Here is a 282,728-nt window from a genome sequence, read left to right on the forward strand (position 1 = left end):
CCCTGACTGCCAAATGCAATTCCCACACCTGGTGCTTGCAGTATCTGTGTTCATCTGAACAGGCAACACACGTCACGCCGATGATTAAACCCGGTCTTCAAACTTACGAGGGAGTGTGTCTTTGTGTTTGATTCAGATTCGTTCATTTTACTTTACCCGTAGATTCTCTGCACCTGTAACTTTACATCCTTCAGCTACGGAAGGAACTGCAGATGCTGGAATCTTCAGCAAAAAACAAAACAAAAACAAAGTGCTGGAGGAACCCAGGCAGGTTCCCTCCTTTGATGTGTGGAAAGGAACTGCAGATGCTGGTTTACACCAAGGATAAGACACAAAATGCTGGAGTAACTCAGCGGGTCAGGCAGCACATAGTTAAGTGTGTGATGTGCAGGGGTCAGGATGCAATGATAAAGCTGTGTAGGACTTTGGTTAGTATTACATAGGAAGGAACCGCAGATGCTCGTTTAAACCCAAGATAGACACAAAAAGCTGGAGTAACTCGGTGGCTCAGTCAGTATCTCTGGAGAAAATAGACAATAGGTGCAGGAGGAGGCTAATGCTATTGAGGGCGTGCAGCGTAGATTTACTAGGTTAATTCCCGGAATGGCGGGACTGTCGTATGTTGAAAGACTGGAGCGGCTAGGCTTGTATACACTGGAATTGAGAAGGATGAGAGGAGATCTTATCGAAACGTATAAGATTATTAAGGGGTTGGACACGTTAGAGGCAGGAAACATGTTCCCAATGTTGGGGGAGTCCAGAACAAGGGGCCACAGTTTAAGAATAAGGGGTAGGCCATTTAGAACTGAGATGAGGAAAAACTTTTTCAGTCAGAGAGTTGTAAATCTGTGGAATTCTCTGCCTCAGAAGGCAGTGGAGGCCAATTCTCTGAATGCATTCAAGAGAGAGCTAGATAGAGCTCTTAAGGATAGCGGAGTCAGGGGGTATGGGGAGATAATGGATGCATTAGTGATAATTTTTCAAAACTCTTTAGATTCTGGAGTAGTTCCTGAGGATTGGAGGGTAGCTAATGTAACCCCACTTTTCAAAAAGGGAGGGAGGGAGAGAGAAAACGGGGAATTACAGACCAGTTAGTCTAACATCGGTAGTGGGGAAAATGCTAGAGTCAGTTATTAAAGATGGGATAGCAGCACATTTGGAAAGTGGTGAAATCATTGGACAAAGTCAGCATGGATTTATGAAAGGTAAATCATGTCTGATGAATCTTATAGAATTTTTCGGGGATGTAACTAGTAGAGTGGATAAGGGAGAACCAGTGGATGTGTTATATCTGGACTTCCAGAAGGCTTTCGACAAGGTCCCACATAAGAGATTAGTATGCAAACCTAAAGCACACGGTATTGTGGGTTCAGTATTGATGTGGATAGAGAACTGGCTGGCAGACAGGAAGCAAAGAGTAGGAATAAACAGGTCCTTTTCAGAATGGCAGGCAGTGACTAGTGGGGTACCGCAAGGCTCAGTGCTGGGACCCCAGTTATTTACAATATATATTAATGATTTGGATGAGGGAATTGAATGCAACATCTCCAAGTTTGCGGATGACACAAAGCTGGGTGGCAGTGTTAGCTGTGAGGAGGATGCTAGGAGGCTGCAACGTGACTTGGATAGGTTAGGTGAGTGGGCAAATGCATGGCAGATGCAGTATAATGTGGATAAATGTGAGGTTATCCACTTTGGTGGCAAGAACAGGAAAGCAGACTATTACCTGAATGGTGGCCGATTAGGAGAAGGGGAGATGCAACGAGACCTGGGTGTCGTGGTACACCAGTCATTGAAAGTAGGCATGCAGGTGCAGCAGGCAGTGAAAGAAGCGAATGGTATGTTGGCATTCATAGCGAGGGGATTTGAGTATAGGAGCAGGGAGGTTCTGCTGCAGTTGTACAGGGCATTGGTGAGACCAATACCTGGAGTATTGCCTACAGTTTTGGTCTCCTAATCTGAGGAAAGACATTCTTGCCATAGAGGGAGTACAGAGAAGGTTCACCGGATTGATTCCTGGGATGGCAGGACTTTCATATGAAGAAAGACTGGATAGACTCGGCTTGTACTCGCTGGAATTTAGAAGATTGAGGGGGGATCTTATAGAAACTTACAAAATTCTTAAGGGGTTGGACAGGCTAGATGCAGGAAGATTGTTCCCAATGTTGGGGAAGTCCAGAACAAGGGGTCACAGTTTAAGGATAAGGGGGAAGTCTTTTAGGACCGAGATGAGAACGTTTTTTTTCACACAGAGAGTGGTGAATCTGTGGAATTCTCTGCCACAGAAGGCAGTGGAGGCCAATTCTCTGAATGCATTCAAGAGAGAGCTAGATAGAGCTCTTAAGGATAGCGGAGTCAGGGGGTATGGGGAGAAGGCAGGAACGGGGCACTGATTGAGAATAATCAGCCATGATCACATTGAATGGCGGTGCTGGCTCGAAGGGCCGAATGGCCTCCTCCTGCACCTATTGTCTATTGCCTATTGTCTAAAAGGAAAACATGACGTTTCAGGACGAGACCCTTCTTCTGACACGGAGTTCAGGTTGTCCTAATACAGGAAGAATGTGGAGGCTTTGGAAAGGGTGGAGGACATTTACCAGAACGACGTCTGGACTAGAGGTTATTAGCTACAAAGAGAGGTTAGGCAGACTTGCCAGAGGCTGAGGGGAGACCTGAAAGAAGTATTTACAATTATGAGAGGCAGAGATAGGGTAGACCGTCAGAACCTTTTTCTCAGGATGGAATTATCAAGTACCATATGGTGTAGCTTTAAGGTGAGAGGGTGAGAGACAAAGTTTAAAGGACAATAAACAATAGGTGCAGGAGTAGGCCATTCGGCCCTTCGAGCCAGCACCGCCATTCAATGTGATCATGGCTGATCATTCTCAATCAGTACCCCGTTCCTGCCTTCTCCCCATACCCCCTGACTCCGCTATCCTTAAGAGCTCTATCTAGCTCTCTCTTGAATGCAAGAGAGATGTACCGGGAAAGTTATTTTTTAAACACACTGGAGGCAGATGCCAGCGTGACATTTTAAGAGACTTTGTCTAGGCTTATGTATACGCAGGGAATGGACTGATATGGTTAATGTGCAGGCTGATAAGAATTGGTCTTGGCATCATGTTTAGCACAGACATGACACGCTGATGGGCCTGTTCCTGTGCTGTACGGTTCCCTGCTCTAGTTTGTCTGTTGATAGAGATGAATGAAACTAACGTTTGGCAGGGTTTGATTGGACCAAAGACTGCCGCTGTAGAGCAAGTTCAAGATTCAAGATGGGGTACTGATTGTGAATGATCAGCCATGATCACATTGAATGGTGGTGCTGGCTCGAAGGGCCGAATGGCCTCCTCCTGCACATATTGTCTATTGTCTATTAAGGAATTTGCTATACATTAATGACTTAGACGAAGGGATTAAAAGTACCATTAGCAAATTTGCAGATGATACTAAGCTGGGGGGTAGTGTGAATTGTGAGGAAGATGCAATAAGGCTGCAGGGTGACTTGGACAGGTTGTGTGAGTGGGCGGATACATGGCAGATGCAGTTTAATGTAGATAAGTGTGAGGTTATTCACTTTGGAAGTAAGAATAGAAAGGCAGATTATTATCTGAATGGTGTCAAGTTAGGAGGAGGGGGAGTTCAACGAGATCTGGGTGTCCTAGTGCATCAGTCAATGAAAGGAAGCATGCAGGTACAGCAGGCAGTGAAGAAAGCCAATGGAATGTTGGCCTTCGTAACAAGAGGAGTTGAGTATAGGAGCAAAGAGGTCCTTCTACAGTTGTACCGGGCCCTGGTGAGACCGCACCTGGAGTATTGTGTGCAGTTTTTTGTCTCCAAATTTGAGGAAGGATATTCTTGCTATGGAGGGCGTGCAGCGTAGGTTCACTAGGTTAATTCCCGGAATGGCGGGACTGTCGTATGTTGAAAGGCTGGAGCGATTGGGCTTGTATACACTGGAATTTAGAAGGATGAGGGGGGATCTTATTGAAACATATAAGATAATTAGGGGATTGGACACATTAGAGGCAGGAAACATGTTCCCAATGTTGGGGGAGTCCAGAACAAGGGGCCACAGTTTAAGAATAAGGGGTAGGCCATTTAGAACGGAGATGAGGAAGAACTTTTTCAGTCAGAGTGGTGAAGGTGTGGAATTCTCTGCCTCAGAAGGCAGTGGAGGCCAGTTCGTTGGATGCTTTCAAGAGAGAGCTGGATAGAGCTCTTAAGGATAGCGGAGTGAGGGGGTATGGGGAGAAGGCAGGAACGGGGTACTGATTGAGAGTGATCAGCCATGATCGCATTGAATGGCGGTGCTGGCTCGAAGGGCTGAATGGCCTACTCCTGCACCTATTGTCTATTGTCTATTGTCTATTGAATGAGACTGTGGTGATTCTCAACAGAGAATTCTTCCACCTGCATCTTCAAGTCTTCTTTCAGAACTAACCTTCTTCCTTCAGAAACACTGCGACACGGTGGCGCAGCGGGAGAGCTTCTGCCTCACAGCGCCAGAGACCCGGGTTCGATCCTGATGACGGACACTGTATGAACGGAGTTTGCACGTTCTCCTCGTGACCCGCGTGGGTTTTCTCCGGCTGCTCCGGTTTCCTACATAAGATGCATGGCTTTGCAGATTAATTGGCTTCGGTAAAATTGTAAATTGACCCTCGTGTGCAGCATTTATTCACAAAATGCTGGAGTAACTCAGCAGGTCAAGCAGCATCTCGGGAGAGAAGGAATGGGTGACGTTTCGGGTCGAGACCCTTCTTCAGACTGACCTCTCGACCCGAAACGTCGCCCATTCCTTCTCTCCCGAGATGCTGCCTGACCTGCTGAGTTACTCCAGCACTTTGTGAATCAATACCTTTGATTTGTAGCAGCATCTGCAGTTATTTTCTTACACTTGTGTGCGGCATAGTGCACAGGTGGCCCTGTTTCCACGCTGTATCTCTAAAGTCTAAACGCCTGCTCAAAATCACAGCCTGAGGAAAGTTTGGAAAGAAGCCCTAATGTTGCACCTTCTGACAGAACCTCTGCTCCGGCCTTTGGAGTACGCCATCGGTCGGCCATTCTCTCCACCCACTTTTTGTTTTTAATGCGAGTCTCTTGACTATTTACTAATTACTGCGCCGTGATCAGCAACTCCATCGCCTACAGCTTGAAGATAAACTAATAAAAACTAAAATTACTGAAACACAGCCTGGCTGAAGTCCTTGGAGGAACACCTGCACTGATTGCAAGCCAAAGTCCAGTTATTGTCCGATGCATCTTGTTCTTTTGGTCCTGCCAACCAGGCAGTGCTGTGGCTTTTAATCAAGTCCTGTGCACAAAGCTCCACAAAGCTGCCTGCAACAGCTCCAGGTTTATACAGCGTTTCCTCCTCGGTTCTGGGACAGTAAAAGTGCTTCAATTAATCACGGACTCAGCTCCTCCTCGCCTTCATCTGTCTTCATTCAGTGCGGAAAGTGGGTCAACCGCAGCCGGAGGGAGGGCTTCGTCTGCTCCTGTACCCTTGAAAAGTGTCGCAGTGGACCGAGAGAAAGATCTTCTCACAATGCCCAGTGAAACGCTCCGCTCTATAAATGGGAGGCGGCAAAAAGAGTAGGCAATAGGTGCAGGAGGAGGCCATTCAGCCCTTCGAGCCAGCACCGCCATTCAATGTGATCATGGCTGATCATTCTCAATCAGTACCCCGTTCCTGCCTTCTCCCCATACCCCCTGACTCCGCTATCCTTAAGAGCTCTATCTAGCTCTCTCTTGAAAGCATTCAGAGAATTGGCCTCCACTGCCCTCTGAGGCAGAGAATTCCACAGATTCACAACTCTCTGACTGTGACAAGGACAAGGAAAATTACATTCCTTGAGGAAATCTGAATGTCATCGAGAACGAGGGAGCTCTGGGCTTTGGAACACGAGGGGACTAATGAGGGAAGACAACAGACAGCGGAGATATTATCTCCATCACCACTCACCTTGCCCCGCACAGATGTTAGTTTAGAGACACAGCGCGGAAACAGGCCCTTCGGCCCACCGGGTCCGCGCCGACCAGTGATTCCCGTACATTAACACTATCCTACACCCACTAGGGACAATTTAACATTTACCAAGCCAATTAACCTACAAAACCTGCACGTATTTGGAGTGTGGGAGGAAACCGAAGATCTCGGAGAAAACCCACGCGGGTCACGGGGAGAACGTACAAACTCCGTACAGACGGCGTCCGTAGTCGGGATCGAACCCGGGTCTCCGGCGATGCAAGCGCTGTGAGGCAGCAAATCGACCGGGGGGGGTGGGGGAGGGAGAGGAGGAGGGGGGAGAGAGAGAGGGGGGAGAGAGAAAGGGGGGGGGGGGAGAGAGAGAGGGGGGGGGGAGAGAGAGAGGGGGGAGAGAGAGAGGGGGGTGGAGGGGAGGAAGAAGATGGGGGAAAGAGGGGGGAGAGGGGGGCAGAGGGGGGGGGAGAGGGGGGGGGTGGTGGGAGTGGGGGAGGTGGGGGAGAGGGGGAGAGGGGAAACTGTCCTACCCTGCCATGGGCCAATTGTAACTGGTCTCTACTGACACCTGCAATGCCCTTTATGTTTAGTTTCGAGATGCTACGTGGAAACAGGCCCTTCAGCTTGCCCAAGTCCGCGCCGACCAGCGATCCCCGCACACTAACACTATCCTACACACACGAGGGACCAGTTATAATTGTTTAACCCAAGCCAATAAACCTACTAACGTGAATGTAACGGAATCCGAAGCACCCGGGGAAAACCCACATGGTCACGGGGAGAACGTACAAACTCCGTACAGACAGCACCCGCAGTCAGGATGGAACCTGGGTCTCTGGCGCTGCCAGGCCTTGCCGGCTTAGAATGGGCAATAAATCCCGGCTTCGCCACCAATTTCCAAATCCCATGAATAAACCCATTACAAACATTAGGAAACTAGGACGTTCCTGCAGACAAAGGCAAATTGATGACAGGGAATAAGAACATATCATGAATCATTGAAACACCTGAAATCACGGATCACCCCTATAAAACCTTGGCAGTCCAAGAGTCAACTGAGGAACGTATTGGCTGCAAACTGATGCTGGAGAATTTTTGTGCAATTAAAAACCCAGAGACCGGGTGATCTATAACCTAATTTTAAAAGTGACAACTATTGACATACTGTATATATTGGTCTTGATCTGGCAGAGTCTGAGAATTGTATCAGCCTATGCCCAATGGCAGAAAGCAAATGTCACCCCCGTATTCGAGCAGTATATAATGAGTTATGACAATTGAGGGTAAATGCAATGGGATATTTTGCTTGGGACACATTTATAGCTGACTAGGAAACAATAATACAGTTACAAATATCTTCATGAAGGAGAAGTGGACTTGAGTTTCATGAGGTGAGAACAAGCAGTGTAGATACATTTTGAGAGGGACGGACAGAGTTGACGTGGGTAGGCTTTTCCCTTTGAGAGTGGGGAAGATTCCAACAAGGGGACATAGCTTCAGAATTGAGGGACAAAAGTTTAGGGGTAACATGAGGCGTAACTTCTTTACTCAGAGGGTGGTGGCTGTATGGAATGGGCTTCCGTGGAAGTGGTGGAGGCAGGCTCGATTTTATTATTTAAGAGTAAATTGGATAGGTATATGGATAAGAGGGGATTAGAGGGTTATGGTCTGAGTGCAGGTCGATGAGACCAGGTCAGGGAGAGTGGTCGGCGTGGACTGGTAGGGCCGAACGGGCCTGTTTCCGTGCTGTAGTTGTTATATGGTTATATATGGGTACATAAAAGTGGATATCCAACCGATATTCCACTTGGGCAGCTCACGACCCAGTTGTACTAATATTAATTTCTCTAATTTCAAGTGACACCTTGCATTTCTTCTTTCTCCACCCCCACCCACCCACCCCCACATCGTCTTGCTAGTCACATCCACATATCCCTTTCACAAAATGCTGGAGTAACTCAGCAGGTCAGGCAGCATCTCAGGAGAGAAGGAATGGGTGACGTTTCGGGTTGAAACGTCACCCATTCCTTCTCTCCTGAGATGCTGCCTGACCCGCTGAGTTACTCCAGCATTTTGTGAAATAAATACCTTCGATTTGTACCAGCATCTGCAGTTATTTTCTTACACTCCATATATCCCTTCGTTATCACCTCTTCCACAGCCAACAATGGACTGTTGTGGGCTCCAACAGTCCCTGGTGCCAGCTCTGATTTGTTCTGTCCCTATTCATATCTCTAGTTTCCCCTCTCCCCCCACTCAGTCTGGAGAAGGGTCTCGACCCAAAACATCACTTTTTCCTTTTCTCCAGAGATGCTGCCTGACTTGCTGAGTTACTCCAGCATTTTAGGTTCGTTCTCTAACCCAGAGGATCGTGGAGCCTCATCATTGGAGGTACTTCAGAGGAACTGCACAAACACCTCGTAAGCGGTTATCTCACATTCATTAGGAGAACGTACAAACTCCGTACAGACAGCACCCGTAGTCAGGATTGAACCCGGGGTCTCTGCCGCTGTAAGGCAGCAGCTCCACCGATACGCCACCATGCCTCTCTCCAACATTCTCCAAAGTCTGTCCGCCATCTCGGAGTCACAAGTCAGGAGCGTGATGGAAAACTCTCCGTGTGCCTGGATAGCCCCAACTGTATCAACACAAGAAACTCTGTACCAAGCAGAACATTAAACCCACCTGTTCAGTGCACCATCCAGAATATCCCCTACCTCCAGCACCAATACCAAGCTCATTCCAGCAGCTCACCAAATCAAATCCAAGAGAAAGACCAGAAGCAGGTGGAACATCATCTAGTGTTCCTCATGAGGAATTTTCAGAACTTTGTTGCAATGGAGTCCAAATGTTGCAAGTCATTCACAAAGGAGATTCATCACAGTGGCAGCAGCAATCAATGTCGAAGATAAACGCAGAGCGCTGGAGAAACACTGATGGAAACATAAACAAACCGACCACATAAATGTCAGAGTTCCAAGTCATGTCAGAGTCTGTGTATTCTGTGAAAAGATTCCCCTGCTCAGTTTAGTTTAGTTTAGAGATACAGCGCTCACAGTAAGTCAGAGAGTAACTCAGAGGGTCAGACTGCATCTCAGGAGAAAAGGAATAGGTGATGTTTTGGGTCAGAACCCTTCTTCAGACTGAGAATCTTGCTGGGCCAAATGGCCTCATTCTGTTCCTAGAACTCATGAACCCTCAGGCCGGGTGATCGGACTGACCACTTGGACCTGGTGGCTATTAACCTGGCTCAGCAGGGACGTAGGCAGAGAACCAGTTTGTAGTTCAATGTTGCCTTCAAGACCTTCTCCCATCAAAACGTCCCCAGCAAGGCCCTTCTTTAGTCGGAGGGTGGGTAATCTGTGGAACTCATTGCCACAGAGGGCTGTGGAGGCCAAGTCAGTAGATACTAAGGCAGGGATAGACAAATTCTTGATTAGAACGGGCGTCACGGGAGAAGGCATGAAAATGGGGTTAGGAGGCAGAGATCGGCCATGATTGAACGGCAGAGTAGACTGGATGGGCCGAATGGCCTAATTCCGCCCCTATAATGTGTGGATTTGTGAAGACGCATTAACATTTCCATTTGTTGTCAAGGAACTGGTGACCAGCCTTGAACCTCCTTGTTATATCTGCTGCTAGTCGTACAACCAGTTGTCAAGTATTCCCACAGGAAATGTGTTCAATGACTCATAGAATGACTTTCACTGCAGAAAGCAAACTGTTCCACAATCAATTTTTAATTAAGAAACTAAAGACATTGTAATAGCTAATCCCTGACGGCACAGCAAGCTGTCGCAGTAGGTTTTGTGCTACTGCCAGGTGTCAAAGGCAACTTCAGATCTTAAAGCTGGGACTTGGTTGCTAAAACATTCAGTCTGGTACATTGGACATCTGCTGGTGAAACTGTGAAATGCAGCCCAAGTGAAAAACATCTACAATACAATATATCTTTATTGTCATTGTACAGGGGTATAACGAGATTGGGAATGCGCCTCCCATACGATGCAATAATTTAATTAACTTAAACAACAACAACCCAACGAAACAAATTGTAACAGTTTTAAGACAGAATAAAGTGCAAGTAGATCTGTGCCGGTTCACTGTGCGATGTGACCATCCGGCTGAGCAGGACCGGTTCATAGCAGCTATGGCCCTGGGGATGAAGCTGTTCCTGAGTCTGGAGGTGCGGGCGTAGACGGCCTTGTATCGTCTGCCCGATGGAAGGAGTTCGAACAGACTGTTGCAGGGGTGTGAAGAGTCTTTGTGGACGATGGTAGCTTTTCGGAGGCATCGTGTGTTGTAGATGCCCTCCAAGGCTCCCAACCCAAAACGTCACCTACTCATGTGCTCCAGAGGTGCTGCGTGACCCTCTGAGTTATTCCAGCAATTTATTATGTAAATCAGCACCTGCAATTCCTTGCGAATCCATTTCACAGCTTACAACGTCTGAAGAAGGGCCTCGACCCGAAACGTCACCCATTCCTGCTCTCCAGAGATGCTGCCTGTCCCGCTGAGTTATTCCAGCATTTTGTGTCTTTCTTCGCAACTTACATTGATGCCTTTCCACAGGTACCTTGATTAATCAAGGTTTAGAGTTATATGGGCACGACACAGGAAAATAGGACCAGCCTAGATTTAGATGGGGCATCTGGGTCAACATGGATGAATTGGGCCAAAGGGTCTGTTTCCTTGTTGACTCCATGACCTCCGCTTTACTAGGTTCCATTACGCAACACTCTTTCAAATGCCAGGTTGTCAAAGTCCCAGTAGATCATAATTTCCAGGGTGGGATGTATTTCAGTTCAGTTTATTGTCATGCGTACCGAGGTACAGTGAAAAGCCTCTGTTTATTTGTTTTATTGGTATATTTATTTCCTGCTCACTTTAAACCCCACATTGGCCAAGCTAGCGGACAGAATGGCTCATCTTCAGACAGGATCCAGGGACCTTTCATGCCCACTTACACACATACAGTGCCCCGTGGTTTAATTCCTCACCCAAATTGACAACACTAGTTCACAAGTTATAGGAGTAGAATTAGGCCATTCGGCCCATCGAGTCCACTCCGCCATTCAATCATGGCTGAACTCGGCCTCCTAATCCCATTTTCCTGCCTTCTCCCCATTACCATTGACACACGTTCTAATCAAGAATTTGTCTATCTCTGCCAAAAAGGTAACCACTGACTTGGCCTCCACAGCCCTCTGTGGCAATGAGTTCCGCAGATTGACCACCCTCAGACTAAAGAACCTTCTCCTTAGTACGTTTGTGTCTATCTTCGGTTTAAACCAGCATCTGCAGTTCCTCCCTACACATTCTCTGTGCTCCTCTGGGGGTGGCAGCGTAAGATGTTAGTCCTTGTATCCTGCCTAGTACTTATTCTTCAATGAACAGGAATACAACATGCAATCTGATCAATGTCATTCGAACATAAAAGCAAGCCTATGAATTGGCCGTCTGATGTTTCCCATACTACTGCGGAGACAATTCCCAAAAATATTTTGTGCACCAATTCTACTAAGAAATCTCAAAAGCCATGATATTTAGGCAATTTTTCCACAATCTATTCAAGTTCTGCATTGGGATTCGAACCAACCTTTTCAAGCATGTCAGGGCTCTACCAAGATGGATCCAGTTTCCCCAACTGTTTCGTTTATTATTGTCACATGTGCCGAGGTACTGTGAAAAGTTTTTCAATTTGCTTGCTATCCAGTCAGCGGAAGGACTACGTATGACAATCAAGCTGTCCACAGTGTACAGATACAGAATGAAGGGCTCGTTAGTGCAAATGGGATGCCCTCCAAAGACGCCGTATAATATCCAGGCTTACTGCAGTCCACAAAGAAACCCACTCATTGGCTCCATCCAACATTGCCCATCTTTCATACAGTACAACACACCAGGAACTCGACAAAACCAATCCTTGAATTATGTAACCATCAAGACCAACAAAGACTGTTTCCGCTTCTTGCTGTACGCCAGAACCATCCCTGTTTGGAATCCTTTGCCACCGGATACAAAATCTGCTGCTGATGGTAAATCTTTTAAACTGTTGCTTGCAAACACTTCATTTTAAATCTGCAACTGCATGCACGAGGGACTGCATGTTTATAGCCCAACAGCAGCGGTTGGGGCAGTATCAACAAGACAAGACAAGATAAAGTCCAGCAAAGTCCGATCAAAGGCAGTTCGAAGGTCTCCAACAATGGGAGGTCAGGGCCACTTTCCATTTGGGTGATAGGATGGTTCAGTTGCCTGATAACAGCCGGGAAGAAACTGTCCCTGAATCTGGAGGTGTGCATGTTTTCACACTTATGTACCCCTCGACTGAAGTGGGAGTGACCGGGGCGACACATGTCCTTGATTTGGTAGCTGCAGGAAACTGTAGCTCTCTATACATCGACGCATCAGAGCTCCCTCTCTCAAATACCCCAACATCCGTCATAAACTTGGAATCTAGCTGGAAGCTATGTCCCATTAGTCCGATCACTTAACACTGAACGAAACCTCAAAAACATTTGAGATGCCATGCAGTCATGTACGTTCCAATGGCGAAAATCCTTCAGGGAATTGCCTGAGGACAATGCAAGACAATTCTCTTCCACTAATGTTAATTATTCTTAAATACCAGGCTCATAACTTGATATAAAGATGAAAGACAAATGAATAAAGGAAACCAAGCAAGAAATACTCTTGCATTGTCAAGCGAACAGAGAGTTTGGGTTTGCTACTTACTGCTGTCGTTTATACTAAACAAGAACAGATTCAGTTGCAGCTACACCCTCAGCCAATGAAGGACTTAAATAGGGACTAAATTGAGTTTCATATAATATTTATCTTACGAAAAGAAATCTCCGCTCAAAAAAATAAATCACAGGAGTATTTCAATCACTTCCATCAGCCAAAACATGTCTGTAAATTACGTGCCAAACAGCTTAACACACTGGGGAAAGAAACTCGATTTTAAAGGTTTGTGACCCAGTTATTGCACAGAGATTTAAAGACCGCATGGATGAACTCCAAAAATTGTTCTGGTGAAAAATTAAAAATGGGGAATGTGGCTCAACTGTGGCTAACGAGGGAAATCAAGGATAGTGTTAAATCCAAGGAATATAAATTTTCCAGAGGAAGCAGCAAACCAAAGGACTGGAAGAAATTTAGAATTCAAAAGAGGAGGACAAAGGGGTTAATTAATAGGGGGAAAATTTAGAAGGATGAGAGGGGATCTTATAGAAACATTAACAATTCTTAAAGGATTGGACAGGCTGGATGCAGGAAAAATGTTGGGGGAGTTCAGACCAGGGGTCACAGTTTAAGAATAAGGCTTAGGCCATTTAGGACTGAGGTGAGGAAAATCTTCTTCACCCAAAGAGTTGTGAATCTGTGGAATTCTCTGCCACAGAAGGCAGTCGAGGCCAATTCACTGGATGTTTTCAAAAGAGAGTTAGATTTAGTTCTTGGGGCTAAAGGAATCAAGGGATATGGGGAAAAAGCAGGAACTGGGTGCTGATTTTAGATGATCGACCATCTGTACCAGTCATTCACTTCCACCAACTGTTTGATAAGTGCTAATTGAACCTCTCTCCTTAATTAAATATTTACCTTGGATTATTCTTGAAGTTGAATTGCAAGACCAAGTGTTCACCGTTCCATGTACTCGATAAGCTGCAAAATAAATGCTAAGAAAATAGCTTTTGTCATTGGATGTTTACCTTGGAATATTCCTGAAGATGAATCGCAAGATCAAGTGTTGTCACAAGTCTGAGGCTTTCAGGGTGTATGCTACCACTAAAAAGGAAAATAGCCTTTTCGATTTAAGTTGCTCCCAATAGGAGAACCATCGGCCGCCCCCAGCTACGTTACGAGGATGTCTGCAAGAGATTTGAAGGCGCTCGACATCGATGTGGAGTCCTGGGAGAGCCTTGCAGCTGACCGCACAAGGTGGAGAGGTACCCTGAACCAACATCTCAAAACGGGGGAAGAGAAACTGATGAACGCAGTGGCAGACAAGCGGGCACGCAGAAAGGAGCGCAGCAACTTCAACAGACCAGTGACCTTTGCGACAGAGACTGTCACTCCCACATTGGTCTCTTCAGCCACAAGCGACGCTGCTCTAGCTGAGGTGTGGAGCAAGCAGCCAACGAGGATGCATCACCCATGGTCAGCCATGACCAAGGGGGGGCCTAAGAAGAAGCTACCAATGGGAACTAATCAGGGTTAAAGGGACACACAATAAGGAAGTAGGGTACTGAGGAATAGGACCACTGACCATCAGCCAATCATTTACACTAACCCCATCTTTTATTCTCCCCACATTCCCATTAACTCCCCCAGTTCCACCCATTCACCTCTCAACCAACTAACCGAAAAAGATACGCACAAAAAAACTGGAGTAACTCAGCGGGTCAGATCTCTGGAGAAAAGGAATAGGTGACTTTTCGGGACGAGATCCTTCTGCAGACCCAAAACATCACCCATTCCTTCTCCCCAGAGATGCATTCTGACCCACTGAGTTACTCCAGCTTTTTGTGTCTATCTTTGGCTTACAGCATCTACAGTTCCTTCCGACCCAACCTACTAAGCTACACATCTTTATGAGACGGGGTTATGACAATTTGCTTGAAACTTATCTGTGCCAAGATTACATCCGTTGTGGAGTCAGACTCCAACTGAATGTCAGTCACAGGCACTCCTCAGCTTCCGATGGGGTTCTGTTCTGAGAAACCCATCGGAAACCGAAAGTATTGCAAGTCGAAATGCGTGAATACGTGCGATCACGTGGCCGGAAGCGAGCGGCGGCTCACTACGGGTCCCTGCCGTTTGCACCATCGCAAAGTTGGACTATCACAAAGTCGGACCATCGTAAGCCGGGGAGCCCCTGAAGTTAGTTTAATTTATTGTCACGTGTCCCGAGGTACAGTGAAAAGCTTTTGTTGCGTGCAAACCCGTCAGCAGAGAGACCACACATGATTCCAATCGAGCCTTCAACAGTGTTCAGATGCATGTTAAAGGGAATAATGTGAATAATGTTTAGTGCAAGATAAAGTCTGATTAAAGATAGTCCAAGGGTCTCCAATGAGGTAGCTGGTATCTCAGGACTGCTCCCTAGTTGTTGGTCGGGCGGTTCAGTTGCCTGATAACAGCTGGGAAGAAACGGTCCCTCAATCTGGAGGTGTGTGTTTACAAACTGCTATACCTCTTGCCTGATGGGAGAGGAGAGGAGTGACCGGGGTGTGACTCATCCTTAATTATGCTGGTGGCCAGCATACTTGTGCTACCGTAGAAGTGCAGCGGGTCAAGGCACAGCTAAATACCCTTGGTAGCCACAATGGTAGAGACATCATGGCAGTAAACAAGTAACACAATTTCAGGCCATCTTTTGGTCACGATTTTCACTCAAATATAAATGCAGGTGATAAAACAGTCAAAAAGTATGTGATCCATTTTAACTTTTAATAAAAACATTGTCAAACAAAACCATTTCCAAAAAGTGCAGTTCTAAATTGCACCCCGATCACAACATCTTGTCATAACCAAGATGAAAGTAATAGATAAATTACATTCTAATGTTCTCAGTGCTCTACCTCAATCTGCAGCACCACTTTAAGTGTACAAATGCATTTCCAAGCAGAAATATAATCTCTCAACCCTTTGCCTGACATCCTAACTTTTAAGGAGCAGAGTTAAATAACGTTGCTGTGCACCTCAAAAATATACATAATTTTACATTTATAGAGCTTTTATATAACCGTTTAAAGCAGAGTATCTTTGGATTTTGATAACTGAAGAAAACAAAAATTACAACTTTGAACCCAGTTTACAATGTCACTGAACAACCATAAACGATTTGGACAACACATTTCATACATTACTTTAATACAAGATTAATTTATACACCTGTCAGCAGTGTTCGACTCATTAGCAGCTTTGATAAACACATGGGTGTGACTCCCATCTGCACCCTGCCTTTCACAGGAGGGTCACAGGATTTGGTGGAACATCGATCCACAGACCAATATCCAAATCAAGCCTTGTGGAGAACCAATGTTGGGCCTTTCACGTGGATTTCCCCATTGGCACGTCAGGATGGAAGTGCGTCTACAAGCGTCCCGCCAGGCACATGAAAACGAGCACGTGGAGTGTCAGAAAGTACGCCAAGACCAGGTAGCGTGACCTGGCCCGTGAAGTCATCAGCTTGGAGCAGTACAAAGTGCGGCCACGCAGCCAGCGCTTGAAGGACAGCGCTCCTCTCTTCACCTGCAAAACACAAACGCAGGTCAACAGTTAACACACACCAACCTCATACAGGTGTCAGGGGTTATGGGGGAGAAGGCAGGAGAATGGGGTTGCGAATGAGAGATAGATCAGCCATGAATGAATGGTGGAGTAGACTTGATGGGCCGAATGACCTAATTCTACTCCTATCACTCATGAAACTCAACTAATTAGAGTTCTTTCAGAATTAAACTAATTGGTAAAAATACCACGGTACAGATGTGAAGATTTGTATTTACTTATCATGTTACATAGATCTGCATTATGGTGATAGTGTAATGGGTGGTGGTGTAATGGGTGGTAGTGTCATGGGTGGTGGTGTAATGGGTGGTGGTGTCATGGGTGGTAGTGTAATGGGTGGTAGTGTAATGGGTGGTAGTGTCATGGGTGGTAGTGTAATGGGTGGTAGTGTAATGGGTGGTAGTGTCATGGGTGGTAGTGTAATGGGTGGTAGTGGCTTCAATACCATGGTCCAAATGAATGCACTATTCTATGAGCAGACAAGCAATGTAGATTCCTTGGTGAGCTATTGGACAGGTCCAGATTCTAAACAACCCTCTGTCGCAGTCAATCAGAAAGTGACAGTGCTCCCATGGTTAGTGTTGGAGGACACCCTGTGCGTAGGGGAGAGGGCAGGGCAGAAGATGTCCTTGTTGGGTTGCTCCTGGGCCAGGCCAAGCTGGCCATCCGCGACTCACGGCGCCAGGCGGAAGAGGGCTCTGCCCGAGCCAGCTGCCTGCCCCTTTTCCGGGGTTACGTCCGTGCCAGGGTGGTGTTGGAGAGGGACTACGCGCTGTCCACGGGCACCCTGGAGGATTTCCGGGACCACTGGGGACCGCGGGGGATTGGATGTATCCTGGATGGGGATTGTAATATAATTGTATAATAGTTTCAATAGGTATATTTGTTTGTATAATATTCTGGTGGTGGGTTCTGTTTTGGTTTTATTGTATTGTATATATTATTTTAATATTTGAATAAATATTTTTGAATTAAAAAAAATAAAAAATAAAAAAATGGTTAGTGTTGGACTCCTTAGTGATCGATGACGTATCCATTCTTACACCAAACAGCACGGTGAAGGTGGTGAAAGATGAACCTTTATCAGCTGCTTTCTCTTGCTCTCTGCATTCCCAGAAAGGTGTCTTCTGCATTTAGGATCTTCTTCTGGTTAAGGCGAGATTACTAAATGCATTACATTTATTTCAAGATTTGGCTTACACCTTGGCTTGTAATTCGTTGCGCTCTTTCATCACGGAAACGGAGAGATTAGAGACGTGCATTTGAAAACACGGTTTGCGTGAGTGAGGCGTGAGCCGTGAGATTAATACTGCCCCCCCTGAGAGGAGGAGTTGCTGGGCGAGAGGAGGGGGACCACGTGCTGTGCAGACCTCGACGATCGGCAAAGAACCAAGGCCAGGGTTTCTGCGTTGTCTGCCTGTATCACCACTCCAGAACGATGTACTATGTATCCTATGTATTAGTTAGCATGTACATGGAAGCAGGCTTTCCCGAGAGGTGCTCACTGGGGGAGGGGGGTGGTTAGGGGCAAGATACGGTGTAAAAGTTCAGAAAATTAGATCAAAATGAAGAATTGAACGGCAATGCACACCTTGCGTACCACCACCTGTTCACTGGGGTCTATAATCAAGGCCTCACGCTCCTCGTCTGATTCCAGTTGAATGGTGTACTCTCTGGGCGGCAGTCTGACAGGAAGAGGTTCCAGCCTAGCACGAAAACAGCAGCATAAATGATAAGACAGTAACCCCACCTCCTCAATGAAATGTCACAGATACCAAGGACTGGGAAGGACACACGGCTTTCAAGGAATCCTCTCCAAGGACTTTGAAGCAGCTGCTCTCTGCAGTCAGTGGATTCCTCTACAAGGGGTTTGATAGAGCACAACAGGAGAGACCACTTCTTGAATTGGAGGCAACTAGGGTATAGAAACGGGCAAAAAATGCCAGGGGAAGAGGAGGAGAAATTATTTTTCTCTCAGCAATTTATGACCTCCCACCCTCAGTCTGAAGAAGGGTCTCGACCCGAAGTGAGTTACTCCAGCATTTTGTGTCTACCTTCGATTTAAACCAGCATCTGCAGTTTTTTTTCCTACTGTATGGTTCTAGTTTGGTGAGCTATCAGAAGGGTGAAGATGTTTGGATGCATTTGCTTTAATTCATGACACTGCTATGGAACTGAATATACATAATGATTTGTATCCTCCACTCACTCGAGATATTCCCAGAGAAGAATTGCAATTGTTTCCACCAAGGTTAAACACCATACGGATCTTGGATTATTTAAATATCCTGCTCATTCTCCAATTCCCCGATTGCCCAGGATTTTCAAAGGTACAATGAACAGCCGTTTAAAGGGAACAAGTGGGGGCGATACCCTGATGGACACGACAACAATCTCTGTGCATGATGCCGCAGTGCAATGCAGTTTAAACACTCACCCTTTGAGCCGCTCTTCGGCTGCAAGCAATGCTTCCTCTGCCATACTTCTCCTTTGCTCTTCATCTGAGAGCATGTCTGCCAACTGGGTCAGCTCCTGATGGGCAGACACGTTACGTTGCTCTGATTCCGCAAGCCTTCATCAGCAACAATACGGAAAATGTCACTTTACTAACAAGTGAAGTCTTGGAGCCCTGAAGATCCCCGGCTCACCCTTCAAATCCTCAACTCACCATAGCATTCCCAACACCTGTAACATCCCAACTCACCCTCAACATTCCCAACACCCGTAACATTCCCAACACCCATAACATTCCCAACTCATGCTCAACATTCCCAACACCCGTAAAATTCCCAACACCCGTAACATTCCCAACACCTGTAACATTCCCAACACACCCTCAACATTCCCAACACCTGTAATATTCCCAACTCACTCTCAACATTCCCAACACCCGTAACATTCCCAACACCTGTAACATTCTCACACCCGTAACATTCCCACACCCGTAACATTCCCAACACCTGTAACATTCCCAACACCTGTAACATTCCCAACACCCGTAACACTCCCAACACCCGTAACATTCCCAACACCCGTAACATTCCCAACTTACCCTCAACATTCCCAACTTACCCTCAACATTCCCAACACCCGTAACATTCCCAACACCCGTAACACTCCCAACACCCGTAACACTCCCAACTCACCCTCAACACTCCCAACTCACCCTTAACACTCCCAACTCATCCTTAAGTTTCCCAACTCACCCTTTCATGCTCGACAGGCAAATCAGAGCTTTACAAAATACAGACACACAGCACTGGAGTAACTCAGCGGGTCAGGCAACATCTCTGGAGAACATGGGGGGAGCTTTTGGGTCGTGACCCTTCTTCAGACTGAATCGGAATTCAGACTTTACAAAATGTAGGTACAGGTCGTCCCCAAGTTACAGCAGAGAGCTCCCTTCCTGTCAGTTGAGTCCAGATGCAGGGTCCCGAACCCAAAATGCCAACTCCCTCCGCAGACCCGAAACGTCACCCATTCCTTCTCTCCAGAGATGCTGCCTGTCCCGCTGAGTTACTCCAGCATTTTGTGTCCACCTTCGATGTAAACCAGCATCTGCAGTTTTTTTTCCTATCCAACAAACCCACCCCACCGGTTTGCCAAACACTCGTTCATATGTACGGGCGGTACATAAATCAGGCCTTCGTAAACTGGAGAGGACCAGCATTTTGTCGGCAAACAGCAGAAGACCAATTAATATCTACTTTTTAAGGCATTGTTTAATAAATCTTGAGTACTGTGAGAATCCACCTACACCCGACCCCCCCCCCCCCCCCCCCCCACCTCCACCATCACCTTCCAGGTACATTGAAAGTACTCCTGAGCAGACAGATGGAATTTTAGTTTAACGCTTCTTTTAAAGGTCAGCACTTCAACAGTGAAGTACTCCCTCAGTACACTATCGTCAGTGCACATCATGTGCCCAGACCCTGAAATGTGTTGGGATCCAAAAGTTGTTGACTGAAACAAAAGACTGCTACCAATTGAGTCATGAGAATTTAATGAAACTATTCACAATTGATACCCATGACTTGAACTTAGGATGAACCATAAGGGAACATTGGCACAAAGCAATTTGCTGTTAAAGTACTGAAAATTCTGTCACACTCAGAATTGCATCTTTGCAACTTAGGTGGCAGCTTGTCCGAGGATCACTGATATCCTTGGAATTCCTGCCGATTAGCCGGCTGGACGAGTTTTAAAATCACTGAACATATTCTGTTAAAAACTGGAAAGCCAAACCTTTCAAACAAGCACGGCATGGCACGGCACAAAATTACAAAAAAAACACCCCAAGAACAGCACTCACCTTCTCCGTAAGTCATTCAGCTTTAGGTTGTCAATTTCCACGATGATGTTGGCACGCTCCTGCGGAGCCCCAGGGGGAACATCTTCACTTGTCTCATGCTGCAACTCAGACAGAGACCAGGTTGAAACTTTAATTCATCCTTGGGTTAAGCCTGCATTCATTTGTTCTATTTGTTCCGATGAAGGCTCTGTGCACACGGCAGCCAGCTAACTGACTGTCTTTTTCTTTTTTTTTCACTTTTAATTTAATTTTAATTTCTAGTTTTTCGTGTACCTTGTGGCATGTTATGACTGTTGGCAGACCAATTTTCCACCGGGGACAAATAAAGTTCTATCGTATCGTGTCATATTTGTCAAGTCACAATCACCTTTCAAATTTGGGCACATTCTGATATACAGTCATGTACAGCGTGGAAACAGGCCCTTCGGCCCAACTTCCCAATGCCGACCAATATGCCCAATCGACACCTGTCCTACCTGCCTGTGTTTGGCCCATATCCCTCTAAACCTATCCTACCCATCTACCTGTCTAAATGTTGCTTAAACATTGCATAGTCCCTGCCTCAACTACCTCCTCTGGCAGCTCATTCCATACATCCACCACCCTTTGTGTAAAAAGGTTACACCTCTGGTTCCTATTAAATCTTTTCCTCCTCACCTTAAACCTATGTGCTCTAGTTCTCGGTGCCCCTACACTGGGCAAAAGGCTCTGTACATTTACCCGATCACTTCCTCTCATGATTGTGTACACCTCTATAAGATCACCTCTCGTCCTCCTAAATGTTTTATTTCAACCGTCACAGGAATATCAAACAGACAAGGAGTTGAGGGTGAACATTTGGTGCGGAGAAATTACAGGGGAGCAAAACACATCAATTAAGTGGAAATGTGCAGGTGCATGCAGAGCTGAGGAGGAATTAAAAGGTCACTTTGGAAGATGAAACAAGGGACTCTCATGACAGCTGTTTCATGCACAGCTTGAAAATGGCACACATTTAAACAGCATACACAGGGCATTGTGTTGAAAAGAGTTTACTCTATTGCAAAAAATATTCCGTATCAGACCAGTTCTCTCCTGAATTCTCTATCAGGTGCAGTCTAGTCGCCACATTATAGGAAGGATGTGATCAGGAAAAGATTTACAAGGATATTGCTACAGGATTTGTGGGGGGGGGCTTCATTTATGAGACACTCGATGGGTTTTCTCTGGAATGGCGGCCATGGGGTGTCGTTAGAGGTTTATAAAACCACGAGGGGCACACATTAGGCCACAGTGTTTTTGCTTGGGTAGGGAGTGAAACTCGAGGCACAGGTTTAAGGCGAGAGGAAAGATTTAAAGGGGAATTGAGGGATTTTCACATGGCGAGTAGTTGGTGCATGGAACAGAGAAAGCAATGGAGCGGGTAACATTATAACATTTAAAATACAGTTTCTCCGAGATCTTCGGTTTCCTCCCACACTCCAAAGACGTACAGGTTAATTGGCTTGGTACAAATGTAAAATTGTCCCTGGTGTGTGTAGGATAGTGTTAGTGTGCAGGGATCGCTGGTCTGTGTGGCCTCGGTAGGCCTAAGGGCCTGCTTCTGCACTGTATCTCCTGAAGGCTGACCATACATACCTGCTCCTCTTGCTGAGAGGATGCGCGCAGTGCTTCGTATTGTCTTTCCAGGCTGTAGTAGCGATGCTGTAGGTCCCCATATCGCGACTGGGTATCACGCAGACCCTGAGACATCGTTTTCAGCTGACTTGTTAAAGCTGATCTATCGTCAATGGACTGCATGACCTGTGGCAGCCAATGAATAGAGTAAAAAAGAATTATAAGGCCTGATTACATTGGTGAAACTCAGCACTTTGGGCAGAAATGTGAGCAATTAGCGTCGTATTGATAGTTGCATGAGCTCTCTCGTCCACATTACCTTGCTATTCAGCTGTTGGAATCGCAGCTCTTTCAGGTGAATCTCTTGCAGGTAACCCTGGGCTTCACTCTGCAGTTGTTTCTTTTCTGCGACCAGGGACTTGACTTGTTCAGCAACATTCTCCATGCCCAGTAAAGATACAGTTTCTAGCGGCTATATTGAAACATACAAGATTATTAAGGGATTGGACACGCTAGAGGCAGGAAACATGTTCCCAATGTTGGGGGAGTCCAGAACCAGGGGCCACAGCTTAAGAATAAGGGGGAGGCCATTTAGAACGGAGATGAGGGAAAACCTTCTCACTCAGAGAGTTGTAAATCTGTGGAATTCTCTGCCTCAGCAGGCAGTGGAGGCCAATTTTCTGGATGCTTTCAAGAGAGAGTTAGATAGAGCTGTTAATGATAGCGGAGTCAGGGGGTATCGGGAGAGGGCAGGAACGGATTGTGGATGATCAACCATGATCACATTGCATGACGGTGCTGGCTCGAAGGGCCGAATGGCCTCCTCCTGCACCTATTGTCTATTGTCTAAAACAAAAAAATATTATTAAATCGTTACTGCGTACAGACACACCAGCACATTTCAAAAATATTAGCTCGCTCCATATTTTCCCTCTTGACGAATACTTCCAAAAGTTATGGACTAGAGATGATTTCCTTCAAAGGCTTAGGAAGTTCGGCATGTCCCAAACTACTTTCACCAACGTCTACAGATGCAATTTAAATCAATGGTTTGGCAGCAGCTCCATCCAAGACCGCAAGAACTTTCAGAGAATTGTGGACGTAGCCCAGACCATCACTCAAACCCACCTCCCTTCCATTGACGCCATCTATACCTCACGCTGCCTAGAGGATGATAATAGTTAGATCTTTAGAGATAACTAGATGGGCGTGGACCCGTAGGGTGCAAACCTCTCCTGCGGGCCTGGCAACCCTCCCCCAACGGACGACCCGTGGACCCGTTGCTGGCCGGGGAGATTTCCCCGGGGCCGGGGGCGGGCGAGGGGGGAGAGGGAGCCACACATCCCAGCCTCGGGCGGCCAGAGCGAGGCGTGGACCCGTTGGGTGGAAACCTCTCCTGCAGCGGCAGCTCGACGGCCGTTGCTTTGCAGTGGCGGCGATGCTCCCCCCACGTGGGACCCGGAACAGCGACCAATCGGGCGTCAAGTGGGAGGTCGGAGCCAAACAATCGACCCCACATGGGGGGGGGGGGGGGGGGGGAGAGTGGCAGGAGCCAATCAGGACGCGCCGGACCCCATGCGGGGGGGGGAGCGGCAAGAGCCAATCAGGACCGCCGGACCCCACGCGGGGGGGAGTGGCAAGAGCCAATCAAATTTATTAAAGTTTAAAAAGTGAATAACTTTAAAAATATATAGATAGATGTGCAGAAACAGGCCCTTTGGCCCACGCCAACCTTCGATCACCCATACACTAGTTCTGTGTTATCCCACTTTTGCATCCAACACACAAGGGGCAATTTACAGAAGCAAATTAACCTACAGACCTGCACACCTTTGGAATGTGGGAGGAAATTGGAGCAAACCCAGGCAGACACAGGGGGAACATACAAACTCCGCACAGCCAGCACCCGTAGTCAAGATCGAACTCGGGTCTCTGGCGCTGTGAGGCAGCAGCTCTACCAGATGTTCAATCTAAGGAATTCCTTTCCTCAATAATAAGACCCACAAAAAAGAGGTAAGGACTGATTACATACTCAGCTCAGTGACAAAGTGACAGATTTATAGATCTGGGTTTGGATGGGAGATCCAGCAGATATTGCCAATGTCCTCAGGATGAAATTATTCCAACTCCTACACCCAGCAATAAATAGTGCTAATCTACATATCAACATAAAATATAATTTTAAAAGCGAGGCTGAATTAATACTGAAAATTGAGAAAATTGGGTATTTTGCTGGTGACTCATTTTCTGACCAACTTTGATTCCGGCATTGCACATAATAATAGCTCTGAAACCAGAATACCATGGGGAGGAAGAAAAGGTCACACCTATCAAGGTGATGCCATCACTGCAGTGTATTTCATATGTCAAATTAATTTTAATATATTTACCTTCATCTGTTGCACACCACTGGCATTTCCCAGTTCACCGCGCCATGCTTCATGGTTCATTTTTCTCAGCTCTGCAATCTGTCTGTCCCTGTCGCGCACTGATGCAAGATACTCCCCCCTCATGGCTCCGCACTTTGAAAGCAGCAAATTCTTCTCCGACCTAAAACAACAGAGCCATCTTTAATCTTTCAAATCACGTGCAATGGTTAACTAATTTCACATTTTAGTTAAGAAGAACATGAATCGAAGGGAAATGAAAACTACACCATGTTAACTGTAAAAACACACAGCTCATTTGAGACTCAACGCAATTGATTCTTAATGTTTTCTGAAATGGTGTAGCAATCACTAGTTGTCATTACGGCATTCTCAAGGGCACCAAGTGCAAATCGAGAAGGGACAGGAGGTTTCTTAAGGGACAGGAGGTATGGTGGTGCAGTGGTAGAGTTGCTGCCTAACAGCACCAGAGGCCTGGGTTCGATTCTGACTACGGGTGTTGTCTATACGGAATTTCCACATTCTCGCCATGACCTGCGTAAATTTTCTCCGGGATCTCAGATTTCCTCCCACACTCCAAAGACATACAGGTTTGTGGGCGAATTGGCTTCGATAAAATTGTAAATCGTCCCTAGTGTGTGCGGGGATCGCTGGTCGGCGCGGACTCGGTTGGCCGAAGGGCCTGTTTCCGCACTGTCTCTCTAAACTAAACTAAAATAAACTAAAGGAGGCTATTCAGCCAATCGAAACTGAATGTCCTCCTCCTTTAACCTGACGCATTCTCCTTCGTCGAGGAGTTGAATCATTTGTGGCTCTACGACACCACCCTACGAAAATTGACTGCCGTGTTTGCTGCCAACACTTCAAACATAGTTTGCTAGCCAAAGCATAAAGGGATATCCCCATTTGATCATACGGCACAATAGAAATGCCACATATATCCCAGTCCAAGTAGAACCAAACCTTAGCTCAGTCAATTCATTCTTGCAGGAAGACAGATCTTGCTCTGTGCACTCTTGCTGTCTTGCTTGCTGAAGAAGTTTTTCCAGTTCTTCTACCTTATTTTTGAACCATGTTAAATCGGAGGAATCATTACTGCTCCTTAATTTCTGGTCTTGAAGAACAGCCCCCTTTTCCTGCAAAATGAAAATTGTGCTCAATCTTTATACACGCATGAATGCAAAACAAGATCACAACACATCTTTGCTGTGCCCATCTTGGAATCTTTTAAATAAAAAATAAATAAAAACACAAATATTTAGTCATCGTACGTATCCTGAGGAACAAGTCCCATCAACGAGCAATGGCATGGCTTCATATTTACTACCTTGAGATTTAGTATCCTACTCGATTTATTAATTGATACAAGCAAGGGCTTGTTTCCATGCATGTCAGCAGCAAATGAAAATGCTCTTTTAAAAAGTCCCTTCTAAGATGTGTGCTTGAAGTAGAAAAATAAACATTGATTTCTACCTTGACATCATCTGTTAGCCTGACTTGAAGTTTCCGAATGTCCTCCAGAAGCCTGTCTCTCTCCGTCTGTACTGCCAGCAACGTTTTCTCAAAAGATTCTGCCCGAGAAGCAAGTTCCTTGTTCTCGTTAACAACATCCAAAAGTCTTTGCTTTGTCACGGACAATCCCTCCAAATATTCTTCAGGTTTCTCCTGCGCGATTCCATCAGCACCTTCAGTCATTTTAACTCCCGCCTTCACCTTCGCCACATTTTCAAATTCAGTCAATTTACTTTCAAGTTCTTTTAAGTCAGCTCCTCTAATACTTGTTTCCTTTTTGAACTCTTCACATTCCAGAGTTTTAGTTTTAAGTTGTTGGTGAAGCTCTTGAATTAATTGCCTCTCATTTGTTTCATGGTTATCCTCTTCTTTTAGCAAACGAGCAGCCTTGAGTTCTGTAAGCTGTTCCAAAATTCGCTCATTTTCCTCTTGCAAGGACTTTAAGCTTTCATTACTTTGTTCAAGGGAGCCTTGTGCAACTTTCCATTGTTCTTTGAAGATGGATTTCTCATTCTCAAGATTCTTAATTTGCTGTCTTTGTTTTTGCAGCAACTCCTTCAACTGGTTATCCTTCAAAGACAGGACCTGGTTTAGCTCCTCTCTGTACTTAACCAACTGTGCTCTTAGCAGCGCGTTTTCGGAATTAACGTCATCCATCCGGTTCAGCAAATTTCTGATCTCTTGCTTCAGTTCATTGTTTTCAGCTGCGCTCTCCTGAATGATGCTATCCTTCTGGCCATGTATGTCGAGATGCCGTTGTTCCAGCTCCATGTATTCTGATAAGATGCGGTCTCGGTCATCTTGCAAGGAGGCCATCGATTTTGTGAAGGCATCCGTCTGGCTAACAGCTTTGTCTTTCTCTTCCCTAACCTTAACCAGTTGGACCTCCAGCTCTTTCATGCCACTGGCTCCCTTCTGGTTATCTTGTTGGAGAATCCTCAAATTCTTTTCGTAGTCATCTATTTGCTTTCTATGTTGCTGCTGGATTTCCACTAGATAGTCAGAAATTTCACTGTCTTTTGATGAGACAAGCTTTGAGATCTCTGCGTCTTTACTGCTCAGCATGAGCTTCAGCTGCTGGGAAATGGCTCTCAGCTTCTGAAGATCAGCCTGCAACTTGTCGTTATCAGTCTGATGTTGGCGATTCTCTGACTGTTTTTCCGCAAGATCTTTCATCAGGGTTTGCTCTGCCGTTTTCAACTCATTCACAGATTGGCTCACGTGGGATAGCTGTGTGCTTAAATAACTATTTTCCTGTGACAAACTAGATAAGCCTGCCGCCTTGTCTTTTAATAACCCCTCCATCTCTTCAATTTCTTCTGACTGTTTGCAAATGACTTCTTTCATGTTCACCGTTTCACTTTGATGCTTGGCTTCAGCATTCTTACTAACCACACTAAGTTCATTAATTGCCTGCTCCATCTTCGAAGTTCTGAATTGGAGTTCTTGAAGGTTGACTGACTTGACCTTTATCTCCTCTTGAAGCTTCTGCAACATTTCTTCTTTTACTTGCACTTGATTTTCCTTACTTTGGATCGTATCTTGGAATCCAGCTTCCCATTTTTTGGACTCTTCAATAATCCTGTCTCTGTCATCCTGAAGAGAGGACATAGATTTTGTGAATGCTGCCAGTTTAGCCAAATTAGTGTTCAACTCGTCACGTAGTTTTTTTATCATAAAATCTCGGCCATTTATTTCAGCTTGCATTTCCAAGATTGCTGCAACCACTCTATCTTTGTCCCGTTCCAGGAAACCCAGTTTATCCTGATAACTCAATATTTCTTTCTGATGGATTGTTTTCTGCTGATCCAAAATCTCAAGTAGTTCCTTCTCCTTCTGAGTGATTTGAGCTCTCGTCTTCTCTTCGTTCTTCCGAAGATCTTCCGTTAACCCTAAGCATTGCATTCGAGTGCGTTCAGCTTCAGTTCTAGTGTCGTGGAGCGAGACCTTAGAGGATGCAAGTTCTTCTTGAACAAGTTTGACTTGTCTTTCAGACTCGGAAGCTTTTGCAGTCATAGACTCTAGTCTCTTGCTCATTTCTTCACAGGTAGATTCCGATGTTTTAACACATCGCTCCAAGTCCAAAATCAACTCTTGGTACCTGATGCAGTCATTCTGCAACTGAATTATTTCCTGGTGCTTCTCCTTTAACAGTTCTCGAAGCTCCTTGGTCTCACCTTTGGACGAGGTTTTACCCTTCCAAGCAGATCGAAGCCGCCCTTCAAATTCTTTCACCAGTTTTACTTCCTGGACCTCTTTTTCTTTGATCAGATGACGTTTCTCTTCTCTGAAGCAGTCCAATTCATTGACAAGTGAATTATTTTGTGTATGAAGTGTCTTCCATGCTTCAGTTAACTGATCTATCTTGTCGACATTTCTAAGTAATTCTGCCTCCAAATACTCTCTCTCATTTTTGACCTTTTCTGACATTTCCTGGAAATTTTCAAGTTCTTCCTGGAGAAGAGATTTGTCATCCTCTAAAATTTTGACTTTTTCATTTAAGTTCATAGTCTCCTGCCGGCAAGCTTTTATTTCTTGTTCAAGCTGTGAAATATTATTTTTCTCATGCGTCTCGGCGGTGAGGCGAAACTCTAATTGTCGAAGCTTCTGAGACAACAATGGTCTTACTTGCCCTGTCGTGTCAAACTTTCCTTCCTTCAGCACAGGCTTGTCCTCCAGGGATTGGGATTCTGATGACAGTGGTTCATTAAAATCAGCCTGATAAGAATCATCCTCACCCTGTAACTCCTCTATGATAGATATGGATGAATTAAATTCATTCAACAGAAGCTCCCTCTCTTTTTGGGCTTTGTCAAACTCTGCTTTAAGATCGTGATAAGTTTGCCTCAGTGATTTGTTTTCCTCCTGGAGCTGATTGTACTGGGTAGACAATTCGCTTGCGTGACTCTGCTTTGTGGTGGAAGTAGTTTGCAACTCGCTGCTAATCCTTTCAATCTCTTCCTCAAGCTCCTGAACTCTCTGCTGCTTGGATTTTGCAAACTTTCTCATTTTGTCCTTTATTTTTTCATTTTCGTCACCAGCTTCCTCAAGCTGCCTCTCCGTGCTTTGTCGCTTGGCTTCTACATCGCGGAGCTTGAATATCACCTCCTGTTTCTCTTTTCTTGCCGTCTCAACTATCTGCCTCATCTTGTCCATCTCATTGCCGATATTCTCATAGGATTGCAAAAGGGATTCATATTCATGCTTTAATTCGTCGTGCTTTGTCTTCCACTCTGATAACTCTACCATCTGGGAGTTTTTCAGTGAATCCAACCGTTGAGAATATTGTTGCTTCTCGTGAGTTAGGATGTCCAATGTATGCTTCAGACTTTCACAGGCAACGTTTAGGTTCCCTTTCTCTGCGGATATACGATCAGCTTCGGCGAGAAGCCTCTGCCTCTCCTCCTGGTGTGCTAAAGCTGCTTCTTGCAAGGGCTCAAGTTGTTTTCTCACTTCAGCCAAGCTTCTTTCCAGGGTAGGAATCTTGGAAAGAAGCTCTTCCTTTTCGGATGTCAAGACGTTAATCTCATGCTTCAGAGATTTGTTTTCTTTCAGAGCCTCTTTCCGAGATATTAGCGCTGCTTGTAGTTTTCTCTGCATCAGCTCTTTAGTCCTGCCTTCCTCAGAACTACCTGCTGACTTCTGCTGAACTTCACCGGTGCAAGCCTTTGATGTTTCATTTTGTGCTTCGTAAAAGGTAGATTGTTTCTGTATTTGCAGTTCCAGCTCCTCAACACATTTTTCCTTCTCGGACAACGTACATTCCAGTAACTTTATGGTGCTCTCTCGCTCTTGTAAGTTCTCATGAACTTCTGCGAGCTCTGACTGCACACTCGATAACTGTGATGCACACGCCCTCTGCTCCTCTGCCTCATCAGCCTGCTTCAATATTGCTTTAAGCTCTGCATTCTCCACTCGAGAGGCAGCTAGCTGTGCCTGGATACCATCTTTCTCTCTGTTTAAATCTAACAGTTGTGTTTTGAGACATTCCACATCTCCAGCTTGATTTGCCAAAGTACGGGAATAATTCTCTATGTCTTTCATTGCTTCATCCAGAGCAGTTTTGAGGGTTTTGGCTTCAGCTTGGGTTGACTGCCACTGATTCTGAAGCCGATGAATCTCTGCTGCTTGGCTCTCCTTTTCTTCTTGGTGTTGCTCCAGACTACTTATGGACTGCTTCAGCCTTTCTGCCTCTTCTGACTTTTCAACAATCCTTACTTGCAAGCACCCCAACTCTGCCATTAAGTCCATTTTTTCCTGCTCCAGGTGTTTGTTGGCATCCTCAAGGCTTTTCATACCAGCCTCCTTTACAGATAATGCGGAAACCATACTGACTAATTTCTCCTCGAGGCCATGTACCTTTTCATGCTGACCAACAAATGCAAGCATTTTGCTCTCCTTTTCCTCGAGTTGAACTTTATGCTGTTCCACCATCCTCTCTTTATCATCAAGCAAAGCATTGAGTGAATGTAGCTGTTTTTCCAAAGTCCCTACTAATTCTGTTTTGTGTTGAAACTCTGCTAGCTTTGAGTGATGTGCATCCCGGAGTGTCGCCAGCTCCTCTTTAACATCCTCTACCTCTCTGCTTTGCACGGAGTACTTTTCTGAAACGTGGTTATACTCCTCCTTTTGTTGAGCTAGCTGCTCTTTGTGATGCCGATCCTTCTCTTGAGCCTTTTTGATAGCTTCCTTTCGAGCCAAAAGTGCTGCCTGCAGCTTCTTATGTAGATGTTCCTTTTCCCGTTTGAGCGCATTTAGCTTGTCCACGACCTCGGTAACACCATCAGCTTCACTTCTGTCCGGTGATCCTACATTTGAGCGTTCTGGTACTCTGGATAGTGCAGTTTTGAGTGTTTGGAGGTTTGAATTTAATTGGCATCGTTCATCTTCAAGTGCCTTCTCCTTTTCAGTTAGAACAGATTGGAGTTGTGCAATTGAGGAATCTTTGTCTTGAACAATTTTAAACAATTCCACAGACAGGGCTTCTTTCTCTGCTTCACATTGACTGACGTTTTGCTGCAGTTGTTCTATGGTGGTTTCTTTCGTGGAAACAGTCTCACTGAGATGATTTATATCATCATCCTTCTCCAACAATTGCTGTTTGAAAACGTCGATGTGCATTTCAAGCTCTTTAAACTCCTTCTGACCACTCATCACTTGGCTTTCGAGATTGCTGCAGCGATCTCGCCATTCATCCATTTGCTTGCTTCTGCCTGCATCTGCGGTAGCACTTTGTTGCAACTCTTCGACTTTCTTCATCAGCTCCCTCCTGGTTAGTAGTGCAGCTTGAAATTTCTTCTTGAGGAGATCCCTCTCCTTTGTGAGTGCTTGGGTCTGTGAATGCAACCGTTCATTTTCAGCGGCAATGCCCTGGTACTGGTCCTCCTTTGCGGTCAGAAGACCATCTTGCTTCTCCAGCTGCTGCCTCAGCTCTTCGAGTTCACGTGTAAAGCGGGAAATCTTTTCATCGGAAACGCAGCTCCGCGACTTGAGCTCTTGCATTTCATCAGTCAGGTGCCTTTCTACATCCGCTGCCTTTACCATTTCCTTTGAAATGGATTCTGAAAGTTGCATTGTGGAAAGAGCCTTCTCCTTCAGCTGCCGACTGAGGGAAGCCACCAGTTCTTGCTGCTGGGTTACTTGCATGGTCAGAGCCTGTGCCTCATGTTCTTTCTTCCGCAGGGCATCAAAATGCTTGGCCCCTTCATTCACCGCATGGTCCAGCTGCTGGCATTTCTTTCTAAGTTCCCCCTCCAAAGCACCGAACCGCTCTTGCGTTGAACTGCTTTGTTGGAAACTTTCATCTAAAATATTTTCTCTTTCCCTGAGCTCACCTCGTGATTGCTTCAGTTTCTCCTGAAGATCAGCTATTTGTCTCTGGAACTCTTCCAGCTCGGAATGATGACTTAACTTAGTTTGGCTGAGCTCGTTACAGAGTGAGAGCTTCCCTTCTTCATAAGACTTTAACCCATCAGCCGTGCTTTTTGCACTTTCCTGAATTTCATTCTCACTTGCAGCAATACTATTTTGCAAATTTTCAATTTCCTTTTCTTTTTCAGATAGAATAAGTTTTAATTCGCTCATGGCATTTTCATGACTTAAAACCAAAGCTGACAATCCATCCACTCTAGATTGTTTTTCGACAAGTTTCTGACTCAGGTTAGACACCATCGATTCTTGTTCTTTCAGGTGATTTGCACTAGTCTGTAATTGCGAACACTGTTCAGAAAACTTTCCTTGCAAATTATCTAAAGCGTTTTGTAAGCTGTCAATTTGGGCAACCTTTGACTCCATTTGGTTTCCTAAAAAGTTTAATTTTTCAGTCAGCAGACTGCTTTGCTCAGTTTCTTTGTCCAATTCTGTCAACCACTTCTTTTTTGATTCCATCAGACCTTGTTCTAATTCCTGAACTTCTAATTTCAGTTTCAATATTTCCTCTGATTTAAGACTGACCTGTTTCTGAAGACATTTGTTTTCATCCTGGAGAGCTTGCGTTATATCATGCTTCTCTCTAACTTCGCCCATTCTTACAAGCTTCTCTTCGAGCACCTGCAGTTCTTCTGATTTCTGTCGTAACTGCTTCTGATAGGTGACATTCAATTCTTCCTTCTCGGCTTTCACTGTGTTCAAATGGTGACCAAGTGCAGAATTTTCTTTCCTCAGCTGATCACATTGTTGATGAAGATTTTCAATCTGCATCATTCTTTCTGGATGCTCCTGTGTTGACTTTTCATTCAAAGTCTTTAGTTGAGACACAAGGCTCTCAATGTGCTGTGCCTGGTCCAAATACTTATTCTGAAGAATCATATCCCTTTCCTTCAAGTTCTGATTAACAGTCTCAAGCTGTTGTATGACTTCCTTAAATTGGAGGTTTTGTGAAGTTAGAGCTGTAATCTGGCTATCCGCGTTCTGTTGATTAATAGTAAACATTTCCTCTTTGTGCTTTAAGATATTCCCACGGTCGTTCAATGATGCACGACTCTTGTCCAGTTCCTCTTTTAGTGACTCAATCTCAGCCATCAAAGTATTGGTATTGCATTCTGTGGTTTGAATAGTGATTTCCTTTTCACAAAGTGCCGTCTGAAATTCAGCCATTTCTGTGTCCTTCCTGCTCAGCTCTCTGTGCAGTTCCTTGAACTGCTCAGATTGCGCGGCATACCTATCCTGCAGGTGGCTAAAGGCAGCTTCTTTCTCCTGCAGTAAATGCTCGTGTCGCCTTGAGTCAGCAAGTAAACACTGCACTTGCCTCTGGAGTTCAGAAGCCAGCTCTGTGCTCTCATTGAATTGTGATTTTAACAAATCACTCTCACTTGCCTTGTCTTCCAATCGCTTGACAAGTTTACTCTGCTCCACAATTGAAGCCTCCTTCTGTGTAAGAGTTTCTCTCAACTGATTCATTTCAAAATTCTGCTGATTTACTTGATTATTTAGTTGTGAGAATGAATGCTCAAGATGAATAAACTTACTACGGAATGCCTCATTCTGTGTTTCTTTTGTCTCCATCTTTAACGTCAATTCTTCTTTGCAAGCTGCCGCGTGCTCCTTTATTTGAGAGAGGGACAATTCCTTTTCCTTATTAACACACTTCAACCTCTCAGCTTCAGAACTGGCGGCTGCCAGTTGCTCTCTCAGGTGTGAAACGGTGTCGTCCATTTCAGAATGGACCGTCTTGAGTTTGACACAATCTTCCACTTTACAGGCCAGCAGCAAGTCTCTCTCCTCCGCGGTGCGCCTCAGCTCGTGAGTTTTCAAGCTCAAGTCCTGGATTTGACTTTGAAGTTTGGAAATGGTTTCCATGTTTTGCGCGGATTGTATTTCCAGGGCATGCTGTTCTGCAGCTTTCTTCTGGAGATGTCCAAGCTCAGCTCCCTGCTGTTGCAGTGATTGATCTTTCTCTTGCAGAGTCTGCCTGAGCTGACCTGCCTCACTCACCAGAACTTGCTCCTGACGTTGCAACCCTGAAATCATCTGCGTATATTGGCCCAACTGCTCTTCACATTGTAAAGTTTTAGCTTGGAGCTGTTGCAGTAGAGTTGCTTGGTGGCTCAATGACATCTGCTTCTCTTCTCGTTCCAAAGTAAGCTTTACTGTGGCAGCATTTAAATCACTTACTTCTTTGTTTAATGAGGTTATCATCCCCTCTTTTAGTGACAATCGATTCTGAAGGCTGGTAAACTCACCAACTTTACTTTGAAATGCAGACTTCATCTCTGCAAGCTCTGCTTTAAGCCTACAATTTTCAGTGTCGAATACCTGTGCTTGATCCCGCACGAGATGTGTTGCGAGTTCATACTCATTCACCTTCCCCTGCAGTTGACTGTGCTCCGCAGTCCACCTACTTAAAGATGTTTGAAGTTCTTTATTCTCATTCTGAAGACGTTCTTTATCAATATTCAATGCATCCATTTGTTTCTGCAGCAACACATCGTTATCAGTTTTCTGGTCAAGTTGGCCCTGCAAGTCATGACCTTCAGCAGACCTGATAGTCAGGAGGGATTCTTTATCACTGAGCCATTGCCTGAGGTTTTCACCTTCTTCTGTCAATTCTTGAATTTGACCTTCTAAGGTTTTGGTCGAAATCTGGTGCTGACTCAATGTCTTATGCAAGCCTTCCAATTCCGATAACTTCTCTTTTAAAGTCACGTCCTTGCCCCCAAGCTCAGCATTGAGTGCTTGAACTTGATTTTGTAACCCCATCATTGCCTCCTGCCCTTTGTGCAACAGGTTTTGAAGTGAGGTGCATTCATCTATTTTGTTGGTCAATGCAATCTCCTTTTCGTTGTTTGAAAGCTGAAGTTCTTCAACCCGCACCGTTGCAAACTGCACTCGTCCCTGGAGTTGCTCGGTCGTTAGTCGATGTTCCAATATTTCATCTTTCAGCTGGTTACATTCATTTATCTTTTCATGCAACTGCTGTTCCACTGCTAATTTATTTTCCTTCACAAATTCTAATTTTACAGTTAATGCTTCGTTTTCTTTTTGCAACTGGGACACTGCGCTCGTGTGTTGTGAAATCCGCTCGAGCTCAGAGACTAATTTACTCTCTAACTGCTGCACAACATTGTTTTTCTGTATTAGTTCATTTTCCTTATCATTGAGAAGCGCCTTGAGATTTTCATTTTCAATGGACACATCTTTCATACTGCACTCCAAGCCGGTTTTGAACTGTAAGCTATGAGTGGCATCATCTTGTAACTCTATTACAAGGTTAGCTTGCTCTGAAATGATCCGAACTTGATTGTCCGCAGTTGTCTGCAAGTGTGCATTTGTTGCTTTAAGTGCTTTTGTTTGGTTTTGTAGGTCAATGGCCAATTTGCTCATCTCGTCCATCTGCCTCTTTAACTCTTTTCTTTCAGTTTCTTTAGTCTGTACTTCGAGCGTTAATTGAGAATTGTTTTTGTCAACCACTTGAAGCTTCTGCTCTAAAGAGGCAACACTACCCAGCCTCTCCTGCAATCTCCCCTCTGCTTCTTCTTTGTATTCATCGAGTCGTTTGGATAGTCTCCCGAGCTCCTCGTCTTTTCCAATATTTTCAGCCAAAAGGTTATTACAGTGGTTTTTCAAAGCTTTCAATTCCTTCTCCAAAATGTGCCCTTTTTCCTCTTTCTCTTTGAGTGAACTGTCGAGTTTTTCTTTTGCTGAACTGCTATTAGCCAACAGTGCCTTCAGGTTTTCCAGTTCTTTCTGATTTGCATCGTTTATTTCCTTAAGCTTTTCAGTGGTTACGGCGACCTTGTTTTCAAGTGACAATATCTGAGGTCCACATTCAGCAAGGTGAGCTTGATTTAACGTGTTCAGTTTCTCCAACTCCAAACGCAAGTTACCAATGGTATCATTATTTTCTCCAATCTGCTTCTTTAACACCACAATATTTTTCTCATTGGCCTCAATTTCACTCTTGGTATTATGTAACTCAGACTCCATGGTGGAGAGCTGCTCCACTAACGAAGAAAGGTTGTTATTCATGGTCTGCTCATCAGCAGACTGAATCTCCTTCAGCAGAATAACTTCCCTTTCCACCTTCACCAAGGCTGCTTGCAGTTCACCAGTCTCCTGCTCTTTGCATCTGTTTTGCTCCTTTAATGATTTAGCCTCCTCTGAATACTCCATCGTCCTCTGAGCAAGAGCAGTTTTCTCATGTTCCTTCTCCATAATGACCTCGTTCAGAGCGTCAATCTCTCTTTCACAGCTCTGCAGGTCAGCAATGAGGTGCGCTCTCTCCTCCAAGTGGCTTGAGTTCAGTCGCTCCAGATCATCGTTAGTCTGTTCCTGCTCCTGGTGCAGACCCTTCATCTCGGCCTCCTGCTTCTGTACCTGAACGTCGCAGAGAAAGATGTTTATATTCAGCTATGGCTTATTATAGAAACATAGAAAAAAGGTGCAGGAGTAGGCCATTCGGCCCTTCGAGCCTGCACCGCCATTCAATATGATCATAGCTGATCATCCAACTCAGTAACCTGTACCTGCCTTCTCTCCATACCCCCTGATCCCTTTAGCCACAAGGGCCACATCTAACTCCCTCTTAAATATAGCCAATGAACTGGCCTCAACTATCTGTATAAGAAAATAACTGCAGATGCTGGTACAAATCGATTTATTCACAAAATGCTGGAGTAACTCAGCAGGTCAGGCAGCATCTCGGGAGAGAAGGAATGGGTGACGTTTCGGGTCGAGACCTTTCTTCAGACTGATGTCGGGGGTGGGACAAAGGAAGGATATAGGTGGAGACAGGAAGATAGAGGGAGATCTGGGAAGGAGGAGGGGAAGGGAGGGACAGAGGAGCTATCTGAAGTTGGAGAACTATCTTCTGTGGCAGAGAATTCCACAGACTCACCACTCTCTGTGTGAAGAAATGTTTTCTCATCTCGGTCCTAAAAGACTTCCCCCTTATCCTTAAGCTGTGACCCCTGGTTCTGGACTTCCCCAACATCGGGAACAATCTTCCCGCATCTAGCCTCTCCAACCCCTTAAGAATTTTATATGTTTCAATAAGATCCCCCCTCAGTCTTCTAAATTCCAGCGAGTATAAGCCTAGTCTATCCAGTCTTTCTTCATATGAAAGTCCTGCCATCCCAGGGATCAATCTGGTGAACCTTCTCTGTACTCCCTCTAAGGGAGTATTATAACGCAAATACTTGCAGGTTTGCTGGCCTGCTCTTTTGTTTTTTACAACAATCTCAATTGAGCAATTAATTAGATTTCTGTTCACCGAACAATGTGACCATACATTCTACAAACAATAAAATCAAACATGGAAACAAATCTTCAGCAAATGGTTATCAAAACTTAAAATATAAATATCAAAGATGAGAGGGTACAGGCTTAAGGTGAGAGGGGAAAGATTTAATAGGAATTTGAGGGGCAATTTTTTCCACAGAGAGGGTGGTGGGTATATGGAATGAGCTGCCAGAGATAGTTCAGGCAGTACTGTAACAACATTTAAATCACATTTGCACAGGTATATGGATAGGAAAGATTTAGAGGGATAAGGGCCAAATGCGGGCAGGTGGGACTAATGAAGATGGGGTATCTTGGTCGCCTGTTTCTGTGCTGTGTGATTAAAAAGTATGGAAAGGTCATTTGTCCTTTTTGAATTTGCTTGTAATTTTTTTAATGATGTCTACATTTAATGCACAAGAGTTTTTGTTTCCGAACCACTTGCAAAGATCGCTTCATGTTACAAAAACCTTGTCATCAACTGGTAATAGAACATGGTGAAAAGACCATGAAAAGACTGTGTCATGACCTTTGAGGCAATGGAAATTAGCACTTAGAGAATACACAAAACATTGTGCAAAAATGTGATAAGGAATAAAATTCGATCTATGGAATTTATACGTAAAAGGTTAATAAAGAAAAGTCACATTTTTTCAGCTTTCGTTTCTTGACACGTGCAGATGATGTGGCTTCCTGTTACAGAAAATTACGATATGTACCATTTCCTGGGAATGCAATCCCACCCCTGCAACATGGTGATCGCAGGTATGGTCATGTTTCGAGAAAAACTCGGGTCAACCACTTTCCTACCATTTGGAAACCTCGATAGTTCATCTGGCTGAACAGGTGACATTATTCGAGTTCCTTTCCAAACAGGCATGAGCCCCGGTTCCCACGCTCCGTCTCTAATCCCTGGGATCCCATTCCCACACTCTCTTCCTACTCACCAGTGTCTTGTTTCCACGCCTCGATTCCGACTTGCCAGGGCCCCGGTCCCGAGCTCTCTCCCTACTCCCCTGGGCCCCATTCCCACGTTCACTTATTGCTCGCTAGGGTCCCCATCCCTTCCTACTCATCAGGACTCCCTTCCCACGATCCCATCTTGCTCCTTATTGCCCGCACTCTCTATAAAGCTAACAGGTCCCTGTTTCCTGTAATCCTTTGCTCACTGGAACAATAATTTTTCTACTGTGAAACATTTGAAGAAAAACCAAGTTAAAAATGCGTTGGACTGATAACAGAACGACGTGCAATAGTCCAGAAAAACAGCTAGTCTGGCACTAATGTTCAGAGAGTGTAAAAGTAATTGGATTTTTTTTAAAGGTTTCTTTTGAAAATGTCATACTTTTTCTTTGGTTGAAGATAATTTCTCTGAAAGGTCCAGGACAGTATTTTTCAGCTCAGCACATTCTACTTCAAAACCACTGCATTTCTTCGTAACGCATCCCAACTATTAAAAAGAAAACAATGCATTCGTAAATATTATTACTCATTTTTACATGCAATATGCAGAGAATAACAAACACATTTTTTAAAAGTAACGCGGAAAATGATTTGGGATTTCTGTGACTGTAGGCATGTTGGTGAAAACCCTAACATGGAGGAAAATTAGAATCTTAAACAAATAAATTCTGGTGCATTGGACTAAGACAAAGGAGTCTTCTGTATTTGAATTGATTTGAGTCTCAAAGTCACCAATTCTAGGTATCGAGTTGCATTACTTATCTGAAGCTTACAAATCAATTCCTTAATATCTGGAACATTATGTTCTGCACTCTGTTTATTTTCTCTTTTACTCTACCTGTTGTTCTTGTGTATGGTACGATCTGTTCAGATAACGCGTAAAACAATGTTTTTTACGTATCTCGGACGCGTGCTGATAATAAACCAATATTAATTTTCTGCAGCTGAATCTTAAATAAGAATATTATCATATCATATCATATATATACAGCCGGAAACAGGCCTTTTCGGCCCACCAAGTCCGTGCCGCCCAGCGACCCCCGTACATTAACACTATCCTACACCCACTAGGGACAATTTTTACATTTACCCAGCCAATTAACCTACATACCTGTACGTCTTTGGAGTGTGGGAGGAAACCGAAGATCTCGGAGAAAACCCACGCAGGTCACGGGGAGAACGTACAAACTCCTTACAGTGCAGCACCCGTAGTCAGGATCGAACCTGAGTCTCCGGCGCTGCATTCGCTGTAAAGCAGCAACTCTACCGCTGCGCTACCGTATTATGAATTGTAAAATTACAGAAAGGCTGGTTTTGTGGGGAATAAAGGGAACGGCAGTGCATAAATACTTTTACAATCCAGCGCCCTCACGTAAAAAGATGCTGCAGAGTTTGTGAGCTGGATGCTGACTCGGGGATTGTAAGAGTAGATGGTGCAGATAAATTTAAAGATGCAAGTCATCTTCTTGTCTATTTGCACTATGAATAGCTTGCCCAAATGAAAAGAAGAAAAAATTCTGCACATCAAATGAAACGGTCACCTCCTGGAACTTGAGATCAGTGTCATGGACAGCGGTATGAAGGTGGACACAAAATGCTGGATTAACTCAGTCGGTCTGGCGGCATCCCTGGAGAAAAGGAATAGTGACGTTTCAGGTCAAGACCCCTATTCCTTTTGTCCGGAGATGCTGCTTGACCCGCTGAGTTACTCCAGCATTTTGTGTAAGAAAATAACTGCAGATGCTGGTACAAATCGAAGGTATTTATTCACAAAATGCTGGAGTAACTCAGCAGGTCAGGCAGCATCGCAGGAGAGAAGGAATGGGTTCCTCTGTCCCTCTCTTCCCCTCCCCCTTCCCAGATCTCCCACTGTCTTCCTGTCTCCACTTATATCCTTCCTTTGTCCCCCCCCCCCGACATCAGTCTGAAGATGGGGCTCGACCCGAAACGTCACCCATTCCTTCTCTCCTGAGATGCTGCCTGACCCGCTGCGTTACTCCAGCATTTTGTGTCTATCTTTGGGGTAAACCGGCATCTGCAGTCCCTTCTTGCACAGCAGTATGAAGGTGTTTGGAATGCTTACTTTTTCTTCAGCGTGCAGTAGTTTTTCACTCAGATCTTGGCTGATTATTTCTTGGGCTTTCAAGGATTCCTTGCATTTGTCCAACTGCATCAACTTTGCTGCGCTTTCTACCAACACGTGTTCCTTTTCTGCAAGTGAACTTTCCAGGTAATCTTTCCTGTCGCTGACTCTGGAGATGAACATCAGTTTCATTGAGTCGAGTCAAACTTTCATTACAGAGGACAATGAAAAATGAGAAGCTAAAGGCGAGACAAGATTAAGTGACAGATTTAGTGGAAGCTGCAAAACTATACAGCATTTTCAAAGAAAAAGAAATGAGAAGAAATGGTTTCTTTATTTGATGGAAGTGAATCAGCTAGCACAGATATTCATCAATATGTCCATTATGCCTACGATGTCCATCAATTCTTTGATAGATTTATCAACTTAATCATATTCCCTGAGCTCATTTTCCACTTTATGTATCTAATCCCTTTCAAAAATTAACACTATTTCTACTACAGTTTGAGGCTGCACATTCCATACCATAGTAAATTTACTTTAGACTTTAGGGATACAGTATGGATCTTCGGCCCACCGAGTCCTCGCCGACTAGCGATCACCCCGTACACTGACACTATCCTACATGAAATAGGGACAATTTACAATTTTACCAAAGCCAATTAACCTACAAACCTGTACATCTTAGCAGCGTGGGAGGAAACCAGAAAAACCCCACACAGTTACAGGGAGAACGTGTACACTCCATACAGGCAGCACCCATAGTCAGGATCGAGCCTGGGTCTCTGGCACTGTAAGGCAGCAATACCACTTCACCACTGTGCTGCCCTTGCTAAATGAGCAAACATTTTCCACATGGCAGTTCCATAAAATGTCTGCCTGCTACTTAAATCCCTGTTCAGAGCATTCATGGGAAATTACTGCCACTTGGCAAACAAGTAACTTTGGAAACGCGTAATTTTACATTTACTTCCTGAAGAAAACAGTACCTGTCACTGTGATTTTTTCAACATCTGAAACATGGAAGGCAATATTAATTTAATCTAACCACCCCTGACTAGTGATCATGTAATCAAACCAAGGTGTAAAATACATGGATTAGTGAACAGCGGTGGAGATAATTGACAACAAAAGCAATAATTTAAACTCACCACATTGGAAAATATAACACTCTTAATTCTATCAAACGCTATACTTTAAAATGACTGACAACTTGTCCCAAAATTGGCCAAGGGGAGGTTTGAAGTGGTGAACAAAGACTCAGCACTGTGAAAAATAAAATAACCTGTCCTATGATCTTGAATGGATCAGCATATCCACATGCAGACAGCAATGCTGTACACAGATCCCTGGTAGGTTTTCTGCTCTTCTAAGGGAGTCAGATGGGTTGAAAGGTGACTTGCTTCCACTCCAGTTCTGTGCGTTGGAGATGGCTGAAAAGTCTTATGAGAGTTTGACAGACTGCAAAAGGTGATGGAGTTGGTGGTTCACCGGCTAAATGGTTTGGTATGTGTGCTCTTTCTGCTGCTTGCATTTGGCCTCCGTAAGTTCCCATTGGACAGATTAGAGGTGCTTCGAGCCTACCTGAATGCTTCTCCCCCATTTTCAGCAGGCACAGTCGGAATCATAGTTATACGGCACAGTATAATTGTGCCCTTCAGCACAACTCATCCACAGCGACCAAGTTACCCAAACCAGCTCATCCAATTTGCCTGCACCTGGCCCATGTGCCTCCAAACCTTTCCTATCCATGTACCTATCCAAATGTCTTTTCAATGTTGCCATGATACCTGCTTCTACTGCTTCATCTGGGAACTCATTCCATATGGAAGTGTTCAATATAAAAACAGGTTGGTGGATCATGTGACCTACTGTAGGTGGGTGTTAGAAGCATCAGGTGGGAGCTAATAGATGTGAGAGGGAACAAGTAATAGGGAAATAAGTACGGGAATAGGATTGATGGAATCACTCCAAGAGCTAGCAAAGGCTTGGTGGGCTAACTAGCTTCCAATGCCATAGAAAATAAAAAATATGCTGTTGTACTCATCACCAAAGAGGATGAAACCCACACACTTTTCTACAAATGTTTGGCATATGGTTTCCTTAGATTTGACTGAGATGACTCATAACCCCGACAAAATGCCAATGCTGTCGTTGGCTGTCTCCCAAAGCCGAGAAAAAAATAAGTTGATATTCAAATTATGCAAATCAAAACTGAGCACTGCTCCACTGTTGTCTACATGAAACAGAGATAATGTTCCTACCCTTTCAACCGCTCGTTCAGACCGGAAACAAGTTGCTGGTGCTGGTCAAAATCACGGCTTTGCTGGCTTCGCAAAAGGGACAGCTGATTTTGTAGCAGTTCAGCTTCATTCTGCGTCAGGGAAGGTAAAGTATTTAGCCGACTCGCAGCAAAGAGTCTTGGTTTTCATGTCACATTAGAGGCACAGCAACGTGTTCAAAACTTAATCTTTCACCTCCATTTTATTTTGAAAATGGCAAAGGATATCAAAGCTACAGTACAGGTTCTGTCAAACCGGTTGAATGTTCATTAATTAATTTGTAGAGCATTAGTTCACATGAAATTACTTAGCAGAGTTACTCAAGATGAACTCCCATTCTTTTCTGAACAATGCGAAAATTAATTTTTAAGAAGCATCACCTCAAAAGCCGAAACACAAGGATAATGACAAAGGAACACAGTCAGTTCAGTTTTCATAAACCCCCTCCTGCATCTAGTGGCCACACGTCCAGTTGATGATGGACAGTGACATTTATTCTTTTTCCAGTCTATCCCTGTGCATCAACTGGGTGTTCAAAACAGATCGATGCAGGACAAAGGTTAAATCTATTAGCACCCAACTCCACAAACAACTGCTTTTATCAATACTCTGCGTTTTGAAAATGGCCAGAGATTCTAACACTCAAATCTAGCAGAACTTTAAAAGTTCAATAGGCAATGCATTTGATTTTTCATGCATTCATGTCTATTCAGAGTGGTTCTGCAGGCAGCTTTGTTACCTCACAGTTCCAATGACTGAGGCTCAATCCTGAGCTCAATAGACAATAGACAATAGGTGCAGGAGGAGGCCATTCGGCCCTTCGAGCCAGCACCGCCATTCAATGTGATCATGGCTGATCATTCACAATCAGTACCCCGTTCCTGCCTTCTCCCCATACCCCCTGACTCCGCTATCTTTAAGAGCTCTATCTAGCTCTCTCTTGAAAGCTCGGGTGGTGCGTGGAATTTAAACATTTTCCCAGCTGCTCTGGTTTTCTCCATATCCCAAAGGCGGGCAGGTGCTTGGGTTAATAGCCTACTACAAATTATCACACAGATAGATGGTAAGAAAATCAGGGTGGAGTTGACAGGCATGTGTTCAAGAATAGGTTACAGGGAAATTGAGACGTAAGGAACTGCAGATGCTAGAATCTTGCAATGAACACAATCGCTGGAGTAACTCAGCATGTCAGGCAGCATCTCTCAAGGACATGGATATACGCCGTTTCGGTTCAGGACCCTTCTGCAAATGGAATTTTGCTCAGGAATTGAGTTAATCACTCCAGAGCCAGCTCATAGTCAATGGGCTGAATAGCCACCTTCTAAGTTGCAACGAAACATGAATAAAAGGGGTGCATCCCTACAAGCACTACTGACTCTGCATTCTGGTCTGTCATTGACAGGTGTCTTCTCAAACATTTTATGTGCAGGAAAAGTGAACACAGAACATTTTATCCTTGGAAAGCACTGGGTTTGCAACGCAATTCAAATTTTAAGGAACCTCATCATATTCATTCCCAATAGACAGAATGGTTTGGCTTCCACGGGCAGAACCTGCCATAGTAAAGAGGTAAACTTTCTGCAAAGGGTCAACATCTGCTTAATGATGAACAAATCCAGCTTCAACACATGGCTATTATAGAAAGACGAATATCTAAATAGTTCTCTTCAGCAGCATAATTTACACCAAGGTGGTAATTTAGCTGCAGCTACAAATTTACTATGAGAAATAGGTTTGGTCATGTCCACTTTCTTTTGCCCTTACACAGCTGAAAACAAGCAAATAGAAGTGGTAGAAATGTAATTATCAGGATAGCAGGACCAGACATAAGCTTAAGTACTTGTGGCTTCATAACAGCTCCTCTCCTTGATTCCACTGGCAAGGAAGGAATGCTATAATATCTGGATGGTTTAATTAGCTAGAATTCTCAGGGAAAAAAATGTATGGTGTGGCCATAATCACATCAATGATTTACTTCATCTAACAGTAAGGAAATAATGAACCATGCATTGAGCTTAGTCCATGGCATGCTCACCAAGAGTGTGTAGGTTTTGCCAAACTCGTTGCTCAGAAGTAAATGCGTATTGGAAGCACAAAATAAACACAAAAAATATTCATCTCCAAACCTTGCCGATCTTGCCGACCAGACCAATACCTCCACACCTTCACCTCTCTCCATTTTTGTGAACTACCAAGCCATTTCCAACCACTTTTTTCTTGTACAAATCCCACCAAATAGATTTCTACCCCATCCACATCAATAAATAGATCTGAATAATATTAAAAAACTTTGCACCCTTTGCAGTTATAACAATGATTCTATCCCTCCTTTTCCAGCAGTAATTTTTGAAACCTGATATAAAATACCATCCTTCCACGGTGTCCTCATCACCATCCATAATATCAGTCACCAGGCTTCATCATTCTTTTCTGTCACGTTGTGGCCAGACTGCCAACAATGATATTTTCTATGCTCATTCTGTTACCTCTGGCGTTTACTAAAATTCCAACACGGTCTCCCTTCTCTCTACCCATCTCCCAACCTTATAATTATTAAGCAAACGTGCCTCATTGAAAAAATAAAGAGCAGAGTTTTACTGAGGACTGAGATGAGGAAAAACCTTTTCACCCAGAGGTGTGAATCTGTGGAATTCCCTGCCAAGGAAGGCAGTGGAGGCCAATTCAAGAGCGAGTTAGATTTATCTCTTAGGATATGGGGGAAAAGCCGGAACGGGGTACTCATTTTGGATGATCAGCCATGATCCTATTGAATGGTGGTGCTGGCTCGAAGAGCTGAATGGCCCACTCCTGCACCTATTTTCTATGTTTCTATGTTACCATACCAGCTCTTCTCCTCAGCCTAGAGTCAGTCATCTCATGCCCAGACCAAGTACTTGTGGATCTCCTGGTTAAACAATGCTCCAAGTTTTCAAATCCTTCCATGTCACAGCTCTCCTTAACTTTGCAAACTACTCCTGCTCTCAAATTCTCACATCTGCTCAGTCCGCCTTAACCTACCTGACCGCTTAAGTCCGCCTTAACCTAGGAGCATATTCAACATTGTGAGACGTTTACCAGGATCCTTTTGACAAAAATGTATTTGTCGTCTCAGGTGCGCATTGCATAATCTTATTCTTACCGTACGTTTTTTGCCATCACTGAAAACTAATTTCCAAGTGCTATTTTTCCTGATCATCCTTCACTAATCCCCAACACAACCTAGCTACGCAAAAGTGAATCTTAGTTTAAAAAGTGTAAACACGCGCACACACACACACACACACGCGCACGGAAATCAAACCCAACATGACACAACTAACAACACATTGCAGCGGTTGCTTTTCACATCAAAAGTGAATCATGGGCGCACACACCTGGGGAACCCTCAGAAGCGGCCCCTCTTCACAGACACCAAAGGCCACCTGTATTAAAAGGCTTTGTTACAAAATCCTGAATTGAAGTTTTATCTTTGCATTTAAAAGTTTTAACACGATTCAAAAGTTCAAACTCCAGAGGATTGCCTGAAAAGTTCTGATCTTATATTGGAAAGATAAACTTTCAGAAGACCACATATGAATGGAAGTGGCAGACATAGAAGTTTCAATTAGTCGTTACGATGAGGAGAATTCCTTCACACAAAGGGAGGTGATTTTTTTTTCAGAACTCTCTTTCTCGAGGTGCTGCAAAGGGTCATTCACCGATTTGATTAAAAAAAAGAGAATGGATTTCAAGAGATTAAGAGAATCAAAAGATATGAGGATAGTGCAGGAAAATGGTATTCAGATAAAAGACCAGCCATTACCTCGATGAGTAGTGCAACTGGTTTGAGGGACCAAAATGGCTGTCTCCTGCTCTCCCCCCCCCCCCCTCCATTTCATTATCTTCACCTTGGACAGATGACCAAGACTTATTGTAATAAAATAACTGCAGATGCTGGTACAAATCGAAGGTATTTATTTCACAAAATGCTGGAGTAACTCAGCAGGTCAGGCAGCATCTCAGGAGAGATTGAATGGGTGACGTTTCGGGTCGAGACCATTCTTCAGACCCCCCCTCACATCAGTCTGAAGAAGGGTCTCAACCCGAAACGTCACCCATTCCTTCTCTCCTGAGATGCTGCCTGACCTGCTGAGTTACTCCAGCACTTTGTGAAACAGACTTATTTGTCATCTGTCCACACAAAACCTATTCTGTAAATCAGGGGAACCAAATTTCTCAATAACAGGTGGAATTGGACAAAAATTGAGCTAATATCTGTCTTAACAAATTTTAGTCATTTGCCGCTTATTTAAGATGTAGGCAGCATCTTACATAAGCGGCAGCTTGTAATTTAACAAAAAATGAGATCACCATATCAAAGAATAATTTAAAATTGCTACCCATTTGCCCGTCAAACACGATAAACCATTATTCCACACATATTAGTAGATTAGTTGCTACTAAACTATATATTTTTTATACTTTAAACACAAAGGTTAATATTAGATGTGTAGGAAGGAACTGCAGATGCTGGTTTAACCCGAAGACAGACACAAAAAGCTGGAGTAACTCAATGGGACAGGCAGCATCTCTGGAGAGAAGAGAAGGGTTTCGACCTGAAATGTCACCTATTCCTTCTCTCTAGAGATGCTGCCTGACCCAGTTAATATTAGATAATTGTTATATTAAACTACTTTGAACAGTCCACCTTACCTGGTGGAATTCTACTCTGGCACGGAGCTGTGCTCTGTCCTCCAGGTCCTGACAGCGTTGTTCCAAGTCCAGGATTTGCTCTTGCAGCCTGTTCCTCTCCACTTCTAACTCTACGACAACTGTCCTCAGTCCTGCACGATAATAAATATGTTATTGCAATGCTATTCAAGTAAAAATTAAACTGAATGTGATCACGGTGCACTTTAAGTTAGTAAAACACTTGAAAGATATCAACTTTGAAAGATATGCGAACTTTATTGTTTTTAATTTAAAGTTCTTGCTATGGATTTTGCTGCAGAATTAATGCAGAATTTTGAACATACACTGGACCCCAACTTCCACAGAGTTAAACATAGAAATCAGGAAGCAGTTATCTGAGCTGCTCTGCTGTTCCAAAGGTTCACTAGGTTAATTCCCGGAATGGCGGGACTGTCGTATGTTGAAAGGCAGGAGCAATTAGGCTTGTATACACTGGAATTTAGAAGGATGAGGGGGGATCTTATTGAAACATATAAGATAATTAGGGGATTGGACACATTAGAGGCAGGAAACATGTTCCCAATGTTGGGGGAGTCCAGAACAAGAGGCCACAGTTTAAGAATAAGGGGTAGACCATTTAGAACGGAGATGAGGAACTTTTTCAGTCAGAGAGTGGTGAAGGTGTGGAATTCTCTGCCTCAGAAGGCAGTGGAGGCCAGTTCGTTGGATGCTTTCAAGAGAGAGCTGGATAGAGCTCTTATGGATAGTGGCGTGAGGGGGTATGGGGAGAAGGCAGGAACGGGGTACTGATTGAGAGTGATCAGCCATGATCGCATTGAATGGCGGTGCTGGCTCAAAGGGCTGAATGGCCTACTCCTGCACCTATTGTCTATTGTCTATTGTCTATTATCATTATCTCCCCAGAAAGCTGCATTTAAATGCATAACTGCACGTCTTTGGAGTGTGGGAAGAAACTGAGGATCTCAGAGGAAACCCGCAAAGTAACGGGGAGAACGTGCAAACTCCGTACAGACTGCACCCGTAGTCAGGATTGTCTCAGTCACTGCAAGCGCTGTAAGGCAGCAATTCTACCGCTGTGCCACCATGTCACCCTATTGCACGAAAGATTTTGGGAAGTTTTTTGCACTGGTATTGAGGTTATTAATTTCTTGGGATTTTTGTTTACTATATATTATCGGTATATTGTGTTTACAAGCCTACTAGGCGGTTGCAATGGAGAATATCATTTATTTCATTGCCAGTACATATGACAATTAAACAGTCTTGTCTCTTGACTCCGTTAGATTTTAGGGGAAAATTGGAAGTCAGATTTTAGTTAAAGTGTGTCTAGGCCTGTTGAATCTCCTGGTTGCTAACCATTTTAATTTCCCTTCCCAATCTCTCTGTCCTGGGCCTCCTCCATTGCCACAGTGACGCCATATTGCAAAGTGGAGGAACAGTTCCACTTGGGTAGCTTACAGCCCAACAGAATGCAAATCTATTTTAGGTTACAACCCCCCCCCCACACAACTTTCCCTCCTTACTTCCCCGTGACCCACCCAGGTACACAAGCACCCATATTTGCATGTGTGTACCTGGGTATTGCACACTCCTTTCCCTTTCATCCTTTCCTCTGGCTCCACATTTCACTCCTTCTCGCTCCCTATCTTATACCCTTTAGTCTCCTTTCCATCTCTGGCCTTTGTTCAACCATCTGCCAATTACAAAAACATCCTAACCTGCATCTACCTATCACTTGCCAGGCTTTCCCCCTCCACACCACTGTTCCAGTTTCTCCCCCTTACTTCAATCAGTCTGAAGAACATCACCTTTCGACATCCTCCAGAGATGCTGCCTGACCTTCTGAGTTACTCCAGCACTTTGTCCTTTTTCCCCTCTCCTCTTCTTTTTTTTCAAATATGCTCTTCTTACTTTTTCTTCTTATTCGCTTTCATTTCTTCCCGAATCACTTTTTTTCCTTTTCCTTTATTTTGATTTTCGTTCCAAATTCAACAATTTGCAGACTCAGTATTAAATAAATGTTCAATCTGATTGGATGCACTCCACAGCTACTTGGCCAAACCATGCAGATGCCAAAAGGCAACTGCAGAGGGCACCGCAGAGCTTTGGTGTGTAACTTCAATAAATTACAAGTCAAAGTTTAATTTAGTTTTGGGATACAGCATAGAATCGGGACCTTTGGCCCATTGAGTCTACACCGACTACCTACCTGTTCTACACACTCCCTACACATTAGGGGCAATTTAGAGACCAATTGGCCTACAAACCCAAAGCCTAAAGAATTTAAGTGTAATGAATGACTGGCACCATGCTGAGAGCAAAATCCGCTCTATGTATATTAAGTTCATGAGTTAAATGATTTGAAATTAGATTTTTAAAACCCTGAATCTGGCTTCATAGATGGCTTGAACGCAGACATGCAAGCCTAAAATAGTCAATTTTAATGTAATGTTTTAATAACCCTCGTGCCAATGCAACATGGCTTTAAGTGATGCATCATACGGAACATCATGAGCAGATTCCTCTCAAAACTCGAGATTTCAGACAGAACCCTGTCTTCCTGCTTAAAGTTGAGTGAGGGGCAAGGGTTGAAGGATAGCGAAGAGAGACACAAAAAGCTGGGGTAACTCAGCGGGTCAGGCACCATCTCTGGAGAAAAGGAAGAGGTGACGTTTCGGGTGAGAAGAAGGGTCTCGACCGGAAACATCACCTAATCCTTCTCTCCAGAGATGTTGCCTTTTGACCCGCTTAGTTACCCCAGCTTTTTGTGTCTATCTCCGGTTTAAACCAGCATCTGCACTTCCTTCCCACACATTGAAGGAAACCGTGAAAGACCCGACCGTGAAACAAACAAACCAGAAAAACATATATAGTGCAGGAAAGTAGTCTGCACGTGGAATGAAAAATCATGGCAAAAATTAAACAGCTGAAGGAAGAAGAATTGGTGGTGGAGACCAGAGTGAAAGGGAAGAGGGTTCATGAAATAAAATTACTTCACATGCAAGAATTTTGAAATAAAAACAGAAATCGTATAAAACTCACATGTAGCACATGTGAAGAAAGAATTGAAGATCTAGTATTTCACTTCAATAACCTTTCATTGTGAAATTTCCAGCTGTGATAAAAGATTACCAATCCTCATAAACATGCTCTTAATCCCTCTGGGACAGCATGGACTTGGATAGCAAAAAAACCATTAAAGGACAAGAAACTAGAAGGTGATACTGAGATGGTACGTGGAAGGACGAGACGACTTTTTTTTAACACGGGTAATGATGGCATGTTTAATGGCAAAGCAAGAGGAGGGATGGGAAGACACAAGGGGCCTTTGAAAACATTTGGCAAAGCAGGGGTAGTTGCCGAGAAGAGATCCAGAAGCTGCAAAATATTTTTTTTAAATGTGGAGTGGTAAATACCCGAGGCAAAAATTACTCAGGACGTTCAGCAGGTGACGAAGATGCCCGAGGCAGACAAGCAGATAGTTACCCAAGCAAAACACAAAGTGTTGGAGGAACTCAGTGGGTCAGGTGGGATCTGTGGAGGGAATGGGCAGGCGATGTTTTGGACGAGAACGTCTTCAGAATCGGATAGTTTAGATCTTTTTGAGATCAAATGTAAATGAGCAGGCCTCCTAATCAATTCTTTGTACCTACCCAGTTATTAATTTAGATCATGGGTGATCTAATATTGACTTCAACCTTGCATTCCTCCCTGTAAACATTAATCTTTTACTCTCTTGTATATCAAGAATCTACCTCTCCATCATAAAAACATCAATAAAAACATTCAAAGAATGCATCTACTTCGCTTTAAGGATAAAGTTCCAATGGTTCACACCCTCAGGGAAAAAATCACCTCCTCTCATTTTTAATCAATGGCTCAGAGTTCTAGTCTTTCTCTCAAGTTTCAATCAAACTGTCTCTCAATCTTTCTAACTCCACCGGCTACATGCATGCCCTGGCCAACCATCTATATATTAAAGCTCTTGTTTGGAGGAGGGGGAGTTCAACGAGATCTGGGTGTCCTAGTGCATCAGTCAATGAAAGGAAGCATGCAGGTTCAGCAGGCAGTGAAGAAAGCCAATGGAATGTTGGCCTTCGTAACAAGAGGAGTTGAGTATAGGAGCAAAGAGGTCCTTCTACAGTTGTACCGGGCCCTGGTGAGACCGCACCTGGAGTACTGTGTGCAGTTTTGGTCTCCAAATTTGAGGAAGGATATTCTTGCTATGGAGGGCGTGCAGCGTAGGTTCACTAGATTAATTCCCGGAATGGCGGGACTGTCGTATGTTGAAAGGCTGGAGCGATTGGGCTTGTATACACTGGAATTTAGAAGGATGAGGGGGGATCTTATTGAAACATATAAGATAATTAGGGGATTGGACACATTAGAGGCAGATAACATGTTCCCAATGTTGGGGGAGTCCAGAACAAGGGGCCACAGTTTGAGAATAAGGGGTAGGCCATTTAGAACGGAGATGAGGAAGAACTTTTTCAGTCAGAGGGTGGTGAAGGTGTGGAATTCTCTGCCTCAGAAGGCAGTGGAGGCCAGTTCGTTGGATGCTTTCAAGAGAGAGCTGGATAGAGCTCTTAAGGATAGCGGAGTGAGGGGGTATGGGGAGAAGGCAGGAACGGGGTACTGATTGATAGTGATCAGCCATGATCGCATTGAATGGCGGTGCTGGCTCGAAGGGCTGAATGGCCTACTCCTGCACCTATTGTCTATTGTCTATTGTCTATTGTCTATTTGTTTGTTCCTGAACTACAGCCAAAACGGTAGACGATAGCGCGATAATTCTAGGCCCACCTTACTCACCATCGTCCCTTTGGTGCTGATGGAAGAGGTTTCATTGAAATCGATGTTATATTTTTAGTTATTCACATTTTAAAGTTTAAATCTATCTCCGAGGGAGGGAGGGGGGAGGGAGGGAGGGAAAGAGGGGGGTGGAGGGAGGGAGGGGGTGAGGATAAGGGGGGATCAGGGGGATGGAGGGGAAGGAGGAAGGGGGAGGGGGAGGGAGGGGGAGGAGTGGGTGCTGCACCAATGCAGGAGAGGTTTGGGCCCAACGGGTCCACTTAGTCTAGTTCCAGTTATTTGTCTAACAATCTTCTCTGAACTGCTTCCAATATTTATCGTGTGTGAAAATAGGGAGGATTGGAATCAGGAGGCAGAAATGGTTTCGCACTGAGAAGTGGAGCCTTGGATTATGCTTTACCACCACATTAGAGGAATATGTGGTATTACTTCACATGGTCTTGGTATCCCATAGTCGGGGTATAAAAAACAAGAGGGCAAAAGTTTAAGCAAAAAGGGCAGAGTTTTAGAAGGGATAAACAGGCCAAGTGTTTAAATTGCAAAAAGTAGTTGATATCTGGAATGCACTGCTGGAGGTGGTGGTGGAATCAGACACAATTACAACGTTTAATAGCTATTTAGACAGTTAGGTAAAATGCAGAAAGAATTAGTGTCAAATGAATTAGTGTAGTTGGGCAGAATGTTTGGTGTGGACCAAGGACGCATTTCTGTCTTGTACGGGTCTATGACTATAATTATATGAGTAAGGCACCCATCGAGAATAGTAACAAATGCACTGCAATCTGCAGCTCCCTAAGAAACATGAATTATAATTAAGGACAACGTGATAGCACCTTTAAGCAAAGGAGATAGCAAGGTGCTTAAAGGGAGCAAGGATGCAAAAGCGAAAAGCAAAGAAGCAGGTGAATCCTTGCAGTTAAGTGCAGATTCCCATAAGACGTCATTAATGTACAGAAAAAAAGATAAACTGGGAAATAATGAAGGACATGATATTAAGCCGAAAAAATAGATAATCAGCCAGAGGATCATGCGTATTCAATGAGCAATCCCTACTTAAAAACTACTTTTACATCTGAAAATGTATCATGCATTCCTGTCACTTCTCCATATCTTAACATTAATGGAAAGAAATTAGGCAAGACAACATGTTACTAGTACCCTCAAAGTTGTCAATACCAGTAATGTGTGCAGATTTAAATAAATGCCTGGGACTGTATTTGCACATTTAGTTGCATTTTGATGGCGTGAAGACAAATTTCCAAATAGTTACTTTATAATGAAATGATAGTATCTTAAGAGCAGGTTACTTCTAATATCAAAGGTAGACACAAAATGCTGGAGTAACTCAGAGGGTCAGGCAGCATCTCTGGAGAGAAGGAATGGGTGACGTTTCGGGTCGACACCCTTCTTCAGACTGAAGTCTGAAGAATGATCTCGACCCCAAACGTCACCCATTCCTTCTCTCCAGAGACGCTGCCTGACCCTCTGAGTTACGCCAGCATTTTGTGTCTATCTTCGACTTAAACCAGCATCTGCAGTTTTCTTTCTAATATCCCATACTTCTAATATCCTTTGGGCTACAACTTAACCATCTGGCTATACATCCATAAATTTTCTCTAACATATATTTTTACAATAGCAGCACAGACTGTTTATTCACTAATCTATTTTTAACTTCTAACTTTGTACCAACTGAGTGTAAAAAGGATAGTCAGTTTTGGATTAATTCTCAACTCCCCTGCCTTGCAGCTTCAAAGCCAGTTTGGGCGCTAATATGGAAAACAAACAGCGATGCAGATGATACCTTGAAGTGACAACCAGCCAGTTCTTCCAGCACGCACATGTTTATTTAGAATTGCAAATTATTCAACAGGACAATTTGGAGAGGGGGGAGAAAACAAAAATCCAAATAGTGCTGACTTGGATTAGAATGTGCCAATAAACAAAATGGGTTATTTAAATAAATGCAAAGATTAAATAAAAAGCACCACAAAATTCACGTGTAGTGCATGCTTTCAAAGTCTGTCTAGTGGGTATCACACCTGTATGATGGGAACTGTACTCTGGCCACAAACCTCCCAAATTTTCTCCTTCGGTCGAGTCACTGTGATCCACGTTTATGCTGGACTCTTCAAAGTGCTCTTTCTCTTCATATTCGTAATCATCCTAAATAATAATAGAAACGTTTTACTTCCTTGCACATGAATTCACAATACAGTTGTACCACAGAACAAAGTTGCTGTATTATCAGCCCTTTAAATCTCCCAAATGCAGTCACTTGGTATCAAGCTAAACTGAATTCACGAACGTTCTGCTAATTTGCTTTGATGTATTTTAAATACTTCCCTCGAAAAATACAGATCCGTAAATTATTGCGAGTTACTGAGACAGAGATACTGTGCAGACTGGATGGAACCCAGTGACTATTAACACCAAACAGGAAAAATGGGAGTCAAAATTGATCAGGTTGTCACAACCCCAGAAGCTGTCATTTGGCCCATTAAGTCCAAAACTGATCTTTTGGTTGATCTTATGTTTATAATGTAAAGAGGTAAATTTGGCAAAATGACTCCCAAAAAATATTGATGTACTTTCCAGATTTCACAGTGATTTCCAAAAGTATACTTCTGTCTCTATTGTTTGTCATTTTACTTGTAATATTAGAAATTGAACATATGCTTGATATAATGTTTTCTCATAGTATAGGGCCATCCATCTCAGTCCAACTTATAAAGGCACTGAAAATTGAGTTGAAGGCTTTTTCAGTTTAGCAAATCTCAGTATATATTTACCTTCTCAAAACTACTTTAGACTTGAGAGATGCAGCAGGGAAACAGGCCCTTCGGCCCGATGAGTCCAGGCCGACCTGCTGTCACCCCGGACACTATCCTGCACACTAGGGACAATTTACAATTTTTACCGAAGCCAATTAACCTACAAACCTGCACGCCTTTGGAGTGTGGGAGGAAACAGGAGCACCCGGAGAAAACCCACGTGGTCAGGGGAAGAATGTACAAACTCGGTACAGACAGCGCCCGTGGTCAGGATCGAACCCGGGTGTCTGGTGCTGTAAGGCAGCAACTCTACAGCTGTGCCACTGGGCCCCTCCCCAAAACCTCCTAACAAAAAACTATTTTATACAATCTTGGCAAAGCTTAAAATTAATAACAGCGTAAAATGTCGAGCTAACTCAAGCATTAAATTTCCCACAGATGTATAAAATCAGTGTTTAAACTGAAAGTGTCAGACTGATCACATACCCCGAGCTTTTGGCCCGCTGTGGTCTGCTTCCTCCTTCCTTGATGCCGTCCTACTCTCTGAAGTTCCCCCAGTTCCTCCTCCAGCTCCTGCTGTCCTGAGACCAAAGCTGGATCAGAGCAGCCAGGAAAGAACCAGTCATCCTCAATCAGTTTTGTGCCACAGGAAGACATGTCATTCAGAAAGACAGCATGAACACAGACACAAACACAATATAGACTGATTGGACGCCAGTGACCATCGCGGCCTTGTGGCTTCCTCAAGGTCAGGTACTAGTTTCTGACTGGGCTGAAACACTCTGCAGCTGGCTGGCTGGCTGGCTGGCTTTTAATTTTAAAAGCTTGCAGTAACAAAGCTAAATTTACATCACTGGTATTCCAGGAACAACTAATACCAATACTGATTTATGTATTGATATTATTTCAGTATTTTTGCAGATCTGTCATTTAACCTGCAAATCCATTAATAAACTGAGTGAAGCCTGGACAAAAGGATAAGTGTTCTTCTACCTTTGCAATTGCCAATGTAAATATAGGGGAAAATTAATCCTTTCACATTGAAAAGTCTTCAGGAAGTTTGGTTCATTTTACTTAGATCACGTAATGGATGGAGTAAACTATGGGTTAAAGCAGTGTTCCATTTCACTACTAAATAGAGTCCAAAGAGTTGTACAACACAGAAACATGCCCTTCTCCATCCAATGTGTCTGTGCTGACTATCATGCCATCCATATTAACCCCACTCGCCTACTTAACCTCCAAGTCTTACAGTGAAACTTGCGCATTTATAAAAACTCACTCGAAAGTATGTCATTGGAATTTTAACTGCATGTTTAATGCAGAGCTAAATGTTATTAAATGACTAGAGTCCTGAATTAAATAAAGAATTCAATGAAAGTATATTTCAGTTGGGGTTTATATCTATTTTGGAAAATGAGTGGCAGCTTCCACAGGATTTACTAATCATTTCAGTACATGACTAGGGCGTTAATTTCATCAGGTCCCACATGGTGGGCGAGTGAGTGCAGAGGGTTTGGGCACATGCAATCCAAGGTGGGCGAGACAGTTGGATCTAAATAGGAGGCAGAGGACAATGATGGAAGGATGTTTCTTTCTGATGGGAAATCTGTGATTATTGTGGTACCGCAGGGATCAGAGCTGGGATTTTCGCAGCTTGGGTCACAATGTAGGAAGTAAGCTTGCAGATGACATGAAAATTGGTGGTTTGTGGAGAGTGAGGAGGTTTGTCTAAGGTTGCAGCAGGATATAGATGAGGTGGAGAGATGCACAGGCAGATAGAATTTGGGAAGTAAAGATGCTTGTAGGACTTAGATCTGGGCACTGATGAATGATGATGAATAGAGACTAAGAGGTCCAAGTCCATAGTTCTCAAAAATTAGCAGGGCAACAGGCTGGTGAAGAAAGCATACGGTATGTTTGCCTTCATAGGGTGTTGAATATAAGAGTTGGGATGTCTTATTGCAACTTTACAAAACACGAGTGAGACCACACTTGGGAGTGTTGTGTGCAGTTCCTGTCAGCACACTATGTAAGACTTGCAGAGGCTAGGTTTACAAAACAAAGACACAAAGTGCTGGAGAAATGCAGAGGGTCAGGCAGCATCCCTTGTAACATGGAAGGTTGGGGCCCTTCTACAGTCTAATCAGAAAATGGAGAGAAAATTCACAGGGATGTTGCCTGGATTGGAGAACTTTAGTTGTGGGGAGAAACATAGAAAATAGGTGCAGGAGGAGGCCATTCGGCCTTTTGAGCCAGCACCGCCATTCATTGTGATCATGGCTGATCATCCACAATCAGAAACCTGCGCCTGCCTTCTCCCCATACCCCTTGATTCCACTAGCCCCTAGAGCTCTATCTAACTTTAAATTCATCCAGTGAATTGGCCTCCACTGCCTTCTGTGGCAGAGAATTCCACAAATTCACAACTCCCTGGGTGAGAAGGTTTCTTCTCACCTCACCTCAGAGAAACTGGATAGATGGGGCTCTTCTTCCCTGGAGTGAGAAAGTTAAGGAGAGACCTGATAGAAGTATGTAAGATTATGTGAGGCACAGACAGGGTAGATGACCAAAATCTTTTCTCCATGGTCGAGTTACAAAACAAGAGAACATAGGTTTAAGGTGAGAAGAGGGAGTTGTAAAGGCGATCAGAGGGAAAGTTTATTTCTCTCCCCCCGAGAGAGCTTTATATCTGGAACTTGCTGCCAGAGGAGGTGGCGGAATCAAATGCAATTACAACATTTTAAAAGTAATTTTAGACACGTAAATAAGCAAAGCATAGAAGGATACATTCATCATGCAGGCAAATGTGATAAATGTAGATGGGAAACAAAAATCAGCATGGGCATGGTGAGATGAAAGGCCCATTCCTGTGCTGTACAACTCAAGATTCTAATTACATCATCATACTATACAAAATATTTTGAACCATCTGTTGTCATCATAAACTAATTACGGAAACAATTCAGCATTGCCGTAATGATAAGCAGTCATGAGAGGCTTGAGGGTGTAAAAGAACAGGGACTAAAGCGATTCACAGATAAAAGAAAGCTTGTAGCAACTAACAAGCAACATTTGTTCTGAACAAATGGATGGAACAAGGGGTGAAAAATCAGCCCAAACAAATTTTTCAGGGTACAGAATTCCAGAGGCTCACCACTCTTTGTAATGGGAAATTCCTACATATCCCAGTGTTCCTTTATCTTGTATCTAGGGTTCCGACCAGAAACATCACCTATTCCTTTTCTCCAGAGATGCTGCCTGGCCCGCTGAGTTACTCCAGTATTTTGTGTCTAACCTCATGTTCAAGACTCAGCCACAAGCATAGTTTGTATCAGTTTTCAATATCATGGGACAACTTCATGATTTCCAAAGTAAACTACAAGATCCGAAGTTCTCATTTTCATAATATAATGACCAAAAACATTTAAACATCACAACAACACCAAAATCTGAGGTATTAATATCAGCACAACTGTCTTCATAAATGTTCTGTCTCTACAATTAATCTACCTTGGGGAAACCACTCGGAAGAAATGTCACTGGGTTATAGACACAAACAGGCAAGACACACAGTAATCATTAGCTTGTCAATAATAAGATTTTTTTTTACTTCAACAAGGGACAGGAATACTTGGGGGTAAAAATAAACTGAATATGAGTTCCGGGGAGGGTGGGATGTAAAGTATATGCTTATGCATTTGCCAACTAACTCATTAGCAAATATTAAAAGTGAAATGATTCTGGCAAAAATAATTTTCCCATCTGCTTTGTGATTTGGAGTGAGCACTGCAAAGGATGTTCTATTCAAATGAAACTTGACTCAACATGCAAAGCAACAAAGAACGTTTAAAGACAATCATTTATGGCCTCATGCAAAGTAGGCCAAACATTCACTATTGAGCAATGGTAAAGGTTGCATAGGAAGGTAGGAATGATCAATGGCAAATCATCGTCCACAGGAATTGCACATCGACACTTCTAAGCAGGGCAATGGTCGGTGAATAACAATTAAGTCACAGCACAATTTAGCTAGTGAAGTGCACTGCTGATTATTTCCTGGCACAAATTCAAAAGCCTAGAAATAACCCACAGTGCACCGCACAGTACACGGTGACAGAAACCTGCATGCACAAAACTGATGGGAAACTGTGCTCGTAATGGCTGGCCAAATCACAGTTGCAAAAGCAGTGGAGGGGGAAGTGGATGGAATCGCTGAGGGCTCATCATGGACATGGTAGAGGAAAAGAAATATTAATAAAGTCATGCTTAATTTAAAAGGGAACTACACATCAGATCTTCACATTACAGAACAAAAATGCTTTCAACTCTTTTTCAGAAATGCTGCTAGTCACAATATTTTAAATAACATATCAAAAGGTAGGAAGTATCTCAACTACTAAGCATAGCTAATGTCACCAATATAAATAAATAACTTTAGCTAAATGCCCTCAATAATGGACAGCCTTTGGGTGGAGTTTATTGATTGCAATTTTCTTACTTGACACAATGACACCTTCCCAACTAAAAGTTATCATTTCAAGAACCAGACGACACAGCTTTAAGGTGAGGGGGGAAAGATTTAATAGCCAACTGAGGGGCAACCTTTTTTTACACTTATAGGGCAATAGGTATATGGAGTGACCTGCCATAGGAGGTAGATGAGGCAGGTACCATCACGATGCTTAAGAAACATATAGTCAGGTACATGGACAGGGTAGGTTTAGTTGGATATGGGCTAAACACAGGCAGGTGGGACTAGTGGGATGTGGCACGGTGGTCGTCTTGGGCAACTTATCTGAAGGGCTTGTTTCCACACTGCAAGACTCTCTGAGGAACTAGCTGCTAGTTGGCATTAACCCAATTGAAGATACCACAAACGTATCTTCTTTACAGTTGTCCCAACTTTAAACTGTAACATGTCTTTCTATATATTGTGTAACTAAAATTTCATCACGTGCAGTTGCTATTTAAAATTTACAGCTAGATGCACCTCACCACCGCCTTCGCAAGGGCAATATGGGACAAGCAATTAAATGCTGGCTCATTCTCGAAAGCCCACATCCCTTGACCGCACAAAGAAAGGCCATTGCACACATCAATAGGATGCTAATTTTAAAATGGATTGTGATTAAAAATAGATTTATGATTAAAAATACAACACTAAAGTACCTTCATCATAATTATTTTGCAGCTGACACTGGCTTGTCACTACGTCGAGCACCTTATCTTCTATGATGTCAGCATCTGCAGTTATGCTGGCCAGAGTTTTCAAGGAGATTTTAGTTTAGTTTAGTTTAGAGATACAGTGCGGAAACAGGCCCTTCGGCCCAGCGAGTCCGCACCGACCAGTGATCCCCGCACATTAACACAAGCCTACACACACTAGGGACAATTTACATTTATACCAAGTACACAAATCCAAGCCAATTAACCTACAAACCTGTACGTCTTTGGAGTGTGGGAGGAAACCGAAGATCTAGGAGAAAACCCATGTAGTCACGGGAAGAACATACAAACTCCATACAGACAGCGCCCGTGGTCGGGATCGAACCCAGGTCTCCGGCGCTGCAAGCGCTGCAAGGCAGCATCTCTACCACTGCGCCATTGTGCCGCCCATGAATTGCAAATGATGGCTATGTGTATTCAGATAAACACATCCTTTGACTTCAAATGGATGGGTATGATTCATAGAACCCAACTGATCAGTTGTAAGGCAATCCTAGACAATGCTAACTCACCAAAAATTCAAGTTCAAATGCAGTTCAGTTAAATAAAGGAATTAGGGGCCTAGTCTCTGAAGAAAGTGAAGCCCCCCTCCCAGCTGTCGAGTTCATCCATGATAGAGAATCTGCATTGATGCCTCAATGTAAATGCAGCCACAATTGTGAGATTAGCAGAATGGTGTTTTAGTTTAATTTAAAGATACAGCATGAAAACAGGCCCTTCGGCCTACCGCTCCCACGCCGACCTTCAATAACCCATCAACGCTGATTCTATCTTATCCCACTGCCTACATTTATTTATTTATACAACTTTACAGAGGCCAATTAACGTACAAACCCACACGTCTTTGGGATGTGGGAAGAAACCCATGCAGTCATAGGGAGAACATGCAAACTCCACGCAGACAGCACCCGAGGCTAGGATCAAACCTGTTTCTCTGCAAACAGCTAATGATAAAACATAAATCTTACAGAATGCCAGGGCCTTTGTCAGCCACAGGGTTGCATTCTGTCACTTATAATTTATGGATATCCCCACATGCATATTTTCAATTGGTTTAAAGTTATTAAATTTGGTTTAGGCAGCTCATCTCTCTTCCTAAAGATAGAGAATAATATGATGGGGCACACCTCAACACAGTCTTTGGAACATGGTAAACAATCCTGAAAATAGAGACACATTGATAGTGGATGATGTATGATCCAAATTACTTTGAAACTTGATCAGCACCTTTAACAGTCCTCCAGCCGTTGACTGAAGAGATGTTCTTGGAACCAGTCAACACCAAGTTTATTTTTTCAATTTTAAAAGCGATTTTAATGGCAATGTATCAACAAGTTCTGCGAATGTACTGCTGAAATAGAGAAGCCAATAGTCCAAGACTGCTTCTGGTGATTCCAGAAAATAATGATGGATTTAACAACATCTGAAAAGATGCGCAGTTTATTCTGAAAAGCTGCCTATCATTCAAAAAGGGAGGGGAAAGAATAGTCTGACCGATCAATAATCAACTGATTGGGGATGAAGACCTTGTCTCCTTTCCAGTTAGTGGGAAACTCATCGCTCCAAGAGGACTGGCATGCTCGGAAACCAATAATAGAGGAAGGGTAAATGCGGGTGCGAATCCACATTAAACCAAACTGAGATTGAAGGATTCTCAACATTGTGCTTTGGAACAGTTGACAAACCAAGCAGCTGGACTTGCTATTGTCAGCATGGATTTTGATACTGAAAGTAAAAACGTCAGAATTCCAGCTTTTAAAAAAAATCGACAGTGTAGCCTTTGTCTCGACTGAAATATGAACAACAAACAGATCCCCAAATAGAGGCACACTAGACTTTCAAAGTCATCGAGATCACTAATCAAATCATTCACTAATTAAATATTTTAAATTAAAACAGAGTAAATGACATGATTTGTTCCAAGTGAGAACCAGAGAGCACCACAATTTACCTTCTCTTTCTTCCTCAATTTGCGTCATCCTTAATTCCATGACAGTCCTCTCATCTTTGGCATGGCTCCGCGCTGACTCAGAAACCATTTCTTGCCACTCAATCAGGCGGCTCTGCAGTTCCTCTGTACTTCCAGATTCACTTGTCTACAGACACATTACACACAAAGCACCATCATCCACTCATCTAACTGGGCAATTAGATGCTCAATGCCATTAGAAACAGAAGCGCTTATGCATGATACAAGAGTAATGATTCTGTATGTTTGCCTCCCGAACATATTTGATTAACAACATAGCAAGCTGATTTGAAGTTTAGAGTTATTCAGCAAGATGACCAGAGGTGTGATGAGCATTAAAAACTGAACTTCACGGTGAAAAATATAGTTTTTAAAAGTTTACCCTTTTTTATTCTCTGTTGGAAATAATTTGCTGACTTCAGTGATTTTCAGATATAAGTAAAATTATTGTAATTGTTTTTTTAAATAAATGGATCTATGGGCAATGAAGCACTGACCTGTTCCTTTTGAGATGCAACTTCATGACATATTGTTACATGTCATTAGAATTGCAAGTTGTAGAATTGGATAATTGGAAACTTTTATTACTTCTATAAAATCAGCACTTGAGCCTTATCCGTTCTTTCACGTGATCATGGCTGATTTGATCTTTGATCTAAACATTTACCTAATCCCCATAAACCTCAATGTTCCTGCAGTGTAAAACTCTAGCTGGCCAACCCTTAGATTTACTGAATGGTTCTCCACCGACAGCTCTGGAGGGGAAATAACTCAAAAGATTCTCAACCCTCAGAAGAGAAATGGCTCCTCATTGCAGCCTTGAAGACAATCCTTATCCTGAAGCTATGCTCTTTAGGTCTAGACTCTCCCATTATGGAAAATATCCTATGAGCCTCTTGTCAAACACACCTTTCTCCACACCTGCTCCTTCCTTTCACTTCTCACTCTTCTAAAATCTGGAGAATATATATGCTCAAGCATAGGACACACTCTAACCTCAGAAATCAGTCTTGCCAATAAATGTTTAGAGTTCTGGATAATCAGAATTAAAGGATGTTCTTTTAGGGAGGAGATGGGGTGAGATTTTTTTAGCCAGAGGGTGGCGTATCTGTGGAATCCATTGCCACAGATGGCTGTAGAGGCCAAGTCAATGGATATTTTTAAGGCATAGATAGATTCTTGATTAGTACAGGTGTCAGAGGTTATGGGGAGAAGGCAGGAGAATGGGGTGAGGAGGGAGAGATTGATCAGCCATGATTGAATGTTGGGGTAGACTTGATGGGCCAAATGGCCTAATTCTACTCCTATTCCTTATGACTGTATAATATTAATAGGTCAAATTATCCAAACTGGATTAAAAAAGTCTGGAAATACTCTGTTGCTTCCCCAACCACACGTTAATTCAGTAGACATTTTCCATGTCCAAGGTGTGTGGTAATGCATACAGAAACCATCTTGTGTGGAAGCAAATATCACCCCTCAGATGCAAGCATCAAGCCAAAAAGGATGATAATAGAAAAGAGCAAAATAAAAACTTACTCAAATGACCCATTTTTCAAACAAATCTGAATAAGCAACACAAAATACAATTTAAGATTAATTAACAGCATAGCTTGAGACTGTTGAATCTGTGCAGAATGCACACACTTGGAATTAAGATTGTATGTGGATGAATTAAATGCAGCACAAAGTCTGCCAACCTGGGAAGTTGCTCTCTTGGTAACTTGTTCTAAGTCTGCTTGCATTTTCTGTTGTTGCTCTTCATATAGTTCCAATTTCGCTAGAAGCTCCTCTGTAAGAAAACACGTATCATCATTTAAATAAAGAGAACGAAGAAGGGTCACGACCCGAAAGGTCATCCATTCTTTCTCTTCAGAGATGCTGCCTGACCCGCTGAGTTACTCCAGCTTTTTTAGTCTATCTTCAGTTTAAATCAGCAACTGCAGTTCCTTCTTACACAAGAGAATGAAGGATCTCTAACCAAGTAACTCTTCCATTCTCTCTCTCTCCGTCTCTCCCCCACCCTCGTCCTCTTGCTAATTTCACCATTTGTATTCCTTCATTATCACCTCGTCCCCAGCCATCAATGGACCATTGTGGGCTCCACCCTCCCCGAGTCATCAATGCATGCTCTGCTTTGTTCTGTACCTCCCCATACCTCTAATTTCCCCCTCCCCGACTCTCAGTCGGATGAAGGGTCTTGACCTGAAACATCACCTATTCCTTTTCTCCAGAGATGCTGCCTGACCCACTGAGTTACTCCAGCATTTTGTGTCTATCTTCGGTGTAAACCAGCATTCCAGTTCCTTCTTACCCAATTAAAGTTATACTAATCAACACACCATTTTGTGCCTTGAAGTGTTGCAGACAATTCACTTTCTGGTGTAATTCTTCATTCTCATCTTCCAATTCAGCCACTGTGTTCTTGAGGGCCAGCTGCTCCTGATGAGAAGGTCCAATCTGGGTAGAAATAAGTTTAGTGTCAATTAAAGCTAAGGGATTGCTATTGGTCAGTAAAGCTAGCCACCATTCAAATTCTAGATTAAATATTTTGCTTTATGACTCTATAGGCAGGTAGGACTAGTGTAGATGGGCACGTTGGGCTGAAGGGCCTCTCTCTGAGCAGTATGACTCTCTAAATAATTTTAACATGCATTATACTTTCAATGTGCCATTGCCGACAGCTCCATTCTACCACAACTATTTTGTGATTGGATTTTCCTGCAGGCTCACATCAATCCCATGTCACTTACTCTTCAGAAAGGGGCTCTACACGAATGGAGTGAGCAGTGAAATGTAGGTACGCACTCCTTCATACAGTTGAGCCCAGATTAAAAATCTACAATGTACATAATTTATTGTAAAAAAAAAAAGTTGTATGAAAATAACTGCAGATGCTGGTACAAATCGAAGGTATTTATTCACAATATGCTGGAGTAACTCAGCAGGTCAGGCAGCATCTCAGGAGAGAATGGGCGACGTTTCAGGTCGAGACCCTTCTTCAGTCTGAAGCATTGTCGGAACCAACATTATTTTTGTTTTCTCACAAAATGCTGGCGTAACTCGCCCATTCCTTCTCTCCTGAGATGCTGCCTGACCTGCTGAGTTACTCCAGCATTTTGTGAGTAAAAAAAAAAAATGTTGGTTCTGACAATGCTTCAACAATTCAAGGAATAACATACCATCAATTTTCCTTTCTTTATAAGATGAAGTCTTTTAATTTCATTCTAGGTAAATGGCAAACAGATTAATATTCAGTTAATTGCCACCAAACGCAAGGGGCTTTTAGTTGGGGTACCTGTGCATTTTTCAGGTCCACTTCAACCTGCCTGATTTTCGATTTGGACCAAGCTTTCATTTTTAGGAATTTGGCCTCTGATTTTGCAGCCTCTTCTGTCGTAAGCCTCACTTGTTCTTTAAGAAAGAGAAAGGAAAAAAAACACCCATAATGACCTGATATTTGTTGCAAACAAAAGCGACACCTCCACAATTTGCTATTTTTTCCACCGCAGTTAATGGCAATCAGTGAAAATCATATGTTCCACTAATTACCAGCATTTGAAATCATAAAATATCCTTGAAATGCTACAATTCATTAAGCTTGAATATTTGTAAAGCAATAGCCAGTATACGTTTGTTCTTAAAATGGTAAATTAATTTACATATTTATCCAATGATAAATTCCTTAACTACCACTTGTGAGAAAAGATTACAAGCTTCAATAAAGCTCCACAGAAAATGTGTCTCCTCAGCAACATTTTGGAAATTAAGGTATAAAGTTACTTAATCCCAAAACAAAGGCTCCATTAAAACTCTTATTTATTTTAAATTACTCCAATTAAATATCCTCTTCTGCTGCTGAATGCAGTCTCTCTGCACCATTATTGTATCTTGTCGCTGGTTTCACCCTCTCTTCCATAAACTGACATGCAAGCACAGCTCAAGTCTCACAGAGAGGAGACATTCATGGAGTTAATGAAGTGTCCTGGTCGCTCTGCGGTCTTCTCATTAAAAGCTATTTGAAATTAAAATACTTTGATGTACCATTCCCGGCAAGGGCATTGTGAATGGTAAAATGTCCTCAAATTCTTTCATTTAGAGATACAGCGCGGCAACAGGCCCTTCGACCCACCGTGTCTGCGCCGACCAACGATCCTCGCACACTATCATATCATCATATCATATATATACAGACGGAAACAGGCCTTTTCGGCCCACCAAGTCTGTGCCGCCCAGCGATCCCTGTACATTAACACTATCCTACACCCACCAGGGACAATTTTTTTTTTTTTTACATTTACCCAGCCAATTAACCTACATACCTGTACGTCTTTGGAGTGTGGGAGGAAACCGAAGATCTCGGAGAAAACCCACGCAGGTCACGGGGAGAACGTACAAACTCCTTACAGTGCAGCACCCGTAGTCAGGATCGAACCTGAGTCTCCGGCGCTGCATTCGCTGTAAAGCAGCAACTCTACCGCTGCGCTACCGTGCCGTCCTACACACATTAGGGATAATTTACCATTAACCCAAGCCAATTAACCTGCAAACCTGAATGTCTTTGGAGTGTGTGAGGAAACCGGTGCACCTAGACAAAACCCATGGGGTCACAGGGAGAACGTACAAACTCCGTACAGACAAGCACCATAGGCACGATCGAACCCAGGTCTCTGGCGCTGTAAGGCAGCAACTCCACCGCTGCGCCATGATGTCAATGTTTTAACTATCAGCACCCTCTCAAAATGAAAATTCAGTGATGCCGATGTTTAAAGGATTCATGAAAAGAATGTTTTGAAAAGCATCTGTACGAATCTGTCCAAATAACATAACATAACATAACAACACTTTATTGTCACTCGGCACAACACCGAGCGAAATTTCAGCAGTCACACAAAACACAGCAAAAAAGAAAAGAACACAGGACACCCGACCCCAACACAAACATCCATCACAGTGACTCCAAACACCCCCTCACTGTGATGGAGGCAACAAAATTTCCCCTCTCCTCCCCTCGCACCCATGGACAGGCAGCTCGACCCCTACCGAGGCAAACGACACGCACAGCCCCCGCAAGGGGATGGAAGGCCCCCCGGCCGAGCCGCCCCGGGCACCGAAACGTCCCGCAGCCACACCGGGCGATGTTAAGTCCAGCGGCCAAGCCGCACCGGGCACTGAAACGTCCCGCGGCCACACCGGGCGATGTTAAGTCCAGCGGCCAAGCCGCACCGGGCACTGAAACGTCCCGCGGCCACACCGGGCGATGTTAAGTCCAGCGGCCAAGCCGCACCGGGCACTGAAACGTCCCGCGGCCGAGCCGCACCGGGCACTGAAACGTCCCGCGGCCACACCGGGCGATGTTAAGTCCAGCGGCCAAGCCGCACCGGGCACTGAAACGTCCCGCGGCCGAGCCGCACCGGGCACTGAACGTCCCGCGGCCGAGCCGCACCGGGCACTGAAACGTCCCGCAGCCGAGCCGCACCGGGCACTGAAACGTCCCGCGGCCGCACCGGGGGATGTTAAGTCCAGCGGCCGAGCCGCACCGGGCACTGAAACGTCCCGCAGCCGAGCCGCACCGGGCACTGAAACGTCCCGCGGCCGCACCGGGGGATGTTAAGTCCAGCGGCCGAGCCGCACCGGGCACTGAAACGTCCCGCGGCCGAGCCGCGCCTGCGATGTTAAGGCCCACAGCCGAGCCGCGCCGGGCGATGTTAAGGCCCGCAGCCGAGCCTGTGTGCTTCCTGTCAGCCATTTGGCAGACTCTCACGAATGCTTCTCAAAGTATTCTTTTCTTGAATCCTTTAAACATCACTATCTTCTGATCAAGGAATCTGACCAGGACACCCGAGTGAAAAAAACTTAGATTACATGCAACTTTTCCTGACCACTGAATGCACCAACCCGTTTACCAACCAATTAAGTATATTTTTAAGCATGATCAGTGATAAAATATGGGAATTACAGCAACCAATTTGCATAGACAAGATCTCATGAAGTTAGAGATGAGATAATTACACGGCAAAACAAAAATGAAGTGATAATTTGTCATTAAAATGCACTCCATTCCTCCAATGCTAGAATATTTTAATGCAAACCTACTCCCTGCCACATGACGACAGATGTACAAAGTGGAACATTTATGGTCTACCAAAAATATGAACAGGTCAACTTTGAGTAATTACCTTCCAGTTCTCCAATCTTCCATTTAGCGTAATAATCTAAAGGAGCAGTTGCCTGTTCTGCAGGATCTGCAGGGAGCTTGTGAGGTTGTAAAAGTTCCAGTTCTTTCTGAACTTTTAAGCAGCATTGATCCTTCTGCGATATCTGTTCTTCATGTTTCTCCTTGATTTCATGCAACTTAGTGCTGTGTTTTCTTTTGGCATTTTTCAAATCTGCCTCGTTTCTTTCCATCAGATCTCGGACCTGGGCTCTCATGATGTGCTTCTCGGCGTCAAGCCTGGCCTCGAGATTGTCTTTTTCTAACTGAAGCAGCCTCATATTTTCAACCACCTCCTAAAAAATTAAAAATAGCCAAATTAAACGAAAGGGACTTTCGTGAGCCTTAAGCTTAAAATGATGCAGCTTTCCAAAGTAACATTAAATGAATGAAATGAATAAGCCAAGCAGATAAGCAAGAAAAGTTGAACCTGTCAAAATGGAATTGTCAAGTAGTCATCAAAATTAAAACAGTTATAATAATAATAATATTCATTTATTGTCATTGCAACGAGTACAACGAAATTAAAAAATAGCCAATCCTGACGGTGCGTACAAACATATATGCAATAAATGCAAAAACAAATAAATACAATTATATTAAGTACAAGATTTTTTAACGGTGTTGCCTAGTGCAAAGGTAGTGTTCAGTTCTCGTATGGCCCTGGGGTAAAAACTGTTCTTAAGTCTGTTTGTTCGGGATTTGATCGACCTGAAACGTCGACCAGAGGGCAGATGAACAAACAGACGGTGGCCGGGGTGGGATGGATCTTTTATTATTTTGCCTGCTCTACTGAGGCAGCGTAGACTGAACAGGTGCTCCAGGGAGGGCAGTGAGCAGCCGATGATCTTCTGGGCCGTCGTGATGACCCTCTGAAGGGCCTTCCTGTCCTTTTCTGAGCAGCTGGCATACCATGTGGTTATACAGTATGCCAGCACACTCTCGATGGAGCAGCGATAGAAGGACAACCTGAGCTTCTCCTGCAGGTTGGTTTTCCTGAGGATCCTCAGGAAGTGGAGTCTCTGCTGTGCCTTCTTTACTGTGGTGATGGTGTTGGTAGACCAGGTAAGATCCTCTGCGATGTGCGTACCCAGGAACCTGAAAGCGGGTACCCTTTCCACACAGACCCCATTGATGTAGAGTGGGTCGTATTCTACACTGGTTTTTCTGAAGTCAATTATAAGTTCCTTTGTTTTGGAGGAGTTCAGGACAAGATTGTTCACTGAACACCATGCTGCCAGCCTTTGGATTTCATCCCTATAGGCTGTCTCATCTCCTCCTGAGATGAGTCCAACCACAGTCGTGTCATCCGCGAACTTGATGATGGTGTTGGTGGGATGGGTGGGGGCGCAGTCGTGAGTGTAGAGGGAGTAAAGGATGGGGCTCAACACACAGCCCTGTGGTGAGCCGGTGCTCAGTGTAATGGTGGAGGAGAGGTGAGGGCCTATTTTGACGGTCTGGGGGCGGTTGGTCAGGAAGTCCTTGATCCATTGGCAGATGGTTTGGGAAAATCCAAGGTCAGAAAGTTTGGTGACCAGTCTGCTCGGGATGACCGTGTTAAAGGCAGAGCTGAAGTCGAGGAAGAGCATCCTCACATAGCTCCCCTGGTGTTCAAGGTGGGTCAGTGCAGTGTGAAGAGCAGTGTCGATGGCATCCCCTGTAGACCTATTTGCTCTGTAGGCAAACTGGTGTGGGTCGAAGGTGGGTGGGAGGCTGGCTTTGATGTGCTGCAGGACCAGTCTCTCGAAGCACTTTGTGATGACCGGTGTGAGTGCTACCGGACGGTAGTCGTTAAGGTCGCTGATGACAGACTTTTTCGGCAGTGGGATGATTGTGGCGGACTTCAGGCAGGGAGGGATGGTGGATTTTAAAAGGGACAGGTTGAAGATTTTTGTGAAGACCTCAGATAATTGGTCTGCACATTCCCTCAGCACTCTGCCCGTCACACCATCGGGGCCTGCAGCTTTCCTGGGATTCACTGCTCTGAGCACGCGCTTAACATCATACTCCTGCACAGTGAAGGTGTTGCTGTCAGGTGCTGGAGAGGGTGTTATGTCTGCCACTGTAGCTTTCACCTCGAAACGAGCAAAGAAACAGTTAAGTTCCTCTGCCAGCGAGGCGTCGCCGTCGGCAGTCGTGCGGTTGCTGGTCTTGTAGTTGGTGATGTGCTGGATGCCTTGGGTCATTGTTGGTAAAGTGGTCCTCAATCTTCCTCTTGTAGGACGCATAAGGTCATAAGGTCATAAGTGATAGGAGCAGAATTAGGCCATTCAGCCATGCCATTCAATCATGGTTGATCTATCTCTCCTTCCTATTCACCCTCCCTGATACCGTACTAATCAAGAATCCTCCTTCCCAGATCTCCCTCTATCTTCCTGTCTCCACCTATATTTTTCCTTTGTCCCGCCCCCCTGACATCAGTCTGAAGAAGGGTCTCGACCCGAAACGTCACCCATTCCTTCTCTCCCGAGATGCTGCCTGACCTGCTGAGTTACTCCAGCATTTTGTGAATAAAAAGAATCTATATATCTCTGCCTTAAAAATATCCATTGACTTGCCCTCCACAGCCTTCTGTGGCCATGAATTCCACATATTCACCACCCTCTGACTGAAGAAATTTCTCCTCATCTTCTACCCAAAGGAACGTCCTCCAATTCTGAGGCTATGACCTCTAGTCCTAGACTCTCCCACTAGTGGAAGGGAAAATGAAGAACAATATAATCAGTAGTGACGCTGTCGCATTATAATCAAGGGTTCATGTGTTGTTGGCATCTTAAATAGCAGATCTCTCCTGATCTTGGTCACGGCTGAAAAACATTGGTGGCACAGATCGGCAATGCCAACTTGCGTATGGCGTGCACAGCCTAGTTGTAGGTCAAGGGTGGACATCCAGGCCAGGGCTGCATCAGTTGCTGGTTGGATGGCATTGATGCCACCAGGGAAAAGCCTCAGTGAGCAGTCATTCATTCACAATGTGTGGGATGGTCTGGTCTGGATATCCGCAGTCTGTAATCCCCCACTTGTGCAGGTGATGGATGGGCTATTCTTGCATGGAGGGTGCGGATCCTGTTCAGGGTTAGCCATTGCTTGCGATGGAGGTCAAATCCCGATGTTTTCACTGTGGGGTCTGTGATGATCTCTCCGTTGTTGGTGTTGGCATCTTTCCAAGCTTTGCAACCTTCACGTGGTCCACCCTGCTTCGACTAATGCAATCAACTCGGCGTGCACAATCTAATAGATGTAGCAATGCCAACTGCCTGTCATAACCAGAATGACAATGCCGCAAGGCTCCACATACACTGTGATTCGGCATTATAATCGATCATAAAAGGGTTGATGGGCTTATTTAGAAAAAAAGAATGGGGTGATTTATACAAATAAAAGATTCTAATCTTTTCATATTTACAGATTTGTTCCAAGAGGCTCCCTACGGTTTTTGTTTCACTGCGGGTTGCAACAGAATCCCTTAGCTGGTTGCAGTGATCTTTCCCTGTAATATAGATTCACACAGCAGCAAACAATGATTTCCGTACCTTTATCTGCTGATCCCTCCCATCGAGCTCTTTCTGCAGCACATCCACAACTTGTGTCCTTCCAAACAGCACCTCTTCCTTTTCATGGAGTTTTTGCTTGAGGGCTTTCAACAACTGAGGAAGTTAACAAGTGATCAATACTTCCCAACAGTGATAAAAACTGGGCAACATAGAATGGAAATCACACACGCACAACACTTGTTGTGATTCAAGTGCACCAATAGTTAGGTCTTCTATTCCACCCTGGTATTAAGACATTAAAATTATCATTCATGAAATTAGGGGATGAAATCATTCATTCGCATTGGTCAATGGTCCTTTATTGTCACGTGTACCGAGGAACAGTGAAATTTGGTTTATCATAGTCATACCAAAAAAGCAACAAGATACAAAACTACATAAACATTTCAACATAAAGAGCCAGCACAGCGGCGTGTGAGAATCCCCAGGGCACACAGCATCAGCAGAGACCCACAGCCATCAGTTCAATGTCCGGGCCACACACACGCTCCTTTACCGTGATGTGACCAGAGTTGTACCGACCGCTGTCACTCTCTCTGCAGTCCCTGTCAGCCTGAACAGTCAGAAAGCCGTCCACACTCGCACCAGACTCCGGGATGTTCTCAGAGCGCGATGTCCCCGCAAACACCGAGATCACTGCACTCACGGCACTCTCCCCGAGTCCCCACCAGCGCAGGCAGCACGGCCATCTTGTTTTTCGGCGACCTCACACTCCCCACTGAGAATCATTTTTACCTTCTTCCTCCTTTTCTCCCGCAGTCGGGGCGGTCGAAACATCCGCAGTCGGGGGGATCGAAGCTCCTGCAGTCGGCGATCAAAGCCCCCACAACGGGGAGATCGAGGTGACCGCAATCTGGGCGGTCGAAGCTCCAGCAGTTGGAGCTCCCTAAGTCGACCCCAAACAAACGTACTACCAGCTCTACAATGTCAGGCCACAGTGCGGGTGGAGATACAATATGGAAAAAGTCGCACATCCGTCGAGGGAAGAGATAAAAATGTTTTCCCCAACAACCCCCCCCCCCCCCCTCCACCATAATACAAAACTAAAGAAACGCTAAAACATACAGACTAAAAACAAACAAAAGAAGGGACGAGACAGGCTGTTAGTGGGGCGCCACCTGGTGGTCTTTAGTCACCCGTTCACTTGAAACTGCTGACTGTCTTCACAAAATTGCATACAGTGAAATGTCAAAAAGGACAAAGAACTTGTCTGCTTGTTTCATCGACGGTAATATCCAGCGTAAAGACATTTTTAATGGTTACCTGATCAAAAAAGCATGAAGTGCAGGCATTAAAATCCACGTACAAGATGTTGTGGACGAGGGATATTCACAGAACTACTCTAGCTCACAGGAGCAGTGCCGAAGATAGACACAAAGTGCTGGAGTCACTCAACAGGTCAGGCAGCATCTTCAGAAAAAAAAGGACGGATGATGTTTCAGGTCGGGGTCCTTGTTCAACTGAGTTGCTCCAGGACTTCTATCTTTGGTATAAACCAGCATCTGCAGTTGTTTTGCTTCTACATTCTGCAGGAATACCTATTCAGTCCATCAGGTCATAGAAAACAGAAACATAGAAAATAGGTGCAGGAGTAGGCCATTCGGCCCTTCGAGCCTGTACGCACCGCCATTCAATATGATCATGGCTGATCATCCAGCTCAGTAACCTGTACCTGCCTTCTCTCCATACCCCCTGATACCTTTAGCAAAAAGGGCCACGTCTAACTCCCTCTTAAATATAGCCAATGAACTGGCCTCAACTACCTTCTGTGGCAGAGAATTCCACAGACTCACCACTCTCTGTGTGAAGAAATGTTTTCTCATCTCGGTCCTAAAAGACTTCCCCCTTATCCTTAAGCTGTGACCCCTGGTTCTGGACTCCCCCAACATCGGGAACAATCTTCCCGCATCTAGCCTCTCCAACCCTTTAAGAATTTAAGGTCCATTCTGCTTTTCATTGCGATCATCACTGGTCCAATGTAAACATTCACCCAGTTTATCATGGAGTCGATCCCCTCTGTCTTGAAAACATTCTAAGATTCTGCATTGTCTACACTTTGACAAACATAGTTCCAAACACTTAAGCCGTTGTCAGAGAAACAAAAATGCTGATGCCTTACATGGGCAACTGCTTATTTAAAGCACAGGGCGGTTTACTAGGTTAATTCCCGGAATGGCGGAACTGTCGTATGTTGAAAGACTGGAGCGGCTAGGCTTGTATACACTGGAATTTAGAAGGATGAGAGGGGATCTTATCGAAACATATAAGATTATTAAGGGGTTGGACACATTAGAGGCAGGAAACATGTTCCCAATGTTGGGGCAGTCCAGAACCAGGGGCCACAGTTTAAAAATAAGGGGTAGGCCATTTAGAACGGAGATGAGGAAAAACTTTTTCAGTCAGTGAGTTGTGAATCTGTGGAATTCTCTGCCTCAGAAGGCAGTGGAGGCCAATCCTCTGAATGCATTCAAAAGAGAGCTAGATAGAGCTCTTAAGGATAGCGGAGTCAGGGGGTATGGGGAGAAGGCAGGAACGGGGTACTGATTGAGAATGATCAGCCATGATCACATTGAATGGTGGTGCTGGCTCGAAGGGCCGAATGGCCTTCTCCTGCACCTATTGTCTAATTGTATATTTTTCAACAATGACCCGGATCTACATTTTTCCCTCAAGAAGCAACATGTTTATAGACAATAGACAATAGGTGCAGGAGTAGGCCATTCAGCCCTTCGAGCCAGCACCGCCATTCAATGCGATCATGGCTGATCACTCTCAATCAGTACCCCGTTCCTGCCTTCTCCCCATACCCCCTCACTCCGCTATCCTTAAGAGCTCTATCCAGCTCTCTCTTGAAAGCATCCAACGAGCTGGCCTCCACTGCCTTCTGAGGCAGAGAATTCCACACCTTCACCACTCTCTGACTGAAAAAGTTCTTCCTCATCTCCGTTCTAAATGGCCTACCCCTTATTCTTAAACTGTGGCCCCTTGTTCTGGACTCCCCCAACATTGGGAACATGTTTCCTGCCTCTAATGTGTCCAATCCCCTAATTATCTTATATGTTTCAATAAGATCCCCCCTCATCCTTCTAAATTCCAGTGTATACAAGCCCAATCGCTCCAGCCTTTCAACATACGACAGTCCCGCCATTCCGGGAATTAACCTAGTGAACCTACGCTGCACGCCCTCCATAGCAAGAATATCCTTCCTCAAATTTGGAGACCAAAACTGCACACAGTACTCCAGGTGCGGTCTCACCAGGGCCCGGTACAACTGTAGAAGGACCTCTTTGCTCCTATACTCAACTCCTCTTGTTACGAAGGCCAACATTCCATTGGCTTTCTTCACTGCCTGCTGTACCTGCATGCTTCCTTTCATTGACTGATGCACTAGGACACCCAGATCTCGTTGAACTCCCCCTCCTCCTAACTTGACACCATTCAGATAATAATCTGCCTTTCTATTCTTACTTAGTTTAGTTCAGATACAGCGCAGAAACAGGTCCTTCGGCCCACTGAGTCCACACCGACCAGCGATCCCCGCACATTAACACAAGCCTATGGTCATTAGGGACAACTTACACTGATACCAAGTATACAAACCCAAGTCAATTAACCTATAAACCTGTACGTCTTTGATGGGTGGGTGGAAACCGAAGATCTCGGAGAAACCCCACGTGGGTCACGGGGAGAACGTACAAACTCCGGACAGACAGAACCCATAGCGGGATCGAACCCGGGTCTCTGGCTCTGCAAGTGCTGCAAGGCAGCAACTCTACAGCTGCGCCAGCGTGCCATCCGACACAGTGCCTCCTCACCCAACCTCTCAATATTTGTCAGAAACTTGTATACTTTAATAGTTTCCATTTTAATTCTGAAAGCATATTTACTTGGTCAAAATCAGCACTGGCATCTGATTTGGCAGCCAAAAGGAAAAGCTCCTGTTCATGCTTCTGTATCTGCTCAGTAAGCTTATTCTCCTTTGCTTGAATCATTTCTTGAAACACACGAATCTGAAACAAAAATTCCATTATAAGGCAATGCAACACACGATGAATTCTGCTGTTAAAAGCAACGGTAAAGAAAACAGAGCCGTATTTATAAACGGTACAGCAACTTCAATCAGAATACACTGGAATTTAGAAGTGTAAGAAAATAACTGCAGATGCTGGTACAAATCGAAGGTATTTATTTCACAAACTGCTGGAGTAACTCAGCAGGTCAGGCAGCATCTCAGGAGAGAAGGAATGGGTGACGTTTCGGGTCAAGACCCTTCTTCAGACTGATGTCAGGTGGGCGGGACAAAGGAAGGATATAGGTGGAGACAGGAAGATAGAGGGAGAACTGGGAAAGGGGAGGGGAAGAGAGGGACAGAGGAGCTATCTAAAGTTGGAGAAATCAATGTTCATACCACTGGGCTGCAAGCTGCCCAAGCAAAATATGAGGTGCTGCTCCTCCAATTTCCGGTGGGCCTCACTATGGCACTGGAGGAGGCCCATGACAGAAAGGTCAGACTGGGAGTGGGAGGGGGGCTTGAAGTGCTCAGCCACCGGGAGATCAGGTTGGTTGAGGCGGACGGAGCGAAGGTGTTGAGTGAAACGATCGCCAAGCCTGCGTTTGGTTTCGCCGATGTAAATAAGTTGACATTTAGAGCAGCGGATACAATAGATGAGGTTGGAGGAGGTGCAGGTGAACCTCTGTCTCACCTGGAAAGATTGTTTGGGTCCTTGGATGGAGTTGAGGGAGGAGGTAAAGGGACAGGTGTTGCATCTCCTGCGGTTGCAGGGGAAAGTGCCCGGGGATGGGGTGGTTTGGGTAAGAAGGGACAAGTGGACCAGGGAGCTACGGAGGGAACGGTCTCTGCGGAACGCAGAAAGGGGAGGGGAAGATGTGGCCAGTAGTGGGGTCCCGTTGGAGGTGACGGAAATGTTGGAGGATGATTTGTTGGATGAGAGGGGATCTTATTGAAACATATAAGATTATTAAGGGATTAGACACGCCAGAGGCAAGAAACATGTTCCCAATGTTGGGGAGTCCAGAACCAGGGGCCACTGTTTAAGAATAAGGGGTAGGCCATTTAGAACGGAGATGAGGAAAACCTTTTTCATTCAAGAGAGTTGTGAATCTGTGGAATTCTCTGCCTCAGACGGCAGTGAATTCTCTGGATGCTTTCAAGAAAGAGTGAGATAGAGCTCTTAAAGAAAGCAGAGTCAAGGGATATGAGGAGAAGGCAGGAACGGGGTACTGATTGTGGATGATCAGCCATGATCACAGTGAATGGCAGTGCTGGCTCAAAGGCCTCCTCCTGCACCTAATTTTTATCAGCGGTTACGCACTCACATTTTTCATGTACATTGCTTCCTTCTCTTCATATTGAATTTTCTCTTTGTTTAGCTGGTCCTTGAGACTGGTTGTTTGTTCCTGGAAAAGACTGGATCGTTCTTCACTCTCCTCAACCTTTCTGGTCAGACTGCGAACCGTTGACTGCAATTCACTGATTGAAGTTTCCTGCGTTTCAACCTTATCCTGCTCCATCCAAAAGAAATACAGCAATGTTGATAATACTTCAAATCTGGTCATATCCACAGTAGTTATTACATGTGCACTAAACTGCTTCAGTGTTAATGCCTGTCCATTCAATGGCAGTAAATTGCTCAAACTTGAAGAGATGGGAAGCTGGATAGGAAGGCCTTGTAAAAATATACTGTTGCAAATAATTGTGGAAAGGGGTTTAATAATTATACAACAAATAATTATAGTAGCACACATGCATAAAATGTTAATCCTCTCAACATTACAGTTAAATTTTAAACAGAGAACTAACTAGACACTAATCTGACATTGCCAGTTGATCGTATACATTTCACAAAGTAACCTCGATAGAAAATGTTCAAAATTCAAGTATCACATTCTTTTAATATGCTAAAGATCAAAGAAAAGTAAGTAACCTCCTTGACTTAATACTATAAATTGACAATCTGTTATCACAGGATAAATGAAGTAGGACCATGCCTCTTTTATTTTTCTACACTGCTTTTCACTGTACTGTTTTCTTTTCCACCTACCTTTCTTTTTTCACAGCAAAGAATTCAATGATTTTCCTTCGTCCCGTGTTATTTTTGCCATTTGACCTGAACATACTTAAAATCCTTTAAAATGTGGAACATTCATACAACATACTTTTCTTTGAACTTTAACATGTTAAAAGTCTTGAACATTTTCTATCAATGTTACTCTTTACGTGATACGATTCTACCTAGGAAGAGGGGATGTTCAACGAGATCTGGGTGTCCTAGTGCATCAGTCACTGAAAGGAAGCATGCAGGTACAGCAGGCAGTGAAGAAAGCAAATGGAATGTTGGCCTTCATAACAAGAGGAGTTGAGTATAGGAGCAAAGAGGTCCTTCTACAGTTGTACCGGGCCCTGGTGAGACCGCACCTGGAGTACTGTGTGCAGTTTTGGTCTCCAAATTTGAGGAAGGATATTCTTGCTATTGAGGGCGTGCAGCGTAGGTTTACTAGGTTAATTCCCGGAATGGCGGGACTGTCGTATGTTGAAAAGCTGGAGCAATTAGGCTTGTATACACTGGAATTTAGAAGGATGAGGGGGGATCTTATTGAAACATATAAGATAATTAGGGGATTGGACACATTAGAGGCAGGAAACATGTTCCCAATGTTGGGGGAGTCCAGAACAAGAGGCCACAGTTTAAGAATAAGGGGTAGGCCATTTAGAACGGAGACGAGGAAGAACTTTTTCAGTCAGAGAGTGGTGAAGGTGTGGAATTCTCTGCCTCAGAAGGCAGTGGAGGCCAGTTCGTTGGATGCTTTCAAGAGAGAGCAGGATAGAGCTCTTAAGGATAGCGGAGTGAGGTGGTATGGGGAGAAGGCAGGAACGGGGTACTGATTGAGAGTGATCAGCCATGATCGCATTGAATGGCGGTGCTGGCTCGAAGGGCTGAATGGCCTACTCCTGCACCTATTGTCTATTGTCTTTCAATATAGAACGGAATTTAATTCAAAATTGCACGACAAAAAAAAGACCATGAACTTAAGTACCCCACAGGCTTTGTTAATAGTAAATACTCAGCTATCAAACTCATTACAAACAGAAAACATTTACTGGAATGAAACCAAATTAAGTCATGTTTGAATATAAATGCCATAACAATTTTTTGTTAATGCTCACCTTAGTTTCTTCACCAGGCTGAATTTCTTGCGGAGTTGCATAATCTGAAACAGAAGCTAACTGCAGCTCAACAATGTAAGCATCTCGATCGGCCAGTTTCTTATCCTTCTCAGCAAGCATCAGGTCCATCTCAGCACCACATGCCAGTTGGGCTTCTAGCTGTGTATGCTGCACATCAAAAATAATAGACAGAGAAAAATAGGAATATGCCTGCTCTCTTTGAGCCTGCTCTGCCATTTAATGTGATCTTATTCCCAATCTCTCCAAATAACCCCCAAAGTCTTTTTATGCATGATCTATGTATCTCAACAATTTGGCTTTCATTGCCATCCGTGATGGAGAATTTCTCAAGATCCCCACTCTCTCAATGAGGAATTTTTTGGCATCTTGATTTTAAATGTCTTTCCCCAGATCATAAGTGATAGGAGGGGAATTAGGCCATTCGGCCATTCAGTCATGGCTGATCTATCTCTCCCTCCTAACCCCATTCTCCCCATAACAGTGAGACGAGGACTCGTGATTTCAGTTTTCCCACGCTGGGGAAACATCCTCCCTACACCAAGCCTAGTGCACCTGTCAGAATTTTACATGCTTCAAGCCATTTCCTCGCATTCTTCTAAATTGTAGTGAATAAAGGTGCAGTTAATCTAATCTCTCCTGACACAACAGCATCTGCCATCACAGGACTCAGTCCGGTGAACTTCCATTGCACTCTCTCTTAGGCAAGTATATTTTTTCATAGGCAAACGGAGCCTCCAAACAATACTCCAGGTGTGGCCTTGTGAAACCCCAGTGTAATTCTCCATATTGAGTATATAAACCTCACTCAAAACCCTTTAGAGTGAAGGATAACCAATATTTCTCAGCAGCTTGGTGCATCTTCAAATCTTCTTTCAGTGTCTGATGTACAAGGACAACCAGATCCTTCTGTGCACCATGCCCAATCTATCACCATTTAAATAATACTCTGCCTTTCTGTTATGTCTACCAAAATGGATAACCTCACATTTATCCATATTATACTACATTTGTCATGTATTTTCCCATTCACTACAGCTCTTTAAAATAGTTTGAAGCTTCTTTGCACCCTCCAGAACAAGGCATGTACAAGGCTTGATTAGTAAGTTTGCAGATGGCACTGAAGTAAGTGGCATTGGTGACAGTGAAGATAGTTATCAAACTTTACATGGTCCATTGAAAGTGGTGTCACAGGTAGGTAGGGTGGTCGTACATAGGGCTTCATCAATCAGCGCATTGAGTACAGAACCTGGGACGTCATTTTACAGTTTGAGTTGCCCAAGACGTTTGGAGTACTATGTTCAGTTTTGGTCACCCTGTTTTGGGAAAGATGTAATAAAGCTGGAACGAATGTAGAGAAGATTTACGAGGATGTTGCCAGGATCAAGAGCCTGCACAGGAGACTGAGGGATGATCTTATTGAGGTGTGCAAAATCATGAGGGGAATAGGTAGGGAGGGGATAGTGTTGGGAAATCAAAAACCAGAGGACATCAGTCTAGGGTGAGAGGGGCAGGATTTAATAGGTACCCACAAGCAAATTTTTCACTCAGAAGGTGGTGAGCATTTGGAACGAGCTGTCAAGGAAGACAGTTGAAGCAGACACAATAACAGCATTTCAAAAACACTTGGACAGTGATATGGATAGGAAAGGTTTGCAGGGATATGGACCAAACACGGACAAATGTGGCTAGCTTAAATGGATCATTCTGGTTGCAATGGATGAGTTGGGCCGAACAGCCTGTTTCTGCGCTGTATGACTCTCTGACTCGTCATATCTCACGATCCCACTCAGTCTCATGACTGTCGGAAAACTTAAAAATATTACATTTGGTTCCCTCAACCAAATCATTAATATCTATTTTGAATTGCTGGGGCCCCAAGCAGTGACCCCGCCACATCCCACAACTAACTCTCACTGCCTGCTGTGCCAAAGATGATCCATACATTTCTACTCTGTTTCCTGTTTGTTAAATCAATTTTCAATCCATACCAGTGTATTAGCCCAAATCGTATGTACGCTAATCTCTTATGTAAATCTTGAGCAGTAGCTTTCTGAAAAATCAGGCTCAGTCATCTGAAAATACCAACACAACAACAAACTGAGATAACGTAAATGAAAATCTCACCTTATTTTTTAACTCTGAATCTTTTTTGGTAACCTGCGACTCCAACTCCTCGATCTTTTTCCTCAACATCAGGATTTTTCCGCGATTCGCAGCTGCATGTTCCTGGTCACCATTAGGGGATTGCTGCATGGAAGTCATACAAATGGTCCAACTACCCCTTCTCATTGTAATCATACATATTCATTCTTGACTACTTACTGTGGACTTCTATTAAACACAGTATAAAGCACAATATCTATTTTAAATTTTTTCCCCTCACACATCACAATTAAACCTAGAATGAGGTCAAATGTAAACACGCACACAACTCATTGTTTAAGCCATTGGTCACGCTCCACAGCTCTTTTATAAAGAACTATTCCACCGGTCTCACACATGGCAGCACAGTGTAGAGCTGCTGTCTCACAGTGCCGAAGACCCGATTTGGATCCTGACCTTGGGTGCTGCCTGAGTGGAATTTACACGTTCTCCCTGAGACCGCAGTGATTACCTCGGGGTATTCCCGTTTCCTCTACATCCCAAAGACGTGTAGGTTAGTAAGTTAATTCCCTCTGTAAACTGCCCCTAGTTTGGAGGAAGTGGATGCGAAAGTGGGATAACATAGAACTAGTGTGAACGGATAGTATAAGAAAATAACTGCAGATGCTGGTACAAATCGATTTATTCACAAAATGTTGGAGTAACTCAGCAGGTCGGGCAGCATCTCGGGAGAGAAGGAATGGGTGACGTTTCGGGTCGAGACCCTTCTTCAGACTGATGTCAGGGGGGCGGGACAAAGGAAGGATATAGGTGGAGACAGGAAGATAGAGGGAGATCTGGGAAGGAGGAGGGGAAGGGAGGGACAGAGGAGCTATCTAAAGTTGGAGAAGTCGACGTTCATACCACCGGGCTGCAAACTGCCCAGGCGAAATATGAGGTGCTGTTCCTCCAATTTCTGGTGGGCCTCACTATGGCACTGGAGGAGGCCCATGACAGAAAGGTCAGACTGGGAATGGCAGGGGGAGTTAAAGTGCTCGGCCACCGGGAGATCAGTTTTGTTAATGCGGATCGAGCGCAGGTGTTCAGCGAAGCGATCGCCGAGCCTGCGCTTGGTTTCGCCGATGTAAATGAGTTGACATCTAGAGCAGCGGATGCAATAGATGAGGTTGGAGGAGGTGCAGGTGAACCTTTGTCTCACCTGGAAAGACTGTTTGGGTCCTTGGATGGAGTTGAGGGGGGAGGTAAAGGGACAGGTGTTGCATCTCGTGCGGTTGCAGGGGAAAGTGCCCGGGGTTGGGGTAGTTTGGGTAGGAAGGGACGAGTGGACCAGGGAGTTACGGAGGGAACGGTCTCTGCGGAACGCAGAGAGGGGAGGGGATGGGAAGATATGGCCAGTGGTAGTGTGAACGGATGTTGGCGTGGTCTCAATGGGCCCACCGGCCTGTTTCAATGCTGTGCATCTGAACTAATCAAAAATTGTTCTTCCCCCATTGCTCCATAATGTGCTTTCATTAAGTTTCTGCTGGATCTACTTCCAGTACCTTTTCTTTTGGAACATTCCCAAATCCAGCATGCAATGTATTAAAAAAAATCATTCTTTACATTGCTTCCATTTTCTTCATCAATTATCTTTAAATCTGTGCCCCCTCTGCCACAGAGAGAGTTTCTCCATCGAAACAATTTTTTCCAAATATAAATTCAATTGTGGGGGCATGTCCTCCAAAATGCAAGGATCACAATACAAGCACTCCATGGAATCCTACATTCTTACAGCACACCAAGTCACCGTTCAGCACTTTGTGGCAAGTCTTTTAGAGATATCCTATTCTCTTCTTTCCTCATAGCCATACACTGTTTTCTTTTCAATTACATATCTTTTTCCCCAAAGTTACCAGTCAATCTGATTCTCCCACCCTTTCTGGCAGTGCACAAGAAAATAAATTCTCATACCTACTTTTGTTATATCTTTGAACATATGCTGGGTGTACCCCAAAAATGTTACAATACAATTTATATAAACTCTAACCTGGATTAAACTTTGGAGCGAACACTTTCCAAGCAATGATATTCAACACAGAATTTTGCAATGGTTTTTCCTCGATGAACTACTGGAATTAGTTAGTAGATAGCAATAGCATGAATAAAATGACAAACCTTGTGTTTCCCAGGTGTCTGCTCCTTCGAACCAGAAGCACCGCGCTGTTTCTTCATGTCTTCCAGCTGAGCTGAAAGTGATGTGATCTTTGCCTTATTCTGCAGCTTCATTTTGGAAAACTTTGCTTCAAAGGCATCCTTGTCCTCCTGCAGCAAAATAATTGTGTTGCAATTTGAACACTTGAATTTTCTACTTTGTTTCAAACACCAATGTTACTGAGAAACAATTTGGATTAATATTTTCTCAAGACTCGCTGATGTCTGACAAGCAAGATTGAGATAAGATGCCAATTGACAAGATGAAATTGAATGGCAGAACAGACCTAGGGGTTGAATGATTGTGCCTACATCAACCTTCAGGTCAGAAGGTCACCTGTGTGAAAAGATTTAGCCTCAGCTTCCCCCTTATGTTTCTATCAATTATTTTAAATCTATGCCCTCTGGTTTTTCAAGGCTCTGATCAGGGAAATAGTTTAGTTGATTGTGGTCACGTGTACCAACCGAGGTGCAGTGAAAAGCTTTTGTCTGAGTGCTATCCAGTCAAAGACTATGCATGATTACAATCAAGCCGTCCACAGTGCACAGATAAAGGGATGAAGGGTACAATGTATAATGCAAGATAAAGTTCGATTATTCATAGATGCTCCATATGCGGTCGATGAGCGTGATGGGGGAGGGGAAGACAATGGGGACCTGGTGTGGGACGGTGGGAGAACAGGGGGAACCTGGTGTGGGGGAGGTGGGGCACTCTAGTTTAGAATCCTCTGCCCAGGGGATAAGCCTGTGTTTGTTTGTTTGTTTGTTCATTTGTTCCGGTGAAGGCACTGTGCATACGGCAGCCAGCCAACAGTTGCTTGTCTTTTTCTTTTTGTTTTCTCTTTTAATGTCAAGTTTTTGTGTACCCTGTGTGTTGTGACTGTCAGCAGACCAATTTCCCCCCGGGGATGAATAAAGTCTTATCGTATTGAATGTTTATTTTCCCATGGGACCTCAATTTTATATGCCTCTGTTGTTTCCTCTCATCCTTCTATGCTCCAAAGGAAACAATCCTAATGCAGCTGCTCCTCAACTTACCGAGAGACTCATCGGAAAAACCAAAAATATCGTAGGTCGAAATGCATTGAATACACCTGATCACGTGGCTGGAGGCGAGCTGCGGCTCGCCACGGGTCGCTGCCGTTTGCACCAGCGCAAAGTCAAACTATCGTAAGTCGAAACATGGCATGGCGGGGAGCATCTGTATACACAGTATTTCCTCAAATCTACAATTTAAAGCTACAAGTTAAAGGTCTTCACTGCACCAAAGCTTTTCATTGTACCTCGATACACGTGACAATTAACTAAACTAAAATCTCTTCTGCATCTTCTCCCGTACAATTTCATCTTTGCTACTGTATAATAACGAGAACGGGAACCACTCCTTGACAATTTGAACCATTTTCTGGCACCATTCCTTTGGCAAGGGAAGGCTGAAAACATTTAGTCAGAACCTCAGCTGTTCCAACCCTTGCTTCTTTCAACTGGCTGGGAAACATTTCTGCCCGACCTGATGATTTGTCCACCAACAGAGATGCCAATTTAGCTAAATTAATGCAGTAATCCAGACATGGCTGCAATTGCATTGCAAATTTAGCAAACCTCAGTCTGCACTTGGAATCAAGCCCCAAAATGATTCAGTGGCAAAACAGACTCTCTCGTGGTCACGGTCCAACGATCATTACTGGATTTAAACAGAAAACAATGACTTCCTCAGGGTGCCAATGTTGCTTATATGGGACCTTTGTTGTTCAATTAACATTGGAATGTAGTAAACCATGTAACTAATTTGAAATCAGCCAAAATGCAATAATGTATACTAATGTGGTGGATTAACTACTTCAATTATGTTGTAAATTTCCCCGGTATGGGACGAATAAACGAATATATTATTATTATTATTAATTTTGGGATAAATACTGGAAAAGTCACCATGGAAAACACATTTCTTTCTCTAAAATATATGCCAAAATAAAATATTTTGCATCCTCCTGAGACACCAAACACAATTTAATTTAACATTTAATTTGAAAGTTGGCACTTCAAGTGCAGCATTCACTCAGTATTGTACTGTACTGGAAGCACCAGGCGTGACTTTCTGCTTAATCATTTGAGTGGGACTTTTAAACAACACTCTGCAGTCTATTTTGAAGTACAACCTTCCAAACCAGGTATGAAGCCATCCCTTCAATTTCCTTCAAAATATCTGACAAACAACGTTAAACAGTTTAACAATAGTCTTTGCTTTAGAAAATAAGAAGCATTGTTAATTACTATTGTTAAAAAGAAAACTTGCAATATTTTGGACTGGATTTTCAGTCTTTAAAGTGAAATCCAACTGCAGAAATGCAAACACAAAGTACACAGATGACAGTAATTGCTCACTCAGTGAGGGTAAAAAATATTCAACTGGAATTGATGATACCTTAAGCTGTTGATCTTTCACGTGAAGCTGGGTATCTTTCTCCCGAATTAGGTCTTTGAGCTGCAACACCAGTTGTTCATTCTGAGCCAGCTGCTCAGTTAAATCAGTCACTGAATAGTCACCCGCATTCTTAGGGGAGCTTAGTTCCTGCAGAATAATTGGTCACTATTAATAACTGCATCATAGTGAATCGGACTTTAGAGAAAACAGCATTGAAATATTCAGTGACTTGAGAAGTGCATTAAAGTGGAATGCATGGGAGCCAATGCATTTTTTTAATTGCAAGGCCTCTGCTGCAAAATTCAGTCACTCTGGAGACCCAACATGATCGGCCTTGCTTATTTTAACATGCTCAAAGGCTCTCCCACAATGATTCATATAGAGGGGGAAAAAATAGGCTAGACAGACACAACGTGCTGGATTAACTCAGCATGTCGGATGGTATCACTGGAAAAAAAGGATGGGTGATGTTTCGAGTCAGGACCCTTTTTCAGATTTGTCGTGGTCTTTTCTTGCTTCCAGATCCACCCCCTACAATCATAGAAACATAGAAAATAGGTGCAGGAGGAGGCCATTTGGCCCTTCGAGCCAGCACTGCCATTCATTGTGAGCATGGCTGATAATCCACAATCAGTAACCCGTGCCTGGTTTCTCCCCATATCCCTAGATTCCACTAGCCCCCAGAGCTCTATCGAATTCTCTTTCAAATTCATCCAATGAATTGGCTGCCACTGCCTTCTGTGGCATAGAATTCCACAAATTCACAACTCTCTGGGTGAAAAAGTTCTTTCTCACCTTAGTTTGAAATGGCCTCCCCTTTATTCTTAGACTGTGCCCCCTGGTTCTGGACTCGCCCAACATTGGGAACATTTTTCCTGCATCTAGCTTGTCCAGTCCTTTCATAATTTTATATGTCTCTATAAGATCCCCTCTCATCTTTCTAAACTCCAGTGAATACAAGCCCAGTCTTTTCAATCTTTCCTCATATGACAGTCACGCCATCCCGGGGATTAACCTTGTGAACCTACGCTGTACTGCCTCAATAGCAAGGACGTCTTTCCTCAAATTAAGTGACCAAAACTCCACACAATACTCCAGATGTGGTCTCATCTGGCCCTATACAACCGCAGAAGGACCTCTTTACTCCTATACTCAAATCCTCTCGTTATGAAGGCCAACATGCCATTAGCTTTCTTCACTGCCTGCTGTACCTGCACGCTTACTTTCAGTGACTGGTGTACAAGGATACCCAGGTATCATTGCACTTCCTCTTTACCTAATCTGACGCCATTGAGATAATAATCTGCCTCCTTTTTTTGCCGCCAAAGTGGATAACCTCACATTTATCTACATTATACTGCATATGCCATGCATCTGCCCACTCACTCAACCTGTCCAAGTCACCCTGCAACCTCCTAATCAGTCTGAAGAAGGGTCCTAACGTGAAACATCACCCATCCTTTTTCACCAGACCCACGGAGTTAGTTTAGTTTAGTTTAGTTTAGAGATATACCATTTTGGCCCACCGAGTCTGCACTGACCAGCGATCCCTGCACATAAACAATATCCTACACACTAGGGACAATTTACAATTATACCTAACCAATTAACCTTTCTAACCAGTGCGTATTTAGAGTGTGGGACGAAACGTGAGATCCTGGAGAAAATCCACGCAGGTCACGGGGAGAATGTACAAACTCTGTACAGACAAGCATCCTTAGTCAGGATCAAGCCCGGGTCCCTGGCGCTGTAAGGCAGCAACTCTACCTCTGCACAACCATTACTCCCGCAGTGTGTCTATTTTTGATATATACAAGCATTTGCATTTCTTTGTTTCTGGGAAGCAAGTCTGATTTGCTAGTAATACTGGGAAAAGGGAGAGCGTCCTGGGGAGCTGCTCAGACCAATTCCCTTTATCTTGGAACAAACTAGATGCCCATCTTTTCCAGGGTTGCTTTTACATTAGTGGCCCACCATTGCTCATCACTGCACAGGACAGAAAGTCATGAATGTCATAAACGTCCCAGGTTTACTTTGGGAAGAACATATTTTTTAAAGTAGTGAAACAATCACATTGCACAAATAAACATTTCTCGACCCCAATATGCACAACCCTTCTAATAAAAATTAGTAATGCCAATTACAAATAATAAAACATGAGAAATTCAATTTGAAATGGCTAAATTTTACTAGAGACAAAATATAACAGACAAATTAAGTTAAGCACAGGAAAAGCACGAAAAAAAATTCTAATTGAAATCACCAGCAAGTGATTGGAGTCTACACATTATTTTGTAGAAGGAAAAACAAAATTCCAAAATATATCATGAATGATCCTTTTGTAAATACAGATGCAACAACAGGAAATTGCAAAAATACTTACCCCCATCGACGCAGGGGGCTGTTCATCTGCAGAATACCATTTCCACATGGTTCTATTTTAATGTGGCTGCAAATTAACCAAAATAATAATTAAATGGAATTGGAACAGGGCAGACAAGCAGACATGATTAGTTTAACCTGGCATCATCCTTGGCACGTACATTGTGGGTCAAAGGGCCTGTTCCTGTGCTGTACTGTTCTATGGTCCATGTTCAGGAGTTTCAGTTTAGTTTGTTGTCGCGTCTACCGAGGTACAGTGAAAAGCTTTTGTTGCGGGCTGACCAGTCAGCTGAAGAAGGGTCTTGACTCAAAACGTCACCCATTCCTTCTATCCTGAGATGCTGCCTGATCTGCTGAGTTACTCCAGCATTTTGTAAATAAATACCTTCGATTTGTACCAGCATCTGCAGTTATTTTCTTATAGTCAGCAGAAGGACAATACATGACTACAATCGATCCATTTACAGCGCAATGTAAACCCACCAAAGTCTGATCAAGGATAGTCCGAGGGTCATCAAAGAGATAGATGTCATCAAAGAGGTCATCAAAGAACTTGACTTGACTTGATTTGAGATAGTAGTTCAGCACTAATGATGCAAATGATGAGATTAGCAAATGCCAGAGGGGTCCAATTGAAAGTGACACCCAATGCAAACTAGATCAGTGGCAGATAATAAAGAGACATTAAAGTGAATGGAGAGGAGGAATTTCTTTAGTCAGAGAATGTTGAATCTGTGGAATTCATTGCCACATAAGGTTGTGGAGGCCAACCAAATCAATGGATATTTTACGGTGGAGATTGATAGATTCTTGATCAGTGCGGGTGTCAAGGGTTGTGGGGAAAAGGCAAGAGAATGGGATTGAGAGGGAAAGGTAGATCAGCCATGATTGAATGGCGGAGTAGACTTCATAAAATTCATATTTATTCACAAAATGCTGGAGTAACTCAGCGGGTCAGGCAGCATCTCAGGAGAGAAGGAATGGGTGACGTTTCGGGTCGAGACCCTTCTTCAGACTTCATAAGTTATAGGAGCAGAATTAGGCCATTCGGCCCATCAAGTCGGAGTAGGCAGAGTAGGCTTGATGGGCCGAATGGCCTAATTCTGCTCTTGTAACTAAGAGAGTTGCTTGCAAGGAGGCTCACATGGCTAAGAAATAGGTTCCTTTATGTGGTTTATATATATGAATGATTTAGATTTAGTGTACAGGTTAGGATTAAGAAGTTTGCAGATGACACAAAGAGTGAGAAAACGTGGACAATAAGGTAAAGTTGTGCACTGCAAAAGGATATCAAATTAATCATCGATTATGCATGAAAGTCATCCCCATTAAGAGATATGATCTCACAGAAAGAGGCGGAGAAGGGAATTATGAGGATGTTACGAGGTTTGGAGAATATTATTGACTCATTAGGGTTTTTTCAGGTTTGGTTTTAGCTGAATGAAGATTTAATAAAAATAACTAGGTCAGGCAGATTTTAAGTAAATGGTTAAAGGATTAAAAGGGGATTAATCAGAATTTATTTTCACCCTGCTTGTGATGAGATGTGGAACTTGCTACCCAAAAGAATAGTCGCAGTGGAAACCCTCTAAGCATTGAAAAACAATGGACAAGGCTACAGTTGCAGAATCATAGGGCACAGAAAGAGACTCGTCAGCCCACAAAAGCCCATGTTAACCATCAAGCACCCACAGAGTGTTAACAGATACAACAGCTCTTTTGTGGGAACCATAAACATGATGGGTCAACTGAATCCTTGCCATTCAGTAAATCTGTTCCAAAAATTGCGACTACTACATCTTTATTTAAGGGTGGCAGCTGAGCTCTAAAATTCAGGTAATTCCAATGTGTTAGATGATAGAAACATAGAAACATAGAAAATAGGTGCAGGAGTAGGCCATTCGGCCCTTCGAGCCTGCACCGCCATTCAATATGATCATGGCTGATCATCCAGCTCAGTAACCTGTACCTGCCTTCTCTCCATACCCCCTGATCCCTTTAGCAAAAAGGGCCACATCTAACTCCCTCTTAAATATAGCCAATGAACTGGCCTCAACTACCTTCTGTGGCAGAGAATTCCACAGACTCACCACTCTCTGTGTGAAGAAATGTTTTCTCATCTCGGTCTTAAAAGACTTCCCCCTTATCCTTAAGCTGTGACCCCTGGTTCTGGACTCCCCCAACATCGGGAACAATCTTCCCGCATCTAGCCTCTCCAACCCCTTAAGAATTTTATACGTTTCTATAAGATCCCCCCTCAGTCTTCTAAATTCCAGCGAGTACAAGCCTAGTCTATCCAGTCTTTCTTCATATGAAAGTCCCACCATCCCAGGGATCAATCTGGTGAACCTTCTCTGTACTCCCTCTAAGGCAAGAACGTCTTTCCTCAGATTAGGAGACCAAAACTGCACACAATACTCCAGGTGCGGTCTCACCAAAGCCCTGTACAACTGCAGTAGAACCTCCCTGCTCCTAAACTCAAATCCTCTTGCTATGAATGCCAACATACCATTCGCTTTCTTCACTGCCTGCTGCACCTGCACGCTTGCTTTCAATGACTGGTGCACCATGACACCCAGGTCACGTTGCATCTCCCCTTCTCCTAATCGTTCACCATTCAGGTAATACTCTGCTTTCCTGTTCTTGCCGCCAAAGTGGATAACCTCACATTTATCCACATTATATTGCATCTGCCATGCATTTGCCCACTCGCCTAATCTATCTAAGTCACTCTGCAGCCTCCTAGCATCCTCCTCGCAGCTAATACTGCCACCCAGCTTCGTGTCATCCGCAAACTTAGAGATGTTGCATTCAATTCCCTCGTCCAAATCATTAATATACACTGTAAATAACTGGGTTCCCAGCGCTGAGCCTTGCGGTATCCCACTAGTCACTGCCTGCAATTCCGAAAAGGACCAGTTTATTCCTACTCTTTGCTTCCTGTCCGCCAACCAATTTTCTATCCACCTCAACACTGAACCCTCAATACCGTGTGCTTTAAGTTTGTACACCAATCTCCTATGTGGGACCTTGTCGAAGGCCTTCTGAAAGTCCAGATATAACACATCGACTGGTTCTCCCTTATCCACTCTACTAGTTACATCCTCGAAAAATTCTATAAGATTCGTCAGACATGATTTGCCTTTTGTAAATCCATGCTGACTTTGTCCGATGATTTCACCACTTTCCAAATGTGATGCTATCACATCTTTAATAACTGACTCTAGCATTTTCCCCACTACCGATGTTAGGCTAACTGGTCTATAATTCCCCGTTTTCTCTCTCCCTCCCTTTTTAAAAAGTGGGGTTACATTAGCTACCCTCCAGTCCTCAGGAACTACTCCAGAATCTAAGGAGTTTTGAAAAATTATCACTAATGCATCCACTATTTCTGAGGCTACTTCCTTAAGCACTCTGGGATGCAGCCTATCTGGCCCTGGGGATTTATCTGCCTTTAATCCATTTAATTTACCTCACACCACTTCCCGACTAACCTGGATTTCCCTCAGATCCTCCATCTCATTAGACCCCCGGTCCCCCGCTATTTCCGGCAGACGGTTTATGTCTTCCTTAGTGAAGACAGAACCAAAGTATTTGTTCAATTGGTCTGCCATCTCCTTGTTCCCTATGATCAATTCACCTGTTTCCGACTGCAAGGGACCTACATTTGTCTTAACTAATCTTTTTCTCTTCACATATCTATAAAAGCTTTTGCAGTCAGTTTTTATGTTCCTTGCCAGTTTTCCCTCATAATCTATTTTCCCTTTCCTAATTAAGCCCTTTGTCCTCCTCTGCTGGACTCTGAATTTCTCCCAGTCCTCTGGTATGCTACTTTTTCTGGCTAATCTGTATGCTTCATCTTTTGTTTTAATACTATCCTTGATTTCCCTTGTTAGCCACGGATGCACTACCTTTCCTGGTTTGTTCTTTTGCCAAACTGGGATGAACACTTGTTGTAGTTCATCCATGCGACCTTTAAATGCCTTCCATTGCATGTCCACCGTCAACCCTTTCAGCATCAATTGCCAGTCTATCTTGGACAATTCACGCCTCATACCCTCAAAGTTACCTTTCTTTAAGTTCAGAACACTTGTTTCTGTATTGACTTTGTCACTCTCCATCCTAATGAAGAACTCCACCATATTATGATCACTCTTGCCCAAGGGGCCTCGCACAACAAGACTGCTAACTAACCCTTCCTCATTACTCAATACCCAGTCTAGAATGGCCTGCTCTCTCGTTGGTTCCTCGACATGTTGGTTTAGAAAACCATCTCGCAAACATTCCAAGAAATCCTCTTCCTCAGCACCCCTGCCAGTTTGGTTCACCCAATCTATATGTAGATTGAAGTCACCCATTATAACTGCTGCATCTTTGGTGCATGCATTTCTAATTTCCTGCTTGATGCCATCCCCAACCTCACTACTGCTGTTAGGTGGCCTGTACACAACTCCCACTAGCGTTTTCTGCCCCTTGGTGTTTTGCAGCTCTACCCATATCGATTCCACATCCTCCGAGCTAATGTCCTTCCTTTCCATTGCGTTAATCTCCTGTCTAACCAGCAACGCTACCCCACCTCCTTTTCCTTTCTGTCTATCCCGCCTGAATATAAAATATCCCTGGATGTTGAGCTCCCAGCCTTGGTCACCCTGGAGCCACGTCTCCGTAATCCCAACTACATCATAATCATTAACAACAATCTCCACATTTAATTCATCCACCTTATTCCGAATACTCCTTGCATTGAGACACAAAGCCTTCAGGCTTGTTTTTATAACACTCTTGCCCCTTATATAATTATGTTGCAAAGTGGTCCTTTTTGATTTTTGCCCTGGATTTGTCTGCCTGCCACTTTTACTTTTCACCTTGCTACCTATTGTCACCTTGCTACCTATGATCATACATCTAAATTCTTGATGACCAATAAGCAGAGCAGGATTATGGGCCCAAAGATGCCCCAATAATGCTCAATAATGGAGAGTTGCAATAATGGGCAAATTATGATGCAATGCAATGCACAAAATATTTCTGCGAAAGTGGATCCGTGGAACTCGAGATCTCAATTGTTTTGGAAGCAGGGTCAAATTTCAGTTGACTTTTGGTCATTGAACATGTACATGGTTTCGCTTTGATGAACTTAGCTTTCAGTGAACACATAATATGAGCACATGGTTTTATTGGTAATATTTTTGGACCCAATTGCAAAACAAAATGTTTAAAATAGGAAATATCCTGAGCAAGCTGGATACAGAAATGGAAATAAAACTGAGGCGACTGAAAGGTATAACATGTATTGGTCACTAGACAAAGGAGCTGCCATTTAAAACTGAGGCGTGCAAGAATTTTCTCTCGCAATGGATGATGAATCTGGATTTTTCTATCCTGGAAGATTGTGCAGGTTAGATCACTTGAGGTATTCAAACAAAAGGTAGATCAATCGAAATTGTGTTATCAATTGGGTCCACTTAATATAATGTTCACAAAATCACATTGCATCCAATTCACACGATGGAAACGACCGTTACAGCAGACCTATCTGTATCAAATCATACACAAACGTCTCAAATCACCTGCATTTCACAGATTACATCACCTCACACAATGGTGCAAAAACAGCAAATTATAAGTTAAGACTCAGACTAAAGTTGCATCTCAACGTAATCAGTTCAACATCATATTCCATACTGTGCCACAGTTGATCATCTTATTTACAACGACTGCTGCTAAAACTGTCTCTATTTCTGAACAAAGTTTGCCATCCTGCTGTGCACAAAAGTAGAACACAGCTCCAAAGACGTACAGGTATGTAGGTTAATTGGCTGGGTAAATGTAAAAATTGTCCCTAGTGGGTGTAGGATAGTGTTAATGTACGGGGATCGCTGGGCGGCACGGACTTGGAGGGCCGAAAAGGCCTGTTTCCGGCTGTATATATATGATATGATATGATATGATATCCAATTGCAAACTTGAGCCTTATAGCACATACTATCAGCTGTTATTTAATTCCACAAGTATGTCCAAAGTTATATATAGATTTCCTTTGCCTGTCTTGGACTTATCTGTATTTTCTTCCGTTTCCATCTCCACATGCCAGGGACACAAACAAATTGCTTTTTTCCATGAGCACTTTCCATGTTTTCAGCATTCCAATAATTTTGAATATTGTCACTGCTATGATACAGGAAAACACACCAGCTAATTTGGACACGGCAAAGTTCCCCCAATAATCAGATTAAATATTCTGGTGAAGTTGGTTCCTGCTTAAGTATTAGGCATCAAAATAGTACTCATCAAATAGCACCACTGAACATAAGAGGCCAGATGAGGCCTCTAGTTAATCCAGAATTGGCCCCTCTGACAGTGTAGCATTTCCTTGTCACTGGATTGACAATGCTCGCGGGATATGTGCCTATAAACTGACTCAAAAGCAAATCCTGCTCTATTCTCAAAGTGACAAACTCAAAGCAAAGAAATGAATGGATTTTGCACATAAAATAAGCAGCACAATGGCGCAGCCTGTAGAGCTACTACCTCACTGTACCAGAGACCTTGGTTTGATATGGACATCGGGTGCTGTCTGTGTGAAATTTGAGTGAGTGAGTGTGTGGGTTTCCTCCCAAATCCCAAAGATATGCAGGTTTTTAGGTTAATTGGCCTCCATAAAATTGCCACTAATGTGTCGGGAGTGTTCGAAAAAGGGGGATAACATAGCCTGTTTTGGGACATAAACAATAAAATACGCTTGACAATAAAACACGCTTGAACCAGTATGAATGTCGAGACCAAAGATGGCGCCAAAGCCAGGCGATTCAGCCAGGCTGGTCTGTGTCTGCGTGCAGACCGTAAGAGGTCTGCTGTCATCCAATACAATGACTCCACTCGTAAATCTTTATTTACTCTTTACCTGTACACTGTGGATGGTTTCATTGCAATCATGTATATATAGGCTTTCCTTTGGCTGGATAGCATGCAAACTCAAGCTTTTCATTGCACATCATGTATAGGCTTTCCTTTGGCTGGATAGCATGCAAACTCAAGCTTTTCATTACACATCATGTATAGGCTTTCCTTTGGCTGGATAGCATGCAAACTCAAGCTTTACATTGCACATGACAATGATCAACTCAACTACAACGTGTGATCGATGGTCACCATAGAATCACTGGTCCAAAAGGCTTGATTCATGCAGTATCTCTAAACTAAATTAAAATCACTACTAATCAAGAGCTTGTGAATTTCCTTAGTTTCTTTGCTCATGTGATGAAAGTCACTTGGAAAACATATTTAATTTTGTGCGCACAAGTCTCCACTATAAAATGTCCTGTAAGAAAATAACTGCAGATGCTGGTACAAATCAAAGGTATTTATTCACAAAATGCTGGAGTAACTCAGCAGGTCAGGCAGCATCTCAGGAGAGAAGGAATGGGTGATGTTTCGGGTCGAGACCCTTCTTCAGATTGATGTCAGGGAGGCGGGATAAAGGGCTCACACAGATATACAGGAGTGAACATCTTATCTAAATTATCAGCATTATACAAAGTAAGTGGAAAAGAAAATTACAATATCTGCACACTTTTCCAAACTATAACTGGAAATACTCCAAATATCACAATATATGAAAAATATTTGAAATCTTTCCCTAAGCTTACAAATTTCAGTTTGAATTTATCCTCCTGATAGTCACATGCTTGCACAAGGCAGGCACGTAGGTAGAGTAAGTAATTAGAAAAACACAAAGAAGGCTATTGTCTACTGCGAGAGGAATTGATTACAAAGACACACTTCACCTGAAATATTTTTTACAGGAATGGTCTCATAATTTAGGAATGTTAAGAATGGCAAGTTGTTTAGGTTAAGTTTGCTGAACTAACAGCTGGAATGGGATGGGCCGTGCCCTCTTCTCACTGTTACCATCGGACAGGAGACACAGAAGCAAAACACCCCACACCACCAGGTTCTTGAACTGACCTTAACAACCCTAATCCAACCTCAGCAACAGAACAAACCATCTCTTGGCAACCATGGACTTGTTTATTTTTCTGTTCATTTTGGAACATAGAACATAGAATTTTGACTATTGGTTGTGTTTCAGTTTGTTCCTGCATCCAAATAATTTATCACATCAAATTCCTCTGGAAGTAAATCACCAAACTTTGGAGATTTCCTGCTTTTAACTCCATAATCTCCTAGCACTATGTCATTAATCCTAACACCGATTTCTTTCAATTCCTACCTCTCACACATTTTGAAAGCTAATTGTGCCCTCCATTGTGAAGATAGAACTGAAGTGCACTTAATTATTCTGTTATTTATTTTTTCCCAACCAAGTTAACAATTTTCCATTTCCAACCAAGAGACATATTTGTTTTCAATTACATTTCGTCAGAACTGGAAGAAGCTGTAAAACAAGTTTATTTTTCTCACATTTTCCATTCTCATGAAAAGTTGTTGACCTGAGATGTGAACTCTGTTCCTCTCTCCACAAATGAAAGTGAGTAGCTCCAACATTTTCTGCTTCTCTACAACCATTAAATATGGATATTAAATACAACCTCCAAATAAGAACTGAACTACATAGACTTCAGAGCAGTGGTTTTGTCCTTTTGCACTATTATTGTTTGTTGGCTAATTTTATGTTTGTGTACATATACATACATATACATATAGAAGGTAGACACAAAATGCTGGAGTAACTCAGCAAGATAGGCAGCATCTCTGGAGAGAAGGAATGGGTGACGTTTCAGGTCGAGACCCATCTTGACAGATAGAGAGAGAGAGAGAGAGAGAGAGAGAGAGAGAGAGAGAGAGAGAGAGAGATGGAGAGAGATGGAGAGAGATGGAGAGAGATGGAGAGAGATGGAGAGAGATAGAGGGAGAGGGAGAGGGAGAGGGAGAGGGAGAGGGAGAGGGAGAGGGAGAGGGAGAGGGAGAGGGAGAGGGAGAGGGAGAGGGAGGGAGAGGGAGGGAGAGGGAGAGGGAGAGGGGGAGGGAGAGAGAGAGAGAGAGAGAGAGAGAGAGAGAGAGAGAGAGAGAGAGAGAGAGAGAGAGAGAGAGAGAGAGAGAGAGAGAGAGAGAGAGAGAGAGAGAGAGAGAGAGAGAGAGAGAGAAAAAACTTTCATTCTCATCTATTTATTATACTATTATATTATTTATTATATTATTTTCAGAGTACTATATTTACATATTCTGTTTACATATTCTGCAAATAAGAATTCCATTATTCTGTCTGGGACATATGACAATAAAACACTCTTGAAGGTAAGATGAACGGTGAACTGTGATTTTCTCTTTCATGCCAAGCAGTAGTCTAGTCAGTTGGAATAATTCCACCATTTTCCAGTTTTGTTTTACACTTAGACAATAGGTGCAAGAGGAGGCCATTCGGCCCTTCCAGCCAGCACCGCCATTCAATGTGATCATGGCTGATCATTCTCAATCAGTACCCCGTTCCTGCCTTCTCCCCATACCCCCTGACTCCGCTATCCTTAGGAGCTCTATCTAGCTCTCTCTTGAATGCATTCAGAGAATTGGCCTCCACTGCCTTCTGAGGCAGAGAATTCCACAGATTCACAACTCACTGACTGAAAAAGTTTTTCCTCATCTCAGTTCTAAATGGCCTACCCCTTATTCTTAAACTGTGGCCCCTGGTTCCTAATAATTAGGAAGAAAAACATTCCAGAGAACATTAAGACAATGGTTTGCACTTGGCATCACGGTGAAATAAGTGCAAGGAATCTGCTGAGAGACACAAAAAGCTGTAGTAGCTCAGCGGGACAGGCAGCATCTCTGGAGAGAAGGAATGGGTGACGTTTCGGGTCGAGACCCTTCTTCAGACTGCTACTGGCTGCACTGATGGAATCTCAGCAATGTTGCTTTGCAGGTACTCCTGGGCTGCGCCTGCGCCTGCGCAGCCACCCCCCCCCCGGCGCAGGCTGACCTGTATTGCGCCTGCGCAGGATTCCCCCCCCCCCCCCCCCCGGAGCAGACAGGTGGACCGGTACTGCGCCTGCGCCCGGCCGCTCCTCACTAGGCCGCGCCACACCTCCACGGTCCGACCTACCTGGACGCTGCCCGACCGTCGCCAGCGGTACCGAGAGCCGAGCCCGGCCTGACGGAGGGTGACTCTGCGTGCGGAGGTTAGAGTCAGGGCGTCACATGTTGCAGGCGAGGCTTGTTTCGAGGCGGGCGGCACTAGACCTATGCTGTGGTGCGGTACGGTCGGTCGTCCGTCAGCTGCGGCGGACTGTCCTGCTCCGACCCGTCGCCGCCGCCGTCACCACGTGACCCAGCACGCTCGGCCCCGCCTCGCCTCACGCAAGGCGACGTGGCGTGCGTCAAGTGCAATGTGAAACGGCGGCCAGAGGGAGGCGCTGTAGCAGCATCTCAGGAGTTTCATTGCCATATGTCCCTGATCGAGCAATGAAATTCTCACTGAGAAGTCACACTTCATGGAAACAGGCTCAACATGCCCATGCCGACCAACATGCCCCAGCTACACAAGTCCCACCTGACTGCATTTGGTCCATATCCCTCCCAAACCTGTCCTATCCATGTACCTGTCTAATCTATATACTAAAACTCTCAATACAATATAATACAATACAATATATCTTTATTGTCATTGTACAGGGAGGGGTACAACGAGATTGGGAATGCGCCTCCCATACGATGCAATAATTTAATTAGCTAGTCAGTATTAATTTAAACAACAACAACCCAACGAAACAAATTGTAACAGGTTTAAGACAGAATAAAGTGCAAGTAGATCTGTGCCGGATCACTGTGCGTTGTGACCATCCGGCTCAGCAGGACCGGTTCTGCTATGGCCCTGGGGTTGAAGCTGTTCCTGAGTCTGGAGGTGCGGGCGTAGAAGGCCTTGTGTCGTCTGCCCGATGGAAGGAGTTCGAACAGACTGTTGCATGGGTGTGAAGAGTCTTTGTGGATGCTGGTGGCTCTCGTTTGTTATCTTCTTTGTGACTGAACTTCAGCCAACACGGTACACGATAGCGCAACAATTTTAGGCCCACCTTACTCACCATTGTCACTTTAGTGATTAATGCAAGTAGTTTTATTGAAATCGGTGTTGTATTTTTTAAGTTATTCACATTTTTAAGTTTAAAAGGAGGGGAGGGAAAGGGGAGGAGGGAGAAGGGAAGGGGGGAGTGGAGGAGAAGGCAGAGGGGAGGGGGGGTTGAGGAGAGAGGGGAGGTGGGGGAGGGCAGGGTGCTGCACCAATGCAGGAGAGGTTTGGGCCCAATGGGTCCACTTTGTCTAGTTGTTTCTTAAATGTTGCGAAAGTCTCCCAAGGCTCAGTCCTTGGCCCCCTCCTCTTCATCCTCTACCTGTTCCCCCTTGGTCAATTAATCCACCGTCATGGTCTCAACTTCCACTGCTTCGCCGATGATATCCAGCTCCTCATCTCCACCAAGTCAATCTCCACCACCACACACTCTACACTGACAAACTGCATCACTGAAATAAAATCTTGGCTTCAATCAAATTTCCTCAAACTCAACTGCAACAAATCTGAAATCATCATCATTGGTCCAAAAACGCTCACCAAATCCACCCAAAACTTCATCCTCAATATTGATGGTCTCCCAGTATCCACCTCCCCTCACATCCGGAATCTTGGAATCATCTTTGATCAAACCCTCTCCTTCGACAAACACATCAAACACATCACAAAGACAGCCTTCTTCCACCTCAAAAACATTGCCCGTCTCCGTCCATCCCTCTCCTCCACAGCTGCAGAAACCCTCATCCACGCCTTCATCACCTCCCGTCTGGACTACTGCAACAGCCTCCTCTATGGCTCACCCTCAAAAATCATCAGTAAACTTCAATACATTCAAAACTCCGCTGCCCGTCTACTCACCCACTCCCCGATCCGTGACCATATCACCCCCGTCCTTTACAAACTCCACTGGCTCCCCATCCCCCAGAGAATCCAGTACAAAATCCTCATGACCTACAAAGCCCTCCATAACCTGGCCCCATCCTACCTGACTGACCTCCTCCACAGGCACACTCCCACCTGCACCCTCCGCTCTGCTGCTGCCAATCTCCTGTCCCCCCCCATCCGGACCAAACTCAGATCCTGGGGGGACAGGGCTTTCTCCATCGCTGCTCCCACCCTCTGGAACTCACTACCCCAAACCGTCAGAGACTCCTCCTCACTCACCACATTCAAAACATCACTGAAGTCTCACCTGTTCAGCACTGCCTTCAACCACTGAAGGTCACCTCACCTTCTGTCTTCTTTTTCTGTACGTTTACTTATTTATCTATTTATTCAATTTTCTATGTTCTAGAAATCCCTGTAAAGCGTCTTTGAGTGTTTTAAAAGCGCTATATAAATGTAATGCATTATTATTATTATTATTATTATAACTCCAGGGACTCTTTTTTTTCTGTATTAATTTTAATTTATATGCTGTAATTGTAATTTTTTTTGCACAATCCGCAGGCATTGCCACTTTCATTTCACTGCACATCGTGTATGTGACAAATAAACTTGACTTGACTTGTATGTGTGTGTGTATGTTGTGTATATATATATTTTTTTTTTTCAGAAAACGGGGCTTCCCCTCCTCCATTATAGATGAGGCTCTCACTAGGGTCTCTTCTACATCCCGCAGCTCCGCTCTTGCTCCCCATCCCCACACTCGCAACAAGGACAGGATCCCCCTCGTTCTCACCTTCCACCCCACCAGCCAGCGGATCCATCATATTATCCACCAACATTTCCGTCACCTACAACAGGACCCCACCACTGGCCATATCTTCCCATCCCCTCCCCTCTCTGCGTTCCGCAGAGACCGTTCCCTCCGCAACTCCCTGGTCCACTCGTCCCTTCCTACCCAAACCACCCTAACCCCGGGCACTTTCCCTTGCAACCGCACGAGATGCAACACCTGTCCCTTTACCTCCCCCCTCAACTCCATCAAAGGACCCAAACATTCTTTCCAGGTGAGACAGAGGTTCACCTGCACCTCCTCCAACCTCATCTATTGCATCCGCTGCTCTAGATGTCAACTTATCTATATCGGCGAAACCAAGCGCAGGCTCGGCGATCGCTTCGCTGAACACCTGCGCTCGGTCCGCATTAACGCAACTGATCTCCCGGTGGCCCAGCACTTTAACTCCCCCTCCCATTCCCAGTCTGACCTCTCTGTCATGGGCCTCCTCCAGTGCCATAGTGAGGCCCGCCGGAAATTGGAGGAGCAGCACCTCATATTTCGCCTGGGCAGTTTGCGGCCCGGTGGTATGAACGTCGACTTCTCCAACTTCAGATAGCTCCTCTGTCCCTCCCTTCCCCTCCTCCTTCCCAGATCTCCCTCTATCTTCCTGTCTCCACCTATATCCTTCCTTTGTCCCGCCCCCCTGACATCAGTCTGAAGAAGGGTCTCGACCCGAAACGTCACCCATTCCTTCTCTCCCGAGATGCTGCCTGACCTGCTGAGTTACTCCAGCATTTTGTGAATAAATCGATTTGTACCAGCATCTGCAGTTATTCTCTTATTATATATATATATATATATATTTGCTCTCCATTTCACTCCCCATCTTCTTTTGAATGAGATGCAGCCAGGGATAAACTACAAAGTTTTCAAGCAAAGCTTTGTGATAAGAAAGAGAAGAACGGCTAAACTGCTTCATGTTGCAGCTGTTAAGTGAATATCAGAGTAAGTTGTTGAGCACCTCGTGTTCATTCACCTTCATTTCAATCATTCCCCAAACTGAACGGAACAATAATCAGTCCACATCTCTAGTCACCACATTCAGGAAAGATGCACATGCACTGGAGTGGGTGCCAAAGTATATTCACCAGGATGTTGCCTCAGATGGAGTATACAGCTGGAAATGAAGACTGGAGAGACTGGGTCTGTTTTCTGTGGGGCAGAGAAGGCTGGTAAAGGTATATAAAATAATGAGAGACATAAATGGGGTATATAGTGAGAATCTTTTACCATTAGCAGAAATAGCTAAAACCAAAGACTGTAGATTTAAGGCAGGAGGTGGGAGATTATGAGGCATTTAAGAAGTTTTTTCATGGACAATGCAGTAGAGTTGCTGCCTTACAGCGCCAGAGACCCGGGTTCGATCCTGACTTTGTGTGCCATCTATACGGAGTTTGCACGGTCTCCCTGTGACTGTGTGGGTTTTCTCCAGGCGCTTCAGTTTCCTCCCACACTACAAAGATCTACAGGTTTGTAGGTTAATTGGCTTCGATAAAATTGTCCCGAGAGTGTAGGATAGAATTGGTGTACTCGTGATTGTTGGTAGGCATGGACTCTTTGGGCTGAAGGGCCTGTTCCCATGCTGTGTCTCTAAAACTAAAAACTAAAACTAAAACTAAATTAGCGGAAATGATTATAACCAAAGAGCATAGATTTAAGGTAAGAGGTGGGAGATTATGAAGCATTGAAGGAAGATTTTTTTTACATGGACAATGTCGTTGAAACCTGGAACTTTCATAAAGAAAGTACCTGAAAGTAAAAACATGCTAAACAAATGAAGACAAATAAAGAGGTGATTTTCCAATAGAAATGAAATAACTCAGTAATACACTTAACTAGTTAAATAATTGAACACTAAATTAATAGCATGAATATATGGGAAGTGTACAACCAGATGGACTGATTGCAAAATGCTGAAGTAACTCAGTGGGACAAGCAGCACCTCTGGAGAGAAGGAATGGGTGATGTTTCGAGTCGAGACCCTACTTCGGTATCTTCGGTTTAAACCAGCATCTGCAGTTCCTTCCTACACATAGATAAATGGATAATCAGAAAGGTTGGTACAAAGTTAACTAAACAGCTGGTAGATAAAACAGTCAGATGGGCAGATGGATATACCATATTTATTTTCATCTGTGAGTTGTCTATTTAAATTAGTTTAGAGATACAGCGCGGAAACAGACCATTCAGGGCCTTCAGTCCACTGAGTCCACGCCAACGAGCGATCCCCGCATGCTAACACTATCCTACACACACTCGGGACAATTTTACATTTATACCAAGCCAATTAACCTTCAAACCTGTCGGTCTTTGGAGTGTGGGAGGAAACCGGTTCTCGACGGAGGTCACGGGGAGAATGTACAAACTCCATACAGACAGCACCCATACTTGGGCTCGAACCCGGGACTCTGGTGCTGTAAGTGCTGTGAGGCAGCAACTCTTCCGCTGCGCCCTCAACACTGCAACCGTCTGTGGGCTTCGCTCTGACCAACCTGAATGATTCAGCAACCAGTAGTATAAGAAAATAACTGCAGATGCTGGTACAAATCGATTTATTCATAAAATGCTGGAGTAACTCAGCAGGTCAGGCAGCATCTCGGGAGAGAAGGAATGGGTGACGTTTCGGGTCGAGACCCTTCAGCAACCAGTTCATTGTAAAACAAATAAAGTTACATTTTCTCAGATGGCAGAGACTATTTAAATAGTAGTGGAAACAAAACTTTTTTTGAAAAAACAACAGTAACATCTCGCAAAGAAAGCAGGATACTTTCACCAGATACAAGTGCTGTGAATAGAGAATGGTTATAAGCAAATTATTTTTTAGTTTTGTTCGAGGTGCAGTGTGGAAACAGGCCCTTCAGCCCACCAAGTTGAGTCTATCTAAGATATAGAACACTAACACATATATTAAAAACATTCTATAAATACCAAAGAAGGAATGGACGAGACAGACTGTTGGCGTGGCAGCCTTTGCTGGATATTATATGTATAATAGTATATTATAGATGAATGCAATGAAACCGTACACAAGTACAACAGGCTGTTCGAAGAGAAATAACCAGTGTGCAGAATATAGTTTTTTTCTGCAAGGTGGCGTAACAGTTCCAGAGGACTGTCTGATGTCTAATGAGGTGTGTTGAGAGGATCGGTACGAGACCTTAGATAGACACAAAATGCTGGAGTAACTCAGCAGGACAGGCAGCATCTCGAGAGAGAAGGAATGGGTGACGTTTCGGGTGGCGACCCTTCTTCAGTACTAAACCCTAGTTTGGGGAAGAACTATTTTAGCAACTGGTGTACAGTTCTAAGAGAGAACCATAGTACCTATCCGGAATTTCAATCCACTGATAAAAGTCAGAAGCAGTTATCTTTGCGACCCTGTGAAATTTCCTCGATTATTTTCTAAAGCTCCTTTCATTCAATGCCCTTGCCATTTTGTTCATGTTTCCGGAAGACACCTCGAGTTATGTTCAAAGATTCCTCGTAAAACCAGGTTCAAAGCCATGACATAATGTAAATAAGCGACTGTGGTCTCCTATCTTTGACCTACTTTTAAAAAAAGACGCGCCCTTCACAAATTAATCTCCTCCCAACTTGTTCGTTTTGTTGAGGAGAACGAGCGATTCCGAATTCTCTCGGCAAGCGCTTTGTGCGGATGGCATTATCCGTGCTATCTGATAATTCTTAGTTCGACACAAAATGCTGGAGTAACTCAGCAGGTCAGGCAGCATCTCTGGAGAGATGGAATGGGTGACGTTTCGGGTCGAGACCCTTCTTCAGTCCGATGGGCAGATGGATATACCATATTTATTTTCATCTGTGAGTTGTCTATTTAAATTAGTTTAGAGATACAGCGCGGAAAGGCCTTTCAAGGCCTTCAGCCCACTGAGTCCACGCCAACGAGCGATCCCCGCACGCTAACACTATCCTACACACACTAGGGACAATTTTACATTTATACCAAGCCAATTAACCTACAAACCTGTCGGTCTTTGGAGAGTGGGAGGAAACCAAAGTTCTCAAAGGAACCCCCGCAGGCCACGGGGAGAATGTACAAAGAACATCAGTCCGAAGAAGGGGCTTGACCCGAAACCTCACCCATTCCTTCTCTCCAGAGATGCTGCCCGTCCCGCTGAGTTACTCCAGCATTTTGTGTCTACCTTCGATTTTAATCAGCATCTGCAGTTTTCTTTCCTGACACTTCACAGTTGTTTGCCACTGAAAAGAACCGATTCAATCCGTGCAGGGACAGCGGTAACGAGGGCTCACTCAGTAACAGACCGGCTTGTACCAAGTCCATTTCATGCTTGATGCTTTCCCTTCCCCGTATCTCCGCTAGGGCGCTGTCCCTGTCCCTGGTGCTGAAACCAAGCCCTTGTGCCTTCGACTCGCCAAGGTTTACAAACGGAATCCCACTATTCGCCACCTCCTGCTCCTCGAAGTCAGTCCCACGCGTTTCAAATCAGTCATTTGTTTCAAAGTTTAATCACAGCTGGTCATTATTTAGTCCACGGCGCCTCCGGATACAATTGAATCGTTATCTCCGGAAACCATAGTTGTATTCCTGTCTTTCAATACAAGAAGTGGTTGAAATGTTTGTTTCACGCACCTCCAGCAGCCGCAACGTTGCAGCGACTGTGCTTTCCACTTATAAAGCGTTTAGCCGGATAATGTGCTGTTGGATTCCCAGCGGATGCGAGAAGTGTCATGTGGAGGACTGTGTTCCTACAAAAGCTATCCGAGTATTTCCTAACTAGAAGCCTTGGATGAACCAGGAGATCCGCATTCTTCTGAGGACCAGATCCTGGGCATTCAGGTCTTGTGACACAGAGGTCTATAAGAAGTCCAGATATGACCTTGACAAGTCCATCAACAAGGCCAAAATGGACTTTCGCTCTAAATGAAGGTGATTACACACATAAAGTGGTGGGCACTGCCCGGTCCATCACGGGTACTGTCCTCCCCACCATCGAAGGGATCTATAGGAGGCACTGCCTCAAAAAGGGCAGCCAGTGTCACCAAGGACCCACGCCACCTGGCCACACTCTCATTTCACTGTTGAAAGTACAGGATTCTGAAAACTGTAACATCTAGGTTCGGGAACAGCTTCTTCCCAATGACTACAAACGCCAACTAAACTACCAATTATTTTAATTACATTAGGAACTTAAGGCTTTTGTTTTTACACTAATATTGTTTTTTTTGGTAATTTATTGAACGTTTGCTTACTGTGTTACCAATGGGCGCTGTGTTTACAGATGTGTAATGCTGCTATAAATAAGAATGTAATTGTTCTGTTTTTAATACATACTGTATAACAATTAAACACTCTTGACTCTTGAATGTTAATTATTTTCTGATCTGATCTCCCCAGGCAATTTTGCCACTGGCCACTCTAGAAAGTTATTCACCAATTATTTCTTTATATTACAAATGTGTTATCTATATAGATATATCTCACTGCTTTACCATTAATAGCACATTACACAAAAAAGCGTAGTATGATTTTAACCGCCCCTTAATTCCCACACTATGGTTCACCCTTTGGTGACATTTCCTTTGGTCAATCCATCCTTCCCCGACCTCCTTTGTTATCTAAAAACAAACGTGTTGCTCTCTTTCCCTGTTCTGATAAAGGGTTCCAAACCTGAAACATTATGTTTAGTTTGGTTTAAAGATACAGCACAGAAACAGGCCTTTCACACAGACCAGCGATCCCTGCACATTAACACTGCCCGATACACACTAGGGACAATTTTACATTTACAGCAAGCCAATTAACTTACAAACCTGTATGTCTTTGGAGTGTGGGAGGAAACTGAAGATCTCTGGGAAAACCCCACGCAGTTCAGGGGAGAACATACAAACTCTGTACAGACAGGCACCCATTGTCAGGATCGAACCTGGGTCACTGGCGCTGTAAGGCAGTAGCTCTACCGCTGCACCGACCATTATGCTGGACAGTGCAACAACACCAAATCGATTTTAAGTCAATATTTTATCAATTCAAATTGCACTGCTGTCTAGATCAGATTGCATGAACATTGAACATATTCTGCTATTTGCAATTCAAATAAAACTAAAATACAGAATTATTAATATACCTCTTTTAATTTAGGTATATGTTCCAATCTACCACCCTGTTTATTCCATACATCACAAACAACATTCTAGTAATTGTTGAATCACCCAATCATGGAATGGTTGCAGTGCACAGAAAGAGCCCATTCAGCCCATCATGGTGTCTATTCACCAAAGCAACAGTTCATTAATAAATGCAACATTCAAGTATTGGAAATGTGAAATAAAAACAAAAAGCGCTGGAAAATATTCAGCTCATGGAAAGACCCTTCTTCAGAATTTAAATAGTCATTGAAACTCACTCCTTTTCCAAAGTAGAATATTCAAAAGAAAGGAGGCTGCTCATTCACTTAATTTCTCAACAAATCCATTGTGGTAGATGTAATGCCATCAGGCAAACCTTCGTTGTAAGCCAAAGGTATCACAAGCAATGTACTTCGAGGCATTTACTAAAGGTAACACATTTGTGTTCTTCAATGCCGCACACACTAAACCTTTATGGCGTTTATTTATTGCGCAGTTGCTTCTTTTCTTGGGTTTACTGTTGGGGTCTCCTGTTCTGAGGCTCCCAAGTGACTCCAAGCCATAGATCCAGGCAAGGTCCTCGGAGATATGCTGATTGTGTTTTGATAGAATTGCGCCCTTGTCCAGAATGGAAAGCTGTCTCAGGCTCCCGTGCTTTCGTGGGAAAACACCAACTGATCTAGAATTGGGAGGTTTCTGTCCGCAGAAGAAACAACTATAAGCACAACATGTTTTTTGTACAATGCATTTTTTGATCATTGCTAATTGCTCATTCTCTTTGCGTCAAGACACATATCACATGTACAATTCTGTTACATCATATACACCATTTGAAGAGCCAGACACATTTTGCAAAGCTGCGCATATGAATGTACTCCATGTAACTTATTAATGCCTCCATCTCTTGTGGCTTAAGGCTTTTAGTTCATGGGAACTGTCATATATACGTATGCGTCACATGCCAAATGAGTCACATGCCAAAACATCAATGTTTCTGAATGGGTGGATAATGGATTATCAGAGTTTTACTGTGGTCTGATTCTAACCTCCAATGGAAAGCTAATGATCTTCTATGATAATTGAGGCCATAGTGACTGAACAAGTTATACTACCCATGTTAAATCATAATTTGCACAATCATTGTGATAGCAAAAAAAAGGAATAGTGATTCTATATATAGACCACAGTAAAACTCTGATAATCCATTATCCACCCATTCAGAAACACTGATGTTTTGGCATGTGACTCATTAGGCAATGCTCTATTCTGACCCACTGTAGTCCCAGTTCCAGCACTCCCTTTCACTTACTTCCTTCCACTCACACTGGCCATGGTTTCTGTGCTCTCTTCTATTTATCGAGTCCCCATTTCTCCTTGAAGCTGAAACTCTCTAATTTCGTGAATCTCCTCTGCACCCTCTCTGAAGCATCCATATCCCTCCTGTAAGTGGGCGACCAAAACTGCACATAGTACTCAAAATGCATCCTAACCAAAGTCAAATGGAGCAATGAAGGCAAGACCACCGTAAGCCTTCTTTACCGCCCTATCTATTTATGCTGCTACCTTCAGTGAGCTATGAACTTGGTCTCCAAGATCCTTCTGTACATCAGTGCTGTTACGGGTCTTGTCATTAACTGTACAGTTTCCCCTCATGTTCAACCTCTCAAAGTGCAACACCTCAGAATTCTTCAGATTGGTCAAATTAAACTCCATTTCTATTCAAGAATCAGGAAGCAGAGGGGAAGAAGAAATACACAAATAACAACAAGCATTTCAATAGATTGGGAGCATTTTAAACTCCACATCCGGTCCTAATGTGGCTCTTTACTTGAACTCAGAAAACTTCACCATTCCTTCAAAGTCGATAGCATCAGTGATCTGTATCATTATTAGCCAGCACATTGTAAGGCAAATTATACACATACATGTTTCTGAGAGGATTGGTTCTCGGCATACCAATGCCGTGTCCACCTTGTCAGGAGACTTTCATCAGCTGGGCAACTCCTTGTGGAAGAAACCTTATTCAGCCTTTCAACTGGGGTTTCTGTTGATAATTTAACAATTCGTAAAGGCTCGAAGTGAACATTTCCTCGAAATCCCTCCAAAGCCACATGAAAAAAAGTAGAGTAATATCGACAATTATTTCCAAGTACTGGTTTATTCGTCTTTAATCTTATGTTAACTCATTTTATCTTAACATAAATCTTATGTTAACTTATTTTATCCCCCATGGCAACTTAGAGAATGGATTAAAATTCTCATTTCTAAAAACCCTGAAGGGTGTACTTATGTTACTTGTTTAAACGTTTGCAAAAAGTTTGTTGGAGCAACAATCTGCCTAAAAAAAATAAACCCAGCCTTATGTCATCTGCTGCCAGCCCTGATTTGTCCTGGTCTTTTTTTTGCTTCACTTTGCACTCAAAAAAACGGGTCCTGATCTGAAACGTCACCTATCCATTTGATCCAGAGATGCTGCTTGAGTTACCCACTGAATTACTCTAGCATTTTGTGCCTATCTTTGGTATAAACCGGCATCTGCACTTCATTTTTATTAAATGCAGTACCATCTTCAGGGACTTTTAGCTGTACTTGCAATGCTATTCATTTGCCAATGATAAGTGGATCAAGGTGAACCATTTTTAATGTTCAGGTAGACAATAGACAATAGACAATAAGGTGCAGGAGTAGGCCATTCGGCCCTTTGAGCCAGCACCGCCATTCAATGTGATCGTGGCTGATCATTCTCAATCAGTATCCCGTTCCTGCCTTCTCCCCATACCCCCTGACTCCGCTATCCTTAAGAGCTCTATCTAGCTCTCTCTTGAATGCATTCAGAGAATTGGCCTCCACTGCCTTCTGAGGCAGAGAATTCCACAGATTCACAACTCTCTGACTGAAAAAGTTTTTCCTCATCTCAGTTCTAAATGTCCTACCCCTTATTCTTAAACTGTGGCCCCTTGTTCTGGACTCCCCCAAACATTGGGAACATGTATTCCTGCCGCTAACGTGTCTAACCCCTTAATAATCTTATACGTTTCGATAAGATCCCCTCTCATCCTTCTAAATTCCAACGTATACAAGCCCAGTCGCTCCAATCTTTCAACATACGACAGTCCCACCATTCCGGGAATTAACCTAGTAAACCTACGCTGCACGCCCTCAATAGCAAGAATATCCTTCCTCAAATTTGGAGACCAAAACTGCATACAGTACTCCAGGTGCGGTCTTACTAGGGCCCTGTACAACTGCAGAAGGACCTCTTTGCTCCTATCAGCCTCAGGGGTAGAGGTAGACTATCAGAGGTAGACTGTCAGCCTCCCTCCTGGTGAAAGATCAGGATGGCTGGAATTCCTGAAGCCACCATTTGTTTGGCTGACAAAGTTATTTCTTATTTATGCAATCTATACAGAGGCACCAAACCCCCTGGATGGCAGCAAAGTAAATTGTCTGGTAATACACTTTGCATTTCCCATCTATCAGCAGCTACTTGTTCCAAGTGAGACACTGCCATTACAAACATGCTTTCAAATAAACTACTATTTAATATAATTTGACATTTTGCAATTAATGAATTTTAAAGATCTTAAGTATGTTTACTTATTTTGCAGTGTGGTTCAATATATCATTGTCACAATTAGCCAGGTTAAAACGACCCACACAAAATTGGGATGAATCACTCTGACTGAAGTGGTGAAGTGAAGTGTTTCACTTTCCCCGTTCCACCACAGTCTTCTTTAAATTCACCGTCGAGAAGGTTATCATTAAAAGGCTTCAAAGAGAACTGGGTGATTAATTAAGTGAAGAACATAAAGAACTCATATTGCTTGAAGCATTGCTTCACCCCAGAAACAAGATTAGATAGCATAAATGATTAAATCCACCTTGCTCTTTAAACTTTCAGGAAGTGATTGTGAAAAATTAGATTTTGTAATGAGAAAAGCTACAGTACGTACTGTAGTTCTCAGAGACTCCGACTCACATTGACTGGATTCTGTGTAGTTGCCGGAGGAAACTCGATCGCTCTTTGACAATGTAGCTCCAGTTTTCTGCACATTAAATGAACTGTGTTAGTTCATCTTGAACTCAGTATTAAGCAAAAGTTGAAACGCTTAACCACACATATCTGAAGATCGAATATTGCACACTGTAATATTATTTTCAAAAATGTTGTTTCTCAGGCCAGTTTACTGTCCAGTAATTGGTTTTCTTAGCTCAATGAAGAATGATACAAAACATAAATTATACATGAATTACAAGTCTTAAGACACAAATTACATAACAGTATAAGTAAATGAGCATGAAAAGGCCTGTTTCCGGCTGTATATATATGATATGATATGATATGATAAACTACTCTATTTTGGTGACACAAAAGATTGCAGTTGCTGGAGTCTGGAGTAAAAGATAACCTGTTAGAGGAACTTAGTGAGACTTGCAATTTACATTTAAGAAACATTTAGACAAGTAGTCAAAGTCAAAGTCAAAGTCAATTTTATTGTCAATCCTCAGCCAGTTCACACAGACAGAAAATCGAAATACCGTTTCCCACAATCCCGAGGAACAAAGTGCATAAAACAAAAGGCACAGCAAACAACAATCAACATAAAACATAAAATATAAAATATAGTCACTTCAAATTTTTTTTTAAAAAAGTGTCTGGTGCTGGATGTGCGTGTGTGTGGGGTGTTAAAGTCCAGGTCCCATAGGGGCAGGGGAGAGAGGAGGAAGGGAGGGGAGAGAGTTCAGCATCCTAACAGCCTGGTGGAAAAAACTGTTCTTTAGTCGGGTGGTGCTTGACCTCAGGCTGCGAAACCTTCTCCCTGAAGGCAGGAGGGTGAAGAGGCTGTTGGAGGGGTGGGAGGGGTCACCCACAATGCTCAATGCTTTGCGGGTGAGGCGGGTGGTGTAAAGGACCAGGAGTGTTGGGAGTGAGGCGCCAGTGATCCTCTCAGCAGTGTTCACTATGCGCTGCAGGGTCTTACGGCTGGAGGCTGTGCAGCTTCCGAACCACACAGTGATGCAGCTGCTGAGGATGCTCTCGATGGCACCTCGGTAAAAAGTGTACATGATGGGTGTGGGGGCTCCCGCTCTCTTCAGTTTGCGGAGGAAGTAGAGGCGCTGCTGGGCTTTCTTGGCGATGGACGTGATGTTGTTGCTCCAGGAGAGATCCTCGGTGATGTTCACCCCCAGAAATTTGGTGCTGCTCACCTGCTCCACAGCAGCACCATTGATGGTCAGTGGGTGGGGGTGTTGGGTGTGCGTTCTCCTGAAGTCGACAACAATCTCCTTTGTTTTCTCCACATTCAGGAAGAGATTGTTGTCTGTGCACCACGCGGCCAGCTGGTCCACCTCCTTCCTGTAGTGGGTCTCGTCGTTGTTGCTGATGAGACCCACCACTGTTGTGTCATCCGCAAACTTGACGAAGTGGTTGGAGCTGTAGGTGGGTGTGCAGTCGTGGGTCAGCAAGGTGAAGAGCAGGGGGCTTAGCACACATCCTTGTGCGGCACCCGTACTCAGCGTGATGGTGTCCAATGTGTTGCTGCCTGGATAGGACAGATTTTGAGGGATACGGGCCAAAAGCAGGCAGGTGGGATTAGTGTAGATGGGACATGTTGGCCGGTGTGGGCAAGTTGTGCTGAAGGGTCTGTATCCACACTGTCAGACTATGACTCTTTGATTCTAAGCACCATTGGTGGAGGCAAAGGCATGGTTGGCATTTTACAACAAGAGCCTGCTTTAGAACTGAGAATGAAAAGGGAAGATGGCTGGTGTATAGAAGTGAGAGGGAGGGTGAGGCAGAGGCTGGAAGGTGATAAAATAGATGGGGGAGAGGGAGGGGGAGTATTATGACAGAGGCTTGTAACTGATAGGTGGAAACATAATAAACTTAATGTACGGGGATCGCTGGGCGGCACGGACTTGGAGGGCCGAAAAGGCCTGTTTCCGGCTGTATATATATGATATGATATGATATGATAAGAAAAAAAATAACTCGTCAGATGGAGGTGGAGGAGGAAAGGTAGATATTTATTCCTTTATTTTGTTTGTTTATTGTTTTATTATTGTAAAGTGTGCCGAGATACAGTTAAAAAACTGTTTGCTATCCAGGCAAATTATATCAATTATAAATACATCAACGTGGTGCAAGCAAGAATAAGATATAAAATTCAGAATATAGTGTTACTGCTACTGAGAAAGTACAGATACAAAAGTTCAAAGGCTACAGTGAGGTAGATTGGGAGATCGGGAATACACCCTTCGCATGTTGATGGCATATGTTAAATTTCTACTCACGCTAGTTGGTGAGTGGGTATTTTGTTGATCGTTAGCATCACAGTAAACATGCAGTCAAACAATCTGCAAGACATTTTTAAAGCCCTTAGAAAGTTGCACAACTGGATTTCCCACATGAAGATGTTGTTCAGTTGCAATGAAAAGCTAAGCCTTGTTTCCTTCATTTAATTAATTTACTCCTCCTTCCTGTGAAAGTTCAGCATCAGGGCTAAATAATTGCTGCTTTACATTCAGGCAAAAATCGGTGCATCAGGTTGAAGACAGAGCACACACAAATGGCCACGACTGCACACAATCACATTTCATGGAAGGTCGAAGAGCAAAGCGAGACCGATGGGACGGGGAGTAACATATACACTGAAGGAGCCTTATTTTTATATTAAGGCTACACAGAACAAAGATATCACTTTGTAAAACTCGCACGGCCAAGGCCTGTGTCTCATCTCAACTTGTACCCCGGCTTCAGGAAGCACATTTCGTCGCAATTCCCCCCAAACCGCCTGCTTTGACCAAGGTTGAACCAAAGCGGTACCGAAGGATCGGCAAGGAGCATAATTGGAAGCTGTTACCCGCTTGATTCACTGCTTACGGTCTCCCTTGGACGACCCGAGAACTCGCATTCGCTTGAACAGGTTCCTTAGCAACAGTTCCGTGTTTCGGAGGCGAACCTAACACGGCAACTTCCCGGTGTCACCTTGCGATAATTAAAATCACCTTCACGGGTATCACACTGAAAACCCCTGTCTAAACAATCGGTGGTCGAGTTGTCAAGACCATTCAACGTTATATCAGTTACCGTCATCTCTCCTAGTTTCTCAGTACAGTATTAACTTTGACAGACCTACAACTAAATTGTATAAACAGCCGAACGTGGATCGTTGTGTGATGCAGACACGGGGAACTGCAGATGCTGAAATCTAGATCAAAACACGAAGTGCTGGAGCAACTCAGCAACTGTGGAGGGAATGGACAGACTACGTTTAGGGTCGGGACCCTTCTTGCCTCTGCTATTGCTCCGGACTAAGTGAGTGTTGTCCATGTTTTTGATCTTAACTATAATAAACCAATATAATACACCAAAGCTTTTCACTGTACCTCGGTACAAGAGACAATAAACTAAACTAAAACTGAACTAATATCACAGACAGGTTAAAACAAAAAGCTGGCATTGGGCAAATTGCAAAATTTAAAAAGAACAATGCAAAAAACATTTCAACTGGACTAGAGTTTATGTCCCCTAGTTTGCAATATTCTTAAAATGAAATATTTAACAATCAGATATGTCAAAATGACAAAAGTTTCTATTTCCATCCAACTAACCATCATATCATTTTCAGGAGCTTTTTACAAGAAGCAAAAAGTGAATTAAATATAGATATAACTGTCTATCTCCTTTAAATATGCAGACTATGAATAAATTCTTGCTATCTTTCTATGTGCTGAATATCTACGTCATTAATATATTCAGCAGTCTATTCCATCTGGAGACATCCGAATGGATGTGCTCAAAGCCCCCATTGAAAGGATGTAGTATCCTCACTAATTCATGGGCTCAAAGTAGACAAGGAGCATCCAGGAAGGCATTGTAAAACCCGTCTCCCCAAACAGAATATGCAGAAGGCAATTCCACAGACAACCCACCTACCTGGTCTGTTAACCATCTGCCTGCCTGTAGATCTTTAGTCAGAGGGTGGGGAACCTGTGGAATTCTTTGCCACGGAAGGCTGAGGAGGCCAAGTCAGTGGATATTTTTACGGCAGAGATAGATAGATTCTTGATTAGTTCAGGTGTCAGAGGTTGTGGGGTGAAGGCAGGAGAATGGGGTTCGGAGGGATAGATCCGCCATGATTGAATGGCGGAGTAGACTTGATGGGCCGAATGGCCTAATTCTACTCCTATTCCTTATGACCTTAGGACTCTTGAGCCGCCTCAGAGCCTACAGGCCTGTGGAAGCAAATTGTCCTCAACTCCGAGGGACTGCATAAAGTCTCTGAATGTTTACAACTAAAAAATATCAAGGGACACCAGATCCACAGTAATATGACTTTGGTGGCTTTGTCCAAGAGAATTGGGCCACTTCTGTTAGTTAAGAAACAAGGAGAGTTTATGATTTCAGTCTCAGAAAACGAACACCAAGGAAAACCAGGTCACATGAGGGACTTGTACAGATAGTAGATTAAGTGTGACGATAGCCGAGGAAACACAGTGCTTGTGTGGCAAATGGGAGGATAAAACAAGTAATTAACTATCATATGCTTTGCTTGGTATGCTAACTGGATAATACACATCTTGTTCATTTAAGCTGGACTCTGTTGATCTCTGTGTCAATTTGGTGTCATGGTGACATCAAATAATACTCCAATAAACTGGGGTAAATGAATAAAGAACAAGGTTGTTTTTTTTTAACAGTGCCATTCACAAACCCCCGGTGCATCCGAAAACAGTTCGTCACTGATGTGCTGCAATGTAGGGGAGCAATAGGCAGCCAATTAACTCACATGTTAGGAACAGTAATGACCAGAAGAACTCAGGCAGCATTGTTAGAGAGCGGGATGGCAAAGTTTCAGTAAATAGCCTTTTATTAGAATCTTGAGGTGAATTGGTTTTAAGAAAATTTGGAAGCAGAGAAAGGGGAGAGGAGCAGAAAAGAACGTAGAACAGTACGGCATAGAAACAGTCACTTTGATCCCTAATGTCTGTGCTGAACATGTTGCCAAGTTAAACTAATCTCCTCTGCCTGCACGTGATCCATATCCCTCCATATCCATCTAAAAGCCTCTTAAATGCCAGTATCGTATCTGCCTCAATCACACTCTTGGTAGCGCATTCAAAGCATCCACCAGTCTCTGTGTAAGACACTTGGCCCACACATTTCCTTTAGATTTTGCCTCTCCCACCTCGAACCTAAGTCTTCTTGCCATCGATATTTCCAGTCTGAAAAAAGGTTCTGTCTGTTTACCCCATCTAAACCTCTTAAGATTTTATATACTTCTATCAGGTCTCTCCTCAACCACTGATGCACCAGAGACAACAAAGTTTGTCTAACCTCTGCTTGGAGCTTATACCCTCCAACACGGGCACAAGTAAGAATTTCATTGTTCTATCTGGGACATATGACAATAAAACACTCTTGACACAGGTAGCATTCTGGTAAATATCTGATGCACCCTCTCCAAAGAGCAGAAGTGGAAGGTTAACCAGTGAAAAAGGTAAAAGAGATTAATTGACAAAAATGATGGTTGGGCAAGTCAAAATGGAGAGAGCAGTGAGGTATGTAAAAAAGCATGAAGGTTACACTTAGGTTATAAGTAAACTTATTCTCAATATTGCAATTCATTTCTTGCTCCTTTAGAACTTCACTTGGGCTGAAGTATAAACTTCCTCTTGTTAACTTAATTCTCACTGTGTGGTTCATTTGTGAGCAGATTACATCTGGCAGTCTCTTTTGCTGTAACAGCAATACTGCTTTTAATCTCAGGTTGGTGGTCGGTAATGGCTCGTTTACAAGAAGCATTGAGCAATTGATTGAAACCAAAAGTGAGGGAGGTCGATCCTTATAAATTCATACGTCATGGGAGCAGAATTAGGCTATTAGGTCCATAGTCTACTCTGCCATTCAATCATGGCTGATCTATCTTTCCCTCTCAACCCCATTCTCATGCCTTCTCCCCATAACCTTGCACACACTTACTAGTTAAAAATCTGTCAATCTGCTTTAAAAAAAACCCAATGACTTGGCCTCCACAACCTTCTGTGATCCTGTTGCTTATTACATTAAAGATAAAGAATGTGCTGGTGGGGAAGGGGTTGGGGGGGGAAGACAAGAGTGCAGGGTTAGGGCCACATCAGTTGGCGTGATCAGAGGACACTAGCAGCAGATTGACTGTGATTTAGAGGGCAGCTTGGGATTTAGTGTTCAGATGCTGGAGGGGCTTTAAGTGTTCTGGTATTTAGAGAAAGGGATGCTGTAGAAAATTAGGGATAGAATGTCAAGCTTAACAGTGACAGTGATGATAGATTTTTTTGGTGATGGAAATTGATTGGGAATTGCAATAACCGGGCACAGAAAGGGGGAGAAGGAAGACTGAATCACGCCCACCAAAGTGGAGAGCAGATTGGAGATGGTTAGAGTGTGCACAGGAGGTTGCAGGAGCGTGGAGTTGGAAAGTGTAGATGATGGATGGATGGATGGACCGGTGGTTCACATGGGATGCTAGAAAGAGCTTCTGAACTTCATAAGTTCCAGGACCAGAATTAGGCCATTCGGCCCATCATCGAGTCTGGTGTTGGGGTCGGGGAAGAGAAGCGCGCGCGCGACCCCCTCCCCCCGTATTGTTGGTAGTCCGGGCCCGGGGCGCGCGCGCGAGCGCGGACGGAGCGGTGACGCGCTTGGTGGCGAGCGGGTGACGCGCTTGGTAGCGGGCGGGCGGGCGGGCGGATGGAGCGGTGACGCGCTTGGTGGAGGGCGGGCGGGCGGGCGGGCGAGCGCGCGGACCGAGCGGTGACGCGCTTGGTGGCGAGCGGGCGCGCGCGTGGAGCGGTGACGCGCTTGGTGGCGAGCGTGCGGGCGCGCGCGCGCTGGCGGCGACGGTTCGTGCCGAGGCCGCTCGTGTCGCCTGTCGCTGGCGGGTCAGTCAGTCAGTCGGTCGGTCGGTCAGTGAGGCGGCGGGACGGCGGGGGCCCGGCGCCACCACCACCACTACCACCACCACCATGAAGGTATGAGGGTGAGAGACTGAGGGGAGAGCAGGACAGTCCACCCCCCCCCCCCCTCCCCTCCCCTCCCTCCTCCTCCCCATCACCGCTCCCCCCTGCCAGGGCTGGGGGTCGGGGCCCGGCCACTGCGGGTAGGCCCCAGGCCCAGCATCGCCCGCTACCCCGGGCCGGGGCTAAAACCCGCCGAAGTTGCTGGAACCTTCTGGGCTCCGGGCTGCCGGCTCCCAGTCAGGGCGAACACAATACATGGCGCAGAGCAGCGCAGCGCAGCGCAGCGCAGACCCCACCTCCCTCACGGTCGGACAGCCCGGCCGCTCTACACGTCCAGTGTGTTGTGGACAGACAGACAGACAGGCAGGCCGGCAGACACACAATCAATGCTGGAGTGACACAGCGGGACGGGCAGCATCTCCGCCCGGAGTCAGAGAGGGAACGGCTGACGTTTGGGGTCGAGACCCCTCTTCACACCCGAAACGTCACCCATTCCTTCTCTCCAGCCAATGCTGCTGCCTGTCCCGCTGAGTTGCTCCATCATTGTGTCTCTGCGACTTAAACCAGCATCTGCAGCTCTCTCCTACGCTAGAGTGTTGTAGAGGTGAACTCTCTCCCCCTCGCCCCGCACTGCGGTACTGGGGCAGTGCCGCCTTGCCGGAGATGCCCTCTTCTCCCTGCTCGGCCCTGCCCAGTTCCAGTCCACTCTAGCCTCAGCCCTGCCCAGCTCTGTCTTAGCTCACCTCAGTCCGCCTCTGCCCTGTCCAGCCCCAGCCTTGCCCTGTCCTGCCCTTGTCAACCTCGCCATTCTCAGCCATGCCCTTCTCAGCCCTGCCCTTGTCAACCTCACCCTTCTCAGCCCTGCCCTTGTCAACCTTGCCCAGCTTAGCCCTGCCCTTCTCAGCCCTGCCCTTGTCAATCCTGCCCATCTTAGCCCTGCCCTTTTCAGCCCTGCCCTTGTCAACCTTGCCCAGCTTAGCCCTGCCCTTGTCAACCTTGCCCAGCTTAGCCCTGCCCTTCTCAGCCCTGCCCTTGTCAACCTTGCCCATCTTAGCCCTGCCCTTGTCAACCCTGCCCAGCTTAGCCCTGCCCACCTCATCCTTGCCTAGACTTGCCCCATCTTGCTCTTCTCAGTCCTGCCCTGCCCAGTCCAGCCCCACCTGCCCTGCTCCTCAGTTGGACATGACAGATTCCAAACATAACACGAAACTCTGGAGATACTCAGCGGGTCAGACTGTCCATCCCCCTCCACAGATGCTGCCGGAATTCCCCCACCACTTTGACTTTTGGCTTCACATTCCATCCTCTACACTTTTAATGTATCTCCATGAAAGCAACAAGGCTGCTCATGTTAAAATGTATTGGTTTATTGTTGATGGCAAATCTATGAAGGTAAAACATCTTGGTTCTGTAAGAAGGTAAGTTAGAACAGGGACAGGTTGAGATCAATCAGTCCAAGTCCCTTTTGTCATTCAGTGAGATAATTGTTGATGCAGTCTTAGCAATTTCCTGATTTGTCCCCAAAAGTCACACCTCCCATGTAGTTTAATTCTCTTGTCAATCTCTGCGTTGAATATATTCAAAGTCTGCCCTTACAGCTCTCAGGTGCAGAGAATTCCAAAAAGCAACAAGGTTGCTGATGTTAAAATGTAAAACCAATGATCCTGTCCAAATCTCTTTTAAATATCATTTTTGTACCTGCCTCAATTTCCTCCTCTGGCACGAGGAAAAGTTCGACAACCCTCCAAGAGAAGAAACACTTCCTCATCTCTGCTCCCCCTTCCTCATCTCTGTCTTAAATCAATGTTAGTTGAAGCTATGCTTCCTACTTCCAGTTACATTCAATAGGAAAAACATCTCAGCATCTATCATGCCAGAGGAGGAAATTGAAGCAGGTACAAAAATGACATTTAAAAGAGATTTGGACAGGATAATTGATAAGAGTTTAGAGGGATATGGACCAAATACAGGCAAAAGGGACTAGCTTAGATTGGGTATCATGATAACATGGATGAGTTGGGCATGATCCTTCATCCCTTAAATATTAAGAGAATCTTTGCAGTGCTTTGAATGGAAGTGTGTCCTTCTGTGATTATGGAGACCACAAATATGTGCAATATTCCTGGTTTAGTCTCACCAACGCTCTAAAATTACATCAAAGCCTCCGATGTTTATACTCTGGAAACCTTGCAATAGAAGCAACATTTCATTACCTTTCCTAGCTACTAGTTCTACCTGTTTGCTAACCTTTCATGTATTTGATCTTCAGATTCTGTTGTTCTGTAATATTTTGTGGTTCCAGTTAGTTAAATAATATTTTTCTATTTTCTTATTTTGAAATGGATAACCTTGCATCTTCTACATTATGCATTATCTTCTACCCACTCACTTAACTTATCTGTGTTTAGTCGCAGGCTCTGCATCTGTCTCCTAACCTACCTATCTTTGTACCATCATCAAATTTGGCTACAGTATATTTGGCTCTTTTATCTAAATGGAATAGTTCAGTGTAGAAATAGTTGTGGTCCCAGCACTGATTACTGCGACACCCCATGAATTACTGATTATCAACCTGAAAATGACCAATTTTTCCTGACTACGATTTCTCTTAGTTAGACAGTTCCTATCCATGCCAATATGTAACCTCCAATCCCTAAATGCTATTATCTTGCACCGCATATTTGTACTGACAAAAAGGCAGGTAAATTGGGCCTGTGCAGATGCCCATGGCTTCACTCCCTCATATTTTGCTGAGGTAGCTGACTACCACCTACCCAATGGTATGAATTAAATTCTCCAATTTTAGATAACTACCCCTCATCCTTCTTCCCTCCACCCCCTTCCCCTCTCCCCTTTGCCCCACCTATTCCTCAATCCTTTTGTCTTACACCTTCTGTCTTTCCTACCCTGGCCTTTGTCTAACATTCTGCCAATCAAACCCTCTCCTCCCCACGATCACTTACCAGGCTTTATCCTGCTCCTTCACTCATCCTGATTTCTTCCCCCCCTCCCCTCGAGCAGACTGAAGAAGGCCCGAAATATCACCTATCCATGTTCTTCAGAGATGCTGTCCGACTGGCTGAGTTACTCCAGCACTTTGTGTTTTATTTTGTTAACTTACATCATCATCAAATTTGGCTACAGTACATTTGGCCCTTTTATACAAATCAACAGTTCAGTGTAGAAATAGTTGAGGCACCAGCACTGATCACTGTGGAGCCCCATTGAATGACTGATTATCAATCTGAAAATGACCTATTTTTCCAGGCTACGATTTCTCTTAGTCTCTCTTATCCACGCTGTTTTTTATAACCTCCAAGCCCCATAGGCTATTATCTAGTACAGTAACCTTTTATGTACCGCTTCATTGGGGTTGAGAGGGAAAGATAGATCAGCTATGATTAAATGGTGGAGTAGAGTTGATGGGCCGAATTCTGCTCCTATAACATGAGATTCAAATGAACTATCTCTGCAGGATCCAAATAGTGAAATGTTACAGACACCCAATATTTCTTGACATAAAGTAAAATCCTGCAAAGATAAAACAAAACTGAGCAATGATGGATGCGCAGTAGGTCAGCATGCATCTGGAGGGAGGAACTGAGTTCGAGTAATATGTTTACACTGTGCAACATTTATGATTTTTGTCAAATATCCTGATATCACTGAAATGCAAGATGAGATTTATGAAAGGACTTTGCTTTTATCGCAGTTTGTATCTCAAAAGTAGTTAGCATTCAAATAAAAATAATTGTAACATGCTTCAACTGTAATATGAAGATTTTAAGAAGCATAATTGAATTCTGCAGAATTATATACCAAGCCAAAATCGAATTAATTTATGCTTTGTTAGAATCATGGTTTAAAAACGCTTACAATTACTGAGACGCAATGTCCTAACTTTCAAAAGGCCATTGTTGCAGAAAACATTTCATTAGTATGTTATGATCGGTCAGGTCAATTCACCTTATAAGAAAGGAGTATACCCATGAATTGTCCAATCGCACAGGAGAAAGCTTTGTCGCTCCATTAGGCCTTGGATTGAGGTTCAAAATTGGAAGCTTTCTTGGATAATGAGATAAGTATAAAAAGTGACATAACTTTCCAACTACAGAGTGAGATACCAGCTAGCTGTTTATAAATGTTATTGAAAGAATAGTGAAGAATATTTGACTTGCAGGTGCATTACGAAGAAGATTTTGCTCCATAGGATGTTTGTCATAATGCCAAGTTCAAAAATACCAAGCATCTCAGTCCTGGAATAATCAATGCCAGTGGTATATGCAAACTTCAGTCAATGATGGTGAAATATTTATATATTCATATTTGATTGTTAACATCAATAAATGTAATCCTCCGGTATCAACTTATTACCAAAATGCTTTGTAAGAATATAAGAAATAGGAGGAAAATTGGCCAAATAGTCCATCAATCCAATTTCACCATTCAGTAAGGTTGAAGTTGATGTTATTTTTGACCTTGACTCAATTTTCTTAACTCTTCCATTTTGTAACGAGGAACCATTTTTCCAAGCAGTACAACTCCTATATCTAATCCATTCTCTTTGTTGATATTGCTATTGCCATGGACCGACCGATAGGACCGATACGGTCGGTCTATCAATAAAATAGTTTTTGTGCTAGTTATGCAAAGTGTACACTACCTGATGGGGAAGCAGAAAACTAGAATTATGGAGACACAAGGAAATGTAGATGCTGGAATCTGGAACAAAACACAAAGTGCTGTAGTAGGTTAGGCAGTATCTGTGGAGGGAATGGACAGGCGGTATTTTGGTTGGGACCCTCAGTCTTGAAGTGGTGCCCTGACTCGGAATGTTATCTGTCCATTCCCTCCACAGATGCTGCATGACCCTCTGAATTACTCCAGCAATTTGTGTTTAGCCGTAGGATTATTGTGGTCCAGAAGAAGGTAACACAATACTTTGTGGCTGTTACTTCTGTGAAAGAGCTTGAATTTCAAGCTGTGACTTCAACTCATCTGCCCGAAGGATGGAGAGTGGTAAAAGATAACCTTGAGCTACATTACAACTACTGTCCAATGATTTAAACATCAATAACTATTCCTAAAAGTAGTACGGACACCAGCTGTGTTGGAATGAAGGTTTTTGGTTGCTGCCCAGGGTGATACTCGCAACCCAACCGTATGTAATTTAACGGGAAAAGTTACTTGCATCATGGGTTTTGATATATTTTTCTGCAACATTGATATTTGGAAAAACAGGATGAGCATACTCCCAACAGGCATGATACTCAAGAGTCCAGACTTGAATTGTCATGTGAACCGACAACAGAATAATGACTTTCTTACTTTCAGCAGCTTTACAGTTCCTTAAACACAACAGGCACAGATAATTTGTAATAATTTTTCAAAGATTCAATACATCAACAAATGTAATACTTGTGTAAAAAGTCTAGTAGCTGCCTTGCTCACGCGGTCAATTGATCACCTGAAGCTCTGTTCCTAAGGTCACTAAATTTTAGGAAATATATTATAGTTGCATAACCTCAACCATTTTTATTCATGAGTACTTTCCGCAATTTAAGCTGCACAGGTAGTTCTGATATAACGCGTGCTGATATAACACAACTGATTAATTAAGGAACATTATGTTATGAATTGGTTGTAACACGATTTTGATTGGGAACTAGAGAACCACGCCAAAGTTACCTGGAACTTGATATGCAGAAATAAAAGCTGTCTGGATCTTAAAGAAAAGTCTAAGTAAAAGAACACTGGTTCCAGGTAACTGCCCTGCATTAATCGGACAGCATTGTCTCTTAAGAATGCAGGCTTCTCGTTCAAGGTGGGTAGTAATTGAAGTTGACAAGCAATTGCTTCTATTAACACGTGTGCAATGATACTCTAGCAAACAACAGTCTTTAGATACTTACCTTGCTGTAACAAAAATACATTTATCACTACTAAAAAGATCTTAATATCCTGTGGGAGAAATAATTTGGCTATTGCAAGTCTGAAACTCTCTAACCCGCTAAAGCCCTCTCCCCTTTGACACAATTTGTTGTATAATGCGATTTTCTATAAAGCAGGGTTTGTGAGGAACACAATCATCACATTATGGCAGAACTACTTGTACGTTTCAAAAATGGATAAACAACATTATATTAAACCTCAAATTAATTTTGTTTGAAACCAATGATGATTTTCTGAGTCATGACCATGTCCCAATTCCATTCATTATTTAAAGGCAGGTTACAATATTTTAGCAAGTTGTGCAGTTGACATGTTGGGGTTTAATTAGACCTTTTTTTGCTGACTGAAGAAGTGCAATGTTCTCCAGTTTATGGAGGCATCCTACTAGCTGAACAGCATCAGAAATACCTTGCACATCTCGTCAGGGTGCTGCAGAGGAATCATTGGCTGCTACTACAAAAGCTGCTGCAGGTCACACACCATCCTGATTTAGAAATGTATTATTTTTCCTTCATCGCTGGTTCAAGCTTCTGCAACAACCTGGCTTAATATTATGGCTGTTGAGCTGTATGAGCTGCTGCTGTTCAAGAAAGCCATTCACTAGCTTCTCAAGAGCAGGAAGGAATGGACGTTTGGTGCATAAGCTGCAGCAGGACGCCAGGTGCATAACACCCATGGATTATTATGAACCACAGGGGACATGAGCATACAGCTAAATGGATTCACAAGAGACGACGGATGTGGTTGCAAGGGAAACTACCTAGAGGGTGGGTTTGGTGGGGAGGAGTGAGTGAACCATGGAGATGCGGAGGGAGTGGTCTGGGGTGGGGATGGGAAGATGTGACTGGTGGTGGGATCACGTTGAAATTTCCACCACCCTAGCAGCCCTTCAGGTGATGGCTGCAAAAAGTGTGCAAGGAACATGCACCGTATCTAAAATGACAGATATTTTCAAATGACTTCATATTTGTGTTTATATTAAAGCCAGCCAGTTATTTGTGACTGTTTTAGTTTTAAACTTCCCTTGGTTTCTGCAGTGTATAGAATTATAGAGAATTTATGATGCAAAAGAAGGCCATTTGGCTTATGCCCATTGAAAGAGCCGTCCAGCCTCATGCCGTAATTTGGCCCTGGTTTGTAAATTCTTCAGGTAAACTTGCAAATTTTATTAGGTTAATAAATGTTTCTGAGGAATTGGAGAATTTGGCTAGTTTGCTCAGTATTCACGATTCTGTGATGGCTACTTCTTAATGGGATGTAGGTTAACTTGGTGTTTTGAGTGCCATATATCTTGCTTAGCTTTTTTGAGCTGAAGGATAGTTCCTATAATGATGCTTGGATGCAATCTTTGTCTGCCCAGTAGCTGATCTGACCTTCATTTCAAAGGGGAAATAAAATGGTAACAGATGAATAAAGGAAAGTCAGTGACAATCCTTGCAGCATCTTGGAGCGATGCTGCAAACTGCAGTGCTTATGCTGGAAGTCTTCAGAGACACAAATTGTAATCAAAAGTATACCTAAGAATTTGGACTTAAAAAGTAGGGTAAAAAGCTATGTCATACTGCATTTATAAAAAGCAATTAACATTTTGCATTTTTAAAAAAATGGTAGTTCTCACTATAAAATACTTGAGAAGAACATGCAACTTCATGCTAACCTTCAATACAGTGAGAAATCCTGGAAGTTTTTTCTGCTCATGGTGATGAAAATAACTTTTTGTATTTCGGGCAGTGCAGTTTACTCAAGCATACACGTGTCATGTGTGAGGCCCAAATCTTTTGTAGTCATTCAAGAATTCTTCCAATACTAATTTGGAGAAGCTTTGGCTTTTCCTCAAAATAAACTAATCTGAATGTAGAATATAAGGAAAGAAGAGCCTTTTTATTTTTTGTTCATGCTGATAATCATCTATGTATTAATAATTATACAACATATGTTATTTTATACAGGGACCAGAGAAACAAGCTCAAATAACTGAAAGCATGGGAGATGTGACAGACGTGTCAGACAGTACTCAGGAAGATATTCCACCTTATCTTAGAGAAGAGCCTCCAGAAGGTACTTTTTAATTGCTGACCGAGAAATGTTGCATAATGTATTGTTTCACATGGAGAAAATAATGGCCAATGTTGGTACATATTTTAATTTAAAACCTTTTTGTGTGGCTGTGCAAATTAATTTTTGTAGCAAGACAATCTTGTTACCATGTTGTTACGAGTAATAGCAATAATTAAGATGACCTCAATTGTCTCTGTATATAATATAGAAATAGTCTATCCTGCAGTAAAACTGTTTTTGTAATATTTGTAGGAATGCAGTTTTGTATAAGTAAGCAATAATTTTTGGCAGGGAAAATTAACATTGAAAGAGAATTATTTTTTAGATTTATTTTATTCATGACTATTAGTTTTTGGGATCCAACTGTTGTCATACTTGCCTTTGAGGTGGTGATGAGCAATTGCCTTGAAGAGGTACAGTCCATGTGGTGAAGGTGCTCCCACAATGTTGTTGGCAGCAAGTTCAGTTTTAGACTCAGTGACAATGAGGGATTGGCAATATATTTCCAAGGCAGGAAGGCGTACAATATGGCCCGTTACAATATTCTGCTTTCTAATAGCTGAGAGATCATGAGGGTTTAGGTTTATTATTGTCACATACTTCGAGGTACAGTGAAAAGCTTTGATATACATGTGGTGCAGTCGAATCTGAATAAATTATACACATCTACAAACGAGCCAAACTCATGTACAACGGGCAGAGCAAAGGGAAAGATACAAAATGCAGAATATCATTCTTAACATTGTAGCACAGCAGTCCCTGAGACAAAGTCCAATGTCCATAGTGGGGTAGAGGTGATTCGACAGTACTCTTGCTTATGGAAGGACCATTCAGAAGCCTGATAACAGAGAAGAAGCAGCTGTTCCTAAATCTGACGGTGTGCGCTTTCAGGTTTCTGAATCTGTCTGCCCGATGGGAACGGGGAGAAGGAGGAATGACCAGGGTGGAACAGGTCAAGGATTCAGAGAAAATTGAATGTGAATGTTTAACAAGGAAACTTGCTCAGAGTTGATTGGTCCCAAGTTCAGATCCGATTTCCAAAGACAATTCAGAAAAGAGTTGGCAATTTTTAGCAGCGATATGATAAATCCAGATAAATCCACGTCTTTCATAATTTAATACTTTGCACTCTTGCCTTCAGCTTCTTTATCGAGCCTCACAGCAAATTCATTCTTACCCCACATATTGAAATCAGCAGCTGGTGATTTCAGAAATTGTCAGCTCGTAGTGTTGGTGTATCGTACAGGAGAAGTCAGCTTCTCGACCACAGCTAAATAATTTGCTCTACAAGCTGGTCTTATTAATATAAATTGCATTCTTGCAATTGTAATATTACACTATTAGATTTTGTAAGGCTTTACACATTTTACCTAGTTTTAGCTTATATCACAAGAGAATGATGCAAGGTGAAAAAATAATTTTCTCGAAGAATAGTCAATTACTCTGTAATGCTGGTTGTGGTTAGAAATACTCGTGCATCCACTTTGCTACCATTTCCACCTACTTCTCCATAGAATCTCCATAAATAATATTTTGCAGTTAACTAGTAAAAGCTTACCAAAAGTTGAAGTTTTCAATTTTGCTGCTATACACTAAATGTACAGCAGAGGACCCTGCATGCTTTAAAACATAGTTGCCTGAGAAAACATTGTATAGCTCATTTGTAATATTTTGATGTGCAAGTCATGCAAAAGTTTTGTACTTGATAAATTGCATTAATGATTATCTTCAGTTTGCTTTTGATCTTTGGTAAAATGGCATGGACAGTTCGAATCATGCTGTGCCCCACCTGGATTTGCACCCATTTCTCCCCTTCCCCCAATTATATCTCTGGCTTTAATTTGCATCTGTTCTATCCTTATCTCACACTTTTTGTCTTTTTATCTCTGGCCTTTGACCAACCATCTGCCAATCGAAAACCCTCCTCACCTGTATCGACCTTTCACTTGCCAGGCTTTGTCCCACCCCTGCTTCTCTTCCAGCTTTCTTCCCCACCCCACCATAATTAGTCAGAGGAAGGGTCCTGACCCAAAATATCTCCTGTTCATGTTCTCCAGAGATGCTGCCTGATCCGCTGAGTAACTCCAGTAACGTTGTGTCTTTTTTTGTAAACCAGTATCTGCATTTCCTTGTGTCACCACTTTCAAATGTGTCTTTGTTTGGTTCTATCTAGTGCAGTACCATTTGTGGCATTTGAATGCAAATAGTTCAAAGAACATTTGTAGCTTGGATTTATCCACTGTGACGAAGCTCTAAACTTATAGGCTAGTGGCAAGTACTGAAAACATTTACTAGCAATTCTGCTTGAAGGAGATCAGTTCAGTTTAGTTTATTGTCACGTGTACTGAGGTACAGTGAAAAGATTTTGTTGCGTGCTATCCAGTTAGCAGAAAGACAATACATGATTATAATCGAGCCATTTACAGTGTATAGATACATGATAAGGGAATAACGCTTAGTGCAAGGTAAAGCCAGCAAAGTCCGATTAAGAATAGTATAAGGGTCACCGATGAGGTAGATATCAGTTAAGCAATGCTCTCTGGTTGTGGTAGGATGATTCAGTTGCCCGATAACAGCTGGGAAGGAACTGTCCCTGAATCTGGAGGTGTGCATTTTCACACTTCTATACCTTTTGCCTGAGGGGAGAAAAGGGAGTGGCCAGGGTGCAGCGTGATATCTGTGATGGAAGACTATTTTCTTCCAAGGGACCATTTCAAAAACATGTGCCTCATGATTGTGGCAGAGATTCTACTTCGCCAAAGTATGTGATTGGTGTCTTGCATTCCTTATACATAGGAAACACCATGGTGATTCTGCCGACCCCACCAGTTAAATGTGTTAGCCCATCTCAAAGGAACATCTTCACTTTGGGAAGAGGTCTTTTTGTATCATTGTCCTTTCAGTTTCAGGATTAACTATTTTGGCTGCATCATCTGACCTGGTACCTGCTTATCAATTAGATTTTGCAGTAATAATGATGCATTTAGGATTTCTTTCTGCTGTTATTGATGCAACATAAGCTTGTTCATCCTTCGATAATAACTTGCATGTGGTTTGGACATGACCAGGTTTCAAATAGTAAGCTTTAATATATATGACTAATAACTGTGCTGAATTATACAGCTGTTCTACAGCATTACATTAAATGACAAGCAAGTAATATAACCCAGTTTCCCTGAGGTCTTCATGCTGCCTAAGTACGTCTTTCATCACAAAGCTTTCGAGTTTCAACTGTGGTGTGAGCTCAGCCATTTAAAGGGTAGATATCCTCTCTTCATACTGTTTGGCTGCCTTGAGCTATAGTTAATCAAAATGCTTATCTTTTTGTTATTAACTATCCAAAAAAGCTGACACCACCCCTTCAATTTATGTAACATCCTCATGTCCTTAATCTTCAACTCTGATAGGCTTGTGTTGCAAGGGAACAGGTTCAAGATTCTGACTAGTAGAACAGAAAAAGGCTCACTCGTCTGTTTAGTTGCAAATCAGTTTTATTGGCCAGATAGGATAAAAATAATACATGTCTTGGTATGCACGGGGTCCAATTTTACAGCAGCACACGTCTCTCTCTTTCTGCTCTCGTCCGCGGCGCTGATCACGACTCAGTCCGTTGGTGAACCCCTCGTACATAAACTTGAACTAACTACTGGCTTACTGGCGCCTGCCTTTATACAGGTAAGAAATCAGGTGTTGAAATAACTGCTGGTTAGTCCTGGCCAATAGCGCTGCTCCCAAATTTAAACTGCACCCAATTGCAGGGGACTGCATCCGATCAAGGCCCCCCCCCCCCCCCCCCCTTGGAAACAAAGTGCTATCAGTTGCAGACTGGAGCATAAAGCAATACACACAGCAATACAGACTTGGGGTAAAGGTAATACACACAGTGCTACAGACTTGGCTCATAAAGCAATGCAGACTTAGCGTAAAGGTAATACACAGAGCGTTGCCAGTTTGGCGCACAAAGGTTTAAACAGCTTTGTCGGCTTCGCGTGTGGGAATTTAAACAAAGCGCTACCGGCCCCAGCGCTATGGGTCACAGACTGTTCGGGCAAAATTCTCGTATAACAGCTTGGTATTGTCTTTTCCATTGTGCAGGCTTTCCTCTTGCCTGCATTGTCTAATTCTTCCACTTTCCTCCCAAACATTTCTGTGAGTATATTAAATAACCTTTTACTTAATGGACAGGTCCAATGGAGAAATGGTCAACTAGTAATCCTCAATATTCTCACATGAGTCACCTGGAATTGGGGCAAATAGCCATTATGACATGCTTACACGAAAGTAATGTGTATGTACGAGGGAGTGAGGATGAGTGTGAGCCTGAGAGGGAGAGAGATTTCTAACTAAGGGAATTGCATTGTACCTCCTGCAGATGGCTCCAGAGTCGAAAGAGTTTGGTGTCTTGCATAAAAAAAAAAATTCTTGCAAAAAATTAACTAGTCGTCGTTGCAATCTTGCACTACTCGAATAATGGGAATAACTAACAACATTTGGAAACATGGATTTATTTAATAGTAATCTAAAAACTGGTCTGTAAAAACTGGTGAATTGCACAAAGAAACCAAGCAGAATAACCTGAAATGTTTGGGCAGAGAGCACTATTTATGCTCAATGTTAATGTTAGGAATACATACTTTGGAAACCTGCTGCTGCAGATGTCTGGGAAGAAGGTTAATGAATTGTTTTGGAGGTGAAACAGTATGGTGTTAGTTCATTTGTTTTCTGTTCAAATATTAATATAAAAAAAGATTTACATGATAATGTTTCAGTTGAGGTTATAAAATTTTTATGTTACGGTTGATGTGTTAAATACTTTATGCACTAAGGGGGCTCAGGGACGTAAGAAATAACAGGAATTGGCTATTTGACTCCTTGTGCTGCCTATCCATTCAGTGAGGTCTTGATCTTTTACCTCAGTACTGATTTCCTGCACTGACCCCTTGTACCTTGATTCCCTTAATATCCAACCTTTGTCTTGTATATACTCAGTAACAGAGCCTCCACATCTCTCTCGGGTAGATATATTTGAAAACATTTTCACGCTAACTGATGGTAGTTCTTGATCTCTGTCTCTTGGGGGAACTAAGATGAATCTCTTGATCCTTTTATAGCATCTATAATTAAAATGTGTGAACATTATTCAGTCACATATTTAAATTTTAAATTCTTGTTCATCTATGTGCATATATTGCACATTCCCTGTTGAAGCATTTGAAAACTGCACTTGTCCACCACTGGATGGAGTGTTAAGAGGCTGTAGACGACTTAATTCACATCTGAAGTTGTCATTCTGTAGGGTCAGAATAGCAGGTAAACTGCTATTGGATATTTTTAAGCAAATTATAACTGAAGGTAATTAATTATTTGGATGTCAAAGAGCTGAAACTGGATGCAAAGAATCAGAAACATTACATTGACATTAAAGTGCTTCACAGGAATGTTGTTCAACGACATAGGGTTACGTTTGTATGCCCTGAAATTTTAAACTGTGGGCCAGCCCATCTAAGACTAAATTTGTGAAGCAAGCCTTAATAAAAGGACCATGGATATTTGGATTTCTCTTCCTCCAAAAGGCCAGGATCATGATTTTCTCCATACTGCAATGTACAACTTTGAAGATCAATAAACATTGAGAGGGAGGGATAAAAGACAGATAGGTGGGGATGGGTAGACATCAGCTGTGATCCAGTTGAATGTGGCACAGGTTTGTGACACAGAACAGATTAAGTGTTGCAAAAACATCTCCAGTGACTAGAGAATGCCAAAGTCCCACTGTTCTTTAATTTCCAACATGATTAAAATTCGACGTTTCTTCCAGTGCTTGTTGTATGAGGTTTCAATGGCATTAATTGACCTGGATTCCGATTTGAGTACAGACTGCAGCTTCTGTGTTCTTCAATTATGACTTTGCAGGAAGATTAGCAGCCTTGAACAGCTGATTTCCCAATGATGTGTTGGCTCCCAGATGTCCTCCACATCTGCCTGTCCCGCAGCAGACCATTTAATCTTTGTAAACTATTTTCCAGGATTTTGCGCCTCAGCAACAGTTATGAGCACTAAAGGCAGTGTTTGTCCAGCGATTCAGCCAGTCATTCTGCAGGGATGATCAGGAATTAAATCATATTATGATACTTATACAGTTGAATTGTAGGCATGATGAATGTGACGAAATAGTCTGCTAAAAGATAAGCCTCTGTCAGGTCAAGTTGCCCCTCTAGAGTGGGTGGGGGGGGGGGTTGTAGTGGGCTGGGTCAATGCTGATGCATACACAGTGCTGTGCACAACGACAAATCAGTTCTGGAAAGGCAAAAGTTATGTGAACATGTTCTCTTAATGTGAGAGTTGAAAATCAAGGTTTATCGGGATATTTTTGAAATTGGGGAGGAACTGGTTATAAACAGTTGGAGGGGCATCAGATTTGACATATGGCAGATAAGGTTCATTAGGTTTCAATGGAAGGTTTTCTGGAAAATGTGGGGTGAAACTAACTTTTAAAAGCAAGTTATGAACAAGTTTTGTTCCATTGAATTTTGAAAGTGCAGCTCACGTCATTTGATTGCCATGTTTAAAACATATTTTCATTAAATATGTCTTAACTTGACAAGTTAAGCACGTTTTTTGAGAAAAAGAAAAACTAAATGAACATCAGAGCAATGGACTGCCTTAAAGGAAGAGATGGTTCAGGTACAATTGAAGTATATTCCCTTGAAGAGCAAAGGAAAAACAAAACAAGCCAGAACTGCTTGGATGATGAAAGTGATGCGGAGGAAGATAAAGCAAAAACGGCTGCTTGCGGCAAGTGTTTTGTTGTAAATACCGGCGGGAACCAGCTTGATTACTGAAGAAACGGAGAGTGTGAAAACTAAAGCGAGAGGTAAAGAAAGCATAGAAGAAAAGATTAGCAGCCAACATAAATGGGAATCTAAGAGTGCTCTGGTAAAAGAATAAGAGATAAGTGGGACCTATTGACATCAAAAATGAGTACTTGCATGTGGATGCGAAGGGCAGTCATAATGCAATAAAATTAGTAATTTTTTTCTACCTTCAAGGAAGAGGGTGCTTCCAAAGTAGTAATAAAGGTGAAGAAAATTGAGACAATGGATCAGTGAACAATTGATGTTGTGGTGGTATTAGAAAATCACTTGAACTTAAAGTAGGTAGGCTGCCAGGAAAATATGGGATACATCCTGTTTTCTGAGGGAAGGAAGGAAGAAAAAGCCTGAAGGCACTGGCTGCAATCTTATAATGTGGGTTGGCTGCAAGGGTGGTGGCAGAGAAGTGGAGGATGGTGAATATTACTCTCGTAACAATAAAGGCAGTAACAATAACGCTAATAACCACTTGCCAGTTAGTTTAACCTCCGTAGTGAGAAAGCTTATTCAGGAACATTGGATGCAGGAGAAGATAACAGTCACCTGGAGGAAAATAGATTTACTGAGGCAAGGCAGTACAGATTTATTAAAGGCAACCCAGCTAGGTCGAATTTATTAATGAACTTTCAAATGGCAGTGATGAAAGTAATGCAGTTGAAGTAGTGTTTTGTTAAGATGCCTCATAACAGGCTCATCAGCAAACTCGTTCCTTAAGAAGGGCATAGATACTGTGGATATGAAGTTTGCTTAGTAAGGGACATTAGAGGGCCATGGTGAATTGTTATTTATCGGACTGGAGGAAGGTGAATAGTGGCTTTCAGCAGGTGCTGGTTTTGGGGCTATTTATGTTGGATCTGTATTATGAATGAAGACTTTTGAATGGAAGCCATAATTTCTAAATTTACAGATGACACAAAGCTTGGCAGAATTGACTGTTGTGAGGAGAATAATTATAAATTGCAGCAAAGTATAAACAGGTTGGTAAAATGGAAAGATGCAGTGAAATGTGGGATGATGCATTTGTAAAGAATACTGAGAAAGGGTAACATTGATTAAAGGACGATTCCTTGAAGGGGCTGCAGGAGCAGAGAGACCTGGGGGGGTTAGGAGCACGTTATTGTCAATGGCAAGAACAGATGGAGGAAGTGGTTAATAAGGCTTATTCAATTTGAAAAACATAGCAGGGGAGTCATGCTAAAGCTTTATAAAATACTGGCCCGCCATCAGTTGGTGTACTGTTTTCAGTTCTGTTTCCTTCATTATGGAAGGATGTGGAGGTATTGGAGGGAACCCAGAGCCGATTTATGAGAATCTCCTACTGTGAGAGTCTACAATTTCAAAAATAAGTGGAGACGCTGCGACTGTTTTCTTTGGAGAGGCTGGGGGGGGGGGGGGGGGGGGGGGGGGGAGATTGATAGAAGTACATTAAATAATGCAGGATCTGGACAGTGTGAGGCTGTTCCCTTTGGCGGAGGGGGTTGGGATTAACAATCGTAGGTATAATCTAAAGGGGAAGAAAATTAAGAGTAATGAGGAAAAACATTTTTGTGTAGCACTTGGTTGGAATCTGAAAAGCATTCTCTACTGATGAGATTTCATTGCAGCCTTCCACACGGAACTAATTAGCAATATGGTGAAGGAAAAAGAGAGGATATGGAGAAGGGACCAGGTGACCTAGTGAGTTAATCTGGTAGAGAGCAGGCATAATATTGATAGGTAGAATATCCTCCTGAACTGTAACCATTCTGTCAAGATGTCAAGTTAAACTCATCTCATCTGGCTGCACATGATCCATATCCCTCCATTACCTTTACATCCATGTGCCTATCTAAAAGCTCTTAAACACCAATATCGTGTCTACCTCCACCACTACCACCACTCCTGGGAGCACGTTCCAGGCACCAGCCACACTGCAAAAAAAGCTTGCCCTGCACATTCACTTTAAATTTTGCCCCTCTCACCTCAAATCCCCTGAACGGAGGCTCAATCAGTTCCTAACCACCAGTGTGGCTGAACTTGTTTTCATGTTGAAAAACTTCTTCAACACTCATTTTCTCCAGATCAAATATATAGCGGTGGGAGTTAGCATGGGTCCAAACTACACCTCTGTAATTTTGGGAAATGTGGAACAATTTTTGTTTCAATGCTGCTCAACTCTCTTCCCTCAGCACTTTATGTGGTACTGCTTTGGTGTAGCTCCTGTGCTCATAAAATCTCAAATATTATTATTTTTGCTGCTGTTTTTTTACCCTGGTCTCACTTTCACATGATCCACCTTGCATTCTTCTTTTCCTTTCTGGATTTCTGCCTCCACGTCAGGGAATATGTTGTTGAGCAATATATTTATTCAAAGTTCATAAACTTCCATTGCTATGCAATACTGACAATATTTTCTCTCTTCTTTCTTCCTGCAAGGATAGTGTTGCCTTCTAGTTTTCCCCGTTCTGTTGTATCTTCTCTGATTACGAGGCTTTCCACCCAAAATCCTCTGAGATGTCTTCCTTTTTCCCCAATCACTGCTCTCTCTCTACCATTCTTGATAGAACCTGTGTCTGCGACCCTCTTTTTCTTGTGCATGTATTCTCACACACTCTTCCCTTGGCCAAACTATGGATAGTGTTGCCTTCGTCCTCACCTTCCACAGTGGAAATATACCCTTCAGCACACCGAGTCCACGCCGAACAACGATCCCCGCACCCTCATGCTATCCTGCCCACACTGCGGACAATTTACAATTATACCAAGCTTATTAACCTACAAACCTGTACATCTTTGGAATGTGGGAGGAAACCAGAGATCCGGGGGAAATCCCTTGCAGGCCACAGGTGAAACGTACAAACTCCGTACAGATAAGCAGCCGTAGTCAGGATCAATCCCGGGTCTCTGGCACTGTAAGGCAACAACTCTACTCTGTGCTACCGTGCTGCCCTTGTGCCACTGTGCCGCCCACTTTATAACCTTCTGCATTCAACAGATCATTCCTCACACATTCTGCCACCTTCAAAGAGGTTCCGACATAAGACACATCTACCCTTTCCATTTCCTTCCACCATTCCAATCAAATTATTCCCTATGAATTCCTGGTCCATTTTACCATTACCACTAGCCATCATTTATATATTAAGCAGGGGGACTGTAAATGTTGGAATCAAATTGGCTGTCCAGACCTCATCCTGACAGAGGTGTTGTTTCATCCATCCATTTCTCTCCTATTCCCGCCATCTTTCTCACTTCCCTGGCTCTGATGAAGGGTTCTCAACATGCATCCTTACCTCTGTGTGGCTCTTTCCATTGATAGTGTCTGATGAAGGGTTCTCAACATGCATCCTTAACTCTGTGTGGCTCTTTCCATTGATACTGTCTGATCAGTGTTTCCAGAATTTTTTAAATTTCAGATTCCCAACTTTTTTTATTTTCAATCCTTCACAGCCATTTGGCCCCACCAAGAGAGTGTGTGCAGATTGTTTTTAACACGTGCCGAGATAGGTGCCCGATATTGCTAGATTCCATGAGGACTGCAATGACTAACAGGAAGTTTACAATCTCGTAGTCGAATATGCTTGTGCGAAAATCCAGAATCTGGGTTGGAGTTGGCAGCAGAAACTTACAAATTACATTAATTTAAGATTATCCTTCAGAAATTTCAAAATATTTGTTTGCTTTTGGATACCGGCGGCCTCTAGAGTACCGAGGAGAGCAGCTATAAATACATTTAATAAGAAACTACCACAGTGGCAATTGTTATAACAAACTCCACTTCATCAAATACTAATTACATTGTCATGTCCCTTTTCAAGAAATATCATCAGTGTGTGCAAAATTACCATCCACCTACACTGTTGTTAAGTTTGAGTGTTCAGTCCAGACAATATAATGGATCTTTAACTGTTAGTATGTTGATTGATTGACATTTCTTTTCTTTGGTTATCTGAAGGCGGACAAAATTCATTGGGTTTTTGAGGTTTAATTCAGTGCCTTATCTTTGGAACTGCTTGTGGCATGCATAAAGTTCATTTTGGGAATTGTTAAAATCATTACTGCATTCAGTAAGTGAAGGTCATAAAATTAAAGGTTTTTCATTATCGTGCACGTGCTCTGATTGGATAAAATGAATTAGCCTACTATCCTGCAATTTGAAATGATTGAGAAATGATCGTTACACAAATTCGCAGAGCAGAAGGCTTTGAATTATATTATTGACCGTGCCTGTGAATGTCAATGAGTGGCAGAATCTTGATTCATAGATATGATAACTTTGGCCTCTCCATTTTCTAGTCACCCTCTTTTACACAATGTAATAATTTTTTGTATTGTAAATTTACTTCTATGTTCTGACACAGCGGCCTCCGAGTTGTGCATTTTAAGGCAACCAAATAAACTCATCCTTCTAATCCCTGCTGGCATATTTTATTTGTTCAGTCTTGATTCTTGGCCACAATACACATAGCCGGCTTGAATTGTGTGGTGGTGTCAGGATAGACCAGCGTCTTGCTTAGCACATGCAACTTCATGTGGAAAAGGATAGATCCATAGTGTTTTCACATGATGCAAGTATTTTTCACATGTACATGTACAAATGCAGTTCTTGTAGTGAAGATACTCCCACAATGCTATTGAGGAGCAAATCTCAGCATTTCCTGTTGGACTACATTTTTCTCAGACTTCAGGAAAGCAGTGAAGGGAGCTGCATAATTAGAAGAATGCTTGAGGCAGGAAGTTTGGTGTTTTGCCCTCGTATGTTTTTAGTAGGACTTTCAAAAGTGTGGAATTATTCTGTGTGACAACGAAGTATAACCTTGCAGTTTGCATGGTAAGAGAAAGCGTGTGACATTGTCCTCCCACTTAGAAAGACTGATTAGATTTATTGCTCAGTAGGAGACACTTGTCGCGTGTGCATCTTCCTATTCCCTTCCCCGAACCCCTATAATAGACAATAGACGCAGGAGTAGGCCATTCAGCCCTTCGAGCCAGCACCGCCATTCAATGCGATCATGGCTGATCACTCTCAATCAGTACTCCGTTCCGGCCTTCTCCCCATACCCCCTCACTCCGCTATCCTTAAGAGCTCTATCCAGCTCTCTCTTGAAAGCATCCAACGAACTGGCCTCCACTGCCTTCTGAGGCAGAGAATTCCACACCTTCACCACTCTCTGACTGAAAAAGTTCTTCCTCATCTCCGTTCTAAATGGCCTACCCCTTATTCTTAAACTGTGGCCCCCTGTTCTGGACTCCCCCAACATTGGGAACATGTTTCCTGCCTCTAATGTGTGCAATCCCCTAATTATCTTATATGTTTCAATAAGATCCCCCCTCATCCTTCTAAATTCCAGTGTATACAAGCCTAATTGCTCCAGCCTTTCAACATACGACAGCCCCGCCATTCCGGGAATTAACCTAGTGAACCTACGCTGCACGCTATAAATTGTATCTTCTGCTGAATTGACCCAAAACTCTGGCATGTCCCCTGTAAACCTTTCCACCTAACTCTGTTCCTTTAAGAACATCTTTATGATCCTATTTGATGAGTCATTTTGAGTACTCCAGCTAATTGCCTTGGCTTTGTTTTCCTTAAAATGAATTTATGTGGGATTTTTTTCCGTATTCTGTAGGTTCATTATAAATGTCAGTCATTTTTATTGTTGATCCAGAATACTTCCCAATTGGCTATTTTGCCAAAATGTATGATTGCTGGAAGTAAATTATTAATGTCAATTTTTTTGCTTTAGAAAATGTAGAGGACCAAGTTGGTAGGAAAGAACTGCAGATGTTGCCTGAGTTACTCCAGCATTTTGTGTCTACCTTCGGACCAAGTTGGTGTCTCCCTTCAATAGGAAGAGTCGATAGCCCACTCTTTAGTTCTCAGCTAGATATTGGTTACAGTCTGTGACGGAGGGTGGCCATTATTTTTACTTGGTGAAGGAGCGTAGCATTCATTTCCTTCAATTATGGCTACCCAATCCAGTGTTAGTTTGTGTACATTGTGTACCACAATGCTTGTGGTGAATCATGCTAACAATGTGCAGTATTTATCACTTCATAGGGATCATCAGAAGTGACCCTGTTTGTTAATATATGCTGTAGATTGGTAAAGGGTTGAATGTTTATCGTTGTGAGTCTGTTTCTTTTATTTTTACTTCCTCTGCTGCCTCCCCAGGAATTTATTCTGTGCTGTAAATCTCTTGTGCTGAGCACTTGATCTTTAAAAACAATCACATTTAATTTCCACCAAGTCTCGATTTCGTTCTGAAAGCCTCTGATCGATGAACAGTTTGTTATTTCCTGGGTGGTTCTTCTTCCTCTTCAACAGTTACTCAGGATTGCTGATGACGTTTTTCTTCCTTGGCTATGTGGATTCTGAGACAAATGAGGCGAATGTAGGAACCACTGACTCTTTTGCAAATGATGCAGCAAGTGCCTGGCATGCGGGTCGATAGTTTGTGAGATAGTGTGCCCCATCTACTATTTGTGTCCGGTTTATGCCTGTTGTAATGCATGGACAAAGTTCTCATTATAAATCCACTTTTTCCCCATGTTAAGTGGTCAGGAATTCCCAGGAGTCTGTGATGTTTTGCCAAGGTGAGGTCTGCTGTATGATTTTACCGGGTTGTATGCAAAACAAATCATTTCACTGTACCTAGGTACATGTGACAATAAAGTATCATTGAATCGGTGATGGTTGTGACATTGCTTTTTTGCAAGGAAGCTCATTATCCTTAAAACTCTTTCAGCTGAAAATCATGCACTTTGGTCAAATGAGTGATTCCTCTATTCTGATCAATTAATTCGTGAATGCATATTTGTGGTATAACATACAAGGACTGTACCTTTTATGATTATCATTGCTCAGCTACAATTGCAGCAACTGGTGATTAAAAGAATGGGCTGGCATATTTTGCTCTGCTGCTGCAACTTTCATCTATGTTGTTTATTTGTCCTTGAAGTTAGAAATGATCCTGATGTCATTGGTGGCTGTAGTTTTTATGACCATGTAATTGGCTAATCAGGCCAACTTATTTTTGTGAACATTCTGTAATAGCAGCTGCTTTGGGATTGGGTAATTTACAGTTGGCATGTTGCTGTTACAAGATCAATGCTACTTAGACTTTTGTTCTCCCATCAGTTTTTGCACGCTGAGATATATGAATCATCATTAGACACGAGTGAGGTGCCAGAACACTGGAAGGTGGCTAATGTTGTGCTTCTATTTAAGAAGGGCTGCAATGACTGGGAGTCTAAAATCTGTGGTAGGCAGGTTACTGGAGAGTATTCTGACAGATAAGATATATATGCATTTGGATAGACAGGCAGAATAGCAATAGTCAGCATGGTTTTGGAAATGGAAGAATGTGTCTTACGAAGCTGATTTGATTTTTTTGAAGTAACCAAAAGGTTTGATGTAGGTAAAGTCATAAACGTAGTCAATATGGACTTCATCAAGGCATTTGATAAGGTTCCGCATGGTAGCCTGCGGAAGGTTCGATCATATGGAATCTAGAGAGACTTAGACGACTAGATTGAGAGTTTGCTTCATAGAATGAAGCAGAGGGTAATGGTGGAAGGTTGTTTATCAGAGTGTTTATCAGCCTGTGATTAGTGGTGTGCCTCAAGGATCAGTGCATGTTCCATAGAAACATAGAAAAATAGGTGCAGGAGTAGGCCATTCGGCCCTTCGTGCCAACACCGCCATTCAATATGATCATGGCTGATCATCTAAAATCAGTACACCTTTTCCTGCTTTTTCCCCATATCCTTTGATTCCTTTCGCCCTATGAGCAAAATTCATTGCTGTTTGTGGGTTAAATCGGTATTTATGTGGTTTATATATGATTTGGATGAGAATGTATAAAACATGATTAATAAGTTTGCAGATAACTCTAAAGTGGGTGATATGGTGAAGATGATTATCAAAACTTACATAAGGATCTTGCTCAGTTGGGCAAGTGGGCTGAGGAATGGTTAATGAAGTTTAATGCAGATAAGTACAAGGTGTTGCATTTTGGGATGTCAAACCAGGGCAGGAATGGTAAGGCCCAGGGGAGTGTTATGGAGCAGAGATCTAGTAGTGCAGGTACATGGTTCCTTGAAAGTGGCGTCACAGGTAGACAGGGTGGTCAAGAAGGCTTTCGGCACATTGGCTATCAGTGAGGGTATTGAGTACAGGCACCTCGTGTTTTATTAGATTTCCAAATATGGGAGGGCATAGCTTTAAGATAAGAGGGGCAAAGTTTAAAGGTGATGTGTGGAGCAACGTTTTTACACAGTTTGAGTGCCTGGAATGCGCTGCTGGGATTGATGGTTGAAACAGATATGATTGTGGCATTTTGTTTAATTTAGAGATACAGCGCGGACACAGGCCATTCGGCCCACCGGGTCCGCACCGACCAGCGATCCCCACACACATTAACACTATCCTACACACACCAGGGACAATTTACACTTATACCAAGCAAATTAACCTACATACATGTACGTCTTTGGAGCATGGGAGGAAACCAAAGATCTCGGAGAAAATCCATGCAGTCACGGTGAGAACGTACAAACTCCGCACAGACAGCACCCGTAGTCGGGATCGAACCCGGGTCTCTGGCACTGCAAGAGCTGTAAGGCGGCAACTCTACCACTGCGCACCCGTTATTTAAGAGATTTTTGGATAGGCACATGGATATGGAGGGATATTGGTTATGTCTTGGCATCGTGTTTGGCACAGACATTGTGGGCCGAAGGGCCTGTTCTTGTGCCATACTGTTCTATGTCCCATGTTGAACTCTATTCACAATCCCCAGCTCCCACCATTTTCTTGGTTCCCAGACAGAGCCAGAAAATGTTCCCGTTCCTTTCCTCTGATCTAAACACATGGCATCAGTCTAAACAAAGTGCTTGCATTGGCACATGCACAATGGGCACAATGTTATTTTTCCTCTCTGTGCTGTAGTTTCCATGATTCAGAAATGGTTCAGTTTTGACTTGAAATCCACTGTTAGTTGCACTTGAGTGTTATAAAAACTGTTACTTGTTTTGTCCCTTTCCATTTTCTTGGACTCAAAAACAAACTAAATGCATATTATTAGCACAATTTTCAAATTCTTCGCCCCAATCTGCTGCTGAATTGATGGACATTGTACAGTGTCTGCTCTGGTTAAGGGACATAAATTGGATTGGCATGTAACGAGCATTTTTATGAAATTTTGTTAGCAGGTTTGATACATGCCGAAAACCTGAGCCTCAACATTTTCTGCAATTTAGGTTTATGTAGGCTTGCATATGCAGCTGGAACCAGGAGTTAGGAATATGCTTAGGTCTGTGGCTTGAGCCAAGGACTGTGAAGAGTGGTGTGTGGTTGGACTTGGGAGCTGAAGGCTGGGTGCGTGAATGGGGTGAGTGGGCTAGTGAGTGGATTGAGAAGAGAGGAGAGGGCATTTGTCACGGACCTAGGTTTATATGTGTGTGTATACAATGAAACAGTGCAAGTAAGCACCTGCCAGGTGGCACCAATGCGTGTACCCAGTTATTTTTGGGCACAAAACCCAATGCTGAAAAGCCTGGACTCCATTCATCTTGGTCCCCACATTAAAACAAAAATGTACTGGCAATGTTCAATGCATAACATGAAGTTTAAAGAGTGTCAGGAGCTTCACAGACAATCTCAACAATGATAGACATTAGCGCTGAACAAGGTGGTAGCTTCACCACCTTTTGGAAGGGCAACCCACAGGGAGGGGGAAATGGGGAAGAACAATGGAGGACCCGTCGTGGGGGGACCACCGGGAGGGGGTGGGGGGAAGGAGAACATGGGTGGAGCCGGCGGGGGTACTTTGTAACTTTGTTAGCACCGTATGTGTCGACTATTTGCATATCTTGGGTATGCAAGGGAAGAATTTCACTGTGCCTTGTTACGTGTGACAATAAAGTATTCCATCCATTCCATTCCAAACCGGAAGAGAAATGCCATTTTCATGACGAGATTGTTTGCATTCTCCTTCTTCTTGCGTTTGAGGCAGCAGAAATTATGTAACGCCCTCCAGGCGCAGTAGCCAGTGCAATGTGCTGTTATCTAGGGCCGTGAGGTCTACCCCTCCACCAACGGGACGGAGGACAGTGCAGTCGAAAATGCCGTGCTGCGCTGTTTGCTGGTCTGTTCCACACACGCAAGCTGCTGATGGACGCAACCCCCAATGATGCATGTTGGCATTGAACTGGCTGACCCCTGTGCGGAGCCGGTTCAGAGCGACCCTCTCTTTGCGGGGCATGTCCGAGCCGGGTGGGGCTGTGGTGTTCGGCACGACAGTGAATTGAGGAGGTCGCAATGTCTGTTCCCAGCCACAGAGAGCCACAGAGAGTCACTGCATGACGGGAGAAAGGGTGACGAGACGACAGGTGTTCAGGTCCCAGTTGCTGTGAATCCTGGGCGAGGTGGTGCAAAGGATAGATTAAGAATGTGACGTTTACAGACTCCCTGAAGTGGTGGAGGCACACCACCTCAAACTACCCAGTGAGACACTCCTGCCTTATCTGTGCAAGAACCTACATTTCGCATCTTGGTATAGTGTCAAGTGTGCTGAGATACAATAAAAGCTTTTGTTGACATGCTGTCCAATCAAATCAGATAATAACATGCATGAATACAATCAAGCCATACACAAGGATAAGAGGTAAAGCAAAGAGAAAAATATGAGAATGCAGAATATAGTTTTTCAGCATTGTGCTATAACAGTTTTAGAGAAAATATCTGCCATGAGATTGGTTGGAAAGTCATAACTGAACCCCAGCTTACGGAAAGACTGTTCAGAAGTCTGATAATGGAGGGGAAGATGACATTGGTCTTATTAGTGAGACAATGGACAATAGATGCAGGAGTAGGCCATTCGGCCCTTCGAGCCAGCACCACCATTCAATGTGATCAAGGCTGATCATTCTCGATCATTACCCCGTCCCTGCCTTCTCCCCATACCCCCTGAATCCACAATCTGAATCCACAAAACCAGAGTAGAATTAAGGCCTCCTTGGTTTTGAGAGATTGCTGAAGAAGAAGAAGAAGAAATTAAATTCCAAGATGAACAGGAAGTAAGAATTGAGGAACACCATGTACCAGGCAGGAGAAAGAAGAAAGGAAGAAAATCAATAAAACTGCAGATATTGGAAATCAACATCAGCATTGTTCATTATTTCTCGCATTTACCTGTTCTCGGAACCAGGCAAAAAATAAAACAAAAATTAATTTTAAGTTGCAGTTAGTGATGAGTTGGAGGGATAGGACAAATATATTAATTATCATACGGTGAGGTCAAATTAATTAATGGGCCAATCAGAGGGTAATTATGCTGCTTTGTCCATTAAGTTGGTTGCAGCAGGGATGCAGGACATGCCCAGCAGGTCAGGCTGTACTAATGAAGAGAAAAACTGTGGCAATATCATAAATGGATGGAGTACAGCAGACCTAGCCAGTTTTGATGCAGGCAGAGAATGCAAGGAGAACATAGAAATGGGGAGTGGTGAGACCACAGAGGATTTGAAGGATTTAACAGTCAAAGCAGTGCTTAACAGTTCTGGCAGATCTTCATCATTAAGTATGAAGATTAAGCCAATAGTGATAAAAAAAAAATGCCTTTATTTACTCTTCATCTTTTAATCCTCTGGCAGAGTGTTGGTTGAAGTCTTCTGTGATAAAATTATCACCACTTTAGCTGATTTGGAAAAATCAAGTTTAAGAACATTATTAAACGTGTTCTCATTCTAAGGAAATGAACACTGCAGCGGTTGATTTAAAAGCAATGCCAAGCTTTTTTTAAAGCCTGAAAATAATTATCATCTACTGCTCAAATTGTAAATTTGTTTTCATTCATCCACTTCTTTGTTCAAAGAAAGAGGCCTTTATTTTGAATGTTCCATCATCTTGACATTTTAAGTGCAAATCATTTTGACAAACTGTTGGCGAAGAATGATAGATGTAAACTCTGAATAAAAATCCTTGGAGGAAAAGGTGAAAATATTTTCTAAACATATTTTCTACAAAGCATTGTATGTCTCCAGTGTTTCACATGTTTTCAGACAAGCGGACTTTCCGATTGTAAAATCTTCTCTTGATAATGCTTTTCTTTGTCATCAATGTCCTTTCTTGATTCCATTCTACAAGCAGTTTTTTTATATCCAGGCATAGTACAACTGTTTGTAAAATTCTGGGCTATAACCCATTGAAAACGTTGCTTTCAAAAATAAATAGATGAGAAAGCTGTAATCACATGAATGGCTGAAAAGAAAGCTGCATGTTTCTAAAATATAGTCACTCTGAATGAAACCTGAGTATTGCATTGAACACATTATATTTTATGTAGGAAAATAACTGCAGATGCTGGTACAAATCGAAGGTATCCCAAAATGCTGGAGTAACTCAGCAGGTCAGGCAGCATCAAGGAGAGAGGGAATGTGTGTCGTTTCGGGTCGAGACCTCAGTCTGAAGTAAGGTCTCGACCCAAAACGTTACCCATTCCCTCCTAGATGCTGCCTGACCTGCTGAGTTACTCCAGCATTTTGTGATACATTTTATTTTGTGCTCATGTGATGTGCCTTGGACGATGTTCTTGAGGCCGAAAGGCAAGCGCAGGAACTCAAAGAACCCCAACGGGGTGATGAGGACTGTCTTGGGGATGTCGTCTGGGTGGACCGGAATCTGATGGTAGCCGCTTACCAGGTCGATCTTGGAAAAAATCTTGATCCCGTTCAGGTTTGCCGTGAAGTCCTGGATGTGAGGGACAGGGGACCGATCGACTGTCATGACCTCATTGAGACGGCAGTAGTCCCCACAGGGTCTCTAGACCCCAGACGATTTGGGGACCATGTGAAGTGGGGATGCCCATGGGCTGTCTGAGCCTATTTCAATGGGCATTATGCCCATTTTCTCCATCTTGCGGAACACGTCTTTGGCCAGTTGGAGCTTGTCGGGGGGCAGCCTGCCTAAGCGTGCGCATGCATGGAGTGGTGGTCCGGTGGTGGGGAATATGATGCTTCACCCCATGCTTGCGGCTGGTCGTTGTGAACTGGGGAGTTATGATTTCAGGGAAATCGGCCAAGATCCTGGCGTACTTGTTGTCGGAGAAGGTCACCGAGCCGAGGTGGGGGCGCAGTCAATTCAGCGTGGCGCAAGGTGGTTGACTCGAATGTCTCAGAACGAGACATTGTCCTTTCACGTTGACCAGCAGGGAGTAAGCTTGGAGGAAGTCGGCGCCCAGCAGCGGTTGTGAGACGTCGCCGATTGTAGAGGTCCACTTGAAGCAACAGGAGTTGAAGTTAAGCGGGATCGTGCGGACCCCATATGTTCTGATGTTGCTGCTGTTGGCGGCGGTCAGGGGAGGCCCCTTCTTTCCGGAACGAGTGTCGGTGCCTGAGGGGGGCAAAACACTGACCTCCGCTCCCATGTCAATGATAAAAGTTGCCCCGACTGACGATCCCAGGTGTAGAGGAGGCGATGTTTTTGGCCGGCCACAGTTGCCACTACCGACGGCTGGCCGAGGCGTTTCCCGGATGCGTGTAGGGGGATCAGCGTCGGCAGGCCTCGAAGCGCCACCTTTAGTGGTAATAGCACCACTTGTCCTTGCTGGCGCCGTTCGTGGTCCTTCCGTGGAGGCTGGGACTGTCCGTATGGCCTGCCGAGGTACAGCCGCCACCTGACTGATGGTGGCTCCACCCTGCTGTTTGGCCTGCCACAGCTCGTCCACATGGGCTGCCAGCCATTGGGCATCAGTGAAATCGACATCCACGAGGAGCAGGCGGATGTCTTCAGGCATCTGTGCGAGGAGGACCTGTTCGAAAAGGAGGCAGGTCTTGTGTCCATCCATCAGGGCGAGCATTTTGCTCATGAGTACAGGTGGTTTGCGGCCGCCTAGGCCATCCATGTGCAGGAGTTTTGTCGCCTTGTCATGGTGGCTGAGACCGAAAGTGTCCTTGAGTGCCTTCCTACTTGCCTTCCTACTTGCTGTCGGCTGGCGGCTGGCGGCTGGCGAAGGTAATCGATCAGGCACCCGGCGGTGTCCTGGTCCAGCGCACTAACCACGTAGTAGTACTTGGTGACATCGGCAGTTATCTGACGGATGTGGAACTGGGCTTCAGCTTGTTCAAACCACACCTGGGGCTGTGATAGGCAGTTTGAGCGACGCTGCGTTCTGCTGATCTGGGTTGTCTTCTCCAGGCAAGATGAAATCTAAAATAGGCCGTTTTGGATCGTCGGGGTCACCACTGTAGAGGTTCACGCATTGTCTGAACTCTCAGTTTAATATTTAACCGATACAGCTCTGTCGATCGCGCGCACACCCAAGTTAATATTTTAACCGCTAAGCTCCGTCGTTCGTGCGTGCACGCACAACGGACCGCCCAGGTTGGCGTTGATTGGTCGGTCCAGATCATGTCCGGTCCAGCCGAATGTTCGAGCTCGACGAAAACAACGGTTCGAGACCAAAGTGGCTCGGCCCGCCACATAACGCTCTTTACGTTTTGGAATGAGAGAGAATTGGATTAGACTTGAGATATTGTGTATTTTTTATAGAATGTCAATTAAATGCATATGGAAAAACTTAGACTTAATGTTGATTAGGAAGTATTCAGCTGAATATTTTACACTAACGAACGTAGAATATAGAACCTTTTCAGCACTGGATCATGCCCTGCTGAACATGATGCCAGATTAATCGAATCTCTTCTGCCTGCATAAGATCAATATCATTCCATTCCGTGCCAATCCTTGTGCCTCCTCTTAAATGCCACTGCCATATTTGCTTCCACCATGCCTGGCAGCATGTTCCCGGTACTCACAACTCTGTGTGTAAAAAAAACATTTGCCCACACACCTGCTTTAAACCTTGCCTCACTCACCTGAAAGTTATGCCCCCTAGTCTTTGACACTTCCACCCTGAGAAAAAGGTTCTGACTGTCTACCCTATCTATGCCTCTCATAATTTTCTGTACTTCTATCAGGTCTCACTTTGGCCTCTACTGCTCCAGTGAAAACAATCCAAGTTCGTCCGACCTCTGATCACACAGATTAATACAGGCAACATTATGTTAAGCCACGTCTGTACCCCCTCCAAAGCCTCCACATCCTGTAATGGTGCAACCGGAACTGCATGAAATACTCCAAATGCAGCCTAAGCAATGTCCTACAAAACTGGAACATGACTTGCTGCGGGATTGTGATGGAGTTTATTTCTAGAGGTATTGAATTGAAAATTAGGGAAGTATAATTCTGAACCTGTATAGAACCTTGGTTAAATCACACAGATTAATATGACCAGTTTTTTAATCGCATGTCATTTAAAAAAAGGATAGAGCCATGGAATGGGTGCAGGGTAGGATTTACGAGGATGGTAACTGGAAAAATTAGGGCAGACATTTCAAGAAAGAATGAACAGATTGGTCTCCTTATTCATGAGAAAGAAAAGCTGAAGGGTGCCCTAGCAGGAAAATATTTCTACTTGTTGACAAGACTGAAGGCCATGAATAAAAGATGGTCATGAAGAAATCCATTAGGGAACTCAGAAGAAACTGTATCTAACTAGTGGTATGAACGTGGCATGCTACCACAGGGTCAGTTGTTGAAAATAGTACAGCATTTTAGCTGAGGTTAAACAAGCACATGAAGTAAAAAGAAATAACGGGGCTATATTGTTAGATTTATGAGCAAAAACTACATATTCTCAAGTGTATATTCAACAAAAACCCATACATGTAAGAAGCACAACTTTGAAGGACAATTTCATCAATTTGCAATTCACCAGAAGATATAAAATGAGCACTTTTTATTATAATTGTACAGTGTTATCATTGCTGCTGGATTCTATGTGAACACAACAGAAATAGGAAACGAGTAATACTGCCATGATACTTGTTCTATCTCTAAATGGCTCAAGCTTAAAGATATACTGCTGACCTCTACTGTGCTGAGAAGCTCAGAAACATTTCTCAACTGTTCCCTGTAGCAAACTTCCAGATTGCAGTTAGTGATGACTCACCTCGACAACAGTATATTTTCCACTAGCAATAAAGCGTACAGTTGCATTAAATTCCGTAGAGAATTTGCTGTTCCCAAATGTTTGAGTAACCTATTCTAATGTGTGACTTTTTGATTCTTTGTGGCTCCAAACTTTCAATCGGGGCAAAGCAAAGGAAGAGTTGTGAGGAAGAGTGTCCCAAAGCCCAATCAGAGGTGTGTGTTTTAAGTATGACCATGAAGAATATGATTGATGGAATGTTGAGAATGGCTGACTCTCGTTCTCAAGTAGCTGAAGGTACGGCCATTACCCATGGGGTTGAATGAATTGAGATGTGCAGAAGGCACAGTTGGAGATCCTCAGTTGGTGGGCAGGAATAGGTTGAAGAATAGCAAAGGCATTGCCATTAAAGGATTTAAACAAGAGGACAAGAATTTTACATTTGATGTGATTTGAAGTCTAGTTTAGTTGATGTGGATGATATGTGAGCAGAATTGATGTGGGATAGGAAGACAATGGTTTTGGATGAGTGCAAATTAAGGCAGCAAGTCTGAGTGGAAAGTGTTGACAGCTAGTTGGATCCCATGCGGTCCAGCCCATTGCTTGAATGCACTTAAGATATTTTGATTGGTCACAGAGACAATCTCAGCAAACTGCAGAACGAAGCTGAAAAATGTGTTATACCGTGAACTCCATTAGGCACCATCACCAATGTGAAAGGATATCTGTACATGTGAGCTGCAGTGCAAACTTGAACACATCATTCTTGAAGCTGGAAGCATCTTTGTTTTATAGAAACATACAAAAGATTTTGTGGTTTTGGACCGAGATATAGCTGCAACGTTATTTTGCTGCCCTTTGTTTTTTCACAGTACTCAGTATATAATGGCTCAAGTCAATATGAAGTATAATTGCATTTTGTAATAAGCTGATTATGTTTCGTATCGAGTAGAATAGTAAATAGCAGTTTGTTCAAGGGGTTAAGCGACTTTGACAGGGCCAAAGATTTCTCTAAGTTGCTCTGCAAAGGTGATAGTTGGTTGTCTTGAATTACTGCAGTCCATGTGATGGTTCTTTCTCATAACAACAGTGACAATTAATTAAAATTATTAAAACTAATTTCGGAATTAAGAACAATTTGGTTGTGGTAATGTTTTAATGTTCAGATTTTAAGAAGCCAAAAGAATTATAGAAATAAACGTAAACTCCATTGTCATAGGAAATGGTAGAATGCACCAGTGCTTAGTTGACAACATTGAACAGCACTTTAAATAAAACAAAGCTCAATATGATACAGAATTGAAGGAGTTCTAATCACAAAGGTGATATTCATTTATGAGGTCGTGGGAGGATGCTTTCTGATGGAATGCCCATTAGTCTCTGTGAAACTGAATGTGACCCTAAGCCTTTCAGAAAGTTTAGGAATGGCGTTGCATGGAACTCTTGATTAGCTCTGTTCCTAAGCTATATTTTCTAAACTAAGTTTTAAGTTTGATTATTTATCCTGATTCTCTGAAATCAGACTGTGTAGTAATTAAACCACTATCTCCAATGTTGAGTGATTTCTATCATTTAAAAAAACAGAGTTTTTTTCTAAGTTTATTCCATGTCTTTCCATATTACCTGATATAAATTCTGGGTTAAACCTTTAACTCATTCTTTCTTCATCTCTGCATGTGGGACGATCATGACCTCAGATCTGGCAAAAATGCTTAACATTACTTTTGAATTGTGGTCACTTTCCATAATTTCTGCAGATCCAAGCCCCATATACAGCATTAAGGTAACTAAATGGATTTTATTAGAGTAATGTCAGCTCAAACATTGGGAGAGCCCTACTGACCTTTCCAAATAATACCATGAGATGTGCTATGAAAAGCATACCATGGGTTGCGTCACAACTTGGTTTGGGAACAGCTCTGCCCAAGACCACTGGAGGTTGCGGACTAGACTCGCCACAATCAACTCCATCTATACTTCACGCTACCTCAGGAAAGCAGCCAACACAAACAAGGACCATTTGCACTCTGGTGAATCCCACTTCTCCCTTTTCCTATTGGGCTGAAGATACATAAAGCTTGAAAGCATATCTACCCGATTCTAAAACAACTTCTCCTCTGTTGTCAGGCTTCAGAATGGTTTTTCCATAAATATAAACAATTCACCTCAACCCCATTGAGGAAATTGGACTGTGTGAAACTGATTTTCTACAATGCCGAGGACTATCTTCTGTACTCTGCATCTTCCCCATTGCTCTATCTATTGCACTTGAGTTTGACTTAATTGTATTTATTTATGGAATATCTGATTTGTATGAAGAGCATGTAAAACAAAACTTTTCACTGTACCTCACTACACATGACAATAATAAACCAAGCATGCAGAACAGTTTTTAATGAATCTAGGTATACGTGACAATAATAAACACGTACCAATGCATAACATCTTCATTTTCCTCCAGGCAGAACATTTAATTGATTCTTGAGTGATTCCAGTGTTTTGTTTCTTTATTTCTCCACCTGAAAGAACAACCCAGGCATTGATCATTATTCTTAATGTGAGAAAAGACTTTTTGTTAACATGACGATAGATTATCCAAGAGTGCCCACAAATTAGAAGAATTTTCAATAAAATGTGTTAATGGCCATGTTTGATAATTTATGTACAAACCTAAAGAAACTGATTGCATGATCATTCAACTATAGAAATAGGGTATTGCTATAAACAGTGCAAGATATCAATAGCACCAATGAATTAATAAAGTAATGAAGCACAGGCAGCCATGGAATTTGTAAATTAATGGAGGATTGTGCATGCCAGTCTTCAATAAGTTAATGAAGCAGTAGGCCTCGGTGGGTGCATTAGTCAAGCAGTGCATTTATCAGTGAATTAAGAGAGAAGCATACATTAACACTGAAGTCAATGTTGGTGATTTTAATACTGCAGCAGGTATAAACAAATGAAATAATGCAGTGAATTAAGAACGTAATTGAAAAGTAGACTTCACAATAAATCAGTGTAGTTGTTGACACTACCAAATGAACAAATTAATATGCTTCTGCCTGATGCATTTCAGAAAGTTCTGGGTGGTGATAATTGATAATCCATCACCTAGCATGCTTTATTAAAGGACCAGGAGTTGCATGGTAAACAAATACATTTGGAAGTTAGTACTTGGGAAATAATGGACAAAGAGAGGAATTGTCATAGATTGATAAAGTAATAGAGAAGAGCTCAAAAAAGATGAGTAAGTTCACGTTGTTGTTGTTATAAATCCTTTGAATCTAATTTTGGCTGCAGATTGTGGAGTTGTTTGTGGGTTGGCGGGAAGCCTGGACAATGAAAAACAAATCAGACCTGGGAAGAGAAAAAATCAGGAAGAAGTACTTTTTGGATGAAGAGAAGCAAGTGGGGGAACAAGTCAGTTATGGAGCTGTCCAGGATGTATTTTGGGAAAACAAAATTTTTAATGCATAAATCATTCAATAAATCTATTTTTGGGTGAGATGGGAGACGGCAGGAGAAAAGCTGGGGAGCATACTAGGTGGTTAAGAAACTTGAAATGTGATCAGGACAGGAAGAACAGTTAAATTAATTTTGATCAACAGCACAAATTGTTTGTGAATATGCATAGTGGGTCATGGATATTTCTGCCATTTTATTATTGGTTTTGGGAGAAATGTAGCTGGCCAGAACAGGATTGGGAAGAGAAAGCTCTACAGGATGGACTCTGAATAGTGCTAAATTAATACCTGAATTCTAACTAGCAGGTAGAAAACTATTCCACTTATTTTGAGCTTTCATGGGGAAAAGGGGCCAGCAACAGCAAGCTATGCAGAAGTTGGTAGGAGAGCAATGGTAACCTTATGAGGTTTTGAGTATTGTGATTAGCGGTTAATTTTCGGCAGTTGTCGAGGAGTTATTCCCATTCTCAATTTTTATGCATAAAGATGCTTTTTTGGTGGCTAGATCTCTTGAATCATAACCGTCAATTCAAACTATAATTGCTGTTGTAAGAGCTTTTCCTTTATAAGATTTTGTTGAATATTTTTTGAAGAATAATTACAATGATACTAAGCGCTAGGCGCTACATGTTAACAGTAGACGCAGAAAAATCAGATTGGGGATTAAACACTGGGATTGGAAGTATCATGAAAAGTGAGCGGGGGGGGGGGGGGGGGGAAGGGGTAGAGAGTAGCAGTATTTATTGGAGAAAACAATGGGAGTAGAAAAATCATCTGTAAGGGAGACAAAATAGAATTCATATTATTGAGCTAAAAGATAATGAAAGATGAATTAAATTAATTAATTTCATTACTTCAAGTAGCCCTTGCTTTCTTTCTCTCTCCATCCCCACCCCCTTCCCAGTTCTCCTACCAGTCTTACTGTCTCCGATTACATTTTATCTCTGTACTGCCCAATCCCCTGACATCAGTCTGAAGAAGGGTCTCGACCCGAAACGTCACCCATTCCTTCTCTCCAGAGATGCTGCCTGTCCCACTGTTACTGCAGCATTTTGTGCGTGTCTTCGATTTAAACCAGCATCTGCAGTTCTTTCCTACACAATAGTTTTCACCACCTCCTAGTGCAAGACGTAAAATATTCAGTAAAAATAAGGAAATTAATTAAAGGTAAACTAATGATCAACAATTTAGAAATCCAGATGTAGGTAGATAAAGATGGGGATATTGGACACTGAAATGAAGAAAGTCCAGCATGGGAGGGTTTGTTATTGGATTTACTAATAGGGAATGAGCCAGAGCATATAAGGGAAGTAAAGATAATGAAGCATATAGGCAATAGTGAGCACAATGTATTGTATGAAAATAACTGCAGATGCTGGTACAAATCAAAGATATTTATTCACAAAATGCTGCAGTAACTCAGCAGGTCAGGCAGCATCTCAGGAGAGAAGGAATGGGTGACGTTTTGGGTCGAGACCCTTCTTCAGACTGATGTCAGGGGAGCGGGACAAAGGAAGGATATGGGTGGAGACAGGAAGATAGATCTCTTCCCCTCCACCTTCCCAGTTCTCCCTCTATCTTCCTGTCTCCACCTATATCCTTCGTTTGTCCCGCCCCCCTGACCATCAGTCTGAAGAAGGGTCTCGACCCAAAACGTCACCCATTCCTTCTCTCCTGAGATGCTGCCTGACCTGCTGAGTTACTCCAGCATTTTGTAAATAAACAATGTATTGTATTATAACTAATAGACAATAATATAATTAGGACAAAATTTATGGCAGAAATCAAATTTGTACATTGCCCTATTAAATAGTCTCCGTCTATTGAAATGCAAAAAATATCCTTCAGAATCCTCTCCAGTAACATCCCTATCAATAGACAATAGGTGCAGGAGTAGGCCATTCAGCCCTTCGAGCCAGCACCGCCATTCAATACGATCATGGCTGATCACTCTCAATCAGTACCCCGTTCCTGCCTTCTCCCCATACCCCCTCACTCCGCTATCCTTAAGAGCTCTATCCAGCTCTCTCTTGAAAGCATCCAACGAACTGGCCTCCACTGCCTTCTGAGGCAGAGAATTCCACACCTTCACCACTCTCTGACTGAAAAAGTTCTTCCTCATCTCCGTTCTAAATGGCCTACCCCTTATTCTTAAACTGTGGCCCCCTGTTCCGGACTCCCCCAACATTGGGAACATGTTTCCTGCCTCTAATGTGTCCAATCCCCTAATTATCTTATATGTTTCAATAAGATCCCCCCTCATCCTTCTAAATTCCAGTATATACAAGCCTAATTGCTCCAGCCTTTCAACATACGACAGCCCCGCCATTCCGGGAATTAACCTAGTGAACCTACGCTGCACGCTATAAATTGTATCTTCTGCTGAATTGACCCAAAACTCTGGCATGTCCCCTGTAAACCTTTCCACCTAACTCTGTTCCTTTAAGAACTTCTTTATGATCCTATTTGATGAGTCATTTTGAGTACTCCAGCTAATTGCCTTGGCTTTGTTTTCCTTAAAATGAATTTATGTCACGCTGCTGTGGTTTTTTTTTCAGTATTCTGTAGGTTCATTATAAATGTCAATCATTTTTATTGTTGAACCTACGCTGCACGCCCTTAACAGCAAGAATATCCTTCCTCAAATTTGGAGACCAAAAACTGCACACAGTACTCAAGGTACGGTCTCACCAGGGCCCGGTACAACTGTAGAAGGACCTCTTTGCTCCTATACTCAACTCCTCTTGTTATGAAGGCCAACATTCCATTTGCTTTCTTCACTGCCTGCTGTACCTGCATGCTTCCTTTCAGTGACTGATGCACTAGGACACCCAGACCTCGTTAACATCCCCTCTTCCTAACTTGACACCATTCAGATAATAATCTGCCTTTCTATTCTTACTTCCAAAGTGAATAACCTCACACTTATCTACATTAAACTGCATCTGCCATGTATCCGCCCACTCACACAACCTGTCCAAGTCACCCTGCAGCCTTATTGCATCTTCCTCACAATTCACACTACCCCCCAGCTTAGTATCATCTGCAAATTTGCTAATGGTACTTTTAATCCCTTCATCTAAGTCATTAATGTATATCGTAAATAGCTGGGGTCCCAGCACCGAACCTTGCGGTACCCCACTGGTCACTGCCTGCCATTCCGAAAGGGACCCATTTATCCCCACTCTTTGCTTTCTGTCTGTCAACCAATTTTCTATCCATGTCAGTACCCTACCCCCAATACCATGTGCTCTAATTTTGCCCACTAATCTCCTATGTGGGACCTTGTCGAAGGCTTTCTGAAAGTCGAGGTACACCACATCCACTGACTCTCCCCTGTCAATTTTCCTAGTTACATCCTCAAAAAATTCCAGTAGATTTGTCAAGCATGATTTCCCCTTCGTAAATCCATGCTGACCCGGAATGATCCTGTTACTGCTATCCAAATGCTCAGCAATTTCGTCTTTTATAATTGACTCCAGCATCTTCCCCACCACTGATGTCAGACTAACTGGTCTATAATTACCCGTTTTCTCTCTCCCTCCTTTCTTAAAAAGTGGGATAACATTTGCTATCCTCCAATCCACAGGAACTGATCCTGAATCTATAGAACATTGAAAAATGATCTCCAATGCTTCCACTATTTCTAGTGCCACCTCCTTAAGTACCCTGGGATGCAGACCATCAGGCCCTGGGGATTTATCAGCCTTCAGTCCCATCAGTCTACCCAAAACCATTTCCTGCCTAATGTGGATTTCCTTCAGTTCCTCCATCACCCTAGGTTCTCCGGCCCCTAGAACATTTGGGAGATTGTGTGTATCTTCCTCAGTGAAGACAGATCCAAAGTAACGGTTTAACTCGTCTGCCATTTCTTTGTTCCCCATAATAAATCCCCTGCATCACAGATGTTAAGCTCACTGGTCGATAATTCCCAGGCTTTTCCTAAATAGAGGCACAACATTAGCCACCATTGATCATCTGACACCTTATACATATGTAATGATTATTCATATATCTCAGCCAGGGCTCCTGTGATTTCTTCTGTAGCTTCCTGCAGTGCCCTCCTACTCCTATCACATGACCTCATGCAGAGGGTGTCTGGAGATTTACAATGATAGTCCCAGAAAGGCACACCTGGCTAGTGATTAATGTCCGATCTGAAGCAATATTTGGAATGTCATGGCTTTATTGATATACATTGTCCACCCTTGTTATTACGGAGTTCTTTTTAATGGACTTTTGATATTGCGGATAGTGTGTCCCCACAGTAATCGGACACTGCTGTATCTTTAAGAATACAGGCTACTAGTCACACTGCGGGGTCACTGAAATTGACAAGTAATGGCTTCAATGGACACTTGCAATGATACTCTATTAAATAATGTAACACAAAACCTTTAGTATTTTTAGCATGCAGTAACAAAATTATTTTTTTAGTGGTTAAAAAGAACTTTGTGTTTGAAAGCAACTTGTTGTATCACAAAGTGACTGCTGGGTGGTTGGAGTGAATCCCTTACATGGTTGGAGCACCTCCTTGATGGTACAAACTGTGAGATTGCAAAGTGCTGTCTAATTGATAATTGGCGGCAATTGCTGCAGTGATTCAAGCTGCTGCTCCTGTGTGTTGATGGTGGAGTGAGTGAATGAGGTTGGGGTGCCTATCAAGCAGGCTGTTATGTCCTTTATGGTGTCGAGCTTTTTGAGTGTAGTTGAATATGCACTTATCAAGGCAAGTGGAGAGCATTCCATCACACTCCCGACTTGAGACTTGTAAATGGTGGACAAGGTTTGGGGAGTTAGGAGATGAGTTACTGCAGGATTCCTATAGTCTGACCTAATGTTATAGCCACATTGTGTGTATGGCTACTCCAGTTCTGTTTCTGGTCAATGGAAACCCCATAGATAGTGATAGTAGGGGATTTAGTGATGATTGGGCCACTGAGTTTCGGATATGGTAGCTGGATGTTTCCTGTTGAATGTCAACATTGCTTAATACGTGTTGTGTGAATGTTCCTTGCCACGTCTCAGCTAGGCCTGGATATTGTCCAGGTCTTGCTACAATTATTTTAGACTGCCTCATTATTTGAGGAGTCACAAATGCTGCTGAACATTGTATAATTATCAGTGAACATTTCAACTTCTGAAGTTACAAATTGATGAAAGGTTATTGACGAAGCAATTGAAGATGGTTTGCCCTAGAACTCCTAAAGAGATGGCCTGTGTCTGAAATGATTGATCTCGAACCACCATCATTCTTCATGCAAAGTAAGAGCTAATCAGTGATGTGTTATGTTTCATGATTTAATGAGAGAAATGTGCAAAAAGATAGGTGGAGAAAATGAAGAACTGATTTATTTGAATGTCTACAGAGTCTCATTTTCCGGTCTTTAATCATGATCCAAAGAAACAATGTCCTTTTAACAGATTTACCAGTTATTCAGAAGAATGTTGGCGTTTTATGTTTTGTAGCAAAATATGCTGACTTGTCTCCATGTCTGTATTCTTTTTAATGTAAAATGCCCCTTTAATGTTCTGTTTTAGTAGCTGCAAAGCAATATTTTTATTGTCTGGTGTTTCAATGTTTTATTCACACATGACACCTATTGTAATCGTCTGGATAAATGCAATAACTCGTTGTACAATTCGATTATAGAATATTTTTCATTAAATATGTAAACACTTTAAAAATAATTCACCTCTGAGATAACAACCATACTATCCAATAATTCCTTATTTTTGCAATGAACAATCTTGTATTATTTCTGATACCCAAGACAAGACTAAACTGGTAAAATGAAACATTTTATGTGAATTGAATTGGTTACTTTTGTAACTGATTTGAAATTGCAAAGCATTCATTAATGTATATAAATGTCGGCCTTTCTAATGTTTAACCAGGTCTTTCTTCAGGTTTGGCTATGATAATATGTGATGATTAATGCAGAAAATGCATGTATTTATGTAGCATATATATATATTGCGGTTGTGTATGGCTGATTTCTGTGAAGCCAATTTTTCCTCATTATTTAAATTTGAAACACTGGGGTATTTGGCAATCTATTCATGAAAAGCATTATTAAAAAGCCTGTTTACTTGGCAATGTGCTTGGCAGGTATAACTGTTTCTGACAATTAGCTATTTGGTTTGCTCAAATAGTTTAAGAAGAGTTCAATGTAATCAATAACTGATAAATAATTGCTTCGGTCTTTTAAGATTGTGAAATTGTTTGCTGTGACCTTATTAGATATGGTTTATAGTTTTGGCACATGATGCTCGCTGTAGTAATTTTAACGCAGCTACAACAGGAGTTGCTAGGTAACAGTATCTTTTCTACATGCTCCTTAACTTTGGCATCAATTACTTGTATTCTCAGCAAGGATGGATGATCTTTAGTCTCCCGACCTTGTCTGATCAACTCGAGGGAATTTAATGCATGCCTTAGTTTCTTATTTGTGACATAATTATCTCTCAGAAAATAGTAGCATTCTTAGTACAACTGTTGTGAAATCAGCACCATAGTCTCACAGAAATTGCCATTTTGCAGATAAGCTGACAGTACTGTGATGCTTCCATCCTCCACCTGTTGTCAGCTCCATGAAGTGGAGCCAAATTGCTTTTGATCCAGGGGAAATTATCTTACATTTTGCTGTCATCTTGTAAAATATTTTTCATTTAAGTATTTGCATAGATATGTTTTATGCCTTGCTGATGGCTTCAAGTTCACTTATAGCTGACGGCCTCTGACCCATCCACCATCTCCCATCCGGTTCCACCTGCCCATCATCCCCTCCCCATTCGGCTCCACCTATTATCATCTGCCAACCTCTATTTCACCCGCCTGTGCACCGCTATATAAAGACAATCTTTCCTGTTTCCCCACAGTCCTGATGCAAGGTATCAACTTCATATGTCGACCTACACTTTTCCCTCCACAGATGCTGCCTGACTTGTTGAGTTCTTCCACCATTCTCCAGTTTGCTATTCTGCATTCTCTTTTGTCTCATTTAACACAATTCTCTATTTTAGACTTTTCATCTCAAGTTGGTGCTTTTTACTACAAATATCCTTCATTCTTATATTAATATATTCATACTCCTGAAATGTATATTTATCTATAACATAGTATTTCAGGAGTATGAAATTTTGTGATGGTTGGTGTAGGAAGGTTATTTTTTGATGTGACCCTAAAATTCATTTCAACAGAGTACAAAGCTAACCTGATGGTGATATCCCTAAATGCCATCTTATTTATTGAAATTGATTGAAATGTATAGATATTCAAGTGCAAAAACAAACCATACAGGACCAAGTACATAAAATGAATTAACCTCCAAACAAGCAGACAATTTTCTTCATGTTAGTTCCACATTTTCCTTTTTTAATTTCTTCATCCACCAACCCAATCTCCTTAGAGACTCTTTCGATGTGTGAATACATATTTCACATGTCCCCTTCAAAATGTCTAACATTTAATGTTGTATAAATTGTCCCTTGTCTGCTCTCTCTTTAGCCTTTAATATTCTGCACTCTGTTTTAAAATGGAAACCGATTTGATTGTTAAATCAAACTTTGTAATAGTAATTCTTCAAACTAGGTGGTATCTCAATGAATCTGCACTGTACCTTTTCTATACTAGCTTTTGGCTTTTGCATTTCATCCATCTCTCACAGTACATAAGTCAATATCCGGACCATATTGGTATTGGTTTATTACTGTCATGTGTACTGAGATGCAATCAAAAACTTGGTTAATGACATACTCAACAGCCATCAGTGTGTAACCATCGATATGATGCAATGCAACGATTTGTCAAGGTTTTGTCCAGCACTTTTCCCAAAAGTAACCTTTCTCACCTAGAATTAGCAGATGCTTGGAAATAAAATTCCCTCAATGTCAGACAAGAACAAAAGAACTGCTCACTGGACCACTTCAAGGTTACTTAAGAGCGCTTAAATGTTTTATGTGCTAATGGCATTCAAATCCAGGAGGAAGAAAAACAATACAAAAACTATTGGAATAAAATGTAGAATTGCAAACACTTAACTGCCATATCGACCTGAAATGCGGCCTTCAGTGCCCTATAAGTCTACACTCTCAAATCTTCCGCTGATCCAAAGTATTGACCCATTCAGAGGATAATTACTATATTTTTACCAAAATGTATGACCTTGGTGACATTGAATTCAATCTGCCACTTTCATCCCTCTTCTGATATTATTAATATCACTTTGCAGTTGCCTTTGTTCTTGTAAAGAATTAACTGTGCCTCCTATTTTGGTAACATCTGCAGCTTTCCCCCTGGGCTTATATTTGAATCATTGATGTATGTAGTGAACAGAGGTGCCTCAAGAATTGAACCCTATGGGATAACATGACCCACTTGCAACCACTCTGAGAAACTGCCCTTAATTTCTTCACTCTGCTTTCTTCCTTCTCACCAATTATGAAGGAAGTGACACGCTTCCTTCTTTGCTTTTCTTCCTATTGTTGCTTCTCATTAAATTTTCATAATTCACACAGGGAAAAGGAAGCGAGGCCACTCAGTATTCTGTCACAGAGAATTCAGTTAAACTTAATGCGAGACCTTCAAAAGTGTCAACTACGTGGAGGTCAGGTGTATTATCGAGAGCTGTTGATTATCGGAGGTGGATTTCCTCTGTATTTGGTGCCATTCTATTCATGTAAATTGCCTGCAGCGTTATCAGTAGCATGTAAATTGGAACAATTTGTTGCTGAATGAGAAGGTGCCAATGATACAAGATCGGTCGCTCTAAAACGTTGCAGCCTCAATTAGATGATCAAGCTGAAGAACGTGTGGCTTGGAAAATAGAATTTACATGATTTATAAAAATGGATGTATTGCAATCTGTATTTAGGCGTGTAAATAAGAATTACTTTTCTTTGTTGTTTTAAATATTTTCCTTGAATTCTCCACTCAGAAGTGTTGGTATTACTCATGGTGGAATAAGATGGAATAAATGCTTGAAACTGTCCCATAATTTCACACAGCGGGCAGGATAATAGATCTCTGTGTCAAATTAAAAACGTTCTCCAATGTCCACTCAAGCCTTCTTATTGCTTGCAAAATTTGGAGACTAATGCAAATCGTACCATTGTGTACTCCCAGAAATGAAGGAAAACGTCAGTGAGCATCGTGGGAGAAGAGAGTGAACTTGGCAGAGTTTTGCAAAAATCAAACACTGAAAGATTAAATAAAAACATATGGGGGAAAATACAATCTTGATCTTTGGGAAGCATTGGATAAATACCTTTTCATTGTAAATAAACACAAAATGCTGCAGTAACTCAGCAGGGCAGGCAGCATCTCTGGAGAAAAGGAATAGGTGACATTTCAGGTCGAGACCCTTCAGACTGGGAGTCAAGGGAGAGGGAAAATGGAGGTATGAAAAGGTGTAGAACGAATCAGAGCCGGCACCGATGGCCAAGGTTCATTGTTGGCTGTGGAGGAGGTGATAACAAAGGGATGCGAGCAGTAAAACTGGCAGGACAGCAGGGTGAGAGAGGAATGGAGGGAGAGGGAATCAAGGGTTACTTGAAATGAGAGAAATCAATATTCATACTGCTGGGTACCGCTGGTCACATGATTGAGAGACAGTAAGTTGCAGCAACACAACAAAATATGGTGAGGAAGAAATGGGACAAATGAACCGGAGCTGGCATGGGCCCTTTGGGCTGAATGACCTCTATCTGTGTTATTTTGAGTATAAATTCGGTCATTGCACGATTTCTTCTGCATATCCCATTGAGCAATGACTGAATTTATTTTCGTTATCTTGTGAGGCTATGGTTTAACCAATGCACAGCATTCAGTTGGGACCGAGACCACGACATCTGGCCTGATCTGGAAGCTCGTTGTTAGGGTCAGCATACCACCGGGTAGCGCCGTGATGGCAGCCTCACCTGCAGTCAGTCTCTCCTTTTCGTCCTTTTTTGGTTATTTTTGGTGAGTTTTTAAAGTCTGTGTTGATGTTCTCTGGTTTGTTTTATGTGGGGGTAGGGGAGGGGGTCGGAGGAAACTTTTCAATCTCTTACCTTGCCAGAGGTGCAATTGTTTTCTGGATCGTATCTCCGGTCGCTCTGTGGCCTAGCATCGTGGAGCTGGAGGCCTTGCCTGGAACTGACTTTGAGCCCCACCGCGGGGCGTGGACTTACCATCTGAGCGTGCCATTCCTTGCCTGGGATCGACGCTCCAACCGCGGCCTGCGGACTTTAACATCAAGGAGCTCGCAGTCTCGGGTTGAGACTGAGGTCGGGAAGCTCCAAGCTGCATGACGTTTGACTAGTCCCGACCCAGGGTACATCGCCTGGCATGGGGGAGCTGAGATTCCCTCCCCCCTGATGCAGGTGCTTGATCGCCCAGATGAGGACGGCCCGCCACCAGTTGCGGGAGTCAAGACCGTCCGGTCAACGGAAGATTAGAGGCCCCCGACCGCTGGACAAAGAAGAGAGAGATTGAACTTTTTTTTGCCTTCCATCACATTGAGGAATGCGAAGGAGTTACTGTGGTGGATGTTCATGTTAAATGTATTTTGTGTGTCCTGTTGCTTTTTATTGTTATGACTGTATAGCAAATGAAATCCCTCGTATGTTGCAAAACCTACTTGGCTAATAAAGTATGATTGTGAGCATCTGCCTGATGGGCTCTCAATGCCTCAGACAATCTGCAGCTGATCCCTTTCTTGGTTAACAGGGGTGACCTCCTGAATACATCATCCATGAGGCCATGCCTAGATTATGTGCGGGGAAAATCCAACACCTTGGTCTCTTTTCTTGCCTTTGTTCTTACATTGTAGGTTTTTCCATCTTAAATTTTGTGGCCTGAAGATCAACGTTCTGGGTTCCGCACTACTACCTTATAAATAGCCGTACCTGGCTAATGAAGTTGGTGGACAGAAGTGCCATTGTTAAAATGAGTCATTTAAATAATGTAGAATCGGTTATCAACCATTATTTATTTCACAAAGACATAAATACATTTGCTCCTTTGGTTCAACTGAGAGGTATTCTGAAAGGTATGTACAATAGTTGAGAAGTTCCACATGGACATAAAGAGATCGGATATGTATTTATCCAGATCTCAGCATTCTGTGGATATGCTGTTGTTAAATAGAAGATATGTTATTGCGCCATCTAAGAATTAGTAGTTGCAAAGCTTTATAATCTCTTCATATGCAACAAAGGTTGTCTTCAGCCCTTGCCACTATTTCAAATAATATTCTAGCATGAGAGGTGAAATGGTCCAATTAGTAGACTTTGTCATGACCACTGCCATTATTGATGACTAATTAAAATGGTTCTTGCTGGGGAACGTGTCTTTCCTTTTCCATTATGAATGAAGTATAAAATATAAATGACTGTAAAGTAATTTAACAGTGTTTCACGACTTTGTGTAACTCACAGAAATGCCCCAAAAAGCATTATTGTATTTCAGATAGGAATAAAGTTGTTTCTCCTGGCATTTTACATCAATGCACCAAGTTTATAGTGAAAATAAGATAACATCGAGGGCTTTATGTAAGAACCAATGATCACAACGGGAGCTGTGATAAAATAGTGAAAGACTGGCGGCACGGTAGCGCAGCGGTAGAGTTGCTGCTTTACAGCGAATGCAGCGCCGGAGACTCAGGTTCGATCCTGACTACGGGTGCTGCACTGTAAGGAGTTTGTACGTTCTCCCCGTGACCTGCGTGGGTTTTCTCCGAGATCTTCGGTTTCCTCCCACACTCCAAAGACGTACAGGTATGTAGGTTAATTGGCTGGGTAAAATGTAAAAATTGTCCCTAGTGGGTGTAGGATAGTGTTAATGTGCGGGGATCACTGGGCGGCACGGACTTGGTGGGCCGAAAAGGCCTGTTTCCGGCTGTGTATATATGATATGATAATATGATAATTAAAAGCTGCTCAGTTTCTCATTTAATCTTCAATACCTCATTTAACATTTTGTATGCCTTGCTTCTCCTTTGAGAAGGAATCAGCATGTTATTTCTCTCATTCGCAAGGTGAGTTACTTATGCATATGAAGAATCCAATGCTATACTTATGCATATGCAGCCCAAACTGGAACAGGTGGTTATTAATTTGTATTTTCTGCCCGCCTGTCTCAGCCTGGGTACATAAAACTCTTAGTTATTTTAGTTTCTTGTCTCATTAATGACAACATTTGGATTAGTCTAGATTACTTTTGATTCCTAAATAGAGATGGAATTTAGTATTGTGTAGGAAGGAACTGCAGATACTGGTCTACACCAAAGATAGACACAAAATGCTGGAGTAACTCAACTGGTCAGGCAACATCTTTGGAGAAAAGGAATCTGTGACGTTACAGGTATAGGTATACCTCTAGTTCCCCTCTCCCCTGACTCTCAGTCTGAAGGAAGGTCTCGACCTGAAAAGTCACATATTCTCTCAAGATGCCGCCTCACCCGCTGAGTTACTCCGGCATTTTGTGTCTATCTTTGTAGTTTAATATTGTTATTTAATAGGTTTCTTTCAGGGTTAAGAAAATTATAATATTTATAGCAGAAGTTTGATATTTTAACAGTAGCAGCAAAGCACTGTTGCTTTAAATAGGCTTCATTCAATTGTAGTTAGTCTTTCGCTATTAAGCCCCTTACACAGACCTATTGTGGTAAATGTATTTATTTATATTTGTCTGATATATGCCTGTGTGGGTGATAAAACAACTTGTCAATTGTTGTGTAGGTATCGTCATGGCACCACAGGTCAGTGATGTGTCATTTTTAATGGCACTTTCGCACTGCATTTCTGGTGAAAAAAGAAAAAAATGTACAGGTTACAGAACAAATTTCTCAGTCGCCAATTTCTTTTTATCACTTCAATTGTGTATAAAAAGAGTATGTACAATTTATATTTCCAATTTGTTTTTTTGTGCAGTTACATAGCAGCATGAATCTTGGAACTCAAAATATTTAGTTTTGATGAAAAGTGATGGTTTAAACCAAGGTTCAAAATGTAAACTGCATTGAATTTGGAGATGCTGAGCAGTGATCCTAAAATTTAACATACATCATCACTTTTAAAATAATGAGATAGGATTTTCTTGCAAAAAAATATATTTCATCTAAATTTACAAGGAGGTTGTTATGATAGTAAAACACACAGTTTTATTAAAGAGCCTGCTAGCTGCAGTATTTGACCTGCTAGGATAGCTGTTTCTGTAGATCAAAGCAGAATGGATATTTGTAGCGAGAGCTGAGGCACTTTGAAATTGTTCGGTGAAAATCTTTAATTTGTTCCTTTTAAATGGTTATAGACTGTGCATCTCTCCTCCAAAATCACTTATTTTTTTCCATTGCTTGCACACATTTTTCACAGACTGCTTCTTTCATTTGCATGATGAGTATCTCCTGAAGGTGTGGAGGTGGTATTTAGACCGAGCTGCAGCATTGCCATCTAATGAAGGAAATGATACAATTTAAACTCTGCAATCAGACAAGCTGCTTTTCAGAATATAGATTAGTCTTCTGAATTCTGGAGAAAACAAAATGTAATTAATACAGCATAAATGAAGTGCTGCTTTTCAAATATAGAATTTGGTTGCATTTTCCAGAACCTAATTGTAAAGGCAGGGATATGCATCTGATAACCAAAGTTGTGTTTTTGCAATTTAAAAATTATTAATGGTTGCTGATATTTGTCTTCAAAAATGGGCCCTCTCTCCAGTGCCCAATTAACATTAGAACAAACTATTCCTTGGTTAAGCAGAGGGAAGCTTTTACAGCAACCAACCTGTTCAATTGCAGTTAGTTGAAATTCTGTCAAAGGACGTTTTTTGTTCTTTGACTTTGAATAAGCCCACTAAGCTGCCATTTCAAGCAAAGTAAAAATGTTTTAGCATTTTCTTTTGCATTGCTGGATTGGTGTTTTTACAATCTGCTTTGGTATATGTCTGAATTTCATTTGGCAGTTATATGAAATATTTAGAAATGTTAGACATGAGTAATTTAATTTCTATAAATTGTTCTGTGAAATCTGCAAGGGAAGATCAAATGCAGTTAAACCTGAGTCAAACTGTTGGAAGGGGTGAAAAAGAGCTGCAGAGAATCTGTAGTGTGTTTTTAATGCACTTTCTCCAATACACATCATTTTGAGAAATAATCACATGGAAATAATTTGGACCTTGCTTTCATTTGTTTCTGTTTACTCTCCACACCTTCATGTCAATGTCATTGAGCCATTTCTACAATTCATGGGATTTGTCTGTATTCTCTGAAAAAAATTACCCTTGAAAGAATAAGCATTCCATATTTCTTGATAAACTAACCAACACATGGAAAGAACTGCTGAAGAGGAACACATAACTAATGCCAAAGACCAATTTGTCAAGAAACGGCAAAAATAACTAGTTTTATTTTTAACTCCTGTGTTCAGTTTTCAGCTATTGCTGACATATTGCTAAAGTTATTTCAAATAAACTCCACCTCCCACTTCTGAACGTATTGATTGGAATTTTCTTCAGAACACTGGTTATGTTTAAATTTGTATTCCCATACCAATTAATCTTCCAGCCTTTCTTGACACTAAATTAGTAGCAAATTTAGAACTGTAAGGCAGCGGTGGAGTTGCTGTCTTATAGCAAATGCAGCACCTGAGACCCGGGTTTGATCCCGACTACGGGCGCTGTTTTGTACGTTCTCCCCATGACCTGCGTGGGTTTTCTCCGAGATCTTCGCCTTCCTCCCACACTCCAAAGACGTGCAGGTTTGTAGGTTAATTGGCTTGGTAAATGTAAAAATTGCCCCTAGTGGGTGTTAATATGCGGGCCAGTGCGGACCCGATGAGCCGAAGGGCCTGTTTCCGCGCTGTATCTCTAAACTAAACTAAACTAATGCCTTTGTCGAGAAATTTTACAGTTATGAGTTTGAGCAAGTTTTCAAAGCCAATTAAAAAAAATTGAAAATCATGTAATTGTTTAATTATTTTAGAAAGTACGTAATTAAAAAATGACACCACCAGTATTTAACCAACATAAAGAAATATTTAGATTTTACACAGAATATTGTTGTCAAATGAGATTGTTAAACTAATATTAAATTGAATAACCTCTGAAACTCTAGAGAATAATATTTTACGATTGCTCTTGAAAAATTGTTCCTGATTAATTTGATGTTGTCTAATTTCTTCAACCTGGCTGAATGGATTTTGCCAAATGTTTCCAAGATTCTGACAGTATGATGATGTATTTGTTTACAATGCAGTCACACCTTCCATTAGACAGAGCCTTTACATTCAATAAATGACCCACTACAATTCTTAACAGCACAAAAAAGAAAATAGTAAAGTTTAAGAAGTGGGAATTGAAGAAGGGAATTGTAGTGATAAAAAATGCTAGAACTGGGGTGAGTATGTAAATGGAAAGTTTTACGCGCCTAAACAAGATTTAAGTACCTGAACAAGATTTAACATAAACAGGCCACTGGGAAATCAAGAGCGAGTACAGATCAGCAAAGAAGATTTCTAGATGAACAGTGCCCAATGGGGCTTGGGCACAAATAATTGAGCTTTTGCATGAGTGAAAAGCCAGAGGCTGCAGGATATTGAGTCGAATAAAATTGGAATATCCATCCCTCAGGGTGATATATATTTGGATTAGGGCTTCATGGGAAATGGGCTGAGATGGATAATACAGAGAGAAAAGGAAGGCATTCTTTGTTTTGAATAAGATATAAGGATGGAAATTTAGAAACAAGTGGGATGCTATGACGAGTCTGATTTGCTTTGAGTGGTGGCCAGATGGATGTTGATATATATTTTTTGCAGCCATGAAATTCGTGACATGAGATAAGACATTAATAAAGTCTTTGGAAGTTCAGGATGGGTGGCCAGAAAGTCTTAGATTTCCTTCTCTCAATCAGTTAATTATTAGTGATATATACAGATATAGGCATATGTATAATATCTGCTAACGTGGCCTTCCAGCAGACCATTAATTTCAAATAAACAGATCAGTTTAAACAAAGTATAATATTGCAGTAGTAGCAGATCAAGATAATAAATACTAAAAAAAGTAATGGAATTTGACTGTAAATTTCCAATGTTGCTCATTGTATAACTGTTATACATATTTTGCCTCTCCACCTCATCTATCTAAGGCTTGAGGTTGAGAATGAATCTCTTCACTTTATTCCTGAAGAGCAGAGGATGAATATGTTTCAATTAATTTGGGTTGCCTTTGCGCATCCACATTGCAAGGCACACATGCTTATGTCCACGCATACTTCATCACCAGTCCCTCCTCCATGGTCGCATATTCACTTCCACTTCCTCTCAGTGTTCGCCAGTTCAATAACCCACCCTCTCAACACATTCCCCCTTCACTTACCTTCCTCATCCAGCACCCTCCTGTTCATTTGCACCCCTCACCCACTCAGTTCCTGCCCATTCAATCCTTCCATTTTGGAGATCCCACTTTTGGTGGCTTAACCCCACCCTTCCTCTTCATTTCCCCTATACCCTTGCACACTCTTTCCCAATCTTATCCTGACTGACGAGCTGAAATTTGGTTAATTTGTTCCTGAGTGAATCTGCCCCAACTGTTTCTGTTTCCTTTATTCAGGGCTACTTCTACCCCGTTCCTTTAGACCTTTTAACCAAACTCGGATCCACTGAACCTCCCAGAAAATCTCTGGTCCTTAGCCATCTACCCACTAGATGCTTCCTGATCTTGGCAGAGTGAAGTCTCGTGGCACTGCACATCTTTATTCATGGGATTCAGTGCACAGTTTGTCGTAACAGGTACATTTATCCTCCTGCAAGAATGGGGACATCTCACTTGATCTCCATCAGAACGTAAAAAATCCACATAACATAGCTCGAGTCTCTCGGGGCCTGAGCACTGTTGGGGACACATTCCTTTAGTTCTCCATGGGACATTTGGATAAATAAATGGATGGGAAAGTGTTGGAGGGAGATGAGCCAATGGGCCTGTTTCCAATCTCTACAGCTCAATGACTCCATGGCATAACTGTCTACATGTGCTTCAACATTGCTTCACTGTGTAGATTGTGTTGCTTTTGTCCGTATGCATTTTAAACGCTTCCAAGTCTATAAAGCATAGAGTAACATGGGAGGAGAAAAGAAAGCCATAATAAAACAGTGCTTCTAATTGATGAGTAAAACTGTACATCTCCTAGGAGGCTTCACACATGGAATAACTTTCGAATTTCTTTCATTGTTTTGGCAAGGTTGGGTTAAAGGAGGTGATGGGCGAATTCTAATCCATGGTGATAAATGAGTTTTTTAATGATCTACTGATTAGCAATTCTGGCCCGGTAGCATTGTAGAAAATTGATTTACAGTGTACTGAGAGTCAAAAATACAGGCTTGCATTTACATGTCTGCCGTTGCCCCTCAATTACTGATGGAACTTTTAATGAAGTTGATTAACCACATTTTTTGCAGTCCTATTTAATACTCATACTATCAATTCAATAATTAAATAGCGACAAATTATTTAGCAAATTGAAATATTTGGTCATAATAGAGTTGGGTGTATTTCACTGAGAATCACTAAGCTAATCATATGGATTCCTTGGAGGGTGACTGTTTGGGTCGAATTTGGAAGCTTGGAATATGACTGGAGGGTGACCTTATCGTTACCGACTTACTGTTTCCTGGTTTCTCTTGTTGACATGAACAAGTTCATGACAAATTAGACACCTACTGTGAAGGGAGCATTTCAAGCACAAGAGGAATCGGGCACAAGATTTTTGGAAAACGTTTGCATGGGAATTAGCTTTTTGGTCCTTGCATCATTTGGCCCAAATGAAAATAGGTTCTAAATCTGCTTATCATCTCCTCTGCTTCCCACACTTGTCAGAGCAAAGATAATTACTTAAAGAGACTTATCTTATCAGCATTTGATTTTTGTAATGAATAATTTCAGCACCTCAAAAAAAGCATGAACTCCCCTACTCTTCCTTATTTAGTGAATGCATGGGAACTTAACTTAAACTGATAGACAAAGGTTTGGTGACACAAGGAGCTGCAGATGGTGGAATCTTTAATGAAACGCAAAATGCTGGAGTAACTCAGCTGGTCAGGTAGCATGTGAAACGACATGGATAGGTGACGTTTCAGGTCGGGACCCTTCTCCCTTTTCATGAAGAAGGGTATCGACTTGAAACGTGCCTTCCCATGTCCTCCAGAGAGCAGGCCATAGCCCGTAGCCTTCTATACCTAGGTGATTCATGTGCTTATGTGGATACATGTTAAATGCTGTCAGCAATTCTGCTTCCATCACTCTATGCATTCCAGGTACTGGCCACTTTCTGGGTGGATAAGATCCCCCTCGGGTCCTCTCCAAATCTCTTATCTCTTACTCTCATTCAATGTCCTCTACTTTTATTAACCTCTGATAAAGGGAAAGGTTTCCTGTGGTCTATCCTACCTGCACCCCTTATAATTTTCTCTACCTCAGTTATGTCTCCTCTTAACCACCAGTGTACCAGGAAAAACAGACCTAGCCTCTTCAGTCTGTGCTCATAACTGAACTGCCCCTGAACTTCACTTCACATTGAATTCTAATGTTTGAAATAAGTTATCGCTCCCAAAATGACAACATACATGGATGGTGTGAGGAGAAGCACATGGCAGAGGAAGCTTTTTGAGTGCAGTACCTATGTTTAAAGGTCACCTTTAGGTTTACAATTCCCATCCATATCTTGTGGTAGTACAGATCCCACTCTCTTGACATTCGGGTGCATTAGATGTAAACTTTATTTCTAGCGAATTGTTCAATTCTAGATCACAAAAACCCATGCACCGTCACAACTGTGTCTGTGATCACTGTTCAGTTGAAGGTTTCAGTTCTGAATCCAGTTTCCTGCATTTTATTAATGCTTTCCTATTCAAGTCAAGTTTAATGTCTTATGCACAAGTACAGTGAGGTACTGATACAATGAAAATGTTGCTTTTAGCAGCATCACAGGCACATAGACAAACAAATACACAAAATTATACATAACATTCTGCAAAACAGTAAACAGAAAAGATCCTAAAAATAAGATATTGGTGTAAAACACAATTAGAAGGAAAATACATCCATGGAAGTGCGAGAGGTGGTTTTACTTTTCCATTGTTGAGACAGGATTAAGGTTATGCAGGTTGGTTGAAGAACCTGCTGCTGTCCCGATAAAACACTTTTTTTCATGAGTAGTACATTTAACAAACAAGGCTGTCAAAAATCCAGATTGCATCCAAAAAAGATTGTTTTTAGCCCAAATAATGGGCTATGTTTACAATCGTCTTCAGAAGAACAATGGGGTCTTGGAAATATCACCTCCAAGTTACTCACTATCTGTTCTCATCATCAGCATTGAGATGATGCACTGTTGTCTTCTGAAGACCTTCGAGGGTAAATAATATATACAGCATTTCTCATGCCACCATCATGGAGAAAAAAGAAATAGAAAATTTGCTGAGATGTTTCCTATAACAAAAAAATATATATATTTTGTAGACATGACTGTTTTAATCCTTTTTTATGTGCCTTCAAGTAGAGATAAATATTTGGAAAATGTGGAGCATTGTTACTTTTCCCCCCTGCCCCGTTGAGAATGTTGCAGGATACCACAATGTCAATGCACACATTGGAAACCTACTCTCAAGTAGCCTGTGTTTAATGCCAAACCCCCCTTGGTAGCAAATCAGCCTCATTGTGTCTTTATTTGAGGGTCGCCCATATCCTTTCTAAGAGAAGTCATTTGAAAAAAATGTGGGTGAATCTAAGTGGATTATTTATTTCATACATATTTTTGATATTTTAATATTTACACACATTTTTGTTTTAAAAATTTTTTTTAATGTATTTTCCATTGTTCGAGATGGTTACCATCTGTGTTTATATCCATGTGAAAATTTATTGTGCTGCTTTGTCAGCTCTAAATTTGGAACCAATACACAATGGTCTATGGAGCTTGAAGCAAAAGATTTTCAAACATAGCGAGTTTTATTTTTAATTTCAAAATCTTGCCTGAAGTAATTCTGAGCACCTGGCTTGGAATCATTTGCCCAGTGTGAATCAATTAAATGAGAACTGAAACACAGTTGGCTTTGCTTATTTCGCTAATAGTCATCGTTTGCTTGAGCTCCAGCTGCTTACTAAAATGCTTGTAAGGCAAGCATATAGCCGCAATAATATCATTATGGAGGACATTGTAGTCATTACGAGACTGCTGGTGTCTATTATCATCTGCATCTTAGTGATGATGAATAATAAACGCCAAGGGCTAATGATTGCAACAACGTCTGAGAAAAATCAACCATCTTTCAGTGTGAAGTTTTCGTAAGTTTGCATTGCAGGTTGTGACAGACAATGAATCTTGACAGATAATTTACAAAAAAAAACAAAAAAACGCTATTCTGAGCATTAAATGCGGTACTGCACAGCTCATTTGTGGGTAGGTTGCTCTGTTACCTTGTTGATATATCTTTGATTATATAACGTCAAATATGTCATATGTAACAATATTTTCTTGTGTGATTCCAGAGGATCAAGGATGACACACACGTGCACACACACACACACACACACACACACACACACACACACACACACACTCTCACCACACGTGGCGCTAACCCTTCCGCACGTCTACTCGCCGCACTGAACTCTCCCCCTCTCCCGGTCCCGTTTTCGGACAACTGCGCCAAAGTCGTCCAACAATGTCCACCATTTCTACAAACTATTCCAAAACTTTCTACAAACTACCTAGAGTATTGTGTGCAGTTTTGGTCTCCTAATTTGCGGGAGGACATTCTTGCTATTGAGGGAGTGCAGCGTAGGTTCACCAGATTAATTCCAGGGATGGCAGACCAACATACGATGAAAGAATGGGTCGACTGGGCTTGTATTCACTGGAATTTGGAAGTATGAGAGGGGATCTTATAAAAACATAGAATTCTTAAAGGATTGGACAGGCTAGATGCAGGAAAAATGTTCCCCATGTTGGGGGAGTCCAAAACGAGGAGTCACAGTTTACTGGGAGGAGGAAAACCTTTTTCACCCAGATAGTTGTGAATCTGTGGAATTCTCTGCCATAGAAGGCAGTGGAGGCCAATTCACTGGATGTTTTCAAGAGAGAGTTAGATTTAGCTCTTAGTGCTAACGAAATCAAGGGATATGGGGAGAAAGCAGGAACGGGTACTGATTCTGGATGATCAGCCACGATCATATTGAATGGCGGTGCTGGCTCAAAGGGCCGAATGGCCTACTCCTGCACTTATTTTCTATGTTTCTATTGAAGTTGGGAGGTCATGGTGCAGTTGTATAAGACGTCGGTGAGACCGCATTTAGAGTATTGTGTTCAGTTCTGGGCACCGTGTTGTAGGAAAGACATTGTCAAGCTTGAAAGGGTTCAGAGAAGATTTACGAGGATGTTGCTAGGATTCGAGGGAATGAGCTACAGGGAGAGGTTGAGTAGGCTGGGTCTCCATTCCTTGGTGCGCAGGAAGAAAAGGAGTGATCTTATAGAGGTGTATAAAATCACAAGGGGAATAGATCGGGTAGACGCACAGAGTCTCTTGCCCAGAGTAGGGGAATTGAGGACCAGAGGACATAGGTTTAAGGTGAAGGGGAAAAGATTTAACAAGAACTTGAGAGGCAACATTTCCACACAGAGGGTGGTGGGTGTATGGAATGAGCTGCCGGAGGAGGTAGTTGAGGCAGGGACTATCCGAACACTTGGACAGGTACATGGATAGGACAGATTTGGAGGGCCAAACGCGGGCAGGTGGGACTAGTGTAGATGGGGCATGTTGGCCAGTGTGACAAGTTGGGCCGAAGGGCCTGTTTCTGCGTTGTGTGACTCTATGACTTATTTCCAAAAATAGGCACAAAGTGCTGGAGTAACTCAGTGGGTCTGACTTATTTCCACTCCAGTTTTCTGGTTACTAAAGTGGCTTGTAAGACCAATGTGGGAAATGCAGACTCTTTCTCAGTTGGAGCAAGCCAAGGTTATCGGGGTGAACCGTTTGTTCCTTCTGCCTCTTACAGAGGACCTTGTGTTTATCTGAGGCATGCTGCAAGATTATCAGTGCCATCCCAGGGTGCCTCTCCTCCCCTCTGAGTGAGCATGGGATGGAGATTTTCTGGAAACGGTGGAGATATGAGTTTTTTCATGGAGGTCTTGAGCGCATGTTTGAATCTTTTCATCCTTACCTCAGCCAAGTAAACTCTTCCCAAGACAACTGGGAAAAGTGTCAGTTTCAGAAATCTAGTTTCATGCATGTGAACCAGCTGTGTATGACGAGGGCCTTAATGCTGGTGATGTTGGCTTGGGAGAAGACACTGATATTGCTTCATTTGGCCTTTCAGTGTATTTGGAGGATTTTGCAGAAGCAGCATTGGTGGTAGTTTTCCAGTGCCTCTGCCATAGGTAGCCCTAGTACGACAAGTATAAAGTAGGGCAGAGACCACTGCTGCTCAGCATTTGATGAGGTTTGTGAATATTTGCCGTCTTGACTTTGAAATGCATTTGCCCAAGTATTAAACAGCAATATGTAACCTGCTCGATTACTTTGTAATTGGGCAAAGTCAACATCATTTTGGATTGTGGTTAAAGGGGAACCAGTAGATTCACCCTACTGAGATACCTGCACTTATACATAAAGGTCCAACACAGCTTGAGGAGCAGCATTCATCTTCCTTCTGGTCATAATATCGTATTCTACAACCTTGATTTCCATCCACATCAGTCGTCATTTCTGTTTGACTTAGACAGAAAGTGATTTGATTGGTCTGATTTGAAGGAGGGCATGTGGGTTAGGGGCATGAGTAAAGTACAATACAAATGGGATGGAAGAATAAGAAGGGTTGGGAATGCATGCCAATAACGGAGAATGTTGTCTTACCTAACACTGCTTTATGGCAAAGTTGACAACGTTTCAGGATGTGGAAAACTATGCAATCACATTGAAAATACAGACTAGTTTACAGGGTGTTACATTTTGGAGGCAGGGAACAAAAAAGACAGTTTTGAAAAGGAAAAGCACTACTGTGGCAAATAGTCATTGTTTACAATTGGACAAAGTCAGCATGGATTTATGAAAGGTAAATCATGTCTGACGAATCTTATAGAATTTTTCGAGGATGTAACTAGTAGAGTGGATAAGGGAGAACCAGTGGATGTGTTATATCTGGACTTCCAGAAGGCTTTCGACAAGGTCCCACATAAGAGATTAGTATGCAAACTTAAAGCACACGGTATTGTGGGTTCAGTATTGATGTGGATAGAGAACTGGCTGGCAGACAGGAAGCAAAGAGTAGGAATAAACGGGTCCTTTTCAGAATGGCAGGCAGTGACTAGTGGGGTACCTACCGCAAGGCTCAGTGCTGGGACCCCAGCTATTTACGATATATATTAATGATTTGGACGAGGGAATTGAATGCAACATCTCCAAGTTTGCGGATGACACGAAGCTGGGGGGCAGTGTTAGCTGTGAGGAGGATGCTAGGAGGCTGCAACATGACTTGGATAGGTTAGGTGAGTGGGCAAATGCATGGCAGATGCAGTATAATGTGGATAAATGTGAGGTTATCCACTTTGGTGGCAAGAACAGGAAAGCAGACTATTACCTGAATGGTGGCCGATTAGGAGAAGGGGAGATGCAACGAGACCTGGGAGTCGTGGTACACCAGTCATTGAAAGTAGGCATGCAGGTGCAGCAGGCAGTGAAGAAAGCGAATGGTATGTTGGCATTCATAGCGAGGGGATTTGAGTATAGGAGCAGGGAGGTTCTGCTGCAGTTGTACAGGGCATTGGTGAGACCACACCAGGAGTATTGCGTACAGTTTTGGTCTCCTAATCTGAGGAAAGACATTCTTGCCATAGAGGGAGTACAGAGAAGGTTCACCAGATTGATTCCTGGAATGGCAGGACTTTCATATGAAGAAAGACTGGATAGACTCGGCTTGTACTCGCTGGAATTTAGAAGATTGAGGGGGGATCTTATAGAAACTTACAAAATTCTTAAGGGGTTGGACAGGCTAGATGCAGGAAGATTGTTCCCGATGTTGGGGAAGTCCTGAACAAGGGGTCACAGTTTAAGGATAAGGGGGAAGTCTTTTAGGACCGAGATGAGAAAGTTTTTTTCACACAGACAGTGGTGAATCTGTGGAATTCTCTGCCACAGAAGGTAGTTGAGGCCAGTTCATTGGCTACATTTAAGAGGGAGTTAGATGTGGCCCTTGTGGCTAAAGGGATCAGGGGGTATGGAGAGAAGGCAGGTATGGGATACTGAGTTGGATGATCAGCCATGATCATATTGAATGGCGGTGCAGGCTCGAAGGGCCAAATGGCCTACTCCTGCACCTATTTTCTATGTTTCCATGTTTCTACAATGTTAATAAATTAAATATATTGAACAGAATTAGCATAAAATACAGCAAATTCTACTTTTTTTTTTAAATGACATAATTGAGATTATATCTTATCAGCAATACTTGGTGGTTGAGATTGTATTCTCTTTCTCCTCAGTCGGTAATTGATGAATGTTATTTGAACGTGGACCTGCCAAGTTAACAAAGCAAAATTGATCTGTTCCCTCTAGTTTATCAGTGGCATTTGTAACGCACTGCTACATATCCTCAATAGACTTTATCAGGCGAATTACAAAAGATTATTAAACTAACTGAGAGCCCTGTAGAGTTCTCACCATCACCACAAACAACTGAGCAGTGCTCTGCTGATTTACATCTTTGTCATAGTTTTGTGTCAAGAACAATGAATTAATCCAATTAAATTATTTTCATAGCACTAATTCAGGAGAATGTTGTCTTAACCAACACTGGTTTATTGGCAAAGTTGGTACAGCAGTAGAGATGCTGCCTTGCAGCGCCAGAGACCCGTGTTATCTGAACAGAGTTTGTACATTCTCCCTGTGATTGAGCGGGTTTTCTCCAGGTTCTCTGGTTTCCTCCTACATTTCAAAGACGTTTGTAGGACAATTGGCTTTAGTAAAAATTGCCAGTTGTCCCTAGTGTGTAGGATAGCGCTAGTATACAGAGTGATATAGCGCTAGATACTCTTAAGTATAGCGGAGTCAGGGGGTATGGGGAGAAGGCAGGAACGGGGTACTGATTGAGAATGATCAGCCATGATCGCATTGGCTCAAAGGGCCGAATGGCCTCCTCCTGCACCTATTGTCTATTGATTGCTGGTCGGTATGGACTTGGTGGGCCGAAGGGCCTGTTTCTCAGCAGCACATTGATGAGGAGCGTCCGAATTCAATTAGTTATTTAAACTCTTGCTCAGCACTGAAATGCACATCTTGAATTAAAAATAAAATGTTGGAAATACTCAAGTCAGGTAACATCTTTGGAGAATGTAGAGTTAACATTTAGGCAGATCATCTTTCAACTGAACTAAGAAAACATATTGAATTGCTGCATTTCAATAGTAATACAGCAAACTGATTGTTGCGCGGCATTCCAAACATATATTAGGCTTATGTTGTCAGGTGCAGCTAATAAGTATTAACTTGGTGAATGTTTTATTGTGTGATCATCTTGGAATGAAGATAGTTATCTGCCATTGTACTCCTGAAATGAAATTGACCCTTGTTACAGCATTAGCATAAGTCCAACTATAATTACATAATTAGACAATAGACAATAGACACAGGAGGAGGCCATTCGGCTCTTCGAGCCAGCACCGCCATTCAATGTGATCATGGCTGATCATTCTCAATCAGTACCCCGTTCCTGCCTTCTCCCCATACCCCCTGACTCCGCTATCCTTAAGAGCTCTATCCAGCTCTTTCTTGAATGCATTCAGAGAATTGGCCTCCACTGCCTTCTGAGGCAGAGAATTCCACAGATTCACAACTCTCTGACTGAAAAAGTTTTTCCTCATCTCAGTTCTAAATGGCCTACCCCTTATTCTTAAACTGTGGCCCCTTGTTCTGGACTCCCCCAACATTGGGAACATATTTTCTGCCTCTAACGTGTCCAACCCCTTAATAATCTTATACGTTTCGATAAGATCTCTCATCTTTCTAAATTCCAGTGTATACAAGCCGAGTCGCTCCAGTCTTTCAACATATGATAGTCCCGCCATTCCGGGAATTAACCTTGTAAACCTACACTGCACGCCCTCAATAGCAAGAATATCCTTCCTCAAATTTGGAGACCAAAACTGCACACAGTACTCCAGGTGCGGTCTCACTAGGGGCCTGTACAACTGCAGAAGGACCTCTTTGCTCCTATACTCAACTCCTCTGGTTATGAAGGCCAACATTCCATTGGCTTTCTTCACTGCCTGCTGTACCTGCATGCTTCCTTTCAGTGACTGATGCACTAGGACACCCAGATCTCGTTGTACGTCCCCTGTTCCTAACTTGACACCATTCAGATAATACTCTGCCTTCCTATTCTTACCACCAAAGTGGATAAGAAGGAATTATTCTTCGGACTGAAAACGATAATGAAGAACGACATTGATTGCAATGTGAAAATGATCAAAATTGGAGTTTGCAGACATAGGGAGTTTAAAATGGGTGTTAGTATAGAATAAGGCTGATTGATTCTATAACAAAAAAAAACAGGCTTTCCATTAAATGTAACAGTAAAAGATTAGCAAAATCATTCTACTTGCAATCAGCTGGGGCATTCTAATTGGAAATGTTCCAGTTCTGATGAAGGGTACTGGACCTGGTACCGTAGATGTTCCTGAATTTGATCTGTAATCTGGCGACTTCAGGCATCTGTACATCCTGCCTAAAGGTAGCAGCGAGAAGAGGGCTGGGTGGGGTCCTTGATGATAAATGCTGTCTTCTTGATGTAGCGTCTTGTGCAGATGCTGTCTGAACTGTTGAATGTTTCTCGCATTTTATGGATTTATTTCAGATTTCCAGCATCTGCATTTTTGTTAATTTTTCATTTTAGTTAATGCCATTTATTTTCAGTACCATGTCAGTTCCAGTTGGTGCAGCTGAGATATATTTGTCAGCCATTAAAACAATAATATTAACAACATTATGGAAACATTCAAATTGTGTTTAAGAGTGCTACTCACTCGTGGGTAATGCTTTTTCCTGCCCACTGCATTACATTTTTCCACCTTCAGGTTCTCTGTGGTATAAAAACCTTCCCAATAAAGATTGACTGTGTAATTCTCAATTGGTTTACCCATTAATGAATTATCTTGGACAGTTGTTTGTGATCTGAAGAGATTAAGACAAACATCCTTTCTTTCTGCATCACTCTCCACTTTCACAGCATTGCTTTCCCTTTTCCGTAATGTCTTTTTCTTTGACGAGACCTGGAATGGCAGCAATTATGATTTAAAGTGTCATGCTATCAGTGTTATTCTTCTTGGGAAGACATGCATATATTCTGGGATCCCCATATTTATACACATACAGACACAGACACCAAATAAACACTAATTTATGAGGATGTGGAGAGATTCAGGTATAACACACAACTACCTTCCAACAAGGGGACATAGCTTCAGAATTGAGGGACAAAGGTTTAGGGGTAACATGAGGGGGAACTTCTTTACTCAGAGGGTGGTGGCTGTATGGAATGGGCTTCCGGTGGAAGTGGTGGAGGCTGGCTCGATTTTATTATTTAAGAGTAAATTGGATAGGTATATGGATAGGAGGGGATTAGAGGGTTATGGTCTGAGTGCAGGTAGATGAGACTAGGTCAGGGAGAATGGTCGGCGTGGACTGGTAGGGCCGGACAGGCCTGTTTCCATGCTGTAGTTGTTATATGGTTATATGGTTATATAGAAATTGAATCTCTTTTTTTTGGGGAACCTCCAAAGAAATAGTTAAATTTGAGGAATTGCCGTGCACACAGCTGCCGACAGAGATCCCATCTGTCACTTATTTGCCACACGGAGTCTTGGAAAGCAGGTCATGCGTTTAAATAAATATCCTTATGGCAGTCGCAGTTAAAAGCTGCTACGAAATGTGGAGATCCTGTGGGTATAGGAGGGGAATGCATCTTCACTCTATGCCCTCCCTTGCCCTGCCCCTCCATGTCCAGTTGAGGCAGGTACTATTTCAATGTTTAAGAAACAATTAGACAGATATATGAATAGGACAGATTTAGGGGGATATGGGCCAAACACAGTCAGGTGGGACTAGTGTGGATGGGACAAGTTGGCAGGTGTGGGCAAGTTGTTTCCACGCTGTAAGATTCTATGATTCTATGAAGGCATGACTCTGGGCTTGGGGGTGAGTGATTAGCAATAAGTTTAGCAGCCCTGAAATGAGAACCAACTGTTGGAGCAACAACCCTCTGGGAGAGAGCAAGTAGCTTACAGCTGTTGTGTTACTCAGACAATAGACAATAGACAATAGGTGCAGGAGTAGGCCATTCAGCCCTTCGAGCCAGCACCACCATTCAATGCGATCATGGCTGATCACTCTCAATCAGTACCCCGTTCCTGCCTTCTCCCCATACCCCCTCACTCCACTATCCTTAAGAGCTCTATCCAGCTCTCTCTTGAAAGCATCCAACGAACTGGCCTCCACTACCTTCTGAGGCAGAGAATTCCACACCTTCACCACTCTCTGACTGAAAAAGTTCTTCCTCATCTCCGTTCTAAATGGCCTACCCCTTATTCTTAAACTGTGGCCCCTTGTTCTGGACTCCCCCAACATTGGGAACATGTTTCCTGCCTCTAATGTGTCCAATCCCCTAATTATCTTATATGTTTCAATAAGATCCCCCCTCATCCTTCTAAATTCCAGTGTATACAAGCCCAAACGCTCCAGCCTTTCAACATACGACAGTCCCGCTATTCCGGGAATTAACCTAGTGAACCTACGCTGCACGCCCTCCATAGCAAGAATATCCTTCCTCAAATTTGGAGACCAAAATTGCACACAGTACTCCAGGTGCGGTCTCACCAGGGCCCGGTACAACTGTAGAAGGACTTCTTTGCTCCTATACTCAACTCCTCTTGTTACGAAGGCCAACATTCCATTGGCTTTCTTCACTGCCTGCTGTACCTGCATGCTTCCTTTCATTGACTGATGCACTAGGACACCCAGATCTCGTTGAACTCCCCCTCCTCCTAACTTGACACCATTCAGATAATAATCTGCCTTTCTATTCTTACTTCCAAAGTGAATAACCTCACACTTATCTACATTAAACTGCATCTGCCATGTATCCGCCCACTCACACAACCTGTCCAAGTCACCCTGCAGCCTTATTGCATCTTCCTCACAATTCACACTACCCCCCAGCTTAGTATCATCTGCAAATTTGCTAATGGTACTTTTAATCCCTTCGTCTAAGTCATTAATGTATATCGTAAATAGCTGGGGTCCCAGCACCGAACCTTGCGGTACCCCACTGGTCACTGCCTGCCATTCCGAAAGGGCCCCATTTATCCCCACTCTTTGCTTTCTGTCTGTCAACCAATTTTCTATCCATGTCAGTACCCTACCCCCAATACCATGTGCCCAAATTTTGCCCACTAATCTCCTATGTGGGACCTTGTCGAAGGCTTTCTGAAAGTCGAGGTACACCACATCCACTGACTCTCCCCTGTCAATTTTCCTAGTTACATCCTCAAAAAATTCCAGTAGATTTGTCAAGCATGATTTCCCCTTCGTAAATCCATGCTGACTCGGAATGATCCCATTACTGCTATCCAAATGCTCAGCAATTTCGTCTTTTATAATTGACTCCAGCATCTTCCCCACCACTGATGTCAGACTAACTGGTCTATAATTACCCGTTTTCTCTCTCCCTCCTTTCTTAAAAAGTGGGATAACATTTGCTATCCTCCAATCCACAGGAACTGATCCTGAATCTATAGAACATTGAAAAATGATCTCCAATGCTTCCACTATTTCTAGAGCCACCTCCTTAAGTACCCTGGGATGCAGACCATCAGGCCCTGGGGATTTATCAGCCTTCAGTCCCATCAGTCTACCCAAAACCATTTCCTGCCTAATGTGGATTTCCTTCAGTTCCTCCATCACCCTAGGTACTCCGGCCCCTAGAACATTTGGGAGATTGTGTGTATCTTCCTCAGTGAAGACAGATCCAAAGTAACGGTTTAACTCGTCTGCCATTTCTTTGTTCCCCATAATAAATTCCCCTGTTTCTGTCTTCAAGGGACCCACATTTGCCTTGACTATTTTTTTCCTCTTCACATACCTAAAAAAACTTTTGCTATCCTCCTTTATATTATTGGCTAGTTTACCCTCGTACCTCATCTTTTCTCCCCGTATTGCCTTTTTAGTTAACTTTTGTTGCTCTTTAAAAGAGTCCCAATCCTCTGTCTTCCCACTCTTCTTTGCTATGTTATACTTCCTCTCCTTAATTTTTATGCTGTCCCTGACTTCCCTTGTCAGCCACAGGTGTCTCTTACTCCCCTTAGAGTCTTTCCACCTCTTTGGAATAAATTGATCCTGCAACCTCTGCATTATTCCCAGGAATACCTGCCATTGCTGTTCTACCGTCTTCCCTGCTAGGGCCTCCTTCCAGTCAATTTTGGCCAGCTCCTGCCTCATGCCTCTGTAATCCCCTTTGCTATACTGTAATACCGACACTTCCGATTTTCCCTTCTACCTTTCCATTTGCAGAGTAAAACTTATCATGTTGTGATCACTGCCTCCGAATGGCTCTTTTACCTCTAGCCCCCTTATCAGATCAGGATCATTACACAACACTAAATCCAGAATTGCCTTCTCCCTGGTAGGGTCCAGTACAAGCTGTTCTAAGAATCCATCTCGAAGGCACTCTACAAACTCTCTTTCCTGGGGTCCATTTCCAACCTGGTTTTCCCAGTCTACCTGCATGTTGAAATCTCCCATAACCACCGTAGTATTACATTTTTGACATGCCAATTTTATCTCCTGATTCAACTTGCACCCTATGTCGAGGCTACTGTTTGGTGGCCTATAGATAACTCCCATTAGGGTCTTTTTACCCTTACAATTTCTCATTTCTATCCATACTGATTCAACATCTCCTGATTCTATGTCACCCCTTGCAAGGGAATGAATATCATTCCTTACCATCAGAGCAACCCCACCCCCTCTGCCCACCTGTCTGTATTTTCTATACGTTGTGTAACCCTGAAAATTCAGTTCCCAGCCCTGGTCCTCTTGTAGCCATGTCTCAGTGATCCCTACAACATCATACTTGCCCATGACTAACTGAGCCTCAAGCTCATCCACTTTATTTTTTATACTACGCGCATTTAAGTACAACACTTTAACTTCTGTATTCACCTCCCCTCTCACATCGGTCACAGTTAGTTGGGATGATCTATCCAGGATTCAAGTCTCTCCTCTCTGCATGTGGGAACCTTTGACTGATGGCAGTAAGATAATCCCCAGATCCTTTGTCAATGGCATTCCCTATTTTATTTGGGCTGGAGTCTTGCTGAGTTAATGAAAGGTGGGGTGGTAGTTTACTTTCTCTTGTGCTTACTGGTTCAGGGGATCAAGTGTACTGAAATACCATTCAGTCTTTTGTCAGAATATTGGCACAAGGAGTTCAGAGTGTTTATTTGTCAAATGCACAGGATATGAACCAGAAGAATGAAACTCTTACTTGCTCCAGCTTTACAGGCACATTGGATGCAAATGGAAAGATTCCATGCTGGATTGTGTTTGGTTGTATGATTTTTTGCTTTGTGACTGTGGAGCTGAGGTAATGAACATTTTACACACTCTTTTATTCGTGGCCAGAAATTCACTGTTCAAATGGCTGCATTGGATCCCCAGCAAGGAAGTTGAATTTGGACATATGGTCAATTTCCTGTTGTGTGGGTTTCAATTTTAATTTCCTATTGGATTGAGCTCTTATTTTGTTTTGCACAAATGCCACGCTGCTAAGATGATCAACTCATGAACAACAGGGAGAAAGAACCCACCATTTGATACCTATTACACTTGACTATTTTTTGTGGTGGGGATGGAAGCGAGGTGTTAACATTTCCAGTATATGTGTACTAGATACTCTGATTTACCATTCCATTAGCATTCACATGCAATTCTGTTTGTTTTTTCAAAAGTGATCTCAAGTTTCGATGCAAAGATCAGGCTTACATAAAGGTTATGGAATTATGCCTGCAGTAATTCTTTCACTCTATTGTCTTCTCAACCTGACAGTTGCATGGAGGCTACAGATCCAATTTTCCAGAAAAAAGCACCTGAAGGCTTTCAAAGGGTCAACATGAGGTCTTCACATAATATCATATTCTGCATGCCTGTTTCCAATGAGTCATTCAACATTCTATATACAAGTTCACTTACAGTTCTTGCAGCCTTGGTATTCAGACACCTCTCATAATTTTAAATGTATAACATGGGTATCCATTTCAAATTGTCCCAGAACTAAGAAATATTCAATTCTTTTGATGAAATTTTCTAATATCTACACAAGGAACAGTGAAACTGCAAAGCAAAATTTATGTCTTAGAAGTTGGTGGCTGTGAACTAATTGATTCTTCTTTTGTGTCCATCATCTATATTTCAGTTGTTTGGCCAGGCTCTTGCACAGTGGACAGCCTTTTTGTTTGCCACCACTATATCATCCAGGCAATTAATTGATAAAATGTGGCTATTTATTGAAGTCAACCCAATATCCATACAAGCAGCATAACCATCTTTTCCTCTTTATTACTTTTCAGTTGATGTCACTCCAGGTAATACGTTAGCTAAAGGTGAAGCTGCTGCCTTCCATTGCCAGAAGCTCTGCTTAGATCTTGACCTCTGACGCAGTAAAATTCAAATTTCAGAGATTTACAGGTTGTAGTTCAAAATCTTCAAGAACTGTATGTGAACTTGTAAATAGAATATTGGTCTTTGCAAATTGGCCGTAATGTATAGGGAGTGGGTGTGAAAGTGGGATAACATAGAACTAGTGCAGATGCATGATCGATGGTCGGCATGGACTGAGTGGGCCGAAGGGTCTGTTTCCATGCTGAACCTTTTGTTCAATCAATCAAATTAATATTTCATCATTAAGAATTAGGACAAATTTTTCAACAGAGCCTGGAAGCTGAGGAATCTTAGCTGATTGCAACTTTTAAATGGTTTATTGTATATAAAGGTAAAAGTTTTTAAAAATGATAATGAAATACATATAATGCCAAAATGATGTCAGTCATATTCTGTATACATAGGTTTAATATTTCAAGTTAAGATAAGAATTGATGTTTTACCCTTATTGTAGTTGATTTTGCTGCAGTAGAAAATAAAATGATTGACCGATAACTAAACTACACAATTCTTTACTTGACTATTGCCGCATTTAGTCAGCCCAATCAAATCAATAATGAACAAGATTGGTAAGCGATTGATTTATTTCCAAATCCTTGGTTCTAGTTAAATAGACATTAGTTGAAGAAACGTGAAGCGCAATAGAAACTCCATCATTTTCTTCAAAAACTTCTGCTTTCAGGCATTGGAGAGACTAACTAATATACTTATTAATTTAGGTTTATCCTCTTGAGATTGATTTGAAAGTCTCATTCTTTCTGCTAATCTATTTTCTTATATTCTCTCTATTCCCCATTATATTCATAATCTGATCATTTTTTATTGCTGCATCAGTAATCCAGTGCTTAAAAGGACATTGCAAAGTATAGCAGCTTGTTTTTTTTAAAGAAAGAATCAATGCTGGATAATTGAACATATTAAATAGTACGAGCAATCCATCCACTGTGGCATAATGCTGTAGAATTACTTTCTGGCATGTGGGACGTAGGACTTATTCCTGTTCTATACTTTTCTATGCATGTCAATTGCATTTAATGAGGCTGGCCTCAAGAAAGTGAGGGTGATCTACTGGAGTCTATTAATGTAGTAGTTGTGAGTGGCTTGCTTGGCTATTTCAGAGGACAAATAAGAGTTAATCACATAACTGTGGGTCTGGAGTCACATCAAAGTCTGACAGGGTAAGAATGGCAGATTTCCTTCCATCCAGGACATTGAAGAGCTGGATGAACATCTATAACTATCTGTAAACATGTTCTTAGCCATTTTTTTCTTTATAATGTCTTTTTGTGGCTAAAAGTATTGGAGTTACAGAGTCATGGGGCATAGAAACAGGCACTTTAGTTCAACTCACCCATGCTGCCAAAGGTGTCCATCTAAAATAGTCCTATTTATCCAAAATGGCCCATGAATTCAGGATTAACTTGGAGGACAAAAATTACTAGACTTCCGATCGCAAAACTGCTTGTAGACCTTGTCACATCTCATCCATACTGAAAACACTTCAGCATGTCTTCATTCGCAATTTAGAAATCCACTCACTGAGTTAACTTTTCTACTTCCTAATCTGATGTTTATGCATGTTTCCTTCAATATAGTTTACACCTTATTATTTTACATCCCAGCTCCCTACAACCCCAATTCACTGAAGGGAACTATCTCTTCCATCCACGCTTAGTTTCTATCAGGCTATTAGTCATTCCACATTCAATTTGGGTCCCAATGTAATTTGTTTTACAATCATATTTAACTCAATGAGTCAGTCTGAAAAAGGGTCCTGACCCGAGATGTCACTTCTCCATGTTTTTCGTAGATACTGCCTAACCTGCTGAGTTACTCCAGCATTTTCAGTCCTTTTTCTGATTATTTCATCTACTAACATGTAAACCTTTTAAAACCGCCCCAAAACTCTCCTCTTTTTAGGTATGGTGCATTTCAAGAGAGTGGCTATTTGTTGAAATCTTGTCAGATGCAGTTTTTTGAAATGTGGATAATTGATGGTACCTAAGCTCCAGTATATTATTGCGATGGTGTGGGTTTAAACTAAATTAATTAATTTAAATTAGTTTGCACCTGCTTTAGATTAAATTTAAATTTTACTGATTTTTTGGAAAGGGGTTTAATACTTAGCAATAAATACCAGTATTTTCTTTCCCTTTATCAAATGCTGAATTTTGTTTAGTGAATGGAATATGAAGTGAACAAAGCACCATTGAGTTATCTGTGACATTTGCTATTTCTGCCTCGTTCCTGCATTGAAAAGCAGTGCACCTTTGATACACTGTACATTGAGCCTTCTTTAATGAGCTGCTACATCACACAATAGAACTTTTTTTGCCTATGAAAAATTAAATTCAGCTGAATCATAAAAGTCTGTTGGTTTAGCTTTCTTTCCCTCTAATTACATTTTTCAGGGGAGAGTCATATTATCTAGTGGGTATGCTGCACTAACCCATTATTAGTGGATTCTTCAAAATTTCTTGTACCTCCATTATTTTTGTAATTCTGGTTCTTTCTATATAAGAACAATAAACTCCTTCAGTTAAAGATAGGTTGTCATTATAGACTAAAAATATTTAAATAACATTCATTTGTAGCTTTGCACCTTGATTTAAGCATGGAGCAGAAGGCATTAACCCAGAGGTACTCCAACTCAGCAGGTTAATTGAGTGCCCCCACATCATTAAGTTCAGTATCTCCAAACTGGTAATGTGAATAATGTTATTGGTTCTTGCCATTTCAAATGTATGTGAGAAGGCAAAAATGAAAAGGATGATAATTCCTTCTAAATTAAATGTTTCTAAACCAGGACGCCCCTAGCATGCTTTGACAGAAGATAATGTTGTGGGTGGTGCTTTGTCTTCTGTCAGAACTGTAATAGATTTCAACAGTTTTTAAATATCTTAGAGGGATTAAAAAACTATTAAAAATAAACTCGATGATTAACAATAACCTTGCTTCATTTTCTAAAATTATTGAAGCACATAAATAATTAAGAACATTAAGCTTACCAAAAAGTTTGAAACGCCAACATGTCTTCACTTTGGTCTCTTAACTTTCAAGTCAAATATTCCTATTGGAATCAATGAGGTTTCAAATCTGGCGCAGGATCTGACAGACTCAGGATCTGAAAGGCAATTACCCCCAACATAATTCTGGGGAATCCCATCAAGACTGGATCCCAATTATCTAAGTAACATATCCTTAGATCTGGGATTTTAATTATATTATTTGAACAAGTCACAACCAGCAAACTTGGAGTCATTAGCTCACAGGGAACAAGCCACAACCAGTGAGATTTGGAGTCAGGTCACAGAATCCAGGGAGAATTTTCTGCTGTTATTTAAATTACAGCATCAACCAACAGCTCACAATTAAGACGGTACCTAAGATGCATAGATCTGCACTCTTCAGTTGCTAAGAGGGCTCTGCTAAGTTGTTTCTATTTCCTCTCATGTTTCAAGCTGCATTAAGATTAAAATTAATTTGTCCATTTACTTAGGGAGTAAAGGCTTTATCATTAATACTTAACCAAGGTACTGTGTCAGGAAAGAGGTCATCATTTGCTTTACAAGTGGAAAATGAAAGAGCACTCTGGTTGTGATTGCGGCTATTCATCCAAATACAGTGCCCTCCACAATGTTTGGGACAAAGACCCATCATTTATTTATTTGCCTCTGTATTCCACAATTTGAGATTTGTAATAGAAAAAAATCACATGTGATTAAAGTGCACATTGTCAGATTTTATTAAAGGCCATTTTTATACATTTTGGTTTCACCATGTAGAAATTACAGCTGTGTTTATACATAGTCCCCCCATTTCAGGGCACCATAATGTTTGGGACACATAGCTTCACAGGTCTTTGTAATTGCTCAGGTGTGTTTAATTGCCTCCTCAATGCAGGTATGAGAGAGTTTTCAGCAGCTAGTATTTCCTCCAGTCTTTCCATCTTCTTTGGAAACTTTTATTGCTGTTTATCAACACGAGGACCAAAGTTGTGCCAATGAAAGTCAAAAAGCCATTATGAGACTGAGAAACACGAATAAAACTGTGAGAGACATCAGCCAAACCTGAGGCTTACCAAAATCAACTGTTTAGAACATCATTAAGTAGAAAGAGAGCACTGGTGAGCTTGCTAATCGCAAAGGGACTGGCAGGCCAAGGAAGACCACAGGTGATGACAGAAGAATTTTCTCTGTAATAAAGAAAAATCCCCAAAGCACCTGTCTGACAGATCAGAAACACTCTTCAGGAGTCGAGTGTGGATTTGTCAAAGACCACTGTCCGCAGAAGGCTTCATGAACAGAAATACAAATACACTGCAAGAAGCAAACCACTGGTTAGCTGCAAAAGTAGGATGACCAGGTTACAGATTGCCAAGAAGTACTTAAAAGAGCAAGCACAGGTCTGGAAAAAGGTCTTGTGGACAGATGAGGCATAAGATTAACTTATATCAGAGTGATGACAAGGGCAAAGTATGGAGGAGAGAAGGAACTGCCCAAGATCCAAAGCAAACCACCTCATCTGTGAAACACGATGGTGGGGGTGTTATGGCCTGCTGATGGTAGCAGCATAATGAATTCTGAAGTGTGTAGACACATCCTATCTACTCAAGTTCAAATAAATGCCTCAAAACTCATTGGCCGGCGGTTCGTGCTACAGCAAGACAATGATCCTAAACATACTGCTAAAGCAACAAAGGAGTTTTTCAAAGTGAAAAAATGGTCAATTCTTGAGTGGACAAGTCAATCACCCGATCTGAACCCAATTGAGCATGCCTTTTATATGCTGAAGAGAAAACGGAAGGGGACTAGCCCCCAAAACAAGCATAAGCTAAAGATGGCTGCAGTACAGGCCTGGCAGAGCATCATCAGAGAAGACACCCAGCAACTGGTGATGTCCATCAATCGCAGACTTCAAGCAGCCATTGCATGCAAAGAATATGCAACAAAATACTAAACATAACTACTTTCATTTACATGATATTGCTGTGTCCCAAACATTATGGTGCCCTGAAATGGGGGGGACTATGTATAAACACTGCTGTAATTTCTACATGGTGAAACCAAAATGTATAAAAATGGCCTTTATTAAAATCTGACAATGTGCACTTTAACCACATGGTTTTTTTTCTATTACAACTCTAAAATTGTGGAGAACAGAGGAAAATAAATAAATGATGGGTCTTTGTGCCAAATATTATAGAAGGCACTGTATGTTTCTATTTATGAATTAATGTCCTGAACAATCCTTTGTTGGTGACATATCTGGAACTGGGACACGCAGCTTTATCAGGTGATGATCAGGACTGGTCAACAGATATTTTTTTTACACTTCTAAATTCAACATTCTGCCAAGACTGCCAATAACAAGAAGGGAAAATGCTGAAAGAACATGGTTGATTAATCAGCATTTGGAAGGTCCCTTCAGTAATACTGCCTGCCTAATAAATAAGCCTGTTTATCCCTGCTGATTTGTTTGATGCTCACTTCCTTTTGGTTTAAAACCTGTTTATAATTTTGAGCATTCTAGCATTTTTACTTGTTAACTTATGTCCTTTTAAAAGTATTGACATTCACAATGCTCGGCAGAACCCCATGGATTAGAATCAGCTCGGATGAATGCATCGTCCATAACTTGTCATTGATCACTGCCTAATCCACTTGATTTTTTTCATCAATTTGGCCCCAAAGCATCAACATCAATAGAACCATTGCTGCAAGAAAATAAATGTTGAAGCTCACAAGCACCTGTAAAAGTAGCCCTAATCAAACAGTGCCTCACAGACAGTCGACTCGCAACCAGTAGAAATTGTAGAATGGCCACAGTGTGAATGCTGCCCTGAAGTCCACTACATTTTTTTTTTTTTAATTAAAAATCAGAAGTGCAACGTCACCACTCACTTTTGGAAATCACTGGTCCATGACCATTTCAATTAGTAAAGAAGCATTCAGGATGAAGATTGGTCCCAGCCCGAAACATCACCTGTACGATCCCTTCACAGATGCAGCCTGACTTACTGAGATCCTCAAGCAATTTGTGTTTTGCTCAAGCATTCAACTTTGAGTTGCGAGCTTACAGCAGGCCAGCAGAAGGAGCATATAACCACATCAACTGCATACCCACTCACACTCGCAGCCAGCAATCATGCACTTCCTAGCCTATCTGTGCAAGCAGTCCGCAGTTGCAACATTGGCCTGATTTTTTTGGGACCATATTTACTGTTTATATCTGGCTTTCATTTTGATATTGCAATCTGTTGCTTAGTCTTTTATGGTAACAAAACATTAATTGTATTTCAGTTTCTTGGCCCGAGTCAGAAATTCTGGGCTCAAGTCCAACTCTGGGGGTTGGGTAATAAAAGGCTGACAATGTAGTAGTGGGGAAGTGCTACATTTATCGGATAAGGCATAAACCAACTCTTCGTCTAATCTCTAAGGTGGAAAAGATGATTCTGTGACACTATTTCTGCATAAAGCGTAGAGCAGAATTATCCTGATGTTTTGAACAAGATTTATCCTTGAACCAGCAGTTAAAATCTGATTATCATTTTTAGTACCATTTTATAGCCATTATAATTTTGCCATTTTTGAGAACGATCTGTGTAAATTGGCTACCATGATTCCCAAATTACAATAATGATTACACTTAGACTTATTTGAAAGTATCTTAGAACATCCTGAAATTGTGTAAGGAGATGGATGAATGTAAATCTTTAGAAAGATTTGGTAAGGAGCAGAAATTATTCCACTGTTCAATAAGATAATGGTTTATCTGCTTTTGGCTTCAATTCCACCTTCATACCTGTAACCCTTGAGTTCCCTGCAGATCAAAAAAAAATTATCTCACCTTTGAATGTGCTCAGTTACGTTGTGATAGAAAGTTCCAAAGATTCACGACCCTCAGAGAAGAGATTCCTCCTCATCTCCATCTTAAATACATTAGCTTTAGCCTGAACTACGATCAACTGGTGAACCTCTTGAGGGCATCTACCCTGTCAAGCCCCCTCAGGATCTTACATATTTAACTAAGAACACTTTTCATCTTTCTAATCTCTAATAAGTATATGGCCCAATTTACGATCCTTTTCCTCTTAAGGGGATTCTTTCATCCCAGGAATTGCTGCAGTGATCCTCCACGGAAGTGCCGTCAAACCTGGAATATTTCTCCTTAAGAAGTATACCAGGTTTGATCTTACCAATGCCCTGTTTTAACTACTTTTACTTTCCATCCTCTTTGCAATAAAGGACAACATACCAATAGCTTTCTAAATTATTTTCCATACTTCTAAGATGGCTTCCTACGTTTCATTTATGATGAATCCTAGATCCCACTGCAACTTAATTTTGTTGTTTTCCACCATATAAACATTTTTTCTCCTCTTCCTACCAAAGCGGGTATCTTCACATTTCCCCACAGTCAGTTCATCAGCGGAATGTTTGCCCATTCACTCCTATCATCCTTTTGCAGCCTGTGTTCCCTCTTCACAACTTGCTTTCCCACCTATCATTATATCATCAGCTAATTTGGCAATAATATATTTCATCTATGTTAGTCAGATTATAAGTAGGCACTGATCCCCCACTAATTTCACAATTTAAAATTGAATATACTGAGAATTCCTCATTTTTCCCTGTTTCTGAAATTTAACCAATGCCATATCGAGGTTCTTCTACAGTAAATACAATTGGGAGGGAAAGAGAAATGTGCAATAAGACAAATATTATTGGACTATTATTTATGTCATTGCAAGACAAGCGAGCACTTTTCAAAGTAAAAATATAGATTCTGTTAAGAAGTTCAGTGGATGAGAAAAAAAAACTTTTATTACCTGCATCCTGTGTGCATCTAAAGTCCAAATGACTTTCAAGAAAAACTTCTTTCTGTTCTTGTAAGATTAAAGGCTTGCCCAAAATGTATTCCACAATGATCTGACAGAGTGATATAGAAGCTTCTGGCTTTGTACTGCAAACATAATTGTGGATTGAAAATGATCATGACACCTTCTTGCTTAATTTAGGTGGCATTATGCTACCTGCTGACTCTGGTTTGAATTATTTGCTGCATTACACCCAGATAGGACAGGTGGAACACTCGGTAGGGAATCATTAGAAACTGTGACAGTCTCTAACACGTTAACTTCCAATATGCAGCTTCACACAGTGCTTGTCGCAACAGAACAGTATGACTGTCTACATTGTCATATTTCTAGCCATGAGGAGCTGTGTTTGGAAGTCACCAAGAATATGTCACAGCCGGCACAGTGATTTATTTTTCATTTTTTAAGACTGAAGCAGAATGGGAAATGTGATACTTATGAAAATGCTTCCTCTTGAAAGGTTGAGCTGAAATTTTCAGTGACAGCTATTTTAGGTGAGGGATTATTAAAGCAGGTTATTACTGAGGCCAAACAAAAACGAAGGGCCGTAAACTAATCTGGGATAATTTATCCGTGAATGTGAAACATATCTTTTGCTTTAAAAATGGTCATTCATAATGTTTAGTCTGAAGATAGGTCTTGACCCGAAACATCACCTATCCATGTTCTTCAGGGATGCCACTGGACCTGCTGTGTTACTCTAGCACTTTGTGTCCTTTTGTGCATTAACCAGCATTTGCAGTTCTTTGTTTCTACATAATGTTGCAAGTTCCTATCTGTAGTGGCAGTCGGTCTATGTTTACGAATAGATTATCAAACAAGATTTACATTTGTGCATAAAATCTTTCAAATTTATCATCAATAAACATAAACAAATACAAAAAAAATGCAATGGATTGACCTCAGTGTAGCTTAACTACATTGTTTTTTGTATTATTATGAGGACTAGAATATTGGGCTTGTATTTTATCTTTGAACTCAAATTCACCACATTTGGGAGAAAATGTGCCTTCTAATAGTGTTTTTCATTACTTTGGCCTCATCTACACTAATCTGCTTCATTTGCAAATACAAAACATCCCCTCTATCTTGGTATAAGCATTCAGCTGATACAGTGAATGGGAAAATGTATTTACACTTCAGTCTTAATAATAATAAGTTATGTTGATGTTTTTTTGATTTATTGCATATCTGATCATTTAGTTGAATTGGTTTACAATTTCTCTCGCATGGTCAGATGAAATTTTATATTTGTGATTCCATGTATTAATCCTTTTTCTCAGCACAATGCAGAACAGCAACATAGCTTTCCCCATGAAAAAAATATAAATTTGCGGTTCAAAATACACTTTGGGCCATTGTCCAGATTAATTACTGATGAGATAACAATGATGGGGTTTAATACTGGTATGATCAGCTATGGGTGGCCTGAAAGGTAGGATAGGATAGGAATTGAGAGTTATTTTATATTCCCATCCACTGTTTCCTTCCAAACATTTACATTTGCTTATGCTAATGTCCAGCATCTCAATATCCTGTTTGAGATTTCTAAATAGGATTTCATTTTCACATGATTTGGCATTTCCAATCTGCATTTTGATTGTAAGATTATTCAATTTTTAGAGCTGATTAGGTTCTTGTGAATCAATTTAAATCATTTCAATGTGCTATAGGCCTCGTATAGGGCGGCACGGTAGCGCAGCGGTAGAGTTGCTGCTTTACAGCGAATGCAGCGCCGGAGACACAGGTTCGATCCTGACTATGGGTGCTGCACTGTAAGGAGTTTGTACGTTCTCCCCGTGACCTGCGTGGGTTTTCTCCGAGATCTTCGGTTTCCTCCCACACTCCAAAGACGTACAGGTATGTAGGTTAATTGGCTGGGTAAATGTAAAAATTGTCCCTAGTGGGTGTAGGATAGTGTTAATGTACGGGGATCACTGGGCGGCACGGACTTGGAGGGCCGAAAAGGCCTGTTTCCGGCTGTAGATATATGATATGATGATGATATGATAAATGCACGCTCTTATTCATGATTTGAATTCTTATTGTAAATTATAAAGCTTTACTGTGTTATTTAAAGTGCACGCTTAGTTCTAAAGAAATATTTGATTGCTCCCTTGCTGTTTTTCTGCAAAGATTGTTTTACTATAATGTGCTGTAACAGGTGTCTTACTTTTCACTTTCAATTCAATTGGGGATCTTCGGTTGATAATGTTCCAAATTTACGAGAAGCCATTATCATCAAAGGAAAGTCAGCAGGTGTCCGATGCTCATGTCATGCATGACTTATTTACATTCTGGATAGATTTTTCCATTCATCACCAAGTTCATCAAATGTGTTCTTGAGTGTTTGATGAACATCATCAATGGTATTTTACGTCTCCTTGGAAGGAAACCAGCAAAACTATGGACAATTAACTCTGTATTAACAACATTTAATAGATAAAATAACGTAGTAGAAATGATGGCCAGGTTAGATATATGCTAGAAATACTTACCAAGCAGTCGACATGGAAAGAGATGGAAGGAAACCAGCAAAACTATGGATAAATAACTATGTATTAAGAACATTTAATGAATAAAATAATGTAGTAAAAATGAAGGACAGGTTAGATATATGCTGGAAATACTTACGATGCAGGCGACATGGAATGAAATGACGCATAGATCTTTCAGTAGTACTGGGAAAGGATAGAGATACAGAGGTTTTAATATGCAGGGAAAAGGACTGGAATGAACAAAAAGGAATGCCTAAGATAGCTTCAAAGGCAGGAGAGGTTCAATGGCATTGAAGATCCAAATCAAAAGTGGTGGTAATGGGTCATAAAGCAAATAAAAATGGATCAAGGGGAGGTATAAGTATGAATAGAAGAATTATTATCTGAAATTATTGAATGACTATTCAACACCAACAGAGGAAATGGGTTAAAACTTGAAGGAGAAGGGCAACAAAACTATGTTTTTATACTGAATGGAATTGTACTGCAAAGTACTCACCTGATAATTTGGCTTTCCCATTGTAGATGAGTTCAAGTATAGCATATTAAATTACAATAAGTGTCTGTATGGGAACAACATTTGTGAGATCCTCAATTTTGGGATGGGAAAAAAATATGAATATTAACTTCAAGAAGGGAAAGGCAAAGAGACGTGCAGGTGTCTTTATTGGCGGTATGGTGGTGGAGAGAGTCAGCAGCTGCAAGATTCTAGGCATACTCTGATAATCTGTCCTGTGCCAGCACGGTAACGCAATCACAATGCAAGTCCCTCAACACTTTTATTTCCTCAGATGTTTGAGGATAATCGGCATGTCACCAAATACTCTATCGTACATCTACAGGTGTATGGTGGTGCGCATGCTGACAGGTTGCATCAAGACATGGTTTGATAACTCAAGGAACCAAGGAGGCTGTGGAAAGTGGTGGACTTGGTCCCTCATGGGTATTGACCTCCCCATCATCAAAAGTATTTACAGGAAGTGCTTCTTCAACAAGCCAGCTAATACCATCAAAACCCCATACCACACTGGTCATGCCCTCTTCTCGCTACTACCATCAGGAAGTGGCGGCGCCTAACGGCTGCGGCTCGCTAGCAGTCTGATCGTCTTTTTTCCTTTTTTTTGTTGTGTGTCAGTGTTGGGATGTTTTTTTTTTGTTTTTGGTTGTGTATGTGTGGGGGGTGGTGGTGTGGGTGGGTGGGTGGTGGTGTGGGTGGGTGGGTGGTGGTGTGGGAAACCTTTCTCTTTTAGGTCTCTTCCTCACAGCGCGGGGTGTGGCTCGGCCGCGGGGTCTAACATCGCCCGGTGCGGCTCGGCCGCTGGACTTAACATCGCCCGGTGCGGCTCGGCCGCTGGACTTAACAGTGCCCGGGCCGCGGGGCCTAACATCGCCCGGCGCGGCTCGGCCGCGGGACTTTTCATCGCTGGTGCGGCTCGGCCGCTGGACTTAACATCGCCCGGTGCGGCTTGGCGGCGGGGCCTTCCATCGCCCGGTGCGGCTCGGCCGCGGGGCCTAACATCGCCCGGCGCGGCTCAGCCGCGGGACTTAGCTGCGCACGGCTCGGTCGCGGGGCCTTCAATCGCCCGGCTCGGCCGCGAGACGTTTCAGCGCCCGGTGCGGCTCGGCCGCGGGGACTGTGCGGGTCGGTCGGGGACGAGCTGTCTGTCCGTGGGCGTGGGGAAGAGAGTGGAAGTTTTGTTGCCTCCATCACAGTGAGGGGGTGTTTGGAGTCACTGTGATGGACGTTTGTGTTGGGGTCATGTGTCTTGTGTTCTTTTTTGTGTGTGACTGCTATGTGGTTTCGTTCGGTACCTTGGTACCGAATGACAAATAAAGCTCTGTTGAACTGTTGTTGAAGAAGGTACAGGAGCCTGAGAGCCTTTACCTCCAGTTTCAACAATAGCTTAATCCTATCAACCATCAGTTTCTTGAACCATCTTAGAGAACCCCATTCACAACCCGTACCTCGGCACTGAACCAGTACGGACCTTGCACTACAATGGTTGATTTTTGTTATTTTGCATGATCTTGATCAATCTTACTTAGAATAACTGGTAATATATTGTATATTTATTTGTTGTTGTTGCTGTTGCTGCCTCTATTGGACCTTAAAAGCTGCAGCAAGTGAGCCTTTCGTTGTCTAGTTGTCTTCGGTCGATATGAAAAAAACATTTGCTCTCTTTTTATTCTTCAGACTGAGTGTGATCAGGCATTTTGGGCAGTGATGTGCTTCTCCTGCAGGATGTGGGAGATCAGGGGAACTTCCATTGTTGCTGGTGCTTACACTTGTGGAAGTGCGCCCAGCTGTAGCTCCTGATTGACCACATCAAGGAGCTGCAGGTGGAGATATTCAGGACCATCTGGAATGCCAGGAGCTTCAGAGATCGAAGTTTTAGTTAGGTGATCACACCTAAGATGCAGGCTGCAGGTAGTTGGGTGACCATCAGGAAAAGTAAAGGATGTAGGCAAGGAGTACAAAGTTCCGCTGTGGCCATTCACCTTAGTAACAGGTATACCTCTTCTGGTACTAAAAGGTGTGTAAAAAATGACATTTCAAAGGCAGATATATCGATAGGAAAGATTTAGAGAAATATGGACCAAACGCAGGCAAATGGAGCTTAGATGGCCATCTTAGCCAGCATGGATGGAATGGGCTGAAAGACCTGTTTCTGTGCTCAGGGAAAGTGATGTTCATGTCACAGAGGTAAGGAGATCCTGTCCTCAATCCTTTTCCTTTGCACTCATGCGCTCACTGACTCACTCACTTACAGAATCACTGCAGATTATTTTTTCCAGTCATTCATCTGAAAGGTGAATGTTAACATTTCTTTTCTGCATCTACTAATATTGATTTGCTGCCCGTAGCGATCTGATCCAAAAAAAGGCAAAGTGCTGGTTTGATAACAGGGCCTTGATTACCTTTATACTCATACTGTAGGGAGTACTTCCATGTTGAATGTGGTGTGTAATTAATAACCTTTGTCAGATTGTGAACATATGTAGTCTATAAAGGTTTCTGCTATTTACAATACACAATTAATATGTTCAATAATACAAGGTCAAAGTACTTTATTATGGCTAAGAATGTAGTGAATGTTCAGTCTAATGATGTGCATTGAATGGCTCATTGACATAGCTCCATGAATCGACGTATACTACCAGTAGGTGCATAAATACAAAGATATTTTAATATGCAACTTGATATGCTCTCCTATTTACATTAATTATTTTTACAGCAAAGCAGTGCCAGTAGATACCTTGACACCAATTTTTCTGCTACTTGTGAAACTGAATAAACTGTTCAATATATCCATCAGTAAACAAGATGCGAAGAGTACATATTTTCTGAGCATTATAGTCAGACATATGGTTGGCACAATTCATGGTCGTTAAGAGTTATAGATTGTATGGTTCGATAGATCATTCCATAAAAGTAGGTCACATCTGCAGTTAAGATTGCTCAAGCAGCGATACAATATATCATGCACAATTGAGTGTATCTGAATGATTCTTCCTTGATGTTTTTTACTGGCTTTATTTGAAAGGACTACTTTGTATGGAATTGCAAATATTTTATCTAATTTCAAAGCAAGCAATGCAGTTTTGTGTGTTTTGCACTGCTGACTTCTGTCTGAAATTTTATCCTGCCGTATCCTGGATACAGTTTCCTGCCTCGGTCTCCCTTGCTTTGGAAAATTCATTGCCTGAAATATTGTTCTTTTAACATGTTTTTTCTTGACTCTATCCACTGCAAATATTATTAAATCAGGAAAAGGTAGAGGTTCTCATCATATCAATAATCATCTAAAGAGGGAGAGAAGCAAAATTAATATTTTTGATGGATCACCTTTCCTGAGATCTATTATAATGTTTTTTGGCAAACAGAATTTAGCTCTGAGTTGCATGAAAGTTATGAAGGCAGATGATTAAAAGCTTCAATAAAGAGTCGATTTTATGGGACATTTAATGGGGAAAATAAAAAAGTTTACAAAGGGAATTCCAGAGCTTTGGAGATTTGGTGGGTGAAGACCGCTGTCAAGTTAGACTCTAAATTCAAGGGTAACCAACAGGCCAAAATTGGAGGAGGCTCTTGATGTATTCTTTGTACACTTGAGGTCATCCAGTACTTTTGAACTGCAAACTTGCACCAAGCCATATTCACTCATGTTTGGTGACATACTTTGTATTTCAGTGAAGCAATACCTCAGTTTTACAATACTTATCCAGACTTTCAGATTCTTCACATCTTCATCTCCTGTATTTCTGTGATCTCTTCAAGCCTTGCAGCATCTCTCCAACATGATGAAAGATCCACAGCACAATTTTGAAGGAGAGCAGTGAAGTTATACCCAGTGGTGTACAATTGAGTGGGCTATTTTAGCCCGGGTCCATTCTGAGCTAACCAGTATTAACCAGAGAATGTCCTGCAGTGCTGCCTGCTCCTACGTCAACTTGTAGGACTTTGTCCATCAACAGCAAATTTGAAAACAGTGTCAGTGTCACATGTACAACAATGACACAGCTACATTACCACCAATTCTGTCCCTGGCATAAACGTGAAGGGGATTACTCATCACTTTGATGTCACTTTTGATCTAAACGTGAGCTTTGGAGCAAATATGCATGGCGTCTTGAAACAAAATATCATTTCTATGATATTGACTAACTTCACCACAGTCTCAGCTCATCTATTGTAGAAACCCTTTCCCATGCTGTTTTGTCAACACATTGCAACAAATTTGGCTGGCTTCCCTTATTCAATTCTCTGTAAACTTCGGGTCATCCAAAACCGTTTCCCATGTCTTAATACACACAAAGTTTTGTTTTCTTCAGAAGTGTTTGATGATTTATGTTTAGGAAGGAACTGCAGATGCTGGTTTAAACTGAAGATAGACACAAAAAGCCGGAGTAACTCAGCAGGACAGGCAGCATCCCTGGAGTGAAGGAATGGGTGACGTTTTGGGTCAAGACCCTTCTTCAGACTCAAGAGAAGGGTCTCGACCCGAAACGTCACCCATTCCTTCTCTCCAGAGATGCTGCCTGTCCCGCTGAGTTACTCCAGCTTTCTGTGTCTATCTTTGATGATTTATGTTGTTTGTCAGAAACCATTGTCAAATTCAAAACTCTTATCCTTGTTTTTATATCCTCCGTGGGCTTGTCCCTCGCTACCTCTGCTTTCTTTATGAGCCTTAGAATACTCAGATACAGTATTTGCACTTTACATTTCCATTAGTTTCACCTGCAAAACATCAACAGCACAGGCTCCCTCAGTATTATGCAAGAAAGTCAGCCTTTTGAAGAGGAATGTGAGCCTCCAGTCTGCTGTCTCTCTAGGATTCCACAAACTGAGCCATAGCTGACACTTAACCACTGCTTGAAGGAATCTAACATTTGCTCAGAAAATAAAGGAAAATAGAATTCTTTTGAGCATCCATTGAATTAACAATGAAACAGTTGTAAGCAGTTTTAGCTGTCCCCAGTTTCCAATTGTCATGCTCATTTGTATTCAGCCTGGGGAAATAGCTGTTTGGCAGTAGGGGGCACAGCTGATAATTCCACCTGGTGGGCATTATAACTTAGTTCCTTTTTTAAAAAAATACGGTAACAGAAGATAAATAATAATGACTCCAAATGTGTTTTGGCTGTGCTTTGTGTTTGGGCAGCATGGGCTCCAGAAAATATGTGCTCCAGAGCACAATAAACTGATGAGAAAATAGTGGCATACACAACAGGAGAAACTTGAGGATATGGCTTGCCACTATTAATTGCAGGACTGTACCTGTCATGAAGATAACCTGTGGCAATCAGTCCATAGATCCAGTAATGAACTTGTCTGCTGTGCTGTCTTGAAGCATTCTGGACCTTCTCTGATGCAAACCTCAAATGTGATTGTGAAAACTCATTCAAATTCTTATGATGTGGTTGCTTTTCCTAGAATCTAGGTCACATCTTAAAGCTGCCACATTTTAAAGAAATGCTGCCATATACTATAATGTGTTTTGCATATACTTTTCTTTCAAAAATATTATTAACCGATACATTGATCACAATGTCTCCAATTGGTATTGTTCAGAGAGGGGTTTATGAATGAATATTTGCATCAACTTATTCTGAGATTGCGTTTTTACTAAATACAAGAGGCATAAGTAGCTTTTTTATGAGTGAGTCTTTTGGCTGAACTTCGGTAACCATAGAACGTAGAAAAATACAGGACGGGAATAGATCCTTCGGACCACAATGTCTGTGCCGGGCATAATTCTAAGATAAACTATTCACATCTGCCTCCGCATGATCCATATCCCCCTATTCCCTGCATATCTACATGCCTATCTAAAAGCCTCCGAGACACCAATATTGTATCTGTAGAAATGCACCTCTTCTAAAAAATAAAATTCTGATTAAGTCACCAGTTGAAATATTGATCCTGGATTTTGAACCATTTTTCTGAAAATCGCACCCTTCTCTTTGGATTATAAAGTTGGCTGAGTCTCACAACCCAGTATTGCCATTCTTGTGCTGTCCATTTCCTGAATGCTGCCCCTGCAAATTGATGTGATCAGGCTTAATGGCAGAATTTATTCAAAGAGGGGAGAAAATTAGTATAAGGTCATTTCTGGAATTTGAAAATAAGATCAAGAAAACAGTTGCATAGAACACAGAACATAGTACAGCACAAGAACAGGTATTTTGGCCCACCATGCCTGCAGCGACCACGATGCCAAATTAAACTAATCTCCCCTGCCTGCACATGCTCTCTATCACTCCAATCACTGCAGTTTCATGTGCCTGTCCAAAAGCTGCTTAACCTCCACTATCGTATCTGCTTTCTCAGAGTCGTAAATTTGTAGGTTGTAAAATGTCTGCTCTCTACCCTATTTTCATTCTCCTTCATGGTAATTACTTCAGACTTTGTAAAGAAACCAGATCTGGGATCTTAAGACATTCATTGTAATTTAATTTCTGGCATATTTTAAAGATGATTCATTTAATTAGGCACTGCGAAAGAAGGAATAGCTTAAGAAAAAGCATTCAGCTCGATAGATTAAATGTTACACCATTCTCAGTGTAATAACCCTTTGAAATGATGGCAGAACTGATCTAAGTATGTGCTACAACACACTCTGGAGGCAAAGTATCATATCAGATCAGTTTTCATTTACAGGCACTGTGAATCTGACACCACCAGCAAGTTATGGGAGGGGAATATTGATTCATTCAAAATCATTAAAACAAATGCAGATGCTGGAAATCTGAAATAAACAGAGAAATGCTGGAAAATCTTAGCAGGCCAGGGATATGGCAAAATAAACCGTTAATGGTTCAGGTCTGGAACCTTTCATCAGATCTGAGCAGGAAATAAGTGTGTAGGAAGGAACTGCAGATGCCGCTTTAAACTGAAGATAGACACAAAAGGAAACGAGTTGGACTTGGGGTATCTGCCTGCAAATAAACCATAGCCCTCCTTGCTCTGCATATCGATATGCCTATCCAAAAGACTCGTAAATGCCACCATTGTAGCTGCCTCAACCACCGCCCATGGCAGCACATTCCAGGCACTCACAGCCCTCTGTGTTTAAAAACAACTTGCCCTGCACATCTCTTTTAAACTTTTCCCCTCTTGCCTTGAAGCAATGTCCTCTGGTCTTTGATTTTTTCATCCTTGGAAAAAGGTTCTGACTGTCAACTATTTTTAATTCCTTTTCCATAGTTACAATCTCACCTAGTTTTTTGTTGTTAGTAAACTTGGAAATATGACATTTGACTCCCTCCCTAATTATTAATGTAGCATGGGAATAGTTGAGCTCCAAGCATTAATCCCTGTTATAATCCACTAATAACGGCTAGCCAGCAAGAGAAAGATCTATTTATTCTCACTCTTTGGCTGTTAACTAATTCTCAACTTGTGGAAGTTTAAAACTCTCAGTTCCATGTGTGTTCTTGTTGACCTTTGAGGGACTTTGTGGAAAGCTTTCTGAAAATCTTAACGTGTTACATCTATTTTACTGGTTACTTCCTCAAAGAACTCCCAATCACTCCCTCTTTCAAAACTTAGGGAGGTTGGGTCCTTGGGTTTATTGATTTTCAGTCTAACCATTTTCTTGGGGTTCTGCTATTTGAGAAATCAAAAATCTGCAGAATCTGGAATGTTGAAATAAACACAGGGAACGCCTGAACACGCAGCACAAACTTTAGGATGAGAAATAGAGTTAAGTTGCTGGTCGAAATCTTTTCATTAGAAAAACCTGATGAATGCTTTCCGTATGATCAAACTTAAATTTACATGTTCTATATTAGAAATTTAGTGTTCCTTGAATGTGATTTATCGCCTTAACATTTTTCTTTTCGATAAACCATGATAGATGAACCTCATTATTTTTCCACCCATGCTTCATTCAGCAAGCATGTTGAAAAATTGAGAAATACAAACAAATGATGAAAGACAGTTAGTGAATTTTAAAGCAATTTCCTTTTAATTTCAAAGCTGAACAGATTGTTAGTTATAGCGAAGATGCCGCAGAGAGACATTGATCCATGTTTGATCTATATTTTTTATGTGTACTTCTATTGTGGATGTTGCTGACAAAGGCAACGTTTAATGCCCATCTCTCATTAACCTTGAGAAGCTCGTGGTGAAGTGCTGCCTTAAGCGCTATATTACATGTGGCAAAACTATTTCCATAATTCTATTTGGGATTTCCAGAATTTTGACTGCAGCACCATCCAACTCAGGATTGTTTATGACTTGAAGAAGAACATGAAATTCTTGCTGTGACTGTGATCTTGCAAGCATGTTATTCATGTGGCTGGTCCAGTTAGATTTCTAGTCAATTATGGACAGTGGGCATATTTCTCTGTGGTAAGGTCACTGAATGCAAGAAAAGGTAATCATTGGCCAAAGTGGACTTCTTGGAAGCATGGCATATCTGGGCATCCTTCAGGTAGGTGCCAGTGTTGCAGCTTGGCTACTTTTGGCATAGGTCTTTAATTCTTTGCGACAGGGTGGTCAAAGTTCAGTGATAATGTGGGAATAATCAAATTGGCTGAAGACTGGCTTTTGTGACAGTAGGAGTCTCAAGAGCTTGGATCATGTTGTCAGCACAAGGTGATTTCTTAAACTTGTCTTTTGAATGAGTACTGTGTTCTTCAGAAAACTTAACATAAGATGTTTGCAGAGCCACCTCCTCCAATTTGTTCGAAATTTCTACAGCTAGATTTGCCAGTGCTGCAGAGTTAGTCCTGGGAGTATTTTGTATAGGATGCTAGTCCTGCAATTCAGCAGCACCTAGTCTCAAATTGTGCAGCTTCACCAGTTTGGCAATTCATTTTAACTATGTCTGGTGGTATTTCTAGCACACCGCATTGAACAAAGGTTTGTCACCCAGCTTGTCATTGATAGGAGAGCGAGGGATATGCTGGGTTGTGGAATTTATAGGCTATGGTGATTCTGCTCGTTCATTCACGAATCTGTGCATTTATCACAGTGACAAAGCATTAGTAGTGTCATTGATATCATTGCCGCACACAAATTTAATGTCCTTCTATTAACACCAACATTTTATGAACATGTTGGGGCTGTATAAGACTTTGCTAATGCCACATTCACGTTGCAGCTGTATAAAATTCTTGTTAGACCATATTCAGATTATTCTGTTCAGTTCTGGTCACAACACTATTGCAAGGAGTGAGGAAATTGGATGCAGAAGAAGTTCACCAGGATGATGACTGGATGAGATTGGGGCAATCGTCAGTCTTTTTCCCAGATCGGAAATGTTAGATAGTAGAGGATTAAGAGGATCAACATAGAAACACTATGGTCTGTGAATATTGTCCCCCTACATAAACACATTGACACACTGTTATCAAGGCAGTAATAGGACACCACTACCAATTGAGGTGTACCATGATTTGACCCAAGATTCAGTCAGGGGTGGGACTTGGGGCACTGGTTTGAATTTTGGAAGTATCATTCATAATTCTTCCCTAAGGAGAGTAGATTAAATGGGCAGATCTACAACAATGTAGTTTATATACTGTCCATCAGAATCAATGTGACTGATAGAGGTTACTTATCAATGAATTTGGTATTTTTCAAATGAAAGTGTCACATTTTTTGGTTTACATGTGTATTGGTTTATTTTTAGGTCAATTTTTGTGCTCATTAACGTGTTTGGCAATGGAATACTTTTATTTTTAAATACTGCTTCTAATGGTATAATTGCACATTTAATGCTGGACATATCAGCGTCAGAAAATCCTCTTTATTTTGCTCCAACAATGCTGCATAACCTAGCCATCAGCATAATAACCTCTTCATTCCCACACCTGTCATCCTTCTGATCTTTGTTATCAAGGTTGAAACATGACACCAATCTATGGTTGTTTCTATTTTAGGTTTATATTAGAAATAGAATGAAGAGTGGATCTTTTAGTCTGTCATTCAATAAGATCATGGCTAACTTTCTTGATTAGCACGGGTGTCAGAGGATATGGGGAGAAGGGGGGAGAATGGGGTTAGGAGGGAGAGATAGATCAGCCATGATTGAATGACGGAGTAGACCTAAATGGCCTAATTCTACTCCAATCACTTATGATCTTATGACGGTGGGTGAAGGGGTGGTGGGGGGGGGGGGGTTTAAGGAGATTTGCAAACCAAGTTTTTTTTACACAGAGAATGATAGACACTGGAACACTTAGCCAGCCGATGGGATTGCAATGTTTAAAAGGCTTTAGACAGACAGATGAATAGGCAGAGAATGGAAGGATACATACCATGTGCATGCAGATGGGATTAGTTTAGATTAGCTTTATGGGAGGTGCAGCCACACATTATGGTCGGTGTATCCCTGAGGCTGCTTGGGTTTTCTCCCACATCCCAAAGAGGTGTGGGTCGTTAGATTATTTGGCCTTTGTAAATTAAGCCCTCTTGTTTATGGAGTGGATATGAGAGTGGGATACTATAGAACTAGAGTGAATGGGTGATCAAAGATCAGCGTGGACTCAGTGGGCCAAAAGGCCTGTTTCTTTACTTTATTTCTAAGCTAAACTAAACTGTTTTGCACAAAGGGTGGTGGGTATATGGAACAAGCTGCCAAAGGAAGTAGTCGAAGCAAGTACAATAAAATATTAATAAAACAACAAAACAGAATGTAAAAGACATTTGGACAGGAACATGAATAGGAAAGATTCAGAGGGTTATGGGTCAAAAGTGGATAAATGGGACTAGCTCAGATGGGGCAACTTGGTAAGCATGCACAAGTTGGGTCGTAGAGCCTATTTGCAGGCTGTATGACTGACTGTAAAATTCCTTAATTTACCAGAATTTATATTCCATTATCAAACGTGAGCCAATTCTCCAAAACAAAAGTACAAATGCTTAAAAATACACGGGATCTTTTTTGAGGCATTTTGTGCATACTTAATCTGCATCATTCAAAATTTGGAAAATAGTATGTTTTTGTCTTTTTCCTTTGGAGAGGAAGTGAACACCAAGATCTAATATCTTCACTCACCACTCAATGATGGTCTTTTATTTATTTTTCCATGAACAAACAAACCATTTCCATTTGTGTAGGAAAGAACTGCAGATGCTGGTTTAAATCGAAGGTAGACACAAAATGCTGGAGTAACTCAGCGGGACAGGCAGCATCCATTTCCATTTGTTTAGTACTTGAACTCATCTGTTCCTGAAACTCTCATCCGTGCTTTTTGCGCCTCCAAAAACGACTCAACAATGTAGTTCCTGGGGAGTTTCCTCCCATACTCTACTTGCCTTAAACTTGGCACATAAATCTCTGTGGTGTAATGTCCTAATTTGGCCCATTCACCCATTGCTCCTGGGTTATTGTTGCACAGTCTCACAGTTGAACTGCAACTGGATCTTTATTTTTTTAAGGCATGGTTTTAAATCGTTCCACGGTATTGCCAAGATACTCCATCTACGCCAGTCCCACTTGCTCATGTTTGGCCCCTATCCCTCTGAGTCTTTCTTATTAATGTACCTACCAAAATGTCTTAAAAGTTGTTAAAGTACCTGCCCCAACTATCTCCTCTGGCAGCTCGTTCCAAAGACCATCACCCTCAGTGTGAAACAATAGCCCCTCAGGTTCCTGTTAAATCTTTCCCCTCTCACCTTAAACCTATGTCCTCTGGTTCTTGATTCCTCGACTCTAGGTAAAAGATTCTTCCCTTCACTGTCTTTATTGTCTTCTCACGCCTTTATCTATTTTTCTCTAATTCTGGCTTCATGATAATGAATTGCTCCGCCTTTGGTCCCCCTGCTTTCAGGTGTCAACCAAATAAGCTCCAAAATTTCCCTCAACCTGTCTGGCTACCTTTTCAACTGTTTAATCAAGCTTATAATCATATGCCCAATTTAACCGTATGTGTATTGTTATAAGTTTTTGAACAATGGTCTCATTAAATGCCTTGGAGCCTTTAACTGTCATAGTTAAATGAAGGTGCAATATGAATTAATACTGTTGGTCAAATACATTGCAACATATTATTCCATCTAATCCAACCCCATCTTGTTTGACACTACATAGTAATATCTCTGATGTTGTATTTGATAATTATTGCCATTAAAAATATGTTGAATAATCTAGCTGAGTAAATCTAACACTTTTCAAATATTAAATTGATCATTAGTATGTGTAATATTGATTTAATGGACACTTCCAGTTTGATAGTTATGATTAACTGTTCCACCAGGGTGATTCAATGCAGTAAAAATAAAATGTAAAAAAATGCATTAATTTTGCAGGCATCAAATTCAAGCATGTTTCATATTCAGTCCAAACGTTATCTATGGAATAATAGTTAGAAGGATACAAGATGTGCTAAGCTTCCTTGGACGATGATACTTTCGAAAACGCTGTTTCCTCTATTTTGTTAAGCTCTGATTTGGGCTCCGTCTGAACCAGATATCTCAAATCAGAGCCAATCTGTGTGGTGGCATTGTTCTGCCAAGGTCGCATTGTGCCACATGAGCTAAACAGAGGAAGCAGAGCCTCTTTATTTTTCCTCAGAACAGAAATTTGTGAATTCACGTCACGGTCTGGTGATGTGTACATAGGTTAGGCTGACAATCAAAAATATTTCCCTCCCTCATCATTTGGATGAGACTTTAACCGAAACACAAGAGGCCCAATTTGCAATCTTGAAATGAAAGTGGGAGGTATGCCTGAACCAATAAAACAATATTAGATTATCTGGTCATCATCATATTGCTGTTGATGTTGTTTGCTGAATGCTATTGCCAATTAAATGCATCACACAGTAAAATACACCAGAAAATGGCTTTGCCTAATAACTATACATTATTAATCACAATTAGTTCAAACAATTCAGAAATTCATTAGTAGTTTCCAACAAGATTCATTAACTCTTTAGTTTCACATCTCTTTTAGTTACACAGCTCTTTGTTTATTTCCACAATTTCCAAAACCCACTAGCTGCATTTAGTTATTACCCACTCTTCATAGACCTGGCCAAGGTTTGATCTCAGCACAGACTTCTCCGAGACCCTGTCTATGGGTCATCTTCAGTGATTGGACTCTGGAGTCACTGCTGTTGGTCATCTCAGCTTCACTTCTTTATACATCTCTACGCATACCTTGAGGATGGGTTTGTTCTTTATTGACAATTATAAGGCTATACATCCAATTTTATCCAAACAAGTAACTTTAACTTCAAATTCATGCTGGCACTATTCCACAATTACTTCAACCATTTGTTTTTTTTAATTGTCAGGGGGTCTGTTTATGCTTTTGCAATTTATTCAACTGCCCCTTCAACAAATTGTCGGTTTCTAAAACACTCCCATTTATTTATTTTATTTCTCACAGATGGTTCACAATGGGATAGTTCACAGTGGGATATAAAGTTGTCTCAGCTATGTTCTTCTCTGTGGTGCCGACCAGGTGTTGCTCATATGACCTTCCTTCACTGTTCTTCTTTCTTCATGCTTCCGAGCAGCTCTCTAGTCAGTAGAGCATCCTCCCACAGCCAGCTGGGACACCTCACATCTCTCTCTCTCTGACTGCTGTAGTGCAAATTGGCTTCCATGTTTCTTGCTCACAAGCAGGAAAGCAGTTAATAAACATTGCTGCATTAAAAGGACATTGAAGTTTTCTCTCTGTAACAATGCGAGTGCTCTGTTTAAGGTGCAATGTTTAACTCTTCTGATAAAGGAAAGTGATGTCCTTTAAAATCAAAAAGCACAGTAGCGCAGCAATCTCAATGTACATCACAAAAGCAAGGTCATGATTTTGTAGGTGTTGCGACTTGACTATCACATCTCTCATATTGCAACTGCCTTAATAGTTTTTAAATGACAACAAAATGCTCTGGGGTGACTTTAAAATCTTTGTTTTGTGGCATTTTAGAAAATGATTACAATAAATTGGTTCAAGTTCATCCAAGGAAACCAAAATCCATAATTTTAATGTCAGTTGGATACATTCATTCAAATACTAACCTGCAAACTGAGATTAAAGATTAATTTATAGTAACATTAAAATTTTAGTATTTACCAATGTCAGCAAGTTTCTTTACAGCTAGTTGAATGTTTCAGGATAGATAGACGATATGCAGAGAGCCATGAGCTGTAGTTTGTGTTTAATAATTGACAAGTAATAAAACTGTCCATAAGTTTTTATGAGTTACATAAAATTGTATGGCATTAAGATTTCTCATGTTCTGCTCATAAGATACTTGTTAAAATGTAATGCAAATGATGCAAGTTTGGAGAAGATGATGTCACTATGGTCTCACAACCACATCAAGACATGAGAAGCAGGAACAGAATTGGGTCCCATGGATTTTGGGAGTTGGCTTGGTCATTCTGTGACCATTGCCTATCCTTAACCTTATCCACTTTACTGCCCCAATAAACATATCCTTTGATTTTTGTGTCTAAAAACTATTTCGACTCAAATACCCTCAGGAACTGAGCATCTTGTAAAAAGACTCTCTTGTCCACATACTGCGATCCACTTGCAATAAAGGTTAGTGTAGAAATTGGTCATCCCAATTACATTCTGCATTTAAATACAAACACATCCAGATCCTCCTCTGTACCAATATTTACTAGTTTCCCACCAACAGGGAAAAAAGGTTGATTTATTTTCTCAATACAAATCATTTCCATCACGTTATCCCATACCATGTTTCATCTGCCATTTTAAATTCCCACTCACTTATTCTTCTGAGTCCTCCCTATTGTTCTTTTTTTTCCTACCAATCTATACATTGCCAGCAAACTTGGATACATTTTCCTTTGTCTTTTAATGTAACCAGGGTGTCCTTACAGGGATTTTCTCAATACAAATCATTTCCATCACGTTATCCCATACCATGTTTCATCTGCCATTTTAAATTCCCACTCACTTATTCTTCTGAGTCCTCCCTATTGTTCTTTTTTTTCCTACCAATCTATACATTGCCAGCAAACTTGGATACATTTTCCTTTGTCTTTTAATGTAACTGCAGGGGGTCCTTACAGGGATGACAGCATTTTGGCTGAGCTCAACTTTAAACAATCTAACCAGCTTTGAAATTACAACTGTGTCTGCCCATTATTCAAGCTTGTAGGATTGTTGTGCTGCTGTAAGTAAGAATTTCATTGTTCCGTCTCGGGACATATGACAATAGAACACTCTTGACTCTTGAGTTGGTGGAGGGGAAGAAAAGATTAGGAATGAGGATGAGGGACGGGGAAAATGTGAATGAGAGAGTGGCTTGAATTTCCTGTAGCTTTGGACTTAGAATTTTTGGCAAGGATTTCTTCTGTTTATAGGTTCTGATGCCTTGTTTGCATTAGTTACATGCTTTGTATAGCGGAGGGATTTAAATTCCTGTGTGTGGAGATCCTTTAATTTTCTGTTTGTGTTTAACAAGGCTAGTATTCATGTAACCTAATAATTAAGTACTTCGTTCGAACCCCACTCCAAAGAATTCTTAATTCAGTATCGAGATGCTTTTCTACTTCCCAAGTGAGAAAACCTTATGACCTTTGAGCAATGTTAGGACTGTTCAAAGACAGTTCAGGCATACAGCATAGCCAGGAGAGAGAAGACATTTTCAACCCATTGAGTGCTTCGGGATTCAAACTTTGGTCATGGATGTGAAAGAGTATTTGGCTGTTCATGCTGTTATATCATTAGTAGCAGTGGGCATTCAATTTTACTCTTCTAATTTTCTTTTCTTTCTGATTTGAAAAGCACTGACCATATAAAAATATTGTTGCAAATGTTATGAACTATTTTTTCCCAAATAACGCATATTATTCCCAAGTGATGGCATCACTGTCAGGTTTCAGTTGTGATTTGCCTAAGAATCAGGCTGTCAGATCTAGAATTTCCTGGTTTACAGCAATCATCATTCAAAGCCGACCTCAACTTTGTCAAGGAAAGAACTGCAGATGCTGGTTTAAATCGAAGGTAGACACAAAATGCTGGAGTAACTCAGCAGGTCAGGCAGCATCTCTGGAAAGAAGGAATGGGTGACGTTTCGGGTCAAGACCCTTCTTCAGACTCTTTCTGGGGGACATGGATAGGTGATATTTATTTTTCTGGCGGACATGGATAGATGATATGTATTTTCTGGAGGACTCAGCGTTGTAAAGATCATTTGAACTGTATACTATAGATTGTAGTTTAGCAATGTATGCGGTACACCATTACTGCACTCATTTATCAACTACGTAAAGATGAAATTTTAATAACTCATTTTTTAATTTAAAATTTCTTCTGCAAGAAAATGGTTTTGGGAAGCAGTGGTGGCTCGAAGGGCACAATGGCCTTAACCTGCACCATTTTTCTATATTTCTATGTTAATTGCAGATTTATAAAGTGCGTCCATTTACATTTGCCTGATATTCTTCATTTGATTGTCCACCCTGACTTCTATTTCATTCTAATCCGGCTATCTGTGAGTAGTCTGATGAGCTTGGATCCAAGCTGTGTATTTTATGTGTTTTCATCTCCAGAAGCTCGGTTGAATGTGCCCAATTGACTTCACAAGGATCAAATGGGGAAAGTCCGATCCTTGCACAGGGATGAATTCCAATAGGGAAAACGTAGCATTCATTCATGTTCAGTCGCTCAAAACATAATATTAATTCGCTCTAGAAATTCAAATATACTCTAAGTACAAATATAGGTGCAAAATCTTTTATGGGTGTCGACTAACATTTAATGAGAACGACACGATAGAAATGTATTTATCCCAAGAGGGAAATTGGTCTGCCAACAGTCATAAAACGCAAGATACATGAAACATGAAATTAAAGTGACGAGTGGAAAGGTTGGGGGTGTGCAAAGCTTGGGGAGGGGGGTGGGGGCGGGGAGTCAGTCTACCCCATGACAAAAGGGGGAGGAGTTGTACAGTTTGATCACAGGGAAAAGGGATCTCCTGTGGCGTTCTGTACGACAAGATGCAGAGCAGAATGCCACAATATGTTTATCTTAACATAACAGCACTTACCTTGTAAAGCTTATGTGTGCAAGCAAGCACTAGTTCATATTTTGTGTTCTCTTAAAATACAGCTTTTTCAGCCATTTCAGGATTCACCCTAAGTTAACTGCCTTTGTATCAAATCATTCTGTTGCTTTGATAAAGAGCTGTGTAAGCTCGACAGTTAGTCTGCAGTTTCTCACATTTCACCATGTATAAAGTTGAAACTTTACTGAACAATCAACCTAAATATTATTAGTGTATGCATAATGGGGAGAGAAAAATTCTGGGCATTTTTATTAGCAAGGGACTTTTTCCCTGCTCAGTAAGCAAATAATGGTATTATGGATGTAGCTATATTTGTACCATGTAATATCATTAAGCCTCAGTAATGCTTCTTTGATAACTGCACTTTATTATTTTGAGCAAAACCAAAGTATGGATACAATCCATTTCACGCTGTAATGATTGATTATATTTGAATGAGATTTAAAACCTTCCAAAAGCACTCATTTTCTTCAGTTGTTCATGGGATACCAAACCCTTGAAACGCTAATGTAATAAATAACCATCCTCATTTTTGACATAGCATCCAATGCTTTTCAAAGATTTATGCTCATTAATTTAATAGGATTTGCTTTGACAGTGTCACTCCTGTTGCTGCACTGCGTTGGACTTTGCAAAGTTGTAGGATGGTCGCGTACTTCATGTGATCACATTTCTTGGCATTCTGCATATTGAAATGTTGTGTACCATTCACATGCTGTGAACATATTGCAAAAATATTTCTGAACTTTTATTGATCCAGCAATCACAGATTTTTGGCTGGATAGATTTAAGATCTGCAAGCTTGATAAAAGTTTTTCACAAGAAACACTTCAATCAAGTGAAATTATGCAGAAATATCCAATCAAAAATCCATTGGTTGAAACAGACTCATTTAAAGGGGTGACAGAAGAGTCACTTCAAATTTACTTGGGTGATCTATACTTTTTATTCTCCTTTCTCAGAATGTCTTTAGCCATTTGTAATAGCAACACCCTAAGGTGGTTACTCAAATATTTCACCACTGTAATACAACACATACATAATTTATATGTTCAATGTTTCAAATAGAAAGAGATTCTCAAATATCTCTCCACCTGCACAGGTCCTGTTCTGAGAAATTATTATTTTATGTCATAGGACAGTTTTTACCTATTTCCAAAGGTTACCCTGAATCCTTTGAGTTTTCTTCATTGCTTTTGTGCAGTGTAAGATCGTCTACCTTTTGGAAGTCTGTACTCTGTCACATAGCCTTGCACAGTCCTTTTGGTGCATTCTTCAAAGATATTGGAGGATTCTTCAGAAGTCATATTGGTCCATCTTCTCCATTGGTTACAGGTCTTGAAGCCAAACATAGAGATCAGAGGGGAAGGTTAAAAAACCCCACAAATGGCCAAAGGGAGAATACGAGATTAGGTTGGTTACATCAAAGAGATTCAAACAGTGCTCTGGAGGCAAACGAATAATAAATTGTATTTTCCAATCTAATGTTCCCTGAATCCAGGGGATTTGGGAAAAATAAAACCAACGTACCAATCTCCTATCCCCCCACATCCGGACCAAACTCAGATCCTGGGGGGACAGGGCTTTCTCCATCGCTGCTCCCACCCTATGGAACTCACTACCCCAAACCGTTAGAGACTCCTCCACACTCACCACATTCAAAACATCGCTGAAGTCTCACCTGTTCAGTACTGCCTTCAACCACTGAAGGTCACCTCACCTTCTGTCTCCTTTCTCTGTTCGTTTACTTATTTATCTATTTATTCATTTCCCTATGTTCTCTAAATCTCTGTAAAGCGTCTTTGAGTATATGAAAAGCGCTATATAAATAAAATGCATTATTATTATTATTATTAATTATCTTGATTGAAGCTATCACCCAATCCTTGAGTGAAGCCCATCATGACCAGAGATAGACACAAAAATCTGGAGTAACTCAGCGGGACAGGCAGCATCTCTGGACCAGAGACTTGTTTGCACACAGCTTCAACAATGTGCTTACATTAATTTTGTGATGGTAGATTTCCTGAGTTCCTCCTTCCCACCTAATTTCAGATCCACAGCTATTAATGAGATGTTGGTTGTAAGGCACCTTTTATTTGTTTTGCATATCTCTGAGCCACTGCTTTAATTTTATGACCAATTGCATGGCTTTAAGTTCATTTCTTTCCTTAGATGATCATGGTGCTTCACTTCAACTCTCCACTGACACTATTCCATAGTCACATTAGCCACTTGGTCCACAATTCTCAGATTGCCTTTCTATATTTTTACAATATACCAGACTGTCACTGGTACACAGCATCCAAGCGTCCAAGGAGTCTGTTCACAATATTCTTATTTGTTTTCCCTGCTCATGAATAGTGAGATGTTCACAGGACGGTGAAGCTGTCTCAGCTGAAAGCTGTCTCAGCTGTGCTCTGATGCCAATACTAATGAGGAATCCAAATGACAGAGTGACCCCCACTTCACAAAGTCCCTCTTCATGCTCCACCAGCTGCTTATTCCTAGTAACCCCCCACTTTTTATTGTCTCTTTCTCTCCCTCTCCCTCGGTCTCTGTCTATCTCTTTCTCTGTTTCTTTCTCTGTCTCTGTCCCTGTCTCTGTCTCTGTCTCCCTCTGTCTCTCTGCCCCCTCTGTTTCTTTCTCTGTCTCTGTCCCTGTCTCTATCTCTGTCTCCCTCTGTCTCTCTGCCCCCTCTGTCTCTGTCTCTCCCTATGTCTCTGTCTCAGTCTCTTCCTCTCCCTCTCTCTCTATCTCTTCCTCTCCCTCTGTCTCTGTCTCTCTATCTCTGTCTCTGTCTCTCCCTCTGTCTCTCTGTCTCTTTGTCTCGCCCTCTCTCCCTCTGTCTCTCCCTCTGTCTCTTCCTCTCCCTCTGTCTCCCTATCTCTCTCTCTGTCTCTCCCTCTGTCTCTCTTTCTCTCCCTCTGTCTCTTTGTCTCTCCCTCTGTCTCTCTGTCCCACCCTCTGTCTCTCTGTCTCTCCCTCTGTCTCTCTGTCTCTATTTCTCTGTCTCTACTTCTCTGTCTATTTCTCATAGTCATAGAGTGATATAGTGGAAACAGCCTCTTCGGCCCAATTTGCCCACACCAGCCAATATGTCCCAGCTACACTAGTCCCACCTGCCAGCATTTAGTCCATATCCCACCAAACCTATCCATGTGCCTGTCTAACTGCTTCTTAAATTTTGGGATAATCCCTGCCTCAACTACTTCCTCTGGCAGCTTGTTCCATACATCTACCATCCTATGTGTGCAAAAATTACTCTTCAGATTCATATTAAATCTCTTCCCCATATTAAACCTATGTCCTCTGGTCCTCAATTTACCTACTCTGGGCAAAAGACTGCATCCATCCAATCTATTCCTCTCATGATCTTATATCCCTCTATAAGATCATCACTCATCCCCCTGCGCTTCAGGGAATAGAGTCCCAGCCTACTCAACCTCTGCCTATAGACCCTCTAGTCCTGGCAACATCCTCATAAATCTTCTCTGTACCATTTCCAGCTTGACAGCGTCTTTTCTGTAACACGGTTCCCAGAACTGATCACAATACTCTAAATGTGGCCTCACCAACATCTTACACAACTGCATCATGACCTCCAAACATCTATACTAATTACTCTGGCTGATGAAGGCCAACGTGCCAAAAGCCTTTTTGACCAACCAATCTACCTGCAACTCCACCTTCAGGGAGCTATGCACCTGCACTCTTAGATCCCTGTGCTCTACAGCACTACCCAGAGCCCCATCATTCACAATGTAGGTCTTGCCCATGTTAGACTTCCCAAAATGCAACACCTTACATTTTTCTGCATTAAATTCCATCAACCAATCCTTAGCCCACTTGGCAAATAAGTGAGTTCGATATCTCGATCCCGCATGTGCAGGTCATCGGTCACTTGTGCGAAACATTCTCGCCGGCTGAGCTGCTGCGTATACAGACATGCATTTCATCTGTATTTTCCAGTTTTGCTTCTTCGGGGTACGAAAATACTGCTTTCAAAACTATGAATTAGGTGTATTTATGGTTAATTTGTACAAAATTACGATGATTTTGTAGGTATTATTGCTTGGTGCTTCTGTGAGTGAGCGAGATCGTGATTTTCTTTTGCATTGTAACTTGTACCGGAGCTGCTCCTCAAGCGGGAATATGTCGCACTTCCCAAACCATGAGTTGTTCTTGGTTTTCTCAATCGTTCTTGGATTGTCGGCAATGCAAAAGAAAAACAAACGTTTGAGTGAATGAATTGCTGCTTTGTGCGGGCGGTGGCTACAGTCCGGACTGTCAATGGATGACCACTGTAAACTTGAAGCTGCTGTTCCACCAGCGATTAGACAGCTGCAGAGGTCAGCATCCAGCGGAGCGGTTTGTCTGATCAGCACCTCCCTATAATATCACCCAGAAACACAGCACACCGGTAAACACAAAATGCCGGAGTAACTTACTGGGACAGGCAGCATCTCTAGAGAGAATGAATGGCTGACGCCTCAGGTCGAGACTCTCCCCACCCCTCGCCTCCTCCAAATGCCTCATAATACAGATGCATTATACTGCACATTGTGTAATCTAACTATGATTCGGTACAAGTTAGCCATCTCTTTGTGAAAACAGAAAATGCTGGATTCACTCAGCAGAAGATCAGGCAGCATCTGTGGAAACAGTTAACATTTCAGGTCAAAGAGCTTTTATCAGAATTGGGAGGAAACAAATTCCAGAGAAGATGGATAGGATAAAGGGAATTTTCCATTCATCCGGTCATTGGATTAAGGGGGTTGTTACAGTGAGAGAGAAAATTAGCAATATTATGAAATAAGGGCAGATGGAGGGAGAGTGAGTGCACTGTCTTTTTGCGGGATTTGTTTGAACAGTTTTGTCTTGATCCTTTTTGTTGGCCCGGTCCCTCAGCTTTACTGTACATTGATGACTATGTCGATGCTGCTTCCTGTGGCCATACAGAACTTGAACATTGCATTCTGTTTGCTACCAGTTTTCACCATGCTCTCAATTTAATGTGGCCCATCTCTGACTCTTCCCTTCAAGATTCTAGGGGTTTATTATCACGCCAGTTCCATAAATGGTACAATCCTGTGTGGAAATCTTGTGCTGGAGGATTCTGAGAAGTAAATTTAACATTGAATTATAAAGTGCATGTATTAAATTATAAAGTGAACATTAAATTATAGACAGAGTCCAGTTCAGGTGAGTTTCAGGGCTGGTTGGTTCAGCAGCCTGATTACCTGGAGGAAAAAGCTGTTCAAGTGTCTGGTGGTATGGGAGCTGATGCTCCGGTACCTTTGCCTGAGGGTGGCTGGGGTCTTTGATGATCCTCTGGGCTTTTCCAACGCACCGCCTGGAGTAGATGTCCTGGAGGGAGGGCAGCTTGCACCCAGTGATGTGCTGGTCTGTCCGCACCACTCTCTGCAAGGCCCTTCGGCCATGGCTGGTGCAGCTGCCGTACCAGTGGAGATACAGCCTGCCAGGATGCTCTCCACGGTGCCTCTGTGGAAATCCCTGAGGACCCGGGTGTTCTTCAGTCGCCTGAGGTTGTAGAGGCGTTGTTGTGCCTTTTTCGTAATGATGGAAATGTGGGTGGTCCAGGTCAGATCCTCTGTGATGTGGACACCGAGGAACTTGAAGCTCTCCACTGCTACACCGTTGATGTTGATTGGAAGGTGGGGGGGGGGAGGGGCGGTGCTCCCAACCCCACCCCCTCCTGTAGTAGACGATCACCTCCTTGGTCTTGTCGACGTTGAGAGAGAGGTTGTTGGCCTGGCACCACCGTGTCAGGGCCACTACCCCCTCTCTGTAGGCCGACTCGTCCCCGTTGGTGATCAGACCCACGACTGTAGTGTCGTCCACGAACCTGAAGATGGTGTTTGTGTCATGTTGGGCCACACATTAGTGGGTGTACAGGGCTTACAGGAGGGGGCTGAGGACACACCCCTGAGGTGCGCAGATGTTGAGGGTGAGAGCTGTGGAGGTGTGGTCGCTGATCCTCACCACCTGGGGTCGGCCCGTCAGGAAATCCAGGTGCACAGGCCTGGGTTCAGCCCCAGGTCCAGGAGTTAGCTGACGAGTTAGAGGGCACATTTGTGTTGAATGCTGAACTGTAGTCTATGAACAACATCCTAACATGTGTCCCTCTTGTCCAGGTGGGTGAGGGCAGTGTGAAGGGTGTGGGCGATGGCGTCATCTGTTGATCTGTTGGGGCGGTGAGGGGCAGACTATGTCCTCAACTAGCTTCTCAAAGCATTTGCTGATGATGGGTGTCAATGCTATGGGTTTCCAGTGGTTGAGGATGGTGGGTTTGTTGTGCTTGGGTATGGGGATGATGGTGGAGGTTTTCAGACAGGTGGGGACGGATCTTAGGGAAAAAGAGAGGTTTCCTCCCCTTCCTTTCTGAACCCCTGTCACCAGTTTAAGGGATGTGATAACAAATACAAGCTTACAGCCTCCCACCACTATCCTAACTATTTCTTCCCATCCAATCCATTTCTCTGTTCTTTCAGAACTGGACTCTTTTACTGTACGTAGTCCAAGGTACTGGCCTTTTTTTAATTGTGATTTACTCAGCTCCACTAACCTGTACGGCATTTCCATCAACCCCTATTTCACAACTGTTAAGAGGTATTCTCTTTCTCCTATTCAATATTCAATATTAGCCCCCCCCCCCCCCACTTCACCACACTTTCTCTGCAGCTTAAAAGTAATTTAATTGCTCTATTTTCCAGTTTTGACAAAAGATTTTTGACCTGAATTGTTCATTCTGTTCCTCACTCCACAAATGCTGTCAGATCTGCTGAAAGTTTCCAGCCTTCTGCTTTTAGTTCAGATTTCTTGCATCTACAGTTTAGAGTCATAGAATCGAACAACACGGAAATGGGTCCTTTGCCCCAACTCGTCTGTGTGGACCAAGGTCCCATCTAAGCTTGTCCTATTTGCCTTGGTGTGTCCAATATCCTTCCAAAACTTTGCTCTCCATTATAAACCTCTCCTATCTAGTTTATTGATTTGCATTTACAGTTGTCATCTCTATATTTTAGTTTTATCATCTAGTAATAAATTCTGCTAATTTGCTTGCTGACCTGTGTTGTGGATTTTTAGCAGTTCTGAGTTTTTGTACTTGCAGAATCTTTACTTCTAAACTCAACCATAACTCCTGTGTTCAATTTCATTTTATCCATTCTGATAATTTATTATTTTACTTGCTCCTGTTTGGAGATGTATTTTTAGGAGGTACATTCAAGTTTATGTAAACAGAGTTCCCGGAGGTACAAATAAGTAGCCTGACATTTGACAAGCTTTATGTGCAAGCTAAAAAAGTAAAAGTGTGTTGCAGCATTCACATTGACAGCACATGAGTGGGTGATCCATAGAAAATCCACCTCTTGAATGACTATAAAGTGATTGTAAGACAACTGCTGATATTGCAGATATGAAAACTGCATCTACTGCACGAACAGTTATTATAGAAACCACTTTAACCAGCTACTGCTTGATGTCAAGCACATAAATCTATTGAATGGCACATAAATCATATTGAATGGCGGTGCTGGCTCGAAGGGCCGAATGGCCATTCGGCCCTTCGAGCCAGCACCGCCATTCAATATGATCATAGCTGATCATCCAAAATCAATACCCCGTTCCTGCTTTTTCCCCATTTTCTGGCTCCCCTTCAGTCCTTCTAACTTTTATTCTTCAATCCATACAGAAATCCTGTTTAATCAATACGTGGTCTTTTGCAGAATCCATGGTTGCAGTTGTTACTTCATGCGGGATGTTTTTGTTTTGTTTCCCCATTTTGGCAGCATGTTCCTCAGTTATGTAAGCTGCCTCAAACACAAGAAGAAATAAGCATGTTCCTCAGTTATGTAAATTATTGATTTTAAAAGTAGAGCAAAGGGAGAAATCGTGTGTGCTAAGATTGCCCGCATCGTTTCAGCCCCCTTGACTGCCACACTTCATTCTTTTACTGGTACTCACGGCTGTGCCGATAGCATTGGTGCCAATAAGCGAGTTCGCTATCTCCATAAACGCAAGGAATCATGGGATGTGTCAAAGGTCATTCGGGATAAATGAAGAGCGTTGCTAGTGAACTTAACGGCTAATGTACACTGAAACAATGGTGGATAAATGATTCAATGAAATTAAAGAAATTAAGCGTTGTATGAACCTGCACATTTACTGATTGAGTTCTGGATTTCAGTTCATATCAAATCTGGTTGAACATAAAGTTGAACTGATCAAAATGATCTGCAAGTGCAACAACATCTCATTTACACACCAATGGAGGCAGTAAGTTAGATAATGCTGAGCAGACAGTGAAAATATCATCAATAAGCGGAACTAAAGTGATGGGTAAAGTGTTTCTCAGGATGTTAAACCACTTTAGACAACCTATGGCCTGTTCAACGTGAATGCAGACATTGGCAACCTTCTTGGTTTTTGTGTATTTTGTCTCTGGTCATTTGCTGACAACCACCGCTGGGAGAGGGAATCTCTAAATAGGCTTGGCAAAACACCAAGTCTTCTTGAATGGGAAATCCTCTATCCGCCATTATGCAATCCCCAGGATCAACTAAGTTAAAAAATCTACTCTTTCTAACAATGTGTGTGTCAGATGATCGCCCACCCCAAGCTTTTGATAAGAATATGATCATGCTGTTTGAGGCAATTCCAACCAATAGTTTCACAATGTTGTGTTTCTTGTAGTCGGACCATGTCAAAGCCTGCAACTGTAGATGCCGTGGTCGTTCTATAAATATCTCTGTGCAGTCGAGAATGTATCTCAGTGCTGGGCATTTATTTATTATCTGTTTTGGTTGCGTGGACCTTATCAAATCACGATCTGTAAAAATGTCCATTACATACCGGTAACATACACGTTACAATACAAAAGAAAGTGGTGGAAGTACATTGAACTAATTTATACAATCACAAGATTATAACTGAAAATTAGAATGTCAAATACTGATTGAAATTATCCAATGTAATGGGAATCAGAAGTGACATGATTGGTCAGGAGACTTGTGACTAGGTTTTGTACTACACAACTTTACTTACACATGTACATGCAGAACTCATTCAGAAGTCAACAAATGTGCATACTGGCCGTGGACTAGTATAGTAAGAGGTGAAAACCCCACAAATACATTTCATATTGTCTATTGATAGTTATAGAAATCATACATTTCATTTCATTCTCTCCAAAACAAAAACAATAAAAAATTATTGTTATTAATCGTCACGATCTCGCTCACTCACCAAAGCGGGCCAGCAAGCGACCAAGGAAAAGCCAATTAAATAGTCAAAATCATTGTTGTTTTGTACAAATGAATCATAAATACACCTAGTTGATTGTTTTGAAAGCAGTATTTTCTAACCTCGAAGAAGCAAAACTGGAAAATACATACTGTGTGTATACATAGTGTAAGAAAATAACTGCAGATGCTGGTACGTTTCGACCCGAAACGTCACCCATTCCTTTTCTCCTGAGATGCTGCCTGACCTGCTGAGTTACTCCAGCATTTTGTGAAATAAATACCTACTGTGTGTATACAGGTCTGTATATACACACAGTAGCTCAGCTGGTGAAAATGTTTATCCCGAATGACCCATGACCTGGACATGCGCAGTAGTAATTCCGAACTTGCTTATAAAGACCGGTAGTTCCGAGATTCCCATTGAAATAGTGCCAACTGACAGGAGACTTTCAGCTCTGGAACCTGCGGCTTTCTCAACATTGCTTTGGATTCATAGTAAGAAGAAGCAATCATAAATAATTGTTTTAAGTGGAATTTCATGTGAAATAAGAAATGTGCAGGCAGTACCCGAGGAATGAAATTATTATTACTTTTTATTCAAGAGAACTGAAAAACTTTACTGTCCAATACAGCATCTCCATAAAACCTTTAAAACATTAATCACAAGGATCACATTACAAGCACGTTCTTGTCTGATCAATCTCAGTTCTAGAAATGTCCCACGAATATCAGTGCAGTGTAGGTTCACAAGGTTAATTTCCGGGATGGCGGGACTGTCATGTGAGGAAAGATTGGAAAGACTGGGCTTGTATTCACTGGAATTTAGAAGGATGAGAGGGGATCTTGTCTTTATAATTGGAAGTGTTCACGTTTGCATGAGTTTCCTTTGTGGTCATCAAATCATCTTTTGGTTTAAACTTATTTAAAATGGTATGAATGCTTCCTACCAAGATAATTTTATACCTACAGTGTAAACACATACATAAGTGAAAACTTCCAACAATAAAGACAATGATAAACAACATTCAGCTCTCAACATAACAGTGTCTGAAACTGAATACAAACATCTTTAATTCATACCTCCAAACAAGGAATGCTCAAACAAACATTCAGATATACTTTCCCACAAACTGAATCCTGTCTTTATCAGTATTAATTGATGATGTTTGTCATTTTAAATGCTATTTGTGGATTTCAGTTTAATTTGTCAAGTTCTGACAAGAAACTCCCACCTAAATCACTGATTTTAAGTACTGTGCAGTATAAAACAGAGCACTGTGTTGGTTCTGAGCCGTCAGTAGAACTGTGGTGAAGTCTTAATTCATGTGATATTTTCAAAAGCTCTATGACTAACTATCCTTTGCCAGGATTGGCAATAAGGCCTCAGTGGAGGAATGCCCCTTGGATCATCCATTATAACGGGCCCTCTCTTCAAGACTTTGCCATTTCACAGAATATCTTGACTACCCATGATTCTATTATATTGAAATAGCCATTTATATCACCACTGCTACTGCCTGCTTTTTAGTTTAGAGATACAGAGCGTAAACAGGCCCTTCGGCCCGCCGGGTCTGTGCCGACCAGCGATCCCCACACGTTAACACTATCCTACACGCACTAGGGAGAGTTTTTACGTTTACCTAGCCAATTAACCTACAAACCTGTATGTCTTTGGACTGTGGGAGGAAACGGAAGATCTCGGAGAAAACCCACGCAGGTCACGGGGAGAACGTACAAACTCCCTACAGACAGCACCCTTTGTCGGGATCGAACCTGGGTCTCCGGCGCTGTAAGGCAGCAACTCTACCGCTGCGCCACCGTGCCGCCCTGCTTTTTGTCCAATCTCTCGTGCAGTTCTAACATCTTAAAGTTACACAAAACACGGTTAGTTTCTCCATAAGGTTGTTTGAAAGCTTCCCTAGACAATGCCTTGCATCTTTTTCTTATTTACAGCTTGTTTTTTCAGCTCGAAGCATTGTCAGTAATTCTATTGTATCTTGCATTTCTTGAAAAGTGCCAAAGGCCTGCAATTCCATTGCACTCTGCTCCATAACAGCTGCAGAGAATTATGCCTCCATTTTATGGGAGCAGTCTGGCTTCTTATGATTTTCAATTTCTTACTGTTGTGGTGTACAATACTCATCATGTGTTTGAATACAGTAGGAAGCTACATATGCTAACAATTTAATAGTCTTATCTACTTTATTCTTCTTTTGATCTGCTTATTCCAGAATAAAATTTACTATCTCTTCAAAGGGTACTTAATCTCCTTTCATGAAGCACTCTGCAGTAATACCCGTATCTCCTCCGTACAAGCTTTCTTTAACTTTGTGTGCAGCTACAATACTTTTAACCAGGGGGTGATATCTTAGCAGATTCTGAACATTGAAAACTACTAAATGTACACAATTTGGCGACACAGTGACGCAGCGGTAGAGTTGCTGCCTTAGAGAGCTTGCAGCACCAGAGACCCGGGTTCAATCCCGACTATGCATGCTGTTTGTACGGAGTTGTACGTTCTCCCCGTGATTGCGTGTGTTTTTTCCGAGATCTTCAATTTCCTCCCACACTCCAAAGATGTGCAGGCATGTCGGTTAATTGGCTTGGTAAATGTAAAAATTGTTCCTAGTGTGTGTAGGATAGTGTCAATATGTGGAGATCGCTGGTCGGTGCGGACTCGGTGGGCCGAAGGGCCTGTTTCCGCGCTGTATCACGAAACTAAACTATTTTGCTACTCACTGGTAAGGGCAACACTTTATTAACCAATACTGGTCACTTAATCCTAATCCATCTGGTTGGCTGTTTAAGATTTGCCTGGTTCTTTGATGATAAAATGAACAATAATGAGTGCCAGGTGTAAAATATCGAGTTTATTAAGTGCAAAGTTCTGTACTTCCCAGGAGGTAGTTGCTCACAAGCACCTCACACCTTTGGTCTCCGCAGACTCTTGGATACTGGTGGCGTTGTCTATAATCACTTATTTTCCTCTCATCCGTGCAGTCTTTAAACCTATGTTCAGTTTTTCTATCGTAATACTTAAATAGAGGCTTTCTAATCCAGTCCATGCATAATCTTTAACGGAGTCCATGTGATTTAATTTGCTTGAGTGGTTAGAATGCTACTGCTACTGCAGAGCTCATATTGATTGACCTTTATGCTGTACCCAGGTCAGCACCACTTGGTAGTTTGGCTCCGATGTACCATTAACTTCACTGCAGATACTTCACCTTCTCAGCTTTGGCCATGCTACTATGAGTTAGATCAGAGTCAGCCTTCACTGACCCAGTTCATGGTGTTCCAGGTGTGCTCGTCAGCACCGTATATAATTTCAGTAAAAATTCTTTACTCTTCCACTCATCCTCAGGCAATCCACGTGATTTCAACCTGAATCTTCAAGCATCTCTTCGATGTGCATCGAGCATCCCTCTGAGCGCATCAGATGCTGTGTAAATTAGTTTGTTTCTATTCTTTCTACCAAAGCTGATGATCATATATCCAACACATTATATTCCATTTGATATGCCATGCACTTATCCACTTTGCCTTTCTGCTTTCTGTTTCATAGTCCACAGCTCAACCCATCTTCCCAAATTATTTCCAAACCTCCCCATTTCCCTATCACCCAGTTTCTTTCCTCTCCCCTACCCACTCCATGTGTTGATTACCCCACACTCTTACCACTCCCACCCTCCCTTTATTCCCATCTGTCTACCACCCTCCGCCCTGTTTAGTTTGGAGATACAGAGCAGAACCTCTTCGGATCGTTCACCTTGTCATGGTGAAGAGGCTTGTGATTCCGAGAGCGATGCCGTCAAAAGCACTAGCTTCTGGTAGGGCCACCCATGGCGGTACGGTCGAGGATGAGGGTCCAGACTAAGAACAATCCAACCTACAAGACCTCAATGGCGGATCAGGCGGACAAAGTTATCTTGAACTCAACAGCTGTGAAGGCGGATGAAGGCTGCAACAGATCTATCAGCTCCAATCGTCTTGGTTCCCTTGCCATTGGAATTAGTTGATTGATTTATGATGGACTGTGTGCTTCTTGGAGTGCAACATCAAGAACACATTAAACAAACACACGACAGGCGACTTCGTTCTGTGACAATGTAGACCATCATCCTCGACCTCGAGGGATAGCCACGACAACGACCGAGCAGAAACAGGCCCTTCCGCCTACCGAGTCCATGCCAACCAACACTAAACTACACTAACCTGTACAATAGCACTATGCTACACACTAAGGACAATTTACATCTTTACCGAAGCCAATAATTCTACAAAACTGTGTGTCTTTGGAGTGAGAGAGTATACCCGAACACCCGGAGAAAACCCATGTGCAGTCACTGGGAGAATGTACAAACTCCGTACAGACAGCGCCCATAGTGAGGATCGAACCCGGAACTCTGGCGCTGTAAGGTATCAACTCTACCTTTGCGCCACTCTTCGCTTTCCTTTCTTACCAGCTTCCACAATCTGCAGTAGGGAATTTTATTCTCTATTTATCACCTCCCATCCTTTATGAGGGTGAACTAAATTACTTGCATATGACCTGGTGTTACAGCAGTTACTTTTTCAGAATTTAAAGGAATCATTTTTTAAACATTTCACTTTAATTGCGGGGACTGTGCAAGGGAAGCTGTGTTTTCATGAAGTATGTATCATCTTCATTAAAACTGAGCTTCTGTCATGCACTGATCGGGTGCCACGTGGCGGAAGCAGCTACACAAGCCAGATGATTCCAGTGGCCTCCTTTTGTGCTGTAACAATATAAGTATCACAAAATAATCTGGGCCCTATATTTTCCACAGCCTTGACCTGTTGCGCTCACTGGAAGGATACTGGTAAAAAAACATAATTTTAAGTCCAATAAGATCATGATTGGTGGACATCACCGTCACACAGATTCATGCAGATACTACTCAGACCCATCGATTTACTTTCTTCTGCACTGCTGTATGAATTTTGATTGAAATGGATAATTTTCTAATCTCTTCGTTAAAGTCTGGCACCACCTCAGACAGATACAACACACCAAGAGTGCAAGCAATCAAAGTAGGAAATACAAACTAGGTTCTCTTGGCAGGAGAGAACTGATTTTGTATTTCCTACTTTGATTGCTTGCACTCTTGGTGTGCTGCATCTGTCTGAGGAAGCCAGACTTTAACGAAGAGATTAGAAAATTATCCATTTTAATCAAAATTCATACAGAAGATGGTAAATCGATGGGCCTAAGTAGTATCTGCATGAATCTGTGTGACGGTGATGTCCAACAATCATGATCTTATTGGACTTATAAAGTTTGTTTACCGGTATCTTCCAGTAAGCACAACAATTTGGAATTTAACAAAATAGCACATAAAGTAACATAAAGGAATTTCCTCACTTATTGTTACTAAATGTCAGTGCATGATTCCTTTATTATCAACAGTTGTTTTTGAAGAAATATTTGTACTTTGCCGCTTGGCTCCAGGTGATCTGCAGGATCAAAGTGTGAGACTCTTTGAATAATGGCATTTAAAAAAATGGATGTAAACATCAAATTAAGAAATGTAACATTATGAAACATACATAGATGATTCATTCCTGCCAACTGGTGAAGAATGACATTTTATTGAAACTTAGCAAAATATAAAATTTTAAGAATACAGATTTATCGGAATATTTTAACCTTTTTCTTGACCCTTTAAATGTCATTGTATTACTCTAAGCTTTGGAAATATGACATTTAGATGCAGGGTAGAATTTGACCTTTTAAAGATGCTTCATAGATAATGAACAATGTGAACTCAATTTTTCTCTGGAAAACCAGGTTCTTGCTTTCATTTTAACTGAACTACATGTGCTAAGATACATGTAATCAGGCAATGTGTAATTGTGAAGAGAATTCAACTGCTGTTTATATTTCGAAATTCATGCAAGATTTAACATTATGGTATTGAAACGAGCAAGTATAATCCAGTTGTAATGGAACTAGCATCCTGCGCTGTGGCACACACGATACAGTAATTGTGAATCAACAGGCTCCAGCAGGAGTTCAGCTGTAGCTTCATTGCTTCAACATTATTCAGCGATGGTGGTTTACGCTTGAGAGGTTTACCACAAATAGATTTTTACTCATGGTGAACTTGGGCTGAATGAAATGTTATTGTCATGTATTTTTGGAAAGGTCTAAAAGGTTGTTCTCCTTGGAGCAGGGGAAGTCAACGAATTTAATGAATATACTCAGAATTACAAAGGGATTTGGTGAGCAAATCTGGAAGGAAGGTTGATAACCTGAGAAGAAAGAATTGAATATACTGACTAAAGGACAAGATTTTTTTTGTGCAGCAAATTGTTATGATTTGTAATTTATTGTAGAGTTATCGGGACAACTTCAACAGTAACTGATGGAAAATTTTATAAAAGGGCTAGAGAGTAAGAGCAGAAAAACTCTAAACTAATTAAATAACTCTCCCACCGGGCTGATACTGCTGGAAACATTGGCCGCATCTGCTGCTGTATTAATCCTTAAGATGTTGCTTGTCTTGGCAATAATGTACTGGGGATAATGCTTATGTACAGCATGCCAGCAATACATTTTAAAGCAAGAGCTTTGGATCATAAATTGCCATACAAATATCAGAATTTATTTGTCATCTTTATATTGGTTCCACAAAATAACAAATAAGTAGCAACTATGAAAATACAAAATTATAAAAGTTATTAAATTGTTTTTGAAATGATTATATTTGGTAGTGGGTGCTGTTTTGTACATTCGGGGTAAAGTGATTTTCGTGTGCTTTTCGATAAAAGTCAGATCTTTGAATTGATCGGTGCAATGCGAAGCTGGAGGTTGGCCTTAATGCAAGCCCGACATACGCTTAAATTGTTCTTACACGGTGAATAGTGAAGCCACAGCAAGGCGTCCACACTGCTGGTCCTGTTGTCACCACTGAGTAGGCCCACTAAAACTGAATATGCCTGAAGAGCCATGCAGATGTCAGAGACTAAACAAAAGTGTGCCCATTTAGAGTTTGGAGATACAACGTGGTAACAGACCTTTCGGCTCATGGAGTCCGCACCGACCAACAATCACCCTTACATTGGTTCTATGTTAGACCAGTTTCGCATGCTACACACGAGGGACAATTTACAGAGGCCAATTAACCTACAAACCTGCATGTCTTTGCGATGTGGGAGGAAACAGGAGAAAACCCACGCAGCCACAGGGAGGACGTACAAACTTCCAGATCTCTGGCGCTGTTAGGCAGCATCTCTACCACCACGGCACTGTGCCACCCCATCTGCACCAGAGCTAACTGTTGATATAATCGATACATGGTTCTAACATTGTATTGGTCATATTTGTGAATAGAGCATATTCTTTTACAGTTTATTTTGTATGTCTATAAAGTTTCTTTAGATGAATAAGAAATCTGTGAAACAAGCTTTCCTACCAATATGTAACTTCTGAAGGCAAATTTGGAAAGTAAATTTGACTGTTCACTTATTGCTGGTTTTGCATAGCTATCAAAGCTTGGGCGGCGTAGCGGTAGAGCTACTGCCTTACAGCATCAGAGACCCAGGTTCGATCCTAACTACAGCTGCTTGTTTGTACGGAGTTTGTACGTTCTCCCCGTGACCACGTCGGTTTTCTCCGATATCCTCAGTTTGTACAGGTTTGTAAGTTAATTGACATGGTATAACTGTAAAATTGTCCCTAGTAAAGTAATGTAAATGTGCGGGGATCGCTGGTCGGTGCGGACTCAGTGGGCCGAAGGGCCTGTTTCCACACTGTATCCCGAAACTAAACTAAATATCAAGAGCATTGTAGGGAGAGCCACAACACATTATATTCTTTTATATTATTTCTCCTTTCTCATCATTGATCTATGGGGTTTATTGTTCTGGCCATTTTCACTGCTGTAATGGAAAGATTTCAGTACAGCAATAATAAGAAGCTAATTTTGTCCTTTTTCACCACATGTCCAACATAAACATTTCTGAAAATTATTGATGCTTGTAGATAAAGGAGAAAGGAGATTTGTCAGTTTGAATGATGAGTGCTTGTTTTTGGTCTATGTGACTCAGTAGCTTGAAGAGTCCTTTTATTCCCACTCGCCATAGGTCTTTGCTCCTTGCTAACATGTTTTAACTGATATTCAGTGGCACATGCAGGGGACAAGCACTCAGCTAGTCTGAGAACTAACACCAGCAATGGTATGTTTTCAATATCCTCTGCACAGTTGGATGGTGCAGTGTATTAGACTTGTTGGCCCTCATTGCTCTCAAGTTTTAATGCATTAATTATATTAAATGATGGGGTTTTTTTAAATGGCACCTGCTTATGTAATGGAGATGCAGAATAAATGTCAAGGTGCTTGATGAATGCCTTTCGTGAATCTAATTATCACGGTTGCTCTTTTCATTATTCCTGCCAGATTGGATATAATGTTTTTGATGAGAAAGCTCCAGCAAGACATGTGATGTTAATTGATTAGATCCATTTGGCCATTTCTCCATCATCTTTTATTCTTTGGAGTAGCACTCTGCATTTGGAACAGGCTTCTTTCACTTGTTAGCAGTGTGAGCATGAAGCATTCGACCAAAAGTCATGTTGTGATAGCTGATGTCAGAAATAATTAACTCTGATTTATGCGCAAGGCTTGCACAAATATTTTGTTTGTGGAAAAATATTGTCGCACTTACCTTGCATGTGCTCATTAGGTTTTGACCTTGCACAGAAGCATCAGACATCCATGTGAAAATGGTTTAGCAGAGGAGCTGAAATAGATATCATTTCCATTTGTAACTGTACGGTTCTTCCTCTCATACATTTTCCTCATGCCAACCGATGTTATAAAATGACATTCTTACAAAGGAGGAGAACTGTTCCTTAAATATTTACTCTGACCAGGGTCAAAGCTTTGTACTCCTTACAAAACACCTACAACTGAGGAATAAATTCAAGGTGCCCAAGAGGAAAGGTTTGATTGCACTGTTTTGCATTCCCACAGAGTAGCTGGCTGATCCACATGAATCATTAATCAGGACCTTTTAAATGGAGATGCTGTGAACTAATTTTTTTTCAACATGTACTCAGAGCAACAATATACTGCAAAGTGGAACATAAAAACTATATTCTGGGTTTACTTTCTTAATGGAAGTTTAATAATAAATGAAAGTGGTTAACTTTCAACCAGTAAGCAACACATAGAAGTATCTTGAATATCTTAGTCTAACTGTCGGGTAAGATTCATTCGTTTTAAAATAAATGGATGTGTCAGATTTAACATAGTAGTTTATATACTTTTGAGAGATGGGAATACTCAGAAGTTGGCATCTTAAGAATGAGAGTGCTTCTTTTCTCAGATTGGGGCCTTTGTTCTGAAGAAAGAAATGACACTATTATGATCTCATCAACACAATGTGCGGGTCTTCAGGTGAAACATTAATTCCGTTGTCGACGCAAGGAATTGCAGATGCTGGAATTTTGAGCAAAAATCAAAATGTTGGAGGAACTTTGCGGGACAGGCAGCATCCGTGGAGGAGAATGGACAAATGACGTTTCGGTTTGGGATCCTATCTATAAAAGGGTCCCAGCCTGAAACATCATCTGTCCATTTCCCTCCACAAATGCTGCCTGCCACGCTAGCTTCCTGCAGCAGTTTGCTTTTTGCTCATTAACTCATTTACTTCCTCCGCAGATGCAGACTGCCTTTCTGAATATTTCCAGCATTATGTATTTTTATTCTGCCGTCTAAAGTAATACAATATTCTTTTTTCCTATTGTGGAATGTACCCAGCTCAAACTATCAATAAGTGCATCACACAATATTTTCTCTGTCTGCACAAGGGATTGATTGTGGTAATGCTTCACTGATTGATTGTAAATTACCAAATTCAGGTGATTTCAGTGTCTATATTTTGAGACATGATGGATTTTATATTTTTTATATTAGTGAGCTATGCAAGTATGGAGGGCATTATTGATTTTGAATCCACAATATATATAGTTTAGACAAGTGTAACTACTGCTTGCATCGTTCCTGCAGATCCCCGTGTGGACAGGCATTGGATTCTGATTTCTTATCACTATAAACTGCAGTAGAAAAGTAAAACAAGTAGTCTGAGCAAGTGCGTGTATAATGAATAGCAACACATGATCTTTGAGTGCTGTTTGAAAAATGAATCCATCTGTCATCCTCATTAATGCTGATCGAAACAAAGGGTTAAAAATCACCAGAAATGTATTCCTCGTCAAATCTCCTTAAACCTTTAAGATGCTTCATGGTAAATTTGCAACACAGTTAATCTTTGTTTTTTTTTGTTCATTTCTTTCCCAGTTATGGCCTCAGGTGTAAATGTCATTGACTCCATTCCTTTCTTTAGTTAGTTCTATCTGGTTCTATCCTAACCACATGAGTTTCTTCCCGCTTTGCAAAGATATGCTGTTTGGTAGGTTTAAATATAAATCACCCTTAATGCAGATTGGGGGTAGAATCAGGGAAATTGATGGGCATGGAAGAGAGAATAGGTGTTTAGAAAGAAGTGGCAATGGATATTGTGATGCTCCACCTAAAAGAATTGCTCTGAGGACTGGCATAGATACAATGGGCTGAATCTCTTCCTCCCATATTGAGAGAAAATAATGGAAAAAAATTCAAATACTGTACTAAATTAACAAAGATTCTGAACTTTTTGAGGCAGTCTGAATATGATGAATTGATCTGTGGTGATCTTTATCACATTGCCTAATTTCACATATCTCTGGGGTATAGACCATTATATTCCTCTGGAGAAAAGTAATTGAACATTTAATTCTTCTTCTTCTTATCGTGTTCACACATGCTAGATATTGTGTTTCAGCCAAAACTGAACACAACTCTTAGCAATTTAATTGTGTAACTTGGACTGCTTCTTGCTGGATCCAATTTTTTGCTGAAGATCTTGGAACCTGGTTTGTCATCAAATTTGAAGGAAAATCTTTACATCAAATCAATTTTCCTCTGTATTTACTTCTATTTACTATTGGGCTTGTGTCTCAAATCACAATAATGCAGAACAGTCCTTGTAATTTTAATTTTATTATAAAGTTGGATAGATTTTAGATGGTTGCACAGGTTGAACTACATTTTTATATCTAATGGGAAATTGAGTCGTGATATACAGGCAGCATCTCTGGAGAGAAGGGATGGGTAACGTTTCAGGTCGAGTCCCTTCTTCAGAAACGTCACCCATTCCTTCTCTCCGGAGCCCCGCTGAGTTACTCCAACTTTTTGTGTCTACCTTCGATTTAAACCAGCATCTGCAGTTCTTTCCTACACATTTAATCAGACTTTACTGGACTTTATCTTGCATTAAACGTTATTTGCTTATCATGCATCTGTACACTGCAGATGGCTTGATTGTAATGTGCAAGAAGGAATTGCAGATGCTGGTTTATACCAAAGATTGACACAAAATGCTGGAGTAACTCAGCAGGACAGGCAGCAGCTCTGGAGAGAAGGAATCATGTATTGTCTTTCGGTCGACTGGTTAGCACGCAACAAAAGCTTTTCATTGCACCTTGGTATAAGTGGCAATAAACTAAACTAACAAACTAACTAAGCTAGATTTGTATCTGCTGGACTTTAGAAGAATGAGAGGTATTGATGGAAACCTATAAGACCCCAAGTGGTCCTGACAATGTGAATGTGGAGAGGATATGTTTCCTCTTGTGTGGGCATTGAGAACCAGGGGACACGTTAAAAATCAAGGATTGCCCTTTAAATGCAAAGAAAATACAACTTTCTTTCTTCAGGAGTCACAAGTCTTTGGAACTCTCCACCTCAAAGAATGGTGTTAGCAAAACTTTTGAGTATATTGAAGGTGGACATGGATAGATACTAAATAACGGGTGAAAGGCTACTTTGGACAGATGGGAATACAGTGTTAATCAGAACTCTCATGATCTTATTAAATGGTGGAGAAAACCTGGGGGGGCAAGTGGCCCATTGCACCTAATTTGTATGTATACATGTAAACTGGTATTCTAATAACTTGCCAGATTTACCTCTTTGTTTGCTCATTCTTTGCTTCTCATAGGGATTTTGAGGTGCATTGATCTGTATTTTTCAAAGGTGAGGTTCACTTTTTTTTTTTTGATCATCGTCCACAAAGTTTTCACGGTCTTTAGGTGGCAGATTAGCCCAATCCCGTACAGGGGAGCACTGGAGTCTATATGTGGACAAGGAACAGTGAGACTCCTAACTAGTCAGATTGACGAAACTTCACTGTAAAATATAAACCAGGGAACATAAGGCATCAAATATAATATAAGATTTAACTGGAGTACAGGAAGAGAAATGACGCTTAGAAAATATAAATTGTATTAAAGGAGAGAAAGAAAAGAGAGAATGAACTAAAACAATTTTAAATACTTCACTACTGTTTCTGAGGGAATGAACATTCACATTTATTACATTTCTTTAAATGGAGTAGAGATATTGTTTAGAAATATTTATTACTGTCATTGTTTAAAAAGACTCCACATTCATGCACTTTCTACACTGTCAGTGTGTTACTGCTGAGTAGTTAACCTTGATGCAGTTATTTAAGTATTAATCTTGTGCAAAGATTGCAACATCATTTACTGTGGAAGGTGAATTTCTGACTGCACTTCCTGATTTGTGCATGGATTGTGTATGTGCAGTTTCTGGACATTTATCTAATTTATCCTGTTATGATATTGATCAATGACAGCCTCATTGTAACAAGAACTACAATGTCTTCTGTGACACGGCAGGAGATAAGAATACCAAATGCAGGTGTGAAGCAAATCCTTAAATTAAATGAATTGCATTGGTGATTGAGTGATAGATTCCCCATAATTTCATGTGTACAGATGCCATTGGTCAATGTGATTGTTAAAAGAGTACATTTCAAACTGCGCTCCTCAATTCAAAGTTTTGTGTATAATATATTTTTTAAATACTCTCACATAACAGGAGATGCTTTTGATTGTTACAATCTATTCCTTCCCCTTGGACCCACTGTATTTCAAATCTCTTCTCACTGCTGACTGATTGCAGCTCCATAGGAAACACTATAGATCAGCATAGACACAATATAGTGGAAAAACTCAGTGGGTCAGGCAGCATCTCTGGAGAAAAGGAATGGGTGACATTTCGGGTCGAGATCCTTCCGTCACCTATCCCTTTCCTCCAGAGATGCCACCTGAGCCGCTGAGTTACTCCAGCATTTATCCTCGGTGTAAACCAGCTTCTGCAGTTCCTTCCTACACTTATAGATCAGCATTCTCTCCAACTCTGAGCAGCTGTCCATTTGATCTCCTCTATGGGAAGATTCATTTGTAGGCACCTACAACTGTGCACTGACGTGAACTTCATTTTCTTTGCTACCTCCCTACTGCCAACCTGTAAAACTGGTAAAAGTCAACAACAAAAATGACTATTCCTAGTCAATAGTCAATAGTCAATAGTCGTTTATTTGTTACATACACATAAATGTGTAGTAAAATGAAACATTACCCGCAGTTGAACAATAAGACCAATAAGATTAATCAATAAAAATGCAATAACACATACAATCACAACTAACACCAAACAAAAAGAAACATCCATCACAGTGAGTCTCCTCCAGTCCCTCCTCACTGTGATGGAAGGCCAGAATGTCTTTTTCTCTTCCCTGCCGTCTTGTCCCGCGGTCAGGCTGTTGGAGTTGCCACGTCGGGGCGGTCGGGGCTCCCGATAATGAAGCCCCCGCTGGGCGGTGAAAAAAAATCCCGCGGCCTATTTCAGGCCGCGCCGGATGGTGAAAGGTCCATGGCGGGCCGACCCAAGCCCCGCGATTCGGGGCGGGCGAACACGCTGCCTCTGCCGCTGCCGGAGCTCCCGATGTCGGCCCCCATCCAGGGGCCTGCGGGCTTCCGACGTCCACGCGGCCCGCGCCGGAGCCTCCGGAGACGAGTCGCAGCCGTTCCCGCAGCATTCGCAGGCAGCCAGCGCCGCAGGTGGTGAGTCCGGACCGCGGGCTCTGCGAACCAGAGACCCAGGTGGTCCCAGGTGCATGGCCGGTGGTAGGCCGCAACGGGAACGGAGACACGGCACAGAACAAAGGTCGCGTCTCCGTTCTGGAGAGAGAATGTTACAGTTACAGTTCCCGTTCCCTCCCACCCCCCCCCCCAAAACATAACATACAACACTACATCATATTAACACTACAATTGAGACAAAAACAACAAAAAACACAAAAGACAGACGGACTGCAGGCAAGCCGCAGCTGCGACGGCAGAGTCATATATCAAGGAAACAGGCCATACAGCCTGAATCTGTTGACCAGCAAGCATCCATTTACTCACACCATATTTTCTCTCTCCATTCCCATCAGCTCTTCCCAAATATAACTGCAGGCATAAGCAATAATGTTTGATATATACTCCAAGATCATTGAAGGTACCATATTTCCGAAAGATGCTGGAGTAACTCAGGGGGGGTCAGGCAGCATCTATGGAGAAAATGGATAGGTGAGGTTTTGGGTCAGGCCCCTTCTTCACATCTTGGTCTGAAGAAGGGACCCGACCCAAAACGTCACCCATCCATTTTCTCCAGAGATGCTGCCTGACCTGCTGAGTTACTCCAGCATTTTGTGTCTATCTTTGGCATAAACCAGAATCTGCAGTTCATTTTTATTGCGCCATATTTCCCAGTCAGGGCACTGTTTGATTTGCAAGCAGACTTGGGCAGCGGGTGCAGGGGAAGATTTGTTCCTTTGGATGTTACAGGTGTCAGATTTGGGAAGGACTATTGTAAACTGGTTCAGAACGCTGGGGCCAGGGTTCTGTTCACTTTAATTTCATCACAAATGGTTTGGATTAGAGTGTTGGAAAAGCAAACTGAAACTATGCCGACATCATCAAAATATAGTTTGCTAAGCAGCAAGAATAACTGCAAAAGACTCGCAGTGACAGTCTGTTTCATAGGATCAGCAGTCAGATGGCTGAGGTATAGTATATAATGCAAGATAGATATGAGTTCATTCATTTGGCAATGGGAACTGGAGTGCCTCTGTAGATGAGCACAAACCTACAATTTCAAACACTTCATTTTCAAATTGACAATGTTAGTTCATGAACCAGTATATAGGCCACATAGTAAAGTACAGTATAATACAATCTGTGCAAGTGAATGATTAAAGTACTGTTCAGTTTGCCATATCCCAATATGTAAATATCTTTATAGCGAACAGAATTATGAATATGATAATACCAGGTATGGGCAACCATATCTTTAATGAGCAACTAATGGGCTGCAAGGTAGTGCAGCGATAGAGTTGCTGCCTTACAGCGCCAGAGAACCGGGTTCAATCCTGACCATGAGTGATGTCTATATGGATGTTTGTACATTCTCCCCGTGACCTGTGTGGGTTTTCTCCACGTGTTCCATTTTCTTCCCACTCTCCAAAGATGTACAGGTAGGTTAATTGGATTCGGGAAAAATTGTAAATTGTCCCTAGTGTATGTGTGTAGGACAGTGTTAATGGACAAGATTCGCTGGTCGGCGCGGACTCGGTGGGCTGAAGGGCCTGTTTCCGCGCTGCATCTCTAGTGGTAGAACTGGCTCAAGTTCAGCAGAGATACAAAGGAGGTGATTTAACAGTACCAATGGTTTTGGTGAGGTAAATAAGGGGATACCATTTCTCATAAACTGGGAATCACTGATGAAAGCCATCAATCTGAAATTATCACAAAATGTTGGAGTAACTCAGCAGGTCAGGCAGCATCTAGGAGAGAGGGAATGGGTGACGTTTCGGGTCGAGACCCTTCTTCAGACTGAAGAAGGGTCTCGACCCGAAACGTCACGCATTACCTCTCTTCTAGATGCTGCCTGACCTGCTGAGTTACTCCAGCATTTTGTGATAACTTTGATTTGTACCAGCATCTGCAGTTATTTCCCTATCAATCTGAAAGTATCACCAAAGCACTCCATTTCCCTTGCTTCTCCAGTTCTGGTCTCTTGCACAATCCCAACTTCCTTTGCTACACCCTTGGCAATCAAACCTTTAACTACACACATGGAGCTTGATTATTTTACACTTTTTTTATTCGAATTCAGTTCAGGGAATGTTGCCTTTTTTTGTTATTGTTTGGTAAAATCAGGTTTCATTGGTTATTCAATGACTCACCCACGAAAAAGCAAAGCTGAATTCATATTGGTAATGAATACAGCAAATGCATAAGAAAATAACTGCAGATGCTGGTACAAATCAATTTATTCACAAAATGCTGGAGTAACTCAGCAGGTCAGGCAGCATCTCGGGAGAGAAGGAATGGGTGACGTTTCGGGTCGAGACCCTTCTTCAGACTGATGTCAGAGGGGCGGGACAAAGGAAGGATATAGGTGGAGACAGGAAGATAGAGGGAGATCTGGGAAGGGGGAGGGGAAGGGAGGGACAGAGGAGCTATCTGAAGTTGGAGAAGTCGACGTTCATACCACCGGGCTGCAAACTGCCCAGGCGAAATATGAGGTGCTGCTCCTCCAATTTCCGGCGGGCCTCACTATGGCACTGGAGGAGGCCCATGACAGATAGGTCAGACTGGGAATGGGAGGGGGAGTTAAAGTGCTGGGCCACCGGGAGATCAGTTTTGTTAATGCGGACCGAGCGCAGGTGTTCAGCGAAGCGATCGCCGAGCCTGCGCTTGGTTTCGCCGATATAAATAAGTTGACATCTAGAGCAGCGGATGCAATAGATGAGGTTGGAGGAGGTGCAGGTGAACCTCTGTCTCACCTGGAAAGACTGTTTAGGTCCTTTGATGGAGTTGAGGGGGGAGGTAAAGGGACAGGTGTTGCATCTCGTGCGGTTGCAGGGGAAAGTGCCCGGGGTTGGGGTGGTTTGGGTAGGAAGGGACGAGTGGACCAGGGATTTACGGAGGGAACAGTCTCTGCGGAACGCAGAGAGGGGAGGGGATGGGAAGATATGGCCAGTGGTGGGGTCCCGTTGTAGGTGACGGAAATGTTGGTGGATGATATGTTGGATCCGCTGGCTGGTGGGGTGGAAGGTGAGAACGAGGGGGATCCTGTCCTTGTTGCGAGTGGGGGGAGGGGGAGCAAGAGCGGAGCTGCGGGATGTAGAAGAGACCTTAGTGAGAGCCTCATCTATAATGGAGGAGGGGAAGCCCCGTTTTCTGAAGAACGAGGACATCTCGGAAGCCCTAGTGTGAAACACCTCATCCCGGGCGCAGATGCGGCGTAGACGGAGGAATTGGGAGTAGGGGATAGACTTTTTGCAGGGGACCGGGTGGGAAGAAGTGTAGTCCAGATAGCTGTGCGAGTCGGTGGGTTTGTAGTAAATGTCCGTCACTAGTCTGTCTCCTGTGATGGAGATGGTGAGGTCCAGAAACGGGAGGGAGATGTCAGAGATAGTCCAGGTATATTTAAGGGCAGGATGGAAATTGGAGGTGAAGTGTATGAAGTCAGTGAGTTCTGCATGGGTGCAAGCATGTTGAGAGTCACATTAACTGACTAAAATCCTCAAACGCCAAGCATTACTCCACTCAGCAGCACATCTATGAAGCACGAGGGAGTTGTTAGCATTCTGTATGGGCATTTTTTAAAGTCTGATCCAATGTCATTAGAATGGATTGAAACTGCATGGATGGCATCAATCTTCTTGGCATTTCATTGGTGAAAAATATACAAGTTGGCCTGCAGCATTGTTTTCTCTAGTTCTTGTCAGTTAACAATAAAATAAAATCCATCCCCATTATTTGGCCCTGCCTTATTTAACTTTATGGCCATCATCAGATTTTCTTTTGCAATACCTGTATTCCTGCAAAACAGTTTGGGGTGCTTTATTAAAGTGAATAATTATTACAAAAGCAAATTGTCAATTCCAAGTACAACTCAACGTGTAGTAAGCAACTGAGATGTTACATTTCAGTCTGCACTGTGGATTAATAATTTGTAAGTTAGAAATTTTATTTTACCTTTGGCAATATAGATGCTCCATTTCAAAAGGCAAGGGAGATCGGAGACCCAGCTGCCTTAATATGCCTTATTCTCTCAATATAGTTTATCTGAACTGTTACAATAGCATACAAAACAAAACCTTTTCACTATACCTTGGCACACATAACAATAATAAACTCAAACCTAAACCTAATCTCTCTAGCTGCCTCTTATAGTTATTCCACGGGTACTATTAACCTATCCCAATGCCCGTCTGAAGACTAAATGAGAAACTGGTTTGTTATTGAAAATTTGAAAACCTGACTCTTATATGTTGAGGTCCTAGCATCCAATTCGAATGCTTTAAATACGTTGTTATTATTATTTCTGTGGAGAAATAAAAAGCCTGAGAACAAAACATCAGTGTGTGATCGCAAAGCAAACGAAAATCCTTTGACAGCACAGGACACAAGCATTCTGAAACTAGCCCAAGACAAGTTGCTGGCTTACCTTATTTTATAGACGATGATTCACTTGGCACTTGATAAGAATGCGAGTTGTCATTAATACATTCTGGTGCAAAAGAACCAATGTGAGTCAGCAAAGTTTCATTTCTTCATGGAATATGAAACTATGAACAATTATTGGTCACCTTAATTCTGCCTGCATTATTTCATCTTTGAATTTGGTATTATAATCACACCAGTAAACTGAAATTGCATTCATGTTTTTTTGCTTTACATGTGCAGTAAATCCTCCTTTTGACGGACCATTTCATAACGGATTGTGGTCATAGCAGACTGAACGGCCAACAGCTGCCCGCGCCATCCCCATCACACGTTGCCTACAGCGCCAGCTTCCTGCGTCACCCTCGGCTTGCTCCACTTCTAGGCCGGAGCTTCTGCCACCACCTCCGGCCCACACAGCTCCCTTGGCCACTTCCAGGCAGCGTCTCCCACCGCCACCGCTGACCCTCACCTGCACTCCAACCACCCGTGAGCTGCGACCATTGACTCCACTGGTCCTCCCTCACCTCTCCCCAGCCACCAGCAGGCCGGGGCTGTCAACCCACCTGGATTCCAACCCCAGTCCAAGAGTCTGAAAAAGAATCTTGACCCTGTCCACGTGTCCACCTGTCCACGTTCCCCAGAAATGCTGTCTGACCTGCTGAGTTACTCCAGAATTTTGTGTCTTTTTGTGTATTAACCAGCAACTGCAGTCCTTTGTTTCTACTACTCATACAATGATAATACCTTACTCATTTGCGGTGGACAATCGGCAATAACGGACACCATTCCCCTCCCCCCCCCCCCCCCTTTGGTCCTTTATAACGAGAGTGATTAGCATCTTAAATATATCGCAGTTTTAAAAAAGTATTTCCATTGGGGTGGTACAGTGGTGGTGTAGAGTCGCTGCCTTCCAGCGCCAGAGACTCAGGTTTGATCCTGACTACGGGTGCTGTCCGTACGGAGTTTGTACGTTCTCCCTGTGACTGCATGGGTTTTCCCCATGTGCTCCGGTTTCCTCCCACACTCCAAAGACCTACAAGTTTGTAGGTTAATTGGCTTTGGTAAAGATTGTAAATCATCCCTAGTGTGTAGGATAGTGCTAATATACGGGGGATCGCTGGTTGGCGCTGACTCGATGGGCAAATGGCCTGTTCCCGCACTGTATCTTTAAACTAAACTACAAACCATGGTCTTAAAATGAATGTATTACTTGTTTCAATGTGCCTGGTCTTATTTATGGCAATCTGTTTTTTTACAACATTATTCCCATAGAGTCAAAGAAGGAGCTTGCCGTACAAGAGGCAGGAATGATCTGGAGGATGACGGGAGGCCTCTACAGCATGACCAGAGGAGCGGTGGGTGCCACTCTCGGGGGCGTTGCTTGGGTTGGAAGCAAGAGCCTGGAGCTAACCAAGACGGCAGTGACCACGGTGCCAGCGGCTGGCGTTGGCTTGGTGAAAGGGAGCATGTCCGCCGTGTCCATCGGTGTTGGTGCTGTCGGTTCAGCCGTGGCCAGCAAGGTTCACTTTACATCCAAAAAAAAGGACAAATCCGACTAAGTGAAGCAGTTTGTAGGGTATGTTTTCCTTTAAAAAAAATTCATCATGATTTAAGTATACCTGGACATGTTTCGACACACTGCCACGGTGTATGTTTTGTTTTAAAGGGCGGCCAGCAAGATATGTGCTTCTACAAAACTTTGCAGCCCCCACACCTCTCCCCCACCCCATCATCTCCAAAGCTCATGCCATATCTCTTCATTGTGCGAGCTGTCAATGACAAACAGGGCATTTGATCCCATTCTACAATGTCCATCTACAAGGTATCTGTAACATTCTGCTTCTCGACTCCTCCTGGCATAAGGATGGTCATAGCACCAGAAAGAACATGTGACGCCCACAGTTAAAATGTACAAGCATGTTTTATTTGAGGGGTTGTGAGGGCAAAAGAACATGTTATCAACATTTCAAAAAAAATCAAACCTGCCCTCCCCACATGTATATATTTATTGATTCACGTAGTATTTTATATGTTTTGTTCCCGTTACGTATAAAGGGGCTAATTTTCTGTATCAGGTTTTTTCTTTTTTCTCTGTGTGGAATAGAACATGGGGTATATATTTGCTTCAAACGTGTTGGTGGCAGAAGGTTTAGAATGTTGTGTTGGGAACAGTAAGCATGCAGTCTTCATTTATTTTCTACAATGTAGCGAGTCTTTTTTTTCTTTGCCTGGTTATGCTCTACCTCATGGCCAACCCTGGCATGGCTAGCCAAGCCAGGGTTGGGAGCGATGAACAGTCAGTGCTTTAGCCTCAGTTACATTTTACCGTATGTAGCCTGACTCCTCACCTTTCATTATTGTTACCTGCTACAACAGCAGGCAGTCGTTACAACAGGACGTTGCTGTTTTGCACTCTTTCCTCCCTGTTTTGCTCCATGTTTAACTTTCCATCATCTCCTTGCACACCTGATATTTCTATAACAAGTTTATGTATTAAGACTGAGAGGCAATTGATTTCTGTTGACCAAAATGCAAAACATTTAGTTTTTGTCTATAATAGAACTATTTTTGCAAATATGACACCTGAAAGCTACGAATTAGACTGTAAGTCTGTATTTTAATGGAAATAAAGTTTACAAATCCCAAAACAGCATGATTGAAAATGTTCAGCTTTCCATGATTGTCATAATTTGTGCTGAATGTCTGTGAATTTGCAAACACTGGAACGCCATATTTGCATCTATTGATTTGCTGCAAAGAAATCGTAAACATTTAAGCCTGGGATGTGGATCATACAATTTAAATTCAACATTAAAAAACAATCCTAAAAGTTGATGAATTGCTCATGCAATTAGATAATTAAGAGAATGGAAATGGCAGATATGGAATACTGTAGTAATTGAACATGAAACGATTGGACAAGTGCATGTTGGTTTAAGAGGCAGATAAATAAAGATGGGCAAGTTACCTTTTTCACTTGTAGATATATTAAGTGGATGTGGTGCAAGCCAGCCCCAAGGAGCGGGCACTGTGCCCGCAACACCAATTGAAGAAGCTGATCTTTTTTGCCTGTCCATTAGGAGAGATGTGCAAGCTACAAAATGAAGTCTCAGACCACAGCTTGAAACCAGCCGTGCGTTCAGATGGTAACTGTGGAAGGACCTGGAATAATATTGATGTAGTTACTGATGCTGAACAAGTAACTAGAAGTCATAGTTCAAATCCCTAGGTTCATGTTACGTTTAATTCAGTAGATATTGTTAGTTATGGGCACAAGTCAGAAAATATAAAGGCTTCCATTTTTTTTGAAAAGTGCATAACCTGCTCACAAACATTTTTTCAGAGAAAAAGACTTTGCCATTTACTTGCTCTGACTCTAGCCTGTATTGTGTGATTGATTCTTCATGCCTTTATAAGTAACTCAGCAAGCCACTCCTTTTTACAGAAGCTCACTTACAGCAAGAAGGTGGGACACCTTTTGTTCTTGAAATTATCAAGCTATACAACAATCTCACATCAATTTCTCAAGACTGTTTATGATGGTTTGGGAGGGAAGAAGGGGTGAAGGTTGGAGGAATAAAGTTCAGAGGCTTGGAGAGATTGGAAAAAGGGATGAAAGGGTTTAAACACATAAATCTATCTTGGAGGCTTTGGGGACCAGGACAGTACATATCTCAATGGTACATCAAAGATCTACTTGCAGGCAATAGAACTGTGGATGGGGCATTAAGAATGGGAGTGCTGACAGAAATGTTGTGAACTCGAAAGTTGAACTTGTAAACTGGAGGAAGATGCCAAAAGAACTGAAAGAGTACAAACAACGAGGCAGGGTTCATCTTAATGACTTAATTCTTCCAGATTTTATTTGGAGCTCATGACTTGCTTTATACTAAATACTAGACCAGACTGGTGCAGTGAAGGGATATGGCTATCAAATATCTATTGACAATTTAGCAAGTGAGACTTAGCAGGCAAGAGATGTCCATCTCAAAGAACAGGGCAGTGGGTTCGTCACATTCCAGTATTGACTAAAATGTCTTGACTCCCTTAACATCTATCTCTCTGCCTTGGAACATACTCAATGACTGAACCTCCATGGCCACCTGATGTAGAGAATTTCAAAGTATCACTGTCTTCTGGGTGAGGAAACCTCATCTCTCTCTGGATGGCCAACCTCCTATTTTCAGACTTCGATTAGCTAGGGAAAACGTCAGCTCTGTTCCTACCCCATTTAGAAAAGTCAAAATACTCTATGTTTCAATAAGATTACTTCTCATTCTTCAAAACTCATCACCCCTGGTTCAACGAAGAGTGTAGAAAGGTTTGGTGGGAGTAGTACCTGACACACATTCTTACGTTTAAGAAACAGTTAGCCAGGTACATGGATAGGACAGGTTTGGAGGTGATATGGGCCAAACGCAGGCAGGTGGGACTAGTGTAGCTGGGACATGTTGGCCGGTGTGGGCAAGTTGGGCCGATGTGTCTGTTTCCACGCTGTATCACTCTATGACTATGACACAGGTACTACTTTTTTCTGGAAACCGATGGTCTGGCACCTCCTTTAATCCAACATTACGAGCATTGCGTGTGGCGCTATCTTGAAAGAGTTCATTGTTTACTTCTTTGTTAATTGTTAATTATTCATGTTTCTAGCAGTCCATGGTGCTTTAAAGACACGGGAGGATTATAATTAGTGGGTCAGTGGTGTATTGTTGAATTATTATTACTCTGTTGGTCTGGCAAAATGGATAATCTGGCAAGCCTCTGGAACCAAGGATGCTGGAAAATCAATGCTGTACCTGCACCTTATAAAAGATGAGGTGCCAAGCCTTGTGAAACTGCAAATCAGAACACACTTCACCTGCTGAATTCTTCTAGCAGATTGTTGTTTTGCTGCAATATAGGAGTATTTGGCAAAAGCAGCATGCAAGTTAGAGCTAAGTAATATCACAGACAAAAGATCAGATCAAAGATCTGCAGTGCTGCCATATCTAATAAGAAGGGTCTCGACCCAAAACATCACCTTCCTTCTCTCCAGAGATGCTGCCTGTCCCACTGATTTACTCCAGCATTTTATGTCTATGGTGTAAACCAGCATTTGCAGTTCCTTCCTACACATATTTAATTTGTAATGGTGGTTAACAATTAGGCATCTAACAAGAAACAAAAGCTCCAAGAACATCCCCATTCTCGTCAGTGATAGGGCCCTACTTATGTGTTAAAGATAAGGCCAAAGCATTCAGGCCGAAATGCTGAACAGATAATCCATCTCAGCTTCCTCCTGAATTCCAAGAAACCAGTCGCCAGCTGTTCAATTAATTCCATATTTTATTACAAAGAAGCTGTCAGCGCTGTATACAGTAAAGTCTACAGACCTTGACAGCTACCCAAGTGTTGTACTGAAGATGTATGCAGCAAAACGAGCTGCACTTCGAGTCAAGCTGTTTCAGTGCAGTTACAGTACTAGCACCTGTCCAACCATGTAGAAAATTGTCCAGTTACAGGTAGTTCTGCATGTTTCCATGACACAAATCGGAAATTGCACTAGTGATGAATTAGGAAGCACTATCAGTATTACGCGGGAAGAATTAATTGCAAGCAACCTTGATCAGGAAATAGAGAACCACTTAAAAATTAATTTGGAATTGACAAACAGAAAAAAAATCCTGTGTGGAATTTAAACAGTATGGGGGGAGGGAGGGGACTGTTTCCATGTGACTTGCTGTCATCAGACATTGGTGTTTCTTAAGAACACAGCTTAAGAACACTTTAACAGCAGTTGGCATGAAAATGACAAGCAGTCGCTTCCATATGCAATACTTATGCAATGATACGCTGTGAAGAAACAACATACGTGCACACATACGTATTCCTTCCACTACCAGTGCATCTGCTGCAATGTGCAATCAACTACAAAATGTAGTTACTTGCCCATAAACGCAAAATGCTGGAGTAACTCAGCGGGACAGGCGTCATCTCTGGATAGAAGGAATGGGTGACGTTTCGGGTCGAGACCCTTCTTCAGACTTGCCCACACTACTCGTGACAGCAGCTTCCAAACTGCTGATTTCCACCAGTTTGCCCTCAACTAACGTGGAAATATATTGCTGCTCCGCTGGATTTAAATCCCTGCCCATCAACACTGTGAAAACTTCCGGCGAAGGACTCCTCCTCACCACCACCTCTTCACTGCAATTACAGATGGACAATAAACCTGGCCTTGTCAGTGACACCCAGATCCCAGGTATCCAAATAAAAAATCTAACTCGTCCATATTGAAAACGGGAGCGATCTCAGTTCAAGATCTGGATACACTGTGTTAAATTAATCCATTCATTGCCGCACTCTCCCTCTGTCCTTCAGCCTTGGTGTTGCCGAACTTTTAAATTATGATAAAGTTGTGCCAACAAGTCTTTAATTTGGGCTTTCTGCAGTGCTTTCTTGAAGCTGCTTGCCAATCCTATTCCCTTTGCTTCTGCTTTTTATTTTCAATTGGAAGAGTGTACTTTCAATTGATCTGAACCATATATTCAAACTGGCCACCAACATATCACCAAAATTGCATCGATTTAGATTATAAGAAGTGAATTAAGCAATTTGGAGAGCCAGTGTCCGGATTAGTAAATTAAGCTATAAAAAAATAAACCAACACAAAGCCTGAAGGGCAACTGGGAGAAAGTAAAATGTACACACAAGGATCAGTCTGCCAGTACTATCGTTTTGGATGAATATCAAATCTCCAACTACTGGAAGAGGCTAAGCCAGTTTCCATGGAGACATGTTTGACAGGGACAGAAGGGGGGGAAAAACACCTCTCTATCCAATCTGCTGCTCTACCTAATCCGAAATTCTCATTGGAAAAGCATGGGAGCTGGCCAGTTTGCATGAAACTTGGCCAAATTGTCATTTTAAAACGTGGTTCATTCACAAGGGTGAATGGAAATCTGTTGTTTGTCGAGCCGGCAGATTAGAAAGTAACAGTTTCCTATCTTTTGTGTCTTACTTGATAATGAGTTTTTATTGAGTGGAAGGTGTGGATGGGGTGCATTCCATATCTTGCACAGGCAAGGATCAATTCACGAAAACATCCAAGCGACTTATTTAACTCTGGCCAAGTAAATCTCAATAACACATTCAATCGATCATAATAACAGTGAAAATGTGAAATAAGTTTTACTTCATTTTCCAGAACCATGCCCATATATTAGATTGTACGGTATCTCAAAATAATGAATCAATTCAGTTGTAACGTTTACTAAACCAACCTTCTTTGTCATAATCAATTTACTTTTCCAATTATAATTAGCACTCAAGAAGCATCTATGCGTATAATTACATTTCATGTTTGTGCCATGCATCTCTAGACCACAAAAACGTGCGAGGAGGTGGAAGATATTTGAAAGCATGAAGATTATGGATGAGGCAGTAGGTCCGTTTATTTTTAAATAATCTGTTCAAACTTTCTCACTATTAGGGCGGCACGGTGGCGCAGCGGTAGAGTTGCTGCCTTGCAGCGCCAGAGACCCGGGTTCAATCCCGACCACGACTGCTGTCTGTACGAAGTTTGTACGTTCTCCCAGTGACCGCATGGGTTTTCTCCGAGATCATCGGTTTCCTCCCACATTCCAAAGACGTACAGGTTTGGAGGTTAATTGGCTTGGTATATATGTAAAAATCGTCCCTCGTGCAGGCTTGTGTTGATGTGCGGAGATCGCTGGTTGGTGCGGAATCAGTGGGCCGAAGGGCCTGTTTCCACGATGTACCTCTGAACTAAACTAAACTAAACTAAGCACAAACTACATCTACTCTCCATTTTCCCCCCATATGGCAACCAACCAAATTACTTTTAGATAGTTAACTACTTTAGATAGTTAACTACTTTAGGTAGATACTGGAGGAACAAGATGAACCGGTCCGTTGAAATCGCCTGTACTGAAGTGTAGTGCGCAAAGGAGCCATTTTAGTGGGCAACCCCCCCCCCGCTCGCTCTGCCTCTCGCAGTGTAATCAGTGTTGTGGGGGAACTGTGTGTGTGATGATACCATTAAAATGCAGAATATGTCTCATCTATCAATGCACAGATTTTTGTTATTTTTCTTTTTAAATGATTTCCGCAAGTTTCTGCCCACTAAAATGGCGTCATGACGTACTACGGTTTTTAGGGTCGAGTGGTCAACCTTGTTCCTCTAGTATCTTTGGTTGAGGTAAAGTTCAGTGGAGGCTAGGATTGGGTGTGAGGTGATGTTTAGTTGAGGGCGGCACGGTAGCGCAGCGGTAGAGTTGCTGCTTTACAGCGAATGCAGCGCCGGAGACTCAGGTTCGATCCTGACTACGGGTGCTGCACTGTAAGGAGTTTGTACGTTCTCCCCGTGACCTGCGTGGGTTTTCTCCGAGATCTTCGGTTTCCTCCCACACTCCAAAGACGTACAGGTATGTAGGTTAATTGGCTGGGTAAATGTAAAAATTGTCCCTAGTGGGTGTAGGATAGTGTTAATGTGCGGGGATCGCTGGGCGGCACGGACTTGGAGGGCCGAAAAGGCCTGTTTCCGGCTGTATATATATGATATGATATGATATGATAGTTAACTACTTTAGATAGTTCCTCTGTCCCTCTCTTCCCCTCCTCCTTCCCAGATCTCCCTCTATCTTCCTGTCTCCACCTATATCTTTCCTTTGTCCCGCCCCCCTGACATCAGTCTGAAGAAGGGTCTCGACCCAAAAAGTCACCCATTCCTTCTCTCCCGAGATGCTGTCTGACCTGCTGAGTTACTCCAGCATTTTGTGAATAAATACCTTCCATTTGTACCAGCATCTGCAGTTATTTTCTTAAATTACTTTTAGATTACTTTGGAACTGCAGATGCTGTTTAAACCGAAGATAGACACAAAAAAAGCTGGAGTAACTCAGCGGGTCCGACAGGATTTTTGGAGAAAAGGAATAGGTAACGTTTCAGGTCGAGACCTTTCTTCAGACTTAAGTCTTCAGTCTGAAGAAGGATCTCGACCTGAAACGTCACCTATTCCTTCTCTCCAGAGATGCCGCCTGACCCGCTGAGTTACTCCAGCTTTTTTTGTGTCTGTCTTCAAATTACTTTATTTCTCTATATTCCATTTTCCACCATGTTTTGAGTTACTATGAGTGTAACAGAAAAGCAGATCTGCACAGCTATTGCTTGAAGTGAGAGGGAACGCTGTGCTAATGGACCAGAATTTCTTGCCAGTTGTTAGCTGCCAATGCTCCCCACTGACTTATGTGATAGGTCTGAACCACCTTCAGAGTATCACAAGAACACTAGAAAATAGGATCGGTAATCAGCAACCTGGTGCCTTAATACTGCTCTGCCAGTCAACATGATAATTGCAGATTTATGCCAGGCCTTAGCTCCTCTTCTGTTCCACTTCTCCATTACCCTCAATTCCCCAATCTTTCAAAAAATTATTTACCTCTGCTTTAAATATACCTAACGATTATGCCCTCTAGGCTGGAGAATAGGCACGGTGGCGCAGCGGTAGAGTTGCTGCCTTACAGAGAATGTAACGCCGGAGACCCGGGTTCGATCCCGACTACGGGTGCTGCCTGTACAGAGTCTGTACATTCTCCCCATGACCTGCGTGGGTTTTCTCCGGGTGCTCCGGTTTCCATCCACACTCCAAAGACGAACAGGTTTGTACGTTAATTGACTTGGTAAATGTAAAAATTGTCCCTAGAGTGGTGTGTAGGATAGTGTTAACATGCGAGGATCGCTGGTCGGCACGGACCCGGTGGGCCGAAGGGCCTGTTTCCGCGCTGTACCTCTAAACTAAACTAAAAGATTCACTATCTGCAAAAAGATACACCTTCATTTTAAACGACCGGCGTCTTTTCTTATAAGAAGGACTGCAGATGCTGGTAATACACTGAAGATAGACACTAAATGCTGGAGTAACTCAGTGGGTCAGGCAGCATCAATGGAGAAAGTAAATAGGTGACGTTTCATGTCAAGACCCTTCTTTGGACTGAGAGTGAAGGTATCCTATTCCTTTTCACCAGAGTTGCTTCCTGACCAGCTGAGTTACTCCAGCATTTTTTCATGTGAGATCTGCAATTGTCTGCTACTCCCGGGCCAACCCTTGCATGTCAAGTCAAGTTGAGTCATGCTTATTGTCATATGCACAAATACTGTAAGCGGCAGGTACAATGAAAATTTTGCAGCAACAACATAGGCACAGAGACACAAACACCCAAAATATAAATCATACAAGACTGTAAAAACTGTACAAATCAAGAAACGGGTGCAGGCCATAATTAGGAAACAAGTCCATGATAATGCAAGGGTTGACTTAATTTATTTTGTTGAGGTAGGATAAGAGTTGTGCAGGTTGGTTCACGACCCTGCTGGCTATGTGAAGGTAACTGTTCCTGAACCTAGTGGTGTGGGAGTTCAGGCTTCTGTACCTTCTGCCAAACGACAGCAGTGGGAAGAAGGCATGGGCCAAATGGTGGGATTCTTGACAATAGATGCGACCTTATTGAGGCGGCGCCTCGTGTAGATGCTTCCGATGGTGCGAAATGCTAAGTTGGCGGTGGAATGGGCTGAGTGTAAGTAACATCATGTGTCCAGTCCTGCCCATAAAAGGGCTGAAGAAATCTTACCGAATCACCTTAAGCCATGACCAAGCTGGCTGTCAAAAATATGTAGTTCAGAATGTCTCTCAAATTGCATTAAAAAAACATTTGGATTTAAACATTTGCTATGGCGGCACGGTAGCGAAGCGGTAGAATTGCTGCTTTACAGCGAATGCAGCGCCGGAGACTCAGGTTCGATCCTGACTACGGGTGCTGCACTGTAAGGAGTTTGTACGTTCTCCCCGTGACCTGCGTGGGTTTTCTCCGAGATCTTCGGTTTCCTCCCACACTCCAAAGACGTACAGGGTATGTAGGTTAATTGGCTGGGTAAATGTAAAAAATTGTCCCTAGTAGGTGTAGGATAGTGTTAATGCACGGGGATCGCTGGGCGGCACGGACTTGGATGGCCGAAAAGGCCTGTTTCCGGCTGTATATATATGATATGATATGATATGATATGATATGAAAATAATACATTACTGAAAGGTTTTTTCAAAAGCAAATACTGAAATACCTAGATAATTAAGAACATGTATCTAAAGTAATAAGAGAGATACTGTTCGTAATATAGCTGCAATCTGCAGTGGGGGTTCCGATGTTGGGAAGCAGCCCAGAAAAGATTGGCAACAAGCAGTAAATTTAGGAATTCCACATTCATGCAATGATCCCAAACCTGTTAGCTATTCTTGAGGAAATATAGTTCCACATACTGTTTCCCTACAAACTCTGGCATAATACCTGCCTGTCCTTCCACTCCAACCCCCTTTCCCCCTTAAGTTGTCAGATGTTCTATTTCAAACTGTCAGTCCAATGACTGCAACAAATCAAATGGACCTAATTATTCTGATCAAATCACTTGAAAATATTGGTGATGTTTGTAAAGTGGGAGTGGCCTTATCTAATCTTGCTCAATTCACTACTGTTTTCCTCCAAACTAAATATTTAAGCTGTTAGCTCCAGCATTAAAATTGGCCAGAAGTGGGGCTGTAATTGTACGGAAATTTAAATGGAAACAAAGAGATGGCTTCAGACTGGATTTTGAGTAAAAAAACAACACGTGTTTCTATATACGCAAATTCAATATATCGTGATTGATGAATCAGGCAACACTGTTTATTCCACAGACCAGACTGGTTATAATGCAATATCAATCGGGAACTAGCGAAAGTTACTTTTGAAATTGACAAGCAGGAAAAAAACCTGTCTTGAAGAAAAATGTCGAGGGGAAAAAAAACTGCTTCCATGCCACCTCGCTGCAGTACATCATTGCCTCAACTGCTATTTTAACCACGTCGCCACTGAAATTGACAAGCGAATTGACACTTTTGCGCAATAATACTCCATTAAAGTAACATTAGCCTTTAGGATATTTTTATGCAGTAATAATCCTGTAGTAATAATTTAAAGATCCTGCGGGAAAAGTAACTTTGTTATGGTGATTCTGAAATCCTCTAACTCCAAACCCCCTTTTTCTGTTGTTCGGATTGTTTTTACGATGTAATTTTCTATAAGGCCTGGTTTCTCAGCAGCACGGCCATTGTGTTGTAGCGGAATTACATATATTGACTTGGTAATATAATATTCATGTTACTTGGCAAAACCTTTCCCAAGGGTAAACATATCCTGAGTGCCAATTATATGTGAAAATTGTAAATTGATCATGACATGTATGTTTGATTCAGAAACTGTTAAACTGAATTGATTCATTGATTCAGCATTAAGCATTGCTGGGAATGTTATACGATATCATAGACAAAATGATCCAGTTAAACACTGCAGCAATTAGGAAGTAGAAAATGCCTTCTGGCTTTTGATGGCACGGGAAAAGTTGGCTTTGCAAAGGATCAGCTGATTGTATTGTGCAGAAAGGAACTGCAGATGCTGGCTTACACTGAAGATAGACACAAAGTGCTGGAGTAACTCAGTGGGCCAAGCAGCATTCCAGGAGAACAGGAATAGGTGATGTTTTGGGGTCGAGACCCTTCTTCAGACAGATAACATGCATCGGACCACGCCCAATTGGTCACATGGAGAACGTACAAACTCCACGCAGACATCACTCGCAGTCAGAAGCGAACCTGGGGTCTCTGGTTGTGAGGCAGCCGCTCTACCAGCAGCACACTACGCCGGCCTATATGGTCGAGTTGAAAACGAGACCATAGAATTAAATGAAGTAACAAGAACAGACATGGGTGACGGTAGAATGTCCAGAAATGATTGAGGAAGGGAGGTAGACATTGCCCGATAGTCACTGGTGTGTAATAGACAATAGACAATAGGTGCAGGAGGAGGCCATTCGGCCCTTCGAGCCAGCACCACCATTCAATGTGATCATGGCTGATCATTCTCAATCAGTACCCGTTCCTGCATTCTCCCCATACCCCCTGACTCCGCTATCCTTAAGAGCTCTATCTAGCTCTCTCTTGAATGCATTCAGAGAATTGGCCTCCACTGCCGTCTGAGGCAGAGAATTCCACAGATTCTGTAAAAGAATGAGAGATGATCTGATTGAAACATTCAAAATTCTGATGGGCGTTCGGAGGCTACGATGGTATTCCCAGCAGCTGGAGCACCTAAGTGCAATACAAATCGGACTTTGTACAGCTATTGGGGTCGGCGTCAACGATCACAGGGAGTTAGAAGTGAGGCGAGGAGAAATCACTGTGTGCAGCGACTGCAGTAAATCTTTGGGATTCCCCCACCACACTTTGGCTTTGTTTGCTCCGTGACTAAATCTATTGAAGTCTGTGATTGCTGGTTTTCTGTTCACTCGGGGAATCTAATTTAATGTGAACTGGGCAGAAAAATGGCCTTGAGGCACAGAATTGGCCATGACCTAACCAAACAGTTGAGCAAGCTCGACAAACAGTGCTGCTCTGCGACTGCTCCTACTTCTTACACACATGTCATAGGAGCACAAGGAAGGACCGAGACTTTAAAGCAGCATTGTCTGCGACTGCGAGCATGATAGTCGTCAGAGCTGCTCCTCAACAATGTATGGTATATTACTGAGTGTGATGCTTCTCTATACAAGCAAAAAACAGATTCTTTTTATCGCTTTGTTCATGATGCTTCTCGTATTTAACTGCCGAAGAAGTACCTTCTGAAGGATTGTTAGAGTTGTGGGGGTAAACCTTGCAGCTAATTCAGTGCAAAGCAAATTCTCAGGGGAAAAAAAAGGCTAACGAGTTAAATGATATGAAACTGTACAGTTATTGGTTCAACTTGTTGTCTTTATCCCTGCATTTCCTGGCACGGTATCAACCATGGTGCTTTGAATGTGCATGCAGTGCCCTGGAAAGTCCTGGCTGGCTTTGCTGTCCATTGATAACACTTCTTAGCTCACATGTACTCCATATGCTCTTGTGTTCCGAACTGGTTTTAAACAGCTAACTGGATCTGAAAGGAATTTCCCAGCTGAATTCTTCGCCCTAAATGTTGTCTCAGTTTCTCTCCTCTAGGGTTCTGTCGGTCCCTGTAGATTCCATGGCCCGCGTAGAGGTTTGCTTTGCCCATGCTGAAGATTGATAGACAACATCTCCAGCTATTTACTTTCGAGATACGGCATGGAAACAGACCTTCGGCCCACCGAGTCCACACCCGACTCCTCCAATACCCGTTCACACTAATTCTATGTTGTCCCACTTTTCTCACCTGCACACCAGGGTCAATTTACAGAGAGACAATTAACCTACAAAGCCGCGCGTCCGTGGGATGTGGAAGGAAAAACGGAGCACATGGAGGAAACCCACGAGGTCACGGGGAGAATGTTTGCTTGTGTAGGGAGTGGATGGGAAGTTGAACTAGTGTGAACAGGTAATTGATGGTCGGCGTGGACTCGGCGGGCCAAACGACCTGTTTACATGCTGTATCTTTCAATCAGTGATTCAGGTATTAAGGGATAAACTGCACCTAGTCGCTCCAGTCTTTCAACATATGATAGTCCCGCCATTCCGGGAATTAACCTAGTAAGCCTACGCTGCACGCCCTCAATAGCAAGAATATCCTTCCTCAAATTTGGAGACCAAAACTGCACACAGTACTCCAGGTACAGATGGGACATGTTGGTCGGTGTAAGCAAGTTGGGCCGATGGGCCTGTTTCCACGCTGTATGACTCTAGAAGGCCTTATAACATTCTGCATGTTGCTGCCGGGGTGTGGGTTGATGCACTCACCTCTGAATCCAGAACGTTACAGGTTCCAGTACCAATTCAGAGACTGGAGCACAGAGACCCATGCCAACTTCACAGTGCAATTCCTTCAGAGTTCAATCCTTATGGTTGAGATGTTACATTAGGGTTTTCCTTCTCTCTCAGGTGGATGTAAAATAAAAATCTCACAGTGCTATTTTAATGAAGCCAAAACCTGCTCCTGACATTTTAAGAGACATTAAGATAGAACCATAAAATTAAACAGCTGTTCAAAGAAAGCTACACTCTGCTCTATCGAACACCTCCTTTATATCTTAAATGGCCCAGAACTAGTGGTGCTCTCTTCTTCAAAAGGGTCTTTTATATCCATTAGACCAAACCTTAATGCTTCAGAGAGAGGATGATACCTCTAAAAGTACTGCAATGCAGAATCTACCTAAAGACTGCTTCTACAACTTTTCGCACTGGGACTTGAATTGTCTAAATTCTGAGGTGAAAGTGTCACCCATTGAGCTGCAGATAGGTGGGTAATGACTACACCATAATGTTAACATCAAGATTTTAACATCCCCTACAACTCTCACCAACTTCGACAGATGCACCATGGAAAGCATTTTATCAGGATGCTTCGTAGCTTGGTTTGGGAACAGCTCCATCCAAGACCGTGAGAAATTGAGCTAATAATGGGCGCCATGGATCGCACAAACCAACCTCCATTATATTGACTCCATTTATACCTCACGCTGCCTCGGCAAGGCCAGCAGCATAACCAAGGACGAGTCGCTCCCACTCCCTGGCCACTCCCTCTTCTCTCCTCTCCCAACAGGCCGGAATCCCCAGCATCCACACCCTCGAACAGAAAGCCCAAGCCAGATGGGCAGGCCATGTCGTCAGAATGCCCGAGTCGACTGCCAAAACAGCTTCTGTATGTAGAACTGTGTCAGGGCAAGCGCTCAGTAGGAGGACAGAGGAAACGGTTTAAGGACTGCCTCAAAGACTTGGACATCAACCTCAGCACTTGGGAGTCTCTTGCTCTGGACCGTCCAACCTGGCGTAGCAAGCTCACCACAGGAGCCCGTGCAGCAGAGAACAGATGCACTGCAGAGGCCCAGATGAAACGCACCGCGTGCAAGGCCCGGGCTACCTCCACTTCCACTGCAGCACCCATCCACTTGTGTCCTACGTGTGTGGGCGCGCGTTCCGGGCCCGGATTGGCCGCACCAGTCACTTCCGGACCCACAGTCACCAATCCCCCAACTGAAAGTGAAGTCATGGTCATCTTCGAACCCGACGGACGAACAACAACAACAACAGAAGTGTGAAAACGCACACCTCCAGATTCAGGGACAGTTTCTTCCCAGCTGTTATCAGGCAACTGAATCATCCCACGACAACCAGAGAGCAGTGCTGAACTACTATCTACCTCTTTGGTGACCCTCGGACTATCCTTGATCGGACTTTGCTGGCTTTACCTTGCACTAAACGTTATTCCCTTATCATATATTTATCTAGATGTGAAAAATAGGCGTGTGACTGTTAAAGGGGTCAATTTATGGAATAGCTGCAACAATGGAATAAAAAAGTGTAGTAATATGTGTAAATTCAAGAATTAAAAAATATATATTATATTTGAAAGATATGTGATATCTTTGAAAATATGTGATCAGCACTGAGAAATGGCTGACATGACAGAAATGATGGTTCTTGACTATATTTGTGTTTCTATGTTTTCTTTATCTGCTTCTGACTTATGATGAGTTTTTAAAAAATTATATTTTGTTAAGTATTAAGGGCAGGCACAATAAGCTTTGGCTTCTGCCTACACCTGTTTTTTTTTGCTCGGTCAGAAAATATCATGTGTGATTATCAAGTCAAGTCAAGTCCATTTTATTTGTATAGCACATTTAAAAACAACCCACGTTGACCATTGTTTTATTTTTGTTACAATGATTTCGCACTATTTAACTCTCACAACTGTATGGTCAATCTGTTGTATTGTATTGACCGGAATTTTAAAAAAAATACACTGAATGGCTCGATTGTAGTCATGTATTGTCTTTCTGCTGACTGGTTAGCACGCATCAAAAGCTTTTCACTGTACCTCAGTACACGTAGCAATAAACTAAACTGGGCTGAACTGGTGGTTATCAGATAATGAGACGAAATTAAGCCACAACTGTTGGGTGTACTGTATGTTTGCAAAGCAAATGTGTTGTTTCCCTTGGCACGTCCTGTATCTCAGCCAAAGGTGACAGTGTAACCAGAGTCTGGCGTGGGAGGCGTTCCCACTTGGAGGTGATATCATAGGATGTCAGAGACAGCAAGAAATATATAGTTGTGCTGCACTTGTCATATGCCGCTGAAAAGCTGCTCGAAGATCTGTTTTACTTCATAGCCTTGCGCAGGGTTGATTAAAATGTTTCGAGAAATCTGCAGTTCCCACAAATGCGATAAGAAATGTTCCATGCTTGGCAGCCAAGAGCAGGTTTCCTTGTCTGCGTGTGCCCAGACTCCACCTTGCCAGGAGTCAGCCTTGCAGCCAAACAGTATAAGCAAAGTCATGCCAGCTGAATCTCCACATTGTAGTTAACGGGTCTGACTGCAGCTGAGAGATACTAGACTTTATTTTTTTAATTTATTCTTTACCGGGTGATACTGGAAACGACAAAGGTTCCATGCCAGTCGCTGGTAACATAAGATATCTCAGTCCAGTTTAGTTTAATTTATGGTCACGTATACCGAGGCACAGTCGAAAGCTTTTGTTGCGTGCTAACCAGCCAGCGGAAAGACAAATACATGATTACAATCGAGCCGTCCGCTGTGTACAGATACATGATAAGGGAATGACGGTTAGTGCAAGGTAAAGCCAGTGAAGTCCGATCAAAATTAGTCCGAGGTTCCCGATGAGGTAGACAGTAGGGCTGCTTTCTGGTTACAGTAGGGTGGTTCAGTTGCCTGATGGAAAGAACCTGTACCTGAATCTGGAGATGTGCATTTTCAAACTTCTATACCTTTTGCCCGATGGGAGAGGGGAGAAGAGGGAGTGGCCGGGGTGCGACTCATCCTTGGTTATTATCTCTATTTTTTCCGTCTGGAATTGTTTAAATCATTCATTCATTCTTTGACCAAACCCGGCAATTGCAATACTGACAGAACTCCATAAGCAGTTTGCTAAATGCAAGGGGGGAGAATCGATGTATCAATCAAGTTATGAACCCTTCAATAATAATAAAACTCACCTTCCCTTTATGAAGCATTAGTTCTGGTCTATTAATGACGACATGGAAAATAATAAGGAAATATTGCATTCTCAACTCATGTACTTTGAAGCAGTCAGCAGAGCTCGCACCACAAGCGTAATATGTTTTCATTACACCTACTGAGCAGGAGATGATTTGTTCCACTCACTGATCAGAGCTGCCTGTTGATTCCATCCAGCTTGTTTTCAACCCTTTTATTTTAACCTTTTGCTTTTAGAATATAAATGGTGCAATTTAACGCTCGCTTGTATTGAGCTCTCATTTCAGTCTTAAATTTAACCATTGGTGCACTAATCGCGATATTTAATGGTCCATGGTTTCAGTGACTGCGTCATTCAGTAAATCTGCACCTTTTACATAGAAACATAGAAACATAGAAAATAGGTGCAGGAGTAGGCCATTCGGCCCTTCGAGCCTGCACCGCCATTCAATATGATCATGGCTGATCATCCAACTCAGTATCCCGTACCTGCCTTCTCTCCATACCCCCTGATCCCTTTAGCCACAAGGGCCACATCTAACTCCCTCTTAAATATAGCCAATGAACTGGCCTCAACTACCTTCTGTGGCAGAGAATTCCACAGATTCACCACTCTGTGTGAAAAAAACGTTCTCATCTCGGTCCTAAAAGACTTCCCCCTTATCCTTAAACTGTGACCCCTTGTTCTGGACTTCCCCAACATCGGGAACAATCTTCCTGCGTCTAGCCTGTCCAACTCCGACTTTCGTCTTGTTTGATTCCCTTCCATGTTATTCAGCACATTTGCTCCTTATTGTGTTTTGAATTATTTACAAAGCCTGGAGAGAAAAGCAGCTTTTTTAAGTCACAAATTTCACTAGAGTTCAGTGATTTATTCGATGATTCCTTCACAAAGCACTCCAGATGAATAAGGGCGCCATTAAACTGAAATGGGTTCAGGAAAAGGTATACACAGATGCTTGACAAGGTGCTGGAGCAACTCGGCGGGTCAGGCAGCATTAGTGGGGGGGGGGGGGGGGGATGGACAGACGACGTTTTATCTTCCTCGGACTCTTTACAAGAATGCTACTGGGCCAGGAAGGTTTAAGTCATAAGGGCTGGGTAGACTCAGACTATTTTCCCTTGGACTGTAGGAGGCTGAGGAGTGAGCTGGGGCGGGCAGCACTGCGGCACAGCGGTAGACTCAGTCAGAAGAAGGGTCTCAACCCGAAACGTCACCCGTTCCTTCTCTCCAGAGATGCTGCCTGTCCCGCTGAGTTACTCCAGCTTTGTGCGTCTATCTCAGGTTTGTAGGTTAATGTCCTTCGGTAAAATTGTAAATTGCCCCGTGTAGGATTGTGTGCAGGAGAGTGCGAGTGATCGCTAGTCAGTGCTGACTCAGTGGGCCAAAGGGCCTGTTTCCGTGCTCTTTCTCTAAAGCCTAAAGACCTTATAGAGGTTTATAAAGTCATGAGGGGAATCGATAAGGTGAATGTCCATAATCCTTTCACAAATATAGGGCTAGGTTTAAGGTGAGAGGGGAACGTTTTACAGGGGCCTCGGGGGACCTTTTTCACACTGAAGATGGTACAGAAACGGAACGGGCTGCCAGAGGAAGCTGTGGAGTGGGTACAATGACGACATTTAAACAACACAGAGAGCTACTTGGATAGGAAAGGTTTGGGCCAGATGCAGGAAGTGGTATTGGCTCGGTTAGATGGTTTGCTCGGCATGAAACGAGTTGTATAAGAAAATAACTGCAGATGCTGGTACAAATCGAAGGTATTTATTCACGAAATGCTGGAGTAACTCAGCAGGTCAGGCAGCATCTCAGGAGAGAAGCAATGGGTGACGTTTCGGGTCGAGACCCTTCAAGGTCACCCTTTCTCTCCTGAGATGCTGCCTGACCTGCTGAGTTACTCCAGCATTTCGTGAATAAAGGCATGGACGAGTTGGTCCGAAGGGTCTATTTCCATGCTGGTTTGGCTCCATGACTCAATGCTGGGCGGCTGAACAAAGAACAGAAAGTGATGGAAATGCTGAGCGAATCAAGCAGCACCTGTGGAGAAAGAAGCTGAGTTATGGTTTCAAGTCAGTGAATTTTTCATTCGTTATGAAAGATCGCCATCTGAAATGCTAACTCTACTTTCCTCTCCTCATATGCTGCTATTAGGAAAGATTAAAAAATACAAGATTAGGTTGCGATTGGAACTTTTTAAGCATAGCCTCTGTGAACATTCCCTGAAACCGAAGCACGGGAACCCGCAAGCATACACTGTGAATACTCGAGTATTCATTTAGTTTTGGAACATGCTTGTGAGCCTGAACCAAGCAGAAAAGGAGATCAGTCTAATCAGTGGAGAGAGAAACAGAGTTAACTTTACGATTTATGATCCATGCAAAAAAACAGAAACAAAAGATCAAAATACTTACAAGACCGCAATTTTTATTTTCAACAGCTTTGAAAGAATCTTAAAATGACAATATCCCATCTGTCGTTGTGAAACTATTTTTTTTCATGTGAATTGAAATAGATAAAGTGATTTTACGCCTCTCCTTGTCACTTGACTACTGATTTCTAAGGCAAGAACTGCCTGTTCTTTGGAGTTTAAGTCCATTCCTCCTGTAAAGATTACAATCCGTACATACATGTGTTTGTGTCATTCACAAAATTTTGGAGTAACTCAGCAGGTCAGGCAGCATCTCAGGAGAGAAGGAATGGGTGACGTTTCGGGTCGAGACCCTTCTTCATAATTTGGTAAATTTGATCCACATTGCACTGAAAAAATCAGGGGCAGGAGCAAGCCATACTTGTAAACATATTTAACTTGCAACATCCCATCTTGCAGCTTTTCTTTCTTTTCCAAAGGCAAAACCTCAAAGTCCTGCTGCACTCACAGAAGCCAAATTCACTTTTGATCCGATATTATTATTTTTCATGAAATACCAAAGACAAGATGCTGGAAATCTGAAATAATAACAGGAAAGATTGGGTGTACTCTGCGGGTCAGACAACACATTGAGAGAGAAGTGGTTAAAGATTCTGGTCTAGAGCATAGCCACAGACAAAAGCCCTTTCTGTATGTGTCTTGTTATCTTGTGGGGGATTTGAAACTCAGTAATTTTAAGTCAAGCTTTACCTATGTCTCTTTCTATTTGGAATATGGAAAATAATCGTTCTCGGGCGTCATTCTCTCCACGTTGAAAATCAGGATGTCATTATTCCCCGTGGCCGATAGAACACTGGTGATGAATGCACAGTGAATGCCAAAGCATTGGCCTCCCTTCCAGGGAATGACTGAAACCCACAGCAGCTCCACACACGGATGCTTTACGTTTGTCCCGGCTAAGTGCATGGATGTGTTCCAGAACGTAAACACGTACTCTGAGAAACGCACGTTTTCAGGAATGTTTAAAAAAACAAGTACACGAGACTTTATTTGGGAATTGATGTTCCATTCACAATAATCTGTTTTGAAATCCAAAATGCTGATGTACACCGGAGATGAGTTTCTGCTTAAATCAATGCAAATCCTCGACTGGGTCTATTTTAAGACTCTTAGTGCCAAGGGACATTGTCAACCTCCAAAGCATACAGATGATGCAATAAGATTTAAATTATATTTCTGGAGGTGAATGTTAGGAAAAAATGGACTAACTTCCTTTCCCGCTGTGGTTTGTAAACTTCCTGCCTGTCACGGACTTTCAATCAAACTCCAACTCCCAACACGCATTAATTAAAGGAACTTTCATTTCCATAGCTCCTGAAACATCCTCACAATGTCATAAAGTACATTATCATCATATCATATCATATATATATACAGCCGGAAACAGGCCTTTTCGGCCCTCCAAGTCCGTGCCGCCCAGCGACCCCCGTACATTAACACTATCCTACACCCACTAGGGACAATTTTTACATTTACCCAGCCAATTAACCTACATACCTGTACGTCTTTGGAGTGTGGGAGGAAACCGAAGATCTCGGAGAAAACCCACGCAGGTCACGGGGAGAACGTACAAACTCCTTACAGTGCAGCACCCGTAGTCAGGATCGAACCTGAGTCTCCGGCGCTGCATTCGCTGTAAAGCAGCAACTCTACCGCTGCGCTACTTTGAAATACTTTGGAAGGGTAGTCTTTGTTATAGCGTAGAAAACTTGGAGCCAATAGGACGATCATTTGAAATTGGATAATTAGTTTTATTGACATTTGAAGGATAATTATTGGCCAGTGTTACAGGAAGGATCACTATTCAGTTTGAAATACCATCACAGAACTTGTCTGATTTCGCACTGAGAAGCCGGCTAACTCCCTCGATTGCAGCACGGTGTCGCAGCGGGTAGAGATGCTGCCTCACAGCGCCAATGACCCGGGTTCGATCCCGAGTATAGGTGCTGTCTGTGTGGAGTTTGTACGTTCTCCTTGTGATAGCGTGGGTTTTCTCCGGGTGCTCCGGTTTCCTACCACTTTTCAAAGATGTGCGGGTTTGCAGGTTAATCGGCTTCTATAGATTGCCCCTGGTGTAGAAACATAGAATCATAGAAAATAGGTGCAGGAGTAGGCCATTCGGCCCTTCGAGCCTGCACCGCCATTCAATATGATCATGGCTGATCATCCAACTCAGTATCCCGTACCTGCCTTCTCTCCATACCCCCTGATCCCTTTAGCCACAAGGGCCACATCTAACTCCCTCTTAAATATAGCCAATGAACTGGCCTCAACTACCTTCTGCGGCAGAGAATTCCACAGATTCGCCACTCTGTGTAGGAGAGTGGGATGATATAGAACTAGTGTAGGGTAATCGATGGTTGGGATGGACTCGGTGGGCCGAAGAACCTGTTTCCACTCTGTATTTCTAAAGTGAACTAAATTGGATCAGATTCTCCCCAGAATTTGTGCAGAACACTCTAGATTGAAACGTGAAGCCATAAGATGGGAGGACTACATTTTGGCAGTCTTTTTTTCTTCTTCTTACACCGTCTCGGTCATGGCTGACCCTGGGTGATGCATCCCAGTTGTCTGCTTGCTCCACACCTCGGCTAGAGCAGCGTCGCTTGTGGCAGAAGAGACCAATGCGGGAGTCGCAAAGATCACATTGTGGACTCTGGTCAGTTGAAGTTGCTGATTTTGGAAGTACAGTCAAATCAATGCAGATATTCAAAAGTGAATTTCTTCTGGCAACTGTGTGCGGAGTTGCAGCTACTCCAGAGTGCTTTGAAAACTTTCAAACTAAAGATAACTTGAACAACTACATGTCACTTGTCACAAGGGCGCCAGTAGACCTCTGCTTGTTTTTAATGGGAACAGGCTTGTCCAGTGTTGTTTGGTAGAAATTTCTGGCTGGTCACAAGGACAATACTAACTGCATACGCTAATTGTGTTTAGGGTCTTACACATACCAACAAACAAACATGGGCACACACACACACGCATACACACAAACACACGCACAACAAAGGTCTATGCATCCCATGGATATTTATTTGACAAATCTCTAGCACCCGTTAGTGAGAATGAATGTGAAGCGTCCACAATGACTGAGTAACACTTGCACACGGTGCTTTTTATCTTACCATTTTACCAACAAGGCACAAGAGGGCTATTAAAATATGCATGCATGCACTGCACAAAAGAACAGACCACATGCAATGATGGTGACAAACACTCATTTGTTTTGTTCATCTGTGAGATAAAATTGCCCACTTCTGGATAAATCAATCTGTGGTTGACATACCTGACAACACTGGACAAATCTCAGCTTTCCCCCCTCTCTGTTCAGATTATTCCGAACGACAGGTTGGCTCTTCAACAGAGTCCGCCCGCCTGGCACAACCGAACACACACACATTTTGGCATGGACTCTAACACAATATACAAAATACCCGACGGACACCAGGACTGCTTCGAGAGGGGGAAATGGAAAACAGAGAAATTTCATAGTGTATTAAAAATACTTCAATACAGAAATGTTGGTTCCTTGAAGATATCTGACATTTTAGAAAGATACAATGCATTTAAAAAATATTCAAATATTTCACATCTTTAATAAACATATATTCACCCACATTAAAAAGTTGGGAATTCTGTCATTTTTTTTGAACTTCCTCCATATCAGAGAAGCTCTCTGAAACCTTGTGCGAGGCCGCAACTTAGTTTTATCAGCAGGATTTTTTGTGTGTTTGTGTTCGGGTTGCCAACCTTCCAGACTGCCCAGAGTGTCTACAGGGATTAGTCACCAGGATCTAAGCAATCCCTGGAGAAAACCATAGGGAGGCAGAAATAGATTTTCCAATTCCTTTCAAAACTTTGCCCTTCTATTTGTTTATTAAAGAGGCGTTTCGGTCCATGCCCCTCTGTGCGCATGGTTATGTCAGGTATGGAGGGTTATGGATCACGTGCAATCAGTTTAACGTGGTATCATGTTAGGCACTGACGTTGTGGGCTGAAGGGCCTGTTCTGTACTATGTTCACACAATGTAGCCGACGCTGACTGGGACATGTCATATCTGTTCCTAATTGCCCTCGTAAAGATGACACGATCCACCTCCTGGAACCATCGTCCCACTGTGCTGTCGGGGAAAGTTTCAGGATTTAGATTCATGACAATGATGGAACGGTGACATCTTTGGGATAATGCCTGCTATCTTGGAGGCACGCTCGTGGTTGGTGGCATCTCAACCTTCTGCCCGTCTCCTTTTGAATTGGACACATTCCGTAGTGTGTTGGAAGGAACTGCAGATGCTGGTTTAGACCGAAGATAGACACAAAATGCTGGAGTAACTCAGCGGGTCAGGCAGCGTCTCTGGAGAGAAGGAATGGGTGACGTTTCGGGTCGGGACCCTTCTTCAGACTGGACAAGGGTCTCGACCCGAAACGTCACCCATTCCTTCTCTCCAGAGATGCAGCCTGTCCCGCTGAGTTACTTCGGCGTTTTGTGTCCACCTCTGCATTGTAGACTTGGGAGAAGCTGTGAAAATAGTCAAACAGCACTGTGACAAGCCCTCGGTGGTGGCTGGATTTTGTAAGTTGGCCACACGGCACCCGTGTCTACCACCGACTGGCAGGGGACCGCGAATTCCAGGGGCGGGGGGACAGAGGCGACTGTCGTCATGGACCACGACAAGTCGATGGGCAGCCAGAAGGAGAACGCAGTGGGGACCTCACTGCAGAGGCCACAGGGAGACCCTCCATACAGCCCACCCTGCCACCACTGCCTCATTCCAACCTCACAGTTAGTTGCAAGGACCAGGCACTGACTGCGTTGGGATGCGGAGGAATCCTACTGTCCAGTAGTTGTGTCTTGTGCTGGTGTGAGTGACACAATATCATCTTAAAGGATTGTACCGGCAAGATGCGGGCAAAATGTTCCCAATGTTGGGGGGAGTCCAGAACCAGGGGCCATAGTTTAAGAATAAGGGGCAGGCCATTTAGGGCTGAGGTGAGAAAAAACTTTTTCACCCAGAGCGTTGTGAATCTGTGGAATTCTCTGCCACAGAAGGCAGTGGAGGCCAATTCACTGGATGTTTTCAAGAGAGAGTTAGATAGAGCTCTTCGGGCTAACGGAATCAAGGGGCATGGGGAGCAAGCAGGAACGGGGTACTGATTTTGGATGATCAGCCATGATCATATTGAATGGCGGTGCTGGCTCGAAGGGCCGAGTGGCCTCCTCCTGCACCTATTTTCTATGTTTCTATGATCGGAGTGAATGCTGAGAATGAAAACTAATCATTAACTTTTAAAAAAAGTAAGACACAAGAAATGCAACACTGTAGTCATAGAAACAGAAAATAGGTGCAGGAGTAGGCCACTCGGCTCTTCGAGCCTGCACCGCCATTCAATATGATCATGGCTGATCATCCAACCCAGTATCCCGTACCTGCCTTTTCTCCATACCACCTGATCCCTTTAGCCACAAGGGCCACATCTAACTCCCTCTTAAATATAGCAAATGAACTGGCCTCAACTACCTTCTGTGGCAGAGAATTCCACAGATTCACCACTCTCTGTGTGAAAATAAACTTTCTCATCTCGGTCCTAAAAGACTTCCCCCTTATCCTTAAACTGTCACCCCTTGTTCTGGACTTCCCCAACATCGGGAACAATCTTCCTGCGTCTAGCCTATCCAACCCCTTAAGAATTTTGTAAGTCGATCTAGCTGAGGAAACACAACATGTCTGAGACTTCTCAGGTCAGGGATCCTTCTTCAAACAGATGAAGAGTCTTGACTCTAAACATTGTCTGCCCATTCCGTCCACGGGCGCCGCCCGATCTGGTAGGTTCCTAGCACGTTGTGTTCTAATGAATAAATAACCTATTGCATATAAGGAAAGTAAAGGCTGGTTGATTATAATCATAAACTATGGTAGTGTGTTGGGGAGTTATTTGGCGGTGCCATCTATGTTGTTGTAGAGTGATCAACGCCTCCAATGATACATTCAACAAACGTTGGCAACCCTCTCTCTGTGTGTGCGCGCAGGGAAAAATTACCCAACAATGTAAGAACACTTTATATATAATAGATATCAAAAATATATCACCAAATGGCACAAACTATTGATAATTACAAAAAGGGTAGGAAGGTCCTGTCTTCGGCGAGACTGATAGAGACGTTTCTCAGCTCCTCGGCTGAGTTGACCATTTTGTAGCCCAGCTGTGCCAGGGTCAGGTTACAGATGTTCTGCACCAACTCCACCATGTCGAAGGTGAGCTTGAGCCTCCAACCCTCAGCGGTGGCGGCTGAGTCTCTCACGGTGGCGTACTTGTGGTTGCCGGAGGCACCGGCGCCTCTGGTGTTGTTGATGATCCATCCCTTGACGTTGGCGTCCAACGAGACCCCGAGGAAGCGGTAGATCTCCCTTGTCTTCTTCTCGGGCTCCCTGGCCAGGTCCTCGTACCGGACCAGCATGTACCTGCCCTTGAGCCAGCCGGGCCGGGCCAGGCCGGTGCCCGCCGACCGCAGGAAGTCGGCACAGGTGGTGCTCAGGTGAGAGGCGTCCAGGTTGTAGGGCTTACGGCCGCTGTTGCGCCAGATCCTCCAGGCGCGGAAGCTCTCGGGGAAGGTCTCTATGCGGGAGGCCAGGATGCCGCGGGGGTCCCTCACCAGCTGGATCACCTTCAGGTTGAGGAGGGGGTCTTCCAGGAGGGTCCGGAGGTCTCCCACCTCTGGGATCCGCACCGTCTTAATGGCGACGTGGTGGCGCTGGAGGCAGACGGACGAGGCCAGGGTGAGGTTGAGGGAGCCGCACTTGCGGACACACTCGCCCTCCTCCCACCTCTCGCCCTCGGCTCCCCCCTCCCCCGGCTCTGGGGGTGGTCTGGAGGTACAGACAGGCGGCGTACACAGCGCCCGGCTCGCACCCCTGCGGAACAGGCGCTGGGTCCGGTGGAGCTCCGGCGCCGGCTTGATGTAAGTCTCCAGCTCCTGGAGACGGCAGCCGAACAGCCCCCGGAGAAGGTCCCGGTACGCACCGAGCACCAGGCGGCGGCCGTCGGTCGCTGGGCGAACCCTGACGCTGGTGTTGATCAGCGCCGTCTGGACGTGGTACAGCGGCTCAAACAGGTAGAAGATGTCCGAGTGCTGGTTCAGCAGCTGCCCCACGAAGGACGAGCCGCTGCGGGTGGTGGCGAGCACCAAGATGTGGCTGGTGGCCGGCGATTGGGGCGGGCACGAGGTGGAGGTGGAGGTGGAGGTGGTGGAGGAGGTGGAGGTGGAGTCCGGCGCGGTCGGGCAGCCCCTCGGCTTGGACACCCGGCAGATGGCCAACGGCTTGGCGATGAAGCTCCGGATGGCAGTGTACTGGACGGCCAGCGAAGCCGCCACCAGCAGCAGCACCGCCTTCCACGAGCACTGCATGGCCCTGGCCTTGGATACAGTCATCTACGGTCCTCCTCCAACCCCTGCAACAGCACAGAAAACCCTGGGTCAGTCCACCAACTCTACCGCCTTCACCACCACAATCCCAAACCCAACACCCTTACACACACACACACACACACACAACATGGAACGAGGAACTTGGTCTCTGCCTTCATAACCACCATCCCAAACCGTACACCCTTACACACATAGAACATGGAACGAAGAACTTGGTCTCTGTCTTCATCACCACCATCCCAAACCATACACCCTTACTCCCGGTTGCCAAACACTTTCCCATCCCCATACTGACATAGAAACATAGAAAGATAGGTGCCCCTCAATCCAGCACCGCCATTCAATATGATCATGGTGGATCATTCACAATCAGTACCCCGTTCCTGCTTTTTCCCCATACCCCCTTGATCCCTGTAGCCCAAAGAGCTAAATCTAACCTTTCGGCCCTGGGCCTCCTCCACTGTCAGGGTGAGGCCACACTCAAACTTTAGTGTAGTTTAGAGATACAGCACGCAAACAGGACCTTCAGCCCACTGAGTCCGCGCCGACTAGCGATCCCTGCACACTGACACTACCCTACACACACGAGGGACAATTTACATTTGTACCAAGCCAATTAACCGATAATCCTGTACGTTTTTGGAGTGTGGGGGGAAACCGGAGCACCCAGAGAAAACCCATGCGGGTCACAGGGAGAAGGTACAAACTCTGTACAGACGTATTCAGGATCAAACCCGGGTATCTTGCATTGTGAGGCAGCAACTCTACCAGATAGAAAAGGCTTGGAGGGATGTGGGCCAAACGCGGGCAGGTGCGACTAGTATATATGGGGCATGTTGGTCGGCATGGGCAAGCTATGCTGAAGGGCCTGGACTGTATAACTACAGATGTGAGGGAATATGGAGCAAAGCGCAAATGACTGGAGGAACCCAGTAGGAAAGTACTGGAGGAAATGAACAGGTGACGTTTCGGGTGGGGAACCTTCTTCGGACCTCCGAGCCTGGGGAGGAGTTCCTCCCTAAAACGTTGCCCTGTCCATTCCCTCCACAGATGCTGCCTGATCTGCCGAGTTCCTCGAGCACTTTGTGTTTTGCTCCTAGACTTAGAACACAGTAGCCCCCCTCCCCCCTCACACTGCAACTGGATCCTCGACTTTCTGAACCACAGACCACAATCAGTAAAGCCAGGCTGTAAACCATCTTCCATCATATTTCCAGTGCCCCGCGTGGATAAGTTCTCAGCCATTGACTCCACTCCACACACAGCCAAACAATGCTCCACAACAAACAAACAACAACTACAGCATGGAAACAGGCCTGTCCGGCCCTACCAGTCCACGCCGACCATTCTCCCTGACCTAGTCTCATCTACCTGCACTCAGACCATAACCCTCCAATCCCCTCCTATCCATATACCTATCCAATTTACTCTTAAATAATAAAATCGAGCCAGCCTCCACCACTTCCACCGGAAGCCCATTCCATACAGCCACCACCCTCTGAGTAAAGAAGTTCCCCCTCATGTTACCCCTAAACCTTTGTCCCTCAATTCTGAAGCTATGTCCCCTTGTTGGAATCTTCCCCACTCTCAAAGGGAAAAGCCTACCCACGTCAACTCTGTCCGTCCCTCTCAAAATTTTAAAAACCTCTATCAAGTCCCACCTCAACCTTCTACGCTCCAAAGAATAAAGACCCAACCTGTTCAACCTCTCTCTGTAGCCTAAGTGCTGAAACCCAGGCAACATTCTAGTAAATCTCCTCTGTACCCTCTCCATTTTGTCGACATCCTTCCTATAATTTGGCGACCAGAACTGCACACCATACTCCAGATTCGGCCTCACCAATGCCCTGTACAATTTTAACATTACATCCCAACTTCTATACTCGATGCTCTGATTTATAAAGGCAAGCATACCAAACGCTTTCTTCACCACCCTATCCACATGAGATTCCACCTTCAGGGAACAATGCACAGTTATTCCCAGATCCCTCTGTTCCACTGCATTCCTTAATTCCCTACCATTTACCCTGTACGTCCTATTTTGATTTGTCCTACCAAAATGCAGCACCTCACACTTATCAGCATTAAACTCCATCTGCCATCTTTCAGCCCACCCTTCCAAAGACTTTGAAAATCTACCTCACTATCAACTACTCCACCTATCTTAGTATCATCTGCATATTTACTAATCCAATTTGCCACACCATCATCCAGATCATTAATGTAAATGACAAACAACAGTGGACCCAACACAGATCCTTGGGGTACTCCACTAGACACTGGCCTCCAACCTGACATACAATTGTCAACCGTTACCCTCTGGTATCTCCCATTCAGCCATTGTTGAATCCATCTTGCAACCTCACTATTAATACCCAACGATTTAACCTTCTTAATCAACCTTCCATGTGGAACCTTGTCAAATGCCTTACTGAAGTCCATATAGACAACATCCACAGCCTTGCCCTTATCAATTTCCCTGGTAACCTCTTCAAAAAATTCAAGAAGATTAGTCAAACATGACCTTCCAGGCACAAATCCATGTTGACTGTTTCTAATCAGGCCTTGATTATCCAAATAATTATATATATTGTCCCTAAGTATCTTTTCCATTAATTTTCCCACCACAGACGTCAAACTAACAGGTCTATAATTGCTAGGTTTACTTTTAGAACCTTTTTTAAACAAAGGCACAACATGCGCAATGCGCCAATCTTCCGGCACCATCCCCGTTTCTAGTGACGTTTGAAATATTTCCGTCATAGCCCCTGCTATTTCTGCACTAACTTCCCTCAATGTCCTAGGGAATATCCTATCAGGACCTGGAGACTTATCCACTTTTATATTTTTCAAAAGTGTCCGTACCTCCTCTTCTTTAATCCTTTAATCCTCCAATTGCCAAGTTTGCAGATGCCACAACTGTGTGGGCCAGATCTCAGACAATGACAAGGGCGGCACAGTGGCGCAGCGGTAGAGTTGCCGCCTTACAGCGCTTGCAGCGCCAGAGACCCGGGTTCGATCCTGACTACCGGTGCTGTCTGTACGGAGTTTTGTACGTTTTTTTCCCCATGACCACGTGACCTCCGAGATCTTTGGTTTCCTCCAGCACTCCAAAGACGTGCAGATTCGCTGGTTAATTGGCTTGGTGTAAGTGTAAAATTGTCCCCAGTGTGTCTAGGATAGTGTTGATGTGTGGGGATCGCTGGTCGGTGCGGACACAGAGGGCCGAAGGGCCTGTTTCCAAACTGTATCTCTAAAATAAACAAGACGGAATACAGGAAGAAGATAGAGGAGGTGGTGGCACAGTGTCAAAGCACCAATCTGTCCGTCAATGTCAGCAAGCCGATGGAGCTAGTTATCGACTTGAGAAAATGAGGTGATGTGCACTAGGGTTGCCAACTTCCAAACTCCAAAATACGGGACAAGGTGACATCACCGCCCCGTGCCCCACATGACCTCACCCAGCCAGCGGCCATGTGCTCCCGCTCCACCAATGGCGGCCGCCCGGGCCGGGAGGCGGGTTGCAACGCAACCTCCATTTGGCGAACACACAGGGCCCCGCTCTCCGAACACACTCCATTAGCCTACACTGTCCGGGCCTACAGCGGCCCCCGGGCCTACAGTGTCCGGGCCTACAGCGGCCCCGGGCCTACAGTGTCCGGGCCTACAGTGTCCGGGCATACAGTGTCCGGGCCTACACTGTCCGGGCCTACAGTGTCCGGGCTTACAGTGTCCGGGCCTACAGTGTCCGGGCCTACAGTGTCCGGGCCTACAGTGTCCGGGCCTACAGTGTCCGGTCCTACAGTGTCCGGGCCTACAGTGTCCGGGCCTACAGTGTCCGGTCCTACAGTGTCCGGGCCTACAGTGTCCGGGCCTACAGTGTCCGGGCCTACAGTGTCCGGGCTTACAGTGTCCGGGCCTACAGTGTCCGGGCCTACAGTGTCCGGGCCTACAGTGTCCGGGCCTACAGTGTCCGGGCCTACAGCGCGCCCCGGGCCTAATACGGGACAAGGGCGGTCCCGTGCGGTCCCGTGCGGGAGAAACAAATTCACCCCAAAATACGGGATGTCCCGGCTAATACGGGACAGTTGGCAACCCTACACACCACAGTCAGCATCAATGGGGCCAAAATGGAGACGATTGAGAGCTTCAAGTTCCCTAAATGGAAACGTTACCAACAATTTGTCGGGGACCACCCACATCGAAGATTCAGCCAAGAAACCGCATCAACACCTCCACTTCTCCAGGAGACTGAGGACGTTCACCATAGTTTTAGAGATACAGCGCGGAAACAGGCCCTTCGGCCCACCGGGTCCATGCCGACCAGCGATCCCCGCACACTAACTATTCTACACACACTAGGGGCAATTGTTACTTTTGCCAAGCCAATTTACCCTACATACCTGTACATCTTTGGAGTGTGGGAGCAAACCGAAGATCTCGGAGAAAGTCCACGTGGTCACAGGAGGAACGTACACACTCTGTACAGGCAGCGCCCGTAGTCGGGATCGAACCCGGTTCTCCGGTGCTGCGTGCTGTAAGGCAGCAACTCTACCGCTGCACCACCGCCCACGAATCTCCAATGACTCTTATACGGCACCCAAACCTCAAATGACTTCCACCAACTTCCACAGATTCACCGTAGAAAGCCGTTCGATCGGGATGCAAAACAACTTTCATTTGGAACTAGCTCTGCCCAAGACCGCAAGAAACCGCAGCGCAGTCCATCGTACAAACCAGCCAGCCCTCCATCGACTCCATCTACACTTCATGTTGAGAATGCCGTCAATATCACCATGGACCATCTAGATCCTGGTCATCCCACCATCTCCCCTCTCCAGTCGGGCAGAAGACCCCAAAGCTTGAAAGCAAACAGCATCAGATTCAGGAAGAGCTTCTAGCCGCTGGTATAAGAATACTGAACAGTCATTTCATAAACTAAATATATTGCCCCTATCTTCCAACCTACCTCATTGTGACCCTCGGTTTTTTTTCTTAATCTGCACTTTGTAGCTGTAACCCACAATACTGTAACACTCTATTCTGCCCTCTGACATTTCTCTATTGTACTTGTGTCTCACTTGATTATACCCGTGCACAGTATAATTTGACTTGTAGGGGAAAAAAACTGCAGATGCTGGTTTAAATTGAAGGTAGACACAAAATGCTGGAGTAACTCAGCAGGTCAGGCAGCATCTCTGGAGAGAAGGAATGGGTGATGTTTTGGGTCGAGACCCTTCTTCAGACTGAGAGTCAGGGGAGAAGGACTCTCGAGATATGGAAGGGTAAGGTGTGAAAACGACAGATCAAAGCAGACGCTGATAAGGAAATGTAGAACGGTACACTGTTAGCCGAGGGGGAGGTGACAAGGAGGCACATAATCAGTACATTTAATCAGAAGTACAATGAAAGATCTGTGCGACCCAGACTTGCATATAGAAACCAGGAACTGCAGTTGCTGCTTTACAAAAAAAGCGACAAAATGCTGGACTAACTCAGCAGGTCTGGCAGCAGCCTGAGTTACTCCAGCACTTTGTGTCCAGACTTGAACTTATTGCCATGGCAACTGGGAGCACATAATTAACTTTTACAAGCCTCTGGGAGATGAAATTCTTTCCTGATTCAATCACTAGGATCCCATTCCTTATCCCGAGACCTTTTTCGTCTCCTTTTGGACCTCCCCCACCAGAGGAAACATTCTACCAGCCTGAAGAAGAGGCCCGACCCAAAATGACACCGATCCATTTTTTCCAGAGATGCAAGAGAGGGCGACACGGAGGCGCAGCGGTAGAGTTGCTGCCTGACAGGACCAGAGAACCCGGGTTCCATCCCGACTACGGGTGCTGTTTGTACGGAGTTCGTATGTTCTCCCTGTGACCACGTGGGTTTTCTCCGGGTGCTCCGGTTTCCCCCCCAACTCCAAAGACAATAGACAATAGGTGCAGGAGAAGGCCATTCGGCCCTTCGAGTCAGCACCGCCATTCAATGTGATCATGGCTGATCATTCTCAATCAGTACCCCGTTCCTGCCTTCTCCCCATACCCCCTGACTCTGCTATCCTTAAGAGCTCTATCCAGCTCTCTCTTGAATGCATTCAGAGAATTGGCCTCCACTGCCTTCTGAGGCAGAGCATTCCATAGACATACAGGTTTGTAGGCTAATTGGCTTGGTATAAATGTAAGCTGTTGCTAGTGTGTGTGGGACAGCGTTAGTGAGAGGGGGTCGCTGGTCGGCCCGGACTCGGCGGGCCGAAGGGCCCGATTCCGTGCTGTATCTCTAACAAAAAATGCTGCGTGACCCGCTGAGTTACTCCAGCACTTTGGGCCATTACTACGTGTGGTTTATCTAACTCTGCAGTACCAATGGAATTAGACCTGGTGACAATGACACACATCCAGCTGGTAGAGTCGCTGCCTCACAGCGTGAGACACCCGGGTTCGATCCTGACCTCAGGTGCTGTCTGTGCGGAGTTTGTACGTTCTCCCTGTGACTGCGTGGGTTTCCTCTGGGTGCTCCGGTTTCCTCCCACGTCCCAAAGGCGTGCAGGTTTGTAGGTTAATTGGCCAATGTTAAATTGCCATTCATGTGTAGGGAGTGGATGCGAAAATGAGATAACATGGAATTAGTGTGGTCGATTGTTGTTGTGGACTTGGTGGGCCAAAAGGCCAGTCTCCATGATATATCTTTCAATTTGATTCAACGCGTGAGTTTAAATCTTGCCCCTGCAAACTTTACTTTCATAATTTACTGCGTCCGTGCGGACCAACCATCAACCATCACCCATTACACTTCTGCATAGAAATTCTGAGAGATAACGAAAGAGTGCTGCATTGGCTCATTCAATAGTCAATAGGTGCAGGAGGAGGCCATTCAGCCCTTCGAGCCAGCACCGCCATTCAACGTGATCATGGCCGATCATTCTCAATCAGTTCCTCGTTCCTGCCTTCTCCCCATTCCATTACAATTTTTGCTTTAAACGATGAATATAGATCACATTTATTACATTAATCAACCTAACTGTAGATTCCAATAAGAGACATGAAATAAGTACCTTCTGTATCTAGCAGGTGAGCGTGGAGATATTTAGTTTAGTTTAGTTTAGTTTAGAGATACAGCGTGGAAACAGGCCCTTCGGCCCACTGAGTCCGCACTGACTAGCGATTTCCGCACATTAGCTATCCTACACGCACTAGGGACAATTTACACACTGATGTGTGTAGCCAATTAACCTACAGACCTGGGTATTTATTCATAAAATGCTGGAGTAACTCAGCAGGTCAGGCAGCATCGCATCTCGGCAGAGAAGGAATCGGTGACGTTGCGGGTCGAGACCATTCTTCAGACTGAAGACCTCTTCTCTCCCGAGATGCTGCCTGACCTGCTGAGTTACTCCAGCATTTTGTGAATAAATACCTTCGATTTGTACCAGCATCTGCAGTTATCTTCTTTAACCTACATACCTGTACGCCTTTGGAGTGTGGGAGGAAACCGAAGTTCTCGGAGAAAACCCACGCAGGTCACGGGGAGCACGTACAAACTCCGTACAGGCAGCACCCGTAGTCGGGATCGAACCCGGGTCTTTGGCGCTGCAAACGCTGTAAGGCAGTAACTCTACCGCTGCGCCAACTGTAGATCTTTCTACCTAATAACAACCTCGATGGAATATTTTATGGATCTGCCTGAACAGAAAGGAGATCCAACTCGAGTAGCAGGAGAGGTGACAGTGCCCAGTCCCAAATACTGGCAAACATACTGCATCGATTGCATGGAGCAAGGGTTTGGGCAGAGACGCCTGTCTGCGTGTATAAGGTGTGGGGCGCAGTGAAACCTGCTGCCTGTCAGAATTTCAGCAGCTGAGAAGGGTTTGCAGAAATCAAAATACATCAGTTGAAGAGATTACAGGTGGGAGGCAATTTGTTTGACTTTGTTTGTTCGTCAGAAACTCACAATCATCAATACATTCTGCTGGTGCTATCACGGTAAAGTTGTAAAATGACCAACTTGGGAACATTGAAGTATACAGCCAAAGAACATGGAAAAGTACAGCACAGAAACAGGCCCTTCGGCCATAATGTCAGTGCCGAGCATAATGCCGACGTCAACTAACTTTATCATCCTACAGGTGACCCATAACTCTCCATTCCCAGCAGATCCTTGCACTTATCCAGAAGCTTCATATATTCACATTGGGTCAGTCTATGCAGGCAGTGAGTTCCGGGGATGGTGGTAAATGTATCCACCACTCTCTGTGTGAAAAAAAAACTTGCCCTGCACTTCTGCTTTCCACACTTTCCCTCTCCCCATCAAGCTATGCCCTCTAGTCTTTGACTCTCCACTCCTGGGTAGAAATGTTCTGACCGTCTACCCTGTTTTGCTAAGAATCTATGCAAGGAAGGGCGGCACGGTGGCGCAGGGGTAGGGTCGGTGCCTCACAGCGCCAGAGACCCTGGTTCGATCCTGACTACGGGTGCTGTAAGAAAATAACTGCAGATGATGGTACAGTCTGAAGAAGGGTCTCGACCCGAAACGTCGCCCATTCCTTCTCTCCTGAGATGCTGCCTGACCTGCTGAGTTACTCCAGCATTTTGTGAGTAAATATCTCTGACTACGGGTGCTGTCTGTGCGGACTTTGTACGTTCTCCCCGTGACCCTGTGGTGCTGCGGTTTCCTCCCACATTTCCAAAGACCTGCAGGTTAATTGGTTTTGGTAAAAGATTGTAAATTGGCGCTGGTGTGTTGGATAGCGCTAGTGTTGGTTGGCTGAGACTCGGTGGACCATTGGGCCCGCTTCTGTGCTGTATCTCTAGACTAAACTAAGTCCAGAACAAGGGGCCACAGTTTAAGAATAAGGGGGTAGGCCATTTAGAACGGAGACGAGGAAAAACTTTTTCACTCAGAGAGTTGTAAATCTGTGGAATTCTCTGCCTCAGAAGGCAGTGGAGGCCAATTCTCTGGATGATTTCAAGAGAGAGCTAGATAGAGCTCTTAAGGAAAGCGGAGTCAGGGGTTATGGGGAAAGGGCAGGAACGGGGTACTGATTGTGGATGATCAGCCATGATCACATTGAATGGCGGTGCAGGCTCGAAGGGCCGAACGGCCTACTCCTGCACCTATTGTCTATTGTCTAAACTAAAAGGGCCAAGTTTCATTCATTGGGGTAGTAATTGGAATTACACATCGCACACTGGGAATTTATATTTTATATTCGGAGATCGTACTTCACACACTTGAACAGTAATGAAATAGTATGTTTAACATGGGAATGATGACTGGATTTCAACACCACACACTGGGACTGTAGCAAGGGGCATACATCATATAATGAAACATTCCCAGGTATTCTACATTGCATACCTGGCTAATAAAAATGTCCTTCACATCACAAGACAGTAATTTGGATGATATGTCATGGGTTAGTGGAGACTGAGATCACATATCACGCATTGGGCCAGAAATTGAATTGATGTACTCAGACATTTGATGGGACCATACATCACCCACCCGGACATTGACTGAGATTGTAAATCACGCAGTGGGAAAATGACTGGAACGACTCGCCAGGACGAAGAGTGATTGAGATTTCACATCAGAGGTTGGGATATTAACTAGGATTATTTATCATACATTGTGGAGGAACAGGGATTAACTTGGATTATATGTCAATGACAAGACGTGTAACTGAAGTTATACATCATGGGATGAGCAAAAGAAATTGTACATCTCACCTCAGGGAAATTAATTGGGATTGTACATTTTATGGAGGGACATTAACTGGGATTTAACATCGTGTACAGAGAAATGTGAAGAACTACACGTCATCATTGACAAGGTATCTGAGACTGCTTCTTGTGCTGCCCGGGTCAGTAACTGGACTGTATTAGACATTACTGACACTATGCATCATTTGCTGAAACAATAACAAGGTTATAGCAGGACTCCCCCCCCCCCCCCCCCCCTGTACTCTTTGCATACTTTGTGAATTGTATACAAAACAAAGAATTTTACTGTACCTAGGAACATAACATAGAAACATTGAAAATAGGTGCAGGAGTAGGCCATTCGGCCCTTCGAGCCTGCACCGCCATTCAATATGATCATGGCTGATCATCCAACTCAGTATCCCGTACTTGCCTTCTCTCCATACCCCCTGATCCTTTTAGCCACAAGGGCCACATCCAACTCCCTCTTAAATATAGCCAATGAACTGGCCTCAACTACCTTCTGTGGCAGAGAATTCCACAGATTCACCACTCTCTGTGTGAAAAAAAACGTTCTCATCTCGGTCCTAAAAGACCTCCCCCTTATCCTTAAACTGTGACCCCCTTGTTCTGGACTTCCCCAACATCGGGAACAATCTTCCTGCATCTAACCTGTCCAACCCTTTAAGAATTTTGTAAGTTTCTATAAGATCCCCCCTCAATCTTCTAAATTCCAGCGAGTACAAGCCGAACATGTGACAATAAAGTAGATAATTGATCCTCATCGATCACTGGGTTACAACGCATTGTGTTGGGCAACAATCGATGCCCACTGCTACATCATAAACAACACCGCAGCGGTAGAGTTGCCGTCTCGCAGCGCCGGACACCCGGGTTCGATCCTGACCACCCACCGGTGTTATGTGTATGAGTTCGCACGTTCTCCCTGCGACCATGTGGGTTTTGGCTGAGTGCTCTGTTTTCCTCCCACATTCCAAAGACTTGCAGGTCTGTAGGTCTCTGCAAATTGGCCGTAGTGTGTAAGATAGAACTAGTGATCGATGGTCGGCGTGGACTTGGTGGCTCCGCGCTACATCTATCTCTAACCTAAGGGTTATCATAGAAACTGCTTTGTATGTTTAACTCCCTGCACATTCAGGAAGAGTAACTTAGATAGCTGTTGTGATATTGCAACGACTACTTTGTTGTATCACAAGGACTACTTTGTTTGCCTGTGTAATAACGTGTATATAAGAGAATGAGATAATTTGGTGGTCACTCTGGTTCCACGTAGCCGTGGAATAAACAGCCCGGATTTAAGCTCCAGCCTTTATAGACAATAGGTGCAGGAGGAGGCCATTCGGCCCTTCGAGCCAGCACCGCCATTCAATGTGATCATGGCTGATCATTCTCAATCAGTACCCCGTTCCCGCCTTCTCCCCATACCCCCTGACTCCGCTATCCTTAAGAGCTCTATCTAGCTCTCTCTTGAATGCATTCAGAGAATTGGCCTCCACTGCCTTCTGAGGCAGAGAATTCCTTTAAACCTTTTAAACACGTGTACTCGTGGTCCGTCCAGAGTCATAACACGGGCCACGAAGTACAACAATAGCGGCTTAATTATTTGGGGTTGGGTTGGGTCACCTTGCTAACCCCAACTCCATCACACTCCCCAAACCCACGGCGACGACCATTGAGGACATAGGTCTCACACAAGGGAACACCTCCATCTACAGGAGGAGGTCGTGGGGGTCTCCCTCCAAGTTGCACTTCATTCTGACCGATTTATTTCACTGTTCCTTTGTTTTCACTGATCTAAATCCCAGGACTTCCTCCCCCACCAGAGCTGGCTTTCGAACCACACTTTAAACAGAGTCATGGACTAACATGAGGTGTACAAAAGGTCATATTTTATGTTAGTTTTAGATACAGTGCGGAAACAGGCCCTTCGGCCCACCGAGTCCATGCTGACCAGCCGTACAATAAATAACGCCAGGCAGAATTTACGATGAAAAAAAAACGAAGCCAATTTACCTACAAACCTGTCTCCATGTCTTTGGAGCGTGGGAGGAAACCGGAGCACTCGGTGAAAGCCCACGCGGTCACGGGGAGAACGTACAAACCCCATACCGACAGCGCCCGTAGTCAGGATTGAACCCGTGTCTCTGGCGCTGTGAGGCAGCAACTCTACCGCCGCGCCACCGTGCACTTAATACCCAGACGACAGATCTCTGGTGGGTATCGTGTTGTTTCTTGAGGGCATTTAGACTCAATGAAATGGCTGTCTCATTAACCCGATTTCAACCACAATTAATTGCCTGGGTAATGTGGTCAAATATCTTGTGGTTGCAAAAGACATTGTACACATGAAAGTTTTTTTCTTTCTTCGCTGATTCTCATTAGTGTGGAGGGTAAGGAATTGTAGTGGATATCATTGAATCATGAGCGAGTGGGAAACAATTGAAATGCCAGCCAGCTTAGGCTGTCAGCCTTTGCAAGCAAACTTGTCAAATCAGACAATTCACCAGCTCTTTGTAAAGCGCTAACACCACAACGGTCCTGATGAGACCGAAAACATCAGAACGACACAGACTGCTGGAGTAACTCGTGTAGGAAAGAACTGCAGACGCTGGTTTAAATCGAAGGTAGACACTAAATGCTGGAGTAACTCAGCAGGCCAGGCAGCATCTCTGGAGAGAAGGAATGGGTGATGTTTCGGGTTGAGACCCTTCTTCAGACTGATGTCAGGGGAGGGGGCGGGACAGGGGTAGAATGTAGTCGGAGACAGTCAGACTGGTGGGAGAACTGGGAAGGGGGAGGGGATGGAGAGGGAGAGGGAAAGCAGGGGCGATTTGAAGTTAGAGAAGTCAATGTTCATACCGCTGGGGTGTAAACTGCCCAAGCGAAATATGAGGTGCTGTTCCTCCAATTTGCTGTTCCTCCTCTGACAATGGAGGAGGCCCTGGACAGAAAGGTCAGACTGGGAGTGGGGAGGGGGAGTTGAAGTGCTCAGCCACCGGGAGATCAGGTTGGTTGAGGCGGACTGAGCGAAGGTGTGAGCGAAACGATCGCCGAGCCTGCGTTTGGTTTCGCCGATGTAGAGAAGTTGACATCTGGAACAGTGAATACAGTAGATGAGGTTGGAGGAGGTGCAGGTGAACCTCTGCCGTGGAAAGACTGTTTGGGTCCTTGGATGGAGTTGAGGGGGGGGGGGGGGGGGGGAGGTAAAGGGACAGGTGTTGCATCTCCTGCGGTTGTAGGGGAAAGTGCCCGGGGATGGGGTGGTTTGGGGTAGGAAGGGACGAGTGGACCAGGGAGTTACGGAGGGAACGGTCTCTGCAGAACGCAGAAGGGGGAGGAGTTGGGAAGATGTGGCCAGTGGTGGGGTCCCATTGTAGGTGACGAAATGTTGGAGGGTTATGTGTTGTAGGCGACGGCTGATGGGGTGGAAGGCGAGGACAAGGGGGATTCTGTCCTTGTTGCGGATGGGGAGGGAGTGGGGGAGAGGGGGAGCAGGAGCGGAGCTGTGGGATGTAGAAGAGACCCCAGTGAGAGCCTCATCTATAATGGAAGAGGGGAAGCCTTGTTTCCTAAAGAATGGATCCCTTTACCGCCGGCTTCTGGATCTTTCTGATGAAGCCCGGCTGGCTGGTGTACAATACCTCATAATGCCAGATACACCCCAGGGGTCCCAGCCCGCGAGAGGGTCCGCATTTACAGCCACTCCGCGCTGCGCCATCGGGACCCGGGACAACGCCCCGGCTTGTGTCGAGCGGACAGTCTCGCTGGAAACGGCGGCTGCCAGAGACCCGGGGGGAGGGGAGGGGGGAGGGGAGTGGGGGGAAGTGAGAGGAGGGGGGATGAGGGGAGAGGGGGGATGAGGGGAGAGGAGAGGGGAGGAGTGGAGGGGGGGTGAGGGGAGAGGGGGGATGGGCGGGGGGGAGAGGAGGGGGGTAGGGGAGAGGGGGGAGAGAGGAGAGGTGAGTGGGGATAGAGGAGAGGAGGGGGAGCAGGGGGAGAGGGAAGGAGGGGGGGTGGAGAATCGGGGAGGGGGTATGAGGGGGGAGAGGAGAGGAGAAGGGGGGAGAGGAGGGGAGAGGGAGAGTTGGGGGAGGGTTGCAAGGGAGAGGAGGAGGGAAGGGGGGAGCCGGGGCTGGGCGAGGCAACGCCACCTGTTCCTTGCGCCGGGTCTGAAGGGTTGGGGAGCGGGGAGCGGGGAGGGTGAGGAGCGGGGAGGGTGAGGAGCGGGGAGGGTGGGGGGGGGGGGGGGAGGGTGGGGAGGGGGTGGAGGGGGGAGTGGGGAGGGTGTGCGGGGAGGAGGGAATGCCGGGCCGGACTGAAACAATGCACCTTTCTGAAGAAGGGTCTCGACCCGAACGTCACCCATTCCTTCTCTCCAGAGATGCTGCCCCGACCCGCTGAGTTACTCCAGCATCTTGTATGGGAAGGAACTGCAGACGCTGGTTTAACCCGAAGATAAGACACAA

At 43.0% G+C, this 282,728-nt stretch overlaps 3 protein-coding genes across 6 annotated transcripts; 1 reads left to right on the top strand and 2 right to left on the bottom strand.

Annotated features, from left to right (window-relative positions):
* Window positions 1-15,433: 15,433 nt before the first annotated feature.
* Window positions 15,434-98,445, bottom strand: LOC144602426 (uncharacterized). Of its 3 annotated transcripts, none has more exons than XM_078415542.1 (30): window positions 98,249-98,445; window positions 88,190-88,255; window positions 85,807-85,953; window positions 83,346-83,492; window positions 81,213-81,335; window positions 79,068-79,235; window positions 77,219-77,404; window positions 75,769-75,891; window positions 71,861-71,974; window positions 68,293-68,623; window positions 65,412-65,527; window positions 64,456-64,573; window positions 63,814-63,905; window positions 62,096-62,240; window positions 55,402-55,508; window positions 54,217-54,307; window positions 47,330-47,460; window positions 46,012-46,059; window positions 42,620-42,729; window positions 40,356-40,524; window positions 38,655-38,759; window positions 26,054-36,406; window positions 25,544-25,716; window positions 24,584-24,743; window positions 22,513-22,665; window positions 22,215-22,379; window positions 20,598-20,695; window positions 18,723-18,857; window positions 17,877-17,991; window positions 15,434-16,246 (listed from the first exon to the last, which is right to left on the bottom strand). In XM_078415542.1, exons 2-30 carry the CDS (start codon window positions 88,235-88,237, stop codon window positions 16,088-16,090), a joined length of 14,130 nt encoding a protein of 4,709 aa, XP_078271668.1. In that variant the 5' UTR covers window positions 88,238-88,255; window positions 98,249-98,445; the 3' UTR covers window positions 15,434-16,087. The 3 variants fall into 3 exon arrangements, with proteins under 3 accessions (XP_078271668.1, XP_078271667.1, XP_078271669.1); XM_078415541.1 differs by having other exon boundaries at window positions 54,184-54,307; XM_078415543.1 differs by lacking the exon at window positions 46,012-46,059 and having other exon boundaries at window positions 54,184-54,307.
* A 19,387-nt stretch (window positions 98,446-117,832) lies between these two features.
* Window positions 117,833-243,346, top strand: LOC144602427 (transmembrane protein 263). Of its 2 annotated transcripts, XM_078415545.1 has the most exons (4): window positions 117,833-118,049; window positions 125,939-126,047; window positions 241,966-242,269; window positions 242,360-243,346. In XM_078415545.1, exons 1-3 carry the CDS (start codon window positions 118,044-118,046, stop codon window positions 242,250-242,252), a joined length of 402 nt encoding a protein of 133 aa, XP_078271671.1. In that variant the 5' UTR covers window positions 117,833-118,043; the 3' UTR covers window positions 242,253-242,269; window positions 242,360-243,346. The 2 variants fall into 2 exon arrangements, with proteins under 2 accessions (XP_078271671.1, XP_078271670.1); XM_078415544.1 differs by having other exon boundaries at window positions 241,966-243,346.
* A 17,265-nt stretch (window positions 243,347-260,611) lies between these two features.
* Window positions 260,612-282,001, bottom strand: chst1 (carbohydrate (keratan sulfate Gal-6) sulfotransferase 1). The gene is made up of 3 exons (XM_078415546.1): window positions 281,904-282,001; window positions 267,234-268,566; window positions 260,612-260,726 (listed from the first exon to the last, which is right to left on the bottom strand). Exons 2-3 carry the CDS (start codon window positions 268,544-268,546, stop codon window positions 260,663-260,665), a joined length of 1,377 nt encoding a protein of 458 aa, XP_078271672.1. The 5' UTR covers window positions 268,547-268,566; window positions 281,904-282,001; the 3' UTR covers window positions 260,612-260,662.
* Window positions 282,002-282,728: the final 727 nt, after the last annotated feature.

This window comes from Rhinoraja longicauda, chromosome 18 (genome assembly GCF_053455715.1).
Source record: "Rhinoraja longicauda isolate Sanriku21f chromosome 18, sRhiLon1.1, whole genome shotgun sequence".
NCBI classification, from domain to species: Eukaryota; Metazoa; Chordata; class Chondrichthyes; order Rajiformes; family Arhynchobatidae; genus Rhinoraja; species Rhinoraja longicauda.

Bases quoted from the DNA above. Each gene is read 5' to 3' on its own strand.
- chst1 (XM_078415546.1), bottom strand. From the start codon at position 268,546: ATGACTGTATCCAAGGCCAGGGCCATGCAGTGCTCGTGGAAGGCGGTG. The intron at 260,727-267,233 runs GTAATTATCAAT...CTTTCTCCACAG, and splicing joins AGGACCTTCCTACCCTTTTT to GTGCTGCTTGATTCGCTCAG.
- LOC144602426 (XM_078415541.1), bottom strand. From the start codon at position 88,237: ATGTGGAAATGGTATTCTGCAGATGAACAGCCCCCTGCGTCGATGGGG. The intron at 22,380-22,512 runs GTAATGTGGACG...TGGCTGCCACAG, and splicing joins TCCAACAGCTGAATAGCAAG to GTCATGCAGTCCATTGACGA. The intron at 18,858-20,597 runs GTGAGTGCTGTT...TTGCTGATGAAG, and splicing joins CTGAATGACTTACGGAGAAG to GCTTGCGGAATCAGAGCAAC.
- LOC144602427 (XM_078415544.1), top strand. The intron at 126,048-241,965 runs GTACTTTTTAAT...TTATTCCCATAG, and splicing joins TAGAGAAGAGCCTCCAGAAG to AGTCAAAGAAGGAGCTTGCC.